Raw genomic sequence first — 247,777 nt, forward strand, 5'->3', positions numbered from 1 at the left:
GGGCCGGCGTTGTGTCTCGATTTATATTTCCCTCCAGAGAACAAAATAGGTGGCCCCTGGAATTCCACAGCTTGTAAAACGCGCCGCGGAAAACGCTTGTAGGCGTGCTGGAACTTAACCCCTTCCTTTCCGCCGGCCCAGAACGACTTTTAAGGGCGCCTTCCCCCGACTCCCTGTCCATTCGCCCTAGATTACTCCAGTGGCCAGATTCCGTCTCGCCCGATCACCCTCCAGTTCTGCTGTCCCCTCTGCAGTTTCTGGGGTGGTCGATGGGCAGACCTCCGCGGCGGACCCTGGGTCCAGCCCCTCCTAACCCTCATGGTCCACCTTAAGGAGCCTCCGCGGTCGGGAGTAGAGGCGGGTGTTTTGTTCTTATAAGGAGGAAAAGTTTCTTTGACATCCAGGAAATGAGTAAGTCTGAAGCCCTTTAGAGCCTGTTGATGGGGGCCAGAAGGCGGGAGCCGGCCGGGGTATCGCCGTCCCCGTCCCTCTAATTACCGGGCCGGACGCTCAGCCGCAGCCGCCGCCGCCGCCGCCGCCGCCGCCAGACAGCGGATTCGGGGCTCCCGGGACCCGCGAGCGCAGGCGGGTCTCGCGCGGTCTCTCCGGAGCCGGAGAGCGGGGACCAAAGCTGAACGTAAGTACTGGGCCCGCGGCCGCGAGGCTCTGCGTCTTCCCCGGGCATCTCGAGTGCTGGAAGGAAGAAGAGGGACCAGGCGGAGCTGCGCCGGAGATGGAGGAGGATTGGAGCGGGGTTCCCGCCCGGCCCTCCCAGGTCTGGGCTGACTTGGGGAACCCGGTTACGAGCAAAAGCGGGGATGCTGTCCTCTCCCTCCTCGCGCCGCGCGGGGTCCTGCGTCCCAGCCTCTCCGCTCGGGCCTCTCCCGGGCCGCGGAGACCCCAGTGGGCGCTTCGTTGCAGCCCCGCGCGGCTGGCAGCTCCTCCTTCGCGCGCACCGAGCCGCGGTGCCGGAAGCGGGACCAAGTTGCTGTGTCTACCGCCCCGAAGATCCGTTACTTTCGACCTTGCGAGCAGAGTGCTAGAGCTGAAAGAGTGGTCGAGTCGTCCTGCTCCTTCGCTCCCTTCCCTCCTTCCTTCCCTTCCTGGAAGAGTAGGTGTGAAGCCTGTTTTTTCTCGGTTTAACGTAGTGAAGCTATGAGGTTGCTGGAGCCGATTAAAGCCCCCGCCGCTTCCTCTTTCGGGCCTATTAGTGGAAGAGACCCCACGCCGTGCAGAACTTTCTCTTGGTGCTGCAGCTAGTCTGCCACCTGACCTCTGATAGCATCCCCAGACCCCTTCCCAGAGTTTCCAACTTCCTGGCTGCCGGGTGGAGGGACTCAGACTCCCCAGGGCTGGGCTTCCCATTCAAAATGCTCTTTCTCTTTAAAAATAAAAATGCTGCCTCCCAGGAAGGGAAAATATTTTACTGAACCCTTCAGGGACCACGCTTTGCATTTTGCTCCTCGGACTGGTTTGAGCACCACCCCTCCCTCCCCTCCCCCCCCCCAAAAAAATCAAAACTAGAAGAGTACCAGCCACTGGCAGATCCTGGACCCTATCCTTTTGGATCTAAATCGGTTTCAGAGTCCTGTTCTTTTTTTCTTTGTTCCTCTTTTGGGTTTGACCCAGGGCCCTTCCCTTTTACAAACCAGTTCTACCCCGGAGAGGCTGCCAGGTAAAGTACATCTGTGCTGGGTGCAGTCACAGGTCCAAGTCAGCCTGGACAATGGCCTGGTAGACAGGTAGAATTGCTGCCATTCACCTCTTATTAATAACGCAGTAGGCTGTGCTTTTGAATCCTCATTCCAGCCTATGTGCCTAAGTGGCTTTCATTGTTTGCTAATTCCCTGTGTGTGCTGCTGCTCTCGGCCATCCTGCCCTCATATTTTCCACTGTGGGTAACCATAAAGTGGTTAGACTGACTCTCCACTGGAAAGGCTTTTGTTCAAGTGCCATCCTCTAGCTCCGCAATTTTCAAAGATGCAGCAGTTTCAAGCTCCAGCTTTCGGGTGGCAAGGATCTGAACTTTTATCCTCATGGCATCAGCCCCCAAGTTGTCACCTTACCAAGAACACCTCCTGGCTCCTGCAGTGCCCATGAGGGAAACGAAGATGAGGGTGTGTGGGTGAACTTTTTATCTGAGGGCAAGAAAGGGGAGGAACTTCTGGTAGAGACCTCTGGCAAAATTGCCCACCTGAGAAGGTATCATCTGGGAGGAACCTGGTTTTGTATTTTTTCCTTCTTGGACCCCCTGGGGTCAATAAAGAGAAAGAAGATGGGGGATTCTGTCTGAGGGAAAGGGTGCACATCTGGGTGGGGGTCTGGAGTGCACAGCCCTGTTGTCACTTGTCCGCAGGACAGAGGATGGAATGCCATGGAGGGTCTGGAAGGTGCTTCTTGTGGGGTACTGGGCTCTGGCCTTCAGGAATCTCCAACATTGTCACTTGAGAAGAGGAGACTTGCTCTTTCTGGCCTCAGAGACTCACTGGGTGGGAGAAGCAGGAGGCAGATCTTATTTACTTAGAAGTAAGGGGGAACTTGCCGACAACTAGAGCTCCTCAGTAGGTAAGGTGCTGCCATCACTGTCAGCAGACAGGTGACCATCAACAATTACGAAGAAGGTCCCCTCAGAGTCCAAGACACCGTGGCTCCATGTTTGGGGTGCAGAGTCCCCTCAATAGGAGGGCAGCCCCTGGGGGATCCTGGGGAAGGCTTTACCCCCCGAGCGTCCTAAGGGAGGGGCAAGTGCTCCAGGTGTGCTGGGCACCTGAGGAGCAGAACCGTACTTGTGGCTGGGGCTAATCTTGTCTTGCTGCGAAGGGGGACATAGCCATGAGAGTGCCGAGAGCTGATAATAATAACCTCCAAGGCTGCTGCAAGCCTCTTCCATCCTTTGCATGAATTAGAATAAGGTGCTTCCTCTTGGCAAGAGGATGGCACCCTGGTGCCATTTAGAAAAAGGGGCCTCATCTGGGTGGACAGAGCCAAGGCACATAGCTGGGCAAGCAGCATGCGAGCTGGATTCATCCTCACCACCCCGCAGCCGGGTGTTCTTGAGCAGTGTACCACCCATACAACTGTATACAGCAGCCCTGATAACCAGCAATTAGTGAGGGCTTACCATTTGCCAGGCTTTTTTTTTTTCCAAAACCACTTTGTCTGTATTAACTCATTTAATCTTCTCAGTAGCCCAGGGACATAGGTATTGGTATCCCCATTTTATAGTCAAGGAAACTAAGGCACAGAGAAGTATTCAGAATGTTCCAGTCACTGAGCATTCACGGAGCAAGAAGCAGGTTAAGCTTCAAAAGCTAGTTTGGTTGGGGGGCCCTCATGAAAAAGAGAGAAGGGCGGTTGCTCTTTTTCTTTGTCAAAGGAAGTAGTACCTGCTCTCAGCTCAGATGGAAAAAGACGTAAAACTCACCTGGCAGCCAAAAGAAAGGAAAGGAAGAGGCAGGCCTGGCCTCGGGGGCTGATGGAGTGGCCTGGCCCAAGCCTCAGAAGGCTTTCCTTCTTAATGGCTAGACAGCACGAGGTCGTAAATCCAGTTTAGGGCCTGGCGTGAGGGTGATGAGTACGTGCTGCCTGGGTGTGGTGCAGAGGAGAGGCACCACGCAGGCCCCTGAGCTAGGCAGAGAACGCCTGTCGGAGTGGACGATGGGAGAAGTATCTGAACACGCTGTCCTGACAATTCCAAGCCCCACAGGCCCCATCCCCGTCCCGTGCCCTTCACGTGCAAACGCCCTTCCCAAGCTCGTCCAGGAAGACTCCAAGACTCCATTTCACAGCTCCATATATATGGTCATTTATTTTTCACACAATACGTTTCAGCACTTAATTAGGTGCAACAGAGGGTTTTACTACGTACTGTCTATATTTTAAACAAAATAGGCTTCTCAGCTAATGGGAAAGTCACGATGTCTCCTGGAAAGGGTCGGCTGGTGCCTAGCTGATTTCCCAGAAGGGTGGTGTTTACCTGCAGTCATGTCACCTGTCCCAGAATCTGGCTCTTAGCTGTGCCCTCTAGAAACCCCGTCTCCACAGTTTTCAGAACGGTTTGGACTTGGGCTGCTAAGTCATCTCAAGAGAGCTCCCCGAAGTGAGTGTACAAATAAAATTGCTAGCGTATTAACTTGCAAGGAGACTTTGTGACTATCGTGCAGCCTGAATGATACCTGCTTCTTGCGTCCTGGGCAAGGCACATGGGAAACCAAAGATCAGAAGGCAGCTTCTGCTCGGCAAAGCTGGATTCAGATCAGGGGAGGGAGAGGGCAGGGGGAGTGATGGTCCAATAGCACGTACTCTGTTCACTTCTGTGGCTCCCTCACCAGTGGAGAGATACCTGCCAGGTAGACTAGCACTCCTGTATGCTATGTGTATCTCCTTGGCCAGTCCCTCAAAGGCAGTGTACCGGTAGGATTTCTCCCTGTTCTCTTTCATAATTTAGCAGTTTTTATTTTATTTACTTATTTCATTTAGTGCTTTCTTAGCATTAGCTCCCGACTACATTGAGTTGCTTTTGCATAAGTTAAATAACTACTATAAAATTTCAGGGTTGTAGGTTCAGGCCACAGGGGTAAATGCTGCACGCAAATCAAGGGGGTGGTCAGGTGACCTGGATGGGTCAACAAGAAGTCAAGCAGAGCAAAGAAACATGGTCCCTAGTCAACACGGATGCTCAAGAAGTGGAAGGCCCAGGGCTGGCCACTTACTGCAGCCCCCGTGTGAGCATGGGCATGGTGAAGCAGTCCTAAGTGCTTTGCTTTGGCTGCCTTAGCCACCTGGCCTGCCCAGCTGGCCTCTTTGGATTTAAAGGGCTCTCCTTGGTCTCTGTCCAGGCCCCCTCGTGGCTCATCTTTAGAAAGCCACAGCCTCCAGGTGCCGCAGAGCCAAGGAGGTATGACTCACATGGGCTTTGGAGTAGGGAAGGCTTGGGTTCAGTCCTGGCTCCACTGCTCAGGAGCTGGGTGTTCTCAGTAGTTGGGCAAGTGTGTTGACTACTCCAAGCCTCAGCTCTGTCATGGGTAAAATGTGGATAACCCCTCCTAGGGCCTGCTTACAAAACACTGAGCGCAGTGCCTGGTACAGACCAGTATCTGGCTGGTATGAGCTTTTAAAGACAGTAGAGGTCAATGGAGGATCTACATTCTCTGCCAGATTGGGACCCTCACTTCCCGCATTAGTGCCACTGCTCCTTCCTCTGAGGTCTGGGCAAACGGCAAGGCCACAGGGACCCAGATTATCCCAGATGGTAAGAAGGAGATCATTGGTGCCCTTGCGTGGGGTTCATTCAGAGCTGAGGATAAAGCTGCCCATCCCAACCTTTTGACTGACACTTGAAGAGGGAAAGTCAGGTTTGAGGCATGGCCTAAACAGGCATCCAGAGGGGAGAGAAAGGTGAGAACGTTTTCTGGGACAAGAAGAGCATCATTTAGTTGTGCCCAAGAGGTGTACAGGATCCTCCTGAGCAGTTTGGGACCTGTGACGTTTTCCTGTAGAAAGCGCATCCCCCTCCATCCACATGGCCTACCCCATGACGTCAGCAGAATGGAATACCACACAGGTGATATCACTGTTGCCCAAGGCAACACCTCCACCTTAAGTCGGGCTGGGGGGGTGGGGAACAGGAACCACCCAACTGTAAGGCACGTTGAGGAGGGAAGGAGCTCAGAAGGCATTACATCCACAGGTATGTTTCTTAGAGGATGGGCCAGGGGAAGCGGGCGGGGCTGCAGGCCACAGGTCTGGGCTGTGAGCCAGTTGGTGGAAGGCCTTGGATTTGCCCCGAGGGGGCAGAGCACAGCTGTCAGCATGCTATCTTGTTTAGTTCTCTGAACTGCAACTGGGGCAAAAGCATGACTCCTAAGGGGCTTCTGGTGGCTTCCGTGGCTCTGGGTCTCCCTTCTACAGCCTGAATCAACCCGTGAAGGGCGTAGGGCAAGAGCGGGCCAGAGCAGTGATGGGGAGATCAGAGAGGTGCTTTCCCTTCTTCATCAACCCCCGCTCCCCCAAAGGAAAGTGAGAAACAAGGCTGCCCACGTCCTTCCTGTGGGGGCTGACTTAAGAGAGAACCTTCATTCATTGATGGAGCGAGTATGTACTTACTGTGCGCCTACCATGTGCCAGGGCCCTTGCTGGGGCTCCTGTGGCCTCAGAGCTTGCGGATCAAAAGCACTCAGAGGAGGAATGTCCGGAATCCACTGCCCCAGGCATAGGTACCAGCTGGAAATAGAAGCAAAGTCTCAGAGTTCACCTCTCACCCAGCTCTGGCATTCCCTGTGGGATTCTAGGTGGGCTAAATGAGACCTGTGGAATCCCTTCCTCCCCAGCAGTTTATGCAGGAATTTGAGGGTGTTTGAGATGTACCAGAGATTTGGTGAGTGGTGTTAGAGAGGACAGCCGTGTTCACAGTGTCCTGCCTAAGGACAGAATCCCACAAAGTCTGAGTGTCAAAGGTGAGAAGACAACAGGCAGAACACCAACCCCAGGTCCCCTCCTGCTCTGTGGTATTGACAGACAGGGCTCAGTTTCCCTGTCTGTTTAATGGGGACAGTAATGGCCAGTACCAGGTCATATTCAGAGCACTTTGAGATCCTCTGATGGAAGTCCCAAGAAAAAAATTCAAAGCCCACAACGTTTACCTGGCTCACTTCCAGGTGAATAACACAGTGGGGCACTCTGCTGCCCAGGAGGAGGGGCTCTGCTTGAAGCCCAACCGGACTTTCTCCGTCCAGGTTATTTTCCTGCAGCAGATGCAGGGGAGTCTGCTACCAACCTGCATCAAACCAAAGGGAGTGCGTTATCATTTTGGCCCTGCCGGTTGGTGCAAAGCCACGTGCTCCTAACTGTTCTCCTGGGAACCTGTTTCAATAGCCTTCTTAGTAGCAGTCAGGGGACCTGCCTGGGGTTCATGAAAAGGTCCTTTGTTTGCTGAGACTTTGTTTCAGAGTCACTGAGGAGGCAGGCATGCCTGGGCTGGAGGGGAAGAGAGTGGGGATGCCTGGGTCCCACCCCCGTGTGCTGCCCTGGAGGCCCCCATGCATCCATGCCTCTTCCTCCTGATGCCTCACCCCCAAACCCACCACCCAGGGTTAGAAGAGACCTCACTCCTTTTTCCCAATCCACTGCAGAGGAGGCTTCCCCGGGAAAAGCCATCTCCGATATCCCAGGCCACACTCCCAGAATCTCTGGGTGGAAGGAACATCATAGGTTCATTAAGTCTGACTCCCTGCTTCATGCCCATATTTCACCTAAACTGTCACCTGCTTTTCCCTAAACAGTGCAGGGGAGGAAAGCCCACAGGTGCATGACTGATGTTTCACGGGTCACTGAGCAACATGGTGTCATGGGAAGATCGGAGGCTTGAAAGTTGGGCAGTCCTGGGTTCAAATCCGGGCTCTGTGATGTTGAGTGGATGGCCTCCCCTCTCTGTGCCTCAGTTTCCTTATGATGATAGTGACTCCTTCAGAGGTTTATTGTGAGGATGGTACAGCAATGTAAAGCATTTTGCACAACGTTTAAATCTCAATAAAAGTAGTACATTGGTTGCTATTTACTAAACCTTCCCCTGGGTGTCAGGGCCACGCGGCTCGTCTGGTATTCTCCAGAAAGGGGGAGTTGCTCGTCTGCTTCTTCTCTTACCTGATTTGCATGAAACCCTGTCGTCCTCCGTTTATCGTCCATTTCTACAAGGGTCTCAAGCGAGGATGTGGGCGTCAAGGAGAGACGCAGCTGGGGGTCAGATAACTTGTGTCAGAGTTCATTCCTGGGTCATTATGGTGGTCAGCGCTGGTGGTGAATCAGTCAGCCTGCAATTAGCTGAAGGCTGTCCAGGGCTAAAGTGGCTGTGGTCTGTCTCCAGGGGTGTGTCTGGGTTTTTGCTCACATTTTCCGAGTCGTTTACCACTGTTAGTGCTTTGCTTTGCTTTTCTAACGGCAGGGTGCCTCCCAGAAAAAAAAACTTAGAAGTTACTTCATCCAGGATGCCCTACTCCATTCCCATCTCAATTCCTGCTCCTGGGAGTAAAGGCAGTGAGGTTCTTTTCCCAGTCCTGACTTCATCCAGGATGCCCTACTCCATTCCCGTCTCAATTCCTGCTCCTGGGAGTAAAGTCAGTGAGGTTCTTTTCCCAGTCCTGACTTCATCCAGGATGCCCTACTCCATTCCCATCTCAAATTCCTGCTCCTGGGAGTAAAGGCAGTGAGGTTCTTTTCCCAGTCCTGACTTCATCCAGGATGCCCTACTCCATTCCCGTCTCAATTCCTGCTCCTGGGAGTAAAGGCAGTGAGGTTCTTTTCCCAGTCCTGACTTCATCCAGGATGCCCTACTCCATTCCCGTCTCAATTCCTGCTCCTGGGAGGAAAGGCAGTGAGGTTCTTTTCCCAGTCCTGACTTCATCCAGGATGCCCTACTCCATTCCCGTCTCAATTCCTGCTCCTGGGAGGAAAGGCAGTGAGGTTCTTTTCCCAGTCCTGACTTCATCCAGGATGCCCTACTCCATTCCCGTCTCAATTCCTGCTCCTGGGAGGAAAGGCAGTGAGGTTCTTTTCCCAGTCCTGACTTCATCCAGGATGCCCTACTCCATTCCCGTCTCAATTCCTGCTCCTGGGAGGAAAGGCAGTGAGGTTCTTTTCCCAGTCCTGACTTCATCCAGGATGCCCTACTCCATTCCCATCTCAATTCCTGCTCCTGGGAGTAAAGGCAGTGAGGTTCTTTTCCCAGGTCCTGACTTCGTTCATTCATTCAGCAAGCAAGCAAGCATCCATGGAGCGCCTGCACCTTTAATGCCAGCCATCAGAGACCAACACCGGTTTCTCCTTCTACGTGCAGTAGAGGAGCTTTCAGTGTCGCTGCCAGATGGGCAGGAGGGAGCTGTGAACTTCCCAGGTGCCAAACTTCCTGCTGTCCCTCTGTGGCAGCCCCTGGGGGCCTTTAGAAGAAAACGGGGAGGTAGAGGAGACAACTTCACCCTGTCCCCAGTCTTCTGGAGTTGCTGCAGGGATACAGGCCACCCCCCTCTGCCCAGAGGAGTCCCTAAGATGCACCCGGCAGGATTTAACAAATCAAAACGGAGACCTGGCCTTGTCACCAATACCAATGCCAATAACAATGTCCTTTACAGAGCGCGACCATGTGACTGCCATGCCATGAAGTAGGTGCTGTTGTCACAGCAGATGGGAGAACCAGGATTCAATTCTGGGCCTCTGATTCCAGAGTTTGGCCCCTTTGCTACTAAGCCTCTACAAAGTGTTAAGCTCTTCTGGGCTGAAGAGCTTTGAGCTATTTCTTCCTGGGCGGCCTTGGGAGGGGAGTATAATATGTCCCGGTGAACTCAGCAGTATCAGTGGCTGCTTGTACCCTACACCAGCCTGACCTGTGTGTTGGTTCTGGGACACCTACTGTGTGCCATGTGCAGCCTCGAGCAGAAGCCAGGACAGAACATGGGCATCCTCACAGCCTCATCACTCCATCCCTGCGGCTGGAAGACCATGTGGCTGTAGGTCGTTGTTCTGTGTAATTCACAGGGAGGGTGACTGTGTTCACAGATGATTCTGGGGGTCATTTTTCTAACAGTTCCTGGCCTTACAGCCTAGGGCCCCGGCTTCCCCTGGTGGAGGAGAACTGGTTTGCTCTGACGACCGACGCAGTTCTGGTGAGGGAGGACAGGCAGACTGCCTGCTTTGTTTTCAGCCCAGGTCCCTGCAGCAGAGAGCACAGCCAAGGGGCCAAACACAACTCTTAAGTTTTTTACAGCTGTGTTGGCCTCCCACTTGCCTTTGTGTCTCTTGCTGTTCCCCTGTATTAAGATGAAAGGGGTCTTTAGATCTTTGCAGTCACAGAGCATGACTCGTGTGTGTGTGTGTGTGTGTGCGTGTGTGTGTGTGTGTGTGCGTGTGCGCGCGCTCAGGAGGCCCAGAGCACTTCCCTTCTTCCCCATCTCTCCCCCTCTCCCAGCCCAGCTGGGGCCCAGGCATTGTGTCAGGTACACCCAAGCCTGAGGGACCAGGGTGGGAACGCAGCCTGGGACTTCACCGTGTAGGGGCCAGCATCCCTCTAAGCCAGAACGTGAGTAACAGGAGTAAGAGGCACTGGGTGGGGAGGGAGGGAGTGGGGGACCTGGCTGTTCTGTGGGGGACCTGGCTGTTCTGTGGCCACAGAAAAGCCCCCGGGGCCCATCCCCCCACGCCCATGCCGGAGACGCCGGGGTGTTTTCCTGAGCTGGGCTCTCTTTGTTCCCATCCAGGGCTCACAGGGAAGGAGGCTGCTGGGCACCGACAGGCTATTTGATCCCATCCATCCCCAGCTGAGCTCTGAGCGGGTGGCCGAGCGTGGGCCCTGTCTTCCCTTTGTTGTCCTTCGTATTTACTCTCGGCTTCCTGCTCCACCCCCTAAGTCCCTCCCCTAAGCCCGCGAGTTTGCCGGCGGCGCGTCGGGAGCCTGCTTCCCCCGTCCCCTGTTGCAGACTGCCCTCCCTGCCCCGTGGCCAAAGTGGGGTTTGTCCTGAGTATTTGCTGCTGTACTTGGAGGCCTGGGGTGTAGAAAACGCAGGGTGAAGGGCGAGACAGCGGACAAGTTTGGGAGCCCTGGCCTGGCTGCCCTGAGGTGGGTGTGCCTCTTCCCTCTGGGCAACCGCTCTTGTGAGTGACGTGGGGCCCATGGGCAGAGGGGAACTTACAAGAAACACTAGTTCAAGCCACGCCAACGTCTGACAGTCGTGAGGGCTGCTTCGCTGTGGGAAATGGTTAGCACTGCGCTCGTATTGTTAAGACGCACCCTGTGATTTCAGGTCTAGAAACCTGATGAGGGAATTGGGGGTCAAGGGAGGCCCTTGGGTGCACGCTTGCTGTAGGAAATGCATCCTTCCTAAGAATGGAAGTGTTTATAGAGGCCGTCTTTAGAAAGCGGGTGTCTCCCATGTGCAGTGTGTGAACTGGTGGGTCCCCAAGGTCGCCCGCCCTGTCCTTAGCACACTAAACAGGCAGCCCTGCATTTGGTCTCTGCCAGGCGCTCTGCAGAGCGTCAGGCAAACAGGCCCACCTTGACCCAAGAGGAGCCCAACCAAGGAAGGCAGTGGGATAAGACCGGATCTCAGGCAAGCAGCTCGCTGTGATGAAAGGACAGCCTGGGGTCCACCGGGCAGACAGCAGGGTCTGGAGCCTTGGGCCTGGTATGGTGTCTGGCTCTCCTCTGCTCTCTTCCTACATGTGTGACCTTGAGCAGTTGCTCAACCTCTCATCGCCTTGGGTTCCTGCCTGGGAGATGGGGCTGCTGCACAGGTGAAATGAGCTCAGAATAAAGGCTTGAGGAGCCAGTGTTTGTTGGGTCCCTGCTAGGGGCGCATCTATGGAGACACCATCTACACGAGGCACCAGACGCCAGCCTGCACTCGGAGGGGCTTAATAAATAGGCCATCTCCCTCCCCTTGTTCTTCTATCCCTTTCAAGAAAGGATTTGTCTCAGAAGTTGGGGGAGGGAGGGATCTGGAAGAATCTTGGAAGCAGTTTCTGAAATGGGCTGGCTGTGAGGACCATTGGGTAGGGTTAGGCGTGGACATTGCAGGGAATGGTGGGAAAGTAAGTCTAGGAGGTGTTCAGAAGACAGTAGATAATCTGAAGCGGCCTGGGCAGGAGGGGAGTGACCTGAGAAGTCCCCTGAGGCTGGTTGAGACCAGGCCCTGAACATCAGACTGAACTAAAGCTCAGGCCTGTGTCTCATGGACACAAGAACTCCCTGAAGTGGGGCAGGGAGACCTCTAGGGCCAGGGCTACCTGAGGTATCTGGGAATTAGGGAGAGCTTAGAGGAGCTGATTCCAAAGGACCACACCAGGCCAGAAGGGAGAGTCCCATTGGTGTGGAAGCCCCAGGCTTTGGTGCACAGCGATGGCTGCGGCAGCTGGGGGTGTTGGAGGTGCCCAGCAGAAATGGGAATGTCAGTGGCCAAACTGGGAGGGGAGGGGGGTGCATTGTGCTTTGAGACTGCATTGGCCTCCTGGGACTGCCATAACCAAAGACCACAAACGCGGTGGCTTAAAATAATAGGAATCTACTGTCTCATAGCTCGGGAGGCCAAAAGTCTGAAATCAGGGTACTCGAAGGACCACACTCCCTCCAAACGCTCTAAGGAAGAATCCTCTCTTGCCTATCCCAGCTTCCTGTGGCTCCAGACCTTCCTGGGCTGTGGAGTATCACTCCATCCTCTGCCTCTGTCTTCCATTACCTTCTCCTCTTTGTCTGTTCTCTCCTTTTCTGTCTCTTTATAAGGACACTTGTCATTGAATTTAGGGTAATCCAGAACTGTCTCATCTCAAGAGCCTTCATTTAACTACACCCGTAAAGATCCTTCTTCCAAATAAAGTCCCATCCACAGCGTCCAGGTATTAGCACATGGGCTGCCATTTGACCCACTGCAGTGACTGCCAGAGGAGCCCTGGGGAATATGGATGAAAGGGAGGGAGGTGTGGGCCCTGACTCAGGGCTGCCAGGGGAGCCTTTCCTTATCTCTGTGACCTGCAGGCCTCCTTGTCATCCCTTAGCCTCTGAGACCCCAGGCCGCAGTCTGTCTGTCCTAAGATGCTGTGATTTTCCATGACTCCCTGTGGGTCAGGGCCTCTGCTGTGGGGAAATCAGGCAGCATGGCTTGGAGGAAGGATGCCCTGTCCTTCCTGGGAGATTGATGGCTTCCCTGCCTTTTCCATCCCTTGCCCACCAAGGGACATGCATGGGCTATGATAGAGGAGCGGAAACAGGAAGGATGTGGGCTCTCCCACCCACGTGGCTGGAGTCCAGCCCACTGTCCTTCCTGCACCTGGGCTGGCTGACTGCATGACCCCAGTCCAGAGGATGGGTTTGGCATCCTGGTGACTTTTTTGGAAACGCCTCCCTCTTCCGAGAGTGGGCCTCGAGGAAACCTCACACTTTGGCGGGTATGGCTGGGCATCCTCTGTGAGTCTGGCCAGTGTGGCCATGTGCGGCGACAGCAGAGCTGTCAGTGGAAAGGCCACTCTCCTTGCAGTGTGCACTTTCCCACGGGCCCATCAGTAGGTCCACCTCTCTGGCGTGGGGGCGGGGTCTCTGCTCTCCCCCTCATTCTGCCCTGCTCCCCAACCTCCATCAGGGCCCAGTCTTGACCCTTGGGGTTTCCCCAGGTTAGGGAGGGCTGGTGGGGGTCCAGCTCTCAGTCCTAGGGACCACAGGCCTTGGTGCACACCCATTAGGCCACACGGTCTCTCTCTTTCCTTCTAGTCTCTAGAGAGGCTGTGGGGAAGGCACGTATAAGCCCCTAGCACAGGCTGGTTAGCATTATTCTGAGGGTGGCTGCCAGGGCCAACTGGGAGACACTGGGATAGAGTCAGCCCTGGACTTGGGGTGAAAAGTCAAGCCAGGGGGGTATTTTGGGGAGTCCTGGATGCAGAGGTGCTAGCAGGTGGTGGTATGAGGGGGAAGAGTAAGGCGAGCCCCGGGGTCACGGGCCGCCTTGAGGGATGCTTGGTGGGGAGTGGGGGGCAGCAGTGGGCAGGGAGAGGAGGCGGGTGAGGGGCAGCAGGCTCTGGGTGGCCCACCGACATATTTTATTTGGCTCACATGAGTTTTAAAGAATTTTTGAAAGAGTAGAAGACATTGTAAACTTGGGATTTTTGATAAAATCCAGATTTCTGGCTTCTCTTGGGGGAAACAAAAAAGATTATGCCATTTTGGGTGCATAGAACCGCAGTACGGTAGCTCCCCCTAGAGAAGGGCTGTTCGGCCCAGTTGTCTGGCGTCGGCAGCCAAGCTCATCTGCGGTGGGGAAGTGTCCCCTCTCCACGCCCCTACTCCAGGCATGTCTCCCACCGCCACTCCTGCCCCCAGGAAGGGGAAAGGAGATAAGGGAAGGAGCCCAGTGGCCCTGAGGGTGGCAGGTCCCAGGAAGGTGACACAGGCTGGAGGCTATGACAGAGGTCCTGCCCAGTGGGAGGGGTGGAAGGTGATGGAGGAGGTCACTGCAAAGGCACTGAGAAGAGGAGGCCCTGGGGGCCCAGAACCACACCCTTTCTACCCACTTGCTCAATTAATTTTTGTTGGTCCCTTCCTTCCTCCTTCCTCACTTCCTCTCCTTGCCCGCCCCTCCCTCTCTGCCCACGCCTGAGGCCGGCCTGCTCCCACCCCCCTGAACTGCCTCTCCCATCACTGTGTGGGACGCAGATGAAGAGAGTGGCTCTCTGGCCTTGCCCCTGCTGGGCCTCTCTCCTCTCCAGCAGGGAAGCCCCATCCTGTAAGGGTGGCAGACAGTGGCTGCAGAGCTGCCCTTCTGGAACCCTCTGTGCCGAGCCTGTCTGTCCCCTGGCCCTGCGGCAACAAGGAAGGAGCGTGTGGAGACCCATCACTCGCACAGCCGGCCATCTCCTCCCAAGTATGGGATAAGCCAACTCCCACTGACACACTAGGCGCCTGCAGGTGTCCAGCCTCATGCCTGGTGCCTGGAGGGGGCCCTTGCTGGCACCGTGGGTGGGAAGGCAGGGACCCATGGGTAAACCAACGCAGTAAAGAGCAGGAAGGCGGCCTGACCCGCAGGAGTTTGAAGGGCAGGTCCCCTGGAGGAGGGGTCCCTGAGCTGGGCCTGTTGAACAGCAGGAAAGCTGGTCAGACTCCAGCACGCGGCCTGGGCTCTGCCAGAGAGGTGTGGAATCGGGGATGAGACAGGCGGGACCAAGGAGGGGCGCCTCACCAGGGCTCAGACGAACTGCTCCTGGGGCCCACACTCCAAACCAAGACTCAGGGTCAAACTCTGTGCTCTGCATTCAATCTCTCTTTTCTTTTCCTTCTTTTTTTTTTTTTGTCTGCGTGGCATGTGGGATCTTAGTTCCCCAACCAGGGATGGAAACCACGCCCCCTGCGTTGGAAGCGTGGAGTCTTAACCCCTGGACCTCCAGGAAGTCCCCTCAATCTCTCTTTTCTTACAGTCCTGTGTCTCCAAGGCCTGGGAGACTTGGGGGACAGTCAACCTGATGATTTTGGTGGTTGCCACTGACAGTGATGCCAGGGAGGTGGCAGGGCTCACTCAGTTTCCCATCAGCCCCTGGGGGATGGAGGTGGAACAGAGAGGGGGGCAGACTCCGTCTCAAACTGCAGTCCAGGGAATCTTAGAGGCCACCCAGTGCACCTCCCTGACCATCAGTCTCTTCACAAGGTAGGGGTGTTGCAACTACCTAACCGGTGTTCTGAAAATTAAATGACAAAACACACGCAGAGTAATTAGCTTCCTATCAGCTGTTAATGAAAACATCATCACCTTTCACTAAACGTCTCCTGTCTGTGAGGGTCTACAGCGTGATGTTCAGCCTGCCTGGACCACTTTCACCTTCACCCATCTCTCAGTCAAGTGTGTCTCCTCGTTACGCCTCGGTAAAATGGGGCTTAGATTAGTACCACTCTAAACTCTGACTTTCTTAAATTTGTGCATTTATTTCCCCCAAACAACATGTATGTCATTAGCCAGGACTGTGAAACTCCAGCACAAGGCCAAGCACACGGGAGGGGTTCAGCCCAAACTTATCAACGGTTTGGGTCTCCCTTAGCCCCTTCTTTCTCAGGAGGCCCAGAACCTAAGCAATGGGAAAGGGACTCAAGTCACCCAACGGGGCCTGGGCTACAAGTGCCCTCCCCTGCCATCAGCGCACCTCCTTATTCCATTTCGTAAGGACACATCACCTCTCCTTTCGGCTCTGAAGATGACGCCAGGGCCTGAGCTACTTTTGCTGTGGTAATTAGCAGAGCTAATTGCATCTGACAGTCTGGGCATGGGGCAAACCCTTGGCGAGCTCCAGGATCTGGGCTGCAGTTTCACTGGAGCCCCACCCCCCTCCTCCCTGGAGGCCTGCCTGGTGTGGGAAGGGGTGTTTCGCAAGCTGGAGTGGGCATTAGAACCACCTGGAGGTGCTGGCCCCGCCCCTGGAATTTCTAATCAGCAGGTCTGGGGCGGCACCTGAAAATTTGCTCATCTAACAAGTCCCCAGGTGATATTGGTGATACTGAACCGCGACCACATTTGGAGAACCACTGTCCCGGGGGGCTGCCGGGCTGCTGGGAAGGGCGCCCCCGCTGCTGAGGCCACGGTCAGCCAGCCCCAGGAGGGGGCTGGCGGGTGACAGGGCAGAGGGGGGTGTTGATGAACACGTTGTGGGGCTGGACACAGGCTCCTGCTGGTCTCAGTTTGTTGTAAGAATTGTCTGGAAGGAAGGGGCATGGATGTGGAGCCAAGTAGATGGGCACAGGGAAGGTCACAGACAAGGAGGGGTCCCCAAAAGAACGGCAATGAAACTCTGCGATGCTGTAGCCTATTGCTCATTCGTCCTGTGAGGGTACTTGGTGGCCGTCTGCCTCCCACGTGGATTGTGGTGTTTCTACTGCTGAGGATCATGGCACGCTCATCTTCGTGGGCCCTGTGGCCCCCAGCATGTTTCTTGCACACTGTAGGTGCTCTGTAGACATAACACAGTGGAGAGAACTTGGGCTTTGGCGGAGGCAGTCAGAGCAGGCTTTCTCAGCCCAGCTCTGCCTTTTCTAGTTGTGGGGCTAGAAAATTACTTCTCCTGGGTTATGGTTAATCCACCTGTGAAACAGGAGTGACACCCACCACCTAGAAGGTTACAGGGCTCGCTGTGTGCAGTGCCCAGCACATCCTAGTGAGGGCTTGATAAACGTTAGTGTATCACTATTAGCCAACTTTTTTTATTTTTTTCCGGCCGCGCTGTGTGGCGTGTGGGATTTTAGTTCCCTGACCAGGGATGGAACCTGTGCCCTCTGCACTGAGAGCACAGGGTCTTAACCACTGAACCGCCAGAGAAGTCCCACTGTTAGCCAGCTCTCAGTGGCATTTATTGGATTAAACTGTGGTGGGTGTGCTATAGGGGTCTGGGGGCCGTGGGAATGAGGGACCCATGGAAGGGAGGGGCCGTCTTGGATTTCTCCCCCAGGGTCTCGGGCTTCCGGCCAAGCTCAGAGTAAGGGCCTGAGTAACCCATTGGTCTGGGCCCACCACCTGCAGCCCTGTGACCCTGGCCCTTTGCCAGGCTAAGTTTAGCCGTGACTTGCATGGGCCACTACGCTCTGTGGGCCGGGGCAGGGGTGGAGAGGAACTCAGAAGGTTTCCTGCCTGCTTCCGGCCAAGCAGGCCAACAAAAGCCCTGCAAGTGGCCCAGGTTTGTTTTCAAAGCCAAACCCAACTGGATGTCTCAGACTGCATGTATGGGGCAGCCTTGTAGAGGTGAGAGCTTTGGGCCAAGGCAGAGGTGGACATACTTGAACTTGGGGGAAAGGGGCCCTTTGGTGGGTAGTGTGTGTGTGTGGTGCGTGTGTGTGCGCGTGTGTACGCGTGCATGCATCTATCCACGGTTCTGTGAGAGGCTCTCAGCTACTGTCCTGTCCCTGTGGTCTCCAAAAGTCCAAACGTCCAGATTCTCTCCCCTCATTCTTCTGACCCCCGCAGCCCCTAGGGCAGTGTTCTTGTGACTTGGTTTGGGGAGGGGAAGTAGTGGAGGCTTCTAACCCAGCCCCACATCGTGGGCACTGAGCAGCCACTGCCCTGTTCACCATCACATAGGTGCCGCAGGCAGAGCCAGCCTGCACAGAGGGTACCAGGAGCAGAATGACAGCTGGGATCCCATCCCATCCATGGGAGGGTGGAGGCGGTTCAAGCTGGGAGTGAGTCAGAGAGAACTCCACCTCCAGGAGGACCCAAGGCTCCGAAGGCTTCTCCCCATTTACTTGGGGGCAGGTTGGAAGGAGTGGCGTGCCAAGGAACAGCGGTCCCAGGGGAACATTTTGTGCTTTCAGAGCACTTTTGAGCATGTGTTCCTCCAGGCCCATGGGAGTTGGGCAGGGCTGGTGTGCTCGACAGGTGAGAAAATAGGCCCATGGAGGCCAAGGGGGAAGGAGCTGGTATTGTAAGGTGCTGACCCTATGCCGGGCCCTGTGCTCAGCACCTGAGATGGATGGTCTCACTTAGCCTCCCCTTCCTATGAAGGAGGGCCTGCTGTTAGCGCCATCTCACAGGTACAGCCGTGGAGCCCCAGGGAAGCCAAGTGACTCACCCAAGCCCCCTCAGCAAGGAGCGGTCGTGGTTCAAACCTGGACCTGTCTGCTTCTACAGCCTGGGCTCCTTCCTGTTTCCCTTGTGCTCCTGTTGAGTCCTGTTGGTAACCCTGCTGTTGCAGTGTTCCTGTGGCTGCCTGCTTCCTGCCCAAGTCCCTTGTAGGGGCATCTCTGTGGCCCACTGCATCGCAAACCCCTGCAGGCAAGTTCATCTGCTATTCCCATCCCATCACAGCTACCCTTTTATAAGAAGACTTGCTCAGGGGCAAGCATTTTGCTGAGTGCTTTCTATGCATTATCTCCTTTACAACAGCAGGTATAATTATTCCCATTTTACAGATGATGAGACTGAGGTTCTGAGAAGTTGAATGATTTGTCCAAGGTCACATATCCAGTAGGTACACATGCTGGGTGCTAAGTCGGTCCGTCTCCTTCAGAGTCCATCCTCTTAGCCCCTCATGCACTGTGTCAATTGCTCCAGTTGGTTAGGAGTTTTGAACTTTGCCTGCCCCAGTACAGCCCATCATCTTCCAGCAGACATGAGGACATATACAGGTAGCCCTGTGGAAGCTGTTGGGTAGAGAGGAGGGAGACTTCCCAGTCACAGGACTTGGTGATGGCACCCCTCCCCAGCTGGTAGCATCCTACCCTGAGTTGGCGTGGCAACCGACCTCTGGAATCAGGTGCTGCCAAAGACTTTTGCTGTGACTTGTCAGGGCCCGCTGTGCCCAAATGTGGCTGCCTATAGTACAGAGGCCCGGAAGGGCCTCAAAACCCCCAAATTATCTCCTAACTGGCTGCTGCCTGGTATTCTACTATTAGTACTCCATACCTTTATCCTAAAACTCTGATCCACGTTTATCAGCCGGCCTTAGAGTTTTATCTTGGACCACCCTGGCCAAACTGTCCACTGATATTTGTCTAACGTAGAATCTGGGGCTGACCTGTTTCTTCAATTATCCAGCAAGCCGCTTCTTGTCTTGGGGAAGAGAAGCTGGCTGGCTGCCCCCGTTCTTTTTCCTCACCCCACCTCCCTTCCACTCTGAGACTTCCTCCACTTTCTCCTGTCCTCCATTTCCTCCTCTAGTAGAAATACATAAGGGCTTCAGAGTTCACCTCAGAGGCCTGAATGTGTCTGTACACTGAACTCTGCTGCTGCTGGACCTCCCTCCGCCCTGCCAAGCCTTTTGGTTCCCACTGACAGGGTGGGATCACATCTGAGCAGGAGGCTTTGCCCAAGTGTGGCAACTCAGGCCATCTATTGGGTTGGACAGAGAGTTTGTTCGGGTTTTTCCGTAACGTTGGAAAAACCTGAACAAACTTTCTGGCCAAACCAGTACATCCTGGCACTGCTGGGTAGAACCCACACAGGTGCTCTTACCTAATGACAGATACCTGCCTCTTGGCACCATTAGGGTAAGAACCAGAACAGGTGGCTTTCAGGGTGCAAATTCAAGGTCAGGGAATGGGGTGTATTGGCATATATTGGGGGGGTGGGCTCTTGGTTCTCCAACAATGACTTCCTTTGGCCATTTGCTCTCCTAGCTGAGGTCCCTGGCAGGAAGCAAGTGGGGCAAATGTAGAAAAGGCCAACTGTTACTTCCCAAGATTCCAGCCAGGGAGAAGAGGGTATAAGATAAGACTTACCATGTGAGTCTGCTTCTCAGACTTTAATGTGGATGATATTAAAATGCAGATTCTGGTTCAATAGGTCTGGGGTGGGGCAGAGATTCCGCACTTCTTTTTTTAAATAAATTTATTTTATTTATCTATTTTGGCTGCGTTGGGTCTTTGTTGCTGCGCGCTGGCTTTCTCTAGTTGTGGTGAGCAGGGGCTACTCTTTGTTGCGGTGCGCGGGCTTCTCATTGTGGTGGCTTCTCTTGTTGCGGAGCATGGGCTCTAGGCACACGGGCTTCAGTAGTTGTGGCATGCGGGATCAGTAGTTGTGGCACACGGGCTTAGTTGCTCTGCGGCATGTGGGATCTTCCCGGACTAGGGCTTGAACCCGTGTCCCCTGCACTGGCAGGCGGATTCTTAACCACTGCGCCACCAGGGAAGCCCCGAGATTCTGCACTTCTAACCAACTCCCAGAAGATGCTGCAGCTGCAGTCTGAATAGCAAATACTGTGTTGTAAGAGGTTGGTCCTTCCCCAGAAGTCACCTGAGAGCTAAAAATCCATTTATCCTGGAGGAATGGTGTGTCTCCTTTCACAATTAAGAAGTCAGATTTAAAGTTCAGAAGACTCGCGAGAGGAAAGCCAATGATTCAGTCACTCTGGTTGTCTCCTAGACTGTTCTGGGAAAAGACCCAGGAGTAGCCAGGAGATCAATGTCTGAATTTGGGGTGGAGCCTTCCAGATCAGAAGGAGAGGTTTACAGTGGGGAAAGATAAGGGCTCAAGACTGCTTCACTTACTGTTCAATGAACGTATGCTGTGCACCATTCACTGTGCTGTGTAGGCAGTTTGCATGGATCAACACATCCATCAACACGATGACCCTCTGGGTGCTCTGGCTTTCCTTTTGTACAGTAAGGAAACTGGGGCTCACAGGGGTGAGTTAACATGCCCAAGGTCACACAGCTACCCAGTGAGTGACAGGGCTGGCTTTGGAACCCAACCCTCCTGTTCTTAACCGCTAGGCTATACTGTACTGAGGAAACAAGCATTCACTGGAAGGCATTCACTGGGTGGGGGGGATGTCTTATACAGGACTATTTTGGTTTCAAGTGTTGGAAAGCAACTCAAGCTGACTTAAATAAAAAGGGAATGTATCGGGAGTTCTCTGGTGGCCTGGTGGGCTTTCACTGTCACGGCTCAGGTTCAATCCCTGGTCGGGGAACCGAGGTCCCACAAGCCACGTGGTGCCACCAAAAAAAAAAAAGAATGTATTGATTTATAGGACTACGAAGTCCAGAGGTAATGGCTTCAGGCACAGCCGGGTCCAGGGCATATGCTTTCCTCCATGTTGGCATCTTTCTCATCCCCTCTTTGAGGCAGCCAGAGAGCCACTAGCAGGTGTACTCCTGTTCCCTCAGCAACCCTAGGCAACAGGGTGAGTCCTTCTCCCCACCGGTCCCAACAAATCCTACCTCTGTCTCCCAGTGGCCAGCATAGGGTCATAAGCTCACCCTGAAACAACCACTGTGGCTGGTGAGGAGGACCATGAAGTAGCCGTGGGCCTGGGTTACATGCTCAGCCCTCCCCACCCAGACCATAAGGGCTGGGAGTAGAACAGGTTTGGTTCCCAGGGAAAGTGGGGAGCTGCTGCCAGAAAGAGGGCTGTCTGGGCGGGCCGAAACAGGTCCACCACTGCGGTTGCGTAGCCAGGATCGCTGCTGTGCGACTTCGGGGTTCTTGTTCCCGAGGCTAGGCTGGGCGTGGGGACGGGGAAGAACCAAAGGGCGTCCGTCCACCAGCTCGGCGGGGCGGAGGTCGGTGGGAGGGAACCATGAGGGAAGAAGCGGCACCGAGGGGAGCCCAGTGTGACCGTCGGCCTCTCTCTCCCTGTTCCCAGGAAAGCTGCAGCCATGGCGCTGGGGCTCTTCCGGGTGTGCCTTGTGGTGGTGACGGCCATCATCAACCACCCGCTGCTGTTCCCGCGAGAGAACGCCACGGTCCCCGAGAACGAGGAAGAGATCATCCGCCAGATGCAGGCGCACCAGGAGAAGCTGCAGCTGGAGCAGCTGCGCCTGGAGGAGGAGGTGGCGCGGCTGGCGGCCGAGAAGGAGGCCGAGAAGGAGGCGCTGGAGCGCTTAGCGGAGGAGGGCCAGCAGCAGAACGAGAGCCGCGCCGCCTGGGACCTGTGGAGTACCCTCTGCATGATCCTCTTCCTGGTGATCGAGGTGTGGCGGCAGGACCACCAGGACGCGCCCTCGCCCGAGTGCCTGGGCGCCGACGAGGACGAGCTGCCCGGCCTGGAGGGCGCCCCCCTCCGGGGTCTCACCCTGCCCAACAAGGCCACGCTCGACCACTTTTACGAGCGCTGCATCCGGGGGGCCCCGGCCGACGCCCCCCGCACCCGGGAGTTTGTGGAAGGCTTCGTGGATGATTTGCTGGAAGCCCTGAGGAGCCTGTGCAGCCGGGACACGGACATGGAGGTGGAGGACTTCATCGGCGTGGACAGCATGTACGAGAACTGGCAGGTGAACAAGCCGCTGCTGTGCGACCTCTTTGTGCCCTTCATGCCGCCGGAGCCCTACCGCTTCCACCCAGAGCTCTGGTGCTCCAGCCGCTCGGTGCCCTTGGATCGCCAGGGCTACGGCCAGATCAAGGTGGTCCGGGCCGACGACGACACGCTGGGCTGTATCTGCGGCAAGACCAAACTCGGGGAAGACATGCTGTGTCTCCTCCACGGCAAGAACAACGTGGTGCGGCCAGGTAGTGAGGCGAAAGACCCGCTGTGCGTCGGAGACTCCCCATACCTGGACACGATGCGAGTCCTGAAGTGGTTCCAGACGGCCCTCACCAGAGCCTGGCACCGCATCAACCACAAGTACGAGTTCGACCTGGCCTTTGGCCAGCTGGACACCCCGGGGTCCCTCAAGATCAGGTTCCGCTCGGGGAAGTTCATGCCCTTCAACCTGATTCCTGTGATCCAGTATGATGACTCCGACCTGTACTTGGTCTCCCATCTTACCAGGGAGCCCTGTGGGGGGACCCCGCCATCCAGCACAGATTGGCTCCTGTCCTTCGCTGTCTATGAGCGCCACTTCCTTAGGATGACCTCGAAGGCGCTGCCCGAGGGCGCCTGCCACCTCAGCTGCTTGCAGATTGCCTCCTTCCTGCTCTCCAAACAGAGCCGCCTGACCGGCCCCAGCAGGCTCAGCAACTACCACCTGAAGACCGCCCTGCTACACCTCCTGCTTGCCCGGCGGCCAGCCGCCTGGAAGGCTGAGCAGCTCGATGCTCGTCTGCACGAGCTGCTCTGCTTCCTGGAGAAGAGCCTGCTGGAGAAGAAGCTCCATCACTTTTTCATCGGCAATTGCAAGGTGCCCGAGGCCATGGGGCTCCCTGAGGCCATACGCAGGGCTGAGCCTCTCAACCTCTTCCGGCCCTTCGTCCTGCAGCGAAGTCTCTACCGGAAGACAGTGGACTCCTTCTATGAGATGCTCAAGAATGCCCCAGCGCTCATTAGCGAGTATTCCCTCCATATTCCCTCAGACCATGGCAGCCTGCCCTCAAAAGCTGTCATCTTGTAGAGCATCCACGACCCAGAGGGCCAGGACACAAGGCATCCTACATGTCCACACCCCTGGGGGCATGTGCAGGCCCTGTCCTGGGAAAACGACAGGCTTTGTAGGGCGCCGTGGCTCAGCCTGCCGGGGGAGCCAGACCCTGTAGCACAGAGGAAACAGAATTCCAGGCCAAAGCTGGTTTGCTTTCATGCCGTTGGGGCTTGCTGGTGAAGCTGTTGTCTGGGTTTGGGGACTGATCCTTCGCAGCTTACTTTTGGATCACCACCAATGGCCAAGATGATGACAGAAGTCTGGACGCTGAGTTACACACAATGCAAACATCGATTTGGGTGTGATTCTTTTCATATCCCAGGTCCAGTCGTTACTTGAATATCAACAAAAGATCTACAGGAATGCTAACAGGGACCCGTGTTAAGACCTTGCACCCTGATTTCTGGTAACCCTTGACCCCAGGCATCTGCAACCAAGCAGCGGGCACCAGTGTGGGAATTTGCAGCGTTCCATCCACAGCCTGCACAGTAGGGGTCCCCACTGTGGCTGCCGTTTTTATACTATTTAGAGAAAAGCCCTAGAGATATGCAAGGCCCCAGGTGGCTAATGTCCCTGTTACACAGAAGTGGGTACTTGGTGGCAGACAGAAGTTTGAGCTGGCCGTTGTTTCAGCTACACATCTCACTCAGGGTGCACCCTCTTTTCTCTGCCCCTTCTCCCAGGATGCTGTGTCCTGAACCCTGGGGGTGCCACATACTACGCTGGGTACAGGCATGGTATGTGGGCCCCTCACCCTCGTTATTCTCTCCACAGCTGGTCTCTCTGGCCACCAGTATGTTGAGAGGTGGGGGGCACTGGAGATAGACGATGAGAGAGAAAGAGGAGTACAGGGTCACTGGGGCAAAGGGCAGAGCCTGTTACCTGGGGTCTGGTTTGCAGGCTGGCCTCTGATGCCCAGTTCAGAGAAGGTCATAGAGCTGAGAGGTGAGGGATGCTGCAGCCCTGAGTTTTCCTCAGGGTTCCAATCCTAGAGCAGGGCGTGCCTGGAAACAAGATTGCTGTGGAAACCCAGCTCCACATGCAGGCCCCCAAATCCCCTTGGCTGTTCATTCCAGTGGGGCTCCCTCACTGCACAGAGCCCTCCCTTCTGGATGGGCCTTCCTGGCCACACAGATGACCAACACCCTAAGAGCCTGACAGAGGCTTGGCTGACTGGGACGCGTAAGGACAGACTACAAGCACAGCCCTCAGACCTCAGAGAGGCCACCTTGGCACTGCCGGGCTGCGATCCCTGGGCAGGCACCAGAGCCGGCGGTCAGAGCTGGCCTCGGTCTCCAGGCCTGGTTCAGAGGGAGTGGGAAGCCACTCCCTCCTCCAATTATGGCTTCACTTGCCCTTTGGGAGCTCCCCTCTTGGCATTGCCTCAGTAACCTTTGCAGAGGGCCAAGGTGAAGCAAGAATGAGTTCTCCTTCCCCAGCGCTCTCCTTCCATGGTTGAAACTGGCCGTGCCTCCCAGACACGTACCCAATTCCTCAGGGGTGTTGGGCTCCCCATGAACTGAAGAAAGGATCCTGTCTCTACCCCAGGAGTGCTCTCACCTAGCCTCAGAGTGTTCTAGAAGACAGACAGTTTGCCTGACAGGGTTAATTCACAGTAGGAGGCTCAGCTGTTATGGGGCATCGAAGCCCATAGGAAGCTGTAGGAAGCTTCCTTCCATGTGAGCTGGGGTTAGACTGGGCAGCACCTGGGTCTGCCCCTCCCCAGGCCCACATGGTCTCCAACAGTAACCCCAAAGCCCCATTTGCAGTTGGGGGGAATTTCCTTATTTATTGTCACCCATGCCTTTCCTTTCCCATCCTCATCCGATGTGCTTTGAGGAGACCCCAGCAACCAAGGAGCAGCCTCCAGAAGCCAAGACCAAGCCTGAGTCTCCGTCGGCTTCCCCTTTGCTTCCAGAAGAAAATTCACTGAGAACTTACCTTCCGGCCTCTTGTTTATACAGAGACAACAACTCAGCGGGGAAATGGGGATCTTTTATGCACCAGAGCTGCTTCTGAAGCAGAGAGCAGCGGGACTCTTGGTGTTTCATGCTGCCTTATTTATGTTAAAGGAAGAATTAAATTCTTGCAAGGAGTAGAAACTGGTCACAGTGTTTGTTTTTAACTTCAGGAAATCTGTGAGCTTCCCAGGGCAGAGCTGAGGAGGGGGTGGATTTCCTATTGACACACGGAAGCTTTCACTCCCTTTTTATTCTTATGCTTTCAGGAAATTTAAAAAATAGCAAAACAGAATATTTCTGGCCCATCTTTGAGGCAGCCTGCAGAGTTCCAGAAAGGGCCTTTGAAAGCAGGCTACATAGGGTGGATTCCAACACAAAACCTTATTTTACAGAGCTGATGTGTGCAAAGAATGTGGGCCCTGGGAGTAACGTGAAGCTTTTGGCTTGAAGAAAAGAGAATGTCTTTTAAACAGAAGAGTTCTAGACCTTTAGGTCACTTAGGCCTCTCCAGTAAGGACAGCTTTCTCCGAGGGATCTCTTTCCTTCCCGAGGATGCTTGACGGGACCCAGCATCTGCTCACTTGCTGTACCAAATGCCCCAGGACTTTGGCTGCACCTCTTGACAAGTGAAGTGAGCAGGCCTGGCCTGAAGCCACAAGGTCGGTTAGGTTGAACGAGGGCCCCTCCTCCTCAAAAGCCCCAGCCCCTCTCTCTGCCTTGTCAAAGCACAGCCTGGCAGTCCAGTGGTTAGTACTCTGCACTACCACTGCAGGGGGGCACGGGTTCAATCCCTCGTTCAGGAACTGAGATCCTGCAGGCCGTGATACATGACCAAAAAAAAAAAAAGCACAGCCTGGGTTGAGAACGCGGTTTGTAATCAAACCAGCCAGCACTGGTTTGTTTGTAATCACGGGTGTCATCAGAATCCCATGGAGAGCTAGGTCAAATGCCCAGACCCCACCTTGAACCTACACGGCAACCAGGTAAGGCTCTCTTTCTAAAGCGCCCTCAAGTGACTGATGACACCCCTGGCTGAGGATGACTCTTCACTTCCTTTCCAAATGGAAAGTGAAAGAAAACCCAAGTGGACTGCTTTACCTACAAAACTGTTGGGAGAAAGGCCTGGTAGAAGCCGACGAGGCTGCTTGGGATCTGTGGTCCAGGCGGCATCTGCCACACCACAGACCTCCGTGAGTACACCCACACTTACACTAGTGGTAGGAGAAGCAGAGAGGGGATGGGGGAGGCAAAGCTGGTGAGCACTCCTTTCTAGCAGGTCACGCATGGGTGTCACCGGGGCACAGGTTCCTGGGCCACACTGCAGACTTCAGTGGAAGCTCTAGGAGTCAGGTACAGGAATCTGCTTTCTGCCGAGTTTCCCAGGCGATGCTGGAAGCCCAAGAACCCCTGATACTGGAGGATTAGGGAAGGCCTCACGGTAGGGCTCTGCCAGATACTGTTTCTAAAAGATGGGCAGGACTGACCAGGCAAAGCATTTCAGCCAGAACCATGGAGTGAGGGCAGGAAAGCACCGTAGACGTAGGCAACATTTAAGTAGCACGTACTGTGTACCAAGCACCCTTCCAGAGCGGGGTTGGTGGCAGCTGTAGCAGCAGGGAGTGACTGTCCTGGAAGTTCTAACTTAAGTCTCTCGGCAGACTGGGATTCAGAACATCCTCATGCCCTTTCTGGTCTCCGCCTCATGGGATAGAGCAGGAAAGTTGTTTGGTTTGACCACAAGCAGAGAGCCAAGAGCCATGCAGTAACGGAAGTGTGGGCCTTCGGCTCACCTCACCACGGCCCCCCACTTTGCCCTCCCTGGACTTGCCCCCTCCCTCTACCCTGGAGGGACATCTTTCAAAGTTAACATTTTTCCTTGCCATCCAAAGATAGCTTGTTTTTCTAACTTGTGTGTCTGTTCTTTTTAAAAACAAAACCAATACAGTCATGATAAAAAAAATTCAACCACAGAAAAATTAAGTAACAGATAAAAGCTCCCACTCCTGAATTCTCAGCCCATTCCCCTGCTAATCAGTAGGAAGTATCTTGTTTATCCTTCCAAAATGTTTCTATATATGTACGTATCACGTGCGTGACTGCATCCCTTTAGTTCTTTTACATAAATTGCACCATACCATCTAACTCTTCTTGGACATCTTTTTGGAACATTTGGCTCTACCTTATTGTTTAAAATAGCTGCTTGCTATCTCCCTGTGTGATAGATGTACCTTAATTTACCCACCCTCCCCTGAGGGACACTTAAGGTGTCTCCACTTTTTTGGCTGTTTAAACAACACTGCAGTGAACATCTCTGTGTATAAAACCTGCTTTGAAGTGATCCTCTCCTGGTAATCGCTATATTCTGTACTCACCAACTTGCTGTATATGGATTCACCACCAAGCATCTTAACATAAAAATAAGAGTAATCCCTTTATTCTGGGATTTATTCAATCATCATGACTCTGGAGTGAGGAAAAGCCATTTTTAACCAAGTACTGAACAACACAGCTTGTGTTCCACCCTGGGTCAGATGCTATGTGGGGAACAGAAATATAAGACAAGGGGAGGGCTCTGTCCCCAGTGAACGGGATCTATTAGGAAGACAAGACCAATGGCCACAAAATAAGCCAGAGAACAATGAAGACTGGTAAGTAATTGAAAGGGAAACGATGTGGCTCTGAGGCCTGCATGGCGACAGGGGTGTGTGAGCTGCCGGATCAGCTTTGGGATTGAGCTGTAAGTTTCTGCGTCACGCATACACCCTTCATACCGTCATTCATCCAATCACATATTCATGTATTTGCCCCTTCACAAAATACTTGGTGAGTGGCTATCACTTTCTATATGTCAGGCACTGTGCCAGCTCCTAGGAAAACAAAGTTCAAGTGAGACACTTTGTCCTTATACACAGGAAAATGTGAAGAGCCTCCCCAAAGAAAAATCAACACGATTGTCGTTCTGTCACCAAATTCATCTGAGCCCAGGGCTGGCTTATTTCCTCCTGCACGATGTAGAACCCTGCTTTAGAGGTGAGAGTGGCATTTTCTATCCCTTTGGTGTTCCTCTACAGCCCCAGAAAGAAAACAAAATAAAACTGTCAACAACAAACTGTCTCCCAGCAAAATGGAACCACATAAACCTCAGAGGTGTTCAAAGGTATTACTTCTTTTTTTGAGGGGAAAAGTTTAGGTCATAAAAGTGCAAGATGAGAGGCCTCCAGACTCCTCCGGGATAAGTGGTCCACACGTCTTCCTCTAGGCTTCCACGGGCTAGCCAGGAGATGTCCCAGCAGAAGCGGCAATCTCAGGAGACTCCAAGTGCTCTCAGATGCCCGCTCCCCAAGGCCCAACTCCTTCCCTGGTTTCCTGCTCTCTCTGCTCCTTGCCCTCCCTGCGCTGGAGGCTGTGGTTCTGGTTCCCAAAGGCCCCGGGATCAGAGCCAGGCTGGCTCTCAGAGGGCTCGCCGGAAGCCCCACTGCCTCAGGGGTGGCACAACCTACCACATCAAAGAGGAGGAGTGTTGAGGTGACCGGCCCAGAGGAGGGGGCACGAAGACAGCTGCTCCTGCCCCAGCCGTTCCCTGGGAAGCTCAGGCCCCTCCCTCATTTGGGCTGGGAAACACCTCCTGTTGCCCGTCTACTTAGAAGGCGGGGACTCTGCTGAGCTGCATTCCCGTGGCCGTCTTCCGCCCACCCCTTCAGCTCAGCACCAGCACGGCGGCTTTGGAGCTGCGGCTGCTGGCTGCTGTGAACACTTGAGGTTTCTGCTCAGACGCGCTGAGACCTAGGCAGGTGGAGGCTGCCCCTCCTTCTTTCCTCCTAAGAGAGCTGAGACGGACATCTGAGTTCTCAGCATCCTCACATCCGTTGACCTGTGTCACCCCCTGATCCTACCACTGAAGGCTTCAATGTAATAAACATATGTTGAAAACCTTAAAAAAAAAAATGTGAGATGAGATTTTCAGGACAGGGGCGGGGTAGGGAGTTGGGAAGAATTCAGTCCTTTCTATTTCTTTAAAACCCACCGATCAGTAAGGTTTCTCTTAGGGTAACTTTGTTTAAAATAGAAATAGAAAGCAAAGACCCACTTCCTGCCACATCTCGCAAGGCACCCTTGGGCCTGTCTTCCCAACTGGCCAGAGATGACTCACACAGCCACCCCCGGCCTCATTGCTCACCTATTCCTGCAGAGAACTGAGCTGTGTTAGACCAAAGTCTCCTGGGACAGTGGTCGGGCCTCCAAAGGCGGATATTGGCCTTGGGTCTCTCCTAAAAGGCATGGCTAGTGCTGAGTCAGCCCCCCAGGAGTTGAACTTCAGGTCAGCCCCGAGATCTCCCGGCCAGAGATGAGGAATCAGCCCATACATACTCCACGATTGCTGATACCCCAGGAATCAGGGCCAACGGATGCAGCAGCAGAAACCTTAAGTGGAGCCAGATTCAGGGCCAGGGAGGTTGGTGGCGTTCGGCCCTCTTGATAGCCACAGCTTCCACCAGAACGATTCCTAAGAAGCTCCCTCCACACATCTGTTTCCTCCTTGCAGCATTTTGTAATCAGCCAGGAATAGAAGCGACTGAAGCCCCACCCATCCAGGACAAGACAGGACCTCAAGCAGCAAGATTGCTCAGCCTGAGTGTCCAATGACCCAGAGAGAGACAAGGAAGGGAGGTCCCCCTGCCCCATCTCCATGTGCCCACTCAAACTGGAAGCCCAGTGTGACATTCTGCCCATGAGGGACCCAGACTTCTCCCATGACAAAACCGTGCAAAGACCAATGAGACTGAGATTCCAGACAGTGCAGATGGCACAGGGGCTAAGAACTTGGACTCTGTTCAAATCCCAGCTGTGCCACCGTCCTGCTTAGCAAGTCACATAATTTCTGTGAGTCATGGCTTTGCCTCGTTTCTTCTCCTGTAAAATGGGAATAATGCTGCCCACCTCATACAGCCATTGAGAAGACTGAGTGTAAAGGGCACCTGTGAAGCACTCAGCTTAGGGCTTGATGAATAATAAACAACAAAAACAGCAGTTGTTGGAACTTCCTTGGTGGCGCAGTGGTTAAGAATCTGCCTGCCAGTGCAGCGGACATGGGTTCGAGCCCTGGTCCGGGAAGATCCCACATGCCGCGGAGCAACTAAGCCCGTGCACCACAACTACTGAGCCTGCGTCCTAGAGCCTGCGAGCCACAACTACTGAGTCTGCATGCCACAACTACTGAAGCCTGCGCGCCTAGAAGCCTGTGCTCCGCAACAAAAGAAGTCACCACAACGAGAAGCCCGCACACCACAAGGAAGAGTAGCCCCCGCTCGCCTCAACTAGAGAAAGCCCGCGCAGCAATGAAGACCCAACACAGCCAATAATTAATTAATTAATTTTTTAAAAAAGGTAGCGATTATTATCCTTGCTCTTTTTTAAAAAATTTTCTCCCATGTTTTAATCTTTATTTATTTATCTATTATTTTAATTTATTTTATTTTGGCTGCACCGGGTCTTCGTTGTGGCATGCGGACTTCTTAGTTGTGGCACATGGGACCTAGTTCCCCAATCAGGGATCGAACCTTGGCCCTCTGCATTGGGAGTGTGGAGTCTTACCCACTGGACCACCAGGGCGGTCTCTACCCTTGCTCTTAGGAGGGCCCCTTACAGCCAAACTCCTACTTTGTGGTTCTCCCACTGATAGTGAGGCTGTCCCTCTAGTACCTCCTCCGCCACACTCAGTCACACATTAGTCTGTCTTCCCTGGGGGCTCCTTTAGCACACAGTGTGGGACCTGCAGGACCTCCACACCTACCTTAGGGCCAGGCAAATGCTCAGGAAATGTCTGTGCACCTAACCAAAGGGGGTCTGCAGCACTGGCCCCAGTTTGAGGGAATAGGAAGGGGTATCTTTCCTTGGCCCCTCTGCCCCCTCTGCTTTCCTGGTCCTTTTGCAGAACAGCTAGTGCTTAGATCAGCAGTTACCATAGCAACAATAGAGCCAGAGAGAGGGTACCAGGCAGGGCATCCCTGCTTCTCGGGAGACCAGGTGCCTCTTCTGGACAGCAAATAGGGGAAACTACTGTGATGGCTGCCTCATAACAATGAGCTCCCTGGAAGGGATCCAGGTTTCTATGTCATCCATATACCCCTTATTTCATCCAATCACGTATTTGCCCCTTCACAAAACACTGAGTGGCTGTCGCTGCTATACGACAGGCACTGTGCCAGCTGCTAGGAAAACAAAGTTCAAGTGAGACACTGTTCCTGCCTCGAGAGAGCTCCCAGTCTAGAGAGGGAAGCAGAAGGGGAAGGCCGGGGAGGGCAGGAGGTAGAGGGGTATGTGTGAGGGTGGAGCAGAGGAGTGCAGAGGTTAAGAGCAGGGCCTCTGGAGTCGACTGCCTGCATTCAAACCCCGGCTCTGCCTACTACTCGCCATGTGACATCTGGGCACTTTACTGCATCTCTAAGCCTTAGTTTACCCATCTGTAAAATGGGGGTAATTAGCACTTACCTCAAAGGCTGTGAGGTATCACTAGTATATGTAAAGTATTGCCTGACATATGGCAAGCACTCAGTAAACAGAAGGCTTTCTATTGTTCTGACTCTACCCCTGGTTCCCTCCTCCACACAGCCAAAGCCAGTTTCAGATTAGAGCTTCTTCCAGTGCTTCCTCAGCAGAGCCCCAGCTGACTCTTACCCCAGCTTCCAGGCTTAGCAGCCCCCACTGCCCCTGCACCTGGGAAGTCTGTGTGTACCCCACCCCCTGCTGCCAGCAGATTATCAGAACAGTGTCCCAGATAAAGTCCCCAAAGGGAGTCTTTCTGTTTAGCACATGAATGGCCAAGTACCGCTTATTTCAGGATGGAATTTTTAAAATACCTCCTGCTCTGATCATTTATAGGGTTCCTCAGTATTCATCCTGGTACTTTCCTCCTTTGGCAGAAATGCCCAGAAACACACACACACACACACACACACACACACACATACACACACACACCTTTGAGAGATTTTCTAAACCTCTGAGTATAATCCAAATATTCCACAGCTTTGGAAGTGTACACCCAGATTTAGCAAAGGCCACCCCTGCTAACAGACATCCTTGCTCCCCAGGCCCCCAGTCTTGTGCTACCAGGAGAGGGGTGCCACGCTCAGACTCCCCTGCGTGGGCAGCACAGAGCCTGCCTCAGTTGCTTTTTCCTCCTTGGCTGACGGGCCCGTGAATGGCTCTCTCCTGCTTGCTCTCCGCCAGGGAGCTGACCGTTGCTGTTCAACCACACCCTCTGAGGAAGGCTGTCTGCTACTAAGTGGGCTGGGGACTCTTGCTGTCTGCGAGGGGATTCTTGGTTGTGGTGGATCTTTGGGAGGAAATGACAGGGCAACGTATCCTACAGTTCTTGTTGGGAGCATGTGTGTAATCATCCTTTCCATGAGCAGCACGGTTCCAGGTGGGTTTGTGTTCCATGCAGCATCCAAGCTGCCCGGTGTCTGGGCAGGCCTGCAGGCATTTCAGATCCCTAACACTTTAACCCTCGTAAGATGATAACATCCTCTGAGAGGGCAGAGAAGCTGAATTCTTTTTTTTTTTTTTTGCAGTACGCGCAGGCCTCTCACTGTTGTGGCCTCTCCCGTTGCGGAGCACAGGCTCCGGATGCGCAGGCTCAGCGGCCATGGCTCACGGGCCCAGCCGCTCCGTGGCATGTGGGATCTTCCCGGACCGGGGCACGAACCCGTGTCCCCTGCATCGGCAGGTGGACTCTCAACCACTGCGCCACCAGGGAAGCCCCGTGAGAAGCTGAATTCTGAGTACTCCTCCATAACACAGGAGAGGGTATTTATTTTACCATCATCAGCAACATGGCAAGATTCCAAGATTCACAATATTAAACTAGGCTTGGGATGCACGGAATGGGGGTGGGGGAAGGAATAATAGTCCCAGCTTCAAAGGGTTCACAGGTCATTTGAGTCTAAACCTGCACACATGAAGCAACCAGAAAACAACTCCAAACCATGCATCAAGCTGTGTGCAACGCAGGACATCTTGTTCCACAAAGCGTTGGGAGAATGAATGCAGAGTTCATGTCTAATCATCCTCAGAAGCCTTGCCATGATTATAGTGCTGTTGGCCACTCACTGAGCATTTCCCTGGAAGGTGCTAAGTCCTTATATGGATGACCCCATTACTTTTCAACGACCCTATGAAACAGGTCCTTAGTCGTTCCATGTTACAGATAAGAAACTAAGGCTCAGAGTGGTTAAGCATCTTGCCCATGGAATTTAATGAGCGGCAGAGCTAGAATCTGAACCTGGTACACCTGGCCACACAGCCCTCTGCTTGTCCTCTATGGTACACCACCTCTTTGCCCAAAGAAAAATTCTTATCTGAATTTTGCAAGAGAAAAAGCCGGTTGAAGATAAACACGAGGAGGCTGCTCTGAGGAAGATTCGGGAGTGGAGGAAACAGCACTTGCAAAGGCTCAAGAGCCTGGCACAAGCCATATGTGAGCAAAATGTTCGCAAAGACCAAATGCCCAGGCTTCCAGGGACTCACAGGGGTGGATGAATGGGAAATGGGGCTCCTGGTGGACCCAGTGCTCAGTGTGTGTGTAAGGCGGGGAAGGGGCTGGAGGCTAATCAGTGAGAAGCTCCTCGGGCTGGATATCTAATTGTCTGTGTAGACTTTTGGTAATAAATGGAACCAGGCTGACATAAACCACAGGGGAACCTAAGGCAGAGCAGCAATGTTTCCCCTCCATCAGGATGATCACTGACTTTGACAAAGGAAATGTGGACCAGGTGGGATGTGAGGTAAGAAGTTACGGGAGAGACACCCCACCACAGCCCTCACCACCAAAGCTCCGAGGAGCAATGTGGAGGTACCCAAGGGCAGTTCCTGCAGCAGTGAAGATGCTCCACCTTGGACCTGACCATTTGTTGATAGGTTTAATCCACTCTAACACAGCCACTCTGCTGTCTGAGATCAGAGAAGTTTACAGCTAGAAGGGAGCTCAAGTACCATTTACTCAGCATCCCCAGCACCCATCACGACCACTGCCAGCTGTCCTGGCCATCCCAACCCACCCACACTGTGCCAGGATGTAACTGGGCTCAGCCCAGATGCGCTCCAGTCCAGAACCACCAAGGAAAGGAGTCCGCACGACCGCCTCTAGTCATCAGTTCTGATGTTATCATCATCTATGACGAGGAGGCTCTTTCAATGCTGTGGTTTAAACCGTCTTTCTCTTTTTCTCATAGAGGACAGATTTCACCTTAAATCCATAGTTGAACATGCTTTTATAAGATATTCTCCAGGGGCTTCCCTGGTGGCGCAGTGGTTGAGAATCCGCCTGCCAATGCAGGGGACATGGGTTCGAGCCCTGGTCCGGGAAGATCCCACATGCCACGGAGCAACTAAGTCCATGTGCCACAACTACTGAGCCCATGTGCCGCAACTACTGAAATGTGCCCTAAAGCCCATGCTCTGCAACAAGAGAAGCCACCACAATGAGAAGCCCGTGCACCGCAACAAAGAGTAGCCCCCGCTTGCCGCAACTAGAGAAAGCCCGCGTGCAGCAACGAAGACCCAACTCAGCCAAAAATAAATAAATAAATTAATTAATTAAAAAAAAAAAAGACTTGGCCATCCAGGACCTTTAAAAAAAAAAAAAAAGATATTCTCCAATTGTTGAAAGTGGTTATCTCCGAGATATGGGATGATGGAAGACCTCCTGTTTCCCTTTCACTGATTTTTTTTTTAACCCTGATGTAATTTTTTTAAACACCCACCCATAAAAGAAGTAGTTGTTTTGAAAGCTCCTCATGGAGCCTTACTTAATTGCCTCTTTTCTCCAGGTTAAATGCTTCTAGTTTCATCCAGAGGTTGACAATTCAAATTCCTCTGTGGCTGACAGGTGACATAAAGGAAAGATAAGGAAGGAGTGTAAGGCAGTGCAGGTGACCCTTGCCAACTGCACAGAGCACGCCTGGCTGAAAGGCTTTCAAATGCCAAATTGGGCTGTGGGCCGCCAGCCTGCAAACTTTCCATGAACACTCTTCTCCATCCTTTATTTCCTGGCTCTCCAAGCTTTCTGAATTAGCATGTGGAGCCCCAGCAGAGAACATCTTTGGTTCAGGCCATCCAGAAACAGGCCTTTATTTGTTGAGTCAACAGCAGTCTCAGTCCCATGCCAAACACTGGCCAGCACACAGGATTTACATCTGCAAAGATGATCAATCCCTGAGTCCCAGGAGAGGCCACAGAAGCCAAGCAAGGATCCTAGGGAAATGTGACTTGCAGACCTCATTCTGTGTTGGCTCGGGTGCCATGGCAGCAGAGCGCCCCATCCTGAGTAGATGGTACAGAGACTGCCCCACCAAGTGGCGCCTGTTCTGGCAGACCCGCTACTTCCCCAAGCAGGCTTGCTCTGTCCAACTGGCACAGAGTCACACTGGTAAGTATTTACATGAGTCAAAATCCACCCAGAGGCAGCAGATGGCCAGGCCAGGCCAGGCTGAGACATGAGGAGAGAGGGGCTGGTTTGGGCTGAGTCAGAGGCAGGAGCAGCAGACAGCTCATCCACGGGCACTGACAAGTCCAAACATCACTCCTGCCGCTGCCTGGTCTCAGCATGGCTGGAGGCTGGGAAAAGATCCCGCGTGAACAGAGCAAATGATCACGAGCTGATCCTGAGACCCTGAGAGAAAATGGCATTGTACGGAGCTGTCCCACTCCTAAGGCACCTGCTGGCACACCTGGCCATCCTTTGGGGCTCCTTATCGTCTTCAGTGGTGGGCATTGTTGGACGGAACCAGCCGAGGTGCCATATCCAGCCAAGAGAAGCATTCCCGTAAACTGGTGCAGCCACTATGGAGAACAAACGGAAGTTCCTTCAAAAACTAAATATAGGGGCTTCCCTGGTGGCACAGTGGTTGAGAATCCGCCTGCCAATGCAGGGACACGGTTCGATCCCTGGTCCAGGAAGATCCCACATGCCACGGAGCAACTAAGCCCATGCACCAGAACTATTGAGCCTGTGCTCTAGAGCCCATGAGTCACAACTACTGAGCCCATGTGCCACAAGTACTGAAGCCTGCACGCCTAGAGCCCGTGCTCCGCAACAAGAGAAGTCATGACAATGAGAAGCCCGTGCACTGCAACGAAGAGTAGCCCCCACTCGCCACAAATAGAGGAAGCCCGCACGCAGCAACGAAGACCCAACACAGCCAAAAATAAATAAATTAAATAAATTAAAAAAAAATAGAGTCACCATATGATCCAGCAATCCCACTCCTGAGCATTTATCTTGGAAAAACAAAAACTCTAATTTGAAAAGATACTTGCACCCCAATGTTCAGAGCAGCACTATTTATAATAGCGAAGACATGGAAGCAACCTAAGTGTCCATCAACAGAGGAATGGATAAAGAAGATACACACACACACACACACACACACACACACACACACACACACACAGGAATATTACTCAGCCATAAAAAAGAATGAAATATTGCCATTTGCAGCAACATGGATGGACCTACAGATTATCATACTAAGTGAAGTCAGACAAAGATAAATATCATATGATACCACTTATATGTAGAATCTAAAAATATGGTACAAATGAACTTAATTACAAAACAGAAACAGACTCACAGACATAGAAAACAAACTTATGGTTACCAAAGGGGAAAGTGGGGAGGAGGGATAAATTAGGAGTTTGGGATTAACAGACACTACTCTATATAAAAGAGATAAACAACAAGGACCTACCATACAGCACAGGGAACTGTATTCAATATCTTATAATAACTTATAAAGGAAAAGAATCTGAAAAAGGATATATATGTATATTTATAAAACAGAATCACTTTGCTCTACACTTGAAACTAACACAATACTGTACATCAACTACGCTTCAAGAAAAAAGAAAAGCTCCTGAAACTAATAAACAACTATAGCAAGGTTGCAGGATACAAGGTTAATGTACAAAGCCAATTGTTTTCCTACATATTATCAAGGAATAATTGGATTTTGATCTTAAAAGCGAAACATCATTTATTTTGGCACAAATCAAGGCAGGGGGCGCGGAAAATTTAAAAAAAAAAAAAAAAAACCCCACAAACAGACTCACAGACGTAGAAAACAAACTTATGGTTGCCAAAGGGGAAAGGAGGAGTTTGGGATTAACAGATACACACTACTCTATATAAAACTGATAAACAACAAGAAGCTACTGTATAGAACAGAGAAGTCTATTTAATATCTTGTAATAAACTATAATGGAAAAGTATCTGAAAAAGAATATATACATGTAGACCTGAATCACTTTGCTGTACACCTGAAATGAACACAACACTGTAAACCAACTATACTTCAATTAAAAATAATTTTTTTAAAAAGAGAAGCATTCCCACTGCAAGACAAGCAGCTCCAAAAGCTCTACGTTTAAAATCTCAACCAAGATGAGTGGAGAGATCAGGGGCTCCTGTGTCTTTGTCATCTTTGTCATCTTTATCACCCACACAGCCCAGGCTTGGTACACAACAGGCAACCAGAGGCATGTGTTGGGATGAATTGAAAGTGTCTGTGACGCAAATCCAACAGAATGACCTTTACCTCTGACTGGGTTTGGGATGTGTGTCTTTTTTTAAGGCAGGATGTTGGCTATAGAACATTTTGTGAGCCATCCTGAGCCCTGACAGCACCGGTGATATTCTGACGTCAGTAGTCCAGGGTGATAATGGGTGTTTAATTTCCTGCTTTGGAATTCTTTTAGTCACAGGACCCTCGGTGCCTCCCGGGCCCACAGCCAAAGTTTGAGGGAGAATGAAACTCATGCACACCCACAGGGACTGCAGCTTTCATTTGCCAAATGGAGAGTATTTGGACTGCAAGCATTTTCTTCCCTCTCGACTCTCTCACCAGGAAGTTGTGGAGGGTGCCATCTGTAGTGACAAGCACCAGTGATGGGGCGGCCTTGAACCTCAACATCAACACCAACAACCTGGAGGTCAAACTGGGTCGATAACCATGGAACTGGGAGGCACACAGGCTCTCAAAATGTCCCTGGACAATCTAGCACTGAGATTTCTAGAGAATCATTGGACGCTGTGGGCTAGAGGAGCCATACAAATGATTATCAGAAATGATTCTGTCTCCATGTTTATTGGGAACCTCAAAAAAAATGAACAGAGATCGACTGCCCCACCAAAACAAGTGCTGTTGCAGAATCACGACATGCCTGGGAATTCTGGGTGGTGAATGGGTGGACTGCAAGGCTCAGCAACCTAGCCCATAGTCAAAGGCATCGGGGTTGTTCTGAAAATAGAGATTCAAGAAGCCGAGGAAGATGTTCTTATCTATGAGAAGAGCACATACTGTGGGGTCCTGCTTCATGGCTGCGATCCAGAGCCGGAGCGCGGGGGTGTGGTTCACACAGCTGCAAGACAGGAGAGAATCGTTAGCACAGCTAAAGGGCTAAAGGGAGCATGGATCACTTTTTAGACTTACAAGCTACAAGAAGTGGATTTACTGGGGCAATAAAGTTATCTCAGTTACCTTACTATCAACTGAGCATAATCACTTACTGGAGGAAAATCTAATTCTTGGAATGGCTGTGTGTGCTTTAGAATTGCAAAGGTTGTTGCTTTTAACCCTGCGGTTAAAATGCTTGCGGACTGAGTGCTCTGGGGAAATAAGGTATCTGCGCTTCACTGTTTGCCAACAAAAAGACAACCCCCTGAAAGACACATCCTTCTGTCATTCTCAGATTTTACTTTAGGAGGCTTGAAAAAAATAAAGACAAGTAGTTTCCAAAAGCACTTTTTTTGGAAAGCAATGAGTAAAACAATCATTAAACCTTGAAATAATGGAGCTGACTGGGTCCTTTCAAAGACCGATCAGGATGTTTAGGTCTAGGATCTGTAAAGTGACTTGCCCAGGCAATAAACTTGTTAGTGTAAAATCCAGGAGAAGAGGTGAGGGTTCCTAATATGTGGTTCAACACTCTGCTCCCAGAAGAGACAGGTTTTTGTAAAGTTTATGGTGTGACATAGTTTTAAATATCCAAGTTTGTTATATCTGAACTTCCCTAAGTGGGACGCACAGGAGATGCCTCCTGGGAAGACTCAAGTGTGTGCATTATGAAGGAGACGCAGTTCTACCTCGGCAGGACTGGATTCCCAAACACCAGAGTGGCCGGCACCCACCATGCAACCGGCTGGCGTGAGAGCAGAGCCAGCACAAGTTCAACCTCTCCTGTGAGCATCGTGGGAACAAAGCACATGTTCTGCCCAGGGCTCCTATGAAGCCTCCCTGAGTCTACCAGGTCATTTCTTCTACCTTAAACATCCCTACACTTCCATGGCGTATGGCTGGCCATTTTGTTTGTTTGTATAACATCAAGCATATATTACTTTAAAAATCATTTATTTTTTGAAGGGTCTGCGTTTCTGGGGAAAGATTCCTTGGGGAACAAAGGTGTGTGGGATCCGCTGGGTGACACAGCAGGACCAGGTGGAGGGCCACCGAGGAAGCTGCAGACAAGGCGCCAAAACCCTGTGACTGAGACCCTTCCCCTGCTTGTGTTCACCACCGGCCTGTGCTGGGTGGGTGTTGAGGACAGCAGGCTCTGTAGCATGGCAGGAGGCTTTCGGACACAGTCTTATCAGCAGAAATATGGGTAAAGTTTGGGTCCACAGTTAGTGGCATATAAGCACAGATGCATTTTGAACAAGGAAACACATAGTTTAAAACCCGACTGTGTTTCACATTCACATGTGTCACATGTCCAGAGAAGGACAAATGGCACACAGACCATTTCAAGCACTAGGGCGACCCTAGGAATCCACAACCACACAGTTAAATGTCTTACTCAGCTATTCCATATACATCCAGCCGCTCAAACCAAGGCCAAAAGAGGTAATCAATCATGGATATACAGTCTCCACCGAAGAAGACTGTGTTCTGATAGCCAAGAATCTGAAAGTTTAAACAGAGCAAAAGCAAGTTAATTTACCTATATACTAATGTGTTTATAGACACTAAGTACAAATATCAAATTAATTCCCAAAGAAGGAGAACCAAGACTTTGATTCTCCTTCCATTTTGTTAGGTGAATGCGTCTTCCCTTTTCCTGAGTTTTCTTCCACCTCCTTTAGGGTCATGCTCCTGGCGTGCTCAGTCCTGCCCTCCTTTCAACCCTGGGGCATTCGTGAAGCTCATCTGACTGGAGGATTTTGAAGGACAGCCCAGCGCAGCCACTCCTTCTCAGCCTAGAACAGGTTCCTCCCTGTGCTAAGCTTTCCAGGGATGAGCTCAGCCCCTGGAGAGGGGGCCCTGCCCCTGACCATCACTGCCTGTTCCTGGGAGGGAGGGGCCACATTAGGAACCCCACTTGTTGCAGTTGTGACTCCCATTCTCCAGGGTCCACTTTATCTGTAATAAAGGGGATACCACAGTCTCCACACATCTTCCTCTTCTGCCTTGTTTCTCAATCAACTCAAAACTAAGGCAGGGAAGAGCAGGGCTATCTAATGGGCTCGCTCAAATCCCAACACTCTCTTTCTATCATATTTTCTTTGTTTATTTGAGCTCTTTGAACTTCACATGCATTGGCCACCCAACACTATCAACTTTTTAAATTAAAATAAAATTTCGCATTCCCAAATGGGACAAACCAACCTGGATAGAGGAATCATCAAGAAAACAGATAAACTCTTGACAGAGAGATCGCCAAAGACAGTGGCGGGGGAAAGGTACTTGAGAATTTAAAAAGCAACAGTGCTTGGCAGAGGTTTTGCTGGGCCAGGTCTTCCCACAGAGAAAAGTATGACGCTAGTTACCTAGTTAAATCAAGCAAGAGACTCTCTTTGACCCACGAAAAGCATAATCAACTAAATACTTCCCCATAGGTGTAGATCTAGATTACTGTGCCCTTATTTCTCAGGCTTGATTCTTCGTACTCCAGGACAGCTTGTTGCCTCTATGATGTAGTCTAGGGCTGAAGTTAAGAATGAGTTCTGGGGACTTCCCTGGTAGCACAGTGGTTAAGAATCTGCCTGCCAATGCAGGGGACACGGGTTCAAGCTCTGGTCCAGGAAGACCCCACATGCCGCAGAGCAACTACTGAGCCTGCGCTCTAAAGCCCGCAAGCCACAACTACTGAGCCCACATGCCACAACTACTGAATCCTGCGTGCCTAGAGCCGTGCTCCACAACAAGAGAAGCCACCGCAATGAGAAGCCGCAACAAAGAGTAGCCCCGGCTCGCTGCAACTAGAGAAAGCCCATGCGCAGCAATGAAGACCCAATGCAGCCAAAAATAAATAAATAAATAAATGTACAAAAAAAAAAAAAAAAGAATGAGTTCTGGTACCAGCAGACCTGGTCCTACCTTGGGCTCTACCTCTCATTCAACATGGAACCCAGGGCAACTTACCCACCTCCTCCTCCAAGCCTCATTTTTCTCATCTGTATAATGGTGGTAATGTTTGTGCCCTCCTCAGAGGTTATGGTGAGGAGTGACGGAATCATGCATGAATATACATGAACTCTCGTGATCAGAAAGCACAGAGACCCCCCCAGAGGTTACATCTACAGAAAGCAAATCCTTCCCCAACAGAAAAGATCAATGGGATCCTCCACCTGCCACCCTTCTCAGAGGAGAAAGCAAATCTTGGTGCCCTGAAGTCTATGTCTTCGTTACCTCCCAGTACGGCATAGAGGAGACCCCCTGACTACTGTCCTAAAAGTCTGAAAACATGTTAGGTGGCATCGCTTTGTTCGAAGAAACTCACAAGATGGTACCAAAGCGGAAGAATCTGGCCAATGAAAACTCAAAACAGAGGCTATTTTCAGTCATGTGTAAATAAGTCCTGATTTACAGGGGAAAGGAACAAATTATTCAGTTTTTATGGATTCCAGAAAGCCCCCAACCTTCTTTATGTTCAGAAACAGATAGTAATCACCCAAACTTTGACCACTGGCTTTGAAACGTATACCTCCAGCTTCTTATTGGCCTTTCATGGCACAAATGAGAACTGAATCTAAACTGATGGACTCTGGAACTTCTATATAACTCTTCTGCTTTACATAGCAGAGGTACTCTTGAGAAAGTCCTTGTCAAAACAGACCACATATGGACATTTACTAGAACCCATGATGAGTCCTTTGGTAAAGTGATGAGATATTTTGAAAATGAATAGCTGCTTAGTAATTGACATTTATTTAGTGTACATTTTTCAAGCTTTTCATTTACTCAGAGTAGGAGTCTGCCTTTGAATATATATGATCTTACAGGTACAATCAATTTTTATATAAACACTCATAAAGCAATTTAAGCCTTATCAAGGTGCTTGGTACAATAAAAAGTCAAGATAAGCATATGGATGAAATGAATGAGGCATCAGTTGTCTTCTGCCAGCCTCTCCCTCGCCCCTGCAGTACATTTACACGTTCCCTCGGACTTTCTTTAATCCAAGTGTGACATCAAGATTCCTTGGAGTTCTTGATACAGCTGTAGATTCTTGAGCCCTGCCTCAGACAGGCATTTCTCCACCAGATTTCATATAGAGCAAGTCTAAAAATCCCAATAGAGAAGCAGTCTTCCTATAAACCAGCACAAAGTACTGGCTCCCCTACAGACACATTGCAGTAACCCAGGAGCACAACCTGGCCAGGCCTCCTTGGAGGTTTACTACCGTCTTTAGGATCTTCAATAGGAGAGCTCCCTCCTCTGCAAACCTGAGACTTTCTGGACATGTGAAATGACTTGTCCCCTTAGAATCACAGAACTTCAGTACTGGAAGGGCCACTGGGATTCTTCTAGTGTGACTCCCCTTCCATTTTTCCATTTATTTATACCATGCTCATTATTACACAAAGGATTAGAGTTGCAGTGTACAAAAACGTGTACACTACAATATTAAATATGAAAAATAATACCATGCTAAGATCAGGGAAAGTAAAAGCTAGAACAGAAGGTCAAAATAAGGAAGGAAAACGGTCTCAAGACATCAAGCCAAGGCTCCTGCAGAGTTCTTTAATAAATAAAGCTTTGGATTTGACTTGAGTTTCCTGGCAGTTCAAGTGGAGAGGAAAACATGCTGGTGAGCTGATTCTTGTCTCCTGCGTGGAAGCACAAGAGACTCTCGCTTACAGAGGAGGAAACTCCAACCCAGGGAAGTAAAGAGGGCTCTCTGGTTAGTGCCAGAGCTGAGACAAAAACACCATTCTCCTAAGTCCCAGACTAGCGTCAACCCTGTGTCATTCAACTTCAGATATGTATGTATGATGACTCTAATCACAGAGGCTTCCCCAAGTCTCTTGTGAATTCTTTGCCTGTTCTTAAAATTTATGTAGCAGCAAGAAGCTTAGAATCAGCAAACTCTGAAAGCCTCTTTCCCTCTACATCCAAGGACTGGCTCAGCTCTGAGCGACCCTGTGAGAACTTCCCCCTCAATTTTCCTCTTTCTCAGTCCCTCTGTCAGGGGCTCTGCCAGAGCAGCTAACTAACCAAGAGGTGTGACACAATCATGGCAAAGGAGCTTTTCAAAATTCTCTCCTTCCTGTTTCATTCCATGGATAAGAAGGTCTTCAGGCAACTTGACTCAAAAGAGTTCTTCTGTGTTCTCAGTTTAAACTAAGTCCCTTGTTTACAGCCAATTATCTGCTCTGACAAATTTTCAGATACTCAGAAGTAAAAATAAACCGACCGTCTTAATGTCCAATGTCTTATCGTTCCTAAGTGTTCTGTCATCAGAAACAAAACAGGAAGCTGTGGTTATCTCGACCCACTTAGCAGTGCTTATGTTAATATCCAATGTCATTTAAAAAAACTGTTTTGAGTTATTCCTGTCACCCACCTGCCACATATAATGATATTGGTCATTCTTAATGTTGAATAGCTTTTCTCATGATGGACTCCCTCACTCTCAGAACTATTGTCCTTGGTATCGTCAAGCAAGGCAAGATGGCCTGCTTAGAGAAGACACTTTTCCACCAAGGCCCTAGACATCCCCACAAGGCCATGCATGGCCTGGGGAGGGAACTGAGCCTCTAGCTTCAAGCCCTCAGGCTTCCTTAAAGTGTTCACACATCTTCAATTCAGGTTAAGAATTGAGATGTTTTAGGGAAAGCCATTTGATGCTCTGGAATAGTAGAAAACTCTAATTTTAAAATTTTCTGTTCTCCACTTCACTGAAAAATGACTACAGATCTTTTTCTTGCTTTTAGATGTGACAAGGGGTTAGGAGTGAACATGCAAATCAAGAGGGAGGGACTGCTTGGTGAGACCTGAGTATCGCTACTTCCACCCCAAACTTGAAAAGCCTGGAAGGGCCACTCATCTACTGCGAAGGCCTCTTGGGCTCCCCCAGGTGGACGAAAGGAGGTTCGTGCTAGAGCGCACGTAGAAGGAAGAAGCGCGTGACGCGGGGCTCTCCCTCGTGGCCATCGTGGTGAGGCTCACTGGCCGTGGCTTCCCCGCCAGGAGGTTCAACAAGGAGGAAAAGGAAATCTGCAAAAATTTTTTTAAGGAGCAAGATTGTAAAGAGAAGCAAAGCCCAGACTTCCTCAAACCAGGCATTCTAAAAAGCTTCAGACTACAATCTTGGACTCTCAAGTGCAGCTTCAGTAACTGCACTTTAGACCTTGACTTGGCCACCTGCCCTACACGTGGTCATTTACACGACAGCCGACAAATCCCGGACCTCTAACCAGGACAGCTTGGTGGCTCTCAGCGGGTGCTGCTGTCCTGGTTGGAGGAGGAAGAAAGGTTTTTCTTGATGGAAATAGTTCTTAAGAAGCAGACCCGGGACTTCTCTGGTGGCACAGTGGTTAAGAATCTGCCTGCCAACGCAGGGGACACGGGTTCGAGCCCTGGTCCTGGAAGATCCCACATGCCGCGGAGCAACTGAGCCCGTGTACCATAACTACTGAGCCCGCGTGCCACAACTACTGAAGCCCGCGTGCCTAGAGCCCATGCTCTGCAACAAGAGAAGCCACGGCAGTGAGAAGCCCGCACACCGCAATGAAGAGTAGCCCCCGCTCGCCACAACTAGAGAAAGCCCCCATGCAGCAACAAAGACCCAGTGCAGCCATAAATAAGTAAATAAATAAATAATAAATTTAAAAAATAAAATAGCAATTTATTAAAAAAAAAAAAAAATGAAGCAGACCCCCCTCCCCCAATAAAATACACAAAGCCACTTGCCGGTACATCAGCAATGCAGGCCCTTATCCAGAAGCAGAAGCAAAGTACTCAACTCCAGGGCAGAAATCTTTTAAGTTCATATAAGACAACGGGGAGATTCTCAAGATTTCAAATTTCAGGTCCCTGCTACACTGACATACTATAGCTGAGGCTGAGCTAACGAAGATGAACTGATTCCCTTTAAAACAAACCAAGGGTATAGAACAAACTTAGAGTATAAATAAAGCCACTTCTCTAGAAAGAAGCCTGAGAAGTAGGGTCTGTGCAGAACACGCCCCTCCTACTGACCACCACTTACAACCTGGAGCTCCCTGTGAAGATTCGGAATGCAACCTGTCAACATTTGGGGGGATCAAAGGACCACCCTGAAAATTCTATCCTGGAATCCTTTTCACGGGCTTAATTCTTTTGTCAAAATATATTTGTAAGATAGTAGGGGGGAAAAGCTAGTTGGGTAAGTCTTGACAAGTCAAATATTTTTAAAGTGATGGGTGGTGGATGAAAATATAAATGAATATCAAATCTCTGAAGGAGGAGAGGATTTCCTATGTATAAAAGTATCAGAAGAAATCACAACAGGAAAGACTTATAGAACAATAATGTTATATTTATATATGTACAAAACAAAGACAAAAAGTTAAAACAAAACCAAAAAATGTGCCTTAGAAACAGACCAATATCCGTTATAGATAAGGAACTCTAAAAAAATAAATCAACAAGGAAAATCAGTAAGACCTTGACAAACAGATGGGTAGTAGACCATTTTCATAAATAAAACACGAAGAGATGGAATACTTTGGGGGAAAATCTACCACCTCACTAGCAATCAAAGAAATATACATTAAATCAACGATGAGAAACTACTGTTTCTCAAAACAGGCAAATATCTTTTTAAATGAAATCTCCCAACAGTGAAAAGGGGATGATACAAAGGGCATTTTCCATACACTGAGGGTGGGGGTATACAGCACATGACTTGGAGGAAGCAATTTAGCAACATCCAGCTCCAGCCTCTAAAGTGGTCATACCCTTTGATCTGGTAACTCCATTCCTGGAAGTGCAGCCTAAGGACATATTCTAAAATAGAGAAAAGGATTTTTATGCAAAGAAGCTGCTGTTCCTGGCAGCATCATTCACAACGGTAAGCAACTGAAACAAACTAAATAACTCTAATGAGTGCTGCTGGATAAATAACTATGGCTTATACATATGGCAAATTATGCAGAATGAAAAGTGATTTTTTTTCCATCTTTAATAATTACACATCTAATAGAGAAATGCATTCTCATTATTTAAAAAAAATTCAAACACAGAAAGCAGTATAAAAGGTAAAGACTCTCCCTTCCTATCCCTGCTCTTAACCACTTTTCTTTCCCACCCCAGTGCTAATCCCCTTCCCAGTAGCAGTCACCAGTAGGAGTCTGATGTGTGTCTCTCCAGACATTTTTCCAGGCGTTTATTTACATGTATATATATATATATATATATATATATATATATATATGCATATATAGTTAAGTTTTGTTTTCTTCTACAAAATTGGATCATATCACTTGTATTACTGTGTAATTCACTTAATATTTCTAGGCAATCTTTTCATCTCAGAACACATGGATCTACCTCATTCTTTTTTTTAATAAATTTTAAAAATTCTATTTATTTTATTTTTGGCTGCGTTAGGTCTTTGTTGCTGTGCGCGGGCTTCTCATTGCGGTGGCTTCTGTTGTTGCAGAGCATAGGCTCTAGGCACGCAGGCTTCAGCAGTTGTGGCTTGTGGGCTCTAGAGCACAGGCTCAGTAGTTGTGGCGCACGGGCTTAGTTGCTCCGCGGCTTGTGGTACCTTCCCGGACCAGGGCTGGAACCCGTGGCCCCTGCATTGGCAGGCGGATTCTTAACCAGGGAAGCCTTCATTTAACCATTCCCTATCTAATGTACATTAAGGTTTATAATTTTTCACCATAACAAATAAGGCTGCTCTAATAAACACCCTTATACCCATAAATAAGCATTTATAGAGTTTATTAAAATATGGGAAAAATCCTTATGTCATAATGGTAACCAAGTTCTACATACAGTACAATTTCAACTACATAATAATATACATAAGAAAAGGAGAGAAAAAAATAATAACAGTGGTTGTTTCTGGGTAGTGGGATTATGAATTTCTTTTCTTAGTTTCTATATTTTTCTGTATTTTCCACACTTTCTCTAATGAACAAGTATTAATTAAATAAATTAATTTTATTTAATTAATTTTTAAATAACAAGAAGAACTATTATTCTATTGTTTACATGGTGGGAGAAGGTATAGAGGAAGTTTCTTAAAAGAAATACAGCAAATATTAGTTTACCTAGAAAGCAGCTGTCAGAATTGGACAATGAATTAAGTTACCAAACTAGCAGCACTAAAACTGCTCAGGTAGCCACGGTGACTAGAAGATAACCAGTTCCCTAGTGTGGAGGAATGGTGATTACAACCAAAAAATGGCACATAGGTGGACATGCTGAATTAGCTAACAAATCCAAGAGAACTGACAACGTATGTCTGAGCCAAAATCTCATAAATGAATGTTCACAGCAACACTATTCCTAAGAGCCAAAAAGTGGAAACAACCCAAGTATCCATCAACTGATGTGTGGATAAACAAGGTTGGTGTATCCATACAATGAAATACTACTAAGCCATGAAAAGGAGTGAAGGATGAAACTTGAAAACATTACACTAAGTAAAAGAAGCACATGGAAGGCTAACGTTAAATGATTCCATGTATATGAAATGTCCAAAACAGGTAAATCCATAGAGAAAGAAAGTAAATTAGTAGTTGCCTATAACTGGGAGGGTTGGGAAGAGATGGGGAGTGACTGTAATCTGGCTGAATCCTGTCCTTCACTGCACTTGGACTTGATTGGACTACTTCCATAATGAAAACATTTAGAATGAAGGCACTGCCACCCGAAAAAAGAACAGCTGAGAGGTTCTGCCAACATTCCAATCCACAAAGATAAAAGAAAGATGGGATCAGGTGCTATTTTGAAATGAAAGTCAGTAATAAAGATTAAAAAACTAAAGCTTAAAAAAATTACGCTGCTGAGATTAATGATTCAGTAAAGACTAGCAAATTGGATTGAAGACAGAACGTGTGGTTAGAGAAGGGCAGCCCAGCAGTTTTTAAAACTCAGGAAAATGTTCAGAACAGGAAAGCAAGAGGGGAGCCTGCTGGTTAGAAAGAAAAACAGCAGTAATGTATCTCAAAGAATTGTAAAAATGACATAGAAAAATATGGTTATATAACAAGCACAATAAGCCTTTAATTTCGATGAAACTTTTTTTTAAAGAAAAATTTAAAAGTCAAACAGGGCATTTATTTCAAAAGAAGAAAATGTCAGTGTAAGGTTGCAAAAGTTAAACTGAGCCGTTTGCTTGAGGATAACGTGGCAGAAAATTATACACTGGTCTCTTAAGTTGTTTATCACTCAGAAAGCCCAAGGATATTTAAAATATTTTCAACTCACAGAAAATCCTGATTGTACAAAACCATGGGAAAAAATTGTACACGTCATCTCTATTAATAGAGAGGGGCCACCTCTATTAGAATTATTCGGACAAGTTTCAATTTCACTAGAATCTCCTAGAGTCAATACACTGGTATTGAGAGGAATTAATCAAATAATTCAAGCTCAGTGGGCATGTTTCAGATTCTGATACTGCCTTTGTTGTAGTTATAATTCCTGCTAACATTTTAGGGGACAAAAGCTACATTCAAATCTGGTAGAACAATGCTGAATACTCAGTGGTCCTTAAACCAGCCCTGGTTTAGGTAGCTTTCACTGATGCTATTTATTAGATCTGACAGGGTTGTTGGCAAGATTAAATGAGAGGATGTATTCAAAGCACCTGTAGCATCATGCCTGGCACAAAAATACAGGTTCACTTCCCCTGGAAGAACCCAGCTAAAGAACTGTGCCTCCGTCGTAATATTATACGTTTCTTTAGCAATCTGTAATTTTCAAAGTTCATCCATCATCCAAACACAGAGTAGGAGGAACACAGTTCAAAATGTGTTTTTAATTATCTCTGAGTTTAAAGGGTTTTGTTTCCCAGCTCCTTTCCCTGGCCCAGCAATTAACTGTAAAATGGTAACCAGACATGATAAAATCAGTTCAGCTGATCTTTGAAATAAAGACCTTAAACATTCTCTATGGGCAAGAGCTTTCAAACTTCTTTTTGAAAGCAGAGGTCCCCCTCCCTCTCCAAATTCGAGTTTATTGGATGTCTTGTTAAATCCAGTGATAAGAGCAGGGCTGGTGTGGCTGAAGCAGGATCTGGAACCACCCACCAGACCTCCCCTACTCAGTGGTCCCTCTGTAGAACCCAGAAACTCTCTGTTTTAAAACACTCCCTCATCCTATAAATGTGGAAACCAAGGCACAGAGAGGTCCAGAACCTTACCAAAGGTTCTGTAATCTTGTAAAGCCAAGTCTAGGATCCAAGAGTCTACCTCATCCTAGTTGCCTCCTTGGAGTCAAGACCACAGTCTGTGTTCTCAGGACCAAAGGCTGACATTTCTTTTCTTTTCTTTTTTTTTTTTTGTGCGGTACGCGGGCCTCTCACTGCTGTGGCCTCTCCCGTTGTGGAGCACAGGCTCCGGATGCGCAGGCTCAGCGGCCATGGCTCACGGGCCCAGCTGCTCCGCAGCATGTGGGATCTTCCCGGACCGGGACACGAACCTGTGTCCCCTGCTTCGGCAGTCGGACTCTCAACCACTGCGCCACCAGGGAAGCCCCAAGGCTGACATTTCTTACACATGACTATTCATCATCCAGAAATACTGCAACTGTATAAATCTAAGATAGGCAGCTGGCATTGTAAATAAACTGAACTGCTTCCACTTAACAAAGGTCAAATGGAAGCATATTAGTAATCAGCCTTCTCTTTAGGGGATAAAAATAGCATTCTCTGGCTGCCAAAAGAATTACAACCCACCCATAGGGGGAATTTATCAGTTTCTGGAACAAAGATAAAGGAAGTCAAAGAACCGCCTTCCAGGTTATTCTAGATGTACAGGGTAAGTAACCCTATTACTGCTGGATTTTTTTTTTGGCCTCGCCACAGGGCTGGTGGGATCTTAGTTCCTCAACCAGGGATTGAACCCAGGCCCTCAGCAGTGAGAGTGCAGAGTCCTAACCACTGGACCACTGGACCACCAGGGAATTCCCCATTACTGCCAGATTAATGGAGGATCTGATAACAGTCATTGCTCCTTGCTTACCCATAGACACTTTCCCCTTCTTTCTTGATTATGGAACTCTGATTTTATGCAAGGTGTTCCCAGCTAACAGACTAAATTTCCCAGCCTCCCCTGCAGATATTTATGACTCTACAACTAAGTTCTGGCCAATGAGATTTAAGTAGTCATGGGGTAGGACTTTCAGGAAAGCCTTTAAAGTAGTATGGCCTTTTGCCATTTTTTTCCTTTCTGTTGTCCTTTCTGTAACCTGGGACTTGGATGTGATGGCTGCAGTTCTAGCAGCTATCTTGTTATTCTGAGTATACAAGCCTTGCACCAAAAATAACAGAACAGGAAGAGAGAAAAGGCCTCAGTCCCTGGTAACTTCATGAAGAAGGCATCAAAACAGCCCTGTACTACCTTACCTGTGTGTGTGTGTGTGTGTGTGTGTGTGTGTGTGTGTGTGTGAAAGAATAAATCCTTAAAGGACAAATTTACAGTGGTTAGGACCCTTTTACTAGCAGCCAAACACAATCTCTAACCAACATAGACCTTGGACTCAATGGCAGAAGCTAGAGGATCCGTGCAGAGATACTTAAGGAATGTGGTGATTCTGGGAAAGGAAGAAATTCATCACATGCCCTCCCTCACTCCTTGCCAGATTTTCAAGAAAAGTTCCAGAGCAGGTTAGCAGAGGGCAAGTACCCACAAGTTAAAATCAGATGCCTAGTAACTGAACTTATCAAAGTCTGGCAGGAAAAGAATAAATCTGTGAGAGTGGAGGGTGCCAGGGTGACCAGGGTGGGGACCTGTATCACTTCTTCCACTGCATCTGGCCAGGAGGGGGACCCGTTTTGTACCTCTTCCAGGTTGCAGAACTCCTGACGCAGGGCTAGCTTCAGATCAGTGCATTCTCTCCCACATCTCAATGCTATCAGACACTCCTTGGTCAAATGTGGGACCTGATAAGAGGACACAGGTTCTTAGTGGAGAAGTCTGAGGGCTCCTGCTCTGCCTAAAAATGCAGCCAGAGCTTTGTCACTCCAGCTGAACAGGCCAACACCCACATCCAGGCTCCCCAGCTCCCTCTGAGGGCCACCTCTGTGGTTTCAGGAATCCACTTGTCACAGCACCCTGGTAAACAAGGTGTTTTAGAGGGGGCTCTCCGGTGTTCCTTACTTGGTCAGCTATTTCCATGCTGTACAATCTTGGGTAGGGCACTTACCCTCTCTAAGCCTCAATGTTCTCATCTGAGGAATAGAGCAATAATAATACCCACTTTAAAGGGCAGTGGTGAGGATTAAACGAGTTAACCTTTATAAGGTAGTTAGAACCGTGCTTGGCACATCACAAGTGCTCAACAGACATCAGCTATTAATATCATTGAGTTATTTTTGTTTCTTTTCAAAGAGAACTGTCTTAAAATTTCTCCATCATATTCTCTCCCACTATCAACAGGTGCCCCCTTTTCTCTCTTCTACACATTTCCTGGGTGGTTGGCACTTTTGTTCCCCATAAAGGCCAATCTCCTTCTGTGCATTACCTTTTTCACATCCCAATTTTTTTTTTTTTTTTTAACCTGGGATCTTGGAAATGGTTCCTTTAAAGTACCACCAGTTTTCAATTCTTTCAATATTCCTGTCTCAAGTTACACAGTCATAACCATGCCATAACCGTAACTCTTGAGACTGCTAGTTCAAATGGAAAAGTACCTATCGGCTAAGCCTTTAACCTTTAATATCAGAGGTCACAGCTTTACTATAATTCCACACCAGTTATCCTCCTAAGGCACACATATGTATTAAAACATATCAATTTAACCAACGATTTGACTTTTAAAATGGATTGGAGTTTGGGAAAGACAGACAAAGTAAAACAGAGTGTAAGTGGCTTTTAAAAAAAATTGGATATACCTTATAGAATAGGTCCAATAACATCTTTTGGCGAGCTCGCTCATAAGAGTCACATGGATACAGCTTCCTTCCAGGATAAGCGTCATCCAGGTACTCACAAGCAATGACAGATTCATAGATCAGTTGACATTTGCTGTTCTCCAGGACAGGAATTTTGCCAAAAGGGTGCTTTGTAAAGTACCATTCAGGCTTGTTTCTCAGGTTAATGTTGATAACTTCATGTCTTGCAAAGCAAAGGGAAAACAGGACAGAACAAAAATGAAAGGCTTAGGCGGGCAGACACTCATCTTGAAAGCAGAAGCAATCAATCTATAAAATTAAAATTTGCAATGAGTTTTTTTAAAATTTAGGTTTGTACAGAGAAAAATACGTAACAACATCGTCTTCATTCCTGCCGTAAGATGTGCTAGATGTTTTCGATGCCTTATCCCATTAGCTCCTCACGATTCCCCAGTGAATCGGGGAATCATGACGAGCAGCAACGGAGGGGAGGCAAAGAAAACATTTAACACAGCCCCTGTGAGAAATAAGCCTCCCTGTGGTTGAATCTCCTGCCCAATATCACCCACTAAGAAGTGGTACAGCCGAGATGGGAGGCCAGGCAGTCTGACTCAGAGCTCACAAGCTTAACCATGGCACCACAGATTTCAGTACACTTTAAAGTTTGAAAGTACAAATCTGATATCTGGAGACATTTTTCATTTGCCACAACTGGAGGGAGGGGGATTCTACTGCCATCTAATGGGTAGAGGCCAGGGATGCCGTTAGACATCCAGCAGTGCACAAGACAGCTCCTCCCTCACCAAACACACAGAGCAAAGAACTATCCAGCTCCGAATGTCAACAGTGCCAAGGGTGAGAAACCCTGCCCCCAAGAAGTATTTACATCAGTTCCTAAGCTGCCACTTCATCACTGGGGGTAAAACATCAATTGTTATTTTTCTTAAAAAAAAAAAAAAAAGGTAACCTTAAGGCCAAGTAGAATTGAGCAAGAGGGAAGAACCTGGAAATATAAGCCATAGAAACTCCACAGAGCAGAATTACAAAATTTTCTTTAAAACATCTCTGTATTAGTCTCTGCATCTCTTTAACATGAATCCGAAACTCCCGAACTACCGATTCTCCGAGGCCGGAGTCAAGAGGCTGGAGTAACACATCTCAACACCTTGGCTTTGAGCCGGTCCATCCAGCCGTCCACATTCCAGCAAAGTTGCTCTGCCTTCCAAATCCAGATGTCCTTTGCAGGAGCTCATCGTGCAGAATGCCTTCTGGCGGGTGTGTACCTATTATCAGGTGTGTGGGAAACTTCAGGACACCTCTTTGATAGCAGTTCCTTCTATTTCACCATTTGGAACTATTTGTTCATTCATTCAAAAAATAGTTTTAAGCACCTACTACGTGCCAGGCTCTCTTCTGGCCCATGAATAAGAGAGACAAGTCCCTACCTTCAAGAACTTACATTTGTGTGTGTGTCAGTGTGTGTTTCTATGTGTGTTGGGGGAGGGGCTGGGAGATGTAAAGGAAAGACGGATAAACAAATAAGAAAACATTGCAAGCGCAATGAAGAGAACAGAATTGACCTGAAGACGCCTGGGGTGGGGTGGGGTTTACACTGGACAGAGCAGTCAGAGAAGGCCCCGGTAGCCTCCGTGGTGCCTTTCTTCACAAGCTCTAGGGGAGGAACCAGCTCACCGAGCCATCATTCAGTTTACTCTGAGCTGTCCTAAAAGTCTCCTGCACAGGCCTGTCTCTGCATTTCAGGACGGCACTCTCAAGAACCTGTCCTTTGCTAACCGTTTATTGACTTTGCCTCAGAAGAAAGACACAGAGAGCCTCTGAAATCTGACCAGGGCTCCCCAGATATCAGACATTCCCACGCGCCTACGGGGGCCCCCCTGCTTCTCACCTGATGCCTTTAGCCTGGAGGACCAGGCGCGTCCTGTGCGCGTAGGGGCAGAACCTCATGCTGTAGAGGCGGATCAGGCCCTCTGGGACAGGCCCTGGGGGGGCGCTCCCTGCGGGCGGAGGGGGATACAGGGAGGCAGATTAGCCCAGAGGGGAGAGGGGCCCACTCGCCTCCCCAGGACCCCAAGAGGGCCATGGGTGCTCTGTTTCCCATGTCCCAGAGAAGACATCTTTTTTTTGCACGTGGCTTTTGTGCAGAGGAACCCTGTCCCTCCTCGCTACGCTGGTCTGGAGGCCAAGGCCGGCAGCCACCTCACCAGAGCCAACATCCAGCCACGGGGCGCCCCCAGCCCGCGGACAGCTGTCAAGAGGACTCACCTTTCCCCAAGGTCCTGGTTGCATCGTCAGTCACGCTCTCCTGGAGTCTGCGCAGCGACCAAGACTCACAGCTGTGGCCGTGTGGCGGCCTGCCGCCACTGCAGGCTCCAAGGACAGCAGCGCTCCGGCTCTCCCCTTTTGCCCTATATTCAGCTTTGGAGCAACAGGTCAGTGGCGAGGTAGAGGGGGAGTGATCCAGGATGGCAGCTAGGATTATTCAACCTGCAGAGACATAGCCCCAGATTCGGAAGCCGTAGCAGGAGTGGGGAAAGAACAAAAAGCAAAAAAAACAAACAACAGAAAACAAACAAAAAACACCTGAAGAGTACACCTTGCTTTGAACTCACAACGTCCTGTGCCGTCTCTTCTCTGCATCAAGAATCCGTGAAGAATGGGCATTTAAACTCCACTTATTTCAAAGGAGTTTAATAAAAAATTGACCAGGGTAACGCTAACGTTTTCTTTCCCATTCTAAACCCTCCCTCTTGTGTATCTAAGACAATTTGCCATACCCTGTGTATAATGAGTACTTTATTTTAAAATAAGGCCAAACTTTTTCATGATCTAGCAGATAAGAAGAAAAACGTATTAGTGTTAAGATCTTGCACGACCCTAAAAGTGTCTCCTTATATTTTGTGTCCTCATTGCCTCACCCTAGTTCTGGCCATATTTATGAGATTTTACTCAAACTATGAAAAACTGGTGATGAACAGAAACAAGATACCTAGAGGCAAAGACAAATTTGTGAGCTCTTTCCAACTCCCAGTATAAATTTCAGAGAAGACCCTTTTTAATTACCAAGGACACGTTGCGAACAGCCAGCAATACAGGGGCCACTTGGATAGCACGCCCATCTACATGAGATAAAGGAGGTAGCTATCTTTTGCTCTGACCTTAAGAAGCTGAGATTCTAAAATTTAGCAGGTGGAAATACAATTCTTTTAATTTTTACAGGATAGAGTTGAAATGGGAATTGCTTGTAAATGTATTTTATGGGGTTGACAGGTAAAGAAGGAAATAAAAGTATTATGTTTCACTCACAGTGACTAAATGATTTCCATGGGTTACCTTATTTGATTCCCACAACCACTCAGTCAGCTATTATTATTATTCTTATTTTACAAGTTAGAAAATAATCTCAGAAAAATAGGAAATGCCCTGGTGGTCCAGTGGTTAGGACTCGGTGCTTCCACTGCCAGGGGCCCAGGTTCTAACCCTGGTCAGGGAACTAGGATCCCGCAAGCTGCGCAGCGTGGCCAAAAAAAAAGAAAAAAGAAAAAGAAAAGTATTTGCCCAAAGTGACCAGTTAGTAGGGTTGAAGAACTTTAAAAATCCGAAGTCTGGCTCATTGACTTGGCCTCTAAAACTGGCAACAGTGTGGAAAGGACATGAATCCCAAAAAAGATATAGTACATAATAGCTGCTCAACAAATGTTAGCTGAATCTAAATATCTTTTATTAAAGTACCAGAACCTAATTATGTAGCTTATGAACGGGCACCTTTTGGTCTTTGGAATTCCAACCTATCCAGAAATTATTGGCTAACTGTGTTTACATTTTTTTCTGCTGAATAAGAATCTTTGAAAATCTTCAGAATAGTCACTCGACTACATTCTTTGCTAAGTTACTCAGAGTGATTTTATGTAAGATATGGTAAGTTGTCACTTTCTAAGAACTGGGGAATGGCAAAATGTATGCATAAATGTCCTCTGGAAAGAAAGTGCATATATGCCACCAAGAAGCCTGGCATTGGAAAAGACAAACTGGTTCTTGACTTGCCATGCTGGCAGTTCTGCATCTGGAAGACAGAGGAAGTAATAACTACTCTTCTGGAGCTACTTTTGATCAAAAAGTACAAACTGGAGGGTAAAATAGGAACAATCAACATAACCATGTCATGTGAGAGCTTCTGGTAGACAAGGAGCTGCCTCCTGATCAGACAAATATAACGCTCACATAGAGAAAGTATATTTCAAATAGTTGAGAGAAAATATAAACAGATTCTAAAAGGAAAGGCCGTATGAGGAATGTGAAATTCTCAAAAATCAAAATAAATTATACTAACATGGATTAGGTGCTTTATGTGTATTAACTCATTTAATCCTTAAAAGAGTCCTCTAAGGGTTGTATTCTTGCCTCAGTAAAATGAGGCTAGCAAGGTTAGGTCACTTGTCCAAAGCCTCACATCTAGTAAGAGGTGCAAAGGGTACTATGAAGCCTGGAAGTTTGACTCCAGGGGCGGCACTCTAACCAGGATCTTAATCTATACGAGAGACGGGAAAACTTTTTCTGTAAAGGCCAAGACGGTAAATGTTCTAGGCTTCTCAAGCCACCTTGTCTCAACTACTCAACTCTATCCTTGTAGGGTGAAAACAGCCATAGATAATATATAAATAAATGGGTGTGGCTGTGTTCCAATAAAACATTACTTATGAACGTTGAATTTGAACTTCATATATATTTTAATAGGCTTTTTTAGAGAAGTTTTAGGTTCACAGCAAAATTTAGCCGAATATATAGAGGTTTCCCACTAACCTCTGACCCCCACATGTGCACAGCCTCTCCGACTACTGAGCACCCTGCATCAGGGTGGGAGGGACATTTCTTACCATTGAGGAGTTCCACGTAATTTTCACATGTCACAAATCATAATTCTTCACTTGATGCTTTTTTGCAACCATTCTTAGTTCTTGAACTGTGCAATAATGAGCAGTGGGCTGGACTCGGCCCACCGGCTTTAGTTTGCCCATCCCTGGTATACACTGACAATGACTGGATTAGCAATAGCTAAGCTAAGGATTCCATTTGTAAAGTAAAAGGTTCCTGGCTCCACCTTTCTACCATGCCAGAAGAGAATGTATTTTCATGTTGTGTCTCCTCATTCCCACCTTTTCAAGAAAAGCAACTCCGAGAGTTGGAAAATACTGTTTATTAAAAGTATGGCTGACCCTTAACAACTAGGGGTTTCAAGGTGCTGGTCCGCCACACAGAAGGAAATCCAAGTATAACTTTACAGTCAGCCCTCCGCATCCGTGGTCATGCACCTGCAGATTCAAACAACTGCAGATCATATAGTACTGCGGTACATAGTGAAAAAATCTACGCATAAGTGGACCCTTGCAGTTCAAACCCATGTTGTTCAAGGGTCAGTTGTATACCTGTATATGGGAAGTCACATTCTGAGATGATGCAAATCTATTTGATGTAGTCAGGGGAGAATGGACAAAGGGATGGCAAGTTCTTCCTCTGAATGGAAGCAATATTATGTCAAAGTTCTCACTGGGCACTATATTCAAACCCTGGCTTTGGCACTTAGGCAAGCTATCTAACCTCTTTGACCATCAACTTCCTCACCTGTAAAATGAGAACACTAAGCGCCTACTTGAAGGGTTTTGATGTAGCGAATGAAATTGTTCAGGTGGCCGTCCTCAGTATAGTAAGAGTTTAGTGTACTTCAAAATTAATGATTAATACTAGTGAATAAGGACACATTTTTAATAGCATAGTGCATTCTGATTTTATATCCAAAAAGATAAAGTGCACTGCAATTCGGCTTTGCCAAGCACATTAGAATTAAAATTCAACTCAGAATGCTTATTTCATCAGTTACCAGTTTAATACCAATTGAATGGGTTGAATGCTGCAGGCTACCTTTCAGTAATGTGGTTTTTAATCTTACCACTGAACACTATGGTTTCCCTAGAAAGATTTTAATTATGGCCTTTAAACTTAACCCTATTTCCTCTCTAAAACTCAGTAAGTACCTCTTTGAAACCCTCTTTGCAAATGTTCCTTGTATATCATGTTTACACCTCTATTATACTGAGTCATTCAAGAAATAAATGGTAATAAGGCTATACTAAACCTACTCCAAATTGGTTTCCAGCTACCTGAAATATGACGGCATCTGTTTTGAAAATGGGGAGAACTTCAGTCCTGGGTGATGATGACTTAAGCCTTCTAGGAAAAAAGTGCCACCACATTAATAATAATCTCTTCACTCTATTTACCTGAGTCTCTGTTTTGAGGAGAGGAAGTGGGGTTTGCATTTTGCAATTAAAAAAAAATTTTTTTTTGTCATACCAATCTCTGATAGTGGCAGAACCTGGAGGACATTCCTCTTAGTATTTCAGAAGCCTAATTTACATGACAGATTGTGTTACTGGGAGTTCCACTATTATTCACCAAGTTCAAAGAGTTAGGCAAGTGAGGAAAAAGGCTCTTTTTCAAACGGGTCTAGATTTAGGACTTGTTTCAAAGAAGTTAGGATCAGAGAGAATCCTGTATTCTAATGTCTTTGGGACATTAAATAAAATTACTAAAGTTGTCAGTGGGGGAACTTCATCTTCCCACTGGGGAAAGCAGGGTCAAAGGAGACTTTCTTTTTAAGTACGTGATTCTGCTTTCCTGTCCCTATTTTATAGCTTAAGGGATCAAAGAAAAGAAATTAACAACCTTATATAATAACACTTGAATAAGCAAAGGCAGATTCTCAAGATCCTAAAATAAGCCAAAATGAAACACTTGTAAAATCAAACAAATTTCGATTTGTTTGGGTTTCGAAAAGGAACATCAACACTTCCTGTCCTATCCCAGGAACAACAGTGGTGTGTCAAAAAAGTGGCTACAGTCCTCTCTCAGCTCAATCTCTAAAACTTAAAAGTTGATGAATAAAGAGTCTGAGGCAGAGGCATATTTAAACGCTTATTTTAAGAATGGTCTGAATGACTGTTAAAAGAGTTCAGGCTGGGTTTAAATCACCTCTTCAACATTTACTGGTCGACCCTGGACAAATCACAGCAACTTTCCATGCCCTGATGTTCTCATCTGTAATTCAGACCTAATGGTACCAACACATTGTATGGTCTGGGTTGAAGTAATTCAGACTATGGATGAGAAGCATTTAATACGTAGCAACCGTTAGCTATTATTTTTATTATTTGAATGTTGCAGGGAAGACCCATAGTTCTGACAAGAAAGAACATTCCTGGGGACCAAATGCCCCTGTCTGTCAGTGCCCTATAATGTAGCTAAATTAGTGGTGCCCAATGCAGGGCTGACAATTAGTGATATGGGGTCGTCTTTACTTGTCTCCAGTCAAATCAGAAAACGAGAACAATTTAATGACTTTTTTTTCCCCTTTAAGTTAAAGGTATTCTCTTTAAAGACCTGTTCCTTACTCTCAGATTATAGCCCTTGCGCTTTTTTTTTTTTTTTTGATGATAAAATCTCTGATGAAACTTTGGTGAAGTAGTTGAACTTTCTTTTAAAACGGTTACGCAAAATTAAAAGTTGGCAATCCTATTCTGGGTTCCCAAATTCGTGAAAAATTCAAAATTGACCTCTAACCCCTCGTCCCTTCAAATGCTATGCAGGCAGCAGCAACCCACCCGGCGCAGGTGAAAAGAGAGACGGGTCCGAGGCACCTCCAGGTGCGCGTCCGACGGAACCGGATGGGGAGAAGAGAGCCGCAGGAAGAGGCGGGGCCCAGGCGGAAACCGCCCCCTAGAACGCGATCCTATCCGCCAATTGGCCGCGGCGCCCGGAGCTTCAGCCAATCTTCCAAGCCTTTGTATGTGCCCCGGCCTCGCAGTGCCAAGCTGAGCCAATGGGCGGCCGCGTTACAGGCTCCTGGGTCCCGGAGTCTTGGGTCCTCACGGGTGTCTGTGGCTGGCCAAAGTGGGAGCCAGGTAGTGGCTGGTCATGGCACCTCAGTCGCCTGGTGTACATCCGACCGAAGTCTGCCCGCAGCCTGCCCCGGGTGGGCCAGGCGAACGGCGGCAGAGTTGGGTCCGCCCGGAGCCTGGGCGTTGGTGGCGGCCGAGGTGGACGGCTGGAGGCCGTTTGTGAAGTCAACCAATTCTCAGCTGCCTCTCAGGGTGCGGCCCCCTGGTCGCCTGCATCACCATGGGGCGGAAGACTCGTTTCAAATGTGAACTCCCTGGCCCACCCTACCGAATCGGAAATCCAGGGGTGAGCCTTAGGTGACTGTTAACACGCTCTTACGTTTAAGAATAAGGACAGGAAACTAGACTGTACTGGGCAGGTCGACAGCCCGCCCCCTAGTTCTGATACAAGAGCCCTGTGCTGGGTGTGTTTACCCAGAACTTTATGCCAGCGTCTTAAGGCCTCACTTAACCTCAGGACCTTAGTTGGATCATCTGTAGAATGAAATCCAGCCTTATATACTGAACTGATGGAGGTGGTCTTCACAGTATTCACTTACATATATGGGACACATTCTATGTGCCCAGCGTAAGATTTGGTAGGAAGGATTTGAAGGGGTTAGTGACTGGAGACTGGGAGAACAAACAGGAGACCACCTAGTCACCTGGCTTAGAGGTGACGTGGGTCTGGACTTCAATGGCAACAACAGTAAGAAGAAAGGTGTAAAATTGAGTCAGTGATGGAAAGGAAAGAATGAGGAATTGAAAAGTTCTTAACTCAGAACCCAGAAGACAAACTTGAAAGGGCATCTCTTGAAATGACAACACGGTATCCAAGTGGAAATGTCCTATGGGCAGTTAGAAATCCAGATTGAAGTTCAGCTCTCACTAGAGGTGATTTAGAGGTTTTCAGCATGGACTGTGATAGAACCCTTAGCATCCTTTGAGCGTCCTGAGACAGGAAATGTGTTTACATTTCTGCAGGAGGGACTTGAGGAAAGCCCACTGTAAGGCCATAGTGTCAAATCAGAGAAGGTGATCCAGTGAGACATGAGAGCACTTGGTAAAATAAAAGCATGTTATTCATATTAGTGAACCGATATATTATCCGATATATCCTGTCCCCTTCAGAGCCCATAGTCACAGGCCTCGAGGTTGTTCTGCAAGTAGAGATCTAAGAAACCTTGAAAGGCTTTTGGATCAATGAAGAGGGATGATACTGCAGGATCTTTCATCATGGCTTCCATCCAGAGCTTAAGATTTGGAGTGTGGTTTACATACCTGTGGGAGATGGAAAGAATGAAGGTGTGAGCAAGGCTAAGTAGGAAGGCATTGCAAATTCTCCTATATATCATTATTACCACTCTGCAGTTTCATATTGTTTTCCTCTTTTAAAAATAGTTCTTTAAAAATACTTATTTAAGATGCATGCAATCATTGAATATGAGATTTGGAAGATATTGTAGAGGTCCTTGTTTTATGAAGAGGAATCTAAGACTAGAGTGAAGTGACTTGCTCAGTTAGCATGAGAACTTGTCCAAACGGACATGAAAGACAACCAAGAATGTTATATATTTGTTATTCTATGGTCAGATTGTGACTAAAAGTAACCCTTAATAGCTCTAAGCTCGAAGAATTGGCAGTAAGGCAAGGTCGCTGCCAAACTTCGAAACACAGTTTGGAAAATAGTGTGGGACTCTTGATGGTAAATGGGAGGTAGCATTGGTCATACACTCCTTCCTGAAATCCTTATGAAAATGCACATCCTTATGGATTTTTAACCAGGAGGGAAGGAGTAATTACTTTTAAAACATTTTACTACATGTCACAGAACTCCCCACCCCTACCGGCCCCAAGGATGAAAAATGGTGAGTGTAGGTATAGGACATGCCCTGGAAAGTCCAAGTCTCCTCCTGTCTGCTTGCTCCCATTCATGCCAGTTGAATGAGATATGTTAATTTTTGTTCATAAAAAAAGGTTAGTATATACTATTTTAGTTATCATTATCCTAAATTAAGCACAAAATATTCAAATATCTTACTCATTTAACTCCAGGGCTACCAGCCATTCAAACCAGGGCCAGATGAGGTAATCAATCATAGAAAGAGAACTGCCACCAAAGAAGGTTGTCTTCTTATTAGTCAGAACCTGAACATTAAACAGCATAAGAGTACTTGTTATTTGTGCATCTGGTAAGATTCATCAAAAGAAATGAAGAAGGCAAGAGTTAAGAAAGTGAGAGCAGCAGGTTTAACCCTGACATATTCAAGTTGGCTTTTTGTCTGATTAGTTTAAGCTTTAGAATCTCTTGGTTTGGGATGAAGCAAAACGGTCAATAAAATAAACTGGAAAATGGAGAAAAATAAAACAAGCTACAGAGTACATGATCTTTGTAATAGATATATCCAACAAAGGACTGGTATTCAGAATATAGAAAGAACTCCTGGGAATCAAAAAGAGAAAAGGCAGAAAACCCATCAGAAAACTGGGCAAGACTTGGACTTCACAAAAGAGGAGGTCAAAATGGCCAATAACCATTTGAAAAGGTGCTCAACTACATTAGTCATCAGGGAAATGCAAATTAGAACCAAAATGTCATACCACTTCACGTCCATCAGAATGGCTAAAATGAACAAGACAAACTTAGTAAGGGTGTGGATCTACTGCTGATAGGAATGTATCAATAATTTCGTACAACCATGTTTTAACAGTACCTACTAAAGCTGAGTTCATGCATACTGTATAACCCAGTAATTATATTCCTTAGAAATGTGAACATATGTTCACCAAAAGATAGGTATAAGAATGTTCACTGAAGCACTATTTGTTACATCCCCAAAGTGGAAATGTTTACTGTCTATCAGGACTAAAATGGATAAATTGTACAGGAGTCATACATTGGAACACTATACAAAGAATAGGAATGAACTACACACAATATAGATGAACCTCAGAAACCTGATATTGTATGAAAGAAGCCGGACCCCAAAGAGTGCATATTATATGATTCCATTTGTATAAAGTACAAAAACCATCCAAAAGTAATATTCTGTTTCTAGATATGGATGCTAGTATCATGGCTGTGTTCACTTTGTAAAAATTCACCAAGCTGTACTCTTATGCTTTGGGTAAATCTCTGCATACTTCAATAAAAAAATTACTTAAAATATATTGGAAATAACTAGATTAACTGCTAAACAGATGCCAGATAAAATTATTTGAAAACCAAACACAAATACTGTGATTCTGAAATTTAAGAAGGTGAACTGGTATGGTTTTGCGAACAGAAGAACTGAGAATATCATCTGGCTAATCAACACCAAACCATTTTATAAAACATCCATAGTTTTTCTTAGGGCCGTTGTAACATTCTGCATTGAAGATAGAACATTTATACCTATCTGAGTATTTGTCTTTGGTCTACCACCAAACTAATCATCTGAGCAGTATGGACCGCATCTCACCTTCTACCTCCCATGCTGTCCAGCAGAGTGCCTTGCAATTATTAGGCACTCAGTATTGTACAATGAATGACTATTGTTTGCGGTTGTCCTTAAACTGTAGCGCCTGGTAATATTATGCATAAATAAAATAAGTATGATAGTTTCACTCAGAAGGAAATGCCCTCTCAGCAGCCTGAAACATGGAAATGGTACCACTCACTATAAAGTGTGAGTCCTTAACCTGGAGTTCTGTGAACTCAGATGGGAAGAAAATTATATGTCCCCCAACTAACCCCAAATTTAGCAGGTAGTATGTGGATGTTCTACTGCTCCAGGGGCTGGTACCTTCAACCTTCACCTTGTTCAAGAGTCAACTGCAGTTGTACGTAGAGATTACTTGAAATCAGGAAACATGATTATCTTCATGTCCCTATATGTGAAAACTGATTCCCTGGCGGTCCAGTGGTTTAAGACTCTGCCTTCCAGTGCAGGAGGCGTGGGTTCGATCCCTGGTCAGGGAACTTAAGATCCCCCACGGCATGTGGTGTGGCCAAAAATAAAACAAAAACAAAAACAAAACCTGATTCAAGAAAGAATATAAAAATCCTGAAAATCAATTAACATTAAGGAAACTGTACTATTAAACTCCACCCCCATAAAAGACACCAGACTCAAATGTTTTAAAGAAATAGCCAAACCCTATCAAATGATTTCAGATCTTAGAAATCCAGAGAAAGTAAGCCAACGCATTTTATGAGGTTACAGTAGCCTTGATATAAAAACCAAATAAAGATATGATAACAAAAGAATCTTCTTTACGAACAAATATGCAAAAATCATTTAAATATCAACTAATTCTAAAGTATATATGAAAATCCACTGAAAACAAGTAGGTTTTACACAGTAATACTGGCATGGTTCAACACCAGAAAAATCTGTCAGTGCCACCATATATATTCACCAGATTAAAGGGAAAAAGTTCAATGAACATTTCAGTAGATCTAATAGATGCAAACAAAACACTAAAAATCCAATACTCATTCATGACTTTTTTTAAAATTAGAAAACTAGTAATAGAACTTTCTTAATAAAAAAAAAGGTTTCTGAAAAAATCTCCAGCAAAGTTCATACTTAACGATAAAAGGTTAGGATGGATTCCCATACAAGACAGGACTGTATCTTCTCTCAGGAAAAACCTAAGGTTGAGTGAATGGAGGATGATGATTCCATATACAGGTCCAAATGGCAGCTCTTCTGCAAAGCAGGTAAAAACACATCTGGGCTTCCCCAAATGTCTCTCTGACTAATGGCAAACTCTTGTGGGAAATGTTTATTATATAATAAACATTTTAATATAATTTTATTTAAGTTTTTATGCAAGTAATTTTCTTTCTTTTTTTTTTTTTGCGGTACGCGGGCCTCTCACTGCTGTGGCCTCTCCCATTGCAGAGCACAGGCTCCAGACGCACAGGCTCAGTGGCCATGGCTCACGGGCCCAGCCGCTCCGCGGCATGTGGGATCTTCCCGGACCGGGGCACGAACCTGTGTCCCCTGCATTGGCAGGTGGACTCTCAACCACTGCGCCACCAGGAAGCCCGATTTTATTTCTTTTTATATGTTTATGTAAGTTTATTATATAATAGTAAGTGGGAAAAAGAACACAATGACTTATACTCTGATTACAGTTATGTTAACTTTTTAATATATGTTCAAGGACTGGGCTTTCCTGGTGGTGCAGTGGTTAAGAATCCACCTGCCAATGCAGGGGACACGGGTTCAAGCCCTGGTCTGGGAAGGGAAGATCCCACATGTCGCGGAGCAACTAAGTCTGTGCGCCACAACTACTGAGCCTGCGCTCTAGAGCCCACGAGCCACAACTACTGAGCCTGCGCGCCTAGAGCCCGTGCTCCGCAGCAAGAGAAACCACCACAATGAGAAGCCCGCACACCACAATGAAGAGTAGCCCCCGCTCGCTGCAACTAGATAAAGTCCGTGCACAGCAGCAGAGACCCAACTCAGCCAAAAATAAATAAATTTATATATATATAAAATATATATGTTCAAGGACTGAAAACATGGAAAAATAACAGGTGAAAAACTGGAAATGTGGGTGAAATTTTTCCGTGATATTTTCATGTCAGTGCGATAAAATGTTTTAAAAGCAAGCCCATGACAAACCATTATTAGGTGTTTTGGTTTGTATCTTAAACACAACAGCTTACAGCTGCTATCTGTTGTAAACTAAAATTTCCTATTTGGTATTATTGCTAATTAAAGTGATTTTGGAAATGGGAGTATGAAGAAAAGAGTAGAAGGTGACAGCAGATACAACGTATCACTTCAATAAAAATCAAGGAGAAGGGGTTAATTACCTCCTCTAGCTTGCTGAATTCTTTATGCAATTCTTCTTTCAGGCCAGAGCAGTCTTCCTTATTTTGCCTTCTAAGAAAGCTTAATAACAAAGGTGGTACCTAGACAGAGAGTAATTTCTTAGTTTATCAGTGTGACGCTAACTACACCAGCCCCCTCATATAAAAGCGCCATAGAACCCTCATAGACCCAGTGTCAGGATGTTCTAGAAACTTCAAAAGTACACCAATTCCTTTGCTCACAGAGGTCGGGTACTGATCTTAAAAACAGTTTTGTTGCCTTAGATGCTGTACTGGTCAGGATTTTATAAGCTGCAAATAAGAGAAGCCGATTGGTGAGCTTGGGTCAAAAATGTCCTAAAAAGACACTGAGTGGCTCATAGAATTGTTGAGAGGCTGAACAAACAGGTCTGGAACATTTCAGAATCATGCTGGGAACTGACCTGATGGGAAGCACCCACTGCCACCAGTGAACCGAGCACTGGATGCTAGTCTGTGCCGCTGCCAGAAGTTGGACTCTGAGGTAACCAATGCCACTCTGGAATTCAACCTGGCAACCACCGCAGCTCCTGAAAGCCAGGAGCTCTGCCACCAGCCACCCTCACCAGTAGAACCAGCGCCCCACACCAAGCCTGTTTCCCCACATGGCTCATTTCTGAATTGAACCCTACCATGTGTGTGTCTGAGAGGAAAAGCCTAGGTCCAGACCTTGGCCCCAGCTGCAAAGGGAGCTGGGAAGGGGATTTTCCTGATTTCTATCTTGGGGAGGGCATGAGAAGACAGTTCAAAGTGGTTGATGACCTGAAGACTTGACAGGTGTCCTGTCAGATGCTTTCATGATTGTGGTAGAAGGTTTGTGTTTTAATGCTCGGTCTTTGGTACTGTCTCACTGCAAGAGACAAAAGTCCACTCGTCCAGTGGAAGTAAACAGGCACTTGTAAAAATACAGGAGAATGTCCTGAAAGCCCATCCATCCCAGGGTACAGCTTGCCGTCATTGGAACTGAAGGTGTGCAGGCAGCCCTTCCTTCTGCGTTTCCATCCGGGCCTGCCTGGTCTTTCATCTCTGCTTCTCCTTAAATGTCTGCTCCTTGTTATTTTCCAAATGTCAAATCCCTTTGCAATGCTCTTAATTTCTGATTCCTTAAAAATTCTTTTTTTGTGTGACTTTGATTTGTCGTCTCCAATGGTATATACATACACCTCTAAAACCTCAACACTTTTATTGTCTTAGTCTCTGTGTCTCATTTCCAAGTTCCCAGGAGAGAAGATGATTTGGCTGTGGATGCAGGTGGGGGCATTTCTGGTTTGCTGAACTGGGGCCAACAGGGTGGTGTCATAATAGTGCTTAAGGCCACCTCTTCCCTAAGTGTGAGGGAAGTAATGGTGGGCATCTCCAGCTGTTAGCTCATTTTCTTTCTGGACAGTACAATGAATCTCGTTACTGTTTTTAAAAATTCTCCAACATCTTTCTTGTAAATGCCATATTCCCTGTCCATCATCTTTGATGGCAACCATCTCTAGTATTCTTTCGTTCTGCTAAGCCAGACAACTCCCTCTTCCTTCCCCATTGACTTCCCTTTGCAATGTCTCCTTTAAGAAAATGTTCTCCCTACAAGTCTCACCTTCTGGATATTTCTCTAACCACTTCTTTCCCTAGAGATAAGATGTTTCTTATTGTGCTGAGATATATCCTGACAAAAGTAACAGAATTATAGAGATATAACCTGACCATGCTATTCGCATTGTCTACTGTTGGTCATTTCTGTGTTAATACTAATTGTTTGAACTCACCCAAATGTTTGATTTAACATTGATGCTAATTAAGACACAGACAGTTCTCCTATAGGAATGCCATTTACTCAGTCCACAAGGAGCTATTGCCAACACACAGAAGGTGCTCACAACTAGACAATGTGGCTAGAACAACAAGAGCTAACACTGAGTATCTACCATCTGTTGGACTCTAGGTGTTTTATATTAACTGATTTTTATCAATGGGATGGGATCTATTACTATACTCATTTTACACATGAGCTGAGGCACAGAGGTAAACTAATAAGCAACTAGCTCACCATCACATAACTAGGAAGGGCTGGTCACAAGCCTAGGCAGTGGGCCAACAGTGATGGAAACACGGCCCTCACCCTCAAGGAGCTCACAGCCCTGGTACAACAAACAGGCAAGAAGACGGCAGTCCCCACAGGGGAAAGTTAGCACACGTGGGCACACAGAGCTGGGCACTAACCCAGCCCGGACAAGCTTCTAGAAGACAAAGGTATCTGAGCAAAGGCTGTTGTCCCTTGGTTCCTTGAAGGATTGGTTCCAGGGCCCCCAGCAGATACCAAAATCCACTGATACACAAGTCCTTTATAAAACAGCATAGTATAGCGGGCCCTCAGCATCCTCACGTTCTGCACATACAGGAGTGCAGACCGTACAGGAAAGAGGACTTGGAGACAACCAGGCAAAGTGAGAAGGGGGAAGAGTCTTCCAGCAAGAGTTGAGAAGAAGGTGGCAAGTTTGGGAAAAATAAAAACATTCAGCATGACAGGAATATAAAGTGTTAGGAGAAGAGTGGAGAGGTGTAACTTTGGGAAGTTAACAGGATCTGGACCATGAAAGGGCTCGTAGGACATGTCCAAGCAGACAAGAGCATAATGCTGTTTGTCTTCCCCACCCAAATCACTGAACCATCAGTGACAGCAGTGATTTAGCTTAAAAAACAAAGGTGTTATATAGGAGCTGAAATTTCTTGAACACACACCTTAGAAAACAACTCAAAGACCATCTTTTGGCAAGCTTTCTCATAGGGGTCATCTGGCAACAGCTTCTTTCCTGGATATGCTTCATCCAGGTACTCACAAGTGATGGCAGATTCGTAGATCACTTGACCCTGACTGTTTTCCAGAACTGGCACCAGGCCGAAGGGATTCTTCTTGAAGAACCACTCAGGCTTATTTTTTAGGTTGATGTTAATGACTTCATGCCTGAAAAACACATAGAAGACAATGAAGAGAGTAACATTTTTCTTGTACTCCTGAATAAAGCCTCATTGGTCTTATCATCCACTTAGCTGGTCAGACCCGAAATTTCAGAGTCAGCTTGGCCTTGATTCCTTCCCCCTGCCACCTCTTCCTCAAATGAAAGGATCAGCAAGACCTGTCAGCTAGACCTTCGAATCACATTCTGGCTTCATCCACTTCTCAACTTTAACACTGCCACCTCATCTAAGATGTCATCTGCCACCTGGACCTCTACAATAGTCCCACCAGCCCCTCCGCTTCCACTGTGACCTCCCTACGGTCCATTCTCCACACACAAAAGTAAATTGGATGAGGCCACCCTCCTGCTTACTTACAGCCTCTCGCTTGCTCCTCATTGCAATGAGGATAAACTCTAAACCCCTTGATCTGGCCCCAGCTTACCTGTCACATCTGCTTCCTATGACTTTTCCTTTAGTCATTATGATCTTGCCACACTGGCCTTTTTTTTTTTTTTTTTTTTGCGGTACGCGGGCCTCTCACTGCTGTGGCCTCTCCTGTTGCAGAGCACAGGTTCCGGATGCGCAGGCTCAGCGGCCATGGCTCACGGGCCTAGCCACTCCGCGGCACGCGGGATCTTCCCAGACCGGGGCACGAACCCGTGTCCCCTGCATCGGCAGGCGGACTCTCAACCACTGCGCCACCAGGGAAACCCCACACCGGCCTTTTTTATATTTCTTGAATTACTTTCTTCATTGTACTGATAATACGTAACTGAAATTACTTTGCTTACTTAATTACGTTTGTTATGTCACTTCCCTAGAATGTAAGCTCCATGAAAGCAGGGATCTTGTGTGTCTTGGTCATATTCAGAAACCAACATGTAAATCAGCAAAGTTATAAGTAGATTTAAATGCTATGAAGAAATATAAACATTTTCAGATAGGTACTCAGTACACATTTGTTGAATAAATAAGTGGAAATGCTTCAAGATTGTCAATTAGATACTCCATTTGGGACTAAGAAGTATCTTAATTGTAAAAATATATGAGCCAACTAATTGAGTTTCTCCACACCCCACCACTCCATTGTATGAGAATCAATGATAAAATTCAATTCCTTTTGCTAATTTTAATAGAAAGTTCCTCACTTTTTTCAAGAATATTAGGGAATCCAAAAAATCCATCCACTAAATAAACTTTCAGATTAAATCTCCATGCCTTGATACTTTTTTTAAAATGTTACATGGGTAAATCACACTAAGTGTGAAAAACAGGTGAAGTCCAGGCTATATTAAGATTGTTTTTAGAACTAACTTGTATCTTGCCTAAGAGATTTTAGGGGAAATAAGAGAAAAGAAAGTTTCATATAATCGTTAAAGCCAGGTCCATATCATTGTCAAAACTGGATGAGTAAAAAAAAAAAAAAAAAACTGGATGAGTGTTCAATAGAACAGATTAGCTACTCAAAAGTAATATACCCAGCACCTTTTGTTTCCTATTTCCTCATCCACCTCAGCAGCTAGCTACAACAGCATTATCTTGACGATTTAAATATGCAATCCCTCCCCCCATGGAAACAAAGGAACAGCCAGATTGAACACTGGCATCTGTGTGTATGTACGAAAATGTTCGTGTGCTGTCAGATTACCGGACACTTCAGATACAAGCCACTGCAAGAAAAATGACGTTCCCTGCTAAGAAATTATCAACATTTCTGAAATTTTATAGTATGAAAAGAAAAGGTAAATCCTGGGCTTTTGTCATAAAGAAAGTTCTCAGAACACACATGCATTTTGCTAACCTGGCATGGTGAGCCAACAAGGCAACATATCTGCTGCAACAAGTTGGAAGATGCACCTTTTAGAGAAAACCATGCTTTAGTAAATTCTATCATGTGGTAAAATCTAGTACCTCTCTAAGCAAAGCCTTCTGGGACTCAAAACTGATCCATAAACATAGCAGACCTCTGTTGTTCGCACTGCCTGGCAGCTGTTACACCCTTCACCCTCCATACACACACTTTTATGTAAAATCACTGCAATTTTCCTTTGGGAAACTGTCCCAATAAGATATGGTTGTTTTCAACCCAGAGTTCCAGAAGGGCACTAACCCAGGACTTTGTGGCCCCAGATCCAGCTGTGTCTTGCTCCTGGACTTTTCAATTGTATGAGCACAAGATATGTCTTTTTTCAATCCAGCTGAAATGGATATCTCTTAAATGCAATAAAAGAATCCTGACTAATACAGTAAACATTACAAGAGTTGGATAAAATAATGTTTTGATAAATGTTACTATTGAATACTTTGCTATGTGTTCACAATCTGTTTCATCCAAAATAAGATGCAAATCCTACTGAAGTGATGACTAATTCAAAGATAATTAGTTTTTTTTCTTTAGAATATATCTTACTTATTTTTTTAGAGAAAAGAATTGCCTGCTTAATTCTCCCCCAAGAAGACTAAAATTAGTTTACAAATTCTAAGCACATACATGGAAAATTTCTTTGTCATGGGGGCTTTGTTTTAAACTTCCACACTACAGGTATCTAATGTCTGTTCAACAGATTCCAAAGGTCATTGGAAGGGAGGCGGTTCAATGGCTATTCAGCTCAGGGAAAAGCCAATGACTTGCATATTTCCTGTGGATAACCCATATGTCAATCACCTTAATAGTTTCAGTGAGGCTTCCCCAAAGTCTGAATTTTTAGGCATAAACACTTTATTTCACTCAACCAACAACCCAATCTATAGGAATATTCACAGTACAGTTAACTCAGCACTCTGTCCAGAGGAGGGTCAAGGTCTGGACTCTTCAAGGGGGCAAATTACCGACTATTCAGGAAGGGACTATAGCCTCAGAATAACAGCAAACAATATAAACAGGACATGAAAGAAGCGGGGTGATAGAGAAGGAAGTACAGCAGAACTCAGGGGTCTGCCAGAGCTAAAAGAGCTGCCTGTGGTTACCATTCGAGGGATCTCTGCATGCCACTAACTTTACTGGAGCCTCAGCTTTTCTGATCCATAAAATGGTTAATCTAAACGGGGTGTCCTAGACTGGTGGTGTCTGTGGCATTCCTCCCGCCCCCCGAGGATAGGGTTCATAACTTTCTCTGTCCCCCCCCGCCCCCCCAAAAAAGGCTGATGTATTTTGTAGTAAAGGAAGCTGCGGAGACCCTATCGAAGATTTCCGCCCGCTCTTCCCGCAGCTGTTGGTTCCTGGCTGGCTCCGGGAGCGGCCCGCGCCTTGATCCTCACCCAATTCCCTTGGCCTTCAGGACCAGGAGCGTCCTCTTGGCGAACGGGCAGAACCTCATACTGTAGACGCGAATCAGGCCCTCGGGGACCTGCCCCGGGGGCGCGCTTCCTGCGGGGAGAAGCGGAGGCGGTTACAACCCCGACAGCAGCGGGGACTCTCAGCCTCCCGCCGCCCCCCGGGCCTGGCCAGTTTCCCGCGGGTGTAAGACCTCCTGCGTGGCTCCGCTCCGGAGCACCCCAGCCCCCAGGCCCTGGCCCCGACACACGTCTGAGGGTCGCCGCGGATCGCGGCGGGCAGGCCTCACCCTTCCCCAGGCTCCTGGCTGACCCTCCGGACATGTCGGCGCAGCACAGGCCCGGCTGGCGCCCGGGCTTGCAGGCGATTCCGAAAGTCGGTGGCCCCGCCTTTCCTCCTTCCCTCCCTCCTCCCTCTCTCCCTCCCTCCCCGTCTCTCCCAGAAGCGCCAGCAACCCGCGCGCAGAAGGCCTCCTGGGCGATCCGACCCCGCGCCCAGGCTGGCTTCCCCACAATCCGCGAGAAGGAACGCGCCGCCGCCGCCGCCGCCTCCCGCGCGCCTTGTGGGAGATCGTAGCCAGACGCCCACCCCGTAAGCCCCGACCCAGGGCCAGCCTTCCCGGTTTGCTGGGGCAAAGCTTCAAACACCGCAGATGGCGGTCGCACCAAAGTTCAGCCTGCTGGCCAAGAGGTGCTCCCATGACGAGCCAGCCCAGCCGTACAGCGTTGGGGCATTGGGAGCAGGCTTGGTGGCCCTAAGTCACCCAGAGATAATGAGAGCGTGGAGGGCTCCCCGCGGTGCCAGAGGGGGTCCCTGGCCCGGCTCAGCATCTCGAGCGAGTGCGGAAGTGCGGCGGCCCTCAGATCCTCACCGCCCCACAGTGGCCCAGGCGCAGAAGAGAGGGAGCAGCAGTCGCCCTCCCCCACCCCATCCCTGTGTGTGGCTTTGTTTGGTTTTTTTTGTTTTTGTTTTTTCTTCTACGTGTGGGTTTTTTCTTGGAGCTGTTTCATAGGAATTCGTGTAATAAAGACTTGGTGTTCTCTTGGTGCAATGGAAAAAAAAAAATGCACAAATGAAGCTCAAAATCCTCAGAGCCTTTCCCTGACCCCGACGGATGGTGGTCTCCAGTTTGCCGGTACGTGGGCCCACACCAAATCCAGACCCTGACCTCCCACACCCCACGCCCTGGCAGCAGGGACCCATGCCCAGGCCCAAGTCACGTGGCTCCGACTTGGTTGCAGCTCTCCCTCTACCCAAAGGCTGCCCTTACCTCAGAGCCTGTGGCCCCTGGGACCAGTGCTTGCTTAAGGTTCCAAAACATGCTCTCCTAAGGTTCCTTTCCATAGCCCAGGGCCAGGTCGCCCAGCCACCTGGAGAGCCATTTCCTTTTCCTGTCTGTACTAACTTAATATGACTACTGGGGAGGGTCACTGTCTCTACTGTCACCCTTAGGACACATCCTTTTAATTTTAACCCAAAGGAAACAGCACAGATCTGGATATTACTAATCTCAGAATGATGATGCTGCTTTCAAAGATCTATTAAATACGGGGATTTTGAAGCCCTAGTAGGGGCACATGCTTAGAGTCAGGCAGGTGGGTTAGTGAATTTAGTCTGCAGGTCTATGAAAAATGTCTTGCCAGATCGTTCACTCAATCAGGAAAGAGGGGGTTCCAGGGCACACAGAACAGATACTGTGTGTATCTGAAAAGAGTAGTCAATGTCTTATTTGTCTGCATAGATTTCCAAGCTGGTGCCTCCTGTGCTGTTTATTGGGGAGGAAGGAGCAGGGAGCGCTTTTATTTTGATTAGCTCTATTTTTGGAGCTGCAGGGTGAGGTGATAAGCATGCCCATCCTGGAGGCTTCCTGCCTGAGTTTGATCCTGACTCCATGCCTGTATTAGTTTGCTAGGGCTGCCATTAACAAAATACCACAAACTGAGTGACTTAAATGCTGGAAATTTATTCTCACAGTTCTGGAGGCTGTAAGTCCCAGATCAAGGTTGCACAAGCCTCAGGGTTGTTTCCTTCTGAAGACTGTGAGGGAGAATCTGTTCTGCGCCTCTCCTCTAGCTTCTGGTGGTTAGGTGGCAATCTGGTGCTCCATGGAGTGTAAAAGTATCAACAAATAGCAGCCTTCATCTTCACATGCCCTTCTTCTTGGGTGCATGTCTGTGTCCAAATTTCCCCTCTTTATAAAGACACCGGTCATACTGGATTATGGGCCCATCCTACTCCAGTATGACCTCATCTTAATTTAACTAATTACAACTGCAATGAACCTTTTTCCAAATAAGATCACATTCTGATGTACTGAGGGTTAGGGCTTTAACATACGAATTTATGAATTCATAATTTAACTTATGAATTTATTATGAAACCATATGAATTATAATGACCCCTTATTAACCATGTGAATGTGGGCAAGTTCCCTCTGTGTTTCCCTCTTGGTGCAATGGAAAAAAGAAGAACACTTTATAGTTCCCTCTTCTGTAAAATGTGGTGGTAGAAACTTAATGCCTCTCTTATAGAGTTTGAAGAAACATTAAATTAGTTAATAAATAAGAAATGCTTAGTTCTTGGCACAGAATGAACGTTAAATAAATGTTTGTTATTATTAGATAATAAACAAAAAAATTAGACCACATTTTTGCTAAAACATGAGTCTTACTTAACTCTTTTTTAGAAAATTAACTGTTTAGAAGGCCTTTAGTACATTAATGATATGCAAATTAACCCTGTGAATTTAAACATAGCAAGGCAAAACCTCTGATTGGCCAAACTAGTGATTCCAGGTGTAGGAATTATTTGAGAGCTTTTATTTGGAATGGCTCGTCCCCTAATTGGTATGAATAATGCAACATTTTGTTGTAATGATTAGAAAGATCCAGCTAATCAATAAAGTAAAATGTTAATTCCTCAAAGAAAGAAGTTGAGACTCACTCCCTCTTGTGAGAGCACCGGAATCACAACTAACTGCTGAACAGTCATCGACAGGAAGACACTGGAACTCACCAAGAAAGATACCCCACATCCAAAGACAAAGGAGAAGCCACAATGAGATGGTAAGAGGGGCGCAATCACAGTAAAATCAAATCCCATAACTGATGGGTGGGTGAGTCACAGACTGGAGAACACTTATAGCACAGAAGTCCACCCACTAGAGTGAAGGTTCTGAGCCCCACGTCAGGTTTCCCAACCTGGGGGTCTGGCAACAGGAGGAGCAATTCCCAGACTTTCAAGGTAGGTGGGATTTGACTGCAGGACTACAACAGGTCTGGGGGAAACAGAAACTCCGCTCTTGGAGGGCACACACAAAGTAGTGTGTGCAACAAGACCCAGGGGGAAGGAGCAGTGACACCATAGGAGACTGAACCAGACCTACCTGCTAGTGTTGGAGGGTCTCCTGCAGAGGCAGGGGGCAACTGTGGCTCACCGAGGGGACAAGGACACTGGCAGCAGAAGTTCTGGGAAGTACTCCTTGTTTTGAACCCTCCCAGAGTCCACCATTAGCCCCACCAAAGGGCCTGTAGGCGCCAGTGCTGGATCGCCTCAGGCTAAACAACCAACAGGGAGAGAACTCAGCCCCACCCATCAGCAGACAAGTGGATTAAAGTTTTACTGAGCTCTGCCCACCAGAGCAACAGTCAGCTCTACCCACCACCAGTCCCATCAGGAAGCTTGCACAAGCCTCTTAGATAGCTTCATCCACCAGAGGGCAGACAGCAGAAGCAAGAAGAACTACAATCCTGCAGCCTGTGGAATGAAAACCACATTTACAGACACAGACAAAATGAAAAGGCAGAGGACTTTGTACCAGATGAAGGAACAAGATAAAACTCCAGAAGACAACTAAATGAAGTGAAGATAGGCAACCTTCCAGAAAAAGAATTCAAAACAATGATAGTGAAGATGATCCAGGCGCTTGGAAAAAGAATGGAGGCAAAGATTGAGAAGATGTAAGAAATGTTTAACCAAGACCTAGAAAAATTAAAGAACAAACAAACAGAGACAAACAATACAATAACTGAAATGAAAAATACACTAGAAGGAATCAATAGCAGAATAACTGAGGCAGAAGAACGGATAAGTGACCTGGAAGAGAATGGTGGAATTCACTGCCACAGAACAGAATGAAGAAAAAAGAATGAAAAGAAATGAAGACAACCTAAGAGACCTCTAGGACAACATTAAATGCACCAACATTCACATTATAGGGGTCCCAGAAGGAGAAGAGAGACAGAAAGGACCCGAGAAAATATTTGAAGAGATTATAGTCGAAAACTTCCCTAACATGGGAAAGGAAATAGCCACCCAAGTCCAGGAAGTGCAAAGAGCCCCAGGCAGGATAAACCCATGGAGAAACACACTGAGACACATAGTAATCAAACTGACAAAAATTAAAGACAAGGAAATATTATTGGGACTTCCCTGGTGGGGCAGTGGTTGAGAATCTGCCTGCCAATGCAGGGGACATGGGTTCAAGCCCTGGTCTGGGAAGATCAGACATGCGCAGAGCAACTAAGCCCATGTGCCACAACTAGAGCCTGCACTCTAGAGCCTGCAAGGCACAACTACTGAGCCTGCATGCCACAACTACCAAAGCCCGCGTGCCTACAGCCCGAGCTCTGCAACAAGAGAAACCACTGCAATGAGAAGCCTGCGCACTGCAATGAAGAGTAGCCCCTGCTCACCCCAACTAGAGAAAGCCTGTGCACAGCAATGAAAACCCAACAAGGAAGACACAAGGCAGCCAAAAATAAATTTATAAAAAAAGAAAAATTATTAAAAGCAACAAGGGAAAAATGACAAATAACATACATGGGAATTCCCATAAGGTTAACAGCTAATTTCTCAGCAGAAACTCTACAAGCCAGAAGGGAGTGGCATGATATATTTAAAGTGATGAAAGGGAAGAATCTAGAATCAAGATTACTCTACCCAGCAAGCATTTCATTCAGATTCAATGGAGAAATCAAAAGCTTTACAGACAAGCAAAAGCTAAGAGAATTCAGCACCACCAAACCAGCTCTACAACAAATGCTAAAGGAACTTCTCTAACTGGTAAACACAAGAGAAGAAAAGGACCTACAAAAACAAACCCCAAACAATTAAGAAAATGGTAATAGGAACATACATATCATAATTACCTTAACTGTGAATGGATTAAATGCTCCAACCAAAAGACACAGGCTCACTGAATGGATACAAATGGACCCAGCTATATGCTGTCTACAAGAGACCCACTTCAGACCTAGGGACACTGACAGACTGAAAGTGAGGGGATGGAAAAAACATATTCCATGCAAAAGGAGATCAAAAGAAAGCTGGAGTAGCAATACTCATATCAGATAAAATAGACTTTAAAATAAAGAATGTTACAAGAGACAAGGAAGGACACTACATAATGATCAAGGGATCAATCCAAGAAGAAGCTATCACAATTATAAATATATATGCACCCAACATAGGAGCACCTCAATACATAAGGCAAATGCTAACAGCTATAAAAGAGGAAATCAATAGTAATAATAATATAATAACAATAATAACCATAATAGTGGGGGACTTTAACACCTCACTTACACCAATGGACAGATCATCCAGACAGAAAATAAGGAAACACAAGCTTTAAATGAAACAATAGACCAGATATATTTCGTTGATATTTATAGGACATTCCATCCAAAAACAGCAGATTACACTTTCTTCTCAAGTGCGCACGGAACATTCTCCAGGATAGATCACATCTTAGGTCACAAATCAAGCCTCAGTAAATTTAAGAAAATTGAAATCATATCAAGCATCTTTTCTGACCACAATGCTATGAGATTAGAAAGCAATTACAGGGAAAAAAACGTAAAAAACACAAACACATGGAGGCTAAACAATACATTGCTAAATAACCAAGAGATCACTGAAGAAATCAAAGAGGAAATCAAAAAATACCTAGAGACAAATGACAATGAAAACACGATGATCCAAAACCTATGGGATGCAGCAAAAGCAGTTCTACGAGGGAAGTTTATAGCAATACAATCCTACCTCAAGAAACTAGAAAAATCTCAAATAAACAATCTAACCTTACACCTAAATGAACTAGAGAAAGAAGAACAAACAAAACCCAGAGTTAGCAGAAGGAAAGAAATCATAAAGATCAGAGCAGAAATAAATGAAATAGAAACTAAGAAAACAATAGCAAAGATCAATAAAACTAAAAGCTGGTTCTTTGAGAAGATAAACAAAATTGATAAACCTTTAGCCAGACTCATCAAGAAAAAGAGGGAGAGGACTCGAATCAATCAAATTAGAAATGAAAAAGGAGAAGTTACAACAGACACCACAGAAATACAAAGCATCCTAAGAGACTACTACAAGCAACTCTATGCCAATCAAATGGACAACCTGGAAAAAATGGACATATTCTTAGAAAGGTACAACCTTCCAAGACTGAACCAGGAAGAAATAGAAAATATGAACAGACCAATCACAAGTAATGAAATTGAAACTGTGATTAAAAATCTTCCAACAAACAAAAGTCCAGGACCAGATGGCTTCACAGGTGAATTCTATCAAACATTTAGAGAAGAGAAAAGAACACAAAAGAACCTGAATAGCCAAAGCAATCTTGAGGGAAAAAAATGGAGCTGGAGGAATCAGACTCCCTGACTTCAGACTATACTACAAAGCTACAGTAATCAAGACAATATGGTACTGGCACAAAAACAGAAATATAGATCAATGGAGCAGGTTAGAAAGCCCAGAGATAAACTCATGCACCTATGGTTACCTAATCTATGACAAAGGAGACAAGGATATACAATGGAGAAAAGACAGTCTCTTCAATAAGTGCTGCTGGGAAAACTGGACAGCTACATGTAAAAGAATGAAATTAGAACACTCCCTAACACCATACACAAAAATAAACTCAAAATGGATTAAAGACCTAAATGTAAGACTGGACACTATCAAACTCTTAGAGGAAAACATAGGAAGAAAACTCTTTGACATAAATCACAGCAAGATCTTTTTTGACCCACTTCCTAGAGTAATGGAAATAAAAACAAAAATAAACAAATGGGACCTAGTGAAACTTAAAAGCTTTTGCACAGCCAAGGAAACTATAAACAAGACGAAAAGACAATGCTCAGAATGGGAGAAAATATTTGCAAATGAATCAAGGGACAAAGGATTAATCTCCAAAATATATAAACAGCTCATGCAGCTCAATATTAAAGAAACAAACAACCCCATCCAAAAATGGGCAGAAGACCTAAACAGACATTTCTCCAAAGAAGACATACAGATGGCCAAGAGGCACATGAAAAGCTCCTCAACATCACTAGTTATTAGAGAAATGCAAATCAATGAGGTATCACCGCACACTGGTTAAAATGGGCATCATCAGAAAATCTACAAACAACAAATGCTGAAGAGGGTGTGGAGAAAAGGGAACCCTCTTGCACTGTTGGTGGGAATGTAAATTGATACAGCCACTATGGTGAACAATATGTGAACAATATGGAGGTTCCTTAAGAAACTAAACGTAGAATTATCATATTACCCAGCAATCTCACTACTGGGCATATACCCTGAGAAAACCATAGTTCAAAAAGACATATGCACCCCAATGTTCATTGCAGCACTATTTACAATAGCCAGGACATGGAAGCAACCTAAATGTCCATCGATAGACAAATGGATAAAGAAGATGTGGTACATATATACAATGGAATATTACTCAACCATAAAAAGGAACGAAATTGGGTCATTTGTAGAGACATGGATGGACCTAGAGACTGTCATACAGAGTGAAGTAAGTCAGAAAGAGAAAAAGAAATATCGTATGTTAATGCCTATATGTGGAATCTAGAAAAATGGTATAGATGAACCAGTTTGCAAGACAGAAGAAAGAAGTTGAAAGAGAATTTACTGTCCTAGGAAACTACAGCTCTGTAGTACTGCTCTGCATTACAGTGAACCATCTCCAAGGCCTTTGTGTTTGTGTGCATAAGATGTGAACATCTAGATACACACTGCTGTTAGCCACAGGTAAAAGGCCACAGTAGTTGTAGTTTTTGTAGCTGTAATTGTCAGTAATATTAACCTGAGGAAGCTAAACTGAACTGATTCTGCTGGTTAAAGATAAAGAGTTAGAGATCCTTGTGGCAAGAAATAGTTTTCTTCCTTCTAAGTATCACCTGTTTTTGTTGCCCATATACACCTACTTGATAAGAACATTCTTCTGTGAATTTTCAGGAATGCAACTGGAATAATTTTATACTATCTAATATATAAGAAATTGATATTAATGAGGTGTTTTTATACATGCTCAGGTCATGCCAGGTTTCTACCAGTAAAAACTTACAGCCACAGTACATGTTGTTTTTTGGAAAGCATTATTTCTTTGTCTCTAGTCTAAGGGAACACAGTACAGAGACCCTAAAGGCAAAGGAAATTGAAAGGAAGTCAGATAAAAGGATATAAAATGGAAGGTACTGATGGATTTTAGTGCTTTTTAAAAATTTTTTTTTAAATTTATTTACTTTTGGCTGCGTTAGGTCTTCATTGTTACATGCAGGCTTTCTTTAGTTGCGGTGAGTGAGGGGTGCTCTTCATTGCGGTGCATGAACTTACTGCAATGGCTTCTCATTGCGGAGCACAGGCTCTAGGCGTGCGGGCTTCAGTAGTTGTGGCACTCGGGCTTGAGTAGTTGTGGCTTGCAGGCTCTAGAGCGCAGGCTCAGTAGTTGTGGCACATGGGCTTAGTTGCTCCACAGCATGTGGGATCTTCCCGGACCAGGGCTCGAACCCGTGTCTCCTGCATTGGCAGGCAGATTCATAACCACTGCACTACCAGGGAAGCCCAATTTTAGTGCTTTAAAACTTACTTTTGTGAGAAGTTTCAATGGAGAATTTAATGCAGATGAGACTTGAAGCTTTTGAAGAGGATCTTAAGACTTGATGAGATTATTCAAACTCAAATTCTGAACATGTAATGATGGTAAACCACGGTCTTCAAATTTTTTTGTACTTAATGCTCTCCTAAAGTGTATTTTAAATGCTATTTGTGCCACAATGCAAATTGTCTCCTGTTTTTGCCCATGAATGGCCCTTGGAATTCTTTAAATGATGTCTGTGTTAGAGTCCATAGATACCAGTTCTGCAAAATTGCCCCAAGCAACCTCACAAGCCTCCATGGTGAAGCCCCTCTACCTCCAGGTACCACCCACAGGGATAAATACCTAACTTTTTGTTACACTGTAATGTATTTTATCATACTTCTTAAAAATAACCCTGTTTTCCCCTTTCATCAGCCGCTACAAAGTCTTCCTCTGACATTATCTTGTCTTTCACTAAGTACATGGTTTGTCAAACACATGTGACATAGTGCCACTCACAAATGCAGCAAGGGGTGCTCTGGCCATGGGTCCCCTGCTTTAAAGGACTCAGGCCTCTGTCATGGTAACAGCAGGTAATAGCACCCAATATGCTGCCAGCACCACTGCGACCCGAAAGATACACTGCTGTGATTAACCCCTTTCTGGCTCCAGAGTTCTCAGCTTTTTTCTCTTGAATGCTGTGAGGTTTGTGCTTTGTGCCCCTACCGATATCAGTAAATCTTTCACAGTGAGAACTGGAACTCATTTTCCTTATTTATCTCTCCCAGTCCATTCTCTGGGATAGTCTATCTTTCCCCTTCCCGACTAAGAAAGAAAGGCCACTCATCTTCCTCTGATCTGCATGGTGCAGAGGTCAGGGCACCTTCTCCTGAGTATCAGCCATGGATATTTCCCAGAAACCCAGCTGGAGACCTCTGTTTTCAGCTAAAACCCAGTCGTGATTTCGTGGAGTAAGACAGCCACAAGATTGCTTTTTCAATTTGATTCTGTTCAGTTCCTCCTTTTCTCTAGCACAGGGCAAGTTCAGATTCCCAGAGTCATAGCTGATCGCAGCCAAGGTCCGTATTTATTTCCCAGAGTCCACACTTCCTGCCCACCTTACATCCTCTACCTACCATTTACTCTGGGAGCAGTGGCAGGAGTTACCTCATCACATTGCTTTAAAATGCTCAAGTTGTAGTTAAAGGTATATTGTGTTTTGGGGGGTGGTGCATGGAGAGCTTGATGGAAATACAAATAAGCCAACTAGTGAGGGAGTAGCAACAGAAATTGCCCAGAGCTTAAGAAGCACTAGAGGAGAAAGCTTGACTGTTGTCCAAGACACTTCTCCCTGTGACCCAGCAATGTGGGATTTTGTCAGCCGGTTTTGTGTTTGGCACTCGCACTAAGCACTGCCTGTGTTTGGCACTCGCATTTCAGCAAAGAAATTCTTCAAGGCAGAAACACAGAGTTCCACTCCTTCCTCATGCCACCTCAGCAAAGGACACAACCATCTCTGACTGTGATAATCAGACACCCAGGACCATCCTGGATTCTTCCTTCTCTCTTACCCCTCTTTATCAATCCATCAACAAAGTCTACAGGTTTTTACCTTTAAGATATTTGTAACACATGGACTCAACAGTGGCTTTCAACTGGGCGTGATTTTGTCCCCCAGGGGACATTTGACCATGTCCATAGATAGCTTTGATTGTCACACCTGTGGAGATGCTACTGGCAGGGATGCTGCTAAACATCCTGCAAGGCATGAGACCCACCCCCACCCCCATCCAGTCCCAAATGCCAGTAGTGCTCAGCCTGACAACCCTGCTTTGCTTCCCTTGTTGCAACTATGAAATCGACTCCTAGCAGATCTTCCTATTTCTATTCTCTCTACTCTCCTACACAGTTGATAATCCTCCTGCAGCCAGAATGATCTTTTATAAACATAAATCGGGTCATGTCATTCCTCTCTTTAAAACCGTTTAATATATTTCTGTGGCTCTTAGGATAAAGACCAGAATTCTCAACTTTACCTGGCCTTTACCTGGTGCTTTGCTGCTTCTCCAGCCTTCAGTGTTTTCTACTGATCCCCCTCTGCTCCAATCACACTGCCCTTCCCAGTTCATGCCATCTGTTTTCCTGCCTTAATTCCTTTACAAAAACTGTTCTCTGCCCATTCCCCATCCTCTACCCGCAGCAATCACTCCTCATCCTTGAAATCTCAGTGAAAACAGCATGTGCACACAGAAACCAGCTCTGACACTACCCATCCAACCAGGAGAGGACCACAACATAAGCCCTATACTATCATTTTTCTTTTCTTCTTAATTCAATCTGTGATTCCTACATTTGTGTAATAGCGTGGATGTTTATCCCTCACTCCCTGGGCCCCACCAAGAAGGAAGTTCTTCTAAGTTCCATGAAGGAAGGAACTGTATCTGGTTTGCTCACTATTTTGTTCCAAGTAACTAGCACAATGCACAGTAATACTGGGTAAATATTTGTGAATGAAACGAAGAGAAGGTGGCAAGATGGGAAGGAGAGACCTATAGAAGGGAAGAGGAGAGGACTGGAGGGGGGGAGGGCAGAAGGAAAGTAGGGGAGGTCAAGAGAGTGTTTGAGTGGGAAGGGAAGAGGCAAGGAAAAACTGCTGACCTTTCGATCAGTTACTTCCAGAAGATTTCTGCCTCCTTGAAATAGTTGAGGGTCCATTAGAGTGTGTAATAAGTAATTAAAGGCTTGAAGCTCTAGATTTAGACTAGATCTGGCTTTAAGTCCCACTCAGTTTTGTAGCCTTGGACAAATTAATTCTCTTATCCTGTTTTCCTTTTCTATAAAATGAGGCTGATTGGGGGGTTTGAATATTAAATGAAATAATATCTGACCGCGCTTGGAAAGACGTCTGGCACGGTCACCACTCAATACTAAAGTCTGCTACTGATATTTATTAATTTTGTAATTATATGCCCCGTACTGGGCCACTCCAGCACCCACCTTGGGGCCAGCCCCTCGCTTCGCTCTCTGCTCTCCCATTGGTCAAGACCCGTCAGCGCTTCCACGAATCCGCTTGGCTCGAGAGGGAGCAGCTGAAAGGACAGAGCCAATGGGCGCAGGGGTTGCGGTCTCCCGGATACGGTGTAAACAGTGGAGACCGCCAACCCAGCAGCCCGGGGCCTCGGTGTAACCGTTGCAGATACTGGCCTGGGTCCGGCGTTTGCTGCCCCCGGCCCGGCCGAGAGACACACGGCCCATGGCGCAAGGCCGGGAGCGAGATGAAGCCCACAACGTCGCCCTCGGCGCGTCCCTGTCTGTGAGGTGAGGCGTTCGCGGCCCCGAGACTGACTCGTCTAGTGGAAATTCTTCCCTCAGAACTGCATCCTCTCCCTATCCGCTTCCTCCCGTCCCTGTAGACCTGCTTTCACGCAAATTCGACCTCTTTTCCTTCAACCCCCAACGCCTTCCTGCAGACTTCCTTTCTCTGTGACTTCTCTCCATTCCCCTCGTCCCCTTATTCAATGACCACATTTCCAGCTCTTTCCACGCCCCACCCCTCCGTCCCTCACTATGCTGTGACCCCAACCCTCGCTGGCTTACCCAGTACTGCTCTCCTCCACTCTCCATTTCTGCCTCCTCTTTTTGGCTATATTACCTTCAGTGATCCGTTTTGCTTTCATATATATTCCCCACTCCCCACCCCCATCTCAATGACAGCCCTCCTCCCATCCTAGTGGGCTTTGGTGATTTTCCCCGAGGTTAGGGCCATCAATCCCTTCCTCCTATCTCCTATCCACCGACTCTGGATTTGTTTGCACTTATACTGGCCTTTGAAAAGCATAAAGCGCTGCCCAGGTGTAAGCTGGTATTGCTCTCCTTCCACATTCTAGAGTGTTACCTGCCCTATGTTCACACAGCATCCTCCACCAGTCCTGGCTGTACTCTCCATTCCCATGAAGTTTCGCTCTAAACCAGTGTCTTTCTCTTGCCCTCTCCACCATCTTTAAGCATATCTTTACTATTTAAATAGAGGTAGACTCTCCCCCTCTTCTCAGTCTCTCTCTCTCTCCTTGGTCTAGCTTACACTCACCAAACACTCCTTACTTAAAAATATGTTACTTTTGTGTTCCAATCTTTTCATTCATGTTGACGTATTCCTTTTACTTGCTGCATTTATCTCTACATTTTAGATCTAAAATATGGCTACACATGCTCCATCTTTGTAAAGAAGCAATTTTCCTACTGGGCTCACAACCATAAAGCAGGCAGTCCTATTCAAAGTTGTTTTTTTAACGTTTATTTTAAAAATCAAAACTAATTTTAAAGGTAAGGACCAGGATGCACCCTGTTTTGAATTAGGACCAAGCTCTTTTCTCTCTCTGTTGTTTTTACTTTTTCTTTTCCAAGTATACAAGACCCCAGAAATCCTTCTGAGATTTTTTTAAGTTTGAACAGAGGTTGTGCTTCACTGGAAAAGCTCTCTGAAGAAGGTTCTTGAGACCTATGGAACTTTAGGTGGCATTTAAGTTTCTGTAGTGCCTGGACTCAAACTGGTCTCACAGCAACCTTGTGTGTTTGGGCAGAAAGAGGGTGAAAAGAGAATAGATATGTTTCAAAAATTTTGATGATCTTTTGTTTAAAAAAGAAAGAAAGAAAAAGTATTTGAAATGTATTTTATTGATGTTGACGTATCTTTTCCCAAAGATGGGTGCAAGGATTCCCCAGGCAGAATGTTCATTTTGTCAGCGACAGCACCATTTGCTACCCTTGTGGGAATTTCATAATATTTATTAATATTGAAACCAAGAAAAAGACTGTACTCCAGTGTATGAATGGAATTGTGGGTGTCGTGGCAACTAACGTTCCTCATGAGGTTGTGGCTTTTTCTGACCGGCGGCTGAGACCCCTCATCTACATATACAACTTTCCTGGATTAACCAGAAGGATCAAATTAAAAGGTATCTTACAAGACGCTTCCTCTGCCATGACTGAAGGATTTTGTTTTAAGATGTGACCAGATCTAGCTCTTATAAATGAAGTCTTTTTGTTTTTGAAGGATTGTTTTTTCAGTTTTGGTGGGTTTTTTATTTGTTTTGTTTTTTGGTAATACACATTTATAAGGAAGGAATCAGGCTGATCACTTAGAATTTAATTAAGTAGGCTAGAACCTTGCTACTTAATATGTGGTCTGCTTACAATTAGCATTGCGTTACCTAGGATGCTTATTATAAATGCAGAAACTCTGCTGTCATCCAGGACCTACTGAATTGTAATCTGCGTTTTAACCAGATTCCTTAGGTGATTCATACGCATGTTAAACTTGAGAATCACTGGGCTAGAACACTCTGTTAGAGTGTTTGTAAACCTTTTTCAGAACAGTATTTTCTTTCCTTATGATTTATGGAAAATCTAACTGAATGGATGTTGTATAACTTCTAAAGATAAGTCTCTTAGCCTCAATTTCCTTATCCATGAAGTGGGGATAATGGTATCTACTGTTAAGGCTGTGGTGATAATAAATGAAATTAAGTGTAACATATGTAATTATATAATACATTTCATATATATATATATGAAGTGTATATATATATATAATATATATATGTCATATATACAATGTCAATCAATGTTTCCTACAATTTAAGTTATTATTGACTCATTCATAGATACATCTGACCCAGGCTGGGCTGTTGCACATATACTAGGGCCTCCATGTAACGATTCCCTCATTTAACACATCTTGGACAGAAAGCTTAGGAAGTCTTGAGGCTGGTCTCAGTTCTGTAGCTTATGATCAGAGAAGTGTTTGGATCATGCCAAGGATATTCACTGTAATTTAACATTTTATTTGTGGGGAAATTTGTCTGTGTTCTTAACAGACTAAAACAACATTTAAAACATAACCCATTCATACATTGGGAACCGTCTACAGGCATATCTTGTTCTATTGTGCTTTGTTTTATTATGCTTCATAGATACTGCATTTTTTACACATTGAAGGTCTGTGGCAACCCTGCATTGAGCAAGTCTATTGACACCATTTTTACAATAGTATTTGCTCACTTTTGTCTCTGTGTCACATTTTGGTAATTATTGCAATTTTTCAAACTTTCCCCATTATTATTATATTTGTTATGGTGATCAGTGATCTTTGATGTTACTATTTTATTTGTTTTGGGGTGCCACAAACTACACCCAAATAAGATGGCAAACTTAATCTCTAAATTTTGTATATGCTCTGACTGTTCCACCAAACAGCCATTCCCCTGTCTCTCTTCCTCTCCTCAGGCCTCCCTATTCCTTGAGACACAACAGTATTGAAATTAGGCCCATTAATAACCCTACAATAGCCTCTAAGTGTTCAAGTGAAAGGAAGAGTCGCACATATCACACTTTAAATCAAAAGCTAGAAATAATTAAGCTTAGTGAAGAAGGCATGTCAAAAGCCCAGATAGACCGGAAGCTAGGCCTCTTGCACCAAATCATTAGCCAAGTGGTGAATGCAAAGGAAGAGTCCTTGAAGGAAATTCAGAGTGCTACTCCAGTGAACACACAAATGATAAGAAAGCAAAACAGTCTCATTGCTGATATGGAGGAAGTTTTAGTGGTCTGGATAGAAGATCAAACAGCCACAATATTTCCTTAAGCCAAAACCTAATCCAGAGCAAGGCCCTAACTCACTGTAATTCTGTGAAGGCTGAGAGAGGTGAGAAAGCTGCAGAAGAAAAGTTTGAAGCTGCCAGAGGTTGGTTCATGAGGTTTAAGGAAAGAAGTCATCTCCCTAACATAAAAGTGTAAGGTGAAGCAGCAAGTGCTGATGTAGTAGCTGCAGCAAGTTATCTAGAAGATCTAGCTAAGATAATTAATAAAGGTGGCTACACTAAGCAACAGATTTTCAATGTAGATGAAACAGCCTTCTATTGGAAGAAGATACCTTGTGGGACTTTTATAGCTAGAGAAGAGAAGTCAATGCCTAGTTTCAAAACTTCAAAAGATAGGCTGACTCTCTTGTGAGGGGCTAATGCAGCTTGTGACTTGAAGTTGAAGTCAGTGCCCACTTACTATTCTGAAAATCCTAGGGCCTTTAAGAACTGTGGTAAGTCTACTCTGCCTGTACTCTACAAATCCTGGACGACAGCAAATCTGTTTACAACATGACTTACTGAATATTTTAAGCTCACTATTGAGACCTACTGCTTAGAAAAGAAGATTCCTTTCAACATATTACTGCTTATTGACAGTGCACCTGGTCACCCAAGAGTTCTGGTGGAGATGTACAATGAGATTAATGTTGTTTTCATAGCTTGCTAATGCAACATCCCTTCTGCACCCCATGGATCAAGGAGTAATTTCAACTTTCAAGTCTTATTATTCAAGAAATACATTTTGTAGGACTGCAGTACATACTGACTCTTCTGATGGATCTGGGCAAAGTAAATTGAAAACCTTCTGGGAAGGGTTTACCATTCTAGATGCCATTAAGAACATTCGTGATTCATTGAAAGAGGTTAAAATATCAATATTAACAGGAGTTTGGAAGAAGTTGATTCCAACCCTGATGGATGACTGAGGGGTTCAAGACTTTAGCGGAGGAAGTAATTGCAGATATGGTGGAAATAGCAGGAGAACTAGAATGAGAAATGGAGCCTGAAGATGTGACTGAATTGCTGCAATCTCATTGTAAAACTTGAAGAGATGAGGAGTTTCTTCCTATGGATGAGCAAAGAAAGTGGCTTCTTGAGTTGGAATCTATTCCTGGTGAAGAATCTATTCCTGGTGAAGAGGTTGTTGAAATGACAAGAAAAGGTTTAGAATATTACGTAAACTTAGTTGATAAAGCAGTGGCAGAGTTTGAGAAGATTGACTTTAATTTTGAAAGGAGTTCTACCCTGGGTAAAATGCTACCAAACAGCATTGTGTGCTGCAAAGAAATCGTTCATGAAAGGAAGAGTCAGTTGATGTGGCAAACTTCATTGTCTTATTTTAATAAATAGCCACAGCCACCCCAACCTTCAGCAGTCACCACCCTCATCAGGCAGCAGCCATCAACATGGAGGCAAGCCCCTCCACCAGCAAAAAGATTATGACTCACTTAAGGCGGAGATGATGCTTAGCATATTTTGGTAATAAAATACTTTTAAATTAAGGAAATTATTTTTTAGACATAATGATATTGCACACTTAATAGACTACAGTATAAATATGACTTTTATATGCACTGGGAAACGAAAAGAATTTGTTACTCACTTTATTGCAATATTTGCTTTATTGTGGTGGTTTGAAACCAAACCCATATCTCCAAAGTATGCCTGTACATGGACCGTAACTACCCTTCATCTTTAAAATTTCCACAGCTTTACAGAAATAGAGACACAGATGTAGAGAACAAACTTATGGATACCAAGAGGGGTGGGGTGGGATGAACTGGAGTTTGGGATTGACATGTATGCACTACTGTGTATAAAATAGATAACTAATGAGAACCTGCTGTATAGCACAGGGAGCTCAATGCTCTGTGGTGACCTAAATGGGAAGGAAATCTAAAAAAAGGGGACATATGTCTACATATAACTGATTCACTTTGCTGTACAGCAGAAACTAACACAACATTGTAAAGCAATTAAACTCCAATAAAATATTTTTTTAATTAAAAATAAAATTAAAAATAATTTCCCCAGCTTTATTATTTGGCTGTAGCCCTGTACAAGCAATTGAAAGTTAATTCAAACAAATAGCCAACATTAATATTGAATAATGAAACTCTAAAGACATTTATAATAAAATTAGGACTAAGTCATCAAGGATGCCTGTTGTTACCACTAATATTAAAACCAACGTGGAGGGGCTTCCCTGGTGGTGCAGTGGTTGAGAGTCCGCCTGCCGTTGCAGGGGACGCGGGTTCGTGCCCCGCTCCGGGAAGATCCCATATGCCGCGGAGCAGCTGGGCCCGTGAGCCATGGCCGCTGAGCTTGTGCTCTGCACAAGTGAGAGGCCCACGTACCGCAAAAAAAAAAAAAAAAAAAACAACGTGGAGTTTCTAGCCAACGCAACAAAATATGAAACTGAAAAATTATACCTATGGGAAAGGAGTTAATGCATAATAGTATACTGGGACTAATAAAATAATGCTCAGTAAGATGCTGGTTTCAAAATAAATATCCATACAATTAGAAGATTTAAACACTTAGGAATACTCCAAAGAAGAAATGTGACTGACCTTAAGGAAGAAAACTACAAAAATCACTGATATAAAATATTTAAACATAGGCATATTCCTGCATGGAGAGTCCAGTTATTATAAAAATATTTCTCATATCTTCACAGAGTATAATTCATAGGTTTGTCATATGTTTTAGAGAGCCAGGAGTACTTAAATGAAATGAATATTCTTCCAGAACAAAAAGTAGAGAATGGGAATAATTTGAAAGAGATTGATGCCAAGGCAGAGGGCCCTCTTAGCATTATGGTGCTATAGTTATGTAGAGTGTTGTATTGGTGCAGGGATCACTCCATCAATGGAAGAGTTGAAGGCTGGGGACAGACTCTAGAATATATACAGCTAAGTATATGATGAAGATGCTCCCCTACACATACGCACACAGTAGATGATATGGATTATTCAACAATGGTATTAAAACTATGAGAACAAAAGTATCAAGTTAGGTACTCATGTCATACTGTACATCAAAACATATATCAAACAAAAATAAGAGTGCATTATAAACAACAAACCCATTGAAAAGTAGAAAAAACGTGGTAGAAAACTGAAATAATTTGAGGATGGGAAAGAACGTTTCACACGAAGGATAAAATTTTAAATAGACGTGTTTTTGATTACATACAAATTTAAATCTTATGAACATCAAAAATACATGAAAAATTAACAGGCAAATAATAAACTGAGGGAAATATTTGGAACAAGGATAACCAAACATTTTCAGAGCATTTATGAAACAATAAGAAAAAAGACAGATATTCATTAGAACAATGGAACTTGCCCAAACTACAAGACTACCAACGACCAAAAACATAAAAACTCTTCCATCTCAATATTCATTTTAAAAAGTGTCTTTTAAACCAAGATGAGGTTATTCTGCTTATCAAGTTCACAAATTTTTTTAAAGTTCCTAATTGCTAGGCAGAGTGCAGTGAAATTGATAGCATTCTTTTTTGTTGAAGGTGGGGGTAAAAATTGATACAAAGACATGAATGTACAGACAGACATAGGAGAAGGCAAAGCCTGCATCTATGGAACCACACTGAAGAAGAGCAGATAAAGGAGGGGAAACCAGAGGCTCATATGCAAGGAGTCAGAAGCCGACATTTCCCTGTTTTAGCATCCTCGTGATGCACATTTTAAACACATTGTTGCTAAGACTTTTAATGTCGCGTTTCATTTCTTCAACTGTAGGTACAAATGAGAATAGACCTTTTATAGTTGTTCCAAGAACTGGAAGATACTAAGCTAAGGGCCAGATATGGCCTAAGAGTCAGAGATATGGAAGTAAGCTAGAATTACTACAACTCCCCAGGGTTTTTCAAGTTGTTAGAATAATTTTTCTAATTACTGTGTTTCATATAGTTATGGAATATTTTATGGTTCTTGGGCCGTTTCAAGCCAAATGGGGACATACATGGTGCAGCATGGTCAGTTTTGCACTGAAGACTAGAGAGAGTGACCTTGTGGTCTTAATTCACTCTAAAATCTTTTAAACATGTATCTGAACTTAGCTCATAGCTTTCTGTTAATAGTGTTAGAAATCAACCAAGACATCTCTTATTCCAGGAGCCAAATGCTTTTGAATTACGTAAAAATTATTAGATAAGGGAAATTAAACTATAAGACTATAGTTAATCTGAACATAATGGTTAAATCTTCGTAATGGATTTTGTATTTTAGGCAATGTTCTTCTGGACTACACTTTACTTTCGTTCAGTTACTGTGGCACCTACCTGGCTAGTTACTCCTCCCTCCCAGAATTTGAACTGGCCCTCTGGTAAGTTGCAGCCTCCTGCAGAATTCCTTTCATTGGGTCACATTTTAATCCTGTCCTTCTGGATTGTAACAAAGGACATATACATGAAAAATCCAGAACAAGGAAAAATGGAAGGAATAAAAGTCCTAATCATAAGGTTTAATATAGTCACTACTTTCAGGCAGAAAATTGGCAGGGCAAAAGCTAAAAGAGCTTAATTACCGTCTTTCTCTTTTTGTTAACCTGTTATAATATTTCCTTCGTCAGGTACAGAGCACATGGATAAGTACATAAAGTTTCATCTTTTCTTAAAACAAATTGTACCTTTGAATTATTTTCATATTTTCCACTAACGTTGAAATTAAGATGGTCTCTATATTAGAGCTCAGTCTGAGTAATTGTTTTTAGGGACGTTGGAACAATTATATGTTCAGAGAATGGAACATTATATCCCATTTTCCAGCTGTAGAGGAAATACTTGTGAATAAGACACATGCCTGGTCTTTTCTGAGTCACTTCATGTGGCCACCTTCAAAGCTGCACTCGCTCTTCCATCCATAATATAAACTGCTTCGGGGGGGAATTTATCTTATTAAGGGGAAATGCAGAATGTTCCACCAATGGTTGAGGACACTCCTTACATACCAGCATTTCTCAGGAAAAAATGTAATAATCTAGATCCTGAGAACAACACTTAGTTTATGCAGAGTTACTTTTTTAAAAAACAGCTTTACTGAGGTATGACTGGTGTATAATATACTGCATACACACACACACACACACACACACACACACAACTTGATAACTTTTGACTTACCCATAAATCATCACCATAATCAGGATAATGAATATATCCATCACCTCCAAAAGTTTCCCTTTGCTCTTCAGACCCTTCCTTACTGGCTCTTGCCACACATTCCTATATACCATCGTTGCCCTGCCCCTCGGCCCCAGGGAACCACTGATGTGTTTACTCACACTCTGGATTACTTTGCTTTTTCTAGAATTGCACATACATTATATACTCTATTTTTTGGTCTGGCTTCTTCCATGCAGCACAATTATTTTGAAATTCTCTCATGTACTGTGTGTTTCAATAGTTCATTCCTTCCTATTCCATGGTATGGATGTACCACAGTTTGTTTACCCACTCACCTGTTGATGGTTGTATTGGTTTTCTAGGGCTGCCATTAACAAAGGACCACAAACGGAGTGGCTTAAACATAGAAGTTTATTGTCTCACAGTTCTGGAGGCCTGAATTCTGAGATCAAGGTGTCAGCAGGGTTGGCTCCTGCTGAGGACTGTGAGGGACAGTCTGTTCCAGATTGTGAATAACTGTCTTCGTGTTCACATGGTGTTCTCCTTGTATGTGTATCTGTCTCTTAATTTCCCCTTTTTATAAGGATACTAGTCATATTGGAGTAGGGCCACCCTAAATGGCTTCTTTTAATTCAGTAAAGACCCTCCTTCCAAATAAGGTCACATTCTGAGATACTGAGGGTGAGGACATCCACCCTTGAATTGTGGGGGACACAATTCAACCATAGCAGTACTTAAAGGATGAGTAGGAATCAGCTTTGTGAAGAGGAAAAGGAAGAGGATTCTAAGCAGAGGAAAGGCATGTGCAAAGGCCATGAGGTCAGAAAATATGGTGAGTTTGCAGATTTAATTAAGAGATCATAATGATGAGGACAAGAGATCAGCCATGAGAGGCGAGCCCAGAGGGACAGTCTGAGGCCAGCTCATGAGCAGCCTTGTAAATATGTGACCATGTAGTTTGCCATCCAAATGAGGACACTTGTGAGAGTGAAAGGGGTATGTTATCAATAATTAATACAGAAGGATACTCACCCTATGTATGAGTCATGCTAGTAGGCACATCCTTTATCCTAGAGACATTGGGAGACTATTAAGGATTTTAACCAGGGATGTGACATGATTAGATCTGCATGTAAGGACACTCCTAGTCACATCATGGAAGGATGTTGGAGGGAAGTAAGCCATGAACATCAGTTAGGAGGCTGTGGTGGTCCAGATGAGAGATGGTTGTGGCATGGACTGGGGTGGTGAGTATAGGGACAGAGAAAAGTGGAGATGTTTAGGAGGCAGTACCATAAGGCTGGGTGACCGACTGAATGTTGGGCGTGGTACTGAGGGAGAGGGACAGTTGAGGGTTTTACCCAGAGTTGTGACTTGGGAAACTTGAGGACGTTGTGGTGCTTTTCAGAAAGATATAGAGAGCATGGGTGGAGGGAGGTTGGACGAGGCAATGGGGAAGATGAGTTGGGACAGCTGAGTGTGCCTGAGATAAAGAAATGGGGATGTCCAGTTGGCAGTTGATATATCAGTTAGGATTTAGGTTCAGTTGCTGTCACAGAAGCCCAAATCACCCTAAAGAGGTGGCTTAAACAAGACTGAAGTTTCTTTCCCTCCCATGCAGCGGTCCAGGTATGAGCAGCCCATGGCTGGTCTGGTGGCTCCCCAGTGTCTGGGACCTGTCCACCCTATTTTGTTGTTCTCCTACTCCTAGCGTGTTGCCCTCATCTCTAGTCTGAAGTGGGGCACCAGCCATGTATTCTGGGGAGCCATGTGGAAAGGAAAAGCATAAGGGGAAGGACACAAACATTTGTTGGAATGCCCAGCCTGGGAGCTGCACACACCACTGCCACTTAGATCCCACTGGCCATCTTAGTCACAAGTCAAATCAAGCTGCAAGGGAAGCTGGGAAATATGGTCCTCACTGTGGGTGACATGTGCCTGGCTAAAAACCAGGGGTTCTGTTACTCAGAGGAAGAAATGGAGAACAGATGTTGAGAGACACAATCTGTCACTGTCCTAGATAGCCAGACCCAGAGCACAGGAGAGAGGGCTGGAGATTAACATTTGGTTGTTGTTACATCAGATTAGTAATCACAGTGCGAATAGTGGATTAGAGCACCTACAGAGGAACCTCAGACAGAACCTCGAGGAAGACCAATAAAAGGGATTGAAAGAGGCAGAGGGATCTCACAGGACACTCAGAAGGAGCAGTCATGGAGCAAAGAGGGACAGAGGCATGGAGGTTCCAGAATACGCCTCAGCCTGGATTCCAGAGAAAGCAGAGCCTGAGCCGGAAGCTCACCAGCGACTTCTTTAGGAGGGAGTAAAGTTCCAGGTGGGAGGCAAGCTGGAAAAGGGGGCAGGGAAGGGGAAGGAGCCAATGTGAATGCACATTACTTTACTGGGTACCACTTGGCTGCTCTGTCCCACAGGTGGTCTTCTGAGAGGCCGTAATGGACTCCTGTGAACATGGACAGTCCCTGAGCTATGACACAGGGGGCTGGGGAAGGGAGAGGAAGATATGGGAACTTACCCACCTACTCCCGTTACCCTATCAATCAAAGTTTCCCTGCCCAGGGTATTAACTCCGCCACGCTTTCAGATTTATTGCAACCTGGGATGGCCCTGTGCGTGTGGAGCGGGCATGAGGTGTGCCCGTGAAGTTAGTTGAAGTGTAGACTGCTGGACAGCCACCGAGTCAGCTAGGCAGAAGAGGTGGTCCAGGTCCCAGAGACAGTGCGAGGCCGACAGGTATGGGGTGTCCCGTAAGAGCCATGTGACAGAGAGTCCAAGAGTCATCCCAGAAGGTAGTTGTGGTGAGCGGAGTCAATTCTGCAGAAGTGAAGTTAGACAAGGACTGAGAAGTGCCTGCTGGGTTTGAGATGAAGGCGGATGTCAGTGGATCTTGGAGACACACAGCTTTGTCGATGGAATGGTGGTGATGGGATGCAGATTTCCTGGAGTGAGGAGAGAGTGGGCGTGAGAAAGAGGAGGCGGTGAGTTTAGAACAACTTGCTAGGGAAGTCTGGCTCGAAGGGAGGGAGAGAGACGTGGAAGGGTGAGACTGAGGGAGGGCTTTTTTTTTTTTTTTTTAAGATAGTACAGATGAGTGCTTAATTTAAGTGCTGACAGGGAGGAGTCAGGAGAGAAGGAGAGTCTGAAGGTGCAGAAGAGAAGGAACAATGGATAAACTAACGTTCCTAAGAAGTCAGGACCTGTAGGGTCCAGAGCACAGGTGGTGAAATTGGCCTTAGGCAGGAGGAAGGATATGCCTTCATTGTAACAGAAGAGGAGAGGGAAAGAATGATACAGATCCTGGCAGGTCACTACACTCGCTAGCAGAAATTTGGAGGAATTCTCAGCTGATGGCCTCTGTTTTCTTTGTGGAAATCATTTACTGAGAGTAAGAAAGAGGTGGAGGAGTTTGAGGCTTCAGGAAAGTGGAGAGTATTAAAAAATCAGCACTTTAGAGAACAGGAGAGAAAACCAGCCAGAGAAACATAGCAGGACTGGAGGTGGTATAGAGGGTCCCTGGGGGTGGTAACCATGAATTTATAATGTCACTGACGCACTTAGTCCTGTGATCTTTCTTCTTTTCTCTCAACTGCCCAGGCTTTCAGTTGTATCCATCCAGGGTTGATGGGTTTTCCCAGGCATCTGAGGCAGAAAGTCAAAAAATCCAGGGAACCAGTGGTACCAGCAAGAGAATGGTTGATATTGATGGATGGGACCTTTGTGACGGGGATGGAAAGAGGTGGAAGCAGGAGGGAGCTGATAGACAAGGCGAGCTCCACACCTATTAGTTCCAATTCGCAAACCACAACCCTGAATGGAGTTCTGGCTCCATTCAGGAGTCAGACAGCTCAACATTAATTTTTTTTCTGTGTATGTCATCTAGCAAAGGAACTTTCTCGTGATAGGCATTCACGATATTCTCTCAAATAGGTAAATGATTTAGTCTGTTTCAAGGTACTAGTACTATGATTTTAAAAGCTCAGTAAATGGTCTACTGGCATCAGTGTGTACAGCACGTCTCGATCTATGAGGAGTGCTCGTGTACGAAGAGATTTAGGTACCTACACTTACTTTTCAGCAAATGTGATGATATATTCCATTTTCTAGATTTGAATGGGTCAAATCCAAATTTGATAAGGAGATAAAACAGCCTTAGTATATTGAAGAGTAATATTTTAAAATAGTTATTTTGCTTCCCTAGGAAGGCACACTATAATGATAAGCATAATTATTTATAAATTTGATATTAAGATCATAGATTAATAAGTTATATCATAAATTCTCAATTTATGTAAATTGTTTTCAGATAATTAGATAAATGTTCTCAAGATATGAAGTTCATAAGAATTATTTTTCACCAAACTCAATTTTCCTCTCAGGAACTGGGAAGCGGGTGTCATTTTGTGCAAGAAATCACAACCCGGTATAGATGTGAGCCAGATGACTTTTAACCCCATGAACTGGCACCAGTTGTGCTTGTCAAGTCCAAGTGCAGTGACTGTGTGGACAATCGAAAGAAGTAACCAGGAGCATTATCTCGAAGCAAAGTAAGAGACTTCATTGCAACACAACAAAGTGGGGATTTTTGTTTGCATTCATGTAACGTGATTGGATCAGTCTGGTGAATTAAGTGGCCTTGTACGTGCATCCTTTTTTTTGTTTGTTTTTTAAATACTTTTAAATTAAGTTTAATTGGAGTATAGTTGATTTACAATGTTGCGTTAGTTTCTGCTGTACAGCAAAGTGAATCAGTTATACATATACATACGTCCACTCTTTTTTAGATTCTATTCCCATATAGGTTATTACAGAGTATTGAGTAGAGTTCCCTGAGCTATACAGAAGGTTCTTTTTTTTTCCCCTTCCTTATTTATTTATTTATTTATTTTAAGCAGGTTCTTATTAGTTATCTGTTTTATACATACTAGTGTATATATGTCAATCCCAATCTCCCAATTCATCCCACCACCATCACCCCACCCCCGCTGCTTTCCCCCTTTGGTGTCCATACGTTTGTTCTCTGAATCTGTGTCTTTATTTCTGCCTTGCAAATGGGTTCATCTGTATAAATGTGCATCTTAACTTAAAACATTCTTTCTACATATATCAATATAATTTCCATGGAGTGGTTGTTTGCATTTCGAAAGGATTCTCTGTGCTTTGATTTCCCACTGAGTTTCTTTTAAATATCAAGCTTTTCCCACATGGTTTAAATCAAAATTGTATTTGCTCTTACTATTTCAAAACATTCCTATTGTATATATATATATATATATATATATATATATATATAATTATTTTTTTAATAAAAAGGTCATGTTATCACTTTTTGCTCCTATTACTTTGATGCCCAACTGAAATCTCAAAAATAAGAAATTTTTAGATATGGGAAGTGTGTAGATTATACCTTCAGCCACATTATCTGTAAACAAAAGGGTAGTTGCATGTAGTGAAGTCATGGAATTGCCTGTTTAAATAGAACTGGGTCAAAGAGAACTTCTATGACCAATGTCCTGGTGATAGCTGATAATAATGGTACCTTTGTTGAAAAGAATTCAAAGACTCAGGGTGCCCCTGAGCTGACCATTCTCATCATACTCCCCAAAGTCAAAGACTAAGGAAACGTTGGACATACACATCCTTGAAATTGCAGTTTTTGAAAAACTGCCTTCTTAAAGAGCAATGTAAAGTTAGTAAATGAAGTTTTCTAATGGAAAACCCTGAGAGGCACTTCTTTCTCCTCAGTATTCTTTATGTCTCAATTTCATTTTTACAAGAACCCATTGAATAGGCAAATCTGTCTCAAGGCAGAGTTGACAACACTGTACCTTTTTATAAAGTGGGTAATGTCTCTATCAGATCCTCGCCACGGCAGGCAAGTAATTTATCACATCTTTCTCTCCTTTTGCTTCCCTTGAATATGCTTCTTTAGCTCTGAATGTTGAGTTGTGATTTTTCTATAGGCAAATAAAGTGGGAGGCAAAGTGAGTGGATTGTCCTGGATCAGAAAACAAGCAGGATTTGAAAATACTTAGTTAAGTCTTGCATTTGAGTAGTAAGTACTGTTTTTGCGTGATCATTTTTCAAAATTATTCATCATTCATAAAACATAACCAAAACCATTTTGAGTTTAACACATAAAGCCATGAATTCTCTAAACTCACTTTTATAGCCATGTTGTGGTTTAAAAGTAAATATTTGGCAAATCTGAAAATAAATTCTTGATACTAGAGGTTGTAAAGGTAGCTGAATACAACCTACATTTATGTTTTTTTTGGTCCATGTGTGTTGCCAATATTTAAAATTTGAGAAATTTCTCATAAATATACAGATTATGATTTTCTCTTGAAATTTTGGAACCAAAGTTCTCACAAGTCAGCAAACCCTCTTGGTTGGAACTGAGTGGTGCCTGCCAGCTTTAGGGGGTGTGTATAGAGAAAAAAACTCAGATTTTCTTTTTCTATGTAGGGAAAAGCCTAGTTCTTCCCTACTGTGTTTTTCTTCCCCATGAGTCTCCTTTACTACTCACAGTGAACACTTCAATTCTGACATTTGTGGAGGAGGTTTTTCCCGGCACTAAGCAAGTCTCCTTGATACCAGCTGGGTGTCTTACCATTCAACTCAATTCTTACGCTATCTACCCAGAGACAGAGTCAGATTCCACAGGCTAAGGGTTCAGTCCTACAAGACTGTCCTCCCCTTTCCACTTCAGACGCTAGCTGCAGCCCAGGTTGTTACCTGTACTTCTGACTAAGTGGCTATAGATTAGAGGTTTCAGTGACTCCCTCCTTGGGTTCCATTAATTTGCAAGAGCAGCTCACAGAACTCAGGGCAACAACACTTACTTACATTTACTCGTTTATTAAAGGATATGATAAAGGATACAAATGAGCAGCTAAATGATGAGACACGTAGGGCAAGGTCTTGGAGAGCCTTGAATGAAGGAATTTCTGTCCCATGGAGTTGGGCTGTACCACCCTCCCAAGTGTATGTGTTCACCAACCTGGTGACTCCTGGGACTCTGCAGACTCCCTACCATTGTGATTTTATGGAGGCTTCCTCATGTCACACGATCAATTATTTGCTGCATTTCCAGCTCCTCTGCTCACTCTGGAGGATGGGAGTTGGGGCTGAAACTTCCAAGCTTCTAGTCATGGCTTGGTCTTTCTGGTGACCAGCACCCGTTCCGGAGCCACCCAGGAGCCCACCTAGAATCGCCTCAGTAGCACAGAAGATGCTCCAAATGCTCTCTTATCACTTGGGGACTTACAAGGGTTTCAGGACCTCTGTGCCAGGAAACTAGGAAGAGACCTATATACATATTTTCCACTGTCTCACAGGAGGGAAAACACTTTCCCATCTGCCACAATCCTACCTGGCCACATACCACCTGCTTAACCCCTGTCAGTGTTCAAATTTACAATTCCTGCTTTACATATTAACTTTTTGAAAAATCCCTGTATACTTAATTTATGACTGTGTATTACTTGTACTTTTATGATATATATTTTTAAATCTACTATTTGGTTTCATCTGGTTTTTGCTAGGTTTTTTTAATGAGTTGTAACACCTCCCATTCTGCTTACCACTGATATGCAGCAGTTCCATCAATGACTTGTTTCTGTTAATCTGATTATTCTGATGTCTCTTTCTTCCACAGGTCAGTAAAACTGCCTTTGGAAGATGGGTCACTTTGTAATGAAACAGATGTAGTTTTTCCCCAATCATTGCCCAAAGATCCTGTCTATGGACCTGTGCTCCCTGTGTCAGCCGTTGCCGGACTAGTGGGTGAAGAGGCAGAAACTTTCAGGGTAATGACCTGGCCCCTCTCCGTGTTTGCCTATTTGCGTTCATGACCATCCCATGAGACATGCAGGATAGAGAGGACCTTCCTGGTTTTTATTTCAGACTAGCCCTGGAGGCCACGAGAGATGAAGGCTCTGGAGTTTTGAGTTTGGGTGACTCGGAAGATGATGGCCTTGCTAACTGAAACAGGGGGCCCAGATGTGATTTCAGTTTTGGACATACTGACTTTGGAGTGCTGGGCAGCATCCAGGTGGAGATGCCAGGTGGAAGCTGGCAACTTGGACCTAGTGTCAGGGAGGAGAAGGCAGGGCTGGAGACACAGTGTGTGGTCAGAGTCATTCCGCCAGAGACGATGGTGGGAGCGTGGCGGGGGGCAGGGGATAGGGGGTGAGGAAAAGGAGAGAGAGGGTGTCAGGGAAGAGAGCCGGAGAGGAAGGAGTCAGCCAAGAGACAGGAGGAAGAAGAGGAGCCTGAGGGGGGACAGTCACAGAAGCAGGAGCAAATCTAGGAGAAAATGAGGCAGTGGAGAACGGTGGAAGAAAGCTTCATAAGTAGCTGTTTGCCGACAGTTACTCAGTTTTTTTCATTCAGCAGATACTTACCAAGCTCCTTGTAGGTAGCAGGCACTGTTTCAGGCAACAGGGTCGTATGGCGACCAACCAGGCATAATAACCCTGCTTCTCGGAGCTTCCGTTCTACCAGGGAGACAAAGCGGCAGCACCACCAACACCAGAAGTAAAGAGATACAGCAAATCGTTGTGAAACGTGACAGTTATTACAACAGGATAAATGAGAGGTGGGCGTGGAGGTGAGAGAGAGATTAACATGCTGCTCAAGGAAGGCCTCTGGGGAGATGACTGAAGGACAAGGAGGCGCTCCTCCTACTATAAGCAGGGTAAAGAGTGTTCAGGCAGGGAGAACTGCGCCTGCCAAGGCCCTGGGGGAAGAAAAGAACTCGGTATGTTTGAGGAGCTGAGAAAAGAGCCCTGTGTCCGGAGCAGAGTAAGTGAGGGGGAATGAGGTGCAGTGATGGTCAAGAGCGAGGCAGGGAGTAGAGAGTGACACATGCAGGGCCTTTGGGATGAAGGTAAGAGGCTGGATTCTGCTGAGCCTCTGGAACCTGCGTTATGTGAATGCTTGTGTGAAAGCTCCAAGCCCAGAAGAACAGAAGTAGAGTTTCCCCAGTGTTTCTGAACACTGCAGAGAATTAAGCTATAGATGTTTAAAATAGTTCCATGTGATAATTAGTTTATCAAAAAATCTCTGGCCAGCAAGGGAAAAGGTTGTATGCTCTTAGTATTTCCTCTAAAGGATGACAGTTACTCACTTTTTTAAATTACAGAAAATAACTAATTCCTTTGAATAGTACAGGTCCTGTGCTTGGAAATGCAACCACATTCAGCCACAGTGGGGCAGCAAAGTAAAAACAAACACATCAGCCATCAAGGTTTACAACTTGAAACAATGTTTCTATGCTTAGTTTTTGATGCCAAAGAACCCACATTTTCAACCATCTCAAATTTGTGTGTGTGTGTGTGTGTGTGTGTGTGTGAACAAATTTCTGTGGGAGCCCACATCGTTCACCCTTTGTGCCAACTTGATGGTTCCTACATAAAACATTTAAAATTCAAGCAATTGTTCTTGTTATTTGAAAAATGCTATGAAATGCCACCTTTAAATAATTAAATGTGGAGTTACCATTTTTTAAAATGCTCATAATAAACAGACATCTTTATTTCCTAGGACTTTTGTAACTCAGTGCATTTTAACCTTTTTCTGAAAACAGAAATTTAATATTAAAGCATGACACCTATAAATCATACAGGGAATATTATTAAGGCCATTTACTTTACATTTAAATTAGAAATCAACTTTCCCAGTATTTACTTCTTTCATTTTATAGACAAATAAGGTGAGAAAAATTGCTAAAAACAATGAGTGAAAGCATAACTAAACTTAGATCTCAAATGTCTTGATTCTATTTCTTCCTGTGAATGAAATTTCTTGTGACCCAGTACCAATGGCAAAGAAACCAGTAATGACTTGACCTATTTAAGGGTCTTAAAAATTGACCCTTAAAAAGGGTCTTAAAAATTGACAAATGTGGATTTTTATAAAATTACAAATGTTAAATACTCCCCTATTTCTCTTATAGCTAACACTAGAAAGACACATTAAATAGGACTTTAAGTAGGCCCGCATCACGTTACACAACTTATTTGGGGCATTAGAAATGGTATCCAGTAGTAGCATGGGGGAAATCAAAGGCAGGTGTTATCTGGTCAGAAATTGGATCCAAGATAGTGAATTTAATCTCAAGGGTCCAGTTTTCTTTTTCCATCTACTTTTTTTTTTTTTTTAAAGCAGAAGTTGCTAAACAGAAATTCCTTTTAAAACTCAAGTATTCTGACACATATTCAGATGCTTACAATTTCTAAAGCAATATTAAGTTGGGCTTGAGTTTTTTATATTTTGTCCTCGAGTGATCAAAATGTTTGATTCCAGAGGACTGAACAAGGAGGTGGTGTTACCAACAAATACTTTTAAACACTATTGGCACCTTTTCTTTTAAAATTCTCAAGTTCCAGGATTGAAAATTATTGTTTCTGCTTGCACCACATAATATTACATTCATTTTTAAATGGAACATATTTACTGATGAAAGAAAGTAATAGGAAGACAAGCCCAGGTTTATCTTAAAGTAAGAAAAGCCACACACAATACTAGTTTAGTATACCAAGGCAAGAAAATTCCAAGTTTTAATTCTCACCTTCTATGGCATACATACAGATTCACTGGTATTGTGAGAACCAGATATGTGTGGTTTTTTAAAGATTTTTGAGCCCATTGCCATACGAGGTAAGAGTCTGTCTTTTTGTGATTTATAGTCTAAGGTCATCAAGACAACCCAGGCAACTTTTAAATAATGATGATTAAATAATGATAGTCAGTAGTATCTCTTTTCCCTCTGAGTCAAATCTCAGTTTAGACACCACAAAAATGTCATTAATCAGCAACAGTTTAATCCTTTTGAGTGATTTGTTCCCTTTCTTTTCCTGCCCACTGGGTGGCGAAATTGTTACTCAAGTATTTATTTTCTAACAATCCAAGGCTATGAGGGCATGAAATAGGCCAATCATACAATTAAAGACAATGTATCCTTTAAAAAATTATCACGTGGAGTGCTTCTATGTATGATTTCTGCCTTAGTCATATTTCCAGGTCCATCCCAAATGATAATTCTCTCTCTGTCCACTTCCTTCTCTCTACCAAGAAGAACAAATTGCTTTCTCATAGATTCTCTTGTAATAGTTAAACACTCTTCTACTATAGCCTACTATGTTTTCTTTTTTCTTTTTTTTTTTTTCAAGAAGATGTTGGGGGTAGGAGTTTTATTTATTTATTTATTTTTGCCGTGTTGGATCTTCGTTTCTGTGCGAGGGCTTTCCCTAGTTGTGGCAAGCAGGGGCCACTCTTCATCGCGGTGCTCGGGCATCTCACTATTGCGGCCTCTCTTGTTGCGGAGCACAGGCTCCAGACGTGCAGGCTCAGTAGTTGTGGCTCACGGGCCTAGTTGCTCCGCGGCATGTGGGATCCTCCCAGACCAGGGCTCGAACCTGTGTCCCCTGCCTTAGCAGGCAGACTCTCAACCACTGTGCCACCAGGGAAGCCCCTGTTTTTTACATTTTTAAGTGATTAAAAAAAAAAAAAAAAGGGATATGTGACAGAGACCTATGTGGTCTGCAAAGCCTATTCTCTACCTGGTCCTTTACAGGAAAAATTTGCCATAGACCCTTGGTCCATATTATTTTTAGTTCCCAAAACCAACATTTCTTCTAGGCACATCCCAAAGATTTGTGCATTTCTCTCTGAGTTTTCCATGGAATCAAAGTCAAGTAGGATGTTTCATGAACTAGAGAGGCTACCAGAGGCAGATAAAGTGTCCTCTTATTTCCCGTGACAGTTAACCAAGCAGAGGATCGAGGCCAGCCTCTCCATAGCCACTCAAGGAAAATCACATTCATGCCCCCCTGCAGAACCAGGAGGGGAAAGGTTGAACCAGGAGGGGAAATGGTGTGATTTTAGCTAAACAATGACTTTCTTAGATGCAAGATATCAAAAAGTCCACCAAGAAACAGTGTAGAAGTTATTACTCAAGACTGTTGTGGGACTTCCCTGGTGGTGCAGTGGTTAAGAATCCGCCTGCCAATGCAGGGGACACGGGTTCGAGCCCTGGCCCAGGAAGAGCCCACATGCTGCGGAGCAACTAATCCTGTGCGCCACAACTACTAAGCCAGCGTGCGTAGAGCCCATGCTCCACAACCAGAGAAGCCACCGCATGTTCACCTGTTTTGTCTTGGAAATTGTTTTTGCTGAGTATTTCTCTGGCTCTTAAGCCATGACTGTTGTCTTAACACAAAGTTTTAAACCTTTCCTTGAAGCCTAAAGACGATCTATATACTTTGGTTCACCCGACTATGCACTGCTGGACTCCAACAAGTGACCTATATGTTGGCTGTGAAGAGGGTCATCTTTTAATGATTAGTGGAGAAAACTTGAAGGTAACTGTGCTTAATAAGATAGAAGACGGACCACCAAGGGGTAAGAAACTGCTTTGCTTTATCTTCCCAGAAGTGTAGCCATTGGTGATGGTTTTGCATTTGACAATGGATGTTTTGTTCCCTATTTTTCTCTTTCTAGAGACATCTTTGATTCCTCCTTCTTTATCCTCTAGTTCATTACCGAGTCCTCTGGATGTTTCTTGTAGCTAACTAATGTTTATTGAGTGCTCTATGCTCTAGACTTTCTGCTATCACTCTATATGTATATGTCACATAATCCTTAAAACAAATTTGTAAGGAAATACATTTTGATCTTCATGATATAGATGAGGAAATGGACGCATTAAGAGGTTAAGAAACATGCCCGAATTCACATAACTAGTAAATTATGGAGCTGACACGCGAACCCAGACAATGACTTCAGAGTCCAAGTTCGTAGCTACTATGCTCTATCCTTTCCCATACATATATGCCCGTTGTGTTTAATCAGCTAATGTGCCTTCCACAATGACCCTTTCTCCACAAGACCTTCTTTTAAGACCAACTGCCATCTTGAAAATTACTTTTTGTTGCTTGGTTAGAATTTCTGAGAGAATCTGACCTATTCTCCTTGGATCTGGTGTCCATTCCTGGTCCCATCAGCTGTGGCCAGAGTTGGGCCTGAGTCAGAGAAGCCAATGTCACCTTGTGGGGGGCTACGTGTAGACACTTTGAGAAGGGATTCTCACCAGGGCAAGTTCTCCAACCTGACCAATGCACGCTCCACTCCAATTCCTCTTATTATTTCACACCTTGATCTCTGCAGCAACCTTAGGGCTGACTTCATTGACCTTAATCCGCAGCTGACCCGAATCAGGCATCTCATCCCTGCCAAACTTGAAGACCATTTTCAACATATAACTCAAGGACTACTTTGCCTTGATTTCAAGCCTTCTCTAACCTGATCTTACCTGCACCATTAATATTGTTTTAATAATATTATTAAAATAAAAATATTATTATTTTAATAATATTATTTCCTGCTACTCCCCAGTATGAGTTTCCTGATCTAGCCAGTCATTTCTTCCCATCATTTTACAGACACACCACCCAGCTCATTCCCTTGCCACCTTACTCTCTGAATCCTCCAGTTTCCAGCTCAAACACCACGTCCTACAGCAAGTTTTCCCAGCTGCATGTTCCTTATCTGCTCCCTCTCCTGTTCCCTGACTCACTCCACTGAGAAAGTGAAGCCACTAGGTTCAACTTTCCTACCCCAGTCCCCATCTCTCTTCCCTTTACTGTCACCTGTACTCTCCAGGCCCAGTCCACCCTCTGATCTCATGTCCACAATGCCACCCCTCAGCTCTCTAAAAACTAAGCCTCTTTTCTGGCCTATCTTTCCAGTTTCAGCTCTCCCACTTGATCCTTTTAGAAGTTCTCATCATTCCTGTGCTCTCTCTAAATTCTGCCTGCTGGCATTGGTAGTTACCTTTGTCTAGGATGCCCCTCTCTTCCTTGTCTACCTGGCAAAATTATCCATTCTGGAGCCTTGCTCTGTCCTCACCCCAACCTACAGGCAAAATCAGGTGCCCCATTTGGGGTTCCATCAGACTCACTTCTTTGTTAGAGCCTCATCCCGTGCTGTTACAATGCCCCATATGCCTGTCTGTCTTTGCCACTAGTCACCAACTCTTTGAAGTTAGGAACTGTGACTTAGTCAAACTTTGGCTCTATAGTTTAATTCCAGAGATTGCTAGGGAGTAAATTGGCACTTCTGTGTGTTTGTAAAGTGAATTACCAAACAATGTTTCGCATTTCCAAATCCCTATCACACTTGTAATGTTTTACACAATTTAGGACTTAGTTGTATGTAGTCTTTTTTTTTTTTGGCCACACTTCACGGCATGCTGGATCTTAGTTCCCTGACCAGGGATTGAACCTGCGCCCCCTGCAGTGGAAGCGCAGAGGCTTAACCAATAGACCACCAGGGAAGTCCCTGTATGTAGTCTTATATTGTTCACTATTTCCTTTCTGTACACTATTTTTTATTATTTTCACGATGTATTATAAATATTTTCAAATAAATATTTATCTAGCTTCTACAATGTGGAGGAGGACACTAAGCAAGGTGCCTCCAAGTTGACATAGGTGGCAAATATATAATCTCATAATCAGCACATTCAACGTGCTGATTTATATTTTATTAAAGAGAATAAGACAAGTTGACAAATAATTGCAGCCAGGAAAATTAAGATGTGAGGAGAACTTCATAAAGTGCTATGGGAATTCAGATGAGGGAAGACTGCCAAGTTAAGTCATTTTGTAGGTGGCATTTAAAATAGCCCTTAAAGGATGGGTTCACAGACAGAGATGAGGGTAGGTGGAATTTGGGGCAATGGTATCTGCATAAACAAGAAAACATGGGGAAGGCTGAGAAAAAGAAGTGGTCCAGTTTGTCTGGAGCATCGAGTGTTATGCAGGAATAGTGGGGAACAAAGGGACATCTATCTGATACCATATCTGACCTTGAATGTCTGACTAAGGCATTTATACTTAATTCAGCCGACAGTGGACTGACATCAACTCCTGAATGGGGATGTGCCCCAATTGGAATTGTGCTTGGGGAGATTAATTATCCATAGTTCAGGGAAGCACAATCCTAGAAGCAGGTGGCTATAAGTAGCAGGCACCTAGACTAGGCCAGGAGTCATAGCAACCTGGACTCTGGTGGCAGTTGGATTGGAAAGAAGAGACTGCTGGGGTGAATAGTCTTTGAGGAAAGGACAGTATGTGTCTTAGCATCTGGCGAAATGCCAAGCATGTAGTGTTCAGTAAGTAAAAGTCTGATACATGTCTCTGAGCCTTTGATCTTATAGTTCTTGCGGTTTATCTACATAAAAGGTAATATGCTTTTTGTTACTTTCCCCAGGACAATATTTTATTAATAACAAAGTTCTTATAGATCACTTTTTCTTTTTACTTTTTTAAGTCCACTGTGTTTTATTTACTGAGGTATAAATTTATATACCATAAAATGTACAAATCTTAAGTATACAGCTTAATATAATACGGTTTTTGTCTTTTTTCTTTCTGACCCCTTAAAATTTCTGATAATTGCTTTCCTAAAAAAGAAAATATATTAACTATATAATTCCACAATGTTACTTCCATAGATCTGATGATACAGAACATTAAAAGAAAAAAACTTGTGTGATTTACATCAGTAGTCATTGCAAAGCAGCTTTTATTCTTCATTGTTTGAGAAGCATAGCACATATCCTGATAGGAAGTTGATTTGTGGAAAGAAGAATTACAAAGAAATGAATAGTCCTAGGAAAGCAAGTGAGATTAATTACTCTGTACAGCACTTTTAATTATGTGTCACCTGTTTTGTTTTTCTTTTCCAAAGTTGGAAGAAATCTTATCAGTCCAGTCACCATGGCATATCAGAAGGGAGGCGTGCTTGCTTCTGGAATTGTAATGTATTTTTTTCTTCAAAATTAATTGCTTTCAAGAAAATATACAAACATCTGAAGCTAACACAACATTGTAAATTAACTATACTTCAATTTAAAAATGGTTAAAAATTTATTTCAAATAGAAAGAAAAGAAAATATACAATTTCCATTTGCTTCCGTTTTCTATGATGAGCCATGATTTGGGATGTCAAGTTCTGTCAGGTTATTAATTAAAATTCTGTTTGGGGAGATGTTTATTGTAAAACTTTTTATTATGAAGAATTTCAAATATATACAAAATTAGAGATAACAGTATAATGATCTATTATATGTCTATCTTACTGCAAATAAGCAAAAACAGGATTAAAAAATCCAACCCCCCAAACACACACACACACACAAACACACACACACACACACACACACACACACACACACACACGAAGGAGTCAAGTCTTAGAGAGTTCACCAGCCAGTAAGTGGAGAAGCTGGGATTTGAACCCAGGTGTGGCAAACTCCAAAGTTCTTGCTCTCATTTATTAGGGCACATAGCCTCAGTAAGTATGAAAAGAGGCCAGACCAAGTTACATTTCCATGTGGTTGTAATCAATGCTAAGGTTTGGAGCTGACCTACACTAAAATCTCAGGTCTACTGGTAGCCGTCCCAGAACACTGTTAGCTTTGTGTCTTCTTTTGCCACAGATCACATCTCCAGGAACCTAAGGGCAGCTAGGCAATGATATCAGAATGAGAGATGTAGCTCCACCAACAAGAAACAATCTGGAGCTCATTAACCTACATGTAGCTTGTAATCTCCTCTCCCCAACCTTGCAACAGACTACTTCCTCCTACATTTAGTCTGCATTTGTCCTTCTCAAGGCCACCCTTGGTGTGTTTTTTTAACCTAGTTTAAAGGAGAGGTTGGAGCATCTGCTCTGGTGAGGGATGGAGAAGGATGATGGGCATGGAGAAAGCACCTTGCACATTTCTCCCCCCAGGTCTTAAGTCTGAACCCAGCCGTTTTTCTTGAGAGTAGTTAAATTAACCTAAAGCTGTTTACAACTAACTGATCAACATTTAACCAACGCTTTTTTACTGGATACTTGCCCTGTTTCTAGCACTGTGTGAAAAACTAGAAAAGAAAATACAAAGGAAATAAACAGCACACTCCCTACCTTTGAGTCATTTAGAGATTTAGGAAATGCACAAAATGATGATTATACATACATTAAGGCTAAGGTCATTGAAGTAAGGAGACTTCTGGATACCAGCCACACGATAAACTCTGCCTCATCTGCCCCACCTCCTATATAATGAAGAATGTGGTAAGAAGATAAATGCTAAAGAAGTTCAAAGAAAGGAGAGATCAGTAAAATTTTAGGTAATTGAAAAATGTGTCACAAAAGAGATAAAATTGAACATTGACCAGGAAACATGGTTAAAAGTTGGCTAAATAAAGGTAAGAAGCCACGGCATTCTAGATAATGTAAACATAGATGATGACTCCAAAAAATGAATAGTAGATGGTAATCAATAATTCTTAGCTTGTTTGATGAGGAAAGTATATTGAATACTATGCATTGATCAAGACTAATTTTCTTCATTTATCTCATTGTTTTTGGTCTCTAGGATGGCTTTGTGTATTCTTTTCTTATTAAAGATACAAATTACAAAGTAGAGGATTTTCTTGAGGTTGAAGGGCCTGTGGAACATTTGATGTTTTCTCCCAGTTACAGAATGTTGCTGATTCAGACAGACAAGGTATGCTAGATGGTGGTTTCTTGACATGAAATTTAAGATATTATTATTATCATCATTGCATGACAGGAATGAAGGGCAGAGTGTGTTGCATAATGAAACACTACTATTCAGGACTCTTTAGCTTGCAAATGAAAAAATACCCAGTTTAAAAGACCTAAATAACAGAAAGATGTTTGTTTGTTTGTTTTTGTGTGTATAACTGAAAGCAAGCAAGGAATTGATATAAATCCAGGAGCTCCCATGAGGCTGCATGCCTTGTTTTTCTGCCATATCTTGGCTCTGTTTCCTCTCTGCTTCCTCCTTTTCTATGCAGACTCGCCCCTGTGGTGTCAAGAGAGCCTTCTGCAACTCCAATTTTGTATTTTTATCCTCTTGGTGACCCTGGTAGAAAATACCAGTTGGAAAAAAATGTCCTGGAATCTAGACTCATTGTACTAACTTGGGTCACCTCTCTACCCCTGGGTCAAGTATTATGTCCAGAGGAATTCTAAACTCTCATTGACCAGGCCCAAGTCACATGTTTACCCTTGGACCCTGGGTAGAGTCAATCCACCCAAACATGAACTGAGACTGGGGTCATGGGTGGTTCTCTAAGGAAAACACAGGTTCTGTAAGAGAAGAAGGGAGGGAAATAAATACAGGTTAAAATCAAATGCCCACCTGAATTATACTGTTGGGAAGACTCCTAGGTCAGGATATATTAGTTTATATTGTTAGGCAATGATTTTAGATGAATTACAAGTAAAGTTCAATGATTTTCTGCCTAAAAGAAATTTAAATTTAAATATGGAAAGAGTTAAGTTTCTGTAATTACCAGAAGTTAAACTGTGCTAACGATGTTTTAATAAATGACAAATTTTAAATATCTATGGAGAACAGGAAACAATAAAAAAGTAACATAACAGAAGGGAGAAAGACACAAATAGAAGTTCTAAAAAATAAAAATATACTAACAAAGAAAAAATTAAATGAATATGTCTGACAGAAGACTGGAGAATCAATGAATGGAAGATAGATCAGAAGAAGTTGTCCAGAATGAACCCAAGTGACAAAAGTATGGGAAATACAGAAGGGAGGGTAAGAGAAATGAATGATACAGTGAAAAGATCTAACATGTATTTGATTGGAATCCCAAAGAGGAGAGAGAGTGAGACAGAAGTAATATTTAAAGAGATATTTTCCAGAACTGATTAAATACATGAATTTACAGCTTCAAGAGGCCCAGTGAATCCCAAGCAGGAAAAATATACACACTTAGACTTAACAAAGTGAAATTTTTGAAAACCAAAGACAAAGAGAAAATCTTAAAAGCAGTCAGAGAAAAACACAGATTATTTCAAAGGACTTTCAGTTACACTAACAGCTGACTACTCTGGCAATAATGTAAGTAAGAAACAGTGGAATGAGATCTTCCATGTAGTGCAGGGGTCAGGAAACTGTAGACCCATGGGCCAAAACCAGCCTGCTGCTTGTTTTTGTAAATAAAGTTTTAGTGGAACACAGTCAGACCCACTTGTTTATGTATTATCTATGGCTGCTTTCACACTACAATGGTAGAATTAAGTAGTTGTGAGAGACCACATGGCCTGCAAAGCCTAGTATATTTACTAGCTGTCCTTTTATAGAAAAAGTTTGCTGACCCCTGATTTAGTGAAATAAGGTTATTACCACCCGGAATTCTATACTCAGGGAAAATAATTTTCAGTACAGGGGTAAAAAAAGACTTTCTAGATACTCCAGAATTGAGAGTTTGTTAGCACATCATCACTAGAGAAAATTCTAAAGAATGTACTTCAGGCAGAAGGAAAATGACCCCAGGTGGAAGGACTGGGATGCAAAAAGAATGAAGAGCAGTAGTAAATGTGTAGAGAAATGTAAGTGAACACTGACTGTATAAAACAGCACAAATAATTCAAAGTTGGGTTTAAAAATAACATTGAATTAAAATTCCAGACAACAATAATGTAAGATGGAGGGAAAGGAGTAAATGGAATAATGTATTTCAAGTTTATTTTATTTCCTGGGAAGAGAGTAAATGTTTTAAGTAACTTCTGATATTTATAAGCTAAGTATGCATGTTCTGACTGCTAAGGTAACCATAAAAGAACTGAAACATCAGATGAAATTTCCACATCATAGAGGGGGGAAGTGAAATGTTAAAAAAAAAAACAACGCAAAACAAGGTAAGAAAAGAGAGAAAAAGAAACACAAAACAAATGAGAAAGTAGAAAGCATAAATTAAAATGTAATGTTTAATCTCAAATATACTAGTAATTACAATTAAAGCAAAACAGAATAGTTGGTCTAGTTAAAAGGCAAAGATTACCATATTTGATTAAAAAAGAATCCATGGCTTCCCTGGTGGCACAGTGGTTGGGAGTCCGCCTGCCGATGCAGGGGACGCGGGTTCGTGCCCCGGTCTGGGAGGATCCCACATGCTGTGGAGCGGCTGGGCCCATGAGCCATGGCCGCTGAGCCTGCGCGTCCGGAGCCTGTGCTCCGCAATGGGAGAGGCCACAACAGTGAGAGGCCCGTGTACTGCAACAACAACAACAACAAAAAAGAATCCAAACCTAACTCTGCACTGTTTTCAAGTGACATATCTAAAGCATAAGATTGAAAGTAAATTTTAAGAAATACAGTAACATTGAAAATAAATTAAAAATTGAAAGTAAATTTAGAAAATGGGAAAAGATATATCATGCAAACATTAACCAAAAGAAAGCCTTTGGAGATATATTAATATTAGGCAAAAAAGACTTATAGGCAAAGTTCATTACTAAGAATAAATGGGCTTATTTTAGAATAGTAAAAGGTTAAATTCACTAGGAATACATAAACTTTTAAATCATATATGTACCAAATAAAATAGCCTCAAAATATATAAAGCAAAACATGACAAAATGACAAGGAAAAACAAAATCATGATCTCAATAGGAGATTTTAATATACTTTTCTCAGTACATGATAGAATAGACTATGTGTACTCAACATAGCAGCCAAAGTGAGCAAAGCATCTCTCTCTACTACTCAGAGCCCTCCATTGATTCCCCATGTTATTCTGAGTAAAAGCCAAAATCTTCACTATGCATTACAAAGCCCTTCATGATGTGGACTCCACTCCCCACACTGGCCTTATCTCCCACGACTCTTCTTATTCACCCTGCTTCAGTCATGCTGGTCATCATGCAGCTTGCTTACACGCACCAGGCATGCTCCTCCCTCACAGTGTTTGCACTGGCTGTTCCTTCTGTCTGGAATGCATTTCCCACAGAATCCACATGAATCCCTTCCTCATTTCCTTCAAGTCTTTTCTCTAAACACACCTTCTCTGTAAAGCCTTTCTTGGACACTCAGTTTAGAATTTCACCCTCTTATTTTGCAATGTCATATCCTCTTTCCCTGCTTTATTTTTTTCTTCTTAAATTATTGCTCTTTAACTTACAATATATATTATTTAGATATCTTATTCATTGGCCAAAGTCCCCAGTAGAATGTAAGCTCCATAAGGGCAGGGAACTTTTGTCTGTTTTGTCCTCTGATGCAGCCCCAGCATCCACAGCTGTGTCTGGCATAGTGTATCCACTCAATATTTGTTGAAGGAATTAATAAAAGGTAAATGAATGAAAGGTAAAATCAGTATATACCTACCAAATTTTAGACTTTACAGAGTTGTATTTTTTAGATAAACAGGAACGAAAATATTCACGTTTAACCTAAGTAAACTTGAAGAACTTGTGATCAGTTGAAAGCAGACTTCTTATTGCTAGTTAAATAAACATACCGTATTACAGTTACTTGGCAGGGATGCATAATGTACAGGATAGATTTTTTGGAGAGGTGAATTTGGAACCTGAGTATGATAAACACGTCATAAGTAACAGCTTCAGCCACACCTCTACAATTTTCACAAATGTACATTTAAAAGTTTTTGTTAGTGCCCACCATGGTCTAGTATGTGATAGAAGTTAGTTCATCTTAACAACTTTTCTGGTTTTCTACATTTTCCAAATTTTCTGCATAAGTAGACATTATTTTTAAAGTCAGGAAGAAGTGCTTTGATATGTATTGTAATCTTTAAAAAATGCTTGGAAATGGAGAAAAGAAGAAAGTCCTATTTACTGATTATTTTAATTGAGGAATGAATGAATGAATCAATAAACATTTATATTTTAAGCTTCTCAAGGTCAGGGCCTTACTGAGTTTATCTCTACTTTCCCACTACCTTTTCTCACACAGTGCCTTGTTCACAGTAAGCATTTAATAACTATTTGTTGAACTGAACACACAATTGCATTATTTTTTTCTCTTTTGGTATATTTACAGGGATCTATTTATATATACACTTTTGATGAGGAGCCAACCTTTGAAAAACTCCTAGCAGCTTGTGATGGGAAATTTCAGGCAACAGACTTTATCACACCTGGAAATGAATACTGCATGGTAAGGAATATGGTATTGTTTCACAGTAGGATTTAAGGGTAAGATTTTGGAAGTTCATGTGCAGCCTGTTGTAAATCCCTGCATTGGGATTGGGAGCACGAAGTCTTAACCACTGGACCACCAGGGAAGTCCCCCAAGCGTACTCTTGAAGATGTGGTAGGAATGCCAACTACTTCCATCATCAAATCTACTCCCCAGTTAGAATGATATCGTCATATTGTGATTCATAATATTAAGTCTCTGAACATGACCAAAGCAATTAAAATCTTAGGAGCCATACTGTTTGTTTGTTTTTATTTTTTAAAGTTTTTGTTTTATACTAGAGTATAGTTAACAATGTTGTGATAGTTTCAGGTGTACAGTAAAGTGATTCAGTTATACATATACATGTATCTATTCTTTTTCAAATTCTTTTCCCACTTAGGTTGCTACATGATATTGAGCAGAGTTCCCTGTAGGAGCCATCCTGTTTGTATTCACCATCCAAGCTTTCCAAGCCAGATCGTTAAACACATTCATTGCTAATGAGTTGTCAACACTTATTAAACTATTAGTGTTTACCCTCTCAGAGTGATGCAGCCCGATCTGAAAATGAAAATGAAATAGTTGCCATGCACAAAACATGTATTCAGTCTACTTCGGAAAAAAAAAAAAAACTTCCCTCTACATGCAGAAAAGAAAATTTTTTTCTGGTGTTTAACTGCTTACTTTTAGTTGATCTCAAGAAACATATTTCAGTTTTCATATAATTCATCAACAAATCCATTAAGATTTTGGGAGTTCTAGCAAATAAAAAAATACATAGACTATGGAATAGGTAACACTTAAGGTTCCTTCCAATCTTCAGATTCTGATTATGTGATTTTTCTTCCAGATGTTCTCTGATAAGAATTATGTCTGTTTTTAGGGTTGTTTCAACTCAATAAAAAAGTTTAATACAAGATTTTCATGTTTAGGATTTAGCTACTTGATCCATAATATCATGTTACCCACTCCCTAGTATTCAAGAAACAGAATTTAAATTGTATCACATTGCAGTTACTTTAAGCTGCTTTCAGTCTTGATCCTGTGAAAGAGTAAAAATTATCTGTAAAAATGAATATGAACTTTGGGTTTCCAGTCCAGCATGTAAAGAACCTCACAACAAGAAAAAGCTGAATTGAGCTTCCCTGGTGGTGCAGTGGTTAAGAATCCACCTGCCAATGCAGGGGACACGGGTTCAAGCCCTGGTCCGGGAAGACCCCACATGCCACGGAGCAGCTAAGCCCGTGCACCACAGCTACTGAGCCTGCACTCTAGAGCCCACGAGCCACGACTACTGAAGCCCGTGTGCCTAGAGCCCATGCTCCGCAACAAGAGAAGCCACCGCAATGAGAAGGCCGCACACCACAATGAAAAGTAGCCCCCACTTGCTGCAACTAGGGAAAGCCCATGCACAGCAACAAAGACCCAATGCAGCCAAAAATAAATAAATTACATAAATTAATTAATATATCTTAAAAAGAAAAAAGCTGAATAAATTTAAAATCAACAATTTCTCTTAGACCCATCAGATAATTGAGGTCATAGGGAAAACCACTCGCCCCCAAATTATAGAGACAGACAGGCAGATGCAAAGAATTACAGCTTACTGGAACAGATGCCCAGAAGTAGAAACCACCACTGGAGCCAGTACCCAGGTGGATTACAACTGGAGAAACTGCACATCTCAGACCAAAACAAGGACACCAGAGGAAATTTTAGTTTCTGACACATTCAGCTACAGCAATCAGTAAACACAGTCTAACTCCTAGCCAGATAAACATAAAACCTCACACTACAGCCTATTTAATTCATATTCTTTTACCCAGTACATCATGTCCAGCTTTGAACAAAGATTGTAAGGCATACTAAAAGACAACAACGGAAGAGACAGAGCAAACATCAGGACTGGATGCAGATATGACAGACACGTTGTAATTACCAGGCCAGAAATTTAAAACAAGCTATGGTTAATATACTAGGGATTCTTATGGAAACAGTGGACAATGTGAAAGAATGACTGGATAATATGAGCAGAGATGTGGAAACTCAAAGAAAAGAAATATTAGAAATAAAAAGCAGTGTAACAGAAATGAAGAATGCCTTTGGTGGGCTCATCAATAGACTGAATTTTGCAAAGGAAAGAATCAATAAGCTTAAAGAAATGTCAGTAGATCCTGCAACACTGAAATGCAAAAAGAAAAAAGAATGAAAAAGAAAGAACAGAATATCCAAGAACATGGGACAATTATAAATGGTATAACATACACATAATAGGAATACCAGCAGGAGAAGAAAGGAAGGAAGGAACAGAGGAAATATTTCACGTAATACTAGCTGAGAATTTTTCAAAATTAATGACAGATCCAGGAAGCTCAGAGAACACTAGCAGGATAAATACCAAAAAATCGACACCAAAGCTTGTTATATTCAAATGATAGAAAATCAAAAACAAAGTAAAAATTTTGAAAAAAATCCAAAGGGAAAAAAAACCTTACCCTTGAAGAAACAAAGATAAGAATCACAGTGGTCTGCTCTTCAGAAATCATGTAAGCAAAAGTAGAGTGAATATCTAAAGTGTTGAAAGAAAAAAAAAAAAAAAACCCAGGATTCTATATCCAGCAAAATTATCCTTCAAAAGTGAAGGAAAAAATATTTTCTCAGACACATAAAAATTAAGGGAATTTGTCACTAGCAGAACTGCCTTGCAAGGAATGTTAAAAGAAATTTTTCAGAGAGACAGACCAGCAGGCAAAAGATCAAAATCATAGGTGAATTGAACAATACCATCAATCAACTGGATCTAATTGACATCTATAGACTACCTCATCAAATGATAGCATAATATACATTCTCCTCAAGCTCACATGAATTATTCACCAAAACAGATCACATTCTTGGTCATAAAACATACCTTAACCATTTAAAAGAAATACGTTCTCAGGCTACATGGAATTAAATTAGAAGTAAATAACAGAAAGGTAGCTGGAAACTCCCCCCACCCCAAAATAATTGGAGAGTAACAACACACTTCTAATAACACATGGCTCAAAGAAGTCTTAAGAGTAATTAAAAATTTGAACTAAATGAAAATGAATATACTACATATCAAGATTTATGGGATTTTGCAGTGAATACAGGGCTTAGAGGGAAATTTATAGCGTTCAATGCATATATTAGAAAAGAAGAATGTTTAAGATCAATAATCTAAGCCCCCACTTTAGGAAATAGAAAAAAAATTAAATCCAAAGTAAGCAGAAGAAATAATAAAAATGAGAGCAGAATGCAATGAAACTAAAAATAGGAAATCAGTAGAGAAAATCTAAGAAACCAAAAGCTGGTTCTTTAAAAAGATCAATAAAATTGATAAACTTCTAGCCAAGTTAATGAGGCAGTGGGGAGAGGAGGGAGAGAGAGAGAGAGGAGATACAAATTACTAACATCAGAAATGAAAATTAAAGAGGGGTCATTACTACTGACCCCAGGGACATTAAGAGGATAATAAAAGAGTCCAGTCATCCTTCAGTATCCATGGGGGATTGGTTACAGGACTCCCCGTGGATACCAAAATGCACGAATGGTCAAGTCCTTTATATAAAATGGCATAGTACAGTCAGCTCTCCGTATCTGCAGGTGCAGAACCCACAGATACACAGATACCCACAGATACAGAGGGCCAACCATATTATGAACAACTCTGTGCCTACAAATTTGATAGTTTAGATGAAATGGACCAATTCTTTGAAAGATGTAATCTACCAAGACTCATACAAGGAGAAATAAATAATCTGAGCCTATATCTATTAAATACATTGAGTAAATAATTAATAATAACATTACAAAACAAAACCTCTCAGCAAACAACAAATAGTGGGTACCTTCTTCAGTCTGATAAAGGACATCTTTAAAAAAGAAAACCTTAATGAAATCAACTGGAAGTCCTAAATGCAATAAGACAAAAAAAAAAAAAAAAGGGGACGTGGGGAATAAAAGGTATTAAGATTGTGAGGGAAGAAATAAAACTTTGTTCTTAGATGACCTGATTGTCTATGTAGAAAATCCCAGAGAATCAATAAAAAATCCTTCTGGAGCTAAGTGATTATAACAAGGTTGCAGGGTGCAAGTTTAATATACAAAAGTCAATTGCTTTCTTATACAAGCAGTGAAGAATTGGAATTTGAAATTTAATACCACACAATAGCATTTACGTTAGCACTGAAAAAGTAAAATAGGAATAAATCTAACAAAATATGTACAGGATATATATGAGAAAAACTATAAAACTCTGATGAAAGAAATCAAGATCTAAATAAATGCATAAATATTTCATGTACATGGGTAAGAAGACTCAGTATTATTAAGATGTTGATTCTTTCTAACTTGGCATATAGATTCAATGCAATTCCGATCAACATCCCAGTAAATTATTTTGTGGATATCAATAAACTGATTCTAGAACTTACTGATTCTAGAACTGATTCTAGAATTGGGTAGGACTAACACTACCCAATTTCAATATTTACTATAAAGCTACAGTAATCAAGACAGTATGGTATTTGTGACAGAATAAACAAACAGATCAATGGAACAGTATCTTGAAATATAGTCAACTGACCTTTCACAAATATGCAAAAGCAATTTAATTGAGAAAGCATAGTTTTTTTCAACTAATGGTGCAGGAGGAAATGGACATTCACATGCCAAAAAAGAAAAAAAATCTAGTCACAGATCTTACACCCTTCACAAAAAATTAACTCAAAATGGATTGTAGACCTAAATGTAAAATACGAAAACTATAAAACTCCTAGGAGGTAACAAAGGAGAAAAATCTAAGTGACCTTGGGTTTGGTAATGACTTTCTAGACACAACACCAAAAATGCAATCCATGAAAGAAAAAATTGATAAGCTGGACTTCATCAAAATTAAAGACTTCTGCTCTGCAAAAGACACTGTCAAGAGAAAGAAAAGACAAATCACAGGCTGGAAGAAAAATCTTTGCAAAACATATATCTGATAAAATACTGGTATCCAAAATATACAAAGAACTATTGAAACTCAACAATAAGAAAATAAACAACCCCATTGAAAAATGGGAAAAAAATCTGAATAAACACCTTAACACAGAAGATATACAGGTGGAAAATAATGATGAAAAGATGTTCAACATTTTTCGTCATTAGAGAATTGCAAATTAAAACAATACTACACACCTATTAGAATGTCTAAAATCCAAAGCACTGACAATACAAAGTGCTAGTGAGGATATGGAGCAGCAGAAACCCTCATTCACTACTGAGGCAAAATGGTACAGCCACTTTGGAAGACAGTTGGCAGCTTCTACAAAATTAAACATACTCTTACCATATGATTCAGCAATTGGGCTTCTTAGTGTTTACCCACATTAGTTGAAATTTTATGCCCACACTAAAATCTGCATGTGAATGCTTATAGCATCTTTATTCATAATTGCCAAAACTTGGAAGCAATCAAGATGTCCTTCAATAAGAGAATGAATAAACCAACTGTGGTACATCCATACAATGGAATATTATTCAGTACTAAAAAGAAATGAGCTATAAAGCCATGAAAAGACATAGAGAAACCTTAAATGCATATTGCTATGTGAAAGAAGGCAATCTGAGAAAGCTGTATGGTTCCCTCTGTAAGACATTCTGGACAAGGCACAATTGTGGAGACACTAAAAACAATCAGTGGTTGCCAGAGGTTCAGTGGGGAGGGAGGGAGGGATGAAGAGGTGAAGCATTTTTAGGGCAGTGAAACTATTCTGTATGATACTGTGATGGTGGTTACATGTCATCGTACATTTGTCAAAAACCCACAGAATGTATAACACAAAGAGTAAACCCTAATGTAAACTATGGCTTTAGTCCATAACACTGTATCAGTATTGGCTCATCAATTCTAACAAATATACCACAATAGTGCAAGTTGTTAGTAACAGGGAAAATTGTATGGATATTGGGAAGGGCAGGGAGGGAAGTGCAACTCTCTACTTTCTGCTCAAATTTTCTGTAATCCTAAAACTGCTCTTTAAAGCAAAGTCTATTAATTTTTTAAAATACCAATTGTGATTTTCTATTTCTAGGCTTATTCACTAGGAAATTCATTGAATTTCCAAGTAACTTATTTCAATTATGTTACACAGAAAAAAAAAACTTTATTTCACTTTTCTAATCCTAATTAGTTATTATGTGTTACTTAAATTGCATTAAAGGTAATAGTTAATATTTGTTCAAATCAGAAGTATTGACGTTGAAATTGTAATTTTAATCCACATAAATAAAATGAAATTTTATACTAAATCATCAGATTGACATACTAGAAAGGAATTTAGAACATACTCCATAGCAAAGTCTTGTTTTCCATTTGAGTTTTCTTTTTCTTTCTTTTACAGACTCTCACACAGTCAGGAGAAGTTTGTGTTTGGGGTATAGAGGATGGTGCTTGTGTCAGCAGGATTTATCTGAATATCCCAGTAAGTGTGCCTTATAAATGAATTTAAAAATATATATATTGAATTCTACTCCAACCTACTTTTTCATATTCACATGTCAATAGTCTGTGGAAATACTCATTACAGAGGCCTTATTGCATTTTTACCTTATATATTAGAGTAATTCTTGTGTATAAAGTATATTCCACAGCCCAGAGGGTGGAACATAAGGTACTCTATTGGTGTATGGGAAAGAACAAGAGTTTCTGTGGTGGTAGTTATTCCTGAAACCCTAATGGTTTATATCTCACTCAGGCTGTAAGTTCATTGTGGATTGACAGGTTCTCTGCTCCACATGGCCTTTAAGGGAACAAAGTCGACAGAGGCTCCACTAGCTAATAGCTCCTCAGTGCCATGGTATGGGAAGAGTGCTGGAAGGTCTTGAATTAGCAATTAAGTGCTTTTACTAAAAAATGATACATCTCCTTGGCCATAACTAGATAAATGACCCCATCTAACCTCAAGAGGATTGGTTAGAAATGAAAGAAAGGGACTTCCCTGGTGGCGCAGTGGATAAGAATCTGCCTGCCAATGCAGGGGAACATGGTTTCAAACCCTAGTCTGGGAAGATCCCACATGCCGCGGAGCAACTAAGCCCATGCGCCACAACTGCTGAGCCAGTGCTCTAGAGCCTGCGAGCCACAACTACTGAGCCCACGTGCCACAACTACTGGAGCCCGCGTGCCACAACTACTGAAGCCCGTGTGCCTAGAGCCCATGCTCCACAACAAGAGAAGCCACCACAATGAGAAGCTCGCGCACCGCAACGAACAGTAGCCCCGCTCGCCAAAACTAGAGAAAGCCCGCATGCAGCAACAAAGACCCAGTGCAGCCAAAAATAAATAAATTAAAACAAACAAATGAAAGAAAAGTACCACTCTAACCAACATGAACCAAAAATTAAAAAGTGGGGGTTATTGACTCAATCAACTATAAAGTATAGAGTTTGTCTGGGCTCAGCTGTGGCTTGATCTAGCAACTCAAATGATATTACCAAGGATCTTGTTTTCCTCTCTGTCTGTATACTATGTCTTTAGTTTCATCTTAGGCTTCATTTAGTGGTACCCAAATGCCACAGGTACCAACGTCACATCAGATCATCAGGGAAGAAAGCCTCCTACAGTGGGAGGAGGAAGAGAAAAGTTTTCTCCTTTTCAGAAGGCTTAGTAAATACCTCCTAATGTCTTAATAATAACCCTGAACTAATCACTGTAGACAGGGGGATGAGAAATGCTAACTGGCTTAAAGTCAGCCAGGAAATGGGAGTCAGAGCTGTTCCACTCAGCCCTGAAAATAGGGGAGAGATGGTTTCTCAATGGATATTCAAGAAATTTTCCAGAAGGAAGGTGTGTTGATGCTGGGTGGCAAACCACAATTCCTTACCTAAACCTAACCCTAGCCTACCATAAGGTGATACCATTCTTTCCACCATGTTCGTGGTGCATTTTACATAAAATAATATTTTAAAAAATATAAAAAGACCAAGAAACAGTGGTAATGCTATTTTTTCTTAAATTATCATTTTCTGTATTACACAGTTCTAGATGAGGTATGGATCTTGGTAGTAGGAAGAGAAGTTACAATCCTTCTCTGTTATAAATTAAAATCTCAGTTATAATACAAGATGAAGCATCATACCTCACATAAGAGGATTACAAGATGCAAAAGGATGCAAGAGGATTACAAGATGCATAAAATTCAATGAGATAAAAAACTCATCCTAAAAAGTAAAGATAAAAATTCTTACCTGAAAGAATATGTGTAGATTCTATAATCTATGTGACAAGGTTTATATGTATTCATTTCTGTTAGAATTACTAGAACTAGAAAAATCTTAAAGCTCATCTGATCACACCTTTTACAGATGAGAGACATAGAGATGTTTAACAACCCACCCAAGGGTCTGTATAATCAGGACTTACCTTGCACTTCCTGGCTAAGGAGGGATATAGGTACAACCAAAAGGCCCTCTTTCTGCTTCAGATATCTTCCCTTCTTCTGATCAGAGGGGAGAGATTCGGACGACTGTCACAGTTAATTAGACAACCCTTCATTGAGCTCCAAACCAGGCATTGTACACTCATGTAGTTCAGCTCTTACTGAGGAGAGTCAGTGGTTTCTCCTTACTGGAGGATACTGCTGCCCCGTGGGGAAATGATAAGTGGATTGACCCAGCAGTGCTGAGGCCAGATCTCCCTGCCTGTGCTGGGGACTGTGCTCCCCATGAGCATTTTAGGCAGTGGTCCTTAGAGAACCCTGCTCAGCGTCATGATGGCAGGATGCATGAACACTACTAGCTTCCCCTGATGGTGCCTGCTAGGGTAACTAAGACCCCTCCAAATATTGCTGTACATATTTAGCCTAGTCCACGATAGCCCTGGAATGGAGGGTAATTTCAACTGATTATTTTGAGGAAACACAGACACACAGACACACGTACACACACACACACACACACACTGAGATCTCCCATAAAGGCTTTTAGCTAAAAAAACAAACCCTCACCACTTCGCTTCCAGTTTCATACTGAGATACCACTAAAGATTCAAACTGGTTAAGGCTTGGAAAATTCACTTTAAAAAACAAAACAAAAACCTGCTCAATGGGGAAACTGTGCATTCTAAATGGGGCAGGACACCTGAGTTTTCCTCTGAGCTTTGTTACAAGCTATGGGATCCTGGGGCAAATTGCTACATTTTTCTTTGCCTCCGTTTTCTAGTCTGCAAAACAATGATCTCTTTAAGATCTTTTCTAACATTCCATTATTTTATTCAAAACAAACTACAAAATGTAATTATGTTACCACCCCTTTCGAGTTGGGCCCCAGTAGGGGTCCTCTTCTCTGGTGTTGCCCGTGCCAATCGATTGAGACTGAGTTTGGTTCAGAAACAAAGGAAAGTTTTATTCTTTGATCAGAGAACGGAGAGGTGGGAGCTCTCGCTCTAGAGCACAGGTTTTTGGGACGGGGGATGGGTGGGGATGCTCTATATGGTTCTCCTCATTGCGGGGACGGGGTGGGGGGGTTGGAGCTCTCGCGGGGCTAGTGCAGCTGTGCTGCTCTGGCTTCACATCCAGGTTCTGGGTGCAGTGTCTCTGCGCACTGCCTGCCACTGCCGCCATCTTGAATTGCGGTGTCATTGGCAGCGCTTCTCCACACGGCCACGGAGGCGAGGTGTCACCTTCCTGGTCTGAAGTGCTGGGTGCAAGACTGCGGCACACAGAACCCTATGAGCAAGTGAAACTAGATGAAGCACAAAAGAAGAGGTTAGACCTTATCACCTAGATTCCATCTTATTTTTCCCGGGAAACCCAGTGGGCTTTGTCAGTGACAACTATAGAGGAATGAATCTGATTCCTTAAGTATCATGACAAAAAATTTATTCTCTTAGACATCGTCTTCTGTAAATGATCGTGACATAAGCAGGAATCTGTGATGCATTTCTTTGGTGACAGGCCACATGGTCCAGTGATATATTGGGTTGGCCAAAAAGTTCTGTAACATCTTATGGAAAAACCCAAACAAACTTTTTGGCCAACTCAATAGTTATTTTCTTAAGTCTTCCTCAGTTATGCCAGCATCTCAGGATCTACCGTTATCCAGCAGTTGAATGCTGATTTTTAAAAATCGCTAACATTCTATAAAGATGTCCAAAAGATGCTAGGGATATATTTTAAATTTCTTATTTTTCATTATTATCAGGTATAATAATTTTGCAATCATTTAAGGATAGAAATGAAGCCATGGTTTAAAGTTCAAGCAATTTCCTTATATTTTTATCATTCTAATTTTAGGATAAAAGAGGAGGATATACAGATTGCTGTGACTTCTTATGCTATCGATTAGCTGAAGAATGTTGAGTGTATAATTTGTAATACCACACAACACTTGCCACTCTTCTTGTTCTGCAGGCTTTTCAAATAAACTGTAGAATTCTTATGTGAGGGAGAGCAGGTTTCATTTTCTGGCACAGTGAAGTTGAGCATCTGGGGGGTTATTTTATTTTATTTTATACTGAATTGTAATTGATTTACAATACTGTGTTATTTTCAGGTGTACAGCATAGTGATTCAGTATTTTTGCAGGTTATACTCCATTATAGGTTATTACAAGATAGCAGGTATAATTCCCTGTACTCTACAGTATACCCTTGTTGCTTATCTGTTTTATGTATAGTAGTTTGTGTCTGTTAATCCCATACCCCTAATTTGTCCCTCCCTCCTTGTCTCTTCCCTTTGGTAACCACAAGTTTGTTTTCCATATCTGTGAGTCTGTTTCTGTATGACGTTTATTTTAAACAGGCAACAGTTCTGGCTTGCTCTCCCTCCTCCCTCTCTGCAGCCGTGGGGACCAAGGGTGGCTTTGTCCACTTCCTCAACATCCAGGACGTTGAATCCCCTCACTCAGTTCATAAGGCCTATCTCTCTGAATCGCCCGTGCAGCACCTCCTGTAAGTAATGCCTGCTTCTGCCAGCAACTTTGTCAGGCCTGTCTGTTGAGAATTCCAGTGAAGCCCTAATTTCTTTTAAGTTTTACATGTATTGTTTTGAAAATTAATATATTGACTCGGTTCTACCTTCAAGAAGTACAGAGCAGTGTATGGTAAAGTTTCCCATGCTTGTCCCTGAATACCCAGTTCTCCTCGCTGGAGGCAGCCTGTTACCAATTTCTCATGTCTTTTTTCTGGATATATTTTATTCACAAACAAGCAAAAAAGATAAGTACTTCCTTTTAATTATATGAATACATATCAAGCACTTAGAGTGTGCCAAGCACTTCTGTTGTATTAACTTCATGAGATAGATATTCTTATTGTGTCCATTTTAGAGATAAGGAAGATGATGCACAAAGAATTTAAATAATAATTAATATTACACGCATAGTAAATGGCAAGTTTTAGGATTTGAACCGAGGCAGTTGGGCTCCAGAGTCATTGCCTTGGCTCTTACAGGGCAGCAAACCATATACAATGTTCTGCACCTCAATTTTTTTTTTTTCAACTTAATGGTATGTCTTAGAGAAAGTCTTCTATCCACACATGAAGACCTTCCTCATTCTTTTTTACAGCTACATAGCATTCCATTATATGGGTGTACCATAATTTTTTTTTTTTTTTTTTTTTTGCGGTACGCGGGCCTCTCACTGTCGTGGCCTCTCCCACTGCGGAGCACAGGCTCTGGACATGCAGGCTCAGCGGCCATGGCTCACGGGCCCAGCCGCTCCGCGGCATGTGGGATCTTCCCAGACCGGGGCACGAACCCTTGTCCCCTGCATCGGCAGGCGGACTCTCAACCACTGCGCCACCAGGGAAGCCCCTGTACCATAATTTTTAAAAGACAGTATACTGATGGACATTTAGTTGATTTCAATTTTTTTTTTTTTTTTTGCTGTACGTGGGCCTCTCACTGTTGTGGTCTCTGCCGTTGTGGAGCACAGGCTCCAGACACGCAGGCTCAGCAGCCATGGCTCACGGGCCCAGCCGCTCCACGGCATGTGGGATCTTCCCGGACCGGGGCACGAACCCGTGTACCCTGCATCAGCAGGCGGACTCTCAACCACTGTGCCACCAGGGAAGCCCGATTTCAAATTTTTTGAAGCAATACTTTTAAGAAGACAGCATAGAGCATTGGATTTAGATTCATGTTATTATTCTTTCTTTCGTTATATCATAATAGTAAGTATTAATAAGAAATGACATTTATGCCCTGCTTTACAGCTTGAGGTGCTGTCACACATCGTAGCTTATTGAGTGTGATATTTGCCCCACATTCAGAAAAGTATTATGCTTGTTCCTATTTCACAAGTGAGATAATTTAGGTTCAGAGAGGTTAAGGGAAGCATTTGCCCAAGATTGCTCAACTAGAGCCGGGAGGAGCTGGGTTTCCACCATCTGTGTTGTTCCTACAAGCTCTGCTGCCTCTGGCTCAGTGGGGAAGGGTCTGTAGTCTCCCTCCATTTACATTCTGCTCCTCTGTACTGTATTTTTTGGTGCTCCTTTTTCAGATCTTTCTCTCTTACCCTAATTTGCATTTCCCACTTGTTCCAATTTGATGATAGGATAGAAACATTTCACTACATTCTTCCTCTTTCTGCCAGGATGGGTACTAAGAGGCATTGGAATGTTCCACTCATCACTACTTTGACAATTGCTTATGTCCACTTGAAATATTAAGAAAGCTTTACTATCATATTTCATTTACTTATGATGAAATAGTTACCCATTTTGAGTGAATATTCTTGACCGTGTACTTATAAGTTGCAATTGGGAAACAGTATTAGCCTAGAATGTAATGATTACGTTTATATATAATCACTCGCCTTTTATAAGGTCTGATAATATTAAAAATCACAAACCATAAGAATAGCTGGTTTTGGATGTATCTCCATGCTGTCATTCAATAAATTTGTTTACCATCTTATTAGTGAAACAAGTAGAATCTGATAATCAGATTTCTTCTTTTCTAGGTATGACCAGAGAGGAATATATCTATTAGTTGGAACATCAGAAGGACACGTCTTTGTTATCAATGCCAAACCCTCAAGCTTATTTCAGATTCTTGGATTCATAGGTACTTACGTAGAATGCTTATTAACTTAAAATGTTGGTCACTTTATTCCAAAGAATTTAAAGTTGTGAAAATGGGGCTACGGTGAAACAATTACTTGTAGCATGTTTTCTAAAACAGAGACATTTAAATAACTGTTCAAAGTTACTTAAGAGAATTCCCACATCATATTTAGAGGTTTCGGTACATGTACTTGGTACATAGTTGATGGTAAATAAATCTTCTTGAATCAATTAATGAAATGGCTAAATGTTTCTAATGTTACTACAAAGGAACGTTGGGTTGGTTTATCCCTGAAATACTTTTTAAATAACATTTGATCTCTATTTAATTAAGATATCCAAAGAAAGTTTTGTTCCATGCATCTTTAGAGTTTCCTCTTTAAACAAAATGACATCCAGCTTTTGCAGTAATGTGCATCCAAACGCCCAGGTAAACCACAGATTTGGTAGGTGAGATAGCACATAGGTGATAAATAATAAGAACTAATACTTTTCTTTCTGGCTTTACATACCAAACATGTATGTATATTTTAAAATCTATGTATTGATTTTTAAAAATTGAGTGCCTGCTATGTGTAAGATGCTGAACCTAGGCTCTGTAGGAGCATCGAAAGATCAAGGAGACAATTTAGTGGAAGAGTAATAGCAGAGATCTGTGTAGGCTCAGGGGAAGAAGCAATTAATTCTGCCATGTGTGAAGAAAGGAGTGGAAGTGATGGGGTGGCACAGAGGACTGGGGGAGAGTTTTCCAAAGACTTAAAGTAGTGGAGGATGGGGCTTGTTGGTATTCTAGCTTGGGACAAAAGTTTGAGCAAAGGCACTTGGAATGGTAAGAAGTCTAGTGTTAACAGGTAAATAAGAGTTTACTAGATGATGATCATGGTGAAAAAGTCTGAAAGAAAGTGGAGCACGCTGAACATCATTCCAAGGAGTCTGGACTTTGTTCTGTGGTTAATGACACATCATCAGATGTTTTCAAGATGGGACTGGTGTGATTTGACTTGGTTTTTAGAGGATGACTCTGGCATCACTGTGAAGGCTGGAGCAGAAAGGCAAGAGAATGGAATAAAAAAGACGAGTTAGGAAACTATAATATTACAGTAACTTAGGCAAGAAATGATATTAATCATAACAATAGCCAACATTTATTGAGGGATTCCTTGCCATGTGATAGCCAGTATTCTAAGTACTTGGCATGTGTTAATTCATTTAATTCTTACAGACAACTTTTATGAGGTAGAGACTACTGTTATGCCCAATTTAAACATAAGGCAATTGAGGTACAATGAGGTTAAGTATTTGTTCAAAGCCGTGAAGGTAGGTGGTGGTGGAGCCAGGACTCAGACTCAGGAAGACTGACTTCAGGGCTTGTGCTCTTTTCCACAATGTACGAGGCCATGCAGCCATCATGGGAAGAGAAAGGAGGGGACAGCTCTGAGTGATGGAATTGGTAGGACTTGAAAATTGATTATATGTGAAAGGGAGTGATCAGCAATGACTCCAAAGTTTCTAACCTGGATGGTGGAAGTTTGTGCTGTCATCAATTGAAGTAAAAACTCAGGGAAGGGCTTCCCTGGCGGCGCAGTGGTTGAGAGTCCGCCTGCCGATGCAGGGGACACGGGTTCGTGCCCCTGTCCGGGAGGATCCCACATGCCACATGCCGCGGAGCGGCTGGGCCCGTGAGCCATGGCCGCTGAGCCTGCGCGTCTGGAGCCTGTGCTCCGCAACGGGAGAGGCCACAACGGTGGGAGGCCCACGTACCGCAAAAACAAACAAACAAACAAAAAACCTCAGGGAAAAAGAAAGTTATGGAGGTAGAGGTATAGGGTGATAGCTCTGTAGAGTTGAAGCCAATAAACTCTTCATTTGGGAATCTTTACCATAAATTTGGAGATGAAGATTTGTAGTTCAAAGTCTAATGATAGAATTCTGATCTTGAAATCCTGGAAGCTGATGAGATAGATGGTTTAAGACAGAAATGAAGCAAATCCAATTGTTTAATGAGGTCAAACAGGTAACCTAAATATGTAAATTAGATGACATGGAATGTGGTAGGACCTATGGCTGACCTCAGAATGGGTACCAGTCCTGCCTAAATGTTACATTTTTCAATATATCTGGTCAGTCAGAGTGTGGGATGGGAAAAGCTACCTACTCTGAAGTTGTGGGCAGAGGAAGACAAGGCAGTGAAGAAAACTAAGGATGGACCAGAGTAAAGACAGAACTGGGAGTCACCCACTCCAGGAAGAGCTTGAAGAAGGAAGGCTACGTGAAGGGGTGGATTGTGGCAGAAGTGTGAGTGGGGTGAGAGGGCTAGGATGAGGCAGTCAGTGTGTGAGCCCAGGGACAGCTACTCCTCTGGAACAGAGAGACAAAGAGGTTCAGGAGGGAGGGGAGGTCAGAAAAGGAAGTCAGTAAGTAGCAACTTCTGTTCTTAGAAGTTTGCAGTGGAGAAAAGAGAATTAGTAACTTCTAAAAGAGAATTAGAATTAGCAGGGTTGAAGGAAGGTCCTAATTTGAAGATAGGGGAGTCTTGAGGACTGAATAGGGGAAGCCATACAAGACATAAGGAAATTAAAAGAGGTAATTGATAGCACGTGGTGTAATAGGATATTAGAGGTGTGGGCTCAGAATCACAGATGGAAAGGGTTACATTTTGTTCCCACAAAAATGTCAAGAAATGAAGCAGGAAGATGGGTACAAACAGAGAAAATGTGAGATTCAGGATAAGAAAGTTGAGGTCAAGTTTGTGTCAGATGTTTTCTGTCTTCCTCATTAAGTAAGAGGAAAGGTCATCCAGTGGACACCTGAGGGGGTGAGGGCTAGGATGAGGCAGTCAGTGTGTGAGCCCAGGGACAGCTACTCCTCTGGAACAGAGAGACAAAGAAGTTCAGGAGGGAGGGGAGGGACTGAGATGGGGCCTGAGAAAGTGGACACATGCTGAACAGTCCCTGGGGAGAGTGGCAGTAGTGAATCTGGAGAGAATCCAAGGTGAGCCCCAAGCACCTTGCAGAGGTCAGATCACCTGGGTTTCTGGAGGACAAACTCACAAAGGCATGTGTAATCCCACCACACCTGCAAAACCTTGACTACAAATGCAAAGAACACTGATGCCTGAGTTTATGCAGTATCGGGAATGGGCAGATGGCTGGAGTGGACATTCAAGAGGCCAGAGCGTGCAGCTGCTGCTGAGTGGGGTGGACATGGCAGACTCTGGAGGCCTCTCTGTCTGGAAGGAAGCTGAGTCCAACCGAGCTGGATTGAATCTGCCAACCCAGACATCTAATGTGGAGAAGCCCCCATCTGTTCATCAAAAATGTTTCCATCACTTATGTTTAAAGGTCACTTAAATATCCAGTAAATAAATTTGGATCTAAAGATTTAGTGAAGGCAGTTCTATAGTGTGATATCTTACCTGGGAGTATAAAAGATTCTATAAACTTATCAATGATGACTTGTGGTATTGATTTCCATTTTCTTTCAGAGGTGGGCAAAGGCATTTTACAAATATCCACAGTGTCTCCTTTGGAAACAGATGTAGTAGAAGTGATGGTGCTTTCCCCACTTCCAGAAACAGGAAGAAGCAGGCTGGAAATATTTACTCTGCCTAAAATACTACCACAAGGTAAAGAAAAAAATGATCAACAAATTCTGTCCTGGGCATCCAGTTGAATAGCTGCTATAGCTTTCCTTCTTTTTTTTTTTTTTTTTCCTGGTGATAGCATTTTTTTTCCTTTTAACATGTGAAGAGGTTAAAATGGCCACCACCTTTTCTGTGTCTTACAAAATGAAATTGATGTGGCTGCTACATAACGTGAAATGTGGACTTTCCTCTAGGTCCCGTCATTCATATGAATCTGTCTTATTATCAGAGAAAAAACAGGATCAACTGTCACTTTTGTCAAATTGATTTGTCATTTTGTGATGTCTCTTTTTTGTAGCCTTAAATATACATAGTCAAATTCAGATAGGTTACTGTGTAGTTACATTCACTGATAAAATTATAAAGAAAGCTTTTGGGATGAAAAGGTCTGATAAAATAGACACTTTATTTTATCAATAGATAACAAATATATCTGGGTAGCTATTTTGCAAATATATAATTATAGAGTATAAAAGAGTCAAAAACCTCAAAGTACTTTTGTGTCTTAATTAAGACTCTAGACCATCATGAGTTTCTTTTAATGCTGTCTCTACTTAACTGATAAAATTAACCAAGACTGTATAAAAGATATTTTACTCACTACTAGTCATTTAATACTCAAGTATTTCCAATGGAGCCAAGTAGCTTTCCAATCATTTTTATCTCCTAATAGTTTCTGCATTAATTGAGCATTTAACTTTTTAATTTTGCTTTTCATAGTTTTCATAACAATTTTTAAAAAATAAAATCAATATATGGTGCAAGTGATTTCTCTTCTTCCCCAAATCTTATAGTTTCTGCAAGCTTTGCTGATGAACGAGGGAGGCTGAGAGATGCATTCATTCATAAGTTCGTGTATGAGATAGAGCATACTCTGTCCTCAGCTGTCTTGAACTTTCAAAGTAACCGAATATATGGCTTCTGTAACCAAGTGCCATACATCTGCAGCTATCTTCTTCCTGAAAAAGTATGCCAAAACTTAAGTGTGCTATCATTTTTCTTAGTCGTCAAGATTGACACATCGTATCAATTAGATGTGATCCATGCTTTAACACTCTAGTCCAGTGAACAAATGTCCTTATTGTAGTAACATAATTTCTTTGAATTAGATATATGTTAGCATGATTTGTTAATTCATCATAAAATACATTTGAGCAACCTCACACTTACAACATCATACTTGTCAGATAAAAGTGCAGATGACACGATATTAGTTTAGTGCCTTTCAAAACTATTTTTTAAAAATCTATCATTAGAAAATCTGTTCCACAGGTGTCAGCAGCTACAGGGTTGATGATTCTGGGTGGAACTTTGTACCTGAGTCCTAAAGAAAATTGCATAAAATGCCTAAACTATGTTTCTGGCATCCTTTCATCATACTCTCTTCAAACTTCTCCCATACTGTGTCATTTCCTGCTACATATACTGACCCAGATTATCTATCACCCTTGCTTTTCTAAATCCTTCAATCAAAGGGCTTCTCTCCCAGAGTAGACAATGTCAGCAAGGTCTGAGACAAAGACATTCAGAGATGGAAGAAATGGTTTATCATAAGGAGGATTCAAGAGAAGCTTCCTGGTGGAAGTAATATTTGCACTGGACTTTGAAGAATAAGACAGATTTAGAAATGAGAAATATTGCGTGCAATCTTGGCAGGGAGGTGGGTTTCCTTATGTAGGGAGGGGGGCCAAATTGGTGGGGATGGGTTGGGGAAGGGCATTCCAGACAAAAGTCACAACACATGCAGAGGTTTGAAGGTGGGCATACATGAGAAACATGGGGGGAAATTGACTCATTTATTTTGACTTGAGCACAGGGGTATGTGAAATGGATTAGTGAGAAATAAAGATTGTCAGTTGTAGGCTGGGATTTTTAATGGTAGCTAACATACAAAGAAGGCTTTTCTTAGTTGGCCAAAATGAACTTTTACTTGCAATCAGAGATGGAAAATGTGGTGCAAATACAGGTGCCCACTTTATCATGTATCAGTTTATTTCCAGTGACAGTGTTTTTGGATTTGAATCTGACTCGATATGCTCAACTGCAAACCCCAAGGTACCACTGCCCTGAGCTTTTCTATAATGTGGTCATTTTCTTTGGCAGGAGCATAGTGGTATTTGCATTCTTAAGTCATACCAAAAAGTACAAAGCAAGCAATATGGACCTGGAATGCTCTCTCTGTCTCCACATGGATTGTGGCTCATAACAATAGCTAAGTGTGGAATTCTGTGTATCCGAGATATTCATACTTTGGTAAACTCCTTTTTTTTTTTTTCCACTTACGGGATGTGTGTCTTGATCTCATATAAGGAACAAAAGCTCTTACAATAGGAATTAGAACTCTTAAGTAAATTGGCTCACAACTTATTTAAATTGACTCACAACTTATTTAGCCCTAATGGTGTTATTGATTCCAACACTGGGTGTATTTATGTGCTAAGGTTTGAGTCTCTAAGGGAGGAAATGCCAACAAATGGTCTGAGATCTTGCAAAGAAGGAACATGGGGCTGGGATACAGTAGGTGAGCTCCAGCCCAGCTCCATCACCACTTACTGTGTGTCTTGGAAACTCACTGAGCCTCACTGAGCTTCAGCTGCTCCTCTGCAATTTTAGGGAAGCCTTGCTTGCTCTCACCCTGTGGGATTCTGGTGAGAGCTGGTGAGAGGGTACATGCAAAACTTCTTTGGAAATAGTGAATTGCTGTGCAAACCTAGGGTTGATTACGGCTAGCTCCCTGGCCTGGAGGGCCTCTAGGCTTGTTGCTGCCACCCCGCCACCTGACTCTTCACGTGATGCTAGAAGAGCATAAGGGAGAAGGGTGTGGCCCTTACTGAGTCCTCCCCTATCACTTGCAGACCTTGATGTCACCAGTACCACTACCAATTCTGATTTCCATTTTTCTCAGATCTCTGAAAAAATGAAAATAGTTTCTTCTCCCAAAAGAGTGAAAGATCCTTTTCTAGGTTTTGAGACCAAGTAGTACTGGTTATCAATTTAATTTAATTCGGTCAGTTATTTTTACCCAGGGATCTACCCCACACACCCGAAGCATCACAATCACCCCACATGCCACTCTCCCATGGGGCCACAGGTAAACTGGGCCCTGGCTGTGCATATCCAGCTCTCCTTGCTCACTTGTGCAAGAAAGCATATTTGGAATATAGCTGGACAAAAGTGATATTATTATTATATAGGAAAAATCTTAAATCCCTTAGAAATTATTTTTAGGTGAACAATGTGCAGACTCTGCTACATTGTCTCTTATTCAAATGATTTGTAAATGTACGCTACAACTGATAGTGGCAAGACGTCAGAGTTTTTCTGGGTGAGTATGCAAAGTACCTCGTAGAGGAGGTTATTCATGGCAGTGCTGTTTGTAAAAGCAACCTAATGTCCATCATCAGAGGACTGGATAAATAAATAATGATACATAAACAGTATATAAATAAAGTATGGAATATTATGCTGTAATACAGAATGAGGAAATCTTTATGAAACGGTATGGAAAGAATCCCAAGATATATTGTTAAGGAGGAAAGGCAAGGTGTGTAATATATGTATTATGTTACAATTTATGTTAAAAATTGTTTGTATAAAAATTTGTTTATGTACATTAAAAAAACCCTGAAAGGATATTGAAGGAACTAATAATATTGATTGCCTTTGGGAGGTGTTGGGGAATGGGGGCAGGAAGGAGATTTCACTGCATACTCTTATAGTTTTTAAATTTTGAAACATTTGAATGTATTGCCTATTCAAAAAATTAAAAATTTTTTAAAGGCATCATGGTTGATAACTAGTGTGACAAAGAAATCTCAGTTTTTAGTCAAAGAGTTTAAACCATTGCACTGTGTACCAATTAGTGATTTGTTTGGGTTCTAATGAAACTGGTTTAATTGGCATCCTGTGTCATTCTTCACAGAGCCCATCACCTTCTCTCATCACACTCAGCCTCTCTGCACATAAAGGGAACTTGCCTAATCCTTGAAGGCATCTGAATTTGCCCGCACTGCTTGCTCAAGGCCCGTTCTCGTAGTCTTCAGCAAGTCCATTCACCTCTCTGTCTGATTTTCCTATTATAAATTGATGATAATAATCCCTCTTCTTCCGTATTACACAGAAGGGAGAACAAACCAGTACTGGTGCATGTATTTTGTACTAGGAATTTTCAGTGCTATGTATTATTAAGAGGCTACTCCATACCAGCTAAAATGCTGTTGACAAATAGAAAAAGGTTTATCCACGAGCAAAAGTGCACGTAACCCCCTTAGAAAAACCATGTGGTAGAATCGCATTTGTAATTTCTGCACTTTGTTCCTAAAACTATTAAGGAAACATTTGTTCAGTGTCGGAGTCATTCTCACCAGGGGCGTGGAATTCAATCGGTGAGAATTTCAATGGATGGACAGAGCATTCTGGTGAATGGGAAGGATGACGGCACCCTTGTTAACCTGAGATGGAGGTAAGTACAGTATACAATAAGCAACCTCACATGCTACGGTGTTTTAAAATAAAGATGTTGTTATTATTTAGGTAGTAGCAAGGCCAACACAACAGGAGACAACTGCCATTGAAAAGATTGTTATACTAATCATCCCAAGAGGAGGGGATATGCCATGCTATGGGGGTGCCACGTGGGGAAGCACCAGGGAGGGAAAGGAGGCAGAGGGAGCAGGGAAATGTGGGCAAGTGTCTTCAATATGGTTTCTATGGCAAGGAGCGGGAAGGTTTGGGATTGACTAGTTTGGATAATTTCAGTGGGCTCTGGGCCATAGGGGATGCTGCTAGTTTTCTGGTACCTGACCCAGGGATGATTAGGATAGAAATAGTGGTCCCAAGTGTGAAAGCCCAATAGAGGAGTTGGTTGGGGTTGTGGGCTCTGAGTTGGTGGGTTTGCATTTGAAAGGTGAGCTCCATATGAGTTGTTTACCATCTCTATGAATTGCTGGTCCTGGGAGGGGCATTTCCTCCAAGGTTATTAGCAAGACCCCAGATGTCAAAGCATCAAAATACAAAAAATAAAAAGACCCAGTTAAGACCTATGAAGTGATCAGTCCTCCCTTTCATAAAATCTGTTGGAGGAGCACAAGGAATGAGGACAATTCTGAACAGTAGATCATTTTTAAAACTCCTATTTATCTCTAAAAAACCTGACATAGGTATGTATGTATCTGTAAACACATACACGTTTACTTTCCTAATTAGACTTTGCCTAGACAATATTAAATTATTTAGACTTTGCTTAGACTAAAATTAAAATCCTAAATAAACAAATATTAGCCAAGCATACAGATAGTGGCCAGGGCATAGAGAACATGAAGGTGACACCCTGGACTGGAAGTGTTGCCTTGTTTGATCTGCCGATGCACGTCACTAGTCAATGTGCAACTCATTTCCACAAACATTTCACGGTGCCTCCTGTGAGCAAAACAATAATAAAACATGGCGTATCTCAGTGGCACTGCGAAATGTTACATATTATGGAGATTCTATAGCATAGCAATTTTGGTCACCACTTATTTCAAAGACCCATTTGACGACTGACTGTATCATCGTGCCCATTTTATACGTGGAATCCTGCATAAAACGCTAACCTGTATCTCACTATATAAATCCTAATGCATTCTTTGTAGTAAGGGATCACATAGCATCTCAAGCAACAGCAAACATGTGCTGGAGCCCTATTTACGGCAGTGAGGACATTTCCATCCATTGGCAGTTAATCTCATGGACCTCTGACTCAAAAACAGTTGAGTTTGAAAACTTGGTCCAGCACTTGTGACCTTAGGCATCTGACAGTCCCTCTAAATCATCTATAACCATGTTATTCAAGGTGGAATCTGCAGCACCTGTGAGCTTGTTAGAAATGCATATTCTTGGGCCTCATCCAGACTTTTCGAATCAGAATCTCTATGGGTGGGGCCCAGGAATCTGTTATAACAAACCCTCCAGGCCGTGCTGATGTGCCTGAAGTTTGAAATGCCCTGGTGTATTGAGTGGAAGTAATAATACTTTCCTGAGTGTGCAGTGGGGGCTATGAGGACTGAATGTGGTAACGTGGTTATATATGTGAAGCAGCACAGCACCTGTTATCGCTGAGGGTTCAACCAGAGCAGTGGCTCTTCTGTGCAATGACCGGGGCAGATGGGTACAGTGGGCATGCAGGGTAAGGGTATGGGGACAGTGTGAAGAGAGATGACCCCAGGGAGGTCAAGAAGTTTGTCATGTCCTGGAGCCCATGAAAGTACTGTCCTTTAAGAAGCAGAGTCCTGATATCTACAGGGCACTGCAGAGAACTATCCACATATTTCTTTGCGTAGAAATGGTTAGGTATCTGGAAGTAATACTGCTAAATGTGTCTTTTTCAAATTGTGATTTTGTAGGCTATGTGCTTTCTTTTTTATTAATACAGGCAGTTTGGAGGAAACTTAGCCAATGAAATCCTTGAATATAGCCAGCAACTTCCAGCTTACCTGAGGAGCACCATGGATGAGGAGAATGATTATTTAAGTATAGCAAAAAAAGATTCCTTGGATTTGGGATCAGAACCTGAACATGCAGTTGAGTTTCACTATAGGTTTCTTTCTCCTTCCTTCCTCCCTCCCTCCTTTCTTTCCTTCTTTTTTTTTTTAAATTTTATTTATTTATTTATTGATTTTGGCCATGTTTGGTCTTCGTTGCTGCGTGCAGACGGGCTTTCTCTAGTTGTGGTGAGCGGGGGCTACTATTCCTTGTGGTGCACGGGCTTCTCATTGCGGTGACTTCTCTTGTAGCAGAGCATGGGCTCTAGGTGTGCAGGTTCAGGAGTTGTGGCATGCGGGCTCAGTAGTTGTGGCTCAGGGGCTCTAGAACACAGGCTCAATAGTTGTGGCACAGGGGCTTAGTTGCTCTGCGGCATGTGGAATCTTCCCAGACCAGAGCTTGAACCCCTGTCCCCTGCATTGGCAGGCAGATTCTTAACCACTGCACCACCAGGGAAGTCCCTGTTTCCTTCTTTTTTTCCTTCCTTCCTTCCTTCCTAAATCAGATATCAGTTTTCAGTTTGTGGTTTTCTTTTAGCAGATATTTTAGTAATAGTCCTCATTATGCAGCTACCTCATGATTTTCAAAAAGAGCATGCACTACATTTAAGAGAAAATATTCAGCCTTTCTCAACACAAATACCACATTTCAGATCTCATTTAAACCATAGTACAAGATCTGTCTGGGCTTGCTTGAAAAAAAAAATCTACTACAATTCTGGCGCTAGTTCAAACTAGTCTCTCTATACTTTTACATCACATACATTATTTAGGATGTGTCTAGCCAGAGAACATTTATTCACTCAATCATTTAACAAATATTTATCGAGTGCCTACAAAGTGCTGGACTCTGGGGGATACAGGCATGAAAAGATAGGAAAAGTTTCTGCTTTCATGGAGCTTACATGCTAATTGGGGGTTGGGTGTGAGCAGAGAGAGATAAATAATCAAATAAATAAGAAAAAAATAGGTAGTAACAAGATCTATTTTGTTACCAAATAATCTATTTTTGTTACCAAACCAAATAAAATGGTTTGGTGTGATAGTGTTTGGCTGGAATAGCCCCTCCACGGAGAAAGGCTGTGATCTGACTTAAAAGAAATGTGCCAATATGTTGGGGAGGGGCAAGCACTCAGGGCAGAGGGAGAAAGAGCTTGGCACGTTTGAAGACCTAAAAAAGGCCTGGGCAGCTGAAGTGAGCAAGGGAGAGAGTGGTAGGGGATAAGGTCCTGGAGGTGGGAAAGCAGGGCTTTGTAAAGCAGGTAGCATTTGGACATAGTTTTACATGTAATGAGAACCTATTAAAGTGTTCTGAGCAGAGGATTTACAAGATCATATTTACATTTTTGAAATGATTACTTCCGCTGTGTGGAGAATGATTCCTGTAGGGCACAAGAGTAGAAGCAGAGAAGGAGTTAGAAGGCTTAGGTACCAGTGATAGAGGTGCAAGAGTGTTGTGGAGAGGTGGTAGTTTCCAGGCAGTTTGCAGAGGTAGAGCTGACAGAACTTCTGATGAATTGGACATAGAGGGAAAGGGAAAGAAAGGACTCAAGGATGACTCCTAGATATTTTACTTGAAGAACTATGTAGAAGAAGGTACCATTCACAGAGAAGGGGAAGACTGTGGGGAGAGGAGCCACTGTGGGGAGAAAGAAGGGGATCTAAAATCAGTTCCCTGGACTAAGCATGAGAATACTGTTAGACATCCAAGCGAGATACCAAGTATGCTATTGTGTAGATGTTCTGGGGAGAGTCCAGGACTCGAGATGTTGATTTGAGAGTCAGGGGCATGTGAATGGAATTTAAAGCCATAAAACTGAGTAAGGTCATCATGGAAGAGTGGATGGTGACAAACAGAAGGGGACCAAGATAGAGCAACTTCTAGAACTCCAGGAGAAGAATTCAGGGAGGCGAAGGAGATTGAGAAGGGGCAGCCAGTGTGGTTGCAGGAGAACCAGCAGAGTGTGACGTTCCAAACTCTTTCAAGATTTTTTGCTGCAAAGGGAGCACAGAAATAGGGTGGCAGCTAAAGGGGAAAGTGGTGGTCAGTGGAGAGTAGCCTTCCTGGGACAGGAGATTCCAGAGCATGTTTAGATACTGTAGGGAAAGATTCAGTAGAAGGCAGAAATGGATGATGCAGAAGGGTGATGGAAATTTTTTTAAGTGCAGAGGCTTCAAGAAGGAGGAAAAGATTAAGATCCTAAGCACAAATGGTGGGGCAGGCCTTGATAGGCAGCAGCATTTGGTCTACAGTAACAGGAAGAAGGCCAAGAGTGATCTGGTGAACGTGTGACCTGTCTGATCATTGCTGCTTTCTCAGTGAAAAGTGTGGCTGATATAAGCACAGAATGGAAGGAATAAAATTAGCTAAACATTACATCTTGAGCAGGCAAATTGTTTGGTAGTATATTTTAAAATGCAACAAGTGAGGGATTCAAAGCAATTAAATGAAGTAGGGTAGGAGGAGAACTTGATGAATTTTTAATTTAAGCTATGTCTGTCTTCTTCTAAGATAAATGAGAATGTGAGGTTAAGCGATGACTCATTACAAGAGGAATTAGTCAAAGTTGATAATACGGTGGAAATACCCTGGATACAACAAAAAAGCCAAGAGGTATTTATAAAACACTAGAGAAGTTTGAAATAATGCTTTGTAGGGGTGCCAAATAGATTAGTTTCCTGTGAAACCCCCTGGAAAGTTAGAAAGTGGAAAGAGATACTACTTGGCAGACCATTACATCGTATAAGTGTACCTTCCCTGAAAGCAGGTAAACACACTAAACACGGCCCAGTGTTTTAGATAAAGTTATGTGAGCTTTAAGTGCTGTACTTAGGCTAATAGGAAACCCGAGAAAAGTGTCCACGTAGGCCAAAGCAAAGAATGAGCTAACATACCTCATGCTGAAGTACATTTGGGGGGATGCTGCAAGATAGGCTTAAATAAAAGGGGTGGGCCCGCAACAGAAGAGACATTGTGGCTTCTGATGTGCAGAAAGGTGACAGAGGTGGCAGCCTGTGTCTGGATTTAGCTTGCTTATCTAGTCTCACTCAAGTTCCCAATAAAATAGCAGACTAGTTTTCTGTTATCAACTGTTCTTTAATTTTTCACTAAATTATTTTCTTTCTGTTGGCCTTATCATTGACCTCAGTTCCAAGTTGCTTCAGTGGCCACTTACATAGTAGCAATTTAGATTTAAGCAAAGTATTGCAGTGGTATTATTTCATGTACACTTTATATTATTAGTCTTTAATTTTTTCCTTATTTCTGTTTCTAGGGAAGTGCTATCTATGTATCTAAGTATGTACATATGTATCTATCATCTCGCTATCGTCCCTGTTGCTTGTTTAAATGATGTACTTTCTCCATTCCAGGCCATCAAAAACGAGGTTAAACTGTTTTCCAACAAAAGGAAAGAGATAAAAAGAGGAATCAAAGCACTTGCTAAAACTGTAAGTGTTGCGATTCCATATACTAATACATTTGGCCCTCGGTCTAAAATTACATTTTGAACTTTATTTTGTTCAAGCCAGCATGAGACACTACACCCCATTTTTTTCTCCGCCTGTAAGCTTAGTTTTCTTGGGCACTTTAATAGGGTATAATTTTTATCATACCATACAACAATAAACAGTGGTTTTCTTCCTGTCTTCCCCAAATACTGTCTTTAATACTTATTTTTGTCAAAGTTATACATTTACATTTTTACAAATTAAATAATACAGAGTTACGTAATTAAAAATAATGTTTTGGGGGCTTCCCTGGTAGCACAGTGGTTAAGAACCCGCCTGCCAGTGCAGGGGACACGGGTTCGAGCCCTGGTCTGGGAAGATCCCACATGCTGCGGAGCAACTAAGCCCGTGTGCCACAACTACTGAGCCTGCGATCTAGAACCCGCGAGCCACAACTACTGAAGCCCGAGTGCCTAGAGCCCGTGCTCCGCAACAAGAGAAGCCACCGCAGTGAGAAGCCTGCGCACGGCAACGAAGAGCAGCCCCTGCTCGCCGCAACTAGAGAAAGCCCGTGCACAGCCACAAAGACCCAATGCAACCAAAAATAAATAATAAATTTTAAAAAATGTTTTTTCTAGCAGCACCTGCTCTACTTTTCTTCACTATGATTCCTGCAGTCCTGAGGTAAATGTTTTCAGTTCTTTCAGCCTTTTTGTTTCAATATTTACCTCCATCTTTGTAATGGTCTTCTTAATACTGGTATTTCTTGATATTTCTATTTTGACACTCGCTGTGGGCTTTCTGGTATGGAAGATGAGTACTCAGGTTCTTTTACACCCTCCACCACTACTGTATGCACATAAATCAATGCTCAGTAGGTACACTATTATAGTTATATAAATATTCTTCAGAGCTGAGCCACATGGTATATTATGACTACATTTCCATTTTTACAACTTTATTTTTCCTGGAATTAACAATTGCCTTTGTTTTAGATTAAGCCTTTCTATTCAAACTCTCTCAAAATGCTAGATACCTGAGGTAATCAATCTGTCAGTGAATTTTTTTGTGTGTGTGTGAGACCTCCCTTCTAGAGCTTTCTATGTTCCAGCACTAGTCTACGCACCTTGCTCTCTAGACCAGGCACACAGCTGCTGTTCTAGGGACTTCTCTTGTCCATCTTCCTGGGAAATTGTCTCACCTGCCTCCTGAGTTAGAGCCCCTGTTTCCAGTGGTTTTTCTCAAATACAATGATTTACCCTCAGAATTTTGAAGACTTGCTCCATTGTCTTTTAGCTTTCAGTGTTTGCTTTAGAGAAGTCAATATCTTTTTTTTTTTTTTTTTTTTTTTTTTTTTTTTTTTTTTTTTGTGGTACACGGGCCTCTCACTGTTGTGGCCTCTTCCGTTGCAGAGCACAGGCTCCGGACGCGCAGGCTCAGCAGCCATGGCTCACGGGCCCAGCTGTTCCACGGCACGTGGGATCTTCCCGGACCGGGTCACGAACCCGTGTCCCCTCCATCAGCAGGCGGAATCTCAACCACTGCGCCACCAGGGAAGCCCTCAATATCTTTTTGATTCCCAGTTCTCTAGGTAACCAGATTTTTATCTCTGGAAACTTACAGGATCCTTTCTTTTTCTCTGGTGTTTGGAAATTTTACAATATGCACCTTCATACCTTTAATGGATATTCTTGATTTGCTGGTGCAGACATACTCTTCACCCTTTTTCACCCTGCTCCTAGCCCCAAGAGGCTGGCCTCTGTGGATGGCATCTGTGAGCTCTCTTGCCTCTGTCTTCTGTTTGGGTTTAGACAGTGAGTGGCATCAGCAGACGAGCAAGGGGCAGGAGAAGACAAGGTCAGTGTCTTTATTTCTCCAGTTTCCTCTCTGTGATGTTATGAGTTGGCAGTGACTGCTAGCCCTCTCCTACAGCTACTGATCTCCCCAGGTTCTAGTAACCACTTCCCATCCTTGCCTTTCAGACCTGGGAGTGGTGATAGCTTCCCGTGGTTGCTCGCTTGAGATGCTTTATCATGCCTTGCTGATTTCCCTTACCATGCCAAATCTGTTTTAAAGGTCCCTCTCCCCATTTATGCCATTTGAGTGTGTCATTCTGTTTCATACCAGGACCCTAGCTTGTTTGGGCTTTCTTGTCTCTTTCATGTGCTAGGCACTGGAGCACTTTTAACAAGAAACCTTTCTCTTTCAGGTCTGGGAAATGTTCTTTAATTATTTCTTTGGTAATTTCCTCCCCTTAATTTTTGTTTTCCTGATTACTAATGAGGCTGAACATCTTTTCATAACTCTGAAGACTGAATTTCCTCTTCTATAAATTCCCTGTTCATGTCCTTTGCCAATTTTTCTATCGGGTTGCTGGTCTTTTTCTTTTTGATTGTAGAAGTTCTTTATTTTTAACTTATATTTCTTTATAATAATTAGCGTTAGCTAAGCTGTGGTAACAAACAAACTCCAAAAATATAATGGCATAGGGATGAGAAATTTATTTCTTTCCTATATAATAATTCTGGGTAGGTGTTCAGGTCAGCAGCTGCTCTGTTCCATGCAGTCATTCAGAGACCCAAGCTGACAGAGGCTCTGCTGTCTCTAGCACATGGCTTCTAAGGTTGCCTTGCTTGATCTCATCCCACTCAGCTGGAAGAGGAAAAGAGCACGGAGGCGTGCATTGGGCAAATCTGGAGGTAGCCCTTATTATTAGGTTGCACCACATGAGATTGCTGTTTTATATGGTTCAGCCCAATATACTACAAATATTTTCTGTTTTGTCTCAACTTTTATACTGCGCCTTTTTATTTATTTTTTATATAAATTTATTTATTTTGGCTGCGTTGGGTCTTTGTTGCTGTGCTCAGGCTTTCTCTAGTTGCGGCGAGCCGGGGCTGCTCTTCACTGTGGTGCGCAGGCTTCTCATCGCGGTGGTTTCTTTTGTTGTGGAGCACGGGCTCTAGGCGCACGGACTTCAGTAGTTGTGGCAGGTGGGCTCAGTAGTTGTGGCTCGCTGTATGTAGAGTGCAGGCTCAGTAGTTGTGGCGCACGGGCTCAGTTGCTCCGTGACATGTGGGATCCTCCCGGACCAGGGCTCAAAGCCGTGTCCCCTGCACTGGCAGGCAGATTCTTAGCCACTGCGCCACCAGGGAAGTCCCTATACTGTACCTTTTTAAATGCAAAAGTTTAAAGTTATTATCCGAGTGCATTGATCATTTATAGCTTTTGATTTATGTGCATGATTTTTAAAGGCTTCCAAATCTCACGTATTTTCTCCTGATACTCCTTTATTTCACCTGTAACTTACTTTTGTGAGTGGATATGAGGTATAGATCTAACTTTATTTTTTCAAATAAGTAGCACATTTCACCAGTGCTTTTTACTGAATATACCATCCTTTTCCCGCTGATTTGCAGTGCCTCCTTCATCAATCCCTGGATTCCCATGAATACGGAATTATTTCTAGACACTCTATGTTCTGATATTGAGCATGGATCTTTTCCTTAGCCAATTCCAAACTATTTTAATTGCTATAGCTTTATAAAATGCTTTTATATCTTGAAAGTAATTCTCCCTTCGCTCTTCACTTTCAGAAAATGTTGGCCTCTTTAGGCACACTTACTTTTTCATCTGAATTTTTAAATTAGCTTGTTGAGCTCTGTAAAAATCTCTGATTTGATTTTAATTGAGAATAACTACTTACAGTGTGATTTGGTGAAGAATTTATTTGCCATCTCTGAAATTTAATACGTATATATTGTATATATTTATAAAATATATAAATCTTATATATTATATATTACATATAATTAAATATATATCTTTATTCAAATTTTTAACAAGTTCTTTAGTGAAGTTTTATAGTCTAAAAGTGACTTTGTATACATCTCTTGTGAGGTCTTTTGTGAGTGAAATATGTTCTATAACATTTTCTAATTGGATACTACTGGATATGAATGTTACTAATTTTATATATGACCACCTTGCTGAATTCTCTCTTTTTTTTCTTTTTTTTTTGCTCTGTGCTTTTTCATTATTTTTTTCTTTTTTTTTTTTTTTAAATCTTTATTGGAGTATAATTGCTTTACAATGGTGTGTTAGTTTCTCCTTTATGACAAAGTGAATCAGTTATATATATACATATGTTCCCATACCTCTTCCCTCTTGCGTCTCCCTCCCTCCCACCCTCCCTATCCCACCCCTCCAGGAGGTCACAAAGCACCGAGCTGATCTCCCTGTGCTATGCGGCTGCTTCCCACTAGCTATCTATTTTACATTTGGTAGTGTATATAAGTCCATGCCACTCTCTCACTCTTTATAACTGAAATTCCCTATTATAATTTCACTACACCAGTTCAGCAAGCTTGGGAAGAAGATGTGTAGGAGATCTGACTTCAGCAGGTATTCCAGTCTACCTTTTGCTGAGCTCTGTCCTGGGGACCTATGGGGCCATGATACATCATTCAGATCCAACTGATTTTCATCCTTCAGACTTTACAGTTTCCAGGCTATTGAAGGATCCTTTTCTTCCCCCTGTTAATTGCAGTGTTGGATTTATTGATTTATTATACACTTTTCTTCCTCTTAATTTTATGGATTGGGGCAAGAAAGGAAGACTGTAAAGCCTATTCTCAGTCAATTTTGAAACTGAAGTCCTCATTTTTTTCTCTCATATTGTCTTTGTTGTTTTTGTTTATTTGTAAGGGCTCTTTATATTTTGAAGATATTAACATTTTGTCATATATGTTGTAATGTGTGTCCTTTGTCACTGAATTTTTTTGAAGCTATAAACTTTTAAAGATTTTTATTATAGAAATGTTCAAATATATATAAAAGTGGAGGGAATAATAATATAATAAATCTAATCACCAATATTTTTGCCTCTATACACTATCCTCTCCCCTGATTGTTTTGAAAAAGACCCCAGATGTCATATCATTTCACCTTTAATTATTTAAGTATATGTGTCTAAAAGATAAGAACTCTGAAAATACTTAATAATAATACTACTAGCACACCTAAATATTAGTAATTCCTTAATATCATTACATATTTTTGTTGTTTTTAGATGAATGAGTTTTTATGGATTAAACCTTAAAACCTAAGTAAGCCTATTACCTAATGCTTTATTTGATAGTTACATTTAGATAAACAGAATATCTTTTTTTTTTAATTGGTTGCTGTCTCAAGAGACTCAGAAAACCATCCCTTTAAAGTTTAATTCTTTGCTTGTCTCCATCCTTTACTATTGGAAAATTCAGATTCTGGACATGATGGAAGAAAATGAAGCAGTAGATAATATTGCAAAATTAGAGCAACAAGAATTTGGTCTGGATCTTGAAGAACTGGAAAGACTCCACGATGAAAGTGAGGAAGAAGTGGCAAAGGTATGGAAAAATCTGACTTAAGCACCATAAAGATTTAATAAAGAAAGTAAAAAGAAAATAGGAAGGAGAACTTTTCTAGGATAATGCAAATAAAACAAACCTTTTCCAGCGTGATGTGAATACAGCAGATTCAGTGCATATAAATGGAATGAGTCAGAGAATTACTGAATTTGGGAGTCAGGGCAAAGAAGAACATCTAGACCAGCCAGACGTCTGATGTTTGTCTCTCCCCCATGACATTAATGCCAACCATCTTCCACCATATATTTGAACATTTTTAGAGATCTCCTCAGCCACCTCATACATTTTTGGTTTAGTAAGCCCTTTCTTAATTAGAGTTGAAATCTTTCTCCCTGTACTCACTGATTTTTCTACTCTTTGAGCACCATCTCTATAGCCACTGTGAAAGTGGTTAGAGAAGACTAGCAATTACCATGTTTCCTATGTATCTTGTCTAGGCTAACTATCCCAGCTCCTATGATATCATATACTGTAGTTTTAATAGTTTTATTATTATTGTAGTTTTCCTCTAATTTCATTTTATTTCTGTATGGCACCCACAAAAGAATTTTAATTATTATCTTTCCGGTTTAGAGAAAAGCATAAACTGAAACCTCCATTTTTCTAGGTACTGTACTTCTATTAATTCACCCTTTGCACTGTTTTGTGGCAGTCACAACACATTGCTTACTCATATGGATTTTATTTTTGGTAAAAGCCTTAAGAGTGTTTTACACAGGATGTTCTTAAGCAACCTCTCTCTCAACCTGCACAGTACATTTGATTCTTTGAGTGTGCAAGTATAAAAACATTTTTATACTTGCACACTCAAAGCTGGATATAAGGACATTTCAGTGGATTATAGTTGGTTAAACAACTACACCAAAAAGAGACTTGTTATTTGACTGATGATTCTAGGAGAGAAATCTCCAATCATGTGGCCCAGGACTCTGTCCTGTTAAACATGTTTATTAATGACTGGAGTGAAGATGTGAAAATGAGGCAGATCTGTCCAAATGGTAAATGACATGAGGCTGAGAATGAGAGGAAATATATTAAATAACAGAATTAATACCAAAAGTACCTCAAGGGACTAACTCAAGGAGATAAAATTCACCTGGATGTTCATTCGCCCATCCATCCATTCATTCTGCAACATTTATTGAACACCTATTACATGCCAGGCACTACTGTAGGTGCTGGGGATACAATGAATAATACAGATAGGTCCCACCCACATGGGGCTACTCTAGTAGAGAACAGAGACCATAAACAAATCTCTATATATTATATGATGGAAACAAACCAGATTCGATAATAGATGTGGGGGATCTACTTCTGTGGTCAGAGAAGACAACTTTAAAGAGGGGACCTTTCAGTTGCAAACTAAGAGAAGAGAGGGAGCTGGCTATACAGAGATCTGAGGAAAGAGAATGTCAGGCAAAGGGAGCAGCAAGAACAAGGGCCCTGAAGCAGAAATTGCTCAGAGTATTCCAGGGCCAGAAAGGCCAGAAAGGCTGTAGCACAGTGGACAGGAGAGGGCCTCACAGAATGAGGTGGGAGAGGTAGGCAGAGGCCAGCTCTGAAGACCTTGTATGTTGTGGTGAAGAATTTGGCTTTTGTTTTTAAACATACAACAGGAAGCTATTAGAAATGATCCCTTTTTCTTATTATAACAGATAGGCACCAATCTAGGGGCTTTTTGAATGTTATTTGATCATCACAGCAATCCCCCACTTAAGGAAACTAAGGCTTAGTTATTGTTTTCCCCACTTAAGGAAACTAAGGCTTAGGTGGTCGAGTCACTTGGCTAGGAGCCCACAACTCGAGTCTGAGCAGGTAAGCAGTCCTGGTCTGCCCACCAGGCTTCTGGCTCATCCTCCTCGGCCCTGGCCTCACAGGCCTGGAATGCCACCTCCTATTCTGGCACCAGGTCCTCCCAGCCCATTCATCTTGATCACTCTAAAATGAGTTCAGCTTCGCTGCCTGCCCCTATTCTCACCCTCTCATTGCTTTTTTCTCCAAGCTCTTGTCTGACCACTCGGCCCCATGAACCTGCTCCTCTGGACTGTTGACCTACTGACCACTGATGAAGCCACTCTGCTCACCTGACCCCCACCCTGTGCCTCTGCCCCAGATGCCCCCATCCCTTGATGCTTATCAAATTCCCGTGCATCCCTCGAGGAGCCTCCTTGATACTCTGTCGCAGGCTTTGGTACAGAGAAAGGCTCTTCACGCGCTCATTTCCCTCACGTTGTTTAGTTTTCCTGAGCTCCGGGCTTTTGAAGAGATATCAGCCCTAGATTGGGCGTGATAGTAGAACCAGACAGTTCAGGACAGAACAGTGCTAGCAGATGGCACCATAAATCCACCTGGGAGCAGAACACTAACCCCTGGGAAGAGCTAAGGATCCCAGTCCTAAAGGGACCAGCCTACTAGCCCACCCTGGCCAGGATCTCAACAATAGGGCAAAGACCAAAGCCCAGTAATGACCACCTAGACACAGTATTAGCATTATTCTGGAGGGATTGATAAATAGCCTCAAGAGTAGCAAGGGGGGGAATGGAGGAGCCTGGGAATCAGACAGGTTCTGACAACTAATATGCCAAAACAGCTGTTTAAGAAAAAATAATTTAGTACTACAAAGCTACAGTAATCAAGGCAATATGGTACTGGCACAAAAACAGAAATATAGATCAATGGAACAGGATAGAAAGCCCAGAGATAAACCCACGCACCTATGGTCAACTAATCTATGACAAAGGAGGCAAGAATATACAATGGAGAAAAGACAGTCTCTTCAATAAGTGGTGCTGGGAAAACTGGACAGCTACATGTAAAAGAATGAAATTAGAACACTCCCTAACACCATACACAAAAATACCCTCAAAATGTATTAGAGACCTAAATGTAGGACCGGACACTGTAAAACTCTTAGAGGAAAACATAGGAAGGGCACTCTTTGACATAAATCACACCAAGATCTTTTCTGATCCACCTCCTACGGTAATGGAAATAAGAACAAAAATAAACAAATGGGACCTAATGAAACTTAAAAGCTTTTGCACAGCAAAGGAAACTACAAAGAAGATGAAAAGACAGCCCTCAGAACGGGAGAAAATATTTGCCAACGACTCAACAGACAGAGGACTAATCTCCAAAATATGTAAACAGCTCATGCAGCTCAATATTGAAAAAACAAACAACCCAAAGCAAAAATGGGCAGAAGACCTAAATAGACACTTCTCCAAAGAAGACATACAGATGGCCAGGAAGCACATGAAAAGCTGCTCAACATCAGTAATTATTAGAGAAATGCAAATCAAAACTACAGTGAGGTATCACCTCACACCTGTTAGAATGGGCATCATCAGAAAATCTACAAACAAGAAGTGCTGGAGAGGGTGTGGGGGAAAGGGAACCCTCGTGCACTGTTGGTGGGAATGTAAATTGATACAGCCACTATGGAGAACAGTATGGAGGTTCCTTAAAAAACTAAGAATAGCATTACCATATGACCCAGCAATCCCACTACTGGGTATATACCCAGAGAAAACCATAATTCAAAAAGACACATGCACCCTAATGTTCACTGCAGCACTATTTACAATAGCCAGGTCATGGAAGCAACCTAAATGCCCATTGACAGACGAATGGATAAAGAAGATGTGGTACATATATACAATGGAATATTACTCAGCCATAAAAAGGAACGAAATTGGAATGGATCTAGAGACTGTCATACAGAGTGAAGTAAGTCAGAAAGAGAAAAACAAATATCGTATATTAATGCATATATGTGGAACCTAGAAAAATGGTACAGATGAACCAGTTTGTAGGGCAGAAATAGAGGCACAGATGTAGAGAACAAACGTATGGACACCGAGGGGGGAAAGAGGCGGGGTGGTGGTGGTGGTGGTGTGATGAATTGGGAGATTGGGATTGACATGTATACACTAATATGTATAAAATGGATAGCTAATGAGAACCTGCTGCATAAAAAAGTAAATAAAATTAAATTTAAAAAATCAATGAAATCGAAAGCTGATTCTTTGAAAAGATTGATAAAATGAATAAGCCTATAGCTAAGCTAAGAAAAAAGAGACAGATACAATTACTAATGTTAGGAAGAAAAGAGGGACATCACTACAGATTCCATGGAAATTAAAAAGGAATAAAGGAATTATATGTTTTTGAAGATTCTGTTGTTACATTCTCTAGCTCAGAGATTCTTTCCTCAGCCATGTCCAGTCTACCATCATGTCCAGAGCCCATCAGATACCTTCTTTATTTCTAAATAAAGAACATTTTTGATCTCTGAAAAAAAAAGAAAAAATAATTGAAAACTGTATTAGCCATTAACTCAATGGGTAAAATCAAAAATAAATAAAATGCAAATTACACAAGGTATTTGTTCAGACAATGAATAAAATAAACATGAATAAATGAGTAAATGAATGAATAAATAAATAAGACATTTTCTAATCTGGGAGATATTATTTTCAGCTAGTTTGCTAATGATCTGCCAACAAAGTGAAATGCCAAAAAAAGAGGTTCTGTACAACATTGTAAATCAACTATACTTCAGTAAAAAAATTTTTAAAAAAAGTTTCTGAAGAGGACCCTAAGGACTAAGGATTGTTGGGTGTCACTTTCATGCCAGCTCTTTTGGCAAACTTTATTAAAATAAGAATACTTAATCACTTAAGGAGGTAAAACTAATTGAGGTAACATATGTTTCTAAATGGCAAAAGGTACATCATACGATCCCCAAGAATAGTGGAACATTCATTTCACAGTGGACATAAACAATAGAAGAATATAGTGCAATAAAACCCCAAGACAGAGGTCACAAAATGCCACTTCAAATATGCATTGACAAGGATTAAGCCAACATTTACATATTTCAAACTTTTCTAATAAAACAGGAAGACTTGGCACAGTGGGTTTGCTTCACCACCTTGCGCCAACCAGGCAGATCTGTGATGGTATGTGTGTTAGCTATCCAGCTACCATGGCTGTGCAACTGCCCACACACCTGCCTTGGCTCCTGTGTAGGACCTGCCTGCCTTAGTGGTGTTTGTGTTGACACCCTAGTCCTCAAGGAATGGAATCCTAAGCCTCCAGACTAAACCAAAGACGGGGAAGTATCCCCCTCCAAGTGCATCTGGTTTTTACAATTGAGATTGTTTTTGAGGCCACATTTTCATTCTTACTTTTCCCTTCATTTGTGTTCCTTAAGATAAGAAAGGATGCTGAGATGCAAAACCTAGCCAAGAGATATTTGGCTGAACTTATCAAAGGAGAATGCTGGAATTCGATGGCTGTGAAAGGCCGAGCTCTTAAGGTAACAGATAGAACTTCAGGTACAACACCTTTGCCAATGAAAATTTTCATGGAAAGTCTCATGGCAGAAAATTTTAAAAAGAAAAAGTTTAAGAAAATCCATATATAGGAAAGCATTCGAAGCACACCTTGCTCCTTCTTGTACTGACTCCACCTCGATGTGTCATTTTACCTTGTCTCGTTCTTTCCTCTCCGCTCAGTCCCCATGTGCTTCTAAGCCAGCATCTCTTAAGCTTTGTTTCAGCACCTCTTTCCCTCTTTCCTCTACGACACCACCTGCATCCGGGTCTCAATATCTGTCTATTCCAAAAAGCCACTTCACTCACATTCCACACAGATGGAAAACTAGACAGAATATTATTCACATTTCTTTTTTTTAGATACATTTATTTATTTTATTTATTTATTTTTGGCTGCGTTGGGTCTTCGTTGCTGTGCGCGGGCTTTCTTTAGTTGCGGTGAGTGGGGGATACTCTTCGTTGTGGTGCATGGCTTCTCATTGCAGTGGCTTCTCTTGTTGTGGAGCATGGGCTCTAGGCGCACGGGCTTCAGTAGTTGTGGCACGTGGGCTCAGTAGTGTGGCTCACCGGCTCTAGAGCACAGGCTCGGTAGTTGTGGCGCATGGGCTAAGTTGCTCTGTGTACTATTCACATTTCTACCTGTACCTGCCTTCACATTTTCTTTTCCTTTTTTAAATATTCACAGTGAGATTTTTATGATCTTTTTTTTTATTTTATTTTATTTTTTTTTGGCTGTGTTAGGTCTTCGCTCCTGTGCGTGGGCTTTCTCTAGTTGTGGTGAGTGGGGTCTACTCTTTGTTGCGGTGTGTGGGCTTCTCATTGTGGTGGCTTCTCTTGTTGCGGAGCACGGGCTCTAGGCACACGGGCTTCAGTAGTTGTGGCACGAGGGCTCAGTAGTTGTGGCTCGCAGGCTCTAGAGCGCAGGCTTAGTAGTTGTGGCACGCGGGCTTAGTTGCTGCGCAGCATGTGGGATCTTCCTGGACCAGGGCTCAAACCCATGTCCCCTACATTGGCAGGTGCGTTCTTAACCACTGCGCCACCAGGGACGCCCCTGCCTTCACATTTTCTAAAGGACAGTTTTTTGTGCCTTTTTATTGAGATTCCTCCCAACACAGTTTCCCTCTTTGTGTAGGGTGACCAAGAGTCCCAGTTTATGCCTGTGGTCCTAGAGTAACTATTAACAGCACCTTTTTCACTTTCAAATATGCCCCCTGTTTAGATAATGAAGTATTGATCACCCTCCATTTATGTGATTGAGTATTGCTCTAAAACAGGGTTTCTCGAGAACGGCACACTTGGGGCTGGATAATTCTTTGTTGTAGGGGCTGACCTAAGGATTGGAGGATTTTGCAACATCCCTGCCCTCTATCTACCAGGCCCCAGCAGACTCCGCCACCCCAATCATTGACAATCAAAAATGTCTCCAGACATTGCCAAATGTCCCTGAGGGGCTGGAGAGGATGGAGACAGTGGCCAGCAAAATCACTTCTGGTTGAGAAGCACTGCTCTAGAAATAAATCTTTCACAAAAGCACAGTATTTTTTATACAACGTTTACACCAATACTGAAGGCATACATTGTTTTATTTTATTCCTTTTTTTTAAATCGAAGTAGAGTTGATTTACAATGTTGTGACAGTCTCTGCTGTACAGCAAGGTGACTCAGTTATACACATATAGACATTCTTTTTTTATATTCTTTTCCATCATGGTTTATCACAGGATATTGAGTAATGTTCCCTGTGCTATACATTAGGACCTTGTTGTTTATCTACATTTATTCTAAATGTAATAGTTTGCATCTACCAACCCCAAACTCCCAGTCCATCCCTTTCCCTCCCTCCTTCCTCTTGGCAACCACAAGTCTGTTCTCTATGTCTACAAAATAGATAAGTTCATTTGTGCCATATTTTAGATTCCACATACAAGGGGTATCATATGGTATTTGTCTTTCTCCTTCTGACTTACTTCACTTAGTGTGATAATCTCTACATTATTTTATTTTAAAGAAAGCTTCCATGGGCCATTTCACTCATGCATGATAACCTATGGATTAATTTTGTTGAGAGAAAACGTGCCCCACTCTGCCCCAGATACACACAATTGTTCTAAAAATGGATTTATTTCATTTTGCTCTTTTTTTCCCAAGTGCTTTCACATCCCACGTGTGGTTGAGAACTTCCCAATGAAAGAACGCACAGATGAGGAGCTGAAAGAATTGAAGAGAGTCGTGCAACAAAAAGAGATGGAAGCAGAGTGTCTTAAAGTACAATTTTAAACATATATGTGTTTATATAAGTGACGTGTTTTCTTTCAGGATTTCCTTCACACAGATTTGAGTTGGAATACTACTTAAAATACGTTTAGATATTGTTTGTGTTTATATTTATATTCCTTTATGTGTAGGAATATATTCTAATGAATATAGGAGCCTATATCCACGTAAACAACATTGGCTATCCCTCAAATATGGTGATATACTTTTAAAATTGCGATTTGGGATTTTGTTCTTGTCCTGGTCAGAAGTTCTTCATCCACACATACTCTTTTTACCACCTCTTATCACTGGGGATTGTGTTTTAAGATAGTTGGCCAAGGATGAAGTAGAATCTGTTTTGGTGGGATTTATGGTTTTCCTAAAGCAATCCTACCTTTTTTTTTTTTCCAGAAATCTCTGTCAAACCACTTAAAAACACTGCCCAATTGGTGTAGTTTCATTTTGGCCAGAACTTTGCATCCATTCTTTTTCTAAAACTAAAATGAAGGCATGCTTAATTCTTTTTACATACTCATACCAGTCCTATGTGAATAAGTTCCTTTGTAAAATGTGAAGAGAAGGTATATTTTTTAATGCTTAAGTACCAAGAAAGACTCAAAATATTTACGAGAAGCTGTCATCCCGACAGAAAAATATGAATATTACACACTATCAAGAAGAATTTTTACTCTTATGATTTATCTACAGTCTATCAATTTCTGAGGCTTTCTCTTCAGCAGGTTCAGGACATCACTTTAAATTCAGTTGTTGGCAAGACAATTAACATCTTAAAATGATTGTTGAAATAATTAAGTTGTCCCAAAATTGCCCTTTAGAGAATTCTTCTGATTGCGTAACTTTCATTTCATCTTTTTCTATATTTAGCTACAGAAGGAAATGGTAGAGGTTCAGTCTGCAATTACCTTGGTTAAAAAGCATCATGAAGAGGAGGATGAAGAAGAGGAAGAAGATGGGACAGCAAAAGATACCAACTTGCCCAATTACCTGCTTGGTAGTCTGAGTACTGATTTTAGGGTACCTACCTCTTTGTTGTCAAGCCAACTGGAACTTCATTCCAGAGAGGAGAAAATCAACCAAATTATATTACTGAAAGTGGGTGAATTTTTTCTTTACCCTTGAAAATCTCTAAAACTTTCCATGAGGTGTCCTGCAAAGGCTCAAATTGAAATCCAATGCCAATCAAATGATGTCTTTAAAGTACACAGAGAAATATCCACATGGCTAGCATCCATGTTCTTTAAACAGAGCTCGTGGACAAGAGTTGTTTTCATCCATTTGGAGTGGGTTCTGTGATACCAGGTTTTCTAAAGAGCACCCTCCACTGGCTAACACCGCAAACCATTTTTCTACTTAGATCTTCGGGAAACTCAAAGATAAAAGAAATCCTTGAATGCCACCTTCTAGGTAACCCAGATGTCAATTAGGACCTCCCTGTAAGATCAAGATGTGAATGCTTATGTATCTCCTTAATCTAGGAAAGTACAATTTCCTCTCTAAGATTTCTATAAGTGCTGGGGCTCAGGGATAAGGTATGGTGTCCTTCAGGCTCTAAGCTCCTACTCCTTGCTTTCCACCAAACAAGTCAGTTTCAGAACACACCTGTACATGCCACGCCTACTGAAGGTTTTCGAAAACTCAGTAACTGAGATTGCACCAGTGCAGACGGTTTGAAATTTAATGTTTGGCCATTCCTATTCCTGAAGATCCTTCAGCCATGTCTGCAATTTGAGTTCTAGCCTCTTGCTGTGTTACTCTGCTCTCCCTTCCTATCTTTTTCTCTTCTTTGTCTCCTCCAATACCTAAAATTCCTGTGCATTTATACTGAGAACTGTTGAGTTATGCCTTTTGTTGCTTAGCTTCTGCTGACCTATGCCCTCAGTGTCTCACCTTCCTGCTGCTTTATTAAGGTGTTTTCCTACACGAAAGTCATTTCAGCCTGAGAGAAATTCTGGTGCCAGCCGTTAAGATCATTTTCTACCCTGCTTTAATGGTTTCATCTTCAGTAGGATAGATGTATAGACTGAAGTCAGATGGTAAAGTCAGGTCTACTTTTAGTTTGACCCATCATTCTACTCACCAGCAGAGCTAGGGGCAATCCAGCTGGACCCACATCCACCTTAGTAACTGGCTGATCCAACTGGGCAGCTTGGGTTCCCTTTCTACCTGAAAATGACCTGTCCATACAGAGGAAGACTATTGTGTGTAGTTGTGCTTCTCTGGAAGATTCTCCAGACCTCTAGAGGCCATCTTTTCCTCACCTCCTCTCCCCAAACCTGGTTCCAAAGAAAAGATATTTCCCAACTTTAATACTGAATATTTCTTTTTAAATATTTTTATGATGGATTTTTTTAAGAACATACACAAAAGTAGAGAGAATAGCCCAAAGAGCCTCCAAGTAGCCATTACCCACTTATCAATATACCTGCACACTGAGCTACATCGTGTGTTTCTGGAAGTACGTTGTAGTATAACAGTTATGCTGTTGCTTAACCTTACCCATGGTGGGATGCCACTATAGATTACTGAACCAAGATGTGACTTAATATAAACAGTATTTTAGAAAGATTACTTTGCTTATAATTTGTAAAGTGATTTTGGAGGGAAAGTAAAGCTGTGGGACCATGTTGCCAGGAAAGGTATAATACATGGTGTGTTTATAATAACATATTGATATTTTAGGATATTATTTACAAGGTAAAAACTGCTTTCAATAATGAGTTTGATGCGGCATATAAACAAAAAGAGATTGAAATTGCACGTGTGAAGGAAAAAAATGTAAGAGTTCAAGAAATCGTTTTGGATCTGGAGTTGGAAGAAACAGTCTGGCAACCAGAATTTGAGGACTGTGAGAAGCCAGAGAGAACCCTTATTGTGGAAAGTACTGAGGTACGATTATCCGTACATCATCTCTTCCCTTCTTTCTCATGACGTCTTCCAGGCTCTTATTTATTCTTCTTATTTTTGCTACCAGAAGCAACCGTATAAGGTAGCATTCTTGGTTACGAGTAACAAAAACAGTTAACACAGCCCCAGCAATAATGGGGATTTCTTCTATGAATGCTGTAGAGTCCAGAGAAGACTTGGACACCAAGCCTAGAAAGAAGCAGGAACCACACGCTGGAACCTTGTGGAGAGTCCAGAAGTGCTCTTTCTTCATCTCTTGACTCACTTCTCTCTGCATTTCAGCTGCCTCTAGCAGTTTCTATGTTATATCGCCTATGCTCAAGAGAGCAATTTGTCCAAACTATAATCTCTTAGCCCTAGTTCTGGATTCGCCTGGGAAGGGGCTTCTTGGTCCAACTTGGGTCCAGCACCTGTACCCATGGAGGCTGGGTCACATAATGGGAATGAGGCTGATGGAGCTCCAGTAATTATCTAGCCATTAGAGTAGTATGGGTCCCAGAGAAAGGGGCTCACTGGACAGCCTTCTTAAAAGGTATTTGGCACAAATGCAGTTACAAATAAATGCTTAAAGAAGACAATTCAAATATAATCATATTTCATTTATAAAAAGTAACTCAAAGAGAACACCCTTGCTCACATGAAACCATCTTGATTACTTTGGGGCAAAAGATAATAGTGTTGCTTAGAAGTAATAACAAACACTCATACAGTCCCTGTTAACAGTAACCGTCTATTTTTCTCACTCTCTCATTTTGGACCTCATCTTCATTCCAAGACAGGAAATTGGTTGCAAAATCTGGATAGTCCCTCCATCTCCTTAATCCCTTCTAACCTCCTCCCGGTGTGTGGAAGGAAAGTATGGCTTGAATTTTGTAAGAATAACAGCAGGAAACCACATTTTCTCTTTCAGATTACAGCTCAGAAACATATTAATCCACAGCAAAAAGCCAAAACAGAATTGCTTGTGACCCGTGAAATGGAGCGATTGCTTCTGTCACAGGTATACGGTTTTTTTAAATGGTACCTAAGACCCTTTTCCTTTTAGGGATATTTGTTCCTAATTTGGTTGAATAGTCTTGTACTCCACCATAGAAACACATCAAGGTATTTGTTGTGGTCAGAGGTCACTGGAATCTCAGTGGCCTCCTCTTCTCCCCTCCATGCATGCCACTGCCCACCCTCCCCAATCCTAAATGCAGTCATTCTAACATTGGGGACAGGGGGGCTGTCCCCAGTGCCACTGGAGTGTCAGACCTCTGTCTCAGTGACCCTCTCTGACCTTGGCTTTTTCCGAAGGGCACCACCACAAGACGCCGAGCCCTCATGGACATGATGGGAGGAGTTCTGGAAGTCAAGAAGGAAGACATTTTGAGAATGGTGAGATTCCTGGTCATCCTTGTGGAAGGTGGAATGGGATGGAAAGAGCTACTGAAATGTGACCATTTTTTCCCATGTGAACCAGAGTTGTAGAAATTCTACAGCAACAAATATACCACCCCCCAGTACCTTATAAACTTACCACATCAGGCAAAGAAGAAGAAGTTTGAAACACCAGGCTTGCCTTCCAATCTGATGAAAAGCAAACAAATGAACAACAACAAAAAAACAACCACAGTTGTTTGGGTCTCTACAGAAAGTAGGGATAATACTGCACCTCTAATTTTCCAGATACACCAAGAAACATTCCCTTTGATACCTGACATAGGTATCCCTGGAGCTCAGGCATAGTTCTAGCTATGAAGATATCAACTCACACTTCTGAACTTGTCACTTAAGAGTCAGGGTACATCCCAAAATGCTTACCCTCGCTTAAGTGACAGAAAGACCATTGTAACATTTTTTCATATCCTTTGGTCAAAGTGTTAGGTGATTGCCTTGCCAATGTGAAGAACTATACCCTTTTAAAGGACTCTCTTTTTAAAACTGTAACAATAACTCTGAATTTGACTATATTGCTATATTTATGTTTAACCTAGAATATATGCTTTCCTTTATATCTTCAGGTGATTCCTCAACCTGCTTTCATGTCAAAACCTGATGCTTTGTGGTCTGAAAAGGAAAGGAAACAATTCAAAGAGTATGAGAAAAAAGTCAAGGAATTAAATGAAGAAAGAGATAAGTATAGAAAGGTCAGAAGAGCAAAGAATATAACCTACCTTATCAAGGGTGTTTCAGTATCTTTTCAAATGAAGTGCTCTTTATTTTCTCAGTGTCTTTAGTAGCCTAGAGATGGTGTTTGGGCTTAAATTCTCAAGAGAATTTGAAGAAGCGAGTGGAGATAAATTTAAAGGCTTACTACAATTTAAAACGAAAAGAACATGTAGCAATTTTTTAAAGTTCTTATTGATTTCAAATTTCACATCATTACAGTTCATTTGGTCCTTCATTCATTCTTCAAATATCTAGTGAACACCTATGGTAGTATGTTCAAGGCACTGCAAGGGACTGCTCTCTATTGTCTATGTCAATTTGAGTTGTATACTGTTGCTTGACTTGCTCTCAATTTCAAGGAAAAGAGAGAAAAATGACACAGTCAATAAAGTTCTAATTTGAGATTTTTGCAATGCAGGTCTCCCACTTTTATCCTTCCATCACAAGGCAACATTCCCACATTAAAAGTGCTTACAGTTATAATAGAGATGTAAAAGGTGATGGTGTACAACCAAGTAAATGATATTTATTCTTCTGTGAAGAAAGTAAAATCATACCATCATTTGAGGCAGAGCAGTTTGTCAGCTTTATGGTGAACAATTCCTTTGAACGTATTGTTAACTTGTCCCTGTTTTTATTCACTGCAGTCCTCTAACAATGTCTTTGTGTATTATCCAAAATGAGTAGTTTTGAATGCAGTAAAGATTTCAAGAAGTTACAGAGTATAGACGCCTAAAGTGGCACCATTTACTCCACAGTCTTGCACTGTAAAATAGTCTGCTGCCTACACCTTCACCCCCTGCCTCTTGGCCATGCTCACCTGGTAAAACCTCAGCCTTGATTAAGCCAGGACTCAACCTTCTCTGCACCTGCACCATGCAGTGGGTAAAGGAAAAATACTGACTGGTTTCAGTCTAATGACTTTAACCTTTATTGGGTCCCTAAAGCTGCTCAACAATGCTGTTCCCCCTAGCTTTCAATTTCCCCCTAGCTTAATCCACATCACCTGGGGGAGCTTTTTTAAAATACAAATTCAGAGTCCATCATTCTGAGGACATAGAAGGACCCTGAGATTCTGCATTTCTAACAGGTAACCACCTGGTGCAGCTTCTGCTGGTGGGTGGACTACAAGATCCTAGCGAGATCCTAGAGGGCCACTTCATGTGTTCTCCCCTATCCTCAAACCTCCAACACCTGACCGTCAACTCACTCTCACCTTATTTTCTTTTTCACTGGGAGAAGAGAAGCAACTAAAAGAGATTTTCCTTACTCCTCTCCCGCCACATCTACCACCCACCTGCATTGAATCCAGAGATCCTCCCTGCCTTTCTGTTCCTTATGGGTGAAATGGCCTTGCAACTGCCCAAGCCTGGTCTTCCACTCGTGCACTAGGTCCCATCCCATCTTACCTGTTCAGTGCTGTTACTCCAGCAATTTGCCCCTTTTCCCTGCATCGTCAGTTTTCCCCCTCTACTGGATTTTTCCATAGACACATGCTGTAGTCTTACACATTGTATACATCTCTCATCTTATACAAAAGGAAAAAAGACTCCCTTGATCAGGATTCTGGAGTTCTTTCTATTATTCTTGTGACTTTGGGGTTATTTATTTCAAAATAAAAAGTTAAAAGAAAAGAAAAAACAAACACTCCCTTGACTCCACTTTCTTCTCAATCCACTGCTCAATGTCTCCTCGAAAAACTGATGTTCACTGTCTCTATTTCCCCTCTTTTAAAAGAATCTTTTTTTTAAAAAAACTTTTGTGTTATGGAAAATGTCAAACATATATAATGACGCCCTTATGCAGCTTCAACAATCATTGACTAATGCAAATCTTATCTCATTTTATACCTCTGCCTACTTCCCTGAATTATTTTTTTACTCATTTGTAAAAAATTTTTTTTTTAATTTATATTTTGGCTACGTTGGGTCTTCACTGCTGTGCGCCGAATGGGCTTTCTCTAGTTGCAGCAAGGGGGGGCTACTCTTCGTTGAGGTGCACACGGGCTTCTCACTGCGGTGGCTTCTCTTGTTGCGGAGCACGGGCTCTAGGCGCATAAACTTCAGTAGTTGCAGCATGCGGGCTCAGTAGTTGTGGCGCATGGGCTTAGTAGTTGTGGCGCATGGGCTCAGTAGTTGTGGTGGCCGGGCTTAGTTGCTCCATGGCATGTGGGATATTCCTGGACCAGGGATAGAACCTGTGTCCCCCGCACTGGAAGGTGGATTCTTAATCACTGGACTACGAGGGAAGTCCCGGGAATGGGAGAAAATCTTGGTGTGATGGATTCTGCATTGTATATTCATCCTTCCTACTTGGTCTCCCATCTCTCACCTCCCCTGCTTCTCGTTTCTCAGCATCTGATACAGACATTTTTAGACAAAATTAGATTTCCCCAGGAATGTTTGAGGGAAAGACTTGTGTTTTTAACAAATACTCCTTGAGTTCCCACTATGTGCACCATGTTAGATCCAAGGGACACGTGGTGAATAGAAAGACACAGCCCTCAACCCTCAGTGTTCACTATCTGGTGGTGAAGGGGGTTATATATTAACTGGACATCCACAAAATAATTATTTAACTACAGTGTGATAAATTAGGAAGGACAAGTTCTATAACAGTAGACACAGAGGCGCTGACTTAGATCGGGGTGTTCACCTGGTCCCCTTTACAGGCTGGCCTGCCCGTCCCTTTGCTGCTGTGAGTGCTGCAGCTAAAGGCTTATACCCAAGGCCACTGGAGTCTTGTCCTTGGCTGACCAAGGGGGCATTATTGTCCAGAGACACAGCAAGGTTATACCACTGCTCCCACCCAGAACGGCCAGCAACTGACTGATGAGATGGGGGTATGAAAGTCCAGCCCTCTCGGCTCAAATTGGGACAGGTCAGCAGAGCCTCTCTATTACCCTTATACCCCTGAGAATCAGGCCAGGGCTGGGCCACCTGAGAGCACATCATAGCTCAGCTCCTGCCCCTTCCTACCCGTTTCCCTCACCCCCGTATAGGTGTCAAAAGCATGTGCACTGGAATCCTGTGCCAGCCTTTGCTGCTAAGACCCAAGGTAGTGCCCAAGACAGGACCCAAGAAAGGCTTCCTTGAGAAAGTGGCATCTGTTCTCACATTAGAAGAATGAGAAAGAATTAACAGGTTGAAGAGTGAGGAAGGGACGGCAGGCAGATGGAAAAGCCTGGAGAAGGGCCTGCAATGAGAAGAGTGTGGGGCATCTGAAGAACAGTTTTAGCAAAAGGCCATTTTGATATCCTAAAAAGTTCCTTTCAGACCAGAGAGCTTCAAAGGCCTGAAAGCTCAGTGTTTTAAAGAAGGGTGCATAGGGGACCCTTGGACAATCTGGCCTCAGGAGGCTGTGTCTTTGGCCATTTGCCATATAATGATGCTTCCATTATCCAGAAACACCTGAACTTGATAAACAACTACTAGGAGGCCACAATTCATAGGATTTTTCCATTCCTATGAGATAGTGTCATAAATTATTATAAGCAAATTGGCCCAGAGCTGTATTTGTTTTATTTTTAATATTTCCTCATTGCTTAATTAGCCTAATTTAGGTGGTGTTTCTCCTTGTATCATATATTTCTATACATTTTGCTAAACTTCTCTCTCCATAATCTTCCCAGGGTTAGTCTCTTCCTTTATTAAACCAGCATAGAGAAAACTTGGTCTTTTAAAATAAATTTAAAATAATAACAACATTCTACAATCATTGTAATAATTGATTCAGGTGAGAATTATCAATGGATGCTAAAAGTTTGATGAGAAACAAGATTTTTTTACATAGTCTCAAAGTATTTTCCCACAAATCAATTACAAATGGAAAAGCGGGAACGGTACAATAGAGAAACTAGAAGACGCTACCTAACCCAGTGATCACAGTTAACATCAGCCAAAGTGAAACGAAGCAGCATTGTGTCTCCTGAAGTGGTACACTGGGAAGGATACAACATGATTTGTGGAGCATTCCTGCTAGAAATGTACATGCTGGTCTAAGCATAGGAAACGCCAGACAGACAGACCTAACCTGAGTGGCAGACCCCAAAATTACTAGCCTGTATTCAAGTGTCTGCAGCTTATTCTGAAATGGTTGAGAGAGAGAGAGAGGAAGCGGGGGAGATTTAGCAAGCGATAAAGGAAATGGGGTAGAATATTAACCGTTGATTAATTTGGTTAAAAGCATATGAGAATTCTTTGTCCTATTCTTGCATCTTTTCTGTAAATTTGAAGTTATATCAAAATTTAAAAGTTGCCAAAAATTTCTAAGGCAAAAATAGTTTGTAACAGTATGTCTAGGATTGATCTGCAGATGTCATTCTCTTTAAAAATGTAAATTTATATCTTTCCACTTACCTACTGTGTGCTTAGTGCTAAGTCTTGTTGGAATTTTAAAGAAGGAAGTGGTACTTTTTCCTTCTGATGTAGAACTATTTAGAGGGAGAAAACATACAGAAAACAAGAGAGAGTATAAATAACATAAATATGTATATATACAGTTCACCCCTAAATGACTCAGGCTTAGGGGCCCTGACCCTCCTCACAGTCCAAAATCCGAGTGTAATTTTACCGTTGGCCCTCCACATCTGTGGATTCAACCATCCGTGGATGGTGTAGTACTGTGATACATATTTGTTGAAAAAAAAATCTGCGTATAAATGGACACACACATTTCAAACCCACGTTTTTCAACCACCAACTGTATTCATAACTTAAAAAAACAAACCAAGATTTCTTAGGGCCAGATTGTGTGCCTAGAAATTTCTGTCCTGTATAGAGGGTCAGAATTTTCTGGAAAACTTTGCTGCAATTTGTTTTACTGGACCTCTGTCTGCTTGCATCATTAGCCCTGATCAGTGATTTTAACTTTTTTTTTCCCAGTGTAATCTTTTTTAAGCAAAAATCTCAGATTCACAATATAACAGACCCAGCAGAAACATCTCTGGTTAAAGGGGGAGCCCAGAGTACCTCACGAGGCCTGCCCTCCACCTGCCCCTTTGTTTTAGCAAAATGTAAACAACCACTTCCTAGGAACATTTGATGTTCCTAAATGTTAACTTTGCTGTTGATTTCCTTTTAGTCATTAGAAACAGAAATGAAGAAACTTCAAAACTCTATTCAAGAAAGCACACAGAATTTTGATGAACATTTGAAAAGACTCTTTGAAAGGAGAGTGAGGGCGGAGATGGCTGTCAGCCAGGTAAATAAAAGCTTTACTTATATGACTTGTTCTTTTAAGGAGCCTCCAGGGCCTGTCATTGCTCTTAGGACAAAGACCAACACCCTGTCTGGCATCCAGGTCCTGCACTCGACGGCCGTGACTCCTGCTCCAGCCTCATCTGTGGCGCCCCCCTCACTTGCCATGCTGAGTTCTCTGCCTCCTGTTCACATCTCCTTCCTCCCAGCGCGGCAGTAAGACTCTGCCCACTTCTCTGCTTCCTGGGCTACATCTACTCATCTGTCAGGTCCCAGACTAGGTTAGGTCTTCTTGTTATATACTCTGTTCTTTTACTTCCTATCACTTATTACAACTGAATTTTAATTTATTGTGAATCACTTTTTAATGCTCCCAAGACTGTAAGCTCCGTGAGGGTAGGGACCGAGTCTGTCTTTTTCATTTTTGTATTTCCAGCAACTAGCAAAGGGCTGGGCTCATCTTGTATGTTGAATGAATGAATAATATACATGCCCTAAAAGATCAGATGAAAAATCTGACTTAATTTGATTCAGCAGTAAGAATATAAATGAAGCATACAATAACTTAGAAGCAAGAAGACCAAGAATGAAGGCTTTAAATTCTGAGGGAAAATTATTCCTAACATTAGATTCTATACCTGACCAAACTATCAACTGAATGTGAAAGGAGAATAATATTTTGAGAAATGCAAGGTCTCAAAAATTTATATGCACCCATTCTCTGGAAGCTAATTGAAGATGTATCTCACCAAAGCAAAGGGGTCAACCAAAAATGATGAGAGAGGTTAAGGAACCTCCAGGAGGATGTCTGTATTGTCAGGGTCCTAATAGGAATGGTACCCTGAAAGGGTTACGTTTAAGAGAGGTAATGCAGGGACTCTTCACTGAGGTATGGGCAGGGTTAAGAGAAACAGTAAAGAATGGTGAAACAGCCAGAGACTAGAAACGATGGGAAGCCAGTGTCATCCCTAGAGTTAAAGAGGCAAAGGAAGGGCACTATTACCAGGACCCAGCAAGACCCGTAGCCATGGGAGAGGGGCTGTTCCTCACTTATCGTGGCCACAGATAGAAGAACATAATCACTGGCCCAGCAGGGAGGGGATGTATGCATATGGTAGTTAGGTGGGGGGAGATTGGGAATGAATGCTCCAGCATTAGTCTTAAGAGTGCGTTAGTCATAATGGCCAAAACGTAGAAATAATCCAAATGTCCAACAACTATGAATGGATAAATAAAATGTGGTTTATCCCTATAATGGCATATTATTCAGCTACAAAAAGAATGTAATAATACATTCTACAACATGGATGAACCTTGAAAACATGCTAAGTGAAAGAAGCCAGACACTCTAGGCCACATATTGAATGTTTCCATATATATGAAATGTCCGGAATAGGCAAATCCATAGAGACAGAAAGTTAAAGTTAGTGGTTGCTTTGGGTGGAGGCATGAAGACCTCTGGGAGGTGTGGGGAGAAATGGGAAATGGCTGCTAACGGATTTCTTTTAGAAGTGATGAAATATTCTAAAATTGTGGTGATGGTTGCACAACTGGGAATCTGATTTTTAAAAACCATTGAATTACAGACTTTAAAGGAGTGAATTGTATGGATCGTGAAATACATCTTAGTAAAGCTGTTATTTTAAAAAGATAGAACATCTTTTCATACAAGACAATGAGGAAACTATCAAAGACTACTAAGTAACATCAAAAGGACTCAGGAGTCAACTTTAAAAGTTCCCCTAGGGCTTCCCTGGTGGCGCAGTGGTTGGGAGTCTGCCTGCTGATGCGGAGGATGCGGGTTCGTGCCCCGGTCCGGGAGGATCCCGCGTGTCGCGGAGCGGCTGGGCCCATGGGCCGTGGCCGTTGAGCCTGCGCGTCCGGAGCCTGTGCTCCGCAATGGGAGAGGCCGCAGCAGTGAGAGGCCCGCGTACTGCAAAAAAAAAAAAAGTTCCCCTAAATGGGACAATTTAAGATTCAACGATAATAATAATTGCAATTAACTGAAACCTATCAAATTTGTTAGATTAATGAATGTGTGATATTTTAAAAATAAAAATGCCATCAAAGGTTAACAAATTTATTATCTAAAAATTAATAAAGAGAAAGTGTCAAGTATTTACTGTTTTCCTGTATGAACTACACTGCTAGGTAACCAAATAGATAGGGAGAAGCGGCCCTTTATAAGAGGATTTCAATCAGTAAGTGAAAAAGGAATGATAGAAATATAACATCACCATTTTGCAGCTCCCAGTGGATTAATGGACCCAGGCATTGAGATCTACAGCTGCTAACATCTCAAAAAGAAAGACAACTTGATACTACCTGTTTCCTGATCAAAAAGCACAATATCCTTTATGATCTTCATAAAAGGATCAAACATAGGTCTGATCTGTCCTCTGATTCAGCTGCCAATTTTCAGGAAATACATGGGATAAAGGACTCTGAAAAACTTGCCATAAGTATGCAGTTAGCAAAACCCAGACTAGGTGAAACTACAGATAACTGCAAATAAATGTGAGGAAAAGAAAGGGCTGAAAGGGAACCTGTGGATTATAAGAGACTTCTAAAATGTGACAGTTTTTTCACCAGTATGTTATACAATAGTGCCTAGAGATACATATTTGGGTAATAATACTGCAAAGAAACATAAAGAGGTGATTACCATAAAAGTCAGGACAATGGTTATTATCGGGGTTGAGATTAGAATGGGGACACATGGAAAGGGCTCTGGTAAAGTGGTAAAGTTCTAGTTCTTAATTGAGTGGTGATAACAAGGGTGTTTTGCCTTTATAATAACTCATTCAACTATACATTTGTTTTACGTATTTTCCTATGTATGTGTTTTATCTTACAATGAAAATTGAAAAAGGTAAAAACAACTGAGCAGTTATTGCAAGTTTATATTCCCTTTTTCTTAAAAAGAATTTCTCTTGCTTGTATGTCATAAACTTGCTTGATGAGTGCCAAGTCTGTGACCCTCAATAGGAAATCCTTTCAAAGGTAGGCATATTGATCATTTTCCCCCTTTTTAAATATTTCTGCAGGAGGAATTGAAAATAATCAACCTTGTGTTTTCCTTACTGTTGGATGAAGAAATAAGCTCCAGAGAAGCCTTCCTGAACAACTACCTTGCAAGGAAGCAGGAGGAGAAAGTAAGTGTAGTGTCTGATACCTGAGTACAAGCATCTTCTGACAAAGGGGATCCCTCTTAACGAGAGCTCACATGCCTAGCCTCTTCCTTCCTTCTACATTCCTACTCAACTGTGTGCTTTCCTTGGCTCCCTGTCTGGGACTTTGCCCCAGGGTCAGATGAAAGTGCCCACTCCAATCTGTTCATAAAGTTATGTGATTCTGCGTCTGCAATCATTTAGTCAAACGAACTGTGTAACTTTCATATGACATATGGTTTATAAAATGAGGCCATGTGGCTTCATGGTTGAAGGGGCCCACTTTTAACCACTGACTAGCTATGGGACCTTGGACAAGACACATAACCGTTAAAGCTATTTTCAAGCTCTTCTCTAGGGAATATTGTTCTCTCTGGACGTTTTGGCACCCTAAGTTTCACTAAATATATAAGTAATGGGTTAGCTTATAGAATGAAAAGCTGTCATAGTTTGAAAATCTCAAATAGGAGCATGAATAGATATGTTTCATTAAAGAGACAATGAATACAAAATACATGTCACATGATGATGTTCAAAAGATGTCCGCTTTTATTAGTGTTAATAAATGACATTTATGAATGATATAAAGTATCAAATGACATATGTAGTTATTGTTGCCAAGAGGCTGTTAAAGAGCATATGCAAAGCACCTTCTAAATACAACCCTACTCATAACAACCCTACAGAGTATGGGATTTCTTTTGTAGATGAGGAGTCCATCTCAGAGAGACTGGAAACAGGCTAAGTCACTCACTAGTGTGTAACACACCAGAAATTGGAACTGTAGATATAAATAAAGACCCTCCAAATGAGAATAAGCAGACTGTTTATTCAGAGCTTGGTATAGTATGGGAATCAGCCACCATCACTTGTGTTTGGCAGACACTCAAAGCCAGGCAGGGGATGAGAAAGCTTCATGATGAATAGAAGAGAGGGCTTCAGCTATTCCCCGATTCGAAGTTGTTGGCATGGAGAAGCCTGGAGCAAGTTAATTAGAAGCTTGGCAACCTATGTGCTTGGTTTAGGAAGGAGCTTTGGCTTTCTCTGGTTGGTCCTAAGTTGAAAATGGTAGCAAAAATTAGGAAAGCTGAAAGTTATTGACCAAGTCCTGGCAGTTTAGGGCCGATCGCTGCAGAGGCTGTGGTTTCCCCTCCTGGCTGGTTGTAGGTTATGGGTCAGGGCTCTATCTTTATATACTGTCTGGCCGTTGTCCATTTATATATTCAGTCTCTCAGAACCAAGGTCCATGCAACTCCCAAGCCTGTGCAATTTTATCATCCATACTGCCCTGCCAAGAGTGTAGTGTGCTCCCTAGTCACTTACACACTCACATACAGAGCTGGCTACCCTTTGAAACAGGTGAGTGGATGTTTGTCCTTTCAGTCTCCAGTCAGTTTACTTTTTTCTGTGAATGTTATATGTAATCGATACTTCACTTCACATTTATCTTGTACTAGGGAATTCCTTGTTCTTTTCAGTATCCCCAATATTTTTGTTTATCCTGAAAAATCTCCAGTTCCAATCTTCTACTCCTGATGTTATTATAGAGCCAGACTACAGAGGCCATCCGGAAATCTAGAGAAGACCTCGATATGTACAAGGAACACTACGACAACTTGCTGGCGGAAGACAAAGTGAGAGCTGTTGTCTCACCCACTCGCTAATGCGATAGAGTTGCTGCTGCCTGGATTTGGGGAAGATTAAGAGGGATATAATTTAATTTCCTCATAGATTTTTCTCCTACTGTAATTCACAGTTACGGGTGTACTTCATTCTATGCCACTGTGTATTTCTAAAAATCACTGTGTAAAATAAATTTTTTTAAACTTCCCTCGTTCAAGCTTTCTCTTGTACAAAAAAGAGAGAGCTCATGTAGACTTTGGAGCTTTTTGAACTTCAGGTTGCAAGTCCCATTAGTTGGTTATGAAATCAGCTTAGTAGGCTATGATCAGCAGATTTATAATGGAAAAGAATAGGATAGAAAAGCAAACAAAAGAATAGAATAGAACGGAATGGAATAAAATAGAGGTAACTTGCATGTTTTACAGGTAAATATCATTTTGTGAAACTTCAGTTCTGAATGATTTCTAAGACCTCTTATATGAAGTAATGTTTTAAATTTACTGAGGTGCTTCTTGTTCAAAGTAAATCTTTGTTAAATCCTTGCACAGTGAGTGGTCACCCTCTAACAAGGTTATAAACCAAGTTTTCATGGAATTTTAAAATCAAAGTGACACAACCTATATTTTAAAGAGTATTGTCAACAAATAAAAGCCTTCTGAAAAAAGTTACAATCCTGTCAATGATATGTTTTCCCTTAGGTTCTAGATCGCAGCTTTAAAAAGGAATTTTCTGAAATTCCCAGTCATCAGGTGGATATACTCTACAAACTTTTTAAACGCCGACCAAGGTTTGTTTCCTCTTTGTTATCATGTTTTTGAGAAAAAAAATTTGTAAACGTTATTAGATGTCAGCTTTTTCTCCCGATTAGTTCGTAATATTCAATGTAACATCTTTTATGTGAAAATGTTCAAGTGTCTTGATCATAACTCAGTTTGTTAAAGATCATTCTTATATCTTACAGTAGGCAATGAAGACTAAGGATTTCTTTTTTACTATTTAAAAATAGTTAAGTATCTAAGTAATCATAGTGCTATTATAGGTTCTATTTTATACATGAAAGTAGTTCCTCATAAGACACAGATGGCAGACAGATTTATAAACTGTTTTTCCCAAGATGTGTTCCAGCAAGTATGAGTCCCTTGCCGTATGAATTGGAATTACACATAATAGTCTTCCAGGACAAAATAAGTTTAAGGAAATACTGGGTTGAAAAAGATAAAGTTAAAAGATTTTCTTTACTGAAGAACATTTCAGAACTTTTTGTAGCCTTTGCATCCCCAAGTATAAGAAATAGAGTAGGAAATGTTTTCCAGACTTATTCGACCACCAATACCCTTTCCTCGGAGCATCTCATGTGATTTGTGTTCAAGATAAAGTTTGAAAAATGCCAGTATAAATGATTGAAAATAACCATTATCAGAAGAGTTCTAAAATATCTGATTTGTATACCAAGAGTAGCATTAGAACTACATTTCACAGATTTTTATCAATTCAGATTTCCATAATTTTTAATCAGACATAATGTAGGAACCATGGAGTTTGTCACAAAGATATAGGCTCATTTGTGTCTGAGATGCAAACTCATTCTCTCACCTTTGACAGGTTACATGCAACCTGAGGAATTCAGTCTAGAGCAAGCCTTATGTCTTTGTTTCCCTATTTTTAAAGGAGTGAGTTACATAAGCCTGTGAAGAAAGAAGTGAGACCTCCCATATACTGGGAGGCAGCAGTGGAAAAAGCATAAACTCTATTGTCCAACAGAATTAGCTTTAAATCCTAACTCCACATCTATCAGACCTATGGCCTTGGCCAGTCACTTCTCTCAGAGCCTCACTTCCTTCATCTAGAAAAAGAGGATAACAATAGTAACTTCACGACGTATTGCAAAGCACCTTGAGAGTGAGTGCCTGGTACAAATCTCTGTACCCTTCTCTTCCCAGCTGCAGGCCAGGGAAACAAAACTAATCCATTAATGTAGATAAAAAGAGGCACTTCTCCAGTTGCACATATAGCTGAACATTCTCCAGGCTACTCACCTGCAACAAGGATACCAGCAGAGGATGTATGGGGCAGAACCAGGGGACATCCACACTTCCCTCAGGCATTTACTTACCTGCTTAAAATGCCCAGAAGGGAGACATTTTCTAGTGCAGGTGAAACTGCCAGTGCCGACAGAAACTGGGGACATCTATAGTCCAGCTGAGGTCATGTCTGGGGATCCAGAGGGGATGGAAGAAGGTCCAAGTGGGTGCTTTTCTCTTTGGGGTAATCCACCCACTAGCCACAGGAAACTGTCTTGCAGTATCACACCTCTGCTAAGGGTTGCATTAATTTAACAGTGATTTTTTTTGTATGTGAGAATGTGAAAGGTTGATGGGCTTTTATTGGTAATACCAGGATTCACAAACAAAAAGTGCACTCAGATACGACCAGTCTTGTGCCTTTTGGAGAGCGACCAGGATCTGGGAAATTGAATAAGGATGCCTTTGCCCAGTTAATGAAAGCCATGGATGACTTGGACAGTATTAATAACATGCCACAAGGCTTGGACCCCTCCGTCTGGGAACATTTCTGCATGACCAGACGAGCGAAAGTGGAAAATGAACAGAAAGTATATAATAACATTTTATTATTTTATTTCATTTCATTTAGTGTACTAGTATGAAATATATAGTTTATGGTGGTCAGTGCTTCTAGAAAAGCTAGTTATTTAGGTTTTCGCACTAGGGTAATAGTTAGTAATATTAATAATAATGATAAAGAAATAAAATATTAACATCAGTCCTACTGAGGGCTAAGTACTTGTAGACCCAAATTGATGGCCACTAGCCACATGGGGTTATTTTTTACTTGAAATAAATGTGGACAGTCCTAATTGAGACATACTGTAACTGGAAAATACACACAGATTTAGAAGACTTAGCATGAAAAAAAGAAGGGAAAGTGTCTTAATATTTTTTTATTCCTTACAGGTTGAAATGATAATGTTTCAGATATATTGTATTAAATAAGATAATAAAATTAATTTCATCTGTTTCATTTCACTTGTATAATGTGGCTCCTGCAAAATTTTAAATTACATACGTGGCTTGCATCGATGGCTCACGTGACATTTCTCTTGGACAGCACTGTTGTAGATACAACTTCTCCTGTCTGCTCTGGTCCTGAGTAGTCCCCATCCCTTTTTGCATAGAAGAATTATATTTCACCAGAATCAGCATTATAGTTTTGCTAGAATATTTTGTTAATGTAACAAAGGGTAGCAATTTGAGAGTGTGTTTAATTAGGAAGACACTTCTTCCTCTTGCTGCTTCTTGACCACACCTTGCCCCCCGGCCCTGCCACCAGTTACCTAAATTGTGTGCCACATGCGTCAGGCTGTCATATTTTTGTTAAAGTATCTATGATTGTAAAACTTTATCTAAGATGATAAGATATAAGAAAAATTCTAGTTGCTTGCGTATTGTCTTTCAGTGAGAAGCAAATTTGATACTTTTCTGATTATTCATGGGAGGTACCATGTAAGTTTTGGGTTTCTTATATTACATAATGGCAGGATTTAAATTTTTGTTTATTTCTTAGAAAGTTGGACTTGTTAAGGTTTTGTAACAAAGTTAAAAGATGTATATTTTTTAAAGTTCTTTAAAATTAGTTTGCTTTTATTTCTAAAGCTCCGTATGTTCTGAGATGTTGGTGGCTTGGTTTCTTCAGGTAAAGCAGAAAGCAGCTGGCTTAATAGAAATGGTGGCTTTCCTCCAGAGGAGAACTGAGGATGATGAGAAGGTGCAACATGAAATTGAAAAAGTGTCCCGTGAGCTCACCCTGTAATTTGAACCTTTCATTCATGTTCATTTATTCAAAATCTAGGGCTAAATTAGGTTGTGTTATCATGGGGAGAGAATGCTGACTCACTGGTTTTCAGCTGGCACTGGCTTACCTATATTCATGGCTTTATAACTTCTCCTTGAGAAAGTGCATTTTGTTACATAAGACCTTATTTCAGAAATTTGCCTACATGCTCCACTGTTCTTACTGCAAATGGTCAAGTTTTTTTTTACTCTTCAATTTCTGTTTTTCCCTTTTTTAAAATTTGGAGCATAATTGACTTACAAAATTAGTTTCAGATGCACACATAGTGATTTGATATTCCTATACATTACTCAATGATCTCCATGATAGGTCATTACCATCTATCATCACACAAAGTTATGACAATTTTTTTTTTTTTTTTTGGCGGTACGTGGGCCTCTCACCATTGTGGCCTCTCCCATTGCAGAGCATAAGCCCCAGATGCGCAGGCCCAGTGGCCATGGGTCACGGGCCTAGCTGCTCTGCAGCATGTGGGATCCTCCCAGACCGGGGCACGAACCCTTGTCCCCTGCATCAGCAGGCGGACTCTCAACCACTGCGCCACCAGGGAAGCCCAAAGTTGTGACAATTCTATTGACTATATTCCCTATACTATACCTCACATTCCTGTGACTTAATCAAATAGGCAAACTTGGGGAAAATCTTTTATTTTAATCTCCTTCCACATGAAAATACAAAGAACACGTTTCTGCTGGTAAGTACTTTTAAGCTCAAGCCACACAAGCAAACTGTGTGGAAAATTAAGTAGATATCCAAGAAATTTCCATGTAGAGGCCTAAGCAGCTAATATTTTTTCTTCAAGGGAGCTTGTTGTATTTTCCAGAGTAATTGGGATACTGTTTTAAGTCCTTGCTTCACTTTTGGCCATATTTACAGCCACATTGATAAATACTTCTCTGATGTTCCCAAATTCATCATTAAACATCATTTTCAGATCTAGGTGATAAGTAGGAATATGAATTACCTAAAAATAGATTTGATAAGTAGTATGCAGATTAAACATTGTTAATATAATGTCAGAGATCAATACACAAAGTCAGAACTTTAACAGATTTGTTATTTGGTAGCATCTCTATTTTTTCCACTTACATTCAAAACCATATTAATCTTTTCTTAATCATGAAGTAAAACTTTATGAATGTGTTTCTGTCCATACCATTCTTTGAGCAGCCCAAGTGTAATTCCACATCAGTAAGAAGAGGTACCATAGAGACCTCTAGGAAAGCTTGTCATTGGGAAAATATTTTCCACATTAATCTCCAGCATGTTTTCCTTCAACTTAAGGAAAATTAATTTTGAATTTTATATTCAATTTTTATGTCAGATATATTTTATCAAATTTATATATCAGATGATAGATGAAATTTGGAATATAAATGTATTACAACTACTTACTTTAAAGTCTTTTTCAATTTAGATTACAGGAAGACAAAGTGAAATTCCAGTTGAATTTGACAATCCAAATCCTCCTTAAACAAGGGCAAGTAGAACTGGAGAATTTCCAGTTACTGCTGGATTATTCTGATGCAATCCTCATCAACAAGAACATAATTGAAGACTTGAATTCTGTGATTCGGGTAATTATCATGCTTTAAGGAGAAAAAACCAACATATCACCTGCTGTACCAAATATTTTTCATATTCTCCCATTTCTATGGTAAATCATTTTCATTCAGTTGAACCAGTGGTTGCTAACTCCGACTCTACATTAGAATCACCTGAACAAGTTTACAAACGTGTCCAGACCTCACCCCTAAGCATGGATATTTTTTAAAAGCTTGCCAGGTAATTCTAAGGTAAAAGAAGTTCAGGACCATGGAGTTAAATGTTCATCCTAATATACATACTATTATTTTGTTAGAGTCAATCTCCTCACCTAATGATAAGTTTGATAAGCTTAGAGAATTGATTTCAGACCTTGCTTGTTTTCTGATATAAACATTTAATGTTATAAATTGCCTTCTAAGCACTATTTTAGCTGCATTCTGCAAATTTTGATATTTTGTATTTTTATTTTCTTTCCATTTAAAATATTATCTAATTTCCCTTGTAACTTCCTATTAGAAGTTACTATGGGTTATTTAGAAGTGTGTTATTTAATTTCCAAATATTTGAGGATTTTGTGCTATTTGGGAATTATGTGCTAATGTTGCTATACATATTACTTTTATAAATGCTCTTAACCCACAATATATTGTTATTATTGTTATAGATAGTTATTATTGCTATAGATAGTTATCTTTTAGAGTGATGAAAATAAGAAAAAAGCATTTTCTATTCCCCTCCAATTTCACTATTTCAAGAGATCTTTCTTTGTATAGATTGAAGTTTCTGTCTTGTATTATATACCTTCTACTTAAAAAACTTCTTTTAACAACTGAATTGCAAGTCTGTCGGTAATAAATTCTCTCTGTTTTTCCTTGTCTGAAATTGATTCACCTCTATTATTGAAAGATATTTTGCTGGGTTCCCTGGATTGACAGGTTCTTTCTTTCTCCCTCTCATTCTTTTCACTTTAAAGGTGTTCATCTTCTTCTGGCTTACGGAACTTCTGACAAGATGCCTACTATATTTTTTTAATCTTTGTTCCTCTTAAAATAATGTGTCTGCCTTTGAGATTTTTCTCTTTATCTTTGGTTTTCAGCAGTTTGAACATATGTCTAGGAGTGTGTGTGTGTGTGTGTGTGTGTGTGTGTGTGTGTGTGTGATCCTTTTAATGTACTGTTGACTTTGGTTTGCTAATATTTTGTTCATGATTTTGGCATCCATGTTCATCAAGGATATTGACCTGTAATTTTCTCTTCTTGTGGTGTCTTTGGCTTTGATAATCAAAAGGGTAATGTTGGCCTCATAAAATGTTTGGAAATATTCCCTCCTTTTCAATTTTTTGTTAAGTGTTTGAGAAGGATTTGTATAAGTTCTGGTATGTTACATTTTCACTTACATTCATTTTAAAGTATTTTCTAATATCCCTTATTTCTCTTTTGACCTCACTGATTATTTAATAATGTGGTGTTGAATTTCCACATATTTGTAAATATTCCAGTTTTCTTTCTGTTATTGATTTCTAGTTTCATTCCCTTGTGGTCAGAGCAGATACTTTGTATGATTTCCATCTTTTAACATGTATTAGGATTCATTTTATGGCCTAACATGTGATCTGTATTTGAGAATGTTCCATTTGCACCTGCAAGTAATGTGTATTCTGCTGTTATTGAGTGATGAATTCTGTATATGTCTCTTATGTCTAATTAATTTATAGTGTTCAAATCCTCTATTTCTATATTGATCTATATTGAACTATACTTGTTCTATCCATTAGTGGAAGTAAGATATTGAAGTCTCCAATTATGGTTATTAAAATGTCTATTTCTCCTTCAATTCTGTCAATTTTTGCTTCATATATTTTGAAACTGTTTTTAGGTGCATATATGTTTATAATTGTTATATATTCTTGAAGGATTGGCCTTCTATCAGCATATAAAACACAATTTTTGTGTTAAAGTTTATTTTGTCTGATGTTAGTATAACTATTCCAGCTGTTTTTTGGTTACAGTTTGCATGGAAGATATCTTTCCATCCTTTCACCTTTGAGCTACTTGTGTCATTGGATCTAAAGTGAGTCTCTTCTAGACAGAATATTATTGGATCTTTTTTTAATCCATTGTGTCTATCTTTGCCTTTTAATTGTAGGCTTTAATGCATTTACATTGAACGTAATTACTGGTAAAGAAGAACTTACTGCTGCCATTTTGGTATTTGTTTTCTGCATGTCATATTTTGTGGTTGTTCAGTTCCTCCGTTATTGCTTTCTTAGTATATAATTGGGGTTTTTTGCAGAGTACCATTCTGATCCCCTTCTCTTTTCCTTTTCCCTATACCTTTCCTTTTCCGTATGCTTTCTTAGTGGTTACCCCTGGGAATTACAATTGACATCTTAATTTTATAACAGACTAGTTCAAATTAACACCAACTTAGTTTCAGTAGTATGCAAATCTCTGCTTCCATGGAGCTCTGTTTCTCCCCCAGTATGTTATTATTATCATGAATTACATCTTTATATACTCTGTGTCCATTAACATAGATTTTTAATTATTATTTTATGCATTTTTCTTTTAAACCACACAGGAAAAATAGAGTACTTACAAACAAAAATACAAGAACACTGGCTTTTATATTTACCTATGTAGTTACATTTTTTATTTAGGTTGTTTTTTATTTATTTCTTCTGGCTTTGAGTTACTATCTACTCGCTTTTTATTTCAGCTTGAAGGACTCCCTTTAGCAATTCTTGTAGAGCAGTCTAGTAACGATGGACTTCCTCAGTTTTTGTTTATCTCAGGAAGTTTTTAATTCTTCTTCAATTTTTGTTGTTAGGGTAAGAGCAACAACCATCAGATTTGTTGATGGACTGAATGTGAAGGGTCAGGTAAAGAGAAGGATCGAGAACAAATCTTAATATTTTGGCTTTTGAGCAATTGAGAAGGTGATGGTGTCATTCACTGACATGAGAAAGACTGAGGAGCTGTAGCCTTGGCTGGGGACATAGGATGAAGAATGTTGGCTTTTGTTAAATTTGAGATACCTATAGAACACCCAGTGGAAATATCTAATAGCCAGAATTCAGGGTTGAGATACATATTTAGGAGTGTCCTATATGTAGATCACATATATTTAACTACATATGGATTATTACATATAGAGATATCTGCATATAGATAATTTATGCCACAAGATTGCTTGAGACCACGTAGGAAGTGGGTAGATAGGAGGAGGGTGTTTGGGCCAACACCCGAAGTCCAATTCTGAAAGATCTAGCAGAGAAGGAGTTAAGTGAGGAGACTGAGAAGGAGCTGCCAGTGAGATAGAAGGGAACCTAGAAACCATGAGAGAAACAGTTCCGAGGAGGAGGGAACCATGCACTATGTCAGTTACTTGACAAGAGCAGTCTTAGTGGAGGGTTGGGGCAGGAGCTCAACTGGTGATGGCTGAAGAAACAATATGAAGTGAGGAAGTTGAGACCAGGACTATAAAATAAATCTTATGACAAAGTTGACTGAAAGGAAAGGAGAGAGGAGATGTGGTAGCTCGACGGAAGTGTTTCTCAACCTCAGCACTACTGACATTTTGAGCTGGATGATTGTTTGTCGGGGAGAGATGTCCTGTGTTTTGTGTGAAGTTTAGCAGCCTCCCTGGCCTCTACCCACTAGATGCCATTAGCAATGCCCCCTACAGTTATGTCAGCCAGAAATGTCCCCAGACATAGTTGAATGTGCCCTGGTGGGGCAATACTTCCCACATTTGGGAAATACTGCTCCAGAGAAATGCTTGACCTTAAGATTTCGGAACTGGCGATGGCAAGATCAAGGGTATGATCATGGGAGCTGGGTGGCTGAGGAAGATAGAGAAAAGAGCATTGAAAGTGGGAAATTCAAGGAACTGAGGCCAAGCAGTGACCAAAAGATGAAAATAATTTTTAGAAAGAGTAGCAGTTGGTATAGTCTAGTGGCATGAACTTGGAAAAGCTAAGTTCTTGAAGGAGAAGGGAGGAAAAATATAAAACATTAACTGATGGAGCTCACATACAAATTTATTTTAGAGACATAGTAGTTTCACTGTTAGCAATCTGGGAGAACAACTCCATGAAAATATTCCTGAACTTCATGTAGGCAATTTGAAATGAAGTACAAAACATCTAGGTGTTTAAATATCATATTTAACCCATTGAATTTTTTTGCTTTTCCACTAGCTACCAACAAGATACTGCTGTGCCTAGCTGCATTAAATTACAATCCTTTATCTATAGTGTCAAAAAGCAGGGCAGACTAGGGGTATAAACCCATACAGATTGGTAGATTGGTGATGGCAAGAGGAGTTCCTGCCTAATCACTGACATAAAAGTAAATTGGCTATGCCATTCAAATGTATCTTATAATCCCTTCTGTTCAGTAACTACCATGCTTTATAGTGATCAGATTGTGCCCACAAGTAATTTTTTAATATCTACTACATTTTAAGAAAGAGGATAGAATTACCTCTGCATTCCAAGCGTTTTCTAAGAAAAGCATTCAGCTTCAAATATTCTGTATCCTGTATGCAGAATCATATTATATGAATATCGGAATGTACTTTTTCTTTAAGACTCAAGGACAAAAGAAAGTTGCTAGCATGATGGAAAGTAAAGAAGTCCACAAAGGAATATTTCAGATCGAGTGGGAACATAAGAAAATGGAGATGGAAATGGAAGATCTAAATCAGAAGGCTCGGGATATTCAGATGCTGTTTTTCTCAAGAGATCGTCAAAAGGTAAGTTCTCCCTGCCCCCCACTATATAATTTTAATTTCATTCATTAATGTATTCATTCATTCAACCAGTATTTAATAAGAAGCCTCTGTGATGTCAAGCATGTTCTATGCCAGAAGTAGTTCATAATGTGACTATGAATTCTGTCTATTTCTTCTGGTAGTTTACATTTGCTGCCTCTGGTTCTTTGTGACCCATTCGGTAGTATAGTTCTGTTTTGCAGTTCACCAAGAATTTCCTAATTGTCAAATCTAGTGGTCCCTTTCCCAGTCATAACCATCCCTGTAGCATTTGTCCATCTTTTTTTTTTTGGCCGCGTGGCATGTGGGATCTTAGTTCCCTGACCAGGGATCGAACCTGCAGTGGAAGCGCGGAGTGTTAACCACTGGACCGCCAGGGAAGTCCATCCATCTTCATTCTTAATTGCCCATTGTTTTGGCTTTAATCATCCCTGTTTTCTCCTGTATTTCTTCCAACATGTCAGACCACTCTGCCTCTTTTCCTCATTTCTCTTTTGTTTCTCTTAAGGATAGCTATTTTTAAGATTCTGCCCTCAGCTCTGTGTTTCTTTCCATGGCCTCTCCTTTGATGATTTCTCTTTTTCTGACTTTCATGATCACTGCTAAGACTCACCCAAGCTTTCTGGACTCCAATTAAATTCCAATTCCAATCTAAGCTCTCTGAACCTGACCTTTCTCAAGCTCTATTTCTGTATTTCCTACTTCCCAACAGCTCCTCTTCTTATTTTGCTTATTTCTGTTCTTTCAGCCATTCACTCAGGGTTAAAGTTGTTGTCCTCTTTGATTCCGCTCTTTCCCTTGTCTTCCAAGTCTTGACTAGTTTATCCATTTACTCCCTCATTCTCTATGCCCACTGCCTTTACCTTGCTTCAGTCCTTCCTTTTCAGTGGTTTAGAGTATTTTATAATAATCTCCTAACTAGTCTCTTGACCTTGGGTTTTTCTCTTCTAATTATACTGTATACTGCTGTCACATTCCTATTCAGGTCTAATAACATTACTACTCTGCTCAAACATTTTAAAGTTCCTCTTCTTACCTGGCGCATGAACTCTGAAATCCTTAAGTGGCGTTCGGTGTCCTTCAAACTATCTTTTGAAATTCATTCCCACTGTTGCTCTTACACATCAGTATTCTCAAACCAAACTGATTTTATATTCCAGGATTCTACCTCTGTGCCTTTGCTTATACTGGTTCTTCTACCTGCTATATTTTTCCGCATTTTTTTTTCACATCCCTAATCTATCTATTTTTCAAGGTCTGGTTTAAATACCACCTCATCCATAAAGCCTTTTGATTTCCCCAGTTCAGAGAAACCATGGCCCAACTCAAACCACCTTTTAATTTGCATGTCACCTTACATACATTCTGGCAACTAATCATACTACACGTTCTCTTTTTCTTGAAGTCTCTGTCATGTTATCTATCTTTGTTATCTCCCTCAGTATCTTTAACTGGGATATAGTTAATATGGGACTTAATGAGACACTCTCAAATGAGACACAATAAATATTTGGTGAGTTGAATAAGTGAATGAATGAATGAGAAGATAAACTCTAGGCATTTGTAACTATTAGTATATAGATGAGTGTATCAATAGTCAAATATAAGTAAATAGCATGACACTAGAGTCAAGTCAATCCTAACTTGGATAGATAATTTTCATGAGAAACAGTAACTTTCAAAACTAAGATAATCTTTATAAAATTATCTACTGAAAGAAATAGAAAAAAATATCCTTACATACATTGTGGGGTTTTTTTTTTCCTCTTAAAGTACCTAAATGAACCAAACTATGAGACTATGATTGCCATTCAGATTGGAATAATGGAGCAAACCATTGCTGTTTTAGATAAGGTAGGTCTCAAGGATACTGATCATTATAATTCCAGTAGTTGTGAATGATTTAAACAAAGTAATAGTTTGCAAATCATGAATTCAAATAGAACCTACCAAAATCTTGCTCTTTTACACTGATATTCAGGATGTAATTAGAGGTCTCTAAGTGGTGTCTTTGCAATTGTAACCAATGTGGTAGCCTGAAGCACTTCTTTTTTAAAAAATTTTTTATTTTATATTGGAGTATAGTTGATGAACAGTGTTGTGTTAGTTTCAGGTGTACAGCAAAGTGATTCAGTTATACATATACATGTATCTATTCTTTTTCAAGTTCTTTTCCCATTTAGGTTATTGCAGAATATTGAGCAGAGTCCCCTGTGCTATACAGTAGGTCCTTGTTGCTTATCTATCTTAAATATAGCAGTGTGTATATGTCAACCCCAACCTCCCAATCTATCCCTCTCTCCCTTCCCCCAGTAACCATAAGTTTGTTCTCTAAGTCTGGGAGTCTGTTTCTGTTTTGTAAATAAGTTCATTTGTATCATTTTTTAAAGATTCTGCCTATAAGCAACATCATATTATATTTATCTTTCTCTGTCTGACTTACTTCACTTAGTATGATAATCTCCAGGTCCATCCATGTTGCTGCAAATGGCATTATTTCATTCTTTTTAATGGCTGAGCAATATTCCATTGTATGTATGTACCCCATCTTCTTTATCCATTCATCTGTCAGTCATTTAGGTTGTGAAGCACTTCTTTTAACATTTGAATTAACCCCTTGGGAGATATCAGAGTGTAGGTGAATTTCCTGTTTCACATTAGGTTATGTAAGATTTATGTAGTAGAAGTGTTGATAGTCTTTCCTTTGTATTGTAAAGGCTTTGTTTTACCCTAATTGCCTAACAATGCTCAGTTTTGAGTGTTTAACATATATAAGATGGAAACAAAGTAATCTCAAGGCTATGTGTTTTTTAAATCTTCTCTTATTTCTAAGAATATACAAATATTTTTCTAAAATGTGTATTAACATACCATTCTATCTATCAACAAATAATTTAAGTACCCACTATGTGCAGGTATTATGCTAGGTACTAGGGATATGATGGTAAGATGTCCTAATGATGACAATGTATTTAAATTTTAAGAATAATGTCTTTATAAAATATATTTTTTTCAAAATTATTTCTGTGGGGTGTCATGGGAACAAAAATTTCAGACCCACAAAAAGAATGTGGAAAACTGCAAAAAGCTGCTTAAAAAACTGAGAAGGTACAGCAATCAAAAAGATGTAGCAAATTATACCCTAAGCTGCAATTTACGAGAAGAACTGGTGGCTGTCTCAGAGAGAAAAGACATCTGTAATGCAGTGGGTAAGATTTTTTTCTTTAATCAACTGTCAGTTTCTTTAAAAGTGATCATAATTCCTAAAATCTGTACAGTGGTTATAAAGCTACCAGTATTTGTTCCATATGTTTAATTGATTCTGAGTGCTGTTTCTGTATTTAAAAGTATAGATAATAATCCAAATAATTCCTTCTTCTTCATTTCTGGGATAAGGGTCTACACTGACTTGTGAAAAGATTGCCAAAGAACGATATGAAAACATGATACAACAGCAAAAGTTAACAAAAATTTCAAAAGAACAAGCTGAGCAGATTTCAATACTACAGGCTGAAGTTGAAAGATTAAGGATGAAAACATTTCCTGCTCTCGTTCAAATGTAAAAATGCTGGTGGGAAACATAAGACCAAATCAGTCGTTTTAAAAATAATTTCATTTGGTTAAAATGATTTCTGTCTCTCTTATATAAGGAAATTTAAGTAGAGTCTCCTCTTAGTGGCATATTTTTAATAGCAAATTGATTGATTTTAGCCTTAGTCATTATAAAAATGTCCTGCATGAATAAATGTCTAAAGTAACACGAATGATTTTTATTCAAGAATGAACACGATTTTAACTCAGAATATATTCAAGATCTATTTTATTGTCTTAATTTGATCAAAAATTATTTTCACAGTAGAAATATAGAAAGTCTTAAAGACAAAAAATTATTTTTAGCCACTACTGGTATTTCTAATTTTATAAAATTACCAGAAATGTTATGAGATTATGAATGATTTTTATCTTTTATACTTTTCTATATTTCCCATTTTCTTCAGTAAGCATTTCTCTATCATCAGAAAAAAAATTAATAGAATGTTTAAGATTATTCCCTGTCCTACCAATGGGAACAAGGTGAATTGTTTACTTTTGCCAAGCCCTAAATCATTTGTAAATTACAACATATTTTCTTCTACATAGACGTTCTACATAAACATGACATAATCTTCTATATGCATATATATTGCAACAGAACTTAATTTTGTGCCCCACACGATAGTTTAGTAAACAGGAAAAAAGCATTTTCTCATTGTGATATTGTGATTTATAATAAGAAATATATATATTTGGTCTTCGACACCATTCCTGGCACAGAGATCCTAAAACCCTCGGAATTTCCTAAGTGATGAGAGAGGTACAGGTGTCTTGTTATGTTAATGAGGTGACTTTTGGATTGCACGTAAGGATGGGGGCTGTTTTTGAGGAGAACCAACCCTGTGTCCCAACCTCCCATCCACCCACCCACCCTTTACACACACCCACCCCCCACCCCCACCTCTAGGAAGGGTAAAGGGGCTGGAAGTTGAATTGATCACCAATGACCAATGATTTAATCAGTTGTGCCTATGTAATGAGGTCTCCATAAAAGCCCAGAAGGACAAGGTTTGGAGAGTGTGCCCAGAGAGAGCAAGCAAGCTCTGAGCTTTTCACCATAACTTGCCTTAAGCATCTCTTCCATCCCGAGGTTCCTGAGTTACATCCTTTTATAATAAAATGGTAATCTGATAAATAAAATGTTTCTCTGAGTTCTGTGAGCCACTCTAGCAAATTAACTGAACCCAAGGAAGGAGGGAATCTTGGGAACCTCTGATTTATTGCCAGCCGGTCAGAAGCACAGGTAACAATCTGGGTTTTCAAATGGCATCTGAAGTGGAGGGCGGTCTTGTGGGTCTGAGCCCTTAACTTGTAGAATCTGATGCTGTCTCCAGATAGATGTGTCAGAATTTAGTTGAATTGTAGGACATCCAGATGGTGTTTTGAGAATCGCTTGGTGTGGAGAAACACAGACACACACAAAGGAATTTGGTGATCAGAATTCTTACATTTCCATGAAATAGTTTATCACTTTATTCATGTAGATGATGATAAATAAGTAATGAGAAGATTAACTGTTCAGAAAACTGCTTTGCCTTTCCATAGCCTGTGGACTGCTGCATTCCAAGGTAATACCATCGGGATCATTAACCACAATCGCCAAAGGGTGTCAATGTCTCAACGTTCTGCAATTTGTGAATTAAATGTTAAGTTTAATTAGTAACACCATACCCAATGTACACTGGTGTAGGTAAAGCAAGAGAGCAATTATAAAACATTCTATTTAGAAAAAAAATTTAGAAGTTTTAAAACCTTCTATTTATAAATTGCCAGGATAGTACCATAATTGAACACCTGTATAGTGATCAGTGGTGGGAATGGTAAGGAAAATAGAACCAACATCATTTTGACAGCTCCCCCCCCTCAGACCTAGAATGACTCCTGAAGTAGTCGATTTGGCTGATTAAGCAGGGTAGTGCCTATTGGTAACATTTCCATGTCACCTAAGTTAGCTACTGGAGCCTCCATTTGCTACTAAGGCAAGGCCACAAATTTCGCTGGACAGTGCTCTGTGGATTCCCAGGTCTTAACAGCCTGTTTCGTTTCTGTTTCTTAGTGTCTACCCTGAGTGATTCTGGCAATGCTCCTTGCTTGAATGCCTCAGCTTTGAGGCATAAATAGAGTGGAGGTTAGCAAGAGCCTCTTGCTCCCCCAAGCTGTATTCTAGTAGCAGCACTTTCAACAAGAGGCATCTTCTGCTTTGGGGTTATTGGCAGGTGCTTTGGAAGGGCACGTGGGTCATGGAACCCAGTCCTCTCTCTTGATATGTTTATGGTACTGATTCCTCTCAGCTTCTGCTGAACTAAGAGCAATTATATTTGTATTTTTATAGCCCTTTGAAATACTATCTATATTATCAAGTAGTAATATATATAATTAATTGGGCCAAACATAACATGGTTATGAACTCTGTTGCTGGGTCGCTTCGGTTCAAATTCTGACTGTCACTAAATAACTAGTTAATCTTAAAATTTCCTCATCTTTAAAATTGGGATGTTGATAATTGTAAAACTCAAATGAGTTAACATACTTTTAAAACTGGCACAAAGCAAGTGCTAAGTGTTAGCTTTCATTTTAATGAATAAAAATACTTCTTATTCAGTAGTTCTTAATAAATATATCCTATTAAATGGAGGTGAAATTCAATAGAAATTATTAAAAAGGGGACTGCTTCATGGGCACCCCTAGGCCCCAAACTCTCCCATAAGCCCCATCCATACTCCATGATCCACCTCCTCTTGTAGAAGTGCTCACTGAGCTGTTGGAGCCCTCAGCACCTAGCCAATGCCTTAGAAATCCCCATTGCTATAGCACCAACTGCTCCCCAACTCTCCCAAAACCAGAGTCCCATTGATGCTGTGGTTCCCCCAAATGGACATGTAAGGGTGACTCCAGGGGATGTGCTAGTCAGTAATGGGCAGCTGCAGTCAAATGCTGGCACCATCACCAGGGAAACCACTTCTCCTGCCACATTTAGGACCTCTGGCTGAGCAGCAAGAAGCAATGGAGGCTGATCAGCACCGCTTCCCAGGGATGCCCATCTGGGAATCCCACAGCCAGGGAAGGCCAGTCCTCTTGGGTTCACAGAAGCCAATGACAATGGCGTGTCTAGAAGGCAAGAATTGAGGCCGGGGTGAGGGTTAGGTTACTGGCATGGGCATTAACAATTAGAATGCATGCAAGAGCAGGGTCTTGATATGCCAACATTAATAGTCTGTTGGATCACGGGGAAGGACTGGGCTGAGAGTAAGGAGCAGCTGGGGGCGGAGGGGGGAAGCTTAGGGTAGTGGCTGTTTACCAAGTAGTAGGGAAGTACTTTTCTTTTAAGATTGGGGGGAAAAAAAACACAACTAAGTAAAGCTGTCTCAGCCCTTAAAAGGACCCAAGAGACTGGAAACCAGAACCAAGAAGCCACTGACCCACAAAGTTCTCTCTCCGTCATCTCTGCCTTTCTCTGTAAGGGCAGACTAAAGCACACCAGCTTTTCTGCTTTCAAGTTCACATACAACAGCTCCAGCCACAAAAAGAGATGGGCTTTCTTTTCTTGAGCTCAATTCCGAATTCTCAAGGACTGGGATGCTTGGGTCCATCTATGGCCAGGATGACAGATAACGTACAACATGGCAGCCAGAACCCCAACCCAGTGAAGGTGGGTTTCTGACTGAGGAGTCACTGTTAATGGAGTAGATACGCTAGCTTTTACCTATTTCACAGACAAAACTAGAAAGGTAGATGAATGTAAAAGGCCCTGTATGCCGTGATGCCCTGAAGTGGGTGATGAGGACATGTGGTTTTATAAGAAATAGATGATCACTTCACTAACTGAGATGACGAATACAAGTAACAAATTTGAAGAGACAGAAACTAATGTAATTTTGAACATATGAGTTTACCTGCTAGACCATCCAGATGGAAATATGTGGTAAATGGGTGGAAACAAAGGAGAGGCATAAACTTAGGAGAGGCATAAACTTAGGAGAGGCAGACATTTTCAGACAAGTTTCAGTTTAGACATTCACTGGATGGACTGTTTTTTAACATTTAAAATAAAACTTTTACCACAATAAATAGAACAATGTATTAAAACTCACTTCCACAGTTGTCCAAATTATTTTTTTAATCATGATTTAATTAAAAAAATTTTTTTCACCTTTCTTTAACTGTCAAGTTTTCTTTGGCAAATTTATTCAAAACACTAAATTTTCATTTTAGAACCTAGTTTATACTTATATAACAAAGGCCCTAAATTGATCCAGGTTCACCAGGATACCTTTCTCTAAGCCCTAATGGTTTACATCTTCCCTTTAAAATGTATAAATATCTTTTAATTACATTGTCATCCACAAAGACATTCTGGAGAAAAAAATTATGAATTAAACACCTATAAATTCTTCTTCATTTCTGTTATAGTGTAGCAATTTATCATCTAACCCATAGTGGTCTATCAGCTGAGTAAGGCTTAGTTTCTTGTTCTCCTCAGACATAGCTGACTGCAGCTCATAAAGCAACAGCTGGCTACAGCTTCTCCACTTCTTTATTAACATCTGTAACTGAGACAGGTCATTCTGAAACAGAAAAAAAAAAAAAGACATAAATGTATGTCAATAACTAGATAGCCATCCTAACTTACTTAATGAAAGTTGTCAAATCAGTCGATGAGTAGTAGGTTTAAAGGGTAACACATTCGGACATAAATGGGACTTCTACCCAGGAAAAAAGTAGAATGGTTTTAAGTAACTATCACTCAAATTGAGTTCTATGGCTGTTTTGTTTGGTAGAAGCTCTGGGCTATCCTTACCCTCAGGGAAAAATCGAATCATTAAATAGGGCAAAACTATGTAAAGAAGCAACAATATGGGTTAAAAAAAAAATCTACTTTTTCTACCACAGCTGTACTTTAAAAAATGATATTCAAATTAATATTTTTCAATGTCACTATCTCATAAAACTCAAGTCGTTATATTTAGAGAAGTCCTAAAAATTCAAGAGAGCAAATAAGAAACAGTATTCCATCATTTATGACACATTTGCTGGGGAAGAAGGAGCAATTGCAATATACCTGAATGATCCAGGTAAGTGAGGGTCATCTTCTTCCAAGTGCCCAAATTCTATTTTCTTCAACCTTATCTGGGTTGAAATCTAAAATCTAATATACAATTTGTTGTTTTCTTAAAGAAAATGTTCGGAATACTTTAATAATTTGTTACACACAATTGAGTAACAAAAGATCATTACTCAAATTACTTTTCATTGTACTCTGTGGTCCATTTTTAGCTTTTTTTCTCATTCACTGTCACTGTTGCTTCTGTTCTCATTGCCACTTGCAGCTAACATTTGAAGCTTCTAATACTGCTGTGGGCTGGAAACTAGATAGAAAGCTTCAACTGCATAGGAAATAAGGGCTGGGACTTTTAAAAGTTATACCTGGTGTTTAGAGGCCTCTTCTGCTCTACTCTAAATCTATGACATATTTGAGTTAAAGCTGTTGGAAGCCAGGTCTCTGGATACTTGGCTTACTTCTTCTTATGCTAAAATAAACTTTTCTTTTTGAAATACTTTCCTACCATTTATCTAAAAGTAAAAAAATTAATTAGGCAATAGTTCTGAAATTCTTCTTACCTTTGATCTATACATTTTGACTAGTTTTAGCCTCCGAAGAAGTTCTTCTTTCTCTTGAATCTGCTTCACCAATTTTGCTTTTTCTTTGTTTAATCCATGTTTGGGAAGATTCTCACTCATGAAGTCATTCCGGAGGTCACTGCATGACTCAGAATCAAGTGATTTAGATGCACATGCATTGGTATTCTTGAAGGTATTTTTCAAATATGTACTGTCTTCAAATTCACTGTCTATGTGTTTAAAATTTTCTTGAAATTCCAAACAGTTTTCTTCTGTTGAAGGTGCTGGTTTCTCTGAAAAGGTCTGATCATTTTCTTCACTCTCTACTTTAAGTCGTTTTACCACACCATAACAAGAATTAAATGAAGATCTAGTTTTCCTTAATCGTTCCCTAAGGGTTGCACTCATAGGCTGAAAAAGGCATCAAACGTTAATAATGTTAATCAAGACTTGATATAAATAAATCTACTAGAAATCAAGACCTTACGTTTCTATGGCAGACACCACTAGATGACTTTCTGTCTCCATATATCTAAAGTAACCATCACAAAGTATCTTTAATTCCTGTAAGCTCCACTAAGTTTTAACCCCTTTTTATATTAGCAGAGCCAGCACCCTTCTAAAACAGTGCTGAAACACTTATCTCAGTAATCACAAACATTTGTTCAGCAATTGTCCCAAGCCTGACATGGTTAGGTGCTTCAGAGTTACCAGTTAAGGAATCGACCTAGATCTTTCCCCCAAAGACCTTCGTGATGTCAGATTCAAACTTCCTGTTTGGAATGCTGTAAAAACTTGAACTGAAACTAAATGGAAATAATTGGGTCAAGATGAAAATTTGAGGGGAAGGTCCAATATGTTACCTAAGGGGAAAGACCTAAAATTATGTTAATAAAATTTTTACTTACTGATTTACACATTACGTTAACTGACAATGTTCAGTAGACTTGAAGCCACCATTGCCACAATACTTAGAAATATAGAATAGATCCACTGAAAGAACTAAGATTTTCATACTTGTTTTCTTGAACTGCTTGTACGAGGAGACGGTGGATTGGCACCAGCCTGTGGAGTGCGAGGTAACACCACAGCTGAGTCTGATGGACTTTCCATCTTGAAATCTTGCTTTACTTCTAAAAAACAAAAAATAATCACAAAACGGAAATCAAATTAACCCACACCTCTATATATTCCTTAATTTTTATCAAAGAATTTTTTATTGTTTTACATAACATCACCAAGTAAGCCAGCCAACTTCCTTCTTTCACTTAGTTGTGATTCATTCTTGCTTTTTTTTTTGTTTTGTTTTCCATTTACTTTCCTAAATCGGATTGTGTTGCTCATTATGGTGACTACTAGTTTTTATCATGACAAGTTAACTAGCTAGCATCTCATATGAACAACTCCACATTTGTTTTTATTGATGGATAAAATCTGACAAAAATCCTCAAAATCTGCCATATTCGGGGGGGTGAGTTGGATAACAACTTTGGATAGTCAGGAATTCTTTAATTTCATTACGCCAGCTTCACAATGAAAGGAAATGTAACTGAAATCTTGACTCAAAAAAACATAATCAGACCTGTCACGCTACCCTAAATCCTAAAGGCTCTGTGCCTAAAACAAATGACCCTCCAGGCCCGAGGAATAAGGAGCCCAAGCACAGATAAACTTACTCCTGTCTGCACCGTTTTCGATTAAGCAGCTAAGAGACCCTGAAAAGGAGAGACTGAAGTTTGCTTCTCAAACGAAGGCCATGAAACTTTACCGGGAAAAATACCACAGGGAGTCCTCCCTCCCCTCCCGCCACTACAGCAAGCCCTCGAGAGACCCCAGGCCTGAGGTGGAGCTGAGAGGTTCCCTGACCAGGGAAAGGGAGCGCTACTCGACTCCCCACCCAATCCCCGAAGAAGTCCAGTTCTCAGACGCCCACTCCAAGCCCTAGCACGCTACCTCCCTCCGCCATCCCCGGAGAGCGTAGAGAACTAACCCAGCCGCTGCCGGCAGCCGGGAGTCTGAGAGGCGGGGCCGCGCGGGAGGCGGAAGAGACCCGCGATTGGTCAGATTGACTGACGCGCGCAGCTCCACTCAGCCCCGCGCTCGGAGCGGCGGGACTGCGCGCGCGCGGCCGCGAGCCTCCGCAAGGGAGCGGGGCGAGGCCGCGCGGGAGGGGCCGAAAAGCGTGATTGGCCAGGTTGACCGAGGCGCGTGGCTCTGCTCCGCCCAGCGCCCGAGAGCTGTGGAACTCCGCGCGCGCGCGCGCGCGCGCAATCCTTAGCAGCAGTCGGGCACTCTCCGTAATGAGCTTAAAACGAGAAACCGATTCCGGGAGGGGCGCGCTTTTATTCACGGCTTCCCCTCCCTCCTCTCTCCTTGCTTCGCCTTCCCTTCCTGCTTCCTAGTTTTTGTGTGTTTGTGAAGGACGCCTGGGAACGCCCCTCCCGTTCTCCTGGCTCCCGTCAGTCCCTTCTCCGCGCTCCCCCCAGCAAAGGCCTGTCCTCAGACTCCCTGGGACCCAGAGCCGCGCGGCGGGCTGTGTGTTAAATTTACAGCTTGTGAACTCCAAAGGCAGAGACCACGAAAGAGCAGCGCGGGGTTCAATGGCCTGTTGACAGTCAAACACGTTAGCAGTCTCTCTGAGAGCCCCGGCGGATGCAGTTGAGCTCTTTTGTAGCCTTCTCTGCCGCAAACTCTGCGGTCCCGCCACGGGTTTTCTGCCGGATCTACCTCAAAAGTTAGATTTCTTAGCTTGGCTTCGAATCTTGTCGTCAAATCTGAGAGAAAATGTAGCCCAAGGAAATCTGTTATGGTGCAACACAGGAAGCAGAACAATCACTTAATAAGATTGGGTTGGTCCAGAATTGGGGTGATTGAGGCAGATAGGGCCCTGGCTGAATACTGGGCAGCGGCATCCTCAGTCTAAAATAATCCTCCTCGTTTCCTGTGTGGTGATGTTCCGTTGCTGTGCAACAACAGAGATAACTAAGTTGGAGCCCTGGGTTTAGGAAAAGACAGTTGAGTAATTTCTGAGTCGCGTGGAAGTTGGGAATTTTAACGGGCCAGTGTTTCGAATCCCAGTGAATGGCCATTTTAAACGTTGACCCTGTCTTTTTACTAACATCTGATGGTAATGGCTTAGAGGTAGCCAGGATCCAGAAGGAATTCACTGAGTGCTAAACAGTGGGATGTAAATATAGAACCTGAAGACAACCTAATACAGTGATTAAGGACATAAATGTTGGAGTCAAATTGCCTAGGTTCAAATCCCAGCACCATCATTTTGTGTGCTTTGTAAGGTAGTGTCGCTGTGCCTCGGTTTCCTCATCAATAAAGCGGGGATAATATTATCAACCTCCTAGGGTTTGGAGAATTAAATGAGCATTCATGACAGGCAGTGAAAAGCAGCAGTAGGTATCTAAGAAGCACTCGATAGTTATGCTAGAGATGCAACTATATTCACCATTCCCTAATTGATCTAAAGGAATGCATCATATAATCCTTTCACCCCTTCACTTACCTCCCCCAAAAAGGCCACAGATTTTTTTAAAAGGTGCTGTGATGTGTAGGACACCTCACCATGTAAGCCATAAATAGCAGAAGACTTGGAGCTTCCACATATAACTGATAATATATTCTGATCCTTCTAAATTTTTCAAAAAGTATGTAAATTAATCTCAAGGAAGTTACAAAATGAGAGAACTCATGATTTTGTGATACAGGTGTTATTCACCTCAGCAAGCCACAGGTCCCAGTCTGTACGTTTACTTCTCCCTTTACTCATCCATTGGCATCAGTTACACTGAAAAAAAGCAGAGTGATTTGTCCTGAAGCATAATGCACACTCTGCATATTCTTTACACTTTGGGTTGGGTTGTTTTTATGATTCCCTAAAATAAGCTGCTCCAAAAGCCTTTTATCATTACAACCTAAGCTTAGAGCTGTGTTTTTGCTGGCTCCATAAAGGAAAACAACATCTTATCTAGCAAAAGTTCTGACTTGCTTATTATGTGAACTGGTATATTATAAGGGATTGTTTTAGCCAGATTTTCAGAGAACTTCAGAACATGTACTCAGAAGAACTTGTATGTCATAAATGTGCATTTGTTGACCTACATCTCAGACTTTCACGTGTTGTTAGAATCGAATGATTTTCCCAAATACAAGTTTGCATTTTACTTACTCCCATTATGTACCAAAATGGAAACATACCTCTCACTCTCAATTTAGTGTAAGGGATCTGGAATATAGCCCCTATAGTTTTCATTGTACCTTCAGTTAAAGCCCAGCAACCATATCCATGTCTTTAGGAACTTGAAATCTACTGGCCTATTAGGAGTTTGTTGTTTCTGACACATGACATTGTATGTTTCATGCGAAACTTTTTTTAAATCTTTTTTTAAAAATTTGTTTATTTTATTTTTGGCTGCGTTGGGTCTTCGTTGCTGCGCGCAGGCTTTCTCTAGTTGCGGCGAGCAGGGGCTACTCTTCGTTGCGGTGCACGGGCTTCTCGTTGCGGTGCTTCTCTTGTTGCGGAGCACGTGCTCTAGGTGCACGAGCTTCAGTATTGTGGCACGTGGGCTCTAGAGCGCAGGCTCAGTAGTTGTGGCGCACGGGCTTTGTTGCTCCACGGCATGTGGGATCTTCCTGGACCAGGGCTCGAACCCGTGTCCCCTGCACTGGCAGGCAGATTCTCAACGATTGTGCCACCAGGTAAGCCCCCATATGAAACTTTTCAGGCAGGGAAAAGTACTGCCCCAGAGAACCAGAAGGCAAGGACTCTTTACTCCACCATAGAGAATAATTTGGGCAATAGAATTCAATGAAAATAGTAATTAATACTAACCTAAGGCAGGCTTTCTCTGTTTTTAACTTTCTTCAGTACCCAAGGCTGCTATTCACCACTTTGTTATTCATCAGGGTGTGGTAAAATGCTCTTCCGTTCATTCTTGTCTGTGATTATTGTTGGTGGGGTAATGACGTAAACCTAAAAACCTTTATGAGGGTTTTTTCTTTTTTAATAGCAAGAAGAGAATAGTGAATAGTGTCTCTCTCCCTATCTCTCTCTCTCTGCCCCTCTCTCCATACAACCAAGCATACACACAGGCACACACTTTCAAGCCACAATTTAAAATTTTATGGCAGTAATTTTTGTAAAAATTCTTAGCTTTAGCATTACTTTAAAAATCTTAACAGTAATCTCAGGATGACCTAAACTCCATTCCATTGACTTTTCTGTATTGATAGGTAGTATCCGTAGCTATTTTTAAAGCAATTTAAAATATACATACACACTTTTAAAACTGGAATTAAAATCCACTTGGGTGAAGAAGAGCTATATAAAATCCACATGATTAAGTTGATTATAAAGTCCATCAGGACAAGTTAAACTAAATTTATAACACTCACAAGAAAGTCTACGACATTCTCTCAACTGGCTTTCAATATTTCTAATGACACTGATATGTAGGTTGAAAATCACCTTCAAAAACTCTTCTCTAGGTTTCTCTTGCCATGAATTCAAATCTCATCCTATAGACCTATCCATGGTGAAGAAGATGTAGTTTTAGTGCTCTGTCACCTCATAAATTTCCCTTTGAATAACTGACAAACTCATTCTGTTTTTTTCTCTATTACCTAAATATTTCATATGGAATTCTACAGTGTAATTGGTTCACTTGTAAAGACTGTGGAAGACTTTGTTATCAAAAAGTGACCTTTGAGGGTAAACTGTTTAATATTTTTAGTCAAGCTAAACAAGAAAGGATTTTATTTTCAACTTTAAGGTGAAAGAGCCCTTGACTTAGCTATTAGGCATACCTGTGAGGTTGCCTCACTGAGCAGGATGGCTACTTCGAGCCTGGAGATAAGGGGAGGGTCAATGATACAAACCTGTTCACCACCAGGTAACCAGAAAGTTGATCTGGGAACTAATATTGAGGGTAATATACTGAACAAGAACCTAAAGAACTCCTTTCACCTGAGTTCCTATCCTTTTATTCTATTAGATCTGGCATTTCATCAAGTCCATTAGAGACTAGAGAAGTAAGAGTATCTATGATTCACTGCTATTAGTGGGGTGTGTTCTCTTGGAGGAGAATAGAGTGATTCAGGTCAGATTAATAACGCAGTGAGGAAGGCGGTAGGATGTGGGTGAGTGGGAGGGTCATGGCAGAAGAGTTAGATGGTGGGAAAGTAATGGTAATAAAAGTATTGCTCAAGGCCACATCTATCTCAGATCCTTTATTAACTCAGAAATGTCATTTGGAGAAAAAAGGCAATAGATGTCAGCAAATCCTTAAGCAACAGAACATGTCTTGTAATCATCTTTAACCACCTGAAGTTTGAGAGGTAACAACTCCCAAGATAATTTCACAGTGTTGAAACCTTTTTGAAGTGCCAGCAAGAAGTCAATTCAGTGCTCTAGCCTCACCTCTCATTACTGTTTTGGTCTTGAGAATATAAAAGGTTTCTTTTTGGTGATGCTTTTTTTAAATGGGGGAGTAAGAGTGTCTATTAGTACCAATAAAATAAGGAGTTAAGATACCATTCTACCATATTCTAGGACACTACTGATCTTTTGGCTTCTGCTCTTCCACACCTTGGCAAAGTTTGATGATAAGAACAGTAGTAGAGTGGACCTGTGCATTAGCCTATAACCAGGAATTTTCTGGCCCAGTTCAGGATCTAAGAGCTAGACTGAAACTTAATCCCTTCCCACCACTCCCAAAGGCAACATAAAATGTTTTCATCAGGGACCTTTATGAGCAGTACCAAACCCACTGAATGCTAGAACCCCTGACCAAGAGGTCTGACCCCCCCGGGGAGGATCCCTTGCAGAGGCATGGTCAGAGGTGGGGAAGGCGGCTTGAGCAAAGGTACCTCTTCCTTGATCCTCTCCCTTTCCATCTCCAAGATCATGCGTAGTGCCCATTAACCCCACACTGTGTCTAAATTACACCACTAGTCAGTGATATCAACATTACCCACCTCTCCACCTCTCTGGCTCCCAAGAAATAATGTGTGAAGTTTAATGATGATGCTGGTGGCCCACACTTGGCAGATGATATCACTGTTTTTTTATAGTGAAAATATATCTTTCCCACGGAGAAGAAGCTCTTGGAAAAGAAGCATAGAATGCAGCCTACATTCACCCTCACGTGGTTCTCCAAGACTTCACTCAGCTATTTAGACTTTGTTAACAGGAGATTAAGACAGATAATACTTTTCCTTCAACAATGAACACCTTTAGCTCAAACTCTTCCCAACGCTTCCACCTCCCCAAATTTCCCCTTATGTGTCACTCTGGTTATTACTATAGCAGCTATCAAGTACCGATATCATCTCAGTTATTTTTCACTTTTTGTAAGTGACTAGCTCTGAGTCAAATTATACTTTTCTTATGGCCACTTTCCAACTTTTATCTTTTTTTTTTTATTCAAGAGAAGTCTACTTACTTTTTACCAGTACTCCACAGTACATGGGAATGTTGGCTTACTCTATCTCCATTGTACTCTTTACTCTCTTTCTCACACTTCTTTATAATGTGTGAATCTATGCCCTTTTATGAATGCTGGATATTGAAAACTCAACCTGCTGAAGATCTGCTGTGAGAGGAATTCATACCAAGTGCAGGAATAACACTCACCAGCAAAGACGGTCTTCTTGACTTTTGAAAGCCTGTCATTTGGCAGATAGCATCCCTTGATATCAAAGGACACAGATTAGGGTTTTGGAGGACGGAAAACTAATCACGTCCACATTTGTTAAGCAAATTCCTAAGAAACTATAAACTATAAACCACCCATAGGTTAAAAACAAACATACAAACAAACAAGCATTACTACAGGTTGGCATTATCTGAAATGCTTTCCTAGCTTAACTCTGGGCCATTGAAATAGGGTATTTTGAACCTGCATGTGCAAGTTTAAGATTTTTGTAAAGCTGCCAAATCTTTAATATAAAAACAATTAGCATAAAGCTTGTGCAGGTAAGCTGCCCCAAGAGGAATGAGTTTGAATCTTTGGCAAGATGCTCCTCTTTTTAAAATACAGTTTCCCAGTGCATGTTATTTTCACTCAGAGCTATTTTCCTCAGGTTTTGAAGGTATGTAAAGCTGATTTTGTTTCATTCCAATAATTGTCTACAGGGATAGCAATTTATTTTCAGCCACTAGCTTTTAGGATGACTCAATCAACCAATTTTACCCACCCATACAGCCCTGTCTGCTATGAATACGCTACCAAAAAATACACTATTTTTTGCTGGAGAGGGTGTGGAGAAAAGGGAACCCTCCTGCACTGTTGGTGGGAATGTAAATTGATACAGCCACTATGGAGAACAGTATGGAGGTTCCTTAAAAAACTAAAAACTGAACTATCATATGACCCAGCAATCCCACTACTGGGAAAACCATAATTCAAAAAGAGACATGTACCACAATGTTCATTACAGCACTATTTACAATAGCCAGGGCATGGAAACAACCTAATTGTCTATCTACAGATGAATGGATAAAGAAGATGTGGCACATATATGTAATGGAATATTACTCAGCCATAATAAGTAACAAAATTGAGTTATTTGTAGTGAGGTGGATGGATCTAGAGTCTGTTATACAGAGTGAAGTAAGTCAGAAAGAGAAAAACAAATACCGTATGCTAACACATATATATGGAATCTAGAAAAATGGTACTGATCAACCTAGTGGCAGGGCAGGAGTAAAGACGCAGACATTGAGAATGGACTTGAGGACACGGGGTGGAAGGGGAGGCTGGGATGTAGTGAGAGAGTGGCATGGACATATATACACTACCAAATGTAAAATAGATAGCTAGTGGGAAGGGGCTGCATAGCACTGGGAGATCAGCTCCGTGCTTTGTGAAGACCTAGAGGGGTGAGATAGGGAGGGTGGGAGGGAGGCTCAAGAGGGAGGGGATATGGGGATATATGCATACATATGGCTGATTCACTTTGTTGTACAGCAGAAACTGACACAACATTGTAAAGCACTTATACTCCAATTAAGATGTATAAAAAAATAAATCTATTTTTATAAAAGATTACAGATTACTAGGCTTGTTTACTCCATACTACAAATTATTCTGTAGATTTAACCTGGGTTTTGATGTCCAAATAATAGATCAAACACCACAAAACCTGGGCCCACTTAATTAGGGCTAAATTCTGAGAAAATCATGATTATTTTCCTTAACGAGAAATGCATACTTCATGTTCTAAAGACCTTTTGATATAATTGACTAAAAAGGATTATGGAAGTTCATGATTCTATGATTAACATTTTATGATATAAGTATGCATTTAGTAGATATACGTGTACTTTCTTAGGGCTGATAGAGTATTGTAACAATCATGTTAAACTTGATTGTATCTTGTAAGTGAGATAAACCACATTTTACAGTAGGTGAAGTTTTAAATGAGTAAGGCTGTAAAGCCACAGACCTCACCTACTTGACTTTTCTTTGGCCTTCCAAACCCTTTCTTTGCTGATTTTTGTTGCTGTATGCAGTGAACTGGAATTGGCCGTGGTCACAAATTGTGAAGGTGAGGCTGCTTAAATCTGTACTAAACACGACATAATCATGGGTTGTCAGTTTAAATTGGGGAAAATTGGGAAGCCACTTGGGAGTTTTGTTTAAATACAAGTTTTGGTGAATACATTGATGTTTACAACTTTTTTTCTCTTACCGTAAGTCCTCAACAAATATGTTTTGAATGGATAAATCTAAGGATGGATGGAGTATTTAATCAGTAGCTCAAAAAGTGAGAATTCCAAACATGATAAGAAGAGAGAGTGACAGTGTAGCAATCCAATAGAGGCAGGGACAGGGGAATATTAAGGTAGAATAGTGACAACAATGTGAATGTATTGATACTTAATGTTACAGAACTGTATACTTAAAACTGGTTAAAAGAGTAAATTTTGTATTATGTATACTTTACCACAATCCCAAAAACAATCTCCAGGGAAGAATATTCTCCAGCATAACTGATATCCATATTGAACAGCTTCTCTGAGGGGAAAACTGTTCCTCAGATCTAATCTACACCTTTCAGCTTCCTGTCTTACTATTTCTTATTGTTGCTTCTGTCACTGGACCAGAAAGGCTACTTGGAGACAGACACTAAGATGTGCTCCCTTTCTGGGTGATGCCACCAGCCCTCTTTGGAAATGGTGCCTTTGAGTTGCTGTATTCACAATGGGATGGGTTTTAACAGGCTTGTCTTTTCTGCCCCTTACTCCATCCTCTTGTGAAAGGCAGCATAATTTTCAGTCTGTGTAGCCAGGGAATAGAGTAAAGGTTAAGTCAGGTTCGTGGAAATCCACCCATAACGTCAGTTTCGGGGAAAGGAGTCAGGTAGTGCAACAAGAAATGAATATATGTTGGGGTGCTTCAAAGAACACTAATTCTATTAAATCTGCTAATTGTGCTTTATACCAGTAGTACAACCTCTGGAAAAAGTAGAGAAATGTGAACCTTTCAGGGACAACATAAGAAGTTAAATAAGTTTTATTTACTTGAAAAACTGAGATTACCCTTGTTTTTCCCCATTTATTCATGTTATTTGCCTAAATATGTCTTGTACCTCACTCCTCCTCTTCAACGTCACTGCCACTGCCCAAGCTCAGTCTGGCCTGGATGCCTTCAAGAGTCTCCTGACGCCTAGCCTTGCGCCTTGCTTTCTCTGTGCATCTCATTTCCCAGGCCCATCTGTTCTCTACATTACTGCCAGGATGATCATTCCAAAGATCTTAAGATCTTCCAATGATACCCAGACCTCTTCATGATAAAATCCAAACTCCTCACCAAATCACTTAAACATACTTCTCCAGCTTGACCTGGTGCCATTTCTCAGCACACACCCTGCACACAAGCCTTCTCGAATCATGTGCTCACAGTTCCCGTAACAGGCCAGGCTCCTCTCCTCCTTATCATCTAGCTTCGTTCTTCTGCCTAGAAAACAGAGGCACATGTGTATGCATGCACACATGCATACCTGCGAACACATACACACCTCCATCTGTCTGATTTCTACTCCCACCTGAAGACTAGGATCAAGGGTCATAATCCCCACTCCATCTCACTTCCTTCCCATTGGCCCATGTTCTCTTTTTTTCCCCCTCCCTCAAGTCTTCTACCTAGAGTTAAATGCTTTTCCTCTTTTACAGCACCGTGTAGGTATCATAATACACATTTCACCATGAGCTATTTGAGAGTAGGGACCATGTCTTTGATCTCTGTATCCCCAGCACCTGCACAAAAGACTTAGCAGATTTTGGTGGGTTCAATTGCGAGATAAAGCACTAAGGGTACAGGGAAAGTGCTTAGGGAGTTCCCAGAAGGTTGAGTCAAGGAAGGCTTCATGGGGAAAAAATGGTATATGAACTATATATGTTATTGTCTTCACAACAATCCTGATAGAATCTTCCTTCTTACTTTTCAATCAACACCTCTTTTTTACAACTAATTCTGTAAAATATATTCTACAAGTATATAAAACCTGATTACAGGACACAGATACTCCTTGGGTAATAGAGTGATAGATTTATGACTGAGAAGTTTTCAAACACCAGATTTAAGGGCTTATTGACAGGCTTACAGAATACAATGGGTTGTTATTTTCCACTCTTGTTGCTATATATTTGGTCATGCAGGATGCATAGGTAGCAGTTAAGAGAATGGATAGTGGAGTCAGACATACCTGGGTTTAAATCTCAACCCTGCCTTTATAAGCCATGCTAATGATAACCTCATTAAAAGTGTTTCCTCATACTATATCACATGGGTAATAATATCTACTCCATTAAATCTAATGAAGCAGATAAAGTGCTTAATATGGATATTAACATATTAACATTGAACATATGGTCGTGGAGGTGGTGATTACCTTAAAGCCGAGGATAGAGGCAGGTGGCAGGGGCAGTACAAGACAGCTGCTTGATGAGGGAACTTTTCTCATCCCTTTCATTTAGCCAGAACTTCTCAGATTGTACTCCAAGAGAACGTTATTGTTCTGTGAGCTGGTCTGAGGTGTTTCACAGGTAAAATCAAAATCAGGGTGATCTTTTCTAAATATGCAGGAAACATTAAAATAGAAATAGAATGCTTCCAGTTATATATTTTTTTCTGTATACTCTTCTTAAAACTGTAGTGTCTGCCAATGGATGACAGATAACAGGATGAATAGGTAGAAAATGAATATTAAGAGGAAACATCAGTAAATGATTTATTTCAAATGTTTATTCAACATTTAACAAATACTTGTTTTATAAAAGGTTTTCTTTCTTTCTTTCTTTCTTTTTGGTAAAGACGTGTAAACATGTAGTTTGGTCATTTTCTTTCTAATAGTATTGCTCCTAGTGCCAAAATTAAATGTGGCTTTATCTCATGCTATTCTGCAAAGAGCATAAAATCCCCAAATCACCATGTCATCCAATGCTCCACCACTTGCAGAAGCACACAGTCTGTTATTGCCAGCATCCCACTGTCTGAAGCTTTAAAGTCCTGGTGTTTAGGGCACACCTAAGACTTCACTGAAGGATCCATGGAGAGCCCAACCATTCATCTCTTAATTCCCTCTTATATTAGAGGAACACTGCCTTACAAATACAGAATTTATAAGAAAAAAGTCTTATCTGCTACACATTTCTGTTATTTATGGTATAATATATACCATGAATGAATAAGTACATCTGTACCTCCTGGAGTTACTGTATAGGAGGATATCCCAAAGAGTGGGAGTAGGAAATGGGAAATGTAGAAGAAGCATGTCTTGTTTTAACCTGTGCTCTTCACCAGTCATTCTCAAGAAGAGAGAATGGTAAAGCTCACAGCTAATGACTGAACAAGGTAGGTGCTCTAACTATGGAAAATACAAATGTTTAAATCTTGACTCATCTTCCTCTCAGAACTCCTCTGAGGCTCAGAGTAACTTGTCTATTTCTTGTTCTTGACAAGTAGGTGAGTCTAGTACATTTCTAGGTATTGACTGGCATGACTGATTTCTGAGGACTGCAGGAAGCCAATCTGCTAAGTAGCCTTGGGCAGCCCTCATCTCATGGTGGGGCTGCAGTGTTACTTCTCCCATGTCTAACCTACTAAGTCTTCCATGTTTATTCAGAGGATGGAAGAAAAGGATTTGGAAATCTCATTATCCAGACACAAATAAAATGGCTCAAAGAACACAGCATGAATTTGGGGACCCAAGTCTAGGTTTCTCCGGGCGCTTTCATACTGCTGAAGTCCTGGTCGGACACTTCACTTCGAGTCAAGTTTCATTTTGCAAGTAATGCTTCACATTCAAGGACGTGTCATAATTTTAATTATATTTATTTTTACTAATTGCTTATCTCAAATGTTGGCTTCATTGCTGTGAAGTAGAATCTGAAATGCTAAAAAAAAATAATTAGGAGTATCAGTCTCTCTTCCTAAGGGTTCTGTAACTCAGACCTCAGTTGGATTTACAAGAAAAGCTTGATGGTTAGCTTTAGTTTTAAGGTAACAAGCATTTCTATTAACTATGTTAAATATATATATATATATATATATACACACACACACACACACACACACACACACACACACATATATATATAATTTTTTTAAAATCCTTGTAGTATGAATAGACTATTTTTAGAGCACTTTAAGGTTTACAGAAATATTGAGCAAAAATTAACAAAGAGTTACCACAATACCTGCTCACTTCCTCTTCCCACCAACCACATAGTTTCCTCTGTTATGAACATCTGACATCATTAGTGTCGTACATTTGTTACAATTGGTGAGACAGTATTGATATATTATTATTAACTAAAGTCCATGGTTTACATTAGGGTTCGTTCTTTGGGATGTACATTCTATGGGTTTTGACAAATGTATAATGACGTATATTCACCACTACAGTTGAATGGATTTTTAAATTTCTTTTTAGTTTAAGTTGGTATTCGGTTTCTTAGCTTCATACAGTTTCCATAATGATTATTCTTTCCCATTGCTGATTGATTTTGTCTTCTTTATAATTACAGCTATTTTCCAGATAGGATGTAATTTTCTTTTTATGCCATTAGCCAATGGTTTGAATTAAGTAATAATCAAGTTAAGGATTCAGGGTCAAGTACTTGGGCAAGAGAAGTTGCTTCTTCTACCTTCCACTTGTCTTTGGCAGTTAGAAGGTGTATCAACATTCTGGTGAAAGATTCTATTATAATGTTTCAAGGAAGACTTGCCATGGGCCATTCTACCCTCAGCCCCTACAGTGAGGATCACTGAGTCACGCTCTGAATCAACACAAGACTCAGGACAGGATGTGCAAATTCTTACTCCTGGCACAGTCATCTTAAAAGGCTTAGTACACCCTACCATGTGAATATCAACCATACTCACCTGGAGAGGGTCTGGACAGCAGATTTCTCCTCCACTCCTTCCCAGGACAGCACCTCAGAAATGACTAACGTTATGACAGGAAGGGAAGATGACTGTTCTCACCTGCCTTAGTTTACTAAGAAGAAGCAGGCAGTGGTGGTTTCTGGTAAGTATGCAGGGCTAACGGGGAAAATCTAAAGACTGCATTTTGGTCTTAGAGTGAACTTTGCTGGATATGTAATTATGAGCACTGGATTAGAGAAAAATCCACTTTTTAGTCATTGAAAAGAACAACATACTGGGAGTGTCGATTATACATTGGAAGAAGAGAAAGCAGATACACTCAGAGGTGTTCAGAAACAACCAAAAAATTTGTCACATAAACACAATCCACAAATAGAACTAACAAAATCCAAAGTCAAGGATCACATCAAAGGCAGCTCAGAGTTGTCATGAGACAGGATGTGTTTACCAACATTTTAAGCCAGATAATACCAAAATTACCACTGGTACAGTCTCATTTTAATACTGATTTTTCTAAATCAGAACTTGAGGAAGGATTGGATTGACATGTAATGACCTTAGGTTTAATGAACTTTTTCTTCATGGAAAATATTAAAATGATAAAATTATGAGGAATTATTTAAGAAAATCATTTTTTAACTTTTTATTTTATACTGGAGTGTAGTTGATTAACAAGGTTGTGTTAGTTTTAGGTGTACAGCAAAATGATTCAGTTATACATATATCTATTCTTTTTCAAATTCTTTTCCCATTTAGGTTGTTACATAATATTGAACAGAGTTCCCTGTGCTATATACAGTAGGTCCTTATTGGTTATCCACTTCAAATAGAGCAGTGTGTACATGTCAACCCCAAACTCCCTAACTATCCCTAATAAAACCATTTTAAAACACTTTAATATCTACTTGTATACCTACAAGCATGATGACAATTACCTATTCACTAAAATAGTGTCTTCAACCACTACAACAAAGCAGTGTGTTACATGAGTTTGAGGTACCGCAAAGCAAGAATTACATTCATTAATTCTGGTTGTCTCCTATATTATACTCCTTTGCATGAAGCTTATGGGAATTCTCAAAGTATCCCAAATTATATTTTTTCCATCACTCATCTTTGTTGTTTCCATCCACCAGATCATAAATCTTGTTTAGAAACAGCAAATATATAGACATCTCTTTCTTTTCTGAAAACGTGCTTACCTAATGATACATCATGAACTGCTGGTTCAGGTGTGGCTGAGAGTCTCTGAGATACCAACAGGCTTCCCCATTCTCAGGCCAAATATGTCGTCTGGTGAATCCTGTTAGCTGCTTTCTGAAATGCAAGGTCCTCAGACGTGTTTGGGTAAATCAAGCTGCACAAATGTAAACACTGGTAATGGAATGCAGGGTTCATCCATAGAGTTAGTGCTTTGTGGAATATCACACTCATCTAAACATAAGCTGTGTGATAATTTCATTTACTGTGTGGTAGATGTCATTTGCTTTAGTAAGAATGAATGCCTTGTTCTTCTCATAGGAAAATGATTCTTGCCTCTGAACTCCAAAGTTTTAGGACAACCTTTTGAGTTGCATGGGGCTGTACTGAGCTCTAATCTATACTGTTTCCTAATTGCTTGGTGAGCACCACGCCTGAAGGCAACAAGCTGAACTGTGTTTTTATATTCATTTATATTAGAAACCTACAGAAAACTCTTAATACAGTCTGTACCATGTGAATAAGCATCGAGGAGTGCTTGTACTGTTTTGTTTAAAAGACCGCCAAAAAGAATATGCTTCAAGTCCATGGGCCAGGGTTTCAGCTGAAAGGGACTTCCTGCTGTTGGTTTTCACATCCTGCCTCATGTGTTGACTAAAGGGAGTTAGTTCACAAACTCTTGCCCATTTATGTTTCAGTGAAATCCTCCATTCCAATGGAAAAACCTCTGCCAAGGATCCCAGGAATCTGGGGTGTACAGATTGATACACAGCATGTGAAGGCAGCTACCTTAGGAATAACAGTGCTTTCACTTGTTTAAAAAAAAAAATCACAGGAGTCCTTTAAGCCTCTTTTTGGAACAACTGTTGAAAACAAATAATTTCTTTGGAAAATGCTCTTTTCATAGATCTAAGCACCCTTCAAAACTACCAGATGTCAGCATGATTTTACTAAGGCCTTCACAATGGCAGAATATTTCTTACACATTTCCATGTAGGCTAGAATGTACCTCCCACGAATAAAATCAAGGAGTGCCTGCATCTTGCCTTTACCTGAAAATGTCTTGGGGTTACAGTTATGACATGTCATCACTCAGAGAGATTAGAGCATTAGACTTAAAATAAGCTGGCAACAGAACCCAAAAAGAAAACATACAAAAAGTTGCAAGACTGTAAGAACTCCAGGACCAGAAGAACAGGCAAGATCTTGTCCCTCTATATACCTAAGGCAAAATAGGGAATCATTCCCCATGGGAAAAACAAATGAACCTCAACCCCAGACCTTTATTTCAGAGCTTCATCTTGAGAACTGTGAGGTTAGGAACAGGTTTCTAATCACACTTTTTATTTTTGCCGACTGGTACACAGAATCCTGCTCCATAGTGGAAAATGGCCCAGCCACTCCTATTATCTACATGTGCAGGAATGGCCGAAAAGGTGGAAACATGCCCCTTAGTCCCTTCTCTCATCACACTCACAAAACACTGAGAATCTAATCCAAACTGGAAGCAGTTAATACAACACTGGAAGGGAAGAGGAATAGTGGGAAATGTGTTCTAGTTCTTCCATAGAGGGCCCAGGATGCATTCTATCCCTCCCGATTTGAGGAAAACCAATCTAAAATACCCTTGTCACCATCCTATCCACCATCCTCCTCTCCTCTTTTCTTTGTTACCTCCATGATTCCCTTCTTTATTTTACTACTTTTTCCTCATACTTCTTTTCTGTTGTCTTTTTCCTCATTTCTCTCCTCATTCCACTTTGAATATTTTCTGAATACTTACAGGGGACTTGATACAGCCCCTGCCCTGCAGACCACCACAGCCATGACTGAGGAGAGATAAGGGGAGGTAACAGGTCTGGTTTTTAACATGGTGAGTTTAAGTGCAAGCAGGACATCTATGGAGGTACACAGTAGTAGGTGTAAATACTAATCAGGAGCGAGCGAGAGAGAGAGAGAGAGAGAGAGAGAGAGAGTTTTATTGAATGCCTGTTATACTACAGGCACTGTGTTTGGTGTTGGGAATACAGTGAAACGATAAAACCCATCCCATTTCTCCAAGGACTTTAAGAAAACCAATATATTTGAAGTGTTTTGAGAAAATTCAAGTGTTAGAGGTGCAGAGAGAAAAGTATGGGCAGGTGCTGAGGACATACACAGGACAAGTGGTCAGAGGTACGCCAGGTGGGGAAACAGGGTTAAGTCAGACTCTCAGCTTCGTTAAGCAGACCAGCTAGGATGGTGTCCATAGGCATTAAATTTGAGGTTGGCCCTTGAAGCTCTATTGATACCAAATTGTTCCAGCCAGTCTCACCCATGGGGTGTCAGCTTTTCTGATTTGTGTTCTTCTTCCTTTAACTGGGTACTGATGTCCGAGTAGTAGAACAGTCTTCACCTTTATATGGGGAGGGGAAAGCCATGGCTACCTGTAAGGTCTCCTCCCCAAGTTGTTAAAAGAAGCCTGTGTTTTTTAGCTTTATTGTCAGGCTCATCACTATACTGATTTTTCAAAATAGTCAGTGATCTCTTTACATTTCTTCCCATGAAATTCCTGGGCCCTAGAACAAGCCTGAGGGTATTCTGAGATGATAAAGCTGGCAGTCTGAGGGGCTGTAAAAACTGGGAGCACAAGTAGATCATTACTGTGGAGTTTTTCTCTGGTGTGAGATGAGATGAAATTAACTTTCTATTTCAGACTTTCCAGCTTTTGTAATGAAATCCCCTTCAACTATTAACTTATCAGATCTTGGAACTAATGGAAGTGTCTTTCCACCCTACCCTTCCCCCAGCCCCACTTGTCTGAGCATCAGAGAAAACTCCCTTGTCTTTCATCAGTCTCCCACTTGTGTCTCTCTCTCCTTACCTAAAAAATCCTCATAGGCTGATTAAGTATGTTAAGGTTCATGTAAACAACTTAACTCACTCAGTCCTTTCTCAGATGCCCGAGTTAACCAAGACAAGCCAAAAATGGAAAACCAAAGATCACATACCTGCTGCATTTTTATCCCTTTAAAGGAAAAGTCCCCTTTTGTGCTTTTCCTGTGCCAAGAACATTATTCTCTACCCATGAGTTATCCCTAAGAAAACAGGCAGCCTTGAATATTGGCAGGGCTTCTATATATAGTAAATCAATATGGCCAGCCATCAAGTGGGATATTTCTTCTCAGTCTGGGTTTGTTTTCCCAGGTTTTCGATTTAGATTGTTGACTTCCTTCCAAAACTACCTATTAAAATGTTATTTAAGTTATGGTAATACATTATTAATTGATCACTTCTTGAAACTTATTTATAATACTCTTGCAAGTTACATAGGATTATTATGAAATACTTTTATTGAAGTTAAAGTTGCTTCCTGTTAGTTCTGGGGAAAAGGAAAGACTGCTTATTGGATCTTTATCTTTTTCTTTGCCATTTAAAAGTTTAATTAAGTCCTCTAGCTACTCTGAAGAGGTGGAGTATTTGAGATAATCAGACATGATTAAATTTTAGTACCCCATTTCAGGTACTCTTCCTGCTGTGGCTGTTTTATTTATATAGATGAAATGAATACAATCTGATAAATGTAAAGTAGGTGGCAAAAAATGTATCTTATAAAACATATTTGATTTTATGCCACACTAACTATCCTGCCCTTTCAAGTATCCTGTTAGTATATAGGATAGCTGAGCCCACTTCTTCCAAGAGAAAATAGTGGGTGGTAAAAATCATCAAGAGCAGGGCTATTCTGTTTCAGTTCATAATTGAGAATTGTTAAAACTTGCACAGGATTTTAATAGCATAGATTTGGGCCACATATTTTGGGTAATTCTTCAGGTTCCTCAGTATTTAGGATAGTTAAGAGCATCTTAAACAACTTTCCCAAATGCCATAGCAAAAAGAAGCAAACAAAAGATCTGTATCCTAGTCCTGATTCTACCGTTAACTACCTTCAGTAACTTATTTAGTTTATTTGGTTCTCAATTTTCTCACTTGCATCATCATTATTTGATCTCTAAGACCTCTTTGAGCTCCAAGATTTTATGATATTGATATTAGAACTATGCCCACGTTGAACTAAAATTAGCCTCAAAGAGTCTAGCGTCTTCTGAGAATGTTTAATTTCTTCATGGTACTTGTAAAAATTAGGTGTCTGTGTGGTCTTCACAGTGAGTGAGCTACATTTGAGTCTGCGTGAATCACCCTCAACCTTTGTAAATGTAAATATCTCTTCTTACGGTCAAAGTATTTCGTAGAGTTACACATCATGATACTTGTACTTTTGGAATCAATTGATTGAAAAATTAGGCAATTCTGGAGGGCTACTTTGACTCCAATAACATTAAAAATGAACTTGTGCTTTATTATTCACAACAGCATCTACACATATTTAGAGAATACTATTACTTATTATGCATCTATATTTGGAGAAAACTATACCTTATTATTAGGTATATGTGAGGATGCTTTCAACTCCAATAACCATATTGGCTTAAATGATAAGGAAGTCTATGCTCATACAAGCAAGGGATCCAGAGGTAGGGTGGCTCCAGGACGGTTTATTCAGGTGCTCAAGTGTTGGCATTGAGGAGCAAGGATGTTTTCAATTCTCATCACCTCACTGTGGAGATTTGACTCTTGTGGCTGCAGTACCCAGATAACAATGTCCTGAAAAAGAAAAGGGTTGTCTCTCTTCTGTCTCCTTAGAAGCAATAAGTCCCTGGACAGGCTTTCTTCATGTACCAATGGCCAGGAATGGGTCATAGTTTCTTCAATAAATCCATCACAAACAAGGGCAATGGATTAAGATGAAGTTTGGGGAAGAAATAGGGAGGTAACCACCATGACCACTATAACAGGTAATACATTCTCAGTCAACAGTGTGCTGTGCACAGAGCTGTGGTAATAACCCTACGTGTGCTGCCCACTTCTGGAAATGCTTGGTCTATTCCTCTCTATAAGACCAAAGTCCATGAACACTCACCACGCTATTAATTATTTGTATACCTCTACGGGGAAAAAATGAAATTAATAGTTCTGAAGTAAATCACCCTAACTTGAGTGTGCATCTTTCCAAGAGGACAAATCTCAAATATTTCAACAAATATAATACTATGTACTGCTTTCTTACTAGTTAATGTAAAAGAAAAACAAAATAGCAAAAATCTGCCCACTGAACCAGTCTCAAATGAGATCACAGAGGTTATGGTTAGATATCATCACTGCCAATCATTTCTGCCACAAGAGTGGTAATAAAAGGTCAGAACATTTTTTTTTGAAGCAGTCACCTGATAGCAGGCAAAACCCAATGCATCTACTCCCAGTCAAAAAGTGGGTATTCCAGAACATCTAGGCAAAAAAAGAAGAAATCTCATTAGCCGGGAGCTGAAACACATATGAAGAAAAATTTGAATGATTTTAAGTATTGTATTTGGAAGATAATAAAGGAACAATGGACCACCCTTTGATTGCCTAAGTCTCTTGGTATCCTAAAATTCCCACTCTATTTTTTTTTAACTTTAGGGTTTCCACATGTGCCTGGAATATAAAAGCTGAAATAAGCATTGCTCCCATACTAGCAACAATAAAAATCCAGATGAAATATAAAATCATAAATTTGCTTCAACCTCTCAGAATGCTGAGTTAGCAGGGCAATCAAGCAGCCTGAAATTAAGGAAAAGCAGGGCTTTCTCCCAGGATATGGGATACAAGTACTGGTCACCTGTAGCAGCACACAAGGGAAAGACCGAATCACCTTATAAGGAAGTAAGAAAAATTCAAGTAAAATTTTAATCAGTTTCAAAAGTCTTTTTTCAAGACTTTTTCCCAGGACATGAGACAAACCTCAAAAAAATTTAAGGGAATTGCAATCATACCAAGTATGTTCTCTGACTATGACATAATTAAGCTAGAAATTAATAACAGAAAATATTTGGAAAATCCCCCCAATATTTTAAAATTAAATTACTCATGTGTCAAAAAGGAAGTCACAAGGGAAATTAAAAGCTATCTTAAATGAAATGAAAATACAATATATCAAGATTTGTAGTATGTAGCACATACTTAGAAAGAATATTTACTAGTAAAGTTTATAATAGATGAGAAGAAATATCTCAAATCAATTATCTAAGCTTCCATCTTAAGAGACAATAAACAAGGAATTCCCTGGAGGTCCAGTGGTTAGGACTCAGCGCTTTCACTGCCGAGGGCTCAGGTTCAATCCCTGGTTGAGGAACTAAGATCCCATAGACCTCTCGGCACAGCCAGAGAAAACAAAAACAAGAAAACTAGAATCAAGCAGAAGGGAGGAAATAATAAAAGAGCAGAAATGAATGAAACTGAGAATATAATAACAATAGAGATGTCTGGTTTCTAGTTCTGCATGTGAGGAGTCATCATCCTTGGATTCCTAAGAGAGGGGAGGACACAGGGCAAACCACTGCCCGCAAGATTGGAGAGGCAGACAGGTGAACACAGGGAGTCCAGGCTTACTGGAGCGGAGACTCATGAGAAGAAACTACCCCAGGAACCAGTGCTGGTGTAGGAAAACCTGAACTGTAACCAACCAACTGCTAGAGACTCAGTGTGGACAGCTCTGAGAGTTGAAAACTCCAGGGGGACCCAGTCAAAGGGGTCCCCACAATACTGTGAGATTAACCTCCGGGAGCTTGACCACATTCCCACAGTAAATATTGGAGAAAAATCCCTTCTTGCTTCTGGCAGGAGGAGGACAAAAGGAACCATGTTGAAATACACCAGAGCACTCTGTTCTTAACAAGGTCCAACCTCAGGGAAAACTAGTTAACTAGAGTCTAACCTCCTGGAGTATTTTTATGAGCCTAACTGACCTGGGGAAGGGAAATACCCAACTCCAACCAACTCCAGCTATTCTGTCCCACCTAAATGGGGAGAAAAAAATCCACATTTGTAAAGTTCACAGTCCAAAGGCATAGGCTTTAAGACTGACACCCAGTCATAGGACTAAAGAATGCTCCCCCTCCCCCATACCTCCCTACCACATTCCTAGAGGCCTATTTACAGCAGTTCCTTTTACCTGGTACATCATGTCCAGCTAGCAATAAAAAATTAGAAGGCATACCAAAAGACAAAAAACACAATCTGAAGAATCAGACAAGCATTAAAACCAGATATGGCAGGGATTTTGGAATTATCAGACTGGGAATTTAAAACTACTATGATTAATATGCTGCTGCCTGTAATGGATAAAGTAGACAGGATGCAAGAACAGATGGGCAATGTGGGCAGAGAGATGGAAATATTAAGAAAGAACCAAAAAGAAATCCTAGATTTTTTTTTTAAGTCATAAAAGAAATAAAGGATGCCTTTGACAAGCTTATTAGTAGACTAGACACAGCTGAGAAAAGAATCTCTGGGCTAGAGGATATAACAATAGACTTCTCAGAAATAGAAAAGCAAAGAGAACAAAGACTGAAAAATATAGGTCTGTGAGACTATTATAAAAGGTATAACATATATCTGATGGGGATACCAGAAGGATAACAAAGAGAGAAAGAAGCAGAAGAAATACTTAAAGCAATAATGGCTGAGAATGTCCCCAAATTCATATCAGACACCAAACCCCAGATCCAGGAGGCTCAGAGAACACCAAGCAGGATAAATGCCAAAAAAAACTCCACATAGGCATACCATTTTCAAACTACAGAAAATAAAAGATAAAGAAAAAATGCTGAAAGAAGTCAAAAGAAAAGAATACCTTACCTATAGAGGAACAAAGATAAGAATTGTATCTGACTTCTCAGAAACCATGCAATGAGTGGAGTGAAATATTTAACGTGTTGAGAGAAAAAACCCACCAACCTATAGTTCTGTATCCTCTGAAATTATCCTTCAAAAGTGCAAGAGAAATAAAGAATTTCTTAGACAAACAAAAATTGAGGGACTGAATTGCCAATAGACCTGCCTTCCAAGAAATGTTAGAAGTTCCTTAGAGAGAAGAAAAATGATAAAGGTGAAAAAATGGGTCTACATAAAGTAAGGAATAGCATGAAAAAAGGAATAAGGGAAGGTAAAATAAAAACTTCTGGAACTTTCTGACACCTCAATCCAGATGAAAACCTTGCTTCTTTGAACCTTACCCGAAACCACCCAGCCCACACCCAAACCCTATAGAAAGCCTCACCTGACCGCCCTTCTATTGAGATGACTCGTGGTCCCCCCGTGGTGTGTGAACAGCCTTTTACAACTTTTTAAACTACAGGCTGAATAATGGCCCCCAAGACATCCAAGTACTGCTTCCTGGACCCTGTGAAGATGTTATCTTATCTGGCAAAAAGGATTCTATAGTTGTGAGGGAGTTACGGATTTTAAAATGGGAAGAGTAGCCTAGATTATCCAGGTGGGTCCAATGATGTAATCACAAGCGTCCTTATAAGAGGGAGGCAGGGGGAGCTACTACTCACTACTGCAGAGATGGAAGGCGGGCGGAGTGGTGACTGAGGCAAAATGTTATACTTTTGGCTATAAAGATGGAAGAATATCCAGGAACCAAGGGCTGCAAATAATATAGCTCTAGTAACTGGAAAAAGCAAGGAAATGAATTCTTCCCTAAAGCCTCCAGAGGGAGAGCAGCCCAGCCGACATGATTTCTGGCCAGTAAAACCGACTTCGGATTTCTGACATCCAGAACTGTAAGTGCATAAATGTGTATTGTTTTAAGTCACCAAGTTTGTGGTACTTTGTTACAGTAGCTGTAGGAAACTAATGCACTCATCTCTTATAAGCCTATAAAGCTCTCAGTTTCCCTCTATAGAATGATGTAGCTGTCTACTCAGATTTTTTTTTTTTTTTTTTTTTGCGGTACGCGGGCCTCTCACTGCTGCGGCCTTTCCCGTTGCGGAGCACAGGCTCCGGACGCGCACGCCCAGCGGCCACGGCCCACGGGCCCAGCCGCTCCGCGCGGCATGTGGGATCCTCCCGGACCGGGGCACGAACCCGTGTTCCCTTCATCGGCAGGCGGACTCCCAACCACTGCGCCACCAGGGAAGCCCTGTCTACTCAGATTTTCATTTATTGTGTCTTCATTTTCATTTAGTTCCAAAAAAATTTTTTTTATTTACTTTATTTTTTTACTTGATGTGTTATTTAAAATTGTGTGGTATAATTTCCAAACACTTAGGAATTTTCTAGATACCTTTTAGATACTGGTTCTTTTTTTTCTGTTTTTAATCTTTTTGTGAGGTGTGGTTTATGTGTAATATGTTTCAGGTGTACAACATAGCAATTCACAATTTTTGAAAGTTATACTCCACTTATCATTATTATAAAATATTGGCTATATTCCCTGTGTTGTACAATATATCCTTGTAGCTTAATTTCACAGAGTAGTTTGTACCTCTTAATCCCCTACCTCTACCTTGCCCCTCCCTGCTTCTTTCTCCCTACGGGTAACCACTAGTTTGTTCTCAATTATATACTGATTAATTTAACACTTCTGTGGTCGGAGAATATATTCTGTAAGTTATGTATTTCAGTATGGCTTGAAATTTATTGAGATTTGTTTTATGGCTTAGCATATGGTTTCTTTCAATGAAACGTTGTTGTGTACTCAAACTGAATGTGTTTTCTGTTGTTAGGCATAGTGTTCTATAAATGCCAATTAAGTCATGCCAATTAAGTCATGTTGGTTAACTTGACAAGTTTTTCAAATATATATATCCTGAGAGACTGTTTCCTGTTCTATCAATTATTGAAAGAGAAGTGTTAAAATAACCATGGTTATAGGTTTATGTCTACTTAGTACCAATTTTTATTTTGAAGCCACTAATTGCATAAATAGTCTTTCATAACTTCTTAAATAGTTGACTAGTTTTTTATTCTGAAATGACCTTTATATCTAGTATGTCTCATGGTCTGGAAGTATACTTTGAGATACTAAAAAATGCAGAAGTTTTCTCAGGAAAAAACCCTTGTTTCTCTTATTCTTAATTGATTTGATATATAACAGTTCAAAATAATACCAAAAATGTATTCAATTATGGATGCTTATCCATTGTGTGCGTGTGTATACACACTTACGTATGCTTATATAAGTTAAATGAAAGACAGCAATGATGCAAGGGATAGGAGAGAGGAGTTAGGATTATTTCGTTATTATAAGGTACTCGTACTTCCCATGAAGTGGTATAGCATTATCTGAAAGTGGACTTTAGTTGTAAATGTATATGGCAAACTCTAGGGCAACCACTAAATAAAGTTAAAAAAGAAATATAACCAATATGCTAAGAAAGGAGAGAAACTGGAATCATAAAATACTCATTTAAAATCACAAAGAGCAGAAAGAGTGGAAGACAAAGATAGAAACAAAGAACAAGGGTAACAAATAGAAAACAGTGACAAATATTATAGGTATTAATCCAAATATATTAATAATGACTTTGAATGTCAATGATCTAAATGCACCAGTTAAAATACAGATTGTCAGAGTGGATCAAAACACAAGACCAACGGTATGTTGTCTATAAGAAACCCACTTTCAATATAAAGATGCATATGGATTAAAAGTATGGATGAAAACTAAACAATTGAGAAAAATATAACATGCTAACACGAATCTAAAGAAAGCCAAAATAGCTATATTCATTTCAGACAGAGTAGACAAAGCAAGAAAAATTATCAGGGGTACAGAAGAGCATTACAAAATGATAGAGGTCAATTCTAGAAAAAGGCATGACAATTCTTAATGTGTATACACCTAACAGAACATCAAACTTCATGAAGCAAGCATTAATAGAATTGCAAAGAGAAACAGGTGAATCAACTATCACAGCTGGGGACGTCAGCATTCCTCTATCAGAAATGGACAGATCCAGCAGGCAGAAAACCAGTAAGGACATAACTGAACCCAGCAACACCATTGATCAGCTGGATATAATTGACGTCTATAGACCACTTCATCCAAAAACAACAAAATACACATTTTTTTCAAGCTCATATGGAACATTCGCCAAGATAGACAACATTCTGGGCCATAAAATACACCTAAACACATTTAAAATAGAAATCATATAATGTCTGCTCTCAATGACAGTGGAATTAAACTAGAAATCAATAACAGAAGGATAACTGGAAAATCCCAAAATACATGGAAATTAAATGACATGCTTCTAAATAACACATGAGTCAAAGAAGAAATCTCAAGACACATTTTAAAATATTTAAACTAGGTGAAAATGAAAACACAAGTTACCAAAATTTGATGTATACAGTGAAAGCAGTGTTTGAGGGAAATTTATAGCATTAAATGAATATATTAGGAAAGAAGAAAGACCTAAAATCAATTGTCTAAGTTTCCACCTTAGGAAACTAGAAAAAGAGCAAATAAAATCCAAAGTAAGCAGAAAGATTTTTTTGGTGATGGCCATTCTGACCAGTGTGAGGTGATACCTCATTGTAGTTTTGACTTGTGTTTCTCTAAAAATTAGTGATGTTGAGCATCTTTTCATGTGTCTCTTGGCCATCTGTATGTCTTCCTTGGAGAAACGTCTATTTAGGTCTTCTGCCCATGTTTTGATTGGGTTTTTTTTTTTGATATTGAGCTGCATGAGCTCTTTGTATATTTTGGAGATTAATCCCTTGTCAGTTGCTTCATTTGCAAATATTTTCTCCCATTCTGAGGGTTGTCTTTTTGTCTTGTTTATGGTTTCCTTTGCTGTGTAAAAGCTTTTAAGTTTAATTAGGTCCAGGGTGTGGAGGAAAGGGAACCCTCTTGCACTGTTGGTGGGAATGTAAATTGATGCAGTCACCATGGAGAACAGTATGGAGGTTCCTTAAAAAACTAAAAATAGAACTACCTTATGACCCAGCAGTCCCACTACTGGGCATATACCCTGAGAAAACCATAATTCGAAAAGACGCATGAACCCCAATGTTCATTGCAGCACTATTTACAATAGCCAGGACATGGAAGTAACCTACATGTCCATCAACAGATGAATGGATAAAGAAAATATGGTACATATATACAATGGAATATTACTCAGCCATTAAAAGGAACAAAATTGGGTCATTTGTAGAGACGTGGATGGACCTAGAGACTGTCATACAGAGTGAAGTAAGTCAGAAAGAGAAAAACAAATATTGTATATTAATGCATATATGTGGAATCTGAAAAAATTGGTATAGACGATCTTATTTACAAAGCAGAAATACAGACACAGGTAGAGAACAAATGAATGGATACCAAGGGGGAAGTGGGGGGGGGATGAATTGGGAGATTGGGATTGACATATATACACTATTGATATTACGTATAAAATAGATAACTGATGAGAAACTACTGTATAGCACAAGGAACTCTGCTCAATGTTCTGTGGTGACATAGATGGGAAGGAGGTCCAAGAAAGAGGAGATATATATATATGTATATGTATAGCTGATTCACTTTGCTGTACAGTAGAAACTAACACAACATTATAAAGCAACTATACTCCAATAAAAGTTTTTTAAAAAATGATGAGTAGTCTCTAAGGGCTGGAAATGGGGGTGGACTACAGTGGAGCACAAGGGATTTGGGGGTGTGATGGAACTGTTCTGTATCTTGAATGTGGTGGTGGTTACATACCTATATGCATTTTTCAAAACTCATAGGACACTAAAAAATGGAATTTTACTGAATTTAAGTTAATCTGATTTACATCTGATTCTGGCAGATGGCAAAAATAAAGAAAAATACCCAGGTCCTCCAAAACACAAGCTGGGAACCACAGGTGTAACAGTAATTCAAAAACTTTCAAATGCATGTTATAATCAGTGGAATATGTCAACAAGTATGTCAGGCAATGAGACCTGATTTTCAGTGTGAGTCTATGTATGAGAGATAATACCCGTGAGGAAAAGAGTGGTAATCACCAACCAGATAATAGGGTTCGGTCTTCATCTTAATGAAGATAGTCCTTGTGTGGACATGTTTTGTGAGAGCCAAGCCCATCTTCTGAATCATGGCCTACAGTACAAGATAATTCTCATCACCTGATACAGACCTTGTAGATCTTTGGGTGAAAAGCCAATAAAACCCAGTAATGAATCCTACTGTCAGGTGGTTTTCTGCTGTTTTGTTAAATTGTTTTTCCTTGCTTCCCAATAAGGATCAAGCCTAATACAAATTTTAAACAACTGGCCTACTTATATTCAAACACTGGAACACATCTTTGTCTATGAGCAGCATTGAGCTTTTCATCTCCTTGATGCTTCTGGCATACCTCCCATGTCATTTCTGAGCAAATAAAGTGCAAATATCTTGGCTTCCTCAGTTCGTAGAGAGGCTTAACACCACCAAGGGGGGCAGGTCAACAATGCCAAATGTAAGACTAGAAATCGCTTCCCTCTCAGACAAGGGGATTTTCGTTTCTTCCATGATTGCGGGAAGCTTTCGGAATACCGACATGTTTTTCTCTGATTATAAAAGGGTAGCATCTGCTAAAGCCAGCACTTTACATATTTGGTCCATTGCTATCTTTTGATAAAACTAATCTATTAATGTTGAATTATCAGAAACAAGCTACAGATAACTTAGTAGGGCATGTGTTAGACATAACGCATGGTGGTTTTTCACTAATTAAATGTATTACCTACTGGTGATAAATTCTAATATCCTATTGTCTTAATATCTAAATTCTTCAAGACAGAAAAGTAAATCATTTTTTTAAACCTCCCATTCGTAATGTGTTAGCTCGTGAACACGGAACAAAATGGGGATGGGGAAGAACCCAAACCAAAAGGAGTCAACTTTTTTTTTTTATCCTCCATTGAAGTGTAAGCTCTACCAGGTGGACTTCAGAGGAAGGTAACTTGGCGGGAAGGTGCTGTGGTCAGTGGCTGGTTTGGAAAACTCTAAGCATCATCCTGGGCACTGTCCTCTCTCTCATCCAAGAGCAATCACTAGGTGCCTTGTCTTGTCCCAGCCTCACTGATACCACCCCTGCCCCCGGGTTCCTTTCCTGTTTCATCTTTGCCTTGCTAAACTTTAGGCCCTTATTATCTTTCACCTAAACTATAGCTGCCATGGTGTTCTGATCAGCCCCCCATCTCATCTCTATCTTTTCTGGTCCGCTCTACACTGTCACCAGATTCATCTTTGTTCGGCCCAGTTCTCATCATTTTATTTTTGACTTCCCACAACTCCCCTTCACCCACGGAACAACCCTCCTCAGACTGGCATTTCAGATTCCCCATGACCTGACTGGCGCGCCTTATACTTCCAACCTCTCCCCAGTTACACTTCTTTTACAATATGTTTCACCATCCTCCACGCAAGCTCTACTCTCTCCTGCGTTTATGCCTCTCATGCTGGACTCTGCTTGAAATTCCAGCTCTGCCTTCGGCTTCCTAGTACTGCTCATCCTTTGAAGTCCAGCTCAAATGACACCTCTTTCATGAAGCATTGGCCGACGCCCCCAGCTGGAAGTGAATTTCCATAGTTCTTCATTCTCTTACGGTTTACAGTCTTCCTTGTATTGTAATTATTTGTATGTGTGGTGAATATAGCCATATATCTTTACATTGTCAATTCCTTGAGGGCAGGTTTTACAGCTCATCCTCAGTTGTATCTATACACCCAATGCCTTGCTCATGATAGATCGTCAATAGGTGTTTCTTTAGTCGTTCAGCAAATATGTGTGAGTTTTGAAAGGATAAATGAATGAATAGATCTGAAATTGGAAGAAAGGAAACCAGGGTGCTTTGTTATTATAATAAAAGCAGCAAGGAACACAGTTTGGGTACAAGTCAAGAACAGTGATAGACAAGAAAGGCAGATAGAGACATTAAGCTGACATGTGAAGGGCAGGAACTGGTATTATTTTTTTGCTGCATCTTTCCAAAAGCCAAATCTTTCCATAGACTGTGACATATGCTGCTGTCATAATTCTTTACAGAGAAGTCTTATTATCCGGAAGCACCTGCTAACCAAAGAGAAGATAGGTGGAAATACGGTCCTCTAGCCTTAGAAAAGTAGTCACAAACAGAAAAAAATAATTATTGTATCATTTTTATTTTAATGTGTAAGAATTCTTTTTTTTTTAAATCAGTGGAGTTACTGTCAACAAAAGAACTAAATCAATGATTGTAGATACTGAAATTATCTCACTAAATAGAAAATTTTCTTCTCTTACCTCAACAAACTTCACTTCATATTGTTTCTTAGGAATGCAAGGCAAATGTGTCCCAAAGCTTCAGGATCCCCAGATGAAAGTATCATAAGAACACCATATCACACCATATCACATATCATGTGATACTGTTTTATGAGAGGAGGGTCACAGAATAGGTAGAAATCCATCTATAGGGTTCACTCCTTTAAACCAAACAAATAGACATCAACATTCATGAAGGTTGATGAGGTAGTGACTAGCCATTTGACAAAAACACTCACCCTGATCACCAAAAACTGGATTTACACATCACTTTTCAGAAACTCATCAGCCATGTAAAACGGGGGCCACCTTTACTCTTGTCACTCAGTCAGGGATGAGAGTCTAGACACCAGGTGCCAATCTGGGCTACATGTAAACAGACATTTTTTTCTCCCCAACCTATTTAAAAGTCAGTAGATAATTTGGGCAGGGTGAATATTTTTCTAGTTACCTCTTAAGGAAATTTTCTTTCTGATGCATCAAAAATTGATTAAATATGACTCATCAACACAGCTCCAAATGGGGCAGGGAACAAGAAACACCTTTCCGGTGTCTTAGTCACTGCTATCTCCTATATCTTGTTCTTCATTTTAGCAAGAATTTTGTTGTTTCTTGGTTTAATTTAAAACATTTAAAAGACAATTCTCCAGTACCAAGCATATTGTAGGAGCTTATTATATGAATGTTGGGTGAACATAAGGTTTCTTTCACTCCATGTACCAAGATAATGTCTTATTGTAAATGAGTTTGCTAAGCACAGTAAACTATGAGGCTGAGTAACTAGAATATAAGCACTTGAATTCTTTTAATTTTCTTCTCCCCCAAAGTGCCTACTACAGGACTCTGCAAACAGTACTCACACATGCACGCGTATGAACACGTGGGAACATGCACGAACATCACACACACACACACACACACACACACACACAGGCTTAGTAGCTATTGAGTTAGCTTAGAGGACCCTGGATGAATTACATTGGGGTTTATCTATTTCAGATCTGACTTTTCCATTGTCCCTGGAGAATACCACTACTATTACAAGAACCTAAGGGAAGGAAAAACCAGCCATGCTGATTCCCATGGTTGGTTAGCATGTTTGATTTTATATAGTAGTTATAGTTGAATAATAGATTCTATGGATGCCGAGTCCTAGTAGACAGATTTGTATCTTAAGTCATCAATAAATTATACCAACACCATAATGCTCTAGACCGAAACTGTCCCCACCGTTCCAATGGTTTTAGTTCTTATTTAAGTTGTCATTTGCCCTCAGCCTGATCAGTTTTGATACTATTTTCTTTCAATGCAAAGCTATGGGCATACTTATATTTTAATAATACACAAGGCGTTGGGAAACAAGGGTTCAAAAGTCAAGTGGGTTATAGGCTCTGCCACTGTATAAAAACCTCCCCGTCCTCCTCCTGTCTTTCATTACTCTCACACCACTACCACACTCAACACTTCTGATACCAGATGTGGGTTTTTTCCCCACACCAGCCAGTTGTGCTACGCCAGTCAGGTATCCAAGAATTCAATCTATACTGACACTGTACCTGGAGATAGCATCAGATCCCACAGGTTAAGGGCTCAGTCCCGCAAGACTGTTCCCCAACTTCAGGTGCCCATGGCAAGTAGTAGGTCCCCAGGTTACCTACAACTTCTGTTCAACTTGGCCACAAATTGGAGGTTTCCATTACCCTCTCTATATTCTATATATTCCATTACCCTCTCTATACCCTGTATAGAGTTAATCCTTAATGTCAATTTAAAGACATCTGTCGGGGACTTCCCTAGTAGCGCAGTTGTTAAGAATCTGTCTGCCAATGCAGGGGACATGGGTCTGAGCCCTGGTCTGGGAAGATCCCACATGCTGCAGAGCAACTAAGCCCCTGTGCCACAACTACTGAAGCCCACGAGCCTAGAGCCCGTGCTCTGCAACAAGAGAAGCCACCGCAGTGAGAAGCCCTCGCGCAGCAACTAGAGAAAGCGCCTGCACTGCACGAAGACACAACACAGCCAAAAATAAATAGATAAAAAGACATTTGTCCAGTACCAAAACACGCCTCCCTACCACAGCTCTTGAGGTCTTGTGTGATCTAGCCTCTGCCTATCTCTCCAGCTTCTCTTTCACTGCCACCCTCTCTTCCATTGGTGTACTTAAATATATTGGCCTCATCACTCTTCTTTTATAATAGTTATCACATTCTTAATTGTACATTGGTACACACTTGTTATGTAGATAATTTGTTATGAATTGTCTCTCCTCAAATTTCAGATGTTGAAACCTAGCCCCTAATACCTGAGAATGTGATAGTATTTGGAGATATGGCCTTATAAGAAACAATTAAGTTTAAATGAGGCTGTTAGGTGAGCCCTAATCCAATCTGACTGGTGCCCCTATAGGAAGAGGAGATTAGGACACACAGAGAGACCAGGGATGCACATGCACAGAGAGGGCCACGCAAAGACAGCAAGAAGATAGCCATCTGCGAGCAAAGGAGAGTGGCCTCAGGATAAGCCAAACCTGCCAATACCTTGATCTTGGACTTCTAGCCTCCAGAATTGTGAGACAATTTATCTGTGTTGTTTAAGCTGTTAGAAACAAAACAAAATTATACTGAGTAAATTTGAAGATCTAATTGGTTTTATTCAATGATGAATCAGGCAGCATCCCATCCAGTAAACAGAAAGTTTCTCCTGGGGGTTGTACAAAATGGAAGATTTTTATAGGCAGAAGGAAGGTAGGGTAAGTACGTTATTAGCTTGGAAAAAAATAAATTGTTCCAGGCGGGGTCATTTCCTATTGGGGGGAAAATGGCCAGGGTCTCATCATGCAGATTACCTCACTAGGGTTGATAAGGACATTTCAGATTGCATGTTTAAAGGTCACGTTCCTGGGAGATGTGGAAACTGCAGTAAGTCTTGTTTTGCTGTTGTGGGGGCAGATGACTCCGTTTGGGGCTTGTTACATCTTTTTAACAAATCCCCCTTTTGATAAACTCTCAGCGCAACTGAGAGACATGATCAAAATTTAAGGAATTAGCACCACTCTTGGCTACCACTCCGTAGTTCTTGCAGCTTTGTTGATCTTGGGTGTGGTATCCAGAGGACATGATATTTCATTTAATCCCTGTGACATTCGCAGGTCACAATCTCAGGTTTATAATCCTCAAACTGGTCATTCTCTCATTCCTTTTTAATTTTTTAAAAACATCTTTATTGGAGTATAATTGCTTTACTACGGTGTGTTAGTTTCTGCTGTATAACAAAGTGAGTCAGCTATACATACACATATATCCCCATATCTCCTCCCTCTTGCATCTCCCTCCCACCCTCCCTATCCCACCCCTCTAGGTGGTCACAAAGCACTGAGCTGATCTCCCTGTGCTATGCGGCTGCTTCCCACTAGCTATCTATTTTACATTTGGTGGTGTATATATGTCCATGCCACTCTCTCACTTCATCCCAGCTTACCCTTCTCCCTCCCCGTGTCCTCAAGTCCATTCTCCACGTCTGTGTCTTTATTCCTGTCTTGCCCCTAGGTTCTTTAGAACCTTTTTTTATTTTTTTAGATTCTATATGTATGTGTTAGCATACAGTATTTGTTTTTCTCTTTCTGACTTACTTCACTCTGTATGACAGACTCTAGGTCCATCTACCTCACTACAATTAACTCAATTTCGTTTCTTTTTTCCATTGTATATATATGCCACGTCTTCTTTATCCATTCATCTGTTGATAGACACTTAGGTTGCTTCCATGTCCTGGCTATTGTAGATAGAGCTGCAATGAACATTGTGGTACATGACTCTTTTTGAATTATGGTTTTCAATGGGTATATACCCAGTAGTGGGATTGCTGGGTCATATGGTAGTTCTATTTTTAGTTTTTTAAGGAACCTCCATACTGTTCTCCACAGTGGCTGTATCAATTTACATTCCCACCAACAGTGCAAGAGGGTTCCCTTTTCTCCACACCCTCTCCAGCATTTATTGTTTGTAGATTTTTTGATGATGGCCATTCTGACTGGTGTGAGGTGATACCTCAGTAGTTTTGATTTGCATTTCTCTAATGATTAGTGACACTGAGCATTCTTTCATGTTTGTTGGCCATCTGTATATCTTCTTTGGAGAAATATCTATGTAGGTCTTCTGCCCATTTTTGGATTGGGTTGTTTTTTTGATACTGAGTGCTTGTAAATTTTAGAGATTAATCCTTTGTCAGTTGCTTCGTTTGCAAATATTTTCTCCCATTCTGCGTGTTATCTTTTCATCTTATTTATGGTTTCCTTTGCTGTGCAAAAGCTTTTAAGTTTCATTAGGTCCCATTTGTTTATTTTTGTTTTTATTTCCATTCCTCTAGGAGGTAGGTCAAAAAGGATCTTGCTGTGATTTATGTCATAGAGTGTTCTGCCTATGTTTTCCTCTAAGAGTTTTATAGTGTCTGGCCTTACATTTAAGTCTTTAATCCATTTTGAGTTTATTTTTGTGTATGGTGTTAGGGAGTGTTCTAATTTCATTCTTTTACATGTAGCTGTACAGTTTTCCCAGAACCACTTATTGAAGAGGCTATCTTTTCTCCATTATGTATTCTTGCCTTCTTTATCAAAAATAAGGTGGCCGTGTGTGTATGGGTTTATCTCTGGGCTTTCTATCCTGTTCCATTGATCTATATTTCTGTTTTTGTGCCAGTACCATATTGTCTTGATTATTGTAGCTTTGTAGTATAGTCTGAAGTCAGGGCGCCTGATTCCTCCAGCTCCGGTTTTCTTTCTCAAGATTGCTTTGGCTATTTGGGGTCTTTTGTGTTTCCATACAAATTGCAAAATGTTTTGTTCTAGTTCTGTGAAAAATGCCATTGGTAGTTTGACAGGGATTGCATTGAATCTGTAGATTGCTTTGGGTAGTAGAGTCATTTTCACAATGTTGATTCTTCCAATCCAAGATCATGGTATATCTCTCCATCTGTTTGTATCATCTTTAATTTCTTTCACCAATGTCTTATAGTTTTCTGCATACAGGACTTTTTTCTCCTTAGGTAGGTTTATTCCTAGGTATTTTATTCTTTTCATTGCAATGGTAAATGAGAGTGTTTCCTTAATTTCTCTTTCAGATTTTTCATCATTAGTGTATAGGAATGCCATAGATTTCTGTGCATTAATTTTGTATCCTGCAACTTTACCAGATTCATTGATTAGCTCTAGTAGTTTTCTGGTAGCATCTTCAGGATTTTCTATGTATAGTATCATGTCATCTGCAAATAGTGACAGTTTTACTTCTTCTTTTCCAATTCAGACTCCTTTTATTTCTTTTTCTTCTCTGATTGCTGTGGCTAAAACTTCCAAAATTATGTTGAATAATAGTAATGAGAGTGGGCAACCTTGTCTTATTCCTGATCTTAGTGGAAATGGTTTCAGTTTTTCACCATTGAGAACAATATTGGCTGTGGGTTTGTCATATATGGCCTTTATTATGTTGAGGTAAGTTCCCTCTATGCCTACTTTCTGGAGGATTTTTATCATAAGTGGGTGTTGAATTTTGTCAAAAGCTTTTTCTGCATCTATTGAGATGATCATATTGTTTTCTCCTTCAATTTGTTAATATGGTGTATCACATTGAGTGATTTGCATATATTGAAGAATCCTTGCATTCCTAGGATAAACCCCACTTGATCGTGGTGTATGATCCTTTTAATGTGCTGTTGGAATCTGTTTGCTAGTATTTTGTTGAGGATTTTTGCATCTATGTTCATCAGTGATGTTGGCCTGTAGTTTTCTTTCTTTGTAACTTCTTTGATTTTGGTATCAGGGTGATGGTGACCTCGTAGAATGAGTTTGCGAGTGTTCCTCCCTCTGCTACATTTTGGAAGAGTTTGAGAAGGATAGGTGTTAGCTCTTCTCTGAATGTTTGATAGAATTCACCTGTGAAGCCATCTGGTCCTGGGCTTTTATTTGTTGGAAGATTTTTAATCAGTCTCAATTTCGGTGGTGATCTGTCTGTTTATATTTTCTATTTCTTCCTGGTTCAGTCTTGGAAGGTTGTGCATTTCTAAGAATTTGTCCATTTCTTCCAGGTTGTCCATTTTATTGGCATATAGTTGCTTGTAGTAATCTTATGATCTTTTGTATTTCTGCAGTGTCAGTTGTTACTTCTCCTTTTTTATTTCTAATTCTATTGATTTGAGTCTTCTCCCTTTTTTTCTTGATGAGTCTGGCTAATGGTTTATCAGTTTTGTTTATTTTCTCAAAGAACCAGCTTTTAGTTTTATTGATCTTTGCTATCATTTCCTTCATTTCTTTTTCATTTATTTCTGATCTGGTCTTTATGATTTCTTGCCTTCTGCTAACTTTGGGGTTTTTTTGTTCTTCCTTCTCTAATTGCTTTAGGTGTAAGGTTAGGTTGTTTATTTGAGATGTTTTTTATTTCTTGAGGTAGGACTGTATTGCTATAAACTTCCCTCTTAGAACTGCTTTTGCTGCATCCCATAGGTTTTGGGTCATCGTGTTTTCATTGTCATTTGTTTCTAGGTATTTTTTGATTTCCTCTTTGATTTCTTCAGTGATCTCTTGGTTATTTAGTAGCATATTGTTCAGCCTCCATGTGTTTGTATTTTTAAAGATTTTTTCCTGTAATTGATATCTAGTCTCATAGCATTGTGGTAGGAAAATATACTTGATACGATTTCAATTTTCTTAAATTTACCAAGGCTTGATTTGTGACCCAAGATATGATCTATCCTGGAGAATGGTCCATGAGCACTTGAGAAGAAAGTGTATTCTGTTGTTTTTTGATGGAATGTCCTATAAGTATCAGTTAAGTCCATCTTGTTTAATGTGTCATTTAAAGCTTGTGTTTCCTTATTTATTTTCCTTTTAGATGATCTGTCCAATGGTGAAAGTGGGGTGTTAAAGTCCCCTACTATGATTGTGTTACTGTTGATTTCCCATTTTATGGCTCTTACCGTTTGCCTTATGTACTGACATGCTCCTATGTTGGGTGCATAAACATTTACAATTGTTATATCTTCTTGGATTGACCCCTTGATCATTCTGTAGTGTCCTTCTTTGTATCTTGTAATAGTCTTTATTTTAAAGTTTATTTTGTCTGATATGAGAATTGCTACTCCAGCTTTCTTTTGATTTCCATTTGCATGGAATGTCTTTTTCTATCCCATCACTTTCAGTCTCTATGTGTCCCTAGGTCTGAAGTGAGTCTCTTGTAGACAGCATATATACAGGTCTTGTTTTTGTATCCATTTAGCTACTCTGTGTCTTTTGGTTGGAGCATTTAATCCATTTACATTTAAGGTAGTTATTGATATGTGTGTTCCTATTACCATTTTCTTAATTGTTTTGGGTTTGGTATTGTAGGTCTTTTCCTTCTCTTGTGTTTCCTGCCTAGAGAAGTTCCTTTAGCATTTGTTGTAGAGCTGGTTTGGTGGTGCTGAATTCTCTTAGCTTTTGCTTGTCTGTAAAGGTTTTAATTTCTCCGTCAAATCTGAATGAGATCCTTGCTGGGTAGAGTAATTTTGGTTGTAGGTTTTCCCCTTTCATCACTAAATATGTCCTGCCACCCCCTTCTGGCTTGCAGAGTTTGTGCTGAAAGATCAGCTGTTAACCTTATGGGGATTCCCTTGTATGTTATTTGTTGTTTTTCTCTTGCCGCTTTTTAATATTTTTCTTTGTATTTAATTTTTGATTGTTTGATTAATATGTGTCTTGGCATATTTCTCCTTGGATTTATCCTGTATGGGACTCTCTGTGCTTCCTGGACTTGATTAACTACTTCCGTTCCCATATTAGGGAATTTTTCAACTATAATCTCTTCAAATATTTTCTCAGTCCCTTTCTTTTTCTCTTCTTCTTCTGGAACCCCTATAATTCGAATGTTGGTGCGTTTAATGTTGTCCCAGAGGTCTCTGTGACTGTCCTCAATTCTTTTCATTCTTTTTTCTTTATTCTGCTCTGCAGTAGTTATTTCTATTTTATCTTCCAGGTCACTTATCCATTCTTCTGCCTCAGTTATTCTGCTATTGATTCCTTCTAGAGAATTTTTAATTTCACTTATTGTGTTCATCACTGTTTGTTTGCTCTTTAGTTCTTTTAGTCCTTGTTAAACGTTTCTTGTATTTTCTCCATTCTATTTCCAAGATTTTGGATCATCTTTACTGTCATTACTCTGAATTCTTTTTCAAGTAGACTGCCTATCTCCTCTTCATTTGTTTGGTATGGTGGGTTTTTACCTTGCTCGTTTATCTGCTGAGTGTTTCTCTGTCTTCTCATTTTGCTTAATTTACTGTGTTTGGGGTCTCCTTTTCTCATGCTGCAAGTTCGTAGTTCCTGTTGTTTTTGGTGTCTGCCCCCAGTGGGTAAGGTTGGTTCAGTGGGTTGTGTAGGCTTCCTGGTGGAGGGGATTAGTGCCTGTGTTCTGGTGGTTGAGGCTGGATCTTGTCTTTCTGGTGGGCAGGACCAGTCTGGTGGTGTGTTTTGGGGTGTCTGTGACCTTATTATGACTTTAGGCAGCCTCTCTGCTAATGGGTGGCATTGTTTTCCTGTCTTGCTAGTTGTTTGGCATAGGGTGTCCAGCACTGGAGCTTGCTGGTCATTGAGTGGAGCTGGGTGTTAGCGTTGAGATGGAGGTCTCTGGGAGAGCTTTCACCACTTGATATTATGTAAAGCCAGAGGTCTCTGGTGGACCAATGTCCTGAACTCAGCTCTCCCACCTCAGAGGCACAGGCCTGACACCTGGCCGGAGCACAAAGAGCCTGTCAGCCACACGGCTCAGAAGAAAAGGGAGGAAAAAAGAAAGAAAGAAAAATAAAATAAAGTAAATTAAAGTTACTAAAATAAATATTAAAAAAATTTTTTAATGGACAGACATAACCCTAGGACAAATGGTAAAAGCAAAGCTATACAGACAAAATCACACAAAGAAGCATAAACATACACACAAAAAGAGGAAAAGGAAAAAAATATATATATCATTGCTCCCAAAGTCTACCACCTCAATTTTGGGATGATTCGTTGTCTATTCAGGTATTCCACAGATGCAGGGTACATCAGGTTGATTGTGGAGATTTAATCCGCTGCTCCTGAGGCTGCTGGGAGAAAGTTCCCTTTCTCTTCTTTGTTTGCACAGCTCCTGGGTGTCAGCTTTGGATTTGATCCCACCTCTGCGTGTAGGTCACCTGAGGGCATCTGTTCCTGCCCAGACAGGACGTTGAAGGAGCGGCTGATTCGGAGGCTCTGGCTCACTCAGGCGGGGGGGGAGGGAGGGGTACGGATGCGGGGGGAGCCTGCAGCGGCAGAGGCCAGTGTGACGTTGCACCAGCCTGAGGTGCGCCGTGCGTTCTCCCGGGGAAGTTGTCCCTAGATCACGGGACCCTGGCATTGGCGGGCTGCGCAGGATCCCAGGAGGGGAGGTGTGGATAGTGACCTGTGCTTGCACACAGGCTTCTTGGTGGCTCCAGCAGCAGCTTAGCATTTCATGCCCGTCTCTGGGGTCCGCGCTGATAGCCACGGCTCACGCCCGTCTCTGGAGCTCGTTTAGGCAGTGCTTTGAATCCCCTCTCCTCGCGCACCCCAAAACAATGGTCTCTTGCCTCTTCGGCAGTTCCAGACTTTTCCCCAGACTCCCTCCCAGCGAGCTGTGGCTCACTAGCCCCCTTCAGGCTGTGTTCAGGCCACCAACCCCAGTCCTCTCCCTGGGGTCTGACCTCCGAAGCCCGAGCCTTAGCTCCCAGCCCCCGCCCGCCCTGGTGGGTGAGCAGACAAGTGTCTCAGGCTGATGAGAGCTGGTCGGCACCGATCCTCTGTGAGGGAATCTCTCTGCTTGCCCTCTGCACCCCTATTGCTGCGCACTCCTCCATGGCTCTGAAGCTTCCCCACTGCCACCACCCCCCCACCGTCTCCACCAGTGAAGGGGCTTCCTAATGTGTGGAAACCTTTCCTCCTTCACAGCTCCCTCCCAGAGGTGCAGGGCCTGTCCCTATTCTTTTGTTTCTGTTTTTCCTTTATTCTTTTGCCCTACCCAGGTACGTGGGGAGTTTATTGCCTTTTGGGAAGTCTGAAGTCTTCTGCTAGCTTTCAGTAGGTGTTCTGTAGGAGTTATTCCATATGCAGATGTATTTCTGGTGTATTTGTGGGGAGGTGATCTCCACGTCTTACTCTTCCGCCATCTTGAAGGTCTCCTTATTCCTTTTTTTGATGTTCCAGTCTTAGGGAGATCATTTGCTTGGCAGTTAGTGGCTGGAAACATGTATTTAAAGCTTTTGAGAGGATACAATGCACCAGGGAGATTTTTATAATAACTATAAGCAGATCAGTTCCCAATATTTGGAGGGCACTTGGGAGCCATGGTCCCCAAGACCAAAACCAATCAGAATCAAATAAGTCAAAAAAAGACCCCATCAAAGGACTCATCTTCAAAAGCCAAGTGGCTTACTCAGTGACCTTATGTTTCTGAGTTTCAACTTCCCCAGAAGTGTTAATCCAGGTGCAGCAGGTAGTGTTAGCCACAGCCCAGACACCTCCTTAATCAGTTAAAAGATAATCAAGGAGTATTCTATTAATAAGAACAACCTTGGTCAGAGAGTCCAAAGACTTTTGCTGGGCAGGTAATGGCTTAGCAATAGAATCTGCATTATCATCAAGGGTTAAGGAGAAGTTTCAGGAAGATGGAGGGAGGAGAGAAATAGGTGATGGAGATTAAGGGGTACAAAATAAATGAATCACAAGTATGAAATGCACAGTGTGGGGAATACAGTCAATAACTACATAATACATTTGTATAGTGACATTGTAACTAGACTTATGGTGATCATTTTGAAATGCATAGAAATATTGAATCACTATGTTGTGTACTAGGAACTGACATAACCAATCATATTTCAAAGCAAACTCATAAAAAAAGATCAGATTTGTAGTTACTAGAGGCGAGCAGTGGGAGAAGGGGGAAATGAATGAAGGCAGTCAAAAGGCATAAACTTTCAGTTAAAAATAAGTACTACAGATGTAATGTACAGCAAGATAAATATAATTAACACTGCTGTATGTTACATATGAAAATTGTTGAGAGTAAATCCTAGGAGTTCTCATCACAAGGAAAAAATTTTTTCTTCTAGTTCTTTAATTTTATAGCTATATGAGATGATGGATGTTTATAGCTTTTATTTTATTTTATATGTTTAATTTTATAGCTATATGAGATGATGGATGTTTACTTTATAGCTTTTATTTTATTTTATATGTTTTATAGCTATATGAGATGATGGATGTTTACTAAAGTTAGTGTGGTAGTCATTTCATGCTGTATGAAGGTCAAGTCATTATGCTATACATCTTTTTTTTTAATTGGAGTGATAAATTGATTTACAGTGTTGTGTTAGTTTCTGCTGTACAGCGAAGTGAATCAGTTACATGTATACATATATCCCCTCCCTCTTGGACCTCCCTGACCCTCCCCCCATCCCACCCATCTAGGTCTTCACAGAGCACCGAGCTGAGCTCCCTGTGCTATACAGCAGGTTCTCACTAGCTATCTATTTTACACATGGTAGTGTATTTATGTCAAATCTATACAGTGCTGTGTGTCAATTATATCTCAATAGGACTAAAGAAAAAAGAGCTAGGGAGAGGTTTCTGATCATAGTCTCATTCACATCTACTCCTAATCAGGGAACTAGGGCTCTGCTAAAGGCAGTGAACCATGAATCATGAAAAAAACTCCTGGTCAGTCCTTTCCAGAATAGTTAGGGACATGGTTAGATAACACAGGAAGCATTGTTCACCTGTGCACCAGCCACCTAGGCACTCATAGGTCCAAGGAGAATCATAACCACCACAGAAGAAGATAAATCCTGTTGGGGCACGAACTACTTCCACTAAGGCGGCACTGTTAATGGATTCATTTGTAAGAATTGTTGCACGTGCCCATTCAAGCCAGGGGTCAGTGAAATTTCTCTTAGCCTGAAATAAAAGTTGCTCTAAATTCCAGGGATTACTCCCCTTATCAACGGCCTGGGAGATACAGATGAGGGTGTATGCCAGAGTAAAGGAAAGGTCAATGCCAGAGTAAAGGAAAGATAAGAAAGGGTTTCGTGTTTAGTTAAAGTAGGTCTTGATCCATCATTTTGGGTGGAAGCAGTCTACCTCAATGGCAGCTCCTCCTCTTCCTCGTCAATTAGATTTGAAGGTCTCTAGCCTTTGTACAGAACCAGATGTCAGCTGTAGCCCTTTCATGTGTGTGATGTGTGCCTGAGGCTCAAGTCCTGAAGTTCGGCTGCCATCTGGGTAGTGAGGAGGACCTGGTACAGTCCCTTTCAAGGAGATTGAAGGGCCATCTTTTGTTGTGTGATTTCAAAGCAGAAGGGTGGGAGAAAATGTGAAACATTTCTTGTGGCCGTATATTTGAGGAAACTAGAAGAATTCAGGATTCAGTCTAGTTTACATTTATATAACAAAACCTCAAAGATAATTAACAAGGCTAGAATCTAATATCTATAAAGGTACAAACATAATTCTTCTCCATTTTTTCCCGAACATAATCTCAGTAAAACTAATTTGTTTATATTAAATTTGGCCTGATTGTTTATATAAGTGCCGCAAGGGAAGACTACAACCCAACCAGAAAACGTACATGCAACAACAAGAACATATTGATAACCCATACTAAACGACAATTGGACAAGGTCCAGGTACAGACACGCAAAGGGCCCAGACGAGGAGTTCTGAGGCCTCTGGAGACAAAAAAAAAATTTTTTTCCTATAGTGGGTTAAGAAATTTGCAAACAAAAAATGGGGCTTGCCAGAGAGCCGGGAAGAACCAAGCCACCATCTTGTTTTTCCCATAGCCTGTCTGTTCCATTTTTTTCTTTCTTGAATTTTATTTTATTTATTTTTGTATACAGCAGGTTCTTATAAGTTATCCGTTTTATACATATGTCAACCCCAATCTCTCAATTCATCATACCACCGCCCTCACCAACTGCTTTACCCGCTTGGTGTCCATAAGTTTGTTCTCTACATCTGTGCCTCTATTTCTGTCCTGCAAACCAGTTCATCTGTACCATTTTCCTAGGTTCCACATATATGTGTTAATATATGATATTTGTTTTTCTTTTTCTGACTTACTTCACTCTGTGTGACAGTCTCTAGATCCATCCACGTCTCTACAAATGACCCAATTTGGTTCCTTTTAATGGCTGCGTAATATTCCATTGTATATATGTACCACATCTTCTTTATCCATTCGTCTGTCGATGGGCATTTAGGTTGCTTCCATGTCCTGGCTATTGTAAATAGTGCTGCAATGAACATTGGGGTGCATGTGTCTTTTTGAATTATGGTTTTCTCAGGGTATATGCCCAGTAGTGGGATTGCTGGGTCATGTGGTAATGCTATTTTTAGTTTTTTAAGGAACCTCCATACTGTTCTCCATAGTGGCTGTATCAATTTACATTCCCACCAACAGTGCAAGAGGGTTCCCTTTTCTCCACACCCTCTCCAGCATTTGTTGTTTGTAGATTTTCTGATGATGCCCATTCTAACTGGTGTGAGGTGATACCTCATTGTAGTTTTGATTTGCATTTCCTTCATAATTAGTGATGTTGAGCAGTGTTTCATGTGCTTCTTGGCCATCTGTATGTCTTCTTTGGAGAAGTGTCTATTTAGGTCTTCTGCCCATTTTTGCTTTGGGTTGTTTGTTTTTTCAATATTGAGCTGCATGAGCTGTTTATATATTTTGGAGATTAATTTACAGCCATTGTTTACCCATCATAATGTCTCTGATTCAGGAGCAGATTGTTGCCATGTTACAAGGACATCAGAATGTCAAAGTCGGGTGATGAGGGCTCATTTTTTGCAGAAGCAGAATGGGCTTCATCCACAGGTGCCACAGTCTTTACAGATTCTATTGCTCCTGCTCTTACGTGAAAGTCAGCCAGGGCATTTCCCTGATACTCATGTTCAGTCCTTTTACTGTGAGCCTCCATTTTGATAACAGACAACATTTTATAGCAGGACACATCAGACTTCCAGGAATTTTACATAATTTCTGGAACACTTATAACATCTATCTATGCAGACGAAACATGAACAAGGCTTAATGTTACTTCCTATTTAGCAATACTTCCCATGTAATTTAATGTATCAAGTAAGCCTAATTAGTCTAAGAAATATTTTGGAATGTTCCAGGGGCCCTCTGGAAAAATCCCAAAGTTTTTTCCAGGTCAAAAGGCTTCATTTTTGGAACTTGATTTTGGAAGGTTTGTTGAAGATATCAAAAGGTTTGGACACTTGACTAAATAGGATCACAGATCAGTATGAAAAAATACTTAATTATCTAGTTAGCAAATGAAAGAAAAGTTCTAGTTTTACATAAATATACTATGATGTCAAATCTTAATTTTGAAAACCCTTATAGTAACAATGGGATTTTAGTCAGCTTGATTACACAAGGTAAAATTCTTTTTATTCCTCTTTCTTTCTGTATACATTTAGTCTGTCCTTCATTTTCTTCACTTCCATTCTGAAATAACCAGAAATTCTAGTTTAGACAAAATTATTCTCATTTCCCTTAACAAAAATCCGTCTTCAGTCTTCATACTTTTCTTAGCCAAAAACACACAAGTACTTTCTTTGCATATGGAGATGTTTCATTTTTTGTTTTCAGTAGCTTTAATTACATTAGTATTCTAAACCTTTAGAAACTTTATTTCTAGTGAAAATTTAAGAAGTAAACAATCGTTGACTGTCTCTTATACTAGTGTTCTTTAGTTTGACAAATTCGTGAATACATTTCATTATTTCTAGAAACATGTGCTTCTTCACAGTACAATCTTTCAATGTGACAAAAGACATGTTTCCTAAGAGAACCAAATTTATCTTTAGTTTCTCTAAAAAGAAGCCTAAAATAGATAAACCTATGCTCAATAATTAATGTTTCAGTTTTTTTTTTAATTTGGACTCTAGATATTCAATTAATTCCCATCATTTACCTTAATTTAGCAAAACTCTAAGGTTTCAAATTACCAAAAACATTTTAGTTGCTAGTTTTAAGTACATATACCATAAAATATAATTGTTGTTAAAAAGTTTATCTGTAAACTCTTATCCAATTACACCTATCTAAATCATATGCTCCTATAAGTGGTTTATATTATCTACAAAAACTTCATCATACCTATTTTTCTTGCTGACAAATTTGTAAATCAAGGTAGAATAAAAGTGTTATATTTAATGCTGGTAACTCTAAAGACATGTCTGTTTTAATTAAACCAACAAACAAACTAGATTTTTTTTTATAAAAGGTTAACCTTAGATCACGTGAACTTAAAAAAAAATTGGGTTAGTCTCTATATTCTGAGAGTTGTGGAATACCCAACCCTTAATTTATATAAGCACTTGACTTTTAACCCAATTAAATACAGCTCTTTTACAAATTAAGTTTAGCAACACCAGCCAGAGGTAAAAAAAATCACACATCTACAACATATATATATAGATACACATAGATGCAAATAGAAATCTTATAGCTACTAATATTTGTGGAGAAGACACTTAATTTTTTTTTTAATCTGCCCAATTTCTTCCTCCTTTTTTTCTGATGAGAAACATTTGCATTTCAAAGAATGGCTCTTAGGTCCTAGAGAAAATGAGGGTAGAAAAGGCACAGCGAAGGTGTCCAGGTTTTCTCCAAGATGCAGTTTGGGGATTATATTTGCAGGACAATTCTGTTTCTAATATCCCAATATTTACAACTATTTTGAGATGAATAGAGGAGGTTTGGGGATTGACAAAAAAGAACTGATGCACCCACCCACCTGTTGTTGGAATGTCTCCTTCCCTCGGGATACATTTAGCTAAGGGGAGAACCCTAAAAAAAAAACTCCTAGCAGACCCTGAATAACAGCTTCCAATTTGGCCACATTTCTGATCATAAAGTTATTAAATCCTTTCAAATATCTTGTCAGGTTTCAGTTGGAACAAACTGAATATTTCTGGCAGTATTGAACAACCCAATAAATTTTAACTCTAGTTTCCCCTTGGCTGCTTAAGGGAATAGTATAGCAGTTTACCAGAAAAGCCCTCAGAATTTCGTCAACTCTGGGAGGGGCCTATATCGGGGCACTTAAGTTGATGTTGAAGAATTTGCGAGGGCCTTTGAGGAGAATCTTTTTTCCAGTGTTTCTTTCAGTTGATTACAATTGAGGCATCAACTTCTGGGCCAGTGTTTTGATGACCGCCTAGAAGGGTGTAATGGGGGACGCCTAGGTGTTGTTTTAAATACCTTTAGTGTCTTTAATTTTTCACTAGCCTTTACAACCAATCTTTTTTTTTTTAGTTCATTTAATACATGCGCCATGGCTAAAGTGTGTGTGCATGCACATGTGTGTTTCTCATGGGAGATGAGGCTGTTTGAGACTATTAGCACATGACTTTGAACACATTACTTTGTACAAAAATGATCCCATCTGTGGGAGATTCTGACAGAGAAGTGACTTAGAGGGAAAGTAACAACATGGTAGCGGCAAAAAATGCAAAAGATGGTGGCACAGGGACTTATGTTCCTGATGAGAAATTCGTTGAAGAATCAAGAGGCATAGTAATGAGGCAGGGTGATGTCGTGAGGAGGCAACAGGACATTCTGCAGGCCAAGGATGGCATCCCTGATCAGACACTTTACAGCTGACTGAAATCAGAACCAGTTGCCAAATGTATCTGAGCCCGTTTCCTTATATGTAAAGTGAAGGTGATATCACCAAAGTAAAACATTGCTGCAAAAATGACAGAGACTGCACTTTCTAGGTACTTAATAAATACTGTTTGATGATGGTGATTAGTAATTCTCAGTTTCCTCTGATTGACTGTAAGTTCCATGAATGGAAGAAACGCATTGATTTCCCTGCTGTATTGAGAGCATCTAGCACAGAGCAGGACGCATATTAAGAATCTCGTAGCTATTTGGTATATAATGCATGAGTGAACAAATAATTGGGACAGAAGTAGACAACAGCAAAAACTAATGGGGTTAGGGAAGACATGCTGTGGCAGCATCTCCAGGTGAATAAGAACATGGCCTTTGGAAAGAGAAATGGCTTTGAATATCAGCAGTGCCTCTTAACAGGCTACAGGCTTTCATGAGGATCATAATCCCTCCCTAAATGGGTTGTGGTGATGAAATGAAGAGCTATATGTAAAGGGCCCTGCACTGGGCAAGGGCAGAGTGCACACGAGAGCACTGACTGTACAACCAATCTTTTAATGAAACTATTTTGAAATTTCAAAAACTTTTGGAGCCTTCATCATGCTAATTAAAATAGGTATTCAATTCTGTTTGATTTAGGAGCTCTTGCTTTTAAGTGCACTTTTTAAATGATCTTATCTCTTTGGAATTTTCCTCATAATGACTGTTGTAATTCTAGATTGTTTTTAATAAAATCTTGCCATCTTGTTAGAGATCTTCAACTTCCAGGACTATAGTTTTTAAACACAAAGTAAGCAAGTATGCCAGAAGGTGACACACACAACTCTTTGGATATAAAGAATCCCATTTCTTTAGCTAGGTCTTTGGGTTTCTTAGAGTCATACTAATAATCTGGGGAGTGGAGAAAGAACTGAACCTGCAGGTCCCAAAAAATGGGGACTGCAGAATGATCCTAAATAAATGGGGGAACTAGAGCTGCCACCAACAGTTCCCAACATGGAATCTGGGGATCCTGGGACAAACCCCACAGGGGTTTCTTTTGGTTTTCCAGGTACCCACTTAGCAATAGCCTTTAGCTGCACAAAGTAAGACAAACACCTTAATGTATTAGCAGTAAGTAAGAGATGTTACTGTGTCCTGGCCAGAAGATGGTCCTGTGCACATCCCACCAATTCCCATGGAACCTTGGATTGGGGAAAGGATTGGACCAGCAAACCCCAAAGAGTGGGGACTGTAGTCTAATTCCACACCTATGGAGAGCTCCAGCTGCCCGCAACAGCTCCCAACATGAAACATGGGGAAAGATTCCAAACAAACAGAGAACTGCAGACCAAACTATCAGCAGTGTCCAATGTGGAATCCAGGGACAGAGCTAAGGGCTGGGTTTTTCACCTGGGGAATTGTGGTCTGAAAACTTAGGGGCTGGGCTGTAGGCAGAAGCGTCCGCCAGCTCAGTTGGGCTCTGGGTAGAATCATCTACAAGCTCAAGCTGACCTGTCCTGTAGGGGAAAGTCAATTAGGTTGGGAGCTTGAGTGCAGAAAAAGCAGAGCTAACCAGAGAGGACCTCGCCAACCTCCCTCAGAAACAGTGAGAAAGGCAGTGAATTCAAAATGGTTCACGGGGTACCATGCCTGAATGTTCTAAAAGCCATCGGAAGTTCACTTTGGATCCCACTATTGCCACCAATCTGTTAAAAAACAAAATTTGACCAAGTAAATTTGAAGGTCTAATTGGCTTTGTTCAAGGATTCATGAATCAGTCAGTATCCTGTCCAATAAATAGAGGGGCTCTCCAAGGGATTGTACAAAATGGCAGGTTTTTAGGCAGAAGGAGAGTTGGGCAAGGATGTTATTAGCAAAAGACAAGAAAGAATTGTTTCAGGCCAGGTCATCATTTTGTGGGGGAAGGGAACAGCAGGGGTCTTATTACGCAGATTACCTCACTAAGTGCTGATCAGGAAATTTCGGATTGTCTACTTAAAAGTTCCATTCCTGGGAGAGGTTGGAATTGCAATTAAGTCTTGCTTTGCTCTTGTGGGGGCAAATGACTCCATTTGGACTTGTTATTTCTGGCTTTTAACAAAACCAGTAGTATTTTGTTACAGCAGCCCTAGCAGACTAATACATGTAAGGCCTATCTTCCTCCACTAGACTCTGAACTCCATAAGGACTGAGAATATGTCTATATTTCACCACCAAGTTCTCAGTTCAATGTCTGGCTCCAAGCAGGAGGCAATAAGCCAATATATCTTTGTTTAATTCATGAGCTAATGAGTAAGTGAATAAATGAGGCAGGGTTATGTTCATTTCATGCTGAAAGCTCTCCCTCTTCAGATCCTTCAATGCTCTTCTGTGAGATTAACAGCAGACATGTTGAGTAAATATTTATTTAGGGAAGGCAGGAACATCCCAGAAAACAAGAACGCAATAAGTGTCACATTCTAGACCATTGAAAGGGGTCTGAAATGAGTGACTTCAATGCAGAAATATTGGGAGCTTAGGAGTGAGAATCCCACAGGGGTGCCTAGTTGTCTGCTACCCTCCCACGCAGTGTGGGTGCCCACAATAGCACAGTGTAGACATGCATGGGCGCTATGCTACAGGAGTTCCTCAGCTCCCCTCCAGGATCTTGGAATAATGCCTCAGAACAGGGAATCCAAACCTGGCATTGGGTCCCAAGAAGATGCTACGGTTCCAAAGAACCACCTGCGTGAGTTCTAGGGTCAGACTTCCCATATTCCCAACACCAAGAGTCTCAAATTACTCTTTTTTTTTTGGGGGGGGGTGCTATGGAGGGATGTGGACCATATTTAAAGTCTTTATTGAATTTGTTACAATATTGCTTATGTTTTATGTTTTGTTCTTTCGGCCCAGAGGCATGTGGAATCTTAGCTCCCCAACCAGGGATCGAACCTGCACCCCCTGCGTTGCAAGGTGAAGTCTTAACCACTGGACTGCCAGGGAAGTCCCTCAAGTTAGTGTTCAGGGGTCCCAGAAAGCCAGATGCTATCCAGGTGCTCATGAGAACTTTCTAGATTGGCACAAATTGGCCCTCTTAGAAAAGTCTAACGGCCCCATGAAATGTACCTGGAGTTACAGGGCCTCCGGGAGTCCACACATGTCTTTGCATGTGTAGAGACTATGTGGGTGCTGAATTGAGGGGCAAGAATGTCCTTAACCCTCCCCAACAGTACCTCTCTCCATTACTAGGTGGCTAAATGCCTAAAAACCTGTCACTCACATCACTCCTTAGATTCAGCATTACTATACCTGGTTACTTGTAAAAAATGAACCCTATGCCACCAATTGCTCTATATTTTCAGTCATTAATGTCTTACTCTGAATTGGTTCACCCACTGTTTCCTCCAGGTGAGATTGACATGGGGTGGGTCAGAATGGGGGAAAGAGGGAAAAGGTATGTATAGGGGAAACAGGTCTTGAATATAAATCCTGTCAACTTCACAGTTTTTCTAGGGCTCAGGCTCAGACCTTGACCACAGGCCCCTACATGCCTGGCTACACCATGAGTCACGCACATGGGGATTTTGATTATTGCCATGGCAGCGCGCGAGAAGAATACCGGGTTGTGGCAGCTCTCTAGCTGTAGAAGGTAAGGAGGAGCAATAAGATGTCGTTTTCTTATTCTGAACAGTTGCTCCCACTTCCCCATGGCCCATAAATGATTGATCCACCTAAACTGGAGAAGGTTTCTGCCTCCTGTAAAGTTTGATCCTGGAGGCAGATTTTTTTTAATCCGGCAAGTGTCAGATAATTGGAAGGGTGGAGTCACACTGTAAATGCCGACACACCTTTGTCAGGACTTGTTTGGAAGCAAAGAACTGAAAGAAACAAGGGCAAGAGAAGAAGTGAACATTTTTGAAAGATCACTCAGCTCTAACACACCTTGACTGGGCCTGGATAAAAAAAAGTGGGAACAGCAAACGTCTAGAAGAAAACGTCAGGGGAAGAAGGAGAGAGGGGGCATTTACTCAAAGTTGTTTCTGATTCCTTCAACACCTCAAACTAGGTAAGTAATAGGAATTTGACCGTTTTCTCTTCTTGTGAGATTTTAATTTGAGGTTTGCCACTGAGAACTTCAGCGTTTGTCAGAGAATCTGAGATGACATTATTTAGTTTCCAGTGTTCTGGTTGAAGTGATTAATTGATCATAAATGATTACTTTGGCTTATGTGTTCTATTTTTAGGGTAGGTCTTTTAAAGGAACAACAAGAAAGTGTTGTCAGTGGGAAAGAGAAGAAAAAGGCCAGTTAAGATAAAGTGAGCTCCAGTGGCCAGATTTCTTTGGTATTGTTTTCAGTAGTGTAAAAAGACTTGTGTTAAATTGTTTTATTTAAAATATGATGAGTTTATAATTCCTTCTCTCTCAATCAGTTTCTCTCTCCCCACCCTCCTCTACTTCCCCTCTCTCCCCTTGACAGCAAGAGGACAGCTCAGAGGTGAAGTTAAAGTGTAGGTGAGTTGAGGCTTCTAGAAGTAGCCCCTGAGAGCTAAGAACCAAAGTGTTGCCCGGGTGTCTGTGCTGGCAGGTTCTGATAAAGCTCAAGGGGTGGGTGGACACTGCTGTATACCACGCTTGACAATCACTGCCCCTAATCTAAAGTAAAGTGGAATATCTGAAATGATATAATTAATCCAGAATCTTCCTGGAGGCAAACTTGGAACAAGAAAAAAAAAAATCTGTCTTACTTTTACTGGCCAATGTGGGCCAAAAGGAATTCATTTTGGGGTGAGAATTACCAGTTGAGGTATCTCACTGGACCACATTAACTACTAACCGACAAATTACCACTTTACTTTTTGAAGTGTAGGCAAATGAGGCTCTGGCACCTCACTTCTTTTGAGAAGCGGTCAATTAGTAGCCTTAAGAGTTGGATTTGTTCTGTCCATAAAAGGTAGTGAGCAAGACTTTTAAAAGAAATTTATTTGGAAAGGAGAATTGTTTCTTCTTACACCCACATGCTTTCTCTTAGAGCTAAGGCACAGATCAAAGTCGGAACTAAACGAAAGCACATGTCCAGCCCCCCAGGGAGCCCTTCCGAGAGTCAGAGGGGGCTTGCTTTACTCTCAGCCCCTTCAAAACACTCACACAAATCTGATCAGAGTTGACATGGGGGCAGTTAAAGCAAGGAGTCCTGCTTCAAGCTTGGATAGAAACCCAGATTGGTGAAACCGATTTGACCTAAGGACTAACCACATTCTTAAGTTATGCGTGACCGAAAGAAATTTGCATCTGTCTGGTTTGGCTCATTTGCCATTGTTAGCGGTGGCAGGATTTAACCAAACATAGCTCGAAACAAGCGGCATGATCACAAAGCCAGGGCCCAAGCTCCCTCACCCCTGGGTTATGAAAATGGAGGATGCCAAATGCAGCAAGCTGGAGACCCATTGCTGGGGAGCCATGGGGGTGGGGTGGCATGGAGTCAGAAGCCTCTGAAACAGTTAACTCTAGGGCATGGGTATTCATACCCCCTGCAAACTGCTTGCCCCTTCTCTGTTAACAGAGCAATAGCTAGTGGGTGGTTTTCCCACACTTTGGTTATTCCGTTGTTTTGTTTTACAATGTAAAGTATGCAGAGATTGGAAAGTAGAAAAACACTTAGCGTCTCTATTCCCTTCTTTGTGTCAAAGACCAAGTGTTTCATGAGTTGTTATAATAAGTTCAGTGAGGTGGTTTTCTGTTGGTATCAGCAGTTTGTGCCTGGGTTACACCCCATCTTCATTGGAATAGTCTCAGGTGGATGTGACATCATTTAAATGAAGGGGAAAGGAAAAAACCTCATACAAGTAGAAAAAGGATTTTGCATTGTGTTTTCTTACATAAGAAAATGACACAGGATCATTTTTACATCTTCAAAAGAACATTAAGTATTGAAATAGCCACAAAGCAGCCCCTTAGAACTATGGATGGAAATTAACATAATTTTGGAATTAAGAACTTGAATGACCTGCTTATCCTCGGTTCTAGTTAAGTGGCTCAGACATCCAAGAAGTTTAAAATTATGCTACTTGACTGTGCTTCCATTAAGTAGTGCTTTTGGAGGAAGGTGTACGGATGAGCACTGCTGGGAGAGGCAGGCTCAGACACGTGCCTGGGCATGTAACTTTCCTTTCCCTTAAGTTACACTTTTTAAAACTACCGGCACTTAAAATATTTAAAAAGGAAGTCCTGTGGGAAAACTATAGGCCCCATGGGATGATCCCTGTCCAGATTTGTGCCTCAACCCATCATTTTCCTTTGATTACTCACAGAAAGCTTCCCATTACCTTTGGTTTAAAGGAATCCACCTCCCAAAACATCTCTGCCATTTCAGACTATCAATATGGGAAAGAGCTTTGGCAAAGTCAGCAGAGCTCCGTCCTGTGTACTTCAGGCCCGAGAAATCATTGTGTTAAGGCCATGGGACACAGCCATTTAGGGGCTGCAGGCTGAGAGAGAGGCAAGAACCAATCTACCTGCACCCACCTAGGGGGCCTTCTATCCCAGAGCACCAGTCAGTGAAGAGCCCCCAGGCCCTGGAGGGGGGCATCTGATTTCTTGTTATATCTCGGGGTACAGAAAGAGCAAGAAAACACTTGCCAGTTTTGCTGCCTAGATGCTGAGACTCTTAACAAATGGAGTGGAGCTATCATCAGTCTGCCTTGATGGCTACAAGTGGAAACAACCCAGCCAAACCCAAATTTATAGCTGCCGGCAGCAACTTTCATTAAAGGATCATAGTAAGCAATAACTTGTGGGAAGTTAAAGTTTCCATGGATTGTTATAAACAGTTCCTTTCAGGATAATATTTCATATCAATTCAGGTGCCATCCTAGGTGGCTCCCCACCAGCGGCCAGGGGCATTTGAACGTTTGATCTCCAAAATACCTCCTGCTTCACAGCTAATAACCAATTGGGGGAAAATTAAAAACAAGAGAGGGATTTCAGAGGTACCAAAGGCAATTCATGCTTCAACAAAGGATTTCAGAGAGGGTGTCAGGTTGTAGATGGGTTGGTGTGACATAAGTCATACAGGTAATAGCTGGAATGCCGACAGTCACAGGCTAGGTTTGGCCCTCTAATGAGGTTGGACTCCATTGTTAAATTGCTTATGGAGCCCCTGCTCTTTGGCTCTGGGAAACATACCTGCAAAGAACTGTGTCTTCTCAGATGCAGCCAGGAGTTTTTCTGTGATGCCTCATTCCTTGCTGCATTTAAAAAACTCTGATGAGCAAAAAGTTGGCACATTCGATCAGGCCCTGACGCTAAGTGTGTGGATCTTGGTGAATTTCCCTGGGTAGTTGACCAGTTGGTCTTGTGTGGTCTTGATTTTCAGTGGGACAGTCACTCGGGGCTGCACTAGGACTTCTGTTGGCCCTAGATAATTTTGCCTTTGTGGATGTCCTGCCTCTAGGAAAAAAACAAGCAACAACAACAACAAACAAAAAAAAAACCTGCATTGAAAGAATATAATTCAGGTTGGATTGTGTTCATTTTTCCTTTCGATTATAAAAAAGTTCAAACATTTTTGTGGGCCCCTGAAAGTACGATGGGGCTAGGCACTGTGCCCATTGCACCTAATGGATAAGTAGACCCTAACGTCACCAGGCAGGAGAAAAAGACTAAAAGCGTTCAAGAAAGGGTTGTCCTGGGCAGAAGTAGCTTGCTCCAGAATTCTAGAATCCAATTTGAACTGCATCCAACAAATAAACGAGGAGGAAGGGAAGGTTGGGGTTCTGGGAGGAGAGAACCACAGGGAAAGCCAGATTTCAAGTCCCTGCAGAGCCTGAGACTGGGAACTACAGCCAAATGCACCCAGTTGGTCAGGGATCCTTGCCATGGTCTCCTGTGTGTTCAAGCCTGAATCACGCTCCTCCCCCACCCCCCCAGCCCGGCCCCACCCCTTAAGTCAGCCTTGCCTTATCTCATCCAGGCTTCAGGACACAGCGGACAAGATCTCAATGATTTTTCTACTCAGAACACAGAGTAAGAGTGAAGGGAGAACATAGATGACATGTACAAATATTTTCCTATGTATTTCAATAGATTTTACACTGATTTTCTTCATGTTTTCACTACTTATGTCTGTAAATAAGCATAGTAGGGCTGGTGTGTTACGAAGAGAAAGTTTCATGTTGTAAAAAGTGTAAAGTTCCACACAAGTATGACCATTATGATTTTTATCTTGATTTGAATCCATCAAACATCATTCTCACATCCAAACTCTAAATAATGAAGCATGAATGTCTTGTATATGTAGAGCTCCATATAGAACACTGAGCATTATGGGATACATCAAAATGAATTTTTTGAAAGCACCATGTGCTTTGACAGATATCCTTCAGCTATGTGTTACTTGGGCAAAAAGCGGAAGTTTTATAGTCAGGGCACCAGATCTTCTATGTAAGACCTTTAACATTCAGCAGGGGGCAGCCTGCTCAATTAGACCTTAAAAAAAAAAAGATCCCAATACAAAAGAATAGAACTATTCTTTTGGTGGAATATTCCAAGGTGGAACTATTAAATTACTATCTCACTGATACAAGAAGTGGGAATGACTCATTAAAAAATAAACACACGGGGCTTCCCTGGTGGCGCAGTGGTTGAGAGTCTGCCTGCCGATGCAGGGGACACGGGTTCGTGCCCTTGTCCGGGAAGATCCCACATGCCGCGGAGCGGCTGGGTCCGTGAGCCATGGCCGCTGAGCCTGCGCATCCAAAGCCTGTGCTCCGCAACGAGAGAGGCTACAACAGTGAGAGGCCTGCGTACCGCAAAAAAAAAAAAAATATATATATATATATATACACACACACACACACACACACGAAAGAATTATGCTTTGAATTCTAGGAATCAAGTTTTGAATTAAAGTTTGAATTCTAGGAATCAAATCACTATTATTAAACATAGTTTTGGAAGTCCTAGCCATGGCAATCAGAGAAGAAAAAGATAAAAGGAATCCAAATCAGAAAAGAAGTAAAGCTGTCACTGTTTGCAGATGACATGATACTATACATAGAGAATCCTAAAGATGCCACCAGAAAACTACTAGAGCTCATCAATGAATTTGGTAAAGTTGCAGGATACAAAATTAATGCACAGGGCTTCCCTGGTGGCGCAGTGGTTGAGAGTCCGCCTGCCAATGCAGGGGACACGGGTTTGTGCCCCAGTCCAAGAAGATCCCACATGCCGTGGAGCAGCTAGGCCCGTGAGCCATGGCTGCTGAGCCTGCGCACCTGGAGCCTGTGCTCCACAACGGGAGAGGCCACAACATTGAGAGGCCCACGTACTGCAAAAAAAAAATCACCAAAATCTCTTGCATTCCTATACACTAATGATGAAAAATCTGAAGGAGAAATTAAGGAAGCACCCCCATTTACCACTGCAACAAAAAGAATAAAATACCTAGGAATAAACCTACCTAGGGAGACAAAAGACCTGTGTGCAGAAAACTATAAGACAGTGATGAAAGAAATTAAAGATGATACCAACAGATGGAGAGATATACCATGTTCTTGGATTGGAAGAATCAACATTGTGAAAATGCCTATACTACCCAAAGCAATCTACAGATTCAATGTAATCCCTATCAAATTACCAATGGCATTTTTTATGGAACGAGAATAAAAAATCTTAAAATTTGTATGGAGACACAAAAGACCCTGAATAGCCAAAGCAGTCTTGAGGGAAAAAAACGGAGCTGGAGGAATCAGACTCCCTGACTTCAGACTATACTACAAAGCTACAGTAATCAAGACAATATGGTACTGGCACAAAAACAGAAATATAGATCAATGGAACAAGATAGAAAGCCCAGAGACAAACCCACGCACCTATGGTCAACTAATTGATGACAAAGGAGGCAAGGATATACAGTCGAGAAAAGGCGGTCTCTTCAATAAGTGGTGCTGGGAAAACTGTACAGCTACATGTAAAAGAATGAAATTAGAACACTCCCTAACACCATACACAAAAATAAACTCAAAATGGGTTAGAGACCTAAATGTAAGACTGGGCACTATAAAACTCTTAGAGGAAAACATAGGAAGAACACTCTTTGACATAAATCACAGCAAGATATTTTTCCATCTCCTACAGTAATGGAAATAAAAACAAAAATAAACAAATGGGACCTAATGAAATGTAAAAGCTTTTGCACAGCAAAGGAAACCATAAACAAGATGAAAAGACAGCCCTCAGAATGGGAGAAAATATCTGCAAATGAATCAATGGACAAAGGATTAATCTCCAAAATATATAAACAGCTCATGCAGCTCAATATTAAAAAAACAAACAACTCAATCCAAAAATGGGCAGAAGACCTAAATAAGCATTTCTCCAAAGAAGGCATACAGATGGCCAAGAAGCACATGAAAAGCTGCTCAACATCAGTAATTGTTAAGAGAAATGCAAGTCAAAACTACATGAGGTATCACCTCACACTGGTTAGAATGGGTATCATCAGAAAATCACAAACAACAAATGCTGGAGAGGGTGGAGAAAACGGAACCCTCTTGCATTTTTGGTGGGACTGTAAATTGATACAGCCACTATGGAGAACAGTATGGAGGTTCCTTACAAAACTAAAAATAGAATTACCATATGACCCAGCAATCCCACTACTGGGCATATACCCAGAGAAAACCATAATTCAAAAAGATACATGCACCCCAATGTTCATTGCAGCACTATTGGCAATAGCCAGGTCATGGAAGCAACCTAAATGCCCATCGACAGACGAATGGATAAAGAAGATGTGGTACGTATATACAATGGAATATTAGCCATAAAAAGAAATGAAATTGGGTC

General features: G+C 42.1%; 5 protein-coding genes across 7 annotated transcripts; 2 read left to right on the plus strand and 3 right to left on the minus strand.

Annotated features, from left to right (window-relative positions):
- Positions 1-990: 990 nt before the first annotated feature.
- ITPRIP (inositol 1,4,5-trisphosphate receptor interacting protein) lies at positions 991-25,388 on the plus strand. The gene is made up of 2 exons (XM_065894694.1): positions 991-1,115; positions 21,586-25,388. Exon 2 carries the CDS (start codon positions 21,599-21,601, stop codon positions 23,267-23,269), a length of 1,671 nt encoding a protein of 556 aa, XP_065750766.1. The 5' UTR covers positions 991-1,115; positions 21,586-21,598; the 3' UTR covers positions 23,270-25,388.
- Positions 25,389-38,386: 12,998 nt separating this feature from the next.
- Positions 38,387-60,328, minus strand: LOC136136085 (glutathione S-transferase omega-2-like). Of its 2 annotated transcripts, XM_065893965.1 has the most exons (7): positions 60,264-60,328; positions 54,874-55,095; positions 54,497-54,605; positions 52,591-52,813; positions 51,538-51,639; positions 40,111-40,217; positions 38,387-38,676 (listed from the first exon to the last, which is right to left on the minus strand). In XM_065893965.1, the coding sequence occupies exons 3-7, from the start codon at positions 54,553-54,555 to the stop codon at positions 38,517-38,519; spliced, it is 651 nt and encodes a 216-aa protein (XP_065750037.1). In that variant the 5' UTR covers positions 54,556-54,605; positions 54,874-55,095; positions 60,264-60,328; the 3' UTR covers positions 38,387-38,516. The 2 variants fall into 2 exon arrangements, with proteins under 2 accessions (XP_065750037.1, XP_065750038.1); XM_065893966.1 differs by lacking the exons at positions 51,538-51,639; positions 60,264-60,328 and having other exon boundaries at positions 38,517-38,676; positions 54,874-54,901.
- Positions 60,329-61,603: 1,275 nt separating this feature from the next.
- Positions 61,604-72,933, minus strand: GSTO1 (glutathione S-transferase omega 1). Of its 2 annotated transcripts, XM_065894004.1 has the most exons (6): positions 72,900-72,933; positions 72,595-72,703; positions 69,118-69,340; positions 66,355-66,453; positions 62,581-62,687; positions 61,604-61,820 (listed from the first exon to the last, which is right to left on the minus strand). In XM_065894004.1, exons 1-6 carry the CDS (start codon positions 72,931-72,933, stop codon positions 61,667-61,669), a joined length of 726 nt encoding a protein of 241 aa, XP_065750076.1. In that variant the 3' UTR covers positions 61,604-61,666. The 2 variants fall into 2 exon arrangements, with proteins under 2 accessions (XP_065750076.1, XP_065750077.1); XM_065894005.1 differs by lacking the exon at positions 66,355-66,453 and having other exon boundaries at positions 61,667-61,820.
- An 11,811-nt stretch (positions 72,934-84,744) lies between these two features.
- CFAP43 (cilia and flagella associated protein 43) lies at positions 84,745-183,863 on the plus strand. Its single transcript, XM_065894218.1, has 38 exons — positions 84,745-84,809; positions 86,193-86,446; positions 92,389-92,485; positions 97,679-97,846; positions 100,960-101,110; positions 105,548-105,707; positions 109,059-109,126; positions 110,737-110,868; positions 115,195-115,311; positions 121,749-121,829; positions 126,147-126,295; positions 128,311-128,414; positions 131,898-132,038; positions 132,851-133,023; positions 134,160-134,309; positions 136,388-136,518; positions 138,469-138,616; positions 141,099-141,191; positions 141,950-142,027; positions 147,292-147,417; positions 152,660-152,764; positions 154,932-155,048; positions 155,925-156,152; positions 157,740-157,946; positions 158,875-158,964; positions 159,261-159,341; positions 159,968-160,093; positions 165,198-165,317; positions 168,361-168,468; positions 170,031-170,117; positions 170,805-170,893; positions 172,504-172,717; positions 173,818-173,930; positions 175,394-175,553; positions 180,118-180,282; positions 182,074-182,154; positions 183,356-183,509; positions 183,697-183,863. Exons 1-38 carry the CDS (start codon positions 84,745-84,747, stop codon positions 183,861-183,863), a joined length of 4,998 nt encoding a protein of 1,665 aa, XP_065750290.1.
- Positions 183,864-188,267: 4,404 nt separating this feature from the next.
- On the minus strand, positions 188,268-190,647 carry SFR1 (SWI5 dependent homologous recombination repair protein 1). Its single transcript, XM_065894885.1, has 3 exons — positions 190,531-190,647; positions 189,514-189,924; positions 188,268-188,459 (listed from the first exon to the last, which is right to left on the minus strand). Exons 1-3 carry the CDS (start codon positions 190,624-190,626, stop codon positions 188,268-188,270), a joined length of 699 nt encoding a protein of 232 aa, XP_065750957.1. The 5' UTR covers positions 190,627-190,647.
- Between the last annotated feature and the right edge of the window lie 57,130 nt (positions 190,648-247,777).

This window comes from Phocoena phocoena, chromosome 16 (assembly GCF_963924675.1).
Source record: "Phocoena phocoena chromosome 16, mPhoPho1.1, whole genome shotgun sequence".
NCBI lineage: Eukaryota > Metazoa > Chordata > Mammalia > Artiodactyla > Phocoenidae > Phocoena > Phocoena phocoena.

Coding starts and splice junctions, on each gene's coding strand:
- ITPRIP (XM_065894694.1), top strand. CDS start 21,599: ATGGCGCTGGGGCTCTTCCGGGTGTGCCTTGTGGTGGTGACGGCCATC.
- LOC136136085 (XM_065893965.1), bottom strand. CDS start 54,555: ATGAGGTTCTGCCCCTACGCGCACAGGACGCGCCTGGTCCTCCAGGCT. Junction 52,814..54,496: donor CTCCAGGCTAAAGGCATCAG/GTGAGAAGCAGG, acceptor TTGCTTTGCAAG/ACATGAAGTTATCAACATTA. Junction 51,640..52,590: donor TATTGGACCTATTCTATAAG/GTATATCCAATT, acceptor TCCTCTTATCAG/GTCCCACATTTGACCAAGGA.
- GSTO1 (XM_065894004.1), bottom strand. CDS start 72,933: ATGTCCGGAGGGTCAGCCAGGAGCCTGGGGAAGG. Junction 72,704..72,899: donor AGCCAGGAGCCTGGGGAAGG/GTGAGGCCTGCC, acceptor TTCTCCCCGCAG/GAAGCGCGCCCCCGGGGCAG. Junction 66,454..69,117: donor TCTTTGAGTTGTTTTCTAAG/GTGTGTGTTCAA, acceptor CTCTCTGTCTAG/GTACCACCTTTGTTATTAAG.
- CFAP43 (XM_065894218.1), top strand. CDS start 84,745: ATGGCGCAAGGCCGGGAGCGAGATGAAGCCCACAACGTCGCCCTCGGC. Junction 97,847..100,959: donor GAGCATTATCTCGAAGCAAA/GTAAGAGACTTC, acceptor TTTCTTCCACAG/GTCAGTAAAACTGCCTTTGG. Junction 172,718..173,817: donor AAGTGGAAAATGAACAGAAA/GTATATAATAAC, acceptor TGGTTTCTTCAG/GTAAAGCAGAAAGCAGCTGG.
- SFR1 (XM_065894885.1), bottom strand. CDS start 190,626: ATGGAAAGTCCATCAGACTCAGCTGTGGTGTTACCTCGCACTCCACAG. Junction 189,925..190,530: donor CAAGCAGTTCAAGAAAACAA/GTATGAAAATCT, acceptor TGCCTTTTTCAG/CCTATGAGTGCAACCCTTAG. Junction 188,460..189,513: donor TCAAAATGTATAGATCAAAG/GTAAGAAGAATT, acceptor TTTCTGTTTCAG/AATGACCTGTCTCAGTTACA.